This window comes from Molothrus ater, chromosome 3 (genome assembly GCF_012460135.2).
Source record: "Molothrus ater isolate BHLD 08-10-18 breed brown headed cowbird chromosome 3, BPBGC_Mater_1.1, whole genome shotgun sequence".
NCBI lineage: Eukaryota > Metazoa > Chordata > Aves > Passeriformes > Icteridae > Molothrus > Molothrus ater.
Window position 1 is genome coordinate 4,522,040 of NC_050480.2, and position 279,632 is coordinate 4,801,671.

The 279,632-nt window shown below is 47.2% G+C and overlaps 16 protein-coding genes and 1 long non-coding RNA gene across 18 annotated transcripts in view; 9 read left to right on the forward strand and 8 right to left on the reverse strand.

The window, feature by feature from the left end:
- Positions 1–19,228: 19,228 nt before the first annotated feature.
- ACYP2 (acylphosphatase 2) lies at positions 19,229–52,193 on the reverse strand. The gene is made up of 4 exons (XM_036380681.2): positions 51,956–52,193; positions 51,381–51,397; positions 49,849–49,958; positions 19,229–20,042 (listed from the first exon to the last, which is right to left on the reverse strand). The coding sequence occupies exons 1-4, from the start codon at positions 52,023–52,025 to the stop codon at positions 19,928–19,930; spliced, it is 312 nt and encodes a 103-aa protein (XP_036236574.1). The 5' UTR covers positions 52,026–52,193; the 3' UTR covers positions 19,229–19,927.
- A 12,604-nt stretch (positions 52,194–64,797) lies between these two features.
- On the forward strand, positions 64,798–109,612 carry PSME4 (proteasome activator subunit 4). The gene is made up of 47 exons (XM_036380226.2): positions 64,798–65,013; positions 70,811–70,951; positions 71,446–71,562; positions 75,927–75,971; positions 76,621–76,770; positions 77,445–77,508; positions 79,698–79,772; positions 79,888–80,010; positions 80,413–80,505; positions 81,418–81,683; positions 83,160–83,346; positions 84,015–84,104; positions 85,063–85,127; positions 85,236–85,386; positions 86,497–86,595; positions 86,951–87,020; positions 87,433–87,500; positions 88,743–88,958; positions 90,098–90,255; positions 90,866–90,961; positions 91,539–91,594; positions 92,133–92,189; positions 92,380–92,435; positions 92,518–92,616; positions 92,703–92,765; positions 92,921–93,016; positions 93,372–93,503; positions 94,037–94,246; positions 94,379–94,515; positions 94,746–94,799; positions 95,306–95,435; positions 96,070–96,151; positions 96,451–96,604; positions 97,157–97,226; positions 97,660–97,785; positions 98,123–98,275; positions 98,685–98,789; positions 99,263–99,354; positions 99,734–99,865; positions 100,467–100,675; positions 100,802–100,887; positions 101,622–101,750; positions 102,313–102,468; positions 105,425–105,587; positions 106,402–106,535; positions 107,351–107,485; positions 108,102–109,612. Exons 1-46 carry the CDS (start codon positions 64,841–64,843, stop codon positions 107,483–107,485), a joined length of 5,463 nt encoding a protein of 1,820 aa, XP_036236119.1. The 5' UTR covers positions 64,798–64,840; the 3' UTR covers positions 108,102–109,612.
- A 4,592-nt stretch (positions 109,613–114,204) lies between these two features.
- Positions 114,205–118,095, forward strand: GPR75 (G protein-coupled receptor 75). The gene has a single exon (XM_036381317.2). It carries the CDS (start codon positions 114,640–114,642, stop codon positions 116,179–116,181), a length of 1,542 nt encoding a protein of 513 aa, XP_036237210.1. The 5' UTR covers positions 114,205–114,639; the 3' UTR covers positions 116,182–118,095.
- A 2,039-nt stretch (positions 118,096–120,134) lies between these two features.
- Positions 120,135–122,759, reverse strand: LOC118685245 (toll-like receptor 2). Its single transcript, XM_036380687.1, has one exon. It carries the CDS (start codon positions 122,757–122,759, stop codon positions 120,135–120,137), a length of 2,625 nt encoding a protein of 874 aa, XP_036236580.1.
- Positions 122,760–127,252: 4,493 nt separating this feature from the next.
- Positions 127,253–136,016, reverse strand: ERLEC1 (endoplasmic reticulum lectin 1). The gene is made up of 14 exons (XM_036380665.2): positions 135,711–136,016; positions 134,967–135,071; positions 134,797–134,877; positions 134,319–134,396; positions 133,708–133,771; positions 132,568–132,608; positions 130,656–130,879; positions 129,457–129,586; positions 128,982–129,143; positions 128,624–128,683; positions 128,405–128,529; positions 127,907–127,984; positions 127,644–127,719; positions 127,253–127,503 (listed from the first exon to the last, which is right to left on the reverse strand). The coding sequence occupies exons 1-14, from the start codon at positions 136,014–136,016 to the stop codon at positions 127,432–127,434; spliced, it is 1,602 nt and encodes a 533-aa protein (XP_036236558.1). The 3' UTR covers positions 127,253–127,431.
- Positions 136,000–150,089, forward strand: ASB3 (ankyrin repeat and SOCS box containing 3). 2 transcript variants are annotated; one of them, XM_036380663.2, is made up of 10 exons: positions 136,000–136,040; positions 143,182–143,392; positions 143,683–143,844; positions 144,596–144,708; positions 145,076–145,211; positions 145,413–145,590; positions 146,902–147,099; positions 147,899–148,150; positions 148,874–149,007; positions 149,575–150,089. In XM_036380663.2, exons 2-10 carry the CDS (start codon positions 143,197–143,199, stop codon positions 149,820–149,822), a joined length of 1,617 nt encoding a protein of 538 aa, XP_036236556.1. In that variant the 5' UTR covers positions 136,000–136,040; positions 143,182–143,196; the 3' UTR covers positions 149,823–150,089. The 2 variants fall into 2 exon arrangements, with proteins under 2 accessions (XP_036236556.1, XP_036236557.1); XM_036380664.2 differs by lacking the exon at positions 136,000–136,040 and having other exon boundaries at positions 142,011–143,392; positions 147,899–148,144.
- Positions 137,104–141,926, reverse strand: CHAC2 (ChaC glutathione specific gamma-glutamylcyclotransferase 2). The gene is made up of 3 exons (XM_036380666.1): positions 141,792–141,926; positions 139,917–139,952; positions 137,104–138,967 (listed from the first exon to the last, which is right to left on the reverse strand). Exons 1-3 carry the CDS (start codon positions 141,924–141,926, stop codon positions 138,584–138,586), a joined length of 555 nt encoding a protein of 184 aa, XP_036236559.1. The 3' UTR covers positions 137,104–138,583.
- A 17-nt stretch (positions 150,090–150,106) lies between the features above and the next one.
- Positions 150,107–153,619, reverse strand: MALL (mal, T cell differentiation protein like). The gene is made up of 4 exons (XM_036380667.2): positions 152,557–153,619; positions 151,312–151,479; positions 150,976–151,098; positions 150,107–150,640 (listed from the first exon to the last, which is right to left on the reverse strand). The coding sequence occupies exons 1-4, from the start codon at positions 152,656–152,658 to the stop codon at positions 150,578–150,580; spliced, it is 456 nt and encodes a 151-aa protein (XP_036236560.1). The 5' UTR covers positions 152,659–153,619; the 3' UTR covers positions 150,107–150,577.
- A 643-nt stretch (positions 153,620–154,262) lies between these two features.
- Positions 154,263–166,270, reverse strand: NPHP1 (nephrocystin 1). Its single transcript, XM_036380662.2, has 20 exons — positions 166,180–166,270; positions 165,721–165,785; positions 164,952–165,012; positions 164,422–164,558; positions 163,899–164,091; positions 163,611–163,712; positions 163,035–163,126; positions 162,875–162,914; positions 162,510–162,594; positions 161,844–161,938; positions 161,429–161,557; positions 160,572–160,646; positions 160,192–160,302; positions 159,195–159,277; positions 158,149–158,225; positions 157,774–157,873; positions 157,554–157,666; positions 156,229–156,302; positions 156,074–156,118; positions 154,263–154,679 (listed from the first exon to the last, which is right to left on the reverse strand). Exons 1-20 carry the CDS (start codon positions 166,246–166,248, stop codon positions 154,401–154,403), a joined length of 2,025 nt encoding a protein of 674 aa, XP_036236555.1. The 5' UTR covers positions 166,249–166,270; the 3' UTR covers positions 154,263–154,400.
- Positions 154,675–159,625, forward strand: LOC118685231 (uncharacterized). The gene is made up of 3 exons (XR_004979945.2): positions 154,675–156,219; positions 157,100–157,235; positions 158,888–159,625. It is a non-coding gene; the product is annotated as an uncharacterized LOC118685231 (long non-coding RNA).
- A 606-nt stretch (positions 166,271–166,876) lies between the features above and the next one.
- Positions 166,877–168,032, reverse strand: MTLN (mitoregulin). The gene has a single exon (XM_036380669.2). The coding sequence runs from the start codon at positions 167,713–167,715 to the stop codon at positions 167,539–167,541; it is 177 nt and encodes a 58-aa protein (XP_036236562.1). The 5' UTR covers positions 167,716–168,032; the 3' UTR covers positions 166,877–167,538.
- BUB1 (BUB1 mitotic checkpoint serine/threonine kinase) lies at positions 167,615–191,972 on the forward strand. The gene is given in 43 exon segments (XM_054514372.1): positions 167,615–167,854; positions 167,967–168,049; positions 168,631–168,745; positions 169,822–169,950; positions 170,157–170,273; positions 171,025–171,143; positions 171,275–171,376; positions 171,984–172,110; positions 172,990–173,191; positions 173,923–174,067; positions 175,130–175,315; positions 175,577–175,641; positions 175,906–175,993; positions 176,192–176,261; positions 176,800–177,019; positions 177,127–177,217; positions 177,865–177,978; positions 180,061–180,120; positions 180,209–180,353; positions 180,581–180,777; positions 181,288–181,328; positions 181,594–181,688; positions 182,004–182,050; positions 182,152–182,342; positions 182,549–182,697; positions 183,489–183,624; positions 183,627–183,816; positions 184,435–184,487; positions 184,979–185,119; positions 185,892–185,984; positions 186,310–186,400; positions 186,779–186,854; positions 187,359–187,539; positions 188,025–188,045; positions 188,048–188,102; positions 188,498–188,721; positions 189,095–189,235; positions 189,772–189,887; positions 190,507–190,668; positions 190,794–190,951; positions 191,042–191,219; positions 191,388–191,494; positions 191,674–191,972. Coding segments are annotated over 43 exon segments (5,238 nt in total). The 5' UTR covers positions 167,615–167,833; the 3' UTR covers positions 191,870–191,972.
- A 4,343-nt stretch (positions 191,973–196,315) lies between these two features.
- On the forward strand, positions 196,316–206,118 carry BCL2L11 (BCL2 like 11). Its single transcript, XM_036381357.1, has 4 exons — positions 196,316–196,354; positions 196,500–196,866; positions 201,223–201,335; positions 203,625–206,118. The coding sequence occupies exons 2-4, from the start codon at positions 196,509–196,511 to the stop codon at positions 203,679–203,681; spliced, it is 528 nt and encodes a 175-aa protein (XP_036237250.1). The 5' UTR covers positions 196,316–196,354; positions 196,500–196,508; the 3' UTR covers positions 203,682–206,118.
- Positions 206,119–220,783: 14,665 nt separating this feature from the next.
- ANAPC1 (anaphase promoting complex subunit 1) lies at positions 220,784–245,940 on the reverse strand. The gene is given in 48 exon segments (XM_036380786.1): positions 220,784–221,067; positions 221,562–221,696; positions 222,161–222,359; positions 222,510–222,605; positions 223,061–223,147; positions 223,676–223,695; positions 223,698–223,813; positions 224,752–224,819; positions 225,148–225,225; positions 225,989–226,106; positions 226,523–226,609; positions 226,819–227,012; positions 227,275–227,328; positions 227,420–227,510; positions 227,699–227,775; positions 228,292–228,366; positions 228,639–228,717; positions 228,830–228,912; positions 229,031–229,165; positions 229,308–229,399; positions 230,142–230,376; positions 230,909–231,180; positions 231,607–231,725; positions 232,838–233,064; positions 234,972–235,150; positions 235,271–235,341; positions 235,432–235,468; positions 235,547–235,625; positions 236,582–236,730; positions 237,026–237,117; positions 237,328–237,593; positions 237,734–237,808; positions 238,265–238,452; positions 238,739–238,799; positions 239,038–239,178; positions 239,511–239,648; positions 239,797–239,862; positions 239,952–240,042; positions 240,291–240,386; positions 240,677–240,886; positions 241,469–241,689; positions 242,316–242,461; positions 242,686–242,759; positions 243,580–243,662; positions 243,836–243,945; positions 244,511–244,562; positions 244,690–244,851; positions 245,629–245,940. Coding segments are annotated over 48 exon segments (5,853 nt in total). The 5' UTR covers positions 245,842–245,940; the 3' UTR covers positions 220,784–220,951.
- A 5,300-nt stretch (positions 245,941–251,240) lies between these two features.
- On the forward strand, positions 251,241–268,383 carry MERTK (MER proto-oncogene, tyrosine kinase). The gene is given in 20 exon segments (XM_036381157.2): positions 251,241–251,459; positions 255,018–255,351; positions 255,465–255,565; positions 255,661–255,834; positions 256,989–257,075; positions 257,652–257,767; positions 259,941–260,124; positions 260,516–260,667; positions 263,054–263,207; positions 263,471–263,624; positions 264,720–264,805; positions 264,901–264,996; positions 265,193–265,273; positions 265,386–265,478; positions 265,572–265,690; positions 265,901–266,010; positions 266,152–266,311; positions 266,606–266,742; positions 267,854–268,230; positions 268,233–268,383. Coding segments are annotated over 20 exon segments (2,880 nt in total). The 5' UTR covers positions 251,241–251,389; the 3' UTR covers positions 268,328–268,383.
- A 2,187-nt stretch (positions 268,384–270,570) lies between these two features.
- FBLN7 (fibulin 7) lies at positions 270,571–275,328 on the forward strand. The gene is given in 8 exon segments (XM_036379897.2): positions 270,571–271,139; positions 271,141–271,313; positions 271,412–271,582; positions 271,912–272,037; positions 272,121–272,258; positions 272,640–272,777; positions 273,766–273,904; positions 274,195–275,328. Coding segments are annotated over 8 exon segments (1,398 nt in total). The 5' UTR covers positions 270,571–270,999; the 3' UTR covers positions 274,568–275,328.
- A 2,413-nt stretch (positions 275,329–277,741) lies between these two features.
- ZC3H6 (zinc finger CCCH-type containing 6) overlaps positions 277,742–279,632 on the forward strand; it is a 13,446-nt gene continuing 11,555 nt past the window's right edge. The window contains 1 exon segment of the mRNA XM_036379900.2: positions 277,742–278,379. Within this exon segment, the coding sequence (XP_036235793.1) occupies positions 278,288–278,379 (92 nt within the window). The 5' untranslated portion in view covers positions 277,742–278,287.

Here is a 279,632-nt window from a genome sequence, read left to right on the forward strand (position 1 = left end):
CATGGGCCCCAAATAGCAGCAAAGGCCAGATCAGGTACAGGAGTCTGAGTGTGACAACTTGGAGTCCTTTGTTAGAGCAATAGCCAGGGAAATGGGCTATGGGATCAGGAATCCAAGGTCACCGTGGCCACCAGGCAGAGAGGCCGGGAGGGAAGGACCCGCAGAGCACCAATGGATCTCCCACCCTTCCCAAACTGGTTGGCTCAATGAGGTCGTAATTAACACGGAGCAGTTCGTTAGATCAGCGTCCATCTGGTATTGACACGTAGGGCCAAGGCTGTTAATAGGCTGGAAGTGGTTAATTAGTGCTAACGTGGCTCTGAGGATAGGGCAGAGCCACATTCCAGGAGCAGTTTTGTAGGAGAACGCAGCAGTTTTAGGTGAACCACTGCAGAGCAATCCTGGACTTACCCCTGGCTTTCACCAGTTGCAGGAGGGGAATGGCAATCCCTGCAGCTCAGGAATGCAAACACAGCTCTGGAGTTCCTACAAAAGTGCATACACATGGATTTGTAGCTGTTCAGGAAGCTTGAGGCATCCCTGGAGCTACAACTTTCTGAGCAGGAATGAGGCATGTTTAAAATGAGTACTTTTCATTTACATAGAGAATTGTTTGGTTTGGTGGAACAATAAATTGCCTGATTCCTGATGTTTAATAACCAAATCTACACATGCAATTGTAGGAGACCTTAAAAATGAAAACCAAATTTAGATGGAAATTCTAGCTCCCGATTTTAATGCTGGAATCCAGGGCTATACATTTTTATATATTCACACCAGCCATGGCAGTAGCTGCATGAACAGTATTGTTATCAATTCCAGACTCTGACATTTTTCAGGCACCAAGAGCATTATTTAGAGACAAAGTAGAATCCACATTGTTCAAAACATGCCATTGTTGACATTGTGAGTATGCACATAGCTCCCATAAAAGCCCTGAACATTTTTTCCTCAATATCCAAATACCTGCTCAGAAGATCAAAACTCTTTTCTTAATAAATTACTCTAAAAGTTCAATACATTGTGTATTCTCATACATTTCAGTTTTGCAAATGAATCTTCTATTAAAAGACATTAGTTCATTCCTCTGAGCGGAATTTTAGCCAGCAAAAGATCTCTTCAGATCATGTAATATATATTATGCAAACATTCCAGCAGAGGGTCTTAATATTGCTAATAAATAAAAAAAACCCTGCATGCACATGACTGAAAAAAACCCCAAATTTGTGTCTCTGCTTTCCTCTCACAACATTGCAAGTCTTCCTGGGAAGAAACTTGCATCCTTGGCTTTTAGCATTCCAACATCTCCCTCCGTATCTGTCCAAGTCTTGCACAGAGAAGATTATCCTGTGGTCAACACACAACCCCAAGATGCTGAAACAATATCACTACAAACATTTCCAGAGCTAAAACACCAATCTAGCCTATTTCCCTAAATGAAGTGTGTGTGTGGCAGAGTGATTTGATGTGTTCTTTATTCCCAGCTAGAGGAAGGAGCATTGCTGCAGTGATTTGAGTGGTTCTGCCCACTGTGTCTCACAGTTGCAAAGGCTTTTGGCTGCAGAATTAAAAGCCTGATGATTGCTCACCATTTAGGGAGGGGGGAAATGTATTTTTTACAATTTCAGGCTGACTTTATCCAAAAGAACTGGCCTGGATATGACACAAAATGAAGTCTCTGATGATCTGCCTGTGTTTTTCAAATGGGGTCACACACACACAATATCGACTGCAGGTTTTGTTGGCAGCACAGACACTTCAGGAAGGATGTGGTGATCCCTCACTGGCTGCATCACCATTAGGCAGCTTTACTCCAGTGATGGTGATTGATTCAGGGAATTGTGGACAGCTCAGGAACTCACAGAATATTTTAAATTGGTGGCTTCTCACTATGTTTTAACACCCTCTTCCAGTAGCCTTTAACTTGCCCCCTCCCTGCTTGATGCAGGGCCTTGGCATGGAGGAATCTTACTGATGAACTTTGAAAATTACATTAACTTATTTGTGCAGCAGCATGCAACCAGTCTGACACTTTACAAAAAAAACCCCAAACCACCCCAAAATCCCAACATGATGGGTTTGGTAGGGGCAGGGCATCTCTAAAATCTGTTTCAAGAGCCTGAATTCCAGCTGAGCAACAAAAGCTAGATTTAGTTAACAAAACTAGATGTAGCTGTTAAAATACCTGTAAGGAGCTGCATTAATAAGAGGGGGAATCCTTCTGAGCCTCAGCAGGCAGCAGCCCATGCAGCCAAGTTAGCAATATAACCCAGCTCCAGCTATTGTTTTATTGGACTCCTTTGCAGGGGGAGAGGGGGCCACGGAGCAGGAAGGAATTTTTATGCATATATGCATACAGAAAAGGCCTGTTTTTTCATCTATGTAAAGTCAAAACATACTGGAACCATAAATTACATCCTGCAGAAGTGTTCAGAGTTTGTATCCTTTTAAGGAATACAGCATAAAGTTAGCACCCCTCTTCCAAGGTATAATCTTCCATCAGTGAGAGATGCTGCTGCCTGATCGCAGCCAGACAACTGGCCCGGCACCAAGAGCCCCAACGTGCCAACATATGGAAACAATTGCTTCCCTTCAGATTGGAAATGACATACCCTGGGTGTGTGCACAACACCCCCCATCAATCACCCCAAATGCTTCAGTATTTGGATTTAACTTATTATCCAGTGGAGATCCCCAGAGCCTGGTGGGAAGGGCAGCAAAGGTATTTACAGAGAACAGAAAGCAAAAGAGCTGCTGCCTCAATCTGAGCCTCTCTGGACAAGGTTGCATTTCACACACCAGCACAGATCTTGCTCCAGCTTCATATAAAAGCAGCTAAATCCTGAAGTTAGACCTCTTCTTGCCTTTTGTTTTCCCTTTTCCCTTGAAATAGAGCACACTTGTCATTTAAAGGTACCTGTGACACAAAAATTTCATAGGAAAGAAAAAATCTTTGGAACAAAATCTCAGCTACTCTAAATAAGAAAAGTCTACAGAAGCCAAAAACCACCCCCAGGACTCCAGAAAACCCCCACACCTTGGCAGCCTCAGCAAGAGAAGTGAGGGGAGGGGTTTAAAGGTGAATATCTGCCCACAGGTTACATGCCTTGACACCAGTGACAACCTCTCTGTCTCAATGAAGCTGCCATGGGCCTGCAACACAAGGGAAAAATCAAAAGTATTTTTGTTGAATGATCTGGAGATCAGGAAGGCAAATTCCTGTTGAGAATGCAAGAAAGCCTTCATCCAAGGAGTCTTCTGGGCTCATAAAGCAAAGGAGAGTGAAGGGAAACAAGCAACTTCCCAAAGAACTGCTGGGACAAGTGAAAAGCCAGGAGGGGTCTGTGTTTTAAATCACTAAACACCAGTGATGGTGGCACTTTTGGAGCCACTCCTTAGGCATCCTAGGAAACTGAAACCGTGGCTCAGTAGAGGTGAACATATATTTTTCTCTTGCTTTCACCAGAGCCAGGGGTTCACAGCAATGTGGAATTCTCTGGGTGATGTGATTGATTATTTCATGCTAATGGAACCTCTGGAATTAGCTCTTCTGTGGATTATAGGAAAAGCAACGCTTTCACATGGAAGACAAGAGGCAGAAGCATACCTGGCTGTACAGTACAGGAATAAACCATAACCTGGGTTTTTGGCAGGAGTGGGGCTGTTGTGATGGTTAAGGTCTTGTCTGGGCCAACAAGACAGACTGAACCCCCACCTCAGTTCCTGCAGTTTTTCTCCAAGCTTCCCCAAGGCAGATTTTCCAAAAAAGCATGTGAAGATGCAGACAAGCACTGTGGAGGATTTACAAACACCTCTCTGCAGGCTGGATGCTTATCAGCACCTGTTGGTGTCCTTTGGGTCCTGTCTGAGGGAACATTACAGATGTCATTATTCAGATCCAGCCAAATTCTGCCTTCAGGCACAGAACATTTCCATGCAAGTGAAAGAGCAGTGAGCTCATATCCAAGGGTGGGACTGAGCCCCAAGTAGAGTAGGAAAAAGGATTTGCTGTGTGACAAAAATAGGCCAAGTGCCTTGTCACATCTGACAAATGCCTCAGATGGCAGGGAACAGCTTTGGGGGGCTATTAAAAGAGTTCCTGTTTCCATAGATCAACTGACTCCTTGTCACAGGTAAGTTGGTGGCCCCCTTCCCAATGGCAATGTAAATGGGTCTCAGCATCAGCAGGCAGCAGGGAACTAACCATTATTATTTCCTCATCCCTAATGTTTCCCTCACTGTCATTTGTTGATGAGCAATTCTAGGCTGGATTCTGCAGATCACAGAGTTTTTTATCCTCACTTACTCACAGGAGCTGCTCAAATTTTAGGGGAAAAAAATACAGCCATTTACAACAGAGGCTTCCAAATCAGGCACCTTCTTGCAGAAAGTGGGATGTGATGATCTGCCTGGGTTTGGATGTTTCCAAACATAAAATAAAATTAGGTCAGGCCTGATACACATTCCTAAAGTCAAGGGCCCTGCTGCAGACAAAGATTTAGGTAATAGCTGTGATCTGCTGCTAATGAGCAGTTAATTGGTGTTCCTTATTTGTGTTTATCATTTGTAAACAGAAAGACCATATTAACAACTAACACTCGAGGAACCCCTTCAGTTGTGGGTTCTGTGTGACTCATCCCAGTTTATGTTCACTAAACAGCTGAGGAGAAATCAGCTTGGTTTTGCTGCAAGGAAAGCAGAGTGCCCAGATGAAAAGACCACGGCCTCTAACTCATTTCAGTTTGAAAAAACAGAAGTGGGCAATTACATTCCCAGCAGATACTGCTCTGGTGCAGGAGAAATATTTGTCGGTCTGCCCCTGGCTGGCAGACAGGCAGTTGTTGGGTGTGTACCACACAAAGAATACTTTCATTTTTTGGCACGGTGCAGCATTGCTGAAATACCAAAGACCATGGCTAATTAAGTGGAGTGATGGAACAGAACGATTTGATGATAAGATTTAATTGGTATGAGCGTTCCCATAGAGGAATTACTGTGTCTGTCTGGGAGGACCAGACGCTCAGCTCAGGGGGGCATTGCTCAACTGGAGCTGAGGGGTAAAGGGCACAGGGGTGCCCTGTGCCTGCTCCCAATCCTGGCACTCCAGCAGCAATTTGGGAACACTGAGTCTTTTGCTGTCACAGTGGTTGTGAATCACCAGGATCAATCGCAGCCCCTTTGCCCCACAGTGACTGCTGGGGGATGGAGCCACAAGAGAGCACCTACTGAACCTGAGTAGGGATGGGACTGCTCCAGATGCTTCACTGGAGCACAGACCAGGAGGCAGCCAATAACTCCCTAAATGCTGGTGCTTTCAGCTGAACATTCTGATTTTTCAATAATTAAATATGCGTATCTTAACTTTCTAAACAGGAAATCAGCCTTGGATAAGCCACTCTGATGGTGATCCTTGCTCCACAGCTTGGCTGACATCACTGGAACAGGTTCCCCCAGTATTCCCCATGTGTACCTACATAGGAGTTTTCCCAAGTCTCCATTTGGGGCTCCAGACTGGACTAAACTGGCAGTGCTGCAGTCTCCAGGGATACAAAGTTCCACAAGGCCAAAAATCACTGATCAAAGCACAGGGCAATAACCACAGCCATATTAGGAGCAGTAAATTGGTATTGCCAAGGGGAAGGGTTGGCCCTTCAGAGCCTTCTCCTTCCTTGGACATGGACAGATGATCCAGCATTCTGTTACAGGCCACTTCCATCTGCCTTGACACAAGGCCAGCACCAAAGAGCCAGGAGAGCAGAGCCAAGATCTTTCCTAGAAGAGCCCAAAAGATTTCCCGCAAGCAAACAAGAGATTTGTCACAAGGGAACACAGATTTTGTGCTTAGCACATGTTCAGGTCACCAAGTCTGGCAACAGCATCCATGGAAGAGTCACAGGCTTCAGGATCCTCCAGGTAAAGGTAAATACAATCCCCACACTCCAAATTTCACTATTACCTCTGCAATGACTTTTGCTGCAGAAAGAATCAGAAAAATAAAAATAATTCCCTGATTATTTCTCTCATCATCCTCAGTGTTTGGCAAAATCTGTCATGGTTCTAAATGTGGCCTTTTATTTTCTACTACACAAGCTTGATTATACAGACTGAATCTTAAAACATGGTTTCATAACTCCCATTTGGCTGTGAATTCACTGCAAGAGGGTCTGCACAATTAAAAACCTTGCAGCAGTTGGGCTGTAACAGCAGCCACCTGACCCCTGAGCACCAGGTGACACTGGATAGAACATAGACCTATGAGAGTTAAGATTGTCTCTGATTGTCACTCCTTTCTGCTAACACTTGGCAGGGATCCCCTGATGAGCCAAGAGCACTGATTTAGAGATTTGTGCCTGTCTGTATCATGACATTCCTGTCCATGCTCCTCTCCTTCTCTCGCAGGGAAAAAGAGCCAACAACTGCTATTCTCTTTCCCCTCCCACCCTGGAGGAAAGAAAGCCATCACATGATAGTTCTTGCTGCGATGCAAATGATTTTCTTCTGATGCTGTTTCCTCCCTTTGCTGCCAGAGACCTGGAGACTTCCAAGATCTGCCCAGTCAGCATCACCTTGGCTTCTGTGTCTTGCAGAATGGATCTGCTTCATCAATTACTCAAGAGAAAGAGCCCTGAGCAAGCAGCCCTTCCCCTCCTTAAACCAGGCAGACAATAAACTGTCCCTCTCTTCAAGGAAACATCTCCCCTTCTTCCTCCTCTCTCTCTTAATTGTCATAATTGTCAAAGGCTTTTCCCTCAGATTGCTCAGAAGTTGCCAAGTAGGGCGCCCCTCTTTCCTAACTTGAAAATCTGCTCCTATTAGCCCACAGAAACAGAGCAGCTCAGAGCACTAGAGAAGAATTATGCTTATTTCAATTGTATCAGGCTCTGGTACTTGGGAAAACGCATTGGGTTGCTGGAGTATAATCTGCCGTGTTTCCAAGTGGTTTTTGGCATTAAACAAGGGATCCATAGGACAGAGTTTTTTAGTTGAAGAGAATACAGTTCAGCCATAACACTCTGGTCTCCAAGGCTGCTGCTGCCACACTGCTCTCCTGGAACACCCTTTGGTGACAGTAGCAGGCTCAGTTGATCCTCTTGGCACAGTCAGCGAGGGTGTTGGCTCCCAAACCAGTTGCCCCAGAATAAATACACATGGAGTGAAGAAATGCAAGATTGCAGCTCTCTCTAGCAACTTCTTGCAGAAACAAGCTGTGATGAAAGTCACAGCAGCAGCATTTGAGGGTGAGTGGCTGCTCAGACAGCGCTCCCAGGCCCCCCAAGGGACACCTGCTCTGCCAGCCAGGCAGCTCACCTGCTACTGACAGGCTTTAGGATGAGGCTTTCCTGCTCACCTGGGTCTGGTTTTGTGGAGCATTTAGTTCCCCAAATGCCCTACTTGCAGGGAATAAAAGGCCAGTCAGCCGTTATGCTGAAAAAACACCAGCAAGAGGGAGAGAGCCTGTCTGAGCAGTTGGTTAAAAATTGGTCTAGACTTGCTCTCATTAATTTGCTTTAGAGACAGCTGGGAGAAAGGACAGGAGACTGAATTTATCTGCCGTGAGACAGTCCCTGTGGCTCTGTGCTACCTATGCTGCTCAGCCAGGGGACACTGCAAACACTTGGCCTCCCATGGCCCAACTCAGTCAAACTCTCTCAAAACCAGTGACTCTACCTTCAAAGAGCTGAAGGGAGCCTCTTCCAACCTCACAGCCTCCAGATGTGGAGCTTTTAAACAGAAGTACTTCCTCATATGGTAACTCCCAAAGGTCTGCTTTATCGATGCCAGTGGAGGGTTGTTACTGATACAGGGTTATACAGCAGGTGAACTCTCAGTTTTTATAGCTGTTTACTCAGGATGGGGAAGAGAAGCAGGAGGAAACACCTCGAATGACATCAGCAGGGTAATTTTTAACATGCATTGCTATATGGAAACAAAAAATCATCTCTGCACACAGATGATCCCCATAAAGTATGTTTGAAAAATGTACCTTTTTTCCATTTCTGAATATAGGCAAAAATGAACAACACAACTGCTAGACCTGTTGGCAGAGAGCAATTGCTTGACAGTGTCCACAAAGCCAGGTGACATCCAGTACTGGAGAAAAGTTTGAGGCTTTTCAGCTGCTGCTGACTGAACTCAGCCAGCAAAGCCAACTCAGTCTGGTGCCCGGGGCTCTACAATTTAGTGGAGTTTAATGGCACACATGGCCCCGTAAAACTCATCCAGTCCCACCCCTTGCCATGGTCAGGGACACCTCCCCCTATCCAACCTGACCTTGGATGGGATGGGGCAGCCACAGCTTCTCTGGGCACCTGTGCCAGGGCCTCACCACCTTCACAGGAAATAATTTTGTTCTGTTTTTCTTCTGTCAGTTGAAGCCATTCCCTCTTGCAATACTGAAAGAGGATGTGCAAGTTGTTCATACCTAGTTGTTTTGGTGTCTTTTGCTCCCCAATAGTATAACTGCTCATTTAGCAGCCTTACACTGGAGCTAATTAATCTTGCACAATGTAATTGGGATTATCATGCCACTGGTGAATATGAGCAGCATTTATTTGGGAGAGATATAAAGTCTCTGTTGGCAATTCTTGTGCCAATATTAAACATTCCATCACTATTCAGGCTAAAAGACAAAAGAGGACTAGGAAGGAATTTTTACAGCAAGACATGAACTCTACTCACTGATAATATTTAAATATGTTTATACCACTGTGTACTGGTTCAGAAGTCAGCATGCCCCAGATGATATTATCGATTGCTCTAAAACTAGAACAAGGTGTAATCTGGCTTTAAGTTTCTGCAAATGCCAAAAATTAATTTTTGGTCTCATTCACATTAATTTTCCTCTACCTACTCCTGGTTCATATGAGGGCAATGAGGTCAGGTTGTACAGAAAGCTGCAGTGAAAATGACTCCTTGGCTCTCCTAAACTAATATTCTGGCTCACTCATATCTACCACAGGATCCTGAAGGCACAAAATGGATTCCTGGACTGGGCTGCCTCTTTTGAGAGTTTGTTTGGTGCTTAATTCCTGATTTCTGTGATTTCTTTCCCTAATCAGACCATCAGCACTTTCCCAAGTGCTACTGCCTTGCTGATTTCAATGGTTTTGACTGCCCTTATCAGCTGCTATGGACACTGATTAGCTGAGGACTCTATGCCTCATCAAATACTGTTTTCCTGATTTGCTTGCCAGGACTAATCTTTAGTGATCTCTCCCAGAATCCCCAGTCGCCTCTCTGTGAGCATTCCCAGATGCTCCATAGTCTCCTCCTCCTTTTCCTTTGTCCTGTCCCACAATGACACCTCTGCTCACACCACTGACACCTTAATAATGTGCAGTTACCACAGGCTCCCCATCCTCTCTCTGCTCTATCATTTAGATCCGAGTCTCCTTTGCAACAGAAACCAATTAGAAGCAATTAAGAGCTTAAGTTACAAAAGGAAATGGTTCTCAGTTACAAAACATTCACCAGCCAGTTCAGTCATTTTAAGACAACGGTGAACTGAACTTTTATCACAGTGGTAAACCAGACTGATACTGTGATCTACAGTTAATGTTTAAAAAAGAAATGCTCTCCATCAGGGCCAAAGGCTGTTTTCTGATCATTTTCTCAAGGTGGAGACTTCTCCCATTGCCTCTGAGAAGAGAAGGAATCACATCTCAGAAAATTTCTAGTTGGTTTTATTCTACATTACATTTTATTCTACCTTTATCCAATTCCAATTACAAATAAATGCCTTTTACTAAGAGATTTTCTTAGACTTGGCAAAGATGTTTTTCCTGTCTAGGAAAGCAGGTACATTAACAAAATCTTTAGAGAGTTCAGGTTAACTGTTACTCTCCTTTCCATTTGTCCAAAGGTTCTAAATGAAGTCGTAATGAAATCTTGTCACTGGGTCAAATCTCATTAAATGAGACACTTCTAGGAACATTAGACACTGCCCAGCATTCTTTAAGGTAGGGACTGCAAGACAAACATCCTTTTCCCACTGGAATTCAGACATTTTTATATCAGAAATGTTACACCTCCAGTTGAGGCACAACCCTTTTTTCTTTTCCTGTGCATGTTTTGTCACTGCTGAGGGTGAGCCTTTGGATCCCAAATGCTAATTCCTGCACCTTTCTCAGGCTGTTAAAGCTTCTGCATTCCATCTTTTATATACCTTTCTTTTGGCTGGCAGTTAATTGCTGTCCATTGTTCTGCACTTCCCCACAAATTCTGGATGTGCACAGAAGAACAAACACTTCCACAATGGTGGCCACAACTTTGAGAGCTCAGGAAAGGGAAGATTTTCCCTGTATGGAGTTACTGGATGCTTGATGCTTTCCAGGATCCTTCCTTGGCCCCACACAGAAAGCCCATAAGAGCATCTCCAGAGGATCCAGGGTTCGCCTGTGGACACCACTTGCCAGATTTGGGGATTTAACAGACCTGAGTTTCCCTAACAAAGCTAAATCCCATCTAAAATACCAGTAATTAGAAGTAGGCATGAGTGCAGAGAGCCAAAAGAGTGTTATTCTGCAAAATCTAGACTGCATTAAAGTTGATGACATCCATTTATTTTGTGGCCCTGGATATTTCCAAATACACTTAAAATACAGCAGCAAAAAACTGCAAAAAGAGGGATTCCTATATCTTTCCTAGCCAAGGCTCCCAAAAGTAGTTTATTAGCATGAAGTAATTAATTTTATTAACATTTATACTTCTGCCAGAAGAGGCAAGACCTGAAATACTTAGAAAAATACATAAAAGGTCTTATGAAAACCTAATTTGTTGAAGAAATGAGAGAAGAAGGAGCTTAGCTTTTAATCCTGTAATGAGGGACTCACTAATGAAAAAAATTCCTATAGAAGGCTTTCCCAGGAATTACCTTGCTTCATAAGATTAATTTGTATAACATCCCCATCTTTTGGATTTGGAAAGCTCTTTGAAACTCTGTTTATCCAGCATATGGGGGCTAAGTTTATAAAAAAGGGGAAAAAGAGAGAAAAAGAAGTACCAAAGAGGCAGTGTGATAGAGGAAGTCCCTTCAATAAAGGTATCTGTACATAGGTTAGAGATACCCTTGCTCCTTCCCAGGCCTGAAACACCTGGAATTGCACAGAGCTGGAACTTGGCTCCTTGGCTGTGAGGAAACAGTTCCTGGAAGGGCTGTTCCTGCAGGCAGAGAGGAGGAACAGGGATTGATGCAGATAAATGCCCTGGAGAGAGGCTGTTTCTCCCCCTTGTGCAGTTTGGGATGGAGCCTGGGATAATCCGCCTTGGGTTGTTTGAGTTCCCCATTCCCAGTTTCCAGCTGGGCATCTGCAATATTACTCCATAAGGAAGTCAGGGAAGTTTTACCTTCCTGCACCCTGCTCAGTGTCTCCAACACCACACATACCTCAAGCAAACCGTGGGTGCTCAAAGCTTTGGAAAAACAACACATCCAGAGTATTTTTTCTATAATTCCAGTTTACACCAAAAATCTTTGTTACTGTTTCAGCTCCAAGGAGAAATGAGCTGCAAAGGAAGAACACAACCTTCAGGGTGATGTTTCTGCAGCCAGACCCAGCTTCCAGAGCCTGGGGAGACATTTCACTGTGGCAGGAACCATGACACCCACCACATCCAGTTGAAATTACCCTTTTAGAGCATCCTTCTCTTGGGACTGGACTCTTTAGTCCCTACTTCTTTCAGAAACCTCATCTAGTCCTAAGAAATAACTTACCTGAAAAGGAGGAGGGTTTGGGGTTTACATTTACAGCCAGCACCTGAAGGAAATGACCCTTAATGTGTCACTGAAGCCACTTAACCTGATCACTGGTGGATTTAAGTTCTCTCAATGACAGATTTGTTCCCCCCATGCCGAATCCCAAGTGAAACATGTCTGCAAATGTAAGTGGGTGCACTGTAGAGATTGAGAAAGGCACAGAGAAAACTTGTACCTATAGCAAGAGTTAAAAATAAAGGAACTTGCTAAGTTTGGTACCTTGCAGAAGGATTTAGGCACCCTGGATTCCTAAGGAGACCAACAAGGTGCCAAACTGGGCTTCCACTTGTTTGCCATAAGCCAATTGCCTCTGAAAGGATTGTGGGATGCAGTCACAGAGGGATTTAGTGGGGGCTCCAGGGAAGGAGCTAGAGGTGGTGAGGGAGGGATAAACTAAGTTTCAGGATCCTAATAACAGTGTTTACTGTAAAGCAGGATGAAGAAGAAATAAGATCGGTTCATGTAATTTTGTTTTCTTGGATTAAACTTACTTGACTCAGGGCTAAACTGATGGCTCAGTGATTGAACTTCCCTAAGCCTACACATGCATGACTTCATTTTTTAATATTAACATTTTCTTCATAATGAAAGAAGAGCAGATGAAAGAAAACTCACTGGATACCTATTGTAAAAAATCCCCACAAATTTATGGAAAAGCTTAAAGATTTGAGGGAATCAGAGGGTGCATTACCATACCTATGCAGGGGAGAGTTTTTGAAGAACACTGGAAAGCCCAGCCCTACCCCTGGCTGGCAATTTTTCCCCTTGTGTGTTTATTTTATTACACTAGACAGGCACTTTCTCTTTTCTGCGTGCCTGGCTAATGCAATCCCCAGTGGGGCTATGCTGTCAGGAAGGATCACCCCCAAAGATCCAATGGAGTGTGGCTGGTGAGGCCAGACTTCTGAGGGAGACTGAGCCCAGCACAAAGAGGAGCCATTAGTGATCACTATCAGCTGAAATGGAATAGCTGGAAGAGAGCAATGAGCAGGGGGAATATAAGGTTGTTCCAAGTTTAGCTTTGTGCAGGGAGATGGATCAGTGGCAAAAGCCTGAAATAAAATGGAAAGGCAAAATCCCAAGGGGACAGAGCAGAGGGACAGAGGTTTCTGGGAGTTCCTAGGCTATAAAACTCCAGCTGACCTCAGACTCAAGGGGACTAAAAAAGACTGGAGAGAAGGAGGTGTCTTGGAAGTGGCCAGTGGGATATGACAACTCTAATCTGAAGCAAAGGACTGGAAAATAAAATGGAAGCAGCTCAGTGTGGAAAAGCCTGTGGATGATCCCTATACTCCACGCTGCAGCTTTCAGAGGACATCGAGAGCTCTTTAAAGTGCTTCAATTTTTTAGGCTGCTCCACTTGAAATTTTAGGTTGTCAATATCCTACATCCAAATCTGCAGCTCTTGGGTAAAGGAAAATGGTAACCAGGAAACAAGAGTCTGAGATTCCATCTTGGACTAAGAATAAACATCTCTGTCACAGGCAGATGGATAGCAGCTCAGCTGTGCAAAACATGAGAAAAGATGTTTGAGGAAAAATAAATTAGTGGGTAAGTGTAAAGCAGGGAATTAGTAGGATTTATCTCACCAAAAAGAATATTTTCTGTACCAACTGTGATTTATAGAAGCAGAACCAAACAGTCCTCACCTATGGAGCAGCAGGCATTACAGGTACTAATCCTGCCAAAAAAACACAGGACCAAAGAAGTACAGATCCCTATTTCCCCCTCATTTTCTAGGTAACAGATTTATTTTCTCTCCTGAATCCTTGTTTCAAGTGCATTAGTTTAGTGGTTGCCTTGGGTCACTGTGGATAGGTTGTCTTCTCAAGTATTTTTCTCATGCCTGCAAGCCTTTGATTTGTGGTTATTTGGTTTGCTACCTCAATTAGATATTTAAAATGCAGAGGGTATTTTCCCTTGCTTCTCTTATTCAATGCATCAGTTGTTTGATACTAAATAATGTAGAGCTGTCATCTCATCTTTTATTTCAGGGAATACAAGCATCTAAGGTGAAACCTGCCTCCTCCTCTCCAGAAGTTAATTCCTCCTGGCTTGCAGCAGCAGAGAGGAGAATCCATTTTTTCTCTTTTGCTTTGTAGTGAGGGCAGCAAAGCGACCACGTTGTTGCTAAGGTTCTTCAGAATTGATAATTCTGTGGCATTTTTAGCTGGATGGCTGCAAACTCTCTTCTTTACACCATTTGAAAAACCCAAGGGGCTTTCCTATAAAGCAATTTGATGTATCCCAGCCTTTCCCCCAGGAGCCAGCACCAGGAATTCTGTAGTGATTTGCTTCGAGGCATCGAGCACATCAAACCATGTTAATTACCACAGCCTCATCACAGCCACTCCAGCTTTTAGTGGCTCCATTCCCCCACAGACAGGTTTTAAAAAATGCAAATAAGTCCCGGCTGTGGCTTTAAAAAAGAGGAAAAAAAGGACATTAAACAAAATAAATCTCTCAGCTTTCCTGTGTGCTTTCATTTCTTACACTTCCTGAATGCTATCTGAAATTCAAAAAAAGCAACCAGCAACTGTTATCTCAGTACCTCCAGAACAATTCACTCATTTCATTCAGAACATTGGGGGAGTTTTAAACATACCTTGACTAAGCCAAAAATTTCAGAAGTTGTGGCTATTTCTGTCCCTTCCTCTTCCTTTCTTCCCAAAATATTACAGAATTCCCACTGGAGGGTAGCTCAGGAGTGCTACATTTCCTACCACCCAAAGAGTAAATTTTATGGCTGGGTCAGAACAAAGCTGTTATTTCACACATGATAATTTCTACACATAAATGCATGCAGAGCTGTGAAGCTGCTCTCGAGACCCTCAGGGGTATTAACACCAGAAAAATGAATTATTATTTATTCCACAGGACAAATCCCAGTCACATAAATAGAAGCTGGAAGCACCCACACACTGCCAGCTCTAAACAGGGATGATGTCCAACCAACACTTCTTACATGCATGGAATGACATCCCCCTGCATCCATCAGATAAATACACCATGATTACAACTTTGAACAGCAAAATGTAAGAATTCAGTGGGTTTAACACTTTGCTTCACACAAGTGTTGTTACAAACATTGGTGTGGTATCTTAGAAATAAGACAAAGCACAATCTTGTCAATCACTCTGTGCCTACAGTTTAGTATAAAACAATAGAAATAGTTTCTTCCTTCTCACAGGCACATTGCAGCCTGCTAGATTATACTGGCTGCATAATGAATTTAAGGAATCAGCATTATGGTATTCAGGCTATGGCTTAACTGTGATAAATAGTGCCTAAATCCTATTCATCTTGGTATATCACTCATTCTTTGGAGCACACATTACTATTTAGTCATCATTTTGTTTCCAAAGTGTCAGCAAACTTAGATAACTGCACAGGTTTTTTTTTTTTTCTCCCCGAGTTATATTGTGGGCCATTAATGAGTTTTAACTTGGTCTGCAAATTTTTTGTCTGTCTGTTTCCTGACAGCAGGCAGGAACATCTCTCTGGGAAGAGATGTTACTGTAGGAGCCCCTCACAGAATTCAGAGTTGTTTTCCTACCTGGTACTGAGATTTCTCTCCCAAGTGAGCTGAATTACTCACAGCAGTACAACAGTTGTAGAGTTCAGGAGTGGATGCTAAAGGAAAGTTTAAGTCTGGTTGGTTTAAAACAAGGGGGAAATACAAAACATCACCAACAGCTGAACAAGCCTCACAGTGAGTCTCAAATCCCTGCTGTGACCTGCCCAGGTGCTGCCATCTAAACTGAGCATTCCCTTATCAGCTGATGAAACATTAGCCTCTCTTCTCATGCTCCAAACATCTCCTGAGCTTTTGCTTTTAAACACTTTTTCAGACCCTCTTCTGCCAAGCCCCTCTTCCCCTGCCACCCCTGTTCTCTATGCCGTTCACACAGAACTCATTTCCAGTGGTGCCACTGACTGCAGCTCCCAACAAACAACTAAAAGGTAAATTTCTCCACATTGATCTTCTTAAAACTCTTGTCCCCGCTCCCTTCCTGTTCTATTTACCATCTCTATGTCTGCACTAGAACTTTATCTTTAATTTTATTATTATATAAGGCTTTGAAGAGTTGCGTGTATCCACTCTCTGCTCACACCCTTTGCAGAACAACTCTGTAACTACAAATTGGGAATTACTGGCCTGCTTGGGATAGTGAGTATCTGGCACGGTTTTAAGTGCTGAACTCCTTGCAAGAAAGTTCTGTCTTTTCTAATGTCCCTGAAGCCACAGTGATTCCTCTGTAATTAGGAACAAATGAAAACCAGCACCAAGAAAGTGGCTTAGTCTTTATCTTATGGCCCCCTGCTCAAACACTGTCCCATTAATAATGCATTTCCTTGGTTGCATGACCAATTACTGTTCCCACTAAAGTCCATGGCAGCATTCCAGCAGAACCTAAGTCAGTGCCTGCAGCACAGAACTGCTCCCTCCCTGCCAAATCCAAGGGAATGCCAGGTCACCTTCCAGCTACTGGAGAAGCCCTGGGATGCTGGGTATTCCTCTAATTCAGCCTGTCAGACCCAGAAAAGAATTGCTCCCAAAAATCCACAAGGGCACTGCCCCATTTTTTCCAGAACACACACCATGGTTATGATGGACAAAATTTGCTTCTTGGTGCTGATCAACTGTCTATGAAACAAAAACATGGCTTAGAGCTTATTGCCCACTTTAAGAACAACACAAATGCAGGAAGAAATGTACTAAAACTTTCCCATTTCCAAACTGCAGGAATCACAGGTGTTAATTCCTAACACCAAGGAATTATTATTATTATTATTACAGCTATGGGAGAGCCCACAGTGTCTTTCATCAGAGACAGAGATGCTTGTTGGATTTTGAGCCAAAAACTTCTCCTACTCCCCCATTAATGCTGTTCAGAGTGTAATTCTTCACTTCAGGAGTAAAAACAATTTCACGACTGATTTACAGTGTTATCCATCACAAACTACTTTTAAATATTTATATTTGCACTTACGTATATTAAGTTCTATAGTAACATCATCTAATTGTGGAAGACAACTGGTCTCCTCCTCATTACTCAAACCATTCAGGAATTTTGATTGGTAAAACCTTCCAACCCACTCCTGCAGCCCTTTTAACCAAAAGTGAGGTTGTTCCTCCTTTGATCTTCCATGTCAGGAATTTTTATTCAATTATGCCAATATTAATATCAAATGAGTTGGGGCAAGTTTAGTTATTTTAAGTCCCTGCAGTGTTTTTTGAGGCAAAAATAACCTCTCTTTAATCCTAATACTTTAGCCCACTACACAACAGACTGTGAGGAGCCTTTAAGAAAGAACAGTACTACAGAAATCTCAATTTACAGGATCGCTTTTGTATAAATAGACTCTAAAAAATAAATGATAGCAGAGAGCAGTGTTTGCTCTCATCCCTCACTGCAGCATTCCCTCCACAGCAGAGTGCTTGCAGCAGCACAGAGCCATGCATTAATCAGGAAGCTCCAGTGACTAATCCAGTTCACTCTGTCTAGTAAGAGGATTCCAGCAGCAAACATGCCCAGTTTTCTAAGAAGAAAGCAAGCCAAGCAAGGCAGCTCCTGAGGACATCAAGAAAATAAGAAGTGACAGATTGGTGTCACCTAAGAGAAAGTATGGCAGGAGATGCCACCATGCTTTTCTCCACACAGAAACCAAGAACGAGCAGAGCCAGCAGAACATCCCTGTCCTGCAAGGTTACATCACTCCTGATGAGGAACAAAGCTCTCCTTCTGCTCATGGCCTTGGCAAGGTTTTATTTTTTTATTCTTTAATCAAATAAAAACAAACCCATACATTTCTGGAATGCCTGTAATCTAGGAGTTAAACTCTGATTTTAATTAACGTGTCTAGCCTTTAAGCTTAATGAGGTGAATCTTCCTAAATTCTAGTAGAACACAAGTCAGGCACAAAATTTTCCCCTCAAGAAAGTCAGCACTGTCCAAAATACCCAAACAACTTGTGGAAGTCTGTTCCCACTATTTATTTCCAAGTCTTAATCCTTTTTAGATAGAAACTATCAGGAGAACATAATAGAAACTATAGACAGAAACTACTTCAATTTAAATAGAAACTATTTAGTGGGAAGTATTTCCACTTACAGTAAGAATGAAGCTGACCTACACATCATACAGTCTTGCTGCATTGCATTTTGAAAAAATAAAATTCAGGGGTATCTATGGTTATAACTGAGTAGTATTAGTATGGAGTAGAAAAGGAAGTATGTCTCAACTCAGTCTTGATCTCTAGTTATCCAACTGTTCTTGCTTTTTCTTCTATCTTACCATTGGGATTCTTTGGCTCCTCAAAACCAATGATGCTCTCATTAAATCTAGAGACACTGCTCTGCTGTTCTGCACACACTGCACTTCCACAAATGGGATGGCTTTGGACTCAGGATACTTTACCAGAATCTGAGGATTAAATAAAATGAGAAGATTAATGCCCACAGTACCAGCCAAGGCTCCATTAGTTTCAGGAACACAGCACAGAAAAATGTTCTCTCTCCACAATTCCTCCCCAAAAAAGTGAGCATTTTAAATGGCTGCTTGCCTTCCTCAAGCCTTGCCTTTCTAGGGGAGTTGGGGTAAAATCCCCAGGTCCTTGTGAGCACCCAGCTCCACCCCTGGAACACATTATAACACAATTTCTGGCTGCTCTTCCTCTGTATCCAATGACCCCTTTGTTTTTTGCCTTCCTCTCTCCTTGTTCCTCAAAATACGAGCAAAGCACTTGGCAGGAACATCGTTGACTAAGGGGGTATTTTCTGCCAGGTAGCTCCAAGGAAAATGTAAACCACTTTGTTAGGCAGGATGCAGTTTTCCACGAGGATGGAACATTTATTGAGCTCCTGCTACACTTGAACTTTGCCATTTACCATCAGCTGAACACGGGCCATTGACCACCACTTCAACAATGGGGGCTTGTGTATAATCACAGAACAATTCATAAGCAGCTCCTGCAAATTCTAGAAAGGAGATTTTACTGCTTAACACAAAGGGCCAAAGAAAAAATCAACATAGTGGTGAGCAGAAATACCTTTCTAGGCACACATGCACTGATGGAGAAGTGCAGTGCTTAAGTTAGGAAATGTCCTTCCTGAAATTCAAACCATGAGCTGCAGATTTGGTGCAGCTGCCCAAACTGACACCACCTGCCCCAGGAAGGGGGACAGGGCAGCCAGGGGGAAACACCAGCTTTAGGATCCTCATGAAGTCTCCCTGAAGGTTCTAATCCTGACCCACAAGCACTGCAGGAGTGAGGATCCAGGTCTGATCCAGTCCTGACTAACTCCAGGGTGCCTGTGGAGACAGTGCTGGATATACAGGAACTGGACCCACAATGGGTCAGACTTATCCAGGATTTATTAGAACTTCCATGGACTTCAGATGAAGGATGTGGGTGCAGGTTCCACCACACAGTCTTAACTCAGGAGCAAACACACACCCATAAGGAAAATCACTTAAATCTTCAATTTTAGTAAGAACAGTAAAATAGCAAAGAGATTAAAACATCCTTTATAGTCAGCATGGATGTAAGCTACAGATAGACAAGGAAAAAAACGGGGTGAGAGGCCACACATTTCATCACCTTGGAACAAGGCTTATCTGAATTATTATGGAGAATTTTAAACCAGAGCTGGTTAGGTAATCTTAGTTTGAAATAACATTTATTTTAAATTACCACTATAACCTTATTAATTGTCACATAGAGCCTGGTCTATAACAGGCTTGTTACAGAGAACTCTCAAGTGTTCCAGTTCTGTAGTTGCGTATTTTTTGTGAGATTACAAACAGTAGAACATAAATTTATTATTTTTCATCTAAATATGACTCACAGTGTAAATATTAGGTACCATCTGGTTGTATGTAACAAGTCTCATTGTGCACAAATAATCACCAGCACTTCTAGGCTTTTATCTGTCTTTCAAAGCTGCCATAAATTAGATATTGGCATTTTAGACACTAAATGTTGACATTCATGGTGCAAGATGTCTAACACAGCAACAGGAATTCTTACTTGGTAGGAACAGGGAGCATTTATGTTTATCCCTAGTACAGAAAAGCATCCCAATGCTCTTGTGACATTTGGTGGAAGCACAGAAAATATCATGCAGCAGAAATGTCAGAGTTTTGTGCTTAGTGAGGTGCCCTCCTGTTAGTATCTAGTGTTGAAATCCGAGAAGTCAAGCTTGGAGATCTCCTTCTCGTTGGAAAAATTTGTTTTATCGATGCGGGAACTTGGGCTTCCAACTTTGCTCAGCCAGGATTTCCTGCAGGAAAAATAAGAGAGGGTTGGCAGATAAGAAACTGCACATGTGGGGGTTATTCTCTGTCATGCCTTCACTCACTTTTACTTTTTAAAGAGCCATAAAAAGCATCTTTCAATAAGGAAATTACCCCAAATCTGTTCTTTTCTGTTTCCCCTCGCTTTCCCTTTAAAAGCAAACCAAACTCTTTAAAGGTATCAGTGTTTCCAGGGGATTTACAGAATATTACATAAAAACACAGCTGATAAAAAGGCTAAAACAGATTTACTGCAATGATCCCTTCTAAACACTATCAATAGTATTCCAACAGGTATAATTACCTTTGCAGAGTCAATACTGTGCTTTTAGCAAGGACCTACAAACCACTGATAACTGAAAAGAGACAGGAGAACAGAATCCCAACAGCCAGTTTGCTCCTTGCTGGTAACGAAAAACATGGGAACTGGAAAGGAATGAGTTCAAAACCAGCAAAGAGACATCACTTATGTCAGAGCAATACTGATTTGTAATAAATACTGAATGTTATACTGGATAACTGGATACACAAACACTGGAAATGCAGCAGGTGAGTGCTTACACAGAGGTTTATTTACAAAAAACACTTGGTCAGTATTTTTGGTTGTACTAAACTCCCAGATGTAGAAGAGAGAAAGTATTTTATTGTACCATAGTGAAGGAGAAATATATTTCCACACAAATGATTTTTAGAAGTTAGTATAGATACTTAACTGATTACTATTAAAAATAAATAATATTCACCTTATTCTGATTTGAAAACAATAGTTGTCTTATTAAGAGTTATGTTAATTAATCCTTTGCAGAATCCCACTGAGCATTGTAATCTGCAATATTCTAGCAATGAGACCTAATTTTGATGTCTTTATAAGGAGAATCATGCCCAGAAATCACTTACCTTGAGCCAGTAAATCAGTATATCACATCTGAGATACAGAAACACACACCTTGCTAGAGACTCTACATGCAAGATTTTTTAAAACGCAGTTCTTGACACCAGAAAATGCTGCAAAACATCTCAAGGGGCTTCACCAGTTACCAGAGACAAATAATTTTCCCATGAATCATGTGAGTCTCTCACAGATGGGTCTCATCACTGGCACAGACAGTTCTAAACTTGCATTCAATGTGACTTGAACAATAAAACAGAGCCTCTGTATGGAAAAACTTCCTACAAAACAGTGACCAGACCCAGGGATCTCACATTCCAAGTGTGACTTGCTTTATTTTAGCATAGAGAAACTAAAATACCTGTCAGATGCTTCCACTTCTTCACACCTCTTTGCTGCATGTTACGAACAACCTCCCTTCCTGTCTTAGATGAAGCCTTTCCAGTAAGGAATACAAAAAGGGAATAAAGAATCCAGGAGTAAAACAGGAGAACAGAGCTTCCCAGTCCTGCTGGAAGCCTCAATACAGAGGGGATATTTCAACAGAGGGAAACAAGCCTAAGGACAGACCAGTCCCTTTTGTTTCATATTCAGAAAAAAACCTGAAAATGGTTCTTGTTTATTTACCAGGAAAGTCTCTAACAGTTGGATGGCCTCTAGTGAGAAGAAAGAACATGTATTTGAAATACTGAATTAATCTCCTGAAAATAGTAGAAATTGCTTTTTAAGTAATGTGATAGTTTGTTCACTACTTCCTTTTGTCTTCCCATTTTGAAGGTGAGCTTATCCTGGAAAAAACCAAAAGGAGTATAGTCCTTGTCCAGCCTTCACAACAAAAATTCATCTCTGGGTGCTTCCAAGTCCCAAATGTTGCTGGGTAAAGAAATACCTACAAACTCTGACTAGAGTAAACAATCCACTCTCAGCTCCACATACCCTCCCTTCACATGAATAAGGATGAAGCACAAATTATGAAAATCCAGTTAGAGCAACCCAGCTCCATGGAAACTCTTTACAGGATGTGTGTGTTGTTTCTTATTTAATGCAGCAGGGAGGGGAGGAGGCAATATCTGGGAATTGCATGACTTTGAGCCTCAGCTCTGCATTGAGGGGACTTTCCTCAGCCATCTCCCTCTCTCTGCTCAAGTGACAGCCCAGTCAGCAGCACTTTGAAGAAGCACATTTTTCACAAGCTAAGAAAGCAGAAAATCGGTCTTTCCTAGAAGTTAAATGTCATCTCCAATCTCATCACTACCAGGGGTATTTATTTCCTTCAACAGTGAAGAAAAGGTTCTGTACTCTCCTCCTCAGCCTGTTCAATTCCCATTCACCTCAGATCTCTTCATGTGTGTAGACATGAGCTACAATTACTTGCATTTGGAATCTTAGCTTGTCATTTATAGCATCCATGTTAAAATTCACTGCTCCTTCCCACTTCTCAGGAGTGCAAAGACTCCCTCCCCCTCACTCATCTGAAGCAAACGAGGACATTGCTGAGAAGACACCACACAGGTTACTCTTGTTTTAAAGGATTTATTCCCAAAGGGACTGCTCCAATGAATCCAGAACAAGAGCTAGCCTCTAAATAGCCGTTTCTGACCATGTTTAACTTCATGGAATGGTTTGGGTTGGGAGGGACCTTAAAACCCATCCAGTGCCACCCCTGCCACGGCAGAGACACATTCCACTGTCCCAGGTTGCTCCAAGCCCCATCCAACCCGGCCTTGGACACTGCCAGGGATGGGACTGCCACAGCTTCTCTGGGCAAGTTGTGCTAGGGCCTCTCCACCCTCACAGGGGAAAATTCCACCCCAATATCCTACCCAATCCTGCCCTCTGACAGTTTGAAGCCATTTCTCCATTCCCGTGTAAACAGCTCCTCCCCAGCCCAAGCACTGCCTGTCCATGAAGTCACTCTTGGCCATGCTCTGATCCCACTGAGCTCACCATGGATAACCATGGATTTCTGAGTTACACAACCTCCCTGTCCAGGGGAGAAGCCAGTGCTCCTGAAACAGCTTCCCAACCAAACCACACAGCCTCCCAGTCCCCATGTTCATGGGGGATACTCCTCGGAGCTTAGAACAATTTGATCTGTCACCCTTTCCCTTCTTTCCTTTCATTAACTAAAACCAACCTTGTTAAGAGAGACTGCCTTGACACCCAGAGCCCTTCCCACTCCACATGTTCCTGGAAAACAACATCCAAAGAGCTGGGTTTTCACCATCCCAGTTTATATCCTTGTGGAAACAGCCTAGCTAGCACAGCATTCCAAGCAGGAAAACACTCCTACCTGTCAACTTGGCAAAATGGAGCCTGGCCTGGTATCTGGAGAACTTCCTGGAAAAGGTTATTTAAGGAGTTATATCTCTATAACACAGGATAATCACAGAACCCAAGGCTGGAAAAGACCTCCAAGACAGATTCCAACCTTTGACCAAACACCATCTTGTCAACTAAAGCACAGCACTAAGCACCATCATTAATAAAAATAATTAATAACACTGGCACAGCTCTAAAACCCACTGTGCTTGAAATACTACAATAACAGAGTAACTTTCTGATTTCCTGAACAATATTTATTTTTTAACTCCAATCTCTGCTACAAAACAGATCTCTCTAAAATAAACAGCATGCTTGGCATTATTCTCTGAAGTATTTCTTTACAATATGAAAGCTTCTCTTGCAATACTTCCTTTTTTGTATGCAAAAAGACAAACTTTTATCCCAATACTGGAGAAATTTACAGTCTGTGGTGCTAGGAGAGGACCTGGAAATGCCCTCCAGCATTAATACACAAGGAACTAGGCACAGGTTAAGAATATGTTTCTCTTTCTTCACCTCAAGCCCAGTGTCACTTAAGTGTTACAGGAGAAACCTGTGCTTTTATTTAGAGGAAGAGAAAATAATGGCACTGGCTTGTTTACACTTTGTTTCCCTTTGTTTAGGATAAATACTGCAGAGAATGTTACTTTTTGAAGACCATATTTACATCTGTGACAGCATATAGACCAGGCCTGCAAAATATTTATAAAATCCATCCAAAAATATTTTTGCCTTCTGCAACAGCACTGTCCAATTTTCATAAATCCTGATATTTCAATGTTTGCAGAAGAAATGTGGAATTCTCTCTCTCTCATGGATATCTGGCTTCCGAGATTTTGGAAGGAACCTCAGCCATGGTTTTCAAGCTTTGCTCTGTAATCTTTAGGGCCAGGAACATTTGTTTTTATAAACCCAAAATTCCTCTGCATAAAGACACCTCCCACCTTTCCCTCCTCAGCTTACTGCAGAGGCATTCCTATTGTCCATACACCTCTGCTCCTCCTGCCAGGAAAATAGGTAACTGTAAAGAAAATTTATAGGGTTTCTTGTTGTGAAAAAGTAGCAGGAAGAATAAAAACCCTGGCAAAGAAGTGTGTTGGGAATACTGGGATTTCAAAACAAGGCAAAGTGCAAGGGAGGGAAATTTTAACCCCATTATTAGGATGGCCGCACCAGAGCCCAGCACATCCAAGCCAAGTGAGGGGTTACTCCAGAGGATGAAAGGAAGCAGAAGCAGCAGGATTGAAGGATACAGACCAAGCAGTGGGTGGCTGGAAATGAAGGGACCTGCTGAGGCGTGGGCATGGTGGCCCAGAATAGAGCAGAGCCTGGAGCTGTGTGGGAGCCTGGCTGCTCCGTGCATCCCAACTGCAGGAATGCCTCGGCCCATGGGGGATTCAACACACGGTCTGGAAGTGTTTGAGGAAGGAGAGAAAGGTAGTTAATCAAAACCGGTGTTTGACTGTTTTTAAACACAGCTGCCAGATGAATGTTGTTAATTTGTTTATATTTCTTCCTTCCTTGCTGCACTCAGGGGCAGCATTTCCCTTGGGAATGCACAATGAGCTTTTCCTCGAGGTATATTGGAAAGGATGTCAACAGCAAGGGCAGATTAGCAGGATCTGAGATTTTACAGATATTGTGGGACACAGCCCTGAGTAAGCCTCAAATACACATTTTGGTGGTGAATTTCTATTTATAAACTTGAGAAAAATGACTTATGCATTAGTCATCACATTCTGTATGGTATTGGCAAGGTTTTTTTAATGTAGAAGTGATCATGGCCAGTTGCATCAGGGGAGAATTTGGGTCTATGTACCTCAAATCCACTCTGATACTGGTATCTGATCTATGTCAAACGTCCTCACCTATTACTTTAAAGAGGAGGAATTATGCCACAATGATAGAAACCAAGCCTGGAGTTGTTCTGGTTTTGTCACATACAATGCCAAGATCTGTTGTGCATTTTCCTGTTAATCATCTTGGTAACCTTCAAGGAGGATTTAATCATTTCAACATGAGATCATAAGTATATTTTTATTAAAACTTATCAGCATACCTCTTTGTTTAGGCCATGTTAGGCAAGTCACTTTTGGCTTCTTTCAGAGATCTTATCAGAAAAATCTCAGCAACACTGTAGTCATTTGTTCCAAAGTAAAGAAGTGAGTGAAAAGTAAACCCAAATTCAGCCATTCCAGTAACTCAAACAAAGCTTTTATGTCCACACTAACCTCCAGAAAAGCAGGAGACAAAGGGAATTTCCAGTTAAGCTTGTGTCCTGTCTCCCAGAGCAGTAAACATCCCAGGAAGCCAGCAGCAGCCAAAAGGCCCATTGTGTTTTCTCCCTGGAATCTCTCTGCCCCTACAGGGACCTTGGCTCCCCAGGCTGACTGGGAATTTTGGCTAACCCCACCCACTGCTCAGAACCCACTCAAGGTTCTCTGCCATTCCACAGCTATTAAAGCCAAGGCCACAGGAGGCTTAAATGAGGAGGAACTGTTGCTGTTAGGGCACCAACAAAAGAAAAGCTCTTTCTAATGCTCAGCACCCATCACCCACGTAAGACTGAACAAGGACTAAAGGACTTCAGCCTCTGACCAATTTTACCCATCCAAATGTTAATTAAACCCTTACACTGGCCATTTCAGAGCTAGAATGAATCACCACACTTGACCAGCTCAGCTTTACTTCAAACCCATGTCCTTACACAGCCTGGCAGAAATCCAAGAGTCCAGCTGAGCAACACAGTCAGGAATCTGAAAGACAACACTTCCCTGTTGTACAGTCCCAAGGCTCAGCAGGACACAAAAGCCACGAGGAACAACACCCACAGTTCCACACTTGCTGCATCTCCTCACAGGACACTTACACTGAAGAATAATTCATTATTATGCAAGAACTAAAAATAATGCCAGGCCAAACTGGAGTGAATTCCTTCAAGCACTGGGATTCTATTTTCCTCAAAAGTCCCCCTTACTTTACAAATCTCTTTGCATCATTAAAGGACTGAAAAAATGAAAGAGTTAGAAGGCTCACTGAGAAGTTGCCATTTCCAATTATAAATGTCTTAAAGGAAAGCATCAACACTTTTAAAGCAGCATCCTCCTGTAGAGCTCTGAGCAAGTCTGAGGGCCAATATTTAACATGCTCAGTGTTGCAGTGACTGCACATAAATTTATCTTTTCCTAGAATGCCTCTGTTGGAACATTTCACAAGCTAACAAGGTTGGCCTACAACTAAGAACTTTGGGTCTCTTTTTATCCTCAGTTTGCAAAAGAGTTTTGAATTTTTTTTTTGCCAAGCATTCAGCCAGCTCAGCTCTATTTTTTCCCCAATTTTACACTATGTGATCTAATTTGTTAATTTAAATTGCACACTTTCCAAGGAAGCAGTTACACCCCCACCTCTTAACCTCCCATCTCCAACTGCTTTTTTTAAAGCAACTATGATGTAACACAGTAGACATTTCAGAACATAAGAGCAACAAGCAAATGTTTTAAATACATAATATTAGAGAGCACAAGTGTTCAGGAAAACACCAAGTGGATTCCACTAGCTAATAGTCTGCTCAAAATTTATAAGCTGAGAAAATTTGAGCTTTATCAAGACTTACTTTCGTAATGCTCTATTTTTTTGCTATTACAGATATAGCCCCAACAAGCAGAAAGCAAAAAATTAACATAAGGATGTTGCAGGGATTCTGTTCTCGATTTGACAAGCGCTCCTTGTGATTTCCAGCACGCCAGAGCACAGAGGTGCATCCAGCAGGGTGTGTTTACAAGGCAGGGAACACTGCACCTGTCATCCACAGGATGCACACAATATTCCCTGGAAAGTACAGGAAGGACTAGGATATGTATTATTTATTGTTTCCATCATATATCCCCAAGACCCTCTGTCTGCTCTGCCTCGAGGTAAAGCTCCAGACACAACAGCCTCAGGCAGGAGGGGCTCCAGGATGGGATGTGTCAGGCTGTCCCTCAGGGACCCTATGGAAGCAAACACCCCTTTCCACACTCACATCCCAAGGAATTGTGTTCCCCTTACTGTAAGAAAATAACTCTCATTCTTCAAAATATTGCTTTATCATGTTTTTCTTATGACTTCACCTGTATTCAAAATACCATTTCTGGCAGATCTAATCTCAACTTCATTTCTCCCTGGCTTTCCAAGTTCCATGAAGTTATCCTTTCACTCTCTGCAGGCAGGTATTAAACACATCACCCTAATGAAGCCATTCAAGCTCTGATCCCAAACCACTCCAACAGGAGGGATGCTGAGATATCAAATAAAACCCAAATATAACTCAGCCAAGGCTACTTGATTTCCTCAAAGTCTACATTGCAACATCTCTAATTGCTGGGCTTTATACTTTCTATTAATATTAAAAAAATAGATAGAAAAGACTTTTTCACCACAGCATGCCAAGGGCAAAGCCCATCCTGGGGTCCATGATCTGTCACTATGGATATACTCACTGAGGGAAAAAAAAACCACACAAAGCTCCCAGCTATTTAAGGAAGCCATAAGAGCATGAAGAAGTATCCCAGTTCAATGTTTCTTTGTGTAAAAAAATCGTTAAACAAGGCTTTTAATATGTACTGAAATGAGATCTGATACCTGCTCTTGCTTTTCAGTGTTGTACTACAACATGCTTTTATTTAACCTAATTTTCAGAGTATTTACCTAAAAATATTCTCCAGTTAATCTGCAACAGTGATAAAATGCATGAATCAAGAAATAGATTTCTTTGAATCTTTTTTCCTACAAAATGAAGCCATACTGGAAATACCAAAATCTTGGCTTCTTGGCTTCAAGATTTCCAGCTCTGGAACTTTCTATTTGAAGTTGCCATGTACCAAAAACAAAACAGACAGATTTTATTATAATTGAAGGTAACTGGCTTTATCTTTCCACCTACAATTCCCATGGGTTTGGACATTTTTCTGCTCATTCCAAATCTGCCCCTTCACAGTACATGATTTTGGTAGTGACAGCTTCAGACTCCAAAAAAATCAGAATAAAAGCAGTATTCTACTAAAGGCAGCATCTTATTTCTACTGAAGTCAACAACATCTTCTATCTACTAAAGTCAACATTTACTAGGGACAGGGAGATAGACTTGATGTCTGCTTTTACAAAATTTAAACAAAGAACTACAATTACAGAAGAAATATCAAAATCAACCATCTTTGGAAGACTATTTCATACTGTGCAAGTATTCCAAAATAGGTCTTGTTAATAACTATTTGTAAGTACCTTGTCCTGCAGAAATTGTTTTGTTGTTGTTTATGCTTCATAATTCCTTAATATACAGCAGGTTTTGATATTTTGTGAGATGCTTGGTAACAAGAGAATTATTGGCAAAGCATAAATATGTTCCTAAACTCCATCTTCCTGGGTTTTTTTCCATTTTCCCTTCAAGCTTCAGGGTCTGTCAAGAAGTATCAAACATCTCATTTGTTTACTGTAATTTATGCCATTTTCTTTTTTTCCTTCCCCCTTCCTGAAGTTATTCCTATGGCTTTCCCATGTAGTCTGGCTGCTGCAGGAGCTAGATGGGTTTGGATGGGAATTGAGAACTACAAAAAAAATCCTTGAAAGCCACAAATTTAACTAGTGGCTCATTTTACTGAAATTTACATTCAAGTATTTCAGAAAAGCCCTCAACTCATTTCACAGTTAACTTGAAGCTCCTTGGTGCTTTCACTGACAGATTTCCAAAGGCAGGGAGCTGAAGCCCTTGCACAGAAGACACAGAGGCATTCCTAGAATAAAACCTTTCAAAAGGCAAGCTCAGGCTCTTTGGTTTTGCTCAGGGTTTATTTGAACATTGCTAAGTGCACAGAGAATAAAAGATGTTTTCAGTTTTTGGCAACACTAAGACCTTTGAAGCAAAACAACAAAAGTAATAATTTATAGGAGGAATTATGCAAACTTCCAAACATTAGCAGTGTATGACTGGGGGAGCTGCTATGAAAAAATAATTTCACAAAATTCATGTCAGAACCATTCATGTCATCATGCTTTTTATAAAAACAAGCTGCCTGGCTGTCCAGAAAAAACAGTCCAAACACTATATAAATCATCTCAGTTAAAGATGAACTTCACAGCAGCTGCACTGAAATTCAGGACAGAGCATGTGTGGGACGAAGAGAGTGGCTTGACCATAGATCTGCCTCCAGATAAAGGCACTAAAAGCCTCCAGGAATTCCCACTCTGAGATAAGGACCCAGTTTTATTAATATTTATGATGATATGACAGATGTTACCACCAAACTGAGATCAGGAAGGAGGTCAAGAGCACATCACCTCTCTGAGTCACATTCCAGGCTCTCAGACTGGGTATCAGTAAAAGGAAGAATCACTGGAAGTCTTTCCAAAGACACAGAAACATCATTGCATCCTTTATAACATCAACAAGCAGGAGTAATTGCCATTTCATTCAGCACTAGGACAGGAGTGCAAAGTCAGTCCCATTTCTTACATCATGCTGAATCCTTCTCCTGTGTTTGGAGGAATGAGTAGTTGCTTATTCTGCTGGAATTTTCATCAGCAAACAGACGTGCAAAGACATCTGAAGCAGCACAACTGCTGCTACTGTGTGAATAGATCCTACTGAGGGCAAATTTGCATTTATACTTAGAGTAAAAAATACATAAAAAGCTAATCTTGACTGTGACAACTGCACATAGAATATATTCTCAAGCACATACAGGTTTCCACTTCCAAAGACATTCAGTTTTAAAACAAGCCATCCCTCAAACTCTTGGATACCAATCACCAGAGAACATTTCCTCTTGGACAGACACACTCTATTTAGGCAAACCAAACTCGTCCAGGAAACTGGAAATCCTGGCACTGAGAAGTCAACAGATGTCAAACCCAGTCAACAAGGACTTCTAGGAATTCATTAGCCAGCGAACACCTGTAATGCTGGTTCCAAGCATTAAACACACAATACCATAACCAACCTAATTCAGAGTTGCTGTGTCAGTTTTCTTTGCAATCAAGGACATTTGGCCACAGAACTTGACAAATTATTAAATAAATAATTCAGATTACATCAACCACCTTCCTGCCCTTGTATGAAGTTCTGCATGAGGACTGTGGGGACCAAATAAAGTCAGAACCTCGCTTTACAAGCTCAGAATTCCCACACAGAACTTGGCTCTCAAGCTCCTTTCCTACAGGACAAACAGCACAAGGGTTATTACATAGGTGCCTGCAGGTAAAGAAATGCATCTCTACCAGAGAACAACCTTCCCCCTAACATAAAGCAGCAAAAAGGATTTTTATGTAATTAAAACATCCATTTTGACTTTAAACTTAGTAGAGGACAACACAGGCTTGCCTACAGATTTATTTGTTTACCAAACAATGAAACAAGTTCATGATTCAATTATTGACAGATGATCTACTATTGTGATGTAAACCTTCTGTTCCTTCATTCTCCTTTGACTTCACAATGGAAACAACCTTCTCTTTATGCAATATTGCTTATTTATCCATATATGAATCCAGTATGTAGAAAAATACTGTGACAGTTCTTTAATTTTTAACCCTCTCATATAAAAACTCCACTTTAAAATTTTAGCTTTACATTTAGCTCTAAATTTTAGCTTTAAATCATTAATTTCACCCCAGTTTTAACTGTTGGACATTTTTAATGACGTACCTTTCTCAATACTGGAAGACAAAGCCCTAAAATTCCTAAGTATTGATGAGTCCATTTCTTAAAGGTTCTTCATCTTTAAGGTGAATGTTAAGAAGCAGCTCAATGACCATCTAGAAAACCTAACCACTAAAATAATTTTCTACTCTGTATATTAATTTAAAATATTTGTAAGCCAAGAGTCTGATCCCCTACAAATACACCCAAACAACTGGCAATATAACTAACTCAAGAATTAAGTCTACCAGCTTGAGAAATCTGGGCTGAGCTTCTCAGACAAAGAAATCCAGCAGGAACTTCAAGGAGCGACACCTCCAGCTGAAAAGCAACACTATTATGGTTGAGATCCAGAAAATTTCATTAAATATTAATATCTCCTGCTTTTCCTTGCTCCTGCAGCAGCAGTAGAAGGATAAAAACACTGAGAGAAAAACCTGCCCAGCTAAGCGAGTTGTAGGTGCTGGTTAAATCAAACTTTGACTCCTCTCCCTGTATTTAGAGATAGAGAACAAGATTCTCTCCAAATCCCACAGCACTCACAGATCCAAAATGCTGGATGGCTCCCAAGAACTGGTAACAGGATGACAATTCCTCACCTTTCACAAAACACAAACCACTGATTTTATTAGGAAATGACACACACTATTCCCAGGTATAAAACTGATACATGGCTTGGGGTGACCAGAAAACAGCAACTGACCAAACCCTGAAGCAACAGGGCAGAAAATAAAACTTCTTTATTCCACCTAAACACATTTACAACCTTTACAAGGCTAATTAGAAAACAAACAGGGAGAACCCTAAGGAGAACCAATTACCAGAACACAAAACTATGCATAAACAATTCAGGCCTTTATCTGCATGTATAATTTTAACACAATTACATTTACCATGAGCACATGGGACAAAAATGGTTGCGTGGCTGCAGCTTTAACATGAACCATAAGCAGCTCAAAGCTGCCACATTTAAACAGAGCAGCCACACAACTCTGATGGAAAGCTGGCTGAACACCAGACCCAAGCAGAAACACTAAAGAGGGTGCAGGGAGCGCTTAATTCAGAGTAAGGAGTAGCTTTCCCATTCAGTTCTATGGATAAATAGAATAAATTTTTGTCTCTCTTCACCACCCTTACAAATCAAGGCTACCTTGCCATTTCTAGAGTCCATCGCACCCCTTAAGTGACAGCTGTACATTCCCAGCACTCTGCTGCTTGGTGGCACAATGTTGACTTAGGAACCTAGCAAAAAGGGCAGCTGAAACCTACTTGAAGTGCTTTAGAGCGGAGTTAAATGTGGCAAAGAGTGAGTATGAACAAGACCAGTGTGCCTAAATCTGCACAGATCAAGGCAGAGCAAAAGCTCTCCACAGCAACTGAGCTCACATCCACTGGTTTTATGCTCCAAATGTGCAACAGCATTGGCAGAATTGGAATCCCAGGATGGGTCAGGTGAAAAGGGACCACAGTGCCTCAGTCCAACCATCCCAGAACACACAACACAGGATTGTGTCCAGCTGGTTCTGGAACATCTCCAGAGAGGGAAACTCCACAGCCTCTCTGGACAAACTGTTCCAAGAAGTTCTTCCTCCTGTCCAGATGGAATCAGTTCCTGCCTGTTCCTCTTGTGCCATGGCTGGGCCCCCTGGAACAGAGCCTGGTCCCTGCAGACAGGGACAGCCAGGGCTGAGGGCCCTCCTGGAGGCTGAGCAGCCCCAGCTCCCTCAGCCTCTCCTGGGTACAGAGATGCTCCAGGCCCTTCCTCATCTCCACAGCCATCGCTGGCCCTGCTCCAGGAGCTCCCTGTGCCTCCCGTCCTGATGATCCCACAACTGGACACAGCACTCCAGATGTGCCTCCCAGGGCTGGGCAGAGGGGCAGGATTCCCCCCCTGACCTTTTGGGAATGCTCTTCCAATGCATCCCAGGTCCCATAAGCCTTCCTGCCCCCATGGCACTGCTGGTCAGGGACACCTCAGTGTCCAGTAGGATCCTTCTCTGCCAGCAGGTTGGCAGGAGAATGAGGGCACCACCCCAAACCTCCTGAGGAGGTGCCTTGGTTGCTGAGGAGTCTGTAGGAGGGAGAGACAGAACAGCTCCTGTGTCTGAGGGGACACCAAGTGACAGGTGACAAGGACCAAGCTTTCCTTTCAATCCCCATCCTCACACATGGAAAAGAATCAAGGAACTGAGTACACTTTGCACTCCTGTGCTTCTATAAAAATCACTTTGTAGGCTGCTCCAAAGCAACAGAGCTCAAAGCTAGGGATTTTTATGTAAAATGTGATAAAGGGGACCTAAATCTGTTCTATGATGTTACTATGCAACATTCAAACTGTATTCTTTCCTGATATGTTTTTAAAATAAACCCAGTTTCAAAGAAAATTCCAGGTACCAAGCAATTACTTATTACTTACAGTTCTTGAGGGCACTTCAGTGAATCCTAGGAGAGATTGTTTGCTAAGGAATGCAAAACACTTCCCTTATGGCAAAATTCTTTCAGACAAAGAAACTGTTGCTGGCTAGAGAATACAAATCATCCTAGCTCATCAAAAGGATTTTTTGTAACGCAAATTATTCTTCATTAATTATTACTTTATATACATTCACCACTTTTAGCAGCTGTTTCAAACAAATTTATGTCTCTTAGAGACATAGAGCTGATATTCAGCCCTATGAAATAGCACAAAATAAATGATGCATAACTGTAAAGGTCACCTTCTCCCATAAGCTTTTCAGGAACCTCTAGACAAAAACCCAGGACTTCAGTAAACCCTTCAAAAATTCTAAATTGGAAACTTACATTTTCCAGAAGTTCAAAAGCATTTTGAGTTACCAAGTAGGATTGGGCACACAAAAGCCTTTTAATATTTTAGAATCAAAAAACCTCCCAAAAATTAAAAAGTTAAAGTTGATTGAGTTAAGGAAATTCAGGCCTGTCTCACTCTTCATCAGAAATCAACTTCATGATGAAGAAGCACAAACTCTTCAAAGTCTCTGCATATTTAAAATTCTTATGCAACTTTATTTTAACAAGCCATGATGGCGTCTCTGTTTTACTGCCATGTTGAATATATTCTTTCCCTTTTTAAACTGATTTCTAAACAATATAATTCTCCAAATGACAAATGAGTTCCAGTCAAGTTGGTTCTTCAATGATGTTTGGAATTTTGCATCTATTAAAGAAAATCCTGGAAACCTGTATCAATAAGGCATCGATATGCACTCCAAAAATTTAAAAACAATAAAGTATAGGATTACAGCATAACATAAGTCATCTTGGTTCATCTTCCACAAATACAAACTAAAATAAGTTTTAAACACTGCTTGACTAGGAAAAGAAGAAGCTTTTATATTCTGGGGCCTCTCAGAAGAAGCAGAAGACATCACAGAACTGAAGCTGTAACACAAGGGAAGAGGGTAATTTAATGAGGAGTTATATATTAAAAAGCAGCTAATAACAATTAACTGCTCTGTGACAAGAAACTTCCACGTCACTCACTGAATTCTGCATTCCTAGCAGGAATTAGTTGCATTTATTCCTAAACAATTCATTGGAACACTGGGTTTGCAATGGCAAGGTGGGAAATGCTTTTTAAACTCAGAAATCTCATTTCAGTCAAACTCCAAATGGTGTTTGAAAAGAGGGGGAAAGATTAAGAAATAAGACCCGGATCAAGTTTCTCTACATTGGCTGAAATTTCATTTTCCATTAAAGCTGTCAACCAGCTTTACTGAAATAAGTGATTTTAATTACACTTGACAACCCCAAAACTGCTGTCTTATTTGCAAAAGTCCTGTTCAACATTAGCCACCAAAAGAAAAATCAATATTTCAACTCATCCCTTTTCTCCAGGAATTGATTCTCCTGCAAAGCAGATGGAAAGCAGCATTTTCATAGGGGAGTTGCTGAGAGAAATATCTAGAAGGCACAAAATAGTGACTTCCACATACGCAAGTAGATTGACATCTAGTGTAAAAACACTGAACTACAAAGCCACATCAACAAGGATTCATTTAAAATGTTTTTTAATGACAAAATAATCAAATCTTCCAAATGCAAATACTTGAATTTTTTTTTAATAGCTACACAGAGCCAAAAACATTGTACCAGTGACTGAGGAAATGCAGCTTCCAGCAGAGGAGAAATGAGATGTCAGCAGTGAATCAGAACAGCAAATGAGAAAAATCAGAAATGAAGTGGGAGAACAAGGAAGAGGAACACAGGCCAGCTGGTCAAGGAGAAGCTTTTTCCACCTTTAGATAAGGTGGAGTGAAGAGTTAGAGACAAAGGCAGAATGCTTGCATGGTTTAATTTTAGAATTTATGACTGAAAGTTATCTTGGATACTCCCATTTCTCTACTGCAGGCCCAGAGACTCATGAGGAGAGGCATAAGTAGTCTCTAATCAACTGTGTTCTTTAACACAATGAATAAGGAAAGGAAGTTTATATGTTGTAGAAAAGATAAATAAAAGGCTTTTCAAAGTCATTCCACTGAAGATTGACCCCTTGTATCAGCATCATGATCCCAGAATTTCACATATTAATATCTTCAGGCAAAGTTCAAAGATGCTTTCATTCCTTTCAAAGGAATACATTTCAAAGAAATCTCAAGAGTTTGTCACCCTTTTACTCTGCCCAGCATTGGTGGCATTGGCAGAGATTTTGGGCCTTACCACATTTTCCTGGCTGTTTCAGCCCTCTTTTCAAGTCCCTGCCTGTATAATTCATGAAAGCAATATCTAAAAAATAGTATCTTAAAAGCTGAGAGAAAAGCATACAAACAACTCCTGACTCATTCACAACTCATTTTCCATAATAATGTTAGGACATCTCTCCGTCTCAAACCCAATGATTCATTGTGTCCTGATACCCTATTGCCCTCAGTGATGATGAAGGTGAATTTTTTTTCTTTTTTAAAATAAATACAATTCCTCACCTTGCCACTGACCCAATGTGTTAATCATCACAAAACTGGCAGTTTGTGCTGTTGTAGATAGGACCCAAGGGTTTTTTTGACTCAGGAAAACTCAGGACTCCAGGGAACTTCTGCACAATGAGTCAGAGGTGAGCCATGACTTTGGGATAAGCTCTGGAAATGGCAAATACAGCTGGAAAAATGAAACCAGGGCTGCTCCCAGGGCCATTTCTGCAAGGGCACAGGAGTGAGCTCCACTCTGAACCAAACTTTCCTGACAGTAATGACACTGTACACACCAGGTCAGCTGGAAAATGGTTCCTTGGCACCATTTAAACCCTACAGAGTTCTGAAGGGAAAGCTAAGGAGAACTTGCTCAGTCCCAAAGACCCTGCCAATCTCAAACGCATCCAGTTTTGCTCCTCAAGCTAAGGATTTTCAGAAGCTACAAACAGTCAGAACCCAAGGGAAAAAAAAATCCAAATGCTGTCCACTTTTTGTTTTGGGCTTGAAACCAAACAACACAAATTAAATTAACTGGAGAAATGCCCAATACAGCTCTGTGACTGCCCCCAAGTAACTACTGCAGGAATACACTGAAAACAAGGGCAAGTTACGTGATTTTGGAACAAAACCCTTGTTCTGTTTTCCTTGAGTGTCTGAACTCCATTTTACATCCCTACATGCTAGGATACAAAACCTCCACAGACAGACTGCAGGAAATGATCCATCACCGATTCAGGATCTGCTTTTTCTCATTTGCCATCAGTAACACACCAAGTTGGATTAAAAAAAGGTAAGACTTAAATATACCATGGCCTTACTTGAATATAATAGTTTTATTTTTAGCATGTTTGTAATTAGGAGAGCTAGACACCAAAGCAGCAAAGTGTGCAATGAACTTGAACAGAGTAAGAAATACCTGGAAATTATTCATAATACTCTTATTATCTCCTTTTCACTAAGGATTAGTAATAATCCCTCATACTCAGATTTATTAATCAACTGCCAAAAAATCATGAGACCAGCTGAAATCTGAGATCATCAAACCAAAATTCAGATGTTTGCCTGCCTTTGTGTTTTGGCATCATCTCAACAATGCAATATGGAAGGCTACAAACCTTTATTTAAAACAGAATTTCAATTTCTGTAGAGTAGTTTTGTACTGAGGGCTTGGGCCTTGAGCAAAAAAAATCAAGTATTGTCACAAATGTTTAATTAGCAATGCAGCCAATCAAGATGCTATCACTGAGTCATTAGTGAATTAAATATTATTGGTGTGCCTGAAAACAGATTTAAAACCACGTTCCCCATAATTAGCTAAAACTAACCTCCCTTTCTAGACTTTTTTTATTCAGCAACTAGAACACATCAGAAGTTATTTGGTAGAACAAAAGCCCTCTTGGCATAGTTTCTTAAGTTATAACCCTTTCTCCCAGAGGAATTTAATTGTTAACCTTTCTTATAAAATCTTTCCATCAAGACTCATAAGATTTGAAAACCCTCTTCCCAAGGCTTTCTTTATTTTTTTATTCATCACTAGACAGCTTAAACGTCATCAAGACAGAATTTCTTTGTCATCCAGTCATTCTGCCATATTACAGTGGTACAAAATAACCAAAACTTCAACTTAAATTGCCACCAGAGGATCTTGCTTCCTGTCAAGCTGGAATGGAGCCAGGACACAAAAGTGCTCCTGGATTTCAGTGTCTGCTGGTGTCAAAACAGCTGCTCTTCCCTCTCTTGCAGAGGGACAGAATCACCAACAAAAATAGAAGTACCTGGTTGTCCTGCCCATCTCATTCTGTACTTTTTTGAGCTGGTTACAGACCCAGAACTAATATTTTCTTTTATCCAGCATTTAGAGTACTTCACCTAATTCATTCCTGTTCAGCAAATCCTAGGAGTGCTGTATAAAAGCCATACAGAGGATACTCTGCTCTTTCCTAGACTAGGGGGGGAAATGTACCACAGTCCTTCCCTTTTGCTCTCCCGTGTTTAGATGTGACCTTGAGATGAATTCCAAAAGCCACTCACACGTTCCGTGCTGATCCTCTGAGAGCAGGGAGGCAGGCTGAGAACAGGATTGCCAACCACAGAGCTCCTAACAAGCGGCATCAACACTCCCTGGAAATGGACTGTGTGTTCCAGCCTCGGGCAGCCTGTGGCACCTGTGTCCCTCCCTACACCAGCTTCCACTGCAGGGTTTGCCCAATCTTGTGACCAGCACAACATGCCCATTCTGTATTTTGAGAGTGTGGATCAGAGAAGAACTGATTCCCACCTAAAGACAGCTGTTCAAAATTAACACTTGCTGCATACCAGGTATAACTTCATTGGCATCAACACATCATGGACTACAAACCCTATGTCCTTTCCCACTTTGTCCTCTGAGGTCCTCTCTAACAACAGCCACAATAAACAGGTGCCTGCCAGGAAAACCACCCTGCAAACAAACATTTGGGTGCCCTGGACAGTGCCCAGCATAACCCAAGAGGCTGCACAGTCCCTGCCTTCAGTGCTCTGGCACATCCATTCCTGCTATTCACTGGAAGCACTGGGATAGGCAGCACAGATCGCCTGGCCCAGAACAAAGAATATTCTATTTTTGTCCAGTGCCCCATGTCTCAAAGCACATACTGTGATTTAAACAGGCCAAAGGAGTGAGGGAAGTATTTCCCATAACAAGCCAGGGAGATATGCACAGGCACAATCCCATTGAAGGCACCTGGACTCTGCACTCAGCCATCCATCTCAAGGTGAAGGTCATCCTTCTGGAAAGCCACATCAGCTGGAAAAACACTTAGAGAATTTCAGGAAGTTCTATTTTCAAACCCCATGGTAACACAGACCTCTTTTAGGCCTTTCTATAGGAGTCACATTCCCAGTGACTTGATCCCCTTGGGAGAAGACAAATTTCCATGCAGGACTCCAGCTAAAGCCATTAAGTTCATTTTTTATCTCCATTTGGGAGGATAATTAGGAAGAAGAGAGCTAATAACAGAGTGGTTTCCTCAGGGTAAAGGCATTGGGCAAGTCTCCAGCAGGAAGGATTTTCAGCACAGGTCCCAGCACCATCCCAGAGCTCCAGCATCCTCTCCCACATCAATCCCACACGGCCAGGGGACGTTTTAAGTCCCAGGCACCTCTGCCACCACCACACTGCTTCATGTCTGAGCCCCATGTGCTCCAGACTTGGCAATTCCCAGGTCTCCAGCAGGCATGGCTTGCATGTCTGACAACTACAAAACTCAAGATGATTTTTAATTCTATTGAACAACACCAAGCAAAATATTTAGCATTTCTCAGAACATGTCACTCAGTAAATTCCAAGGTTGTCAGCCTTCCACATGCTCCTATTATTCCAAACCAGAAACCTCCCATTTGATATTAGCTAAAATACTAAACCAGACAAGTTGAAGAGATTTTTGTTAGCCTGCATAACTGTGACCAAACTCAGGCAAAACAGCAGCTTTCAAATGAGAATAATACACAGTTCTAATACAATACTGTAGATCTAAGGTTTTTTTTTAATGCTCATTCTGGGTCTACCAGCCCTCAAAAATTTGCTGTGTGTAGTCAGAGCGCATGGCAGAGAAACCCTGCTGCTGTTCTGGTCCTACACCAACACCCTCTAAAAGGATAATGAAGACAGCATCACATTTCAGAAGAGATTTCCGGGAGGCCTGCTGAGCTGACCTTGTTTACAAGTACTCACTGAAACGATTAATTGCTTGTATGTTCCACTCCACACTGCATTTTCTGCCCATACTATCCATATGGACATGAGCCAGAACAAAAATTTCTATGTAATTATCCAATTAATTATTATTAATGCTAGTATTTAACAACAACAACAAAAAAGCCAGCTGGCATATAACAATTGCTTTACTTCTGGTATGAGAACTACAAAGGGCATGTTTGTATTTTATAGCTACTAACAAGGAAAGTTGAACAGTTTTGTTTTAAACTACAGGACCAGAAGAGCAAAGAGCAGAGTGGTGAAGGGAACAGGGAACAACCTGAATCCAGAGTCAGCACCAGAATTTCTGTGCAATTGAGCCAATCAGCTCCCCTCAGTACTAATTTACAAATGGAAACCTATAGCACATTCTCATTCTCTGGCTCTATTCCTTAATTTTACTATTTGCTTCTTGGTAACAGGAATTTCATGTTGATAAAGCAGAATGAGGTCCTGACTGACTCCAGCCTATGTGGGCTTTTTTTCATTGTACTCTTGAACATTTTGAGATTAGAAAGATGGATTTCTTCTGGACCTGGCAGAAAGCAACAGCTCCATCTGGGCCAGAGGAATCAGCTGATACAATAATGCAGCTGCAGGGCTTGCAGCAGGCCAAAAGCAGTTATTGGAAATTAAATAAGCACATAACACACCCTGAAATTCTGGGCAGTGCTTCACTGACATTAGTTAACCAATGCACAGAGTTCCAACAATTTACAGGAAGAAACTCTGTTCCGAGGATTAGTATAGAACTGGATATCAACACTCCCACACTACCTCAGCTCCATCACAAATTTGCCATAAGAGACTGTACTGATGCTGCTCTGTGCCCTACTTCCTGCACATACAGCATGGGAATAATCCATGTGTAACTACTCACCAAAACTATCTTCAATTTTAATTCACATTTGCACTAGGAATTTTAAAAAAAAAAGTGTTTACCACATTTTGTCTAAGCCCTCATTCCAAATTTAGGTAGTCCCTTCATGGTTCTCAATTTCAGCTCCACTACAAAGCCAAAAAGCAAATCAGAACTCTGGTTTTTGAAGTTGCACTGCATTGTGCTGATTTGGCATTTAGGACATCACAGACTGCAGTAATAGCATCAATGCCCCCAGGCTGGGTAGCAGCAGGTCCTGGCAGCTAAACTTGACACAAAACTACTCAAGTGTTGTGTGACCTGGACAAGACAGAAATGTGGAAAACACAGAAACCCATTAGATCTTGATCACATCCCAGCCAAGGCTTTTTAAAACACAGGTAGACACAAGCAGTGATGTTTGTGATGAACAGCAAAGGTGTTTTCCCATCCCTGAGGTGGGACTGACACTGCTCAAGCACTTTTCCAGCAAAGCAGCGAGCAGCACAGGCAACAGAAATCTGCAGCAGCAAAATTCCATCTTTGCATGTACTCCCAACCAGAGACAGGTCACAGGTGTTATTCCCTGGAAAACTGATTTGCTGTAGGTTGAACAGATTCACCTCCAAAAGGAACTGAACTTGCAGTTTTCTGGGAGTCTTCACTCCAACAAAGGAGCCCTGCAGCCCTCTGACTGCCAAGGAAGACCTCAGTTTCCAGGCTCCAGCTCCTGGATCCACAGCCTGGAAAAGCAGGGCAGATCAGGGAGATCTGAGACTGGAAGCAGGCAGCTGCTTTTCTCCACCCCTCCTAGAACACCCAGCCAAACATTTTCCTAAACTCTTGAAATTCACCCTGCAAACAACCATCTAAAATTAAAGATTATTTTAACCCTATCCAGACCAACAGGGGGGTAGAATTGTGCTGCCTGAAAAGCTCCTAGCACTGACATTAAAATCTAATTTCAAGGAAGGGTTTTTATTACACAGTGAGCAGGGACAGAGGCTCAGTGGAATGTGATGGTGTCAGGTGAGCTTCTCTATGGTACACCAAACCAGCTTAGATCCAGAAGTATGATGAATGAAACATCACTAAACAATTGCTGGGAGATCTGCAAACAGGAATGGATTGGGATTTTGTTCCAAATTGGTTTGGTTTTTAGCACATATTAAAATCCTACAGCTCTAAAGAGTAAAAAAGGGAAGGAAAACTCCTTGCCCAGGATCCTCTCCCAACAGAATGTCCATTGGGAGTTCAAGAAAACTGCTTAAACTGAGTACCAGTTGCCCAGCAATTGGGCATTAATTAAATTTAATGCCTGATTTTTTTTTTCCTAAATTAAAAACTCTGCCTTCCCCCCTACCCCCCCATGAAGTTCTGAACACTTGGCAGATTGATTTCCTTTGTTCCTCTAGCAGCAGGAAGAGCCCAGAGCATCACATGAGCAGAGCACAAATGTGAACACCAGGGGAAAGCAATGAAGGTACACAAGCAGAGCATTCATTATGGATGAGCTCAGGCAGCTGTTTCACCCCAGCTAGGGAAAAAACATCTCCAAGAAAACCAGCTTTGAAAAGAAAGCTTCTCATCCAGTCACAGAGTGACTACAGTAAATCAGCTGGAGAGCAAAAGGCTGACAGACCAAACCCAGGGACTTCTCCAAGTGACTCTGTCTAGAGAGACTTCAGGATCCCCCTTCAGGGGGGCCACATAAAGACAAAGACACCAAAACTAATATTAACTCTGCAGGATAGCTGGTGACATCCAGCACAGTTCAAGGGAAACATCTCAGGGCACCATTTTACACAAATAAACATTGTATTTCTGTGGAGAGTCAGACCAGGGAATAGAGGGAGGGAGGAACTGGGGAAAAAGAACAAGGTAAAATTCAGTTATATAATGAAGTCACCCAGAGAGGCTTTTTTTCTACTGCTACAATAGTGGCTGAGGGAAGAGCAGCACCAGAAGCAATTTTGATTTTTCTGCTGTTGGCAAATGGTGTATCTCAAGTACACAAGTGTGAAACATACTCATTTTTGATAAAAATATGGTAAATAAACTGAACACGGCTTGCCAATGAACCAAGCAGAACGACAGTAATTAAGGAATAAAACAAAACATTAACAGGCTTCAGAGCACTTTCCCCATAAAAGCTGAAGTAGCTTCCTCTCCCTTTCTGGCTAACATGGCATAAGGAATAGAGATTTTGCTTCTAGTGCTACATTCACCTGGCTAAGGAAGTGCTGAAATCTCACAGAAGATGCTTTTTACCACCACAACATTGATAAGATCAGCAGCAGCAAGAATTTGTGCATAATTACATCAGCAAATTCAGAACTGAATCCACCTCCTCAGCACAGGGCTCCTGGTTGAGTCTGCTAGAGGTTTTCCATTTGGGATAGACCTTGGCATTCCTGTGGGAGAGCTCCTGCTGCACTACACACAAGATTTAATACACTTGGAGATTTAATTCCCTCCTGATTTCCCACCAGGAGCAGCTTCACCTGAATGCCTGCCCACTTGTGGCACCCCTTTTGGGGACAGCAGCAGCACCCCCACAGTGGTCTTGTCACCCTCACATTATGCAACTCTAATATTAAAGTTTAATGTTACTTTCTCCTGTGGATTGCAAACACAAACCTCCAGACCCAGAATAACACCCTTCAGATAGAAAAATGGCCATAACAGGCTTGTTCCCTGCTCAGTAATTTTCAAATATCAGCACACCAAAAGGAAAGCAAAAAAATTGCAGTTCTGAAGTTGTTCTTTCAGTTCTGACATTGTTCTTTAAGAGTCACATGAGTTGGTTTGTATTTTCAGAACTTGTTTGAAGCATCACATCCAGAATAGGTTTCCAGGAAACCGACACTAAGTACATGTTTTTATTGATAATTACCAGTTTGTTGCCAAAGATCTATTTTTGACTGTGTGCACAGTTAACCACCCTGCTAAACTAAATAACAAAAGCCATTAAAAATCCTAGTTTAAGCTGACTTTTACTCATTAATGTCTCTCTAAGTGTTGTGGTGGAGCACTAAAGACACATTAAGCACTTTATTCAGCACAAAAAGCCAAATGAATGGCACCAAACTGCACCACATCCTACTGCATCAGCAGTAACAGAACACCTTCACTTTGGAAATAAAAAAGCATTACATGTGGCTAAATAAGAAAAAATATCAGCATTAAAGAATGCATAAATGCTCAACTGAACAAAAGCCTCCCAGTAGAAATAATGAATTACATTGGAAACTTTATTTTAAAATCAGTCTCCCACAAAGCTCAACCAACCCTTCATAGAACAGTTATTATGGTTTAGTTAAGATTAATTTTGAGCAGAAAGAAGGCTGACTTCCCAGTGTGGAAGAAAGACACATGATTCCTAATCATGCAGTAAAATGCCTAAATGGAGTGTTCAAACAACAGCTCAACTTGCCTGTGTTTACAGTACAATCCAATACAGCCTTGAAATCCTTCCTGCTTCTAACTGTGCAGCCAAGATGTTGGAATTGAGTGTTCCCAGAGATACCCATCAGCAAAGCCAATAAAAGTCTGGAATTCCATAGAAAACTCAGCCTTGGTTCCTAACACTGCTAAAGGACTTGGGAGCATTAATGCAGCATCCACCAGAGACAGGAGAAAAGTGAACTATCTTGCCTAACATCCCATTCTGAGTTTTCCAAGACAATGCAAACGCTAGCACTGCTTATTCCAGACCCAAAATCCTAGAAATTCAGACCTGTTTACATGCAGAAATATCTGGTAAATGTTCTATAAACAAAAACACTTCAGTGATAAGAAGAACTGGAAGCAGATACTTGATAAAGAATTCCAATTCCACAGAGCTACTGTAAAAAAGAATCTACAAGGTCACGCAAGGCAGCTATTTTTATACTCCAGCAGAAGAAACGGGGCTGTGGAAAACTTTTTTTTTTTTGGCACTATTCTATATCCAGAAAGACCCAAGCATGGCTAAAAGCTTTTGTGGTTTAAGGCATTGCAGGGAACAGGCACATCCAGTGCAGTGGAAAGCAGAGGAGCCGTGCCAGGAGGCCACAGCTATTTCTGGCTGTCACTGGTGGGCTGGGTGACCTTCAGGGCACAGGGACACCTCCTCCCTCAGCCCCTGGGGGCACACAGGGAAAACTGCCTTTTCCTGGGCCCCAGAGGGACAGGGGAATTCCCTTAGGACACTGCACAAGATGAGCCACTGGGCCTCTGGGTTTGCGCTGGAAGCACATGCAGCTCCCCTTCAGCTGAACAGCTCACTCACTTTATTCTCAGTAACCAAAAGCTCCATGTTCTCACTTACCTGACCCATTCCTTGGCTTTTAGACAGAGTTCAGCTGCTACAACAAATTAATTAGTTCATTCAGCTAATTTTATATGACTAAAAAACCCCAAAGAACAAGGTTTACTCCTGTTTTTCCCAGGCTATCATCAGTAACAGTTCAGTAAATTTCATTTACAGGACCAGTAACTACAATAATTCACAATTTAGACTGTCAATTTTAAGCAATAAATAATTATAGAGAAGAAATTAATACCTCAAACATTCAAAATGAAAAGAGAAAGAATCCCATTTACCATTTTATTACCCACAAAAGTTATAGCCTAATTTAGTATACATTAGTCTTACCTTTAAACAAAAAATATAATCAAACATTAAAACCCTAATATTATTACATTTGGAGCTACACCGAATTATAACATTCCCATCATATTTTCCTGTCATTTGCTATTGATTTACTGAAACACTGTGAATCACCTTCAGCAGTGATTAATGTAAAAACTGTTCTTCATTACCATCATAAATGAGAACAAATTTAACACCTCTCACTGGTTTGAATTTTAACAAAGTTAAGAAAATATTTAAAAACGTGATTTTCATTTCCTTCTGCCCTTTCTCCAAAATCTGTCCCTGTCAGCTTCTGGAGAACAGCACATCTCAGGAATATTTCAGCCATCCTGCTGGGCACATCTCTGCCTCACCAACAAGTCTGTGTGCAAATCCATGTTAAGGATTCTTCTCCTAAACAACACTTCTAGTTTGAGCAAAATACTTTTAAAAATATCCCTTTTCAAAAGGAGAAAAATCTCAAAATATTGACTAAAATCCGTTCATTTTATAACTGAACACCAATTGGGTATTAAGAGCTAGAATTTTTTTTCCCCCACAGGTATTTTTAGTAGCATTTAGTTCCATTGAAGGCCTATTCTCTACAACCAATTAAAAATTACACTGGGGGAAAAAGGCATTTATTCAATGTCACTTGGTACAGACAAGAACCTTTGCTACACCTGATTAGTGAAACAATGACAAATATGATAATAACAATACAGAGTTTCATTCTCTTCTACATGGTAAAAATCTAGATTTTTCTATGCATTTATACACTACAGTAATTTAAGTCTTGTGTCAGTTAAATCTTAATATTAATTCTTCTTAACTGACATTGGTAATAAAAAATACAATATTCAAAGGCAATTAGCATTAGTTTCTTAATTCCTAATTTCCTAATTCCTAAAACCCATTTCCAAGACAAGTCATCTATATTTAGAACCCTGCCTTTCCCTAGAGACAGGAAGAACACTCACTGGGCTGTTATGTGCTTGTGCTTAAAAAATACCCTAAGATTTCACATTTTCAAGCGTCACCCTGATTTGAAACCTTGGATTTTTGGAGTAAATTCTGAATTTGGCACTCTACAGACTCTTATCTTCCCTTTTTAATGGATAACTAAGCAATTTGTCATTGAAGTTTAAAAAATTCTCCCAGGAAAGCAACTTCCAGCCTGTCAGTGCAGGTTGCTATGGCAACAGCCACCATGACTACACAGAGCCCAACCTTATTTAATGGGTAAAGTGGAAAAAAATAGCACAAGATAATATAATGAAAAATCCTCTGGTGTGAGAACTCCTGGAGAAAAAATTAAATAAAACAAACGACTACACTCCTCTACCCCATTTTTTATCATCAGTTCATACCTTGGCTGGCAAAAAAAGGCCTCCACTTTACCATAAAACCTTGTTATGCTACAGAAATAGTGTAGCTCTGCTTCTCTTGGGACTTGACAGGTAAAACCCTCTGAAAATTAGCTTTTTAATCTAAGGATGCGGGGTGTGGTCTGTGTGGAGCAGAAGCAGCAAAGGGAACAAGACTGTAAAATACAGTGAGGAAAAAGATGGATTCTAGCATAACAGTCTAAAAATAGATTCCCTGCAAACAGAGCATGAATGGTTGAGGATCTTCAGAACTAACAGCTCCATCTAGAGTTAAAAACCAAGGGATACCAAAACAAGCTGACAGGTGAAAGCTTCTCAAGACTTCTTAAAAACACCCTCTAAAACATTCTCCAAGTTCTCCCATTTTAAAAAATCTGCTTTAAAATACTTTACATAAAAGTCACCTAATCCCTGAGAACCTAGAAGGTTTTCATTAAAACCAAACAATGCAAAATTGAAATATCTAAAAGTGCTCATCTACCCCTTGGGCTTCCTGCAGCTCAGTGACATTCCCACTGCAATCTGAGGCTTGGGGAAGTTGGTACATTTTCAGTGGGATAAGATTTTAGCACCACAGAATATCAAGGAATCGGTCTCCCAGCACTTCCAAAGAAATTCATACCCATGAATTTCAACACTAAATGAATGGCCCAATCAAGGATATGACTTCCTGTACATGCAGCACTTCCCAGGCCCCAGCTGTTCACACTTATTTAAAATTTAACACTGCTTTCTGCAGAGGCAGGAGGCCCCTGCTCAACTTGCTCCAGAGCAAACTATTTTGCATGGCACTTCCCAAAGTAACTCAGCATGACTACATTTGATGTCTGCTTGTTCTCTTGTTCCTCCTAAGTTGTATCTTACCTTGCAACCTGCACAAAAATAATAAATTATATAAAGCCAATGCTTCTTGAGGCTGAGCATGGACTGGATACATTGTGGCTGTGCCTCCCAATATAATTACTGATACAAGAATAGAATGAAAAGGGGCAGAAAATGGGGAGCTGCTGGAAAACCATTGGGTTAGAGGTCTGCTGCATTCCTGCTCCAGAACAAAGGCAGGCTTTGTTAGTCACCCCATGCTTCTGGCAACACTGGAGAGCCTCATGGACTTCTCCCCACATTTTTTACACTTTCCCTCTCTTTATCATCCTCTCAATCCTTTATTCCTCTCTTTCATCCTCTTATCTTGCTTTGCCTATTTACCTGTAGGACATCTGTACTTTCATGGCATCCCTACTCCTTTCAGTCCATGCTCTTGACTCTATTTAGCATCATAAAGAGACAAATATTGCTTAGGACAGACCAAAACACCTTTACTACTTCCCCCTAAAGTACATTAATATTAAAAACCCAGAACCAGCAAAACAACTGAGAAATCTTATCACCACCACCATGTGATTTTTAAGCTGTTCTGTGCTTCATCTTTAATTGAAAAGCTGGGGCAAGTGTGAAAATACTGCTCTAAATGACACTGCACAAACTGCTCTGGAAAGATTCCCACAGGGTAACAAACATCACCAGGAAACTTTCCTGAAATATCTGACTATTGATTCATGCACTTCTTCCACTGCAGAGTGTTTGATTTCCTTGACCATGCAGGAGCTACAAATTTTTAACAAGTGTCATCACAGTGTCTTTAAGTCCTGAAAAGCTAAAACACAAACCAGAACATGTATAGGCAGTTGGTAATGGAATTTTTTCCTGGTGATTTATCACATTTGAAATACAAATATATGTTTAGGGTTATTGGTTTGTACCCACTTCCTACGGAATAAGCAATCCTCATTTTGTTGCTTTGGTTTTTGAAAATGGCATTTTAAAATAACATTTAAATCTGAGAACACAGTATTATGGATTCATAGCATTATTTAAAAAAAGCTGAAAAAACCTTTCAGAACCTCAAGACCATTTTGGTCCATTATTCACTAGTACCAGCAGAGAGAAATAAGGGTCTTTCAAAGGAGCAGTTTATACACAAGAGTTCCCTTTTCATATGCAGCTTCACCAAGTTAATGGCAAAAATAAACTCACTGCCTTTTCCACACACTGGAGAGTACAGAGGGCACAAGGAAAACACTTCCTATTTCAGAATTTTACTCCAGGACCCCAAATGTAATAATCCATGCATCAAAAACCACACTTTGACTTCACATTGCCACATATTCCCACATCAGAGGAACACATCGATTTCCAACATGAAATAAAGGAGCAGCGACTGAAAACAACTTTTTATTTCTTCTGGATCTGTGCTTTCAAATGAAAAAGCAGGACAACAAATAAAAAACAAACCCTGGTTTCTTACGTGGTCAGTTTCATGTTCCAAGTTAAATAAAAATGTGGCACCAACACTGAAATTCACAAAGCATGAAGAGATCTGGATATTAAACTCTTTCAAAAATTAAGTACAAACTTGATACAAGAAAAAAATGTGATATTTCTCTGGCTTTGTAAATGCTTTGCAGCCCAAGATAAGCAACCTCATGTTAAGCACAAAACCAAGGATAATGACTGGAAATCATTTAAATCTCCTGACTAGAATGTGCAGCACTTTTGTGTGCACAAAGCCAACTTCTCTTCATCCAAGTTCAGTTTTGAAGCAAATCCTGTATGGGAAAGTGTTGGCAGAACATGCACTGCTAATTTGTCTAGAAAAGGAAAGTTCTGCCCTCACTCATTCTTTGTTGAGAGAACAAACCCCTGAAGGATTTTTTGAAGTTCCCAACAATCTCCCTGTACACACTTGCAAAAAATGATAGTTGGAAATAACTCAATCAGGCTTGTGTTTTTCCAGGCATCATTTCCTCAGTGATAGCTTTAAGCTCCTGGAAACTGGCAATCTCATAATGAAAATTATTTGCCATTCTTTAAAAGACACCAAAATACCTCAAAACTCATTTTGAAATGGCAGAGACTGCAGGCCTTGGCCAAAATGTGTATTAGGGTGGGTTTTTTTAATCAGAAAAAAAATTCATATTTAAACCCAGTATCCTTTAAACTGTTTTTTAAGCACAGACTAAAAAAGCATTTCAAGATATTCCTCAATTTGTTTTCTTAACAAAACCACAAGAGAGGTTTTGATGAATTAAAAACCAGATCTTTAGTCACATGAATAAAGACTTTCTTTTCATTTCACAAGAAACGAGGATATTAAGGAAATACATTAACAAACTCTGTGACACTAGAAATGAAAACAGTATTTTTCAAGCTTAAAGACTTGTTCACAGCTTAAAGAAAGCACCTCCTTACCTGCAAAGCTGAATGAAAACACTGTTACATTACTGACACATGGATCTACTTGTCACTTGGCATTAAAAACACTTTTGTAAATGACTTTAATGAGAGTAAGAAAAAAAGAAAAACGAACACAGAAATACTTACATTTCATTCACTCTCTCTTCTGGGCCCTGAACTTGGCCTGTCACAGTTCCTTGGCTGGTATTTTTAACCCAGCCAACCACTCCTAATTTCTTGGCTTCCTGTTCCGTGTACTGATTTGGGAAATAATGAAAGAGGAGAGTCAGTGCCAGCACAGACACCACAGACAGAACACTGCACCCCCCACTTGCATTTGCCCAGCTGTAAAAGCTACACTTAAAAAACAAAAATCCATGAGTGATGCTCATCCTCAGGCATTCAGGCAGCTCTGGAGTTGCAGGGGGCACAGCTCATTTTCCAAAAAGAACAAGGTTTTGATCACAAAGGGCTCCACTAATCCCACACCATTCCCTTGTACCTACTTTATTCCTTTCCATAGCTCCTATCACTGCTCATTTGACCCTTCAATCACCACAGTTTTTAAACCCATTAAATCTGCTACATGTACAAACTTCCCAGTTCCCTTTCAAATCCTTTCCACCTGACTTTCACCCTTTAAATCCTACCCCCAGCTGCTGCATTTCTACTGACAAGCAACAGCAAAGGTCATAATTTAATAGCTAGGGGAAAAAAAAAAGGCATATTTCTGTAATACCTAAAAAGTATGGTTTCCCAGCCACCCAGTTGTGATGAAATTCACAAATAGCAAGAGCCAAGCTTCAGGTCTGTATGACCCATTCCAAAAGACAAAAGGTGCTTTGGGGTGATGTAGCCCATGAAAAGGTGGTGCTAACTATGAAGAGTGTTTTCCAAGGTGATTATGAGCAGCTTCTCCAAACTAATTTGCCCAAAAGCACGGGAATGCAGCTGCAAACCGTTTCCTCAGTACTGCAGAGCATCTCAGGACTGGCACTGAGCTGTGTGTTCACACAGCTTCGGGTCAGCTCAAAACAAGGCACAGCAAGATTGGACTTGCTCTTTAATCTCAATAGAATAACTAAATTCAAGGCAAACTCCATTGCCGTCCTCTGCTCCTTTCCACTTGGCACTATTTCACAATATAAACTATACATAAAATCTCTCAGGTTTAATATTAAGCATGGGGCATTATTTTGAGACAAAACCACTATTCTTACTTTAATTGCGTCCTCTCGTTTCATGGATATCTGCGAAATGCAAAAATACCCACTGCACTTCAGAGCTGCTGGAGACACATGCTCACAGTATGAGCTACAAAGTGCTTATTTGTAGCACACTTTTTCCCATCCCAGTAACCTTCCTTAAATACAGGCACTGAGTTGCCACTTGAAAAAATTAAACACCTTTCCTATTTAACCTTTCTAAAGATTAAGGTGTTACAACATTCTTGTGGCTGTTACATCACATGTAATCCAAACCACAATCTATACAATCAACACATTATTAAGCTTCTAAAATCCATTTTAATATAAAACCATTTTAAGTCTACTCAGAGTACTTAACCATCCAACCAAAGTTCAGGCTGGATATATTTACACTCCACAGACCTGCTGCCTTATTTTTAGCACGGGAAACATTATACCATAAAGTAGCTAGCATATCCAGAATCGCCTTACCATCCTGAAACAAACACCTAAAAAGAAAAAAAAAAGAAAAATAAATTAGAGTCCTGTCAAAGTATATCACCTGCAGGAATTTCAGTTTATATAAAGGAGCAATGACGTGCATGCAAGTTACCCGTGGTGTTTTACTATGTAAATTTCAGTGACGTTAATAATAGGGAAACCGATCAGGACTTGTGTTTGAGCCTTCCCTTCGCCACACGATTATTATATTCACACATTCATGTGTTTAAGTGAAATAATACACTCATTTAAGTGAAAACGCCGCGGTGTGTGAATGGGAAGGACGGGAGGGGCATTTCCACACACCCGCGCTGACAGAAGCCACAAGCGGAATGGGAACTGCTTTGGACAGAGCAGCCTGTGCTCCGGGCGGGGGAATATTTACAACGATTTAAAATTTAAAAACAAACAAATGAACCACACAACCAAAAAACTTTCCCCTCTCGCCGGGAACGCGGTGCGGGCTCCCGCCTCCCCTCAGGCCGCTCCCACCCCGCGCACGCGCGGTGCCGCCGCCGCCTCAGCGCGGCGCCCCTCGCCCGGCAGCCCCCTCAGCCCGCCAGTACCTTGCACCCGCCCGAACACTTCGTAATCCACGGATTTGAGTGCGCCGGAGACTTTGGCCGGGGCGGACATGGCAGCAGCGAAGGAAGAGCCTCTGTGGCAGCCGCCGGTGCTCCGCGAACAAGCGGCGCCCGGACGGGAGCGCGAGAGGCTCAAGCTTACCGCGCAAGCGGCCGCCTCACGTGAAAATGGGGCGGGCCACGGCCCCCCGAAGAGAGCCCCGAGTGTGAGGAGCGAACGGCCGACAACGGCGAGGGGAAACATCGCTCCTCCTGTGAGGGGAAACACCTGACAGCGTGGGGTGACACAGCTCCTCCTGTGAGAGAAAACATCGCTCCTCCTGTGAGGGGAAGCACCAGAAAGTCAGGGGTGACGCAGCTCTACCTGTGAGGGGAAACACCTGACAACCAGGGGTGACACAGTTCTCCCTGTGAGGGAAAACATCGCTCCTTCTGTGAGGGGAAACACCTGACAGTGTGGGATGACACAGCTCTGCCTGTGAGGGGAAACACCTGACAGCGAGGGGTGACACAGCTGTCCCTATGAGGGAAAATACCTGACAGCGAGGGGTGACACAGCTGTCCCTATGAGGGAAAATACCTGACAGCGAGGGGTGACACAGCTGTCCCTGTGAGGGAAAATACCTGACAGCGAGGGGTGACACAGCTGTCCCTGTGAGGGAAAACATCACTTCTCCTGTGAGGGGAGAGCGCTAGACCCGAGGGCGGGAAAACATCGCTCCTCCTGTGAAGGGAGAGCGCCCGACCCTGAGGGCGGGAAAACGCTCCAGCCATGAGGGACGCGGCCCCACGTCCCTAAGGGGCGGCTCCCAAAGAGCCCTCACAAGGGGTCATTGCCGTCTCTGTTTCAGATTAGACTTATGTTCGGAAAGCAGTGTGCGAAGGGCACCATCTCCTCCTCCAGGACTGGTGTTGACACGCACACACCTGGAGTTGCCAGCATCCATGGCACAGGTGAGCAGTATTAGTCTTTCCTAGACATTTACAGGAAATCGTTGAAAACAAAGCATGAGAAAAACCCCTCAAATTTGCCTTGGGCTCCCCTTCCTGAATGAGGTTGAGTGACCAACTTACATCTCCAATCTCCACATGACTTAAAAATCTTCACCTGAGTTTGAACAGCCCATCAAAACCCACACTTTGACTTCACATTGCCACATATTCCCACATCAGAGGAACACATTGATTTCCAACATGAAATAAAGGAGCAGCAACTGAAAACAACTTTTTATTTCTTCTGGATCTGTGCTTTCAAATGAAAAATTAGGACAACAAATAGTAAACAAACCCTGGTTTCTTGCATGGTCAGTTTCATGTTCCAAGTTAAATAAAAATGTGGCACCAACACTGAAATTCACAAAGCACAAAGAGATCTGGATGTCAACAAACTCTCAAAAATTAAGTGCAAACTTGATACAGTTCGAACAGCCCATTTCTCCCCCACTGTGCTGGGGCAAATGCCAGACTCCTCAGCTGGAGCAGCAGACCCCAGAGAAAGAAAGTTCATTCCATGCAAGCTATTCACCCAGCTTTCAGTGCTATCCAGTAGTGCTTATGTTCTCATTAGAACACCTTTCCAAAACTGTCATTGTGACATTTCTTGTGTCTACATGCTACAGATAAAAAACCAAGTCAACAATTGATTATTTAGTAGGTCGAGTCCTCAGCAACACACCACAAAAGTTTTTCTCTGGTGCTTTCTATGTCTGCTTGAAGTTTAACTTTTCCCCCACCATATTTACTTAAAAAAAAAAAAAAAAAACAAACAAAAACCAAAAAAAACCCCAACAACAACAAAACAAAAAAAACCAAAACTTTTCAGGCAAAATTCTACATTAGAAACAGCATTCATCCAGCCTTAGAAGATGAACTCTGCTCTCACTCATCAACAGATAAAGGTAAGTTAACAGCAACTGAACGATAAAAATCAAAATAATTTTATCTGCTGTCTCCATTAAGTAACCTCCATCCACATGCTCCTTGTCTTCTACAGTAATACAGCATAACCTGAGTTGTTCACAGGTTTGCATCTTAAGACTACAGGGAGGTTCAAAATAAGGTCCTAGAAAGGTAACAAAATTATTTTTCCCAGACACACAAGTGAACTCAAGAAACAGCCACTCAATTCAGCACAGAGCACAGATAGTCACATAGAAACAAAATCCTATTCCCAGTATGACAGGGAATAGGAACATGATGGACAAAACTTCATTTGCTTTACCTATATAGCACATTAAATCAAACCTTTGCCTTTCAGGGAGATCATACCTTTTTCTAATGTGAAATCAGCACCATTTTGTTTTGAAAGAGGAGGATTCCACAGAAGGAGGAGCAGAACACAGAAAATCTTTTGTAATTTGCTGCCATCTGGCAGCAGTGAAAAGCAAGACCAGTAAAAAAGGAGATTTTTAGTGGAGTTTATTGCACTAGAAAGCCACAAAAGCTTAAAAGCAGAGCTTATCCTGGTGCTGATGACACTTTGTTACCTGCAGATTCCAGCACTGGCAACAACATTTTTTATCACTACAGTCTTTGGCATTTCATTTGTTAAAACACCTTGACCCTCTTTCCTTAGACAAGTCCAACTTTCTCCTACTTTGTAACAAGTGGCAGAAAACTTCTGAAGGTGATACTCTTGAAACATTTAATATTTTGCTGCCTAAGTAAGCAATATTAGTAACCAAAGGTTACTCAAACACACTAATTAGCAAGAGAGCTTTAGCACACACTACCAAAAAATGCAGGCAGCCTGCACGGAGTTCTGAATTTCCCTCCCACTTCCAGCTGTTTATTCCAGGGTGGTAGCACTGGCCTAAGCAGAACCAGTTGGCTGCACTTCCCAAAGCTACAGCCAGTTGTAAAGATAACAATAATACATTTCACCACCAGGCCCTCTGCCCCTCCTCTGGGCATAAAGCCTTTAAAGTCCTCCCAGTATTCACTCCAAGCACTGTAAAACTTTCCCACAACACTGGTTTTTAGCCATGGCATTAAAAAGGGTATAATAAAAATTATTATTACTGGAAAACACCAAAACCCAACAGTAGTGCCCTTGCAGCCAAACACCAGGGACCAGCACAAACAAGGCTTTGTGAGGAGCAACCTTGGCACATCAGTGACAACAGTACCTGGGCAGCAGAGTCCCTCCAGGAGCAGGAAGCCACAGCTACAACAGAGGTAAAACCAGGACTGAACACACCCATGGTTTAAAGGCAAGAGCTCTGCTCAGCCCTCATTTAAGTAGAACTCCTGCACCAAAGAGCAGAGGGGTGTGGGTGGGTCCTAGGTGAGGCTGGTTGGGAGGGGCACAGCTGTTGGTGCCCTTGACTCTGGCCAATGAAAAGCAATTTGATTAAAGCATCTCAGTTATTAAGCTTTTGGGTTGGTCATTGGGAAGTTGTAGCTTCCTTATTTATGCTGTTTGTTTATCTCTGGTACAGACTAGGTGGGAAGCCAGCTTTCTGGTTCTTTCATTAGCCACTACTGCTGCTATCTGTGTGTGGCTGTCACCTCACACCACCACACACACCTGATGTTTCCCGCTCCCAAAATGACTGCCTTTGGCATTCACATTGATAGCCCATCAGGCACATAACCTCCCACCTTGCTGTCTTGATTCATCCTTCACCTTGTAACTGCACTGTTTTTCTGCACCATTTTTAGGTAACCTGGCTCCTCCCCAAACCTGCTGTGATTGCATGTCTCTCCCCTGCTACTTCTGATCATAAAAGTTTCTTGATGTATTTTTAGCTGTGCAGCTCTGTTTATCTGAACCAAACTCCAGACCTGATTCACTTGTAAACTGTCCCCAGATGGTTTTGATGAGTGTTTCCCAAAGGGCACCAAAGCCTCCAGATAAATAAATAATAAAGATGCTGCTTCTGTTGCCAGGTTATTGCTGTTACCTAGGGAGCGTGGAATATCAGGGAAGCCATATAAGCTTAATTTGACCTTTCCAGCATTTTTCCCTTATTTTCTGTGAATTGTAATGCACATTAGATTTTATTTTTCTGTCCTTTAAGGTAATGCACTGCTGTTCCTTTATGTTTTCTTCTTCAGGCAAAATTATAAACTTCTAACCTCTTTCACTAGTCTTCCTCTTTTCCTTATTCCTAAATTGCATTTACTCCTCATTTCTGAATGAAAATTAAGGGGATTGCTACCTCTACTTCAAAACTGTATGAGCTTCTTCAGGGTCTTTTTTGCAGTCCTTATTTACATAATATCTAAATGTACTGAAACCTTTTGGAGGGCCTTAATCTCCCAGTTCTTCCTCTTTACTGGCTATCAGGACCTTTCCTCTTTTTAGCACTACAGATTATAGTCTGGAAGTCTAAAGGGCAAGACAGGCACAAAGAGGGATTCTTTGAGAGCTTTATTCAGGTGATTGAGTGATTAATGATGACTTTATCGCTGAAAACCCAGTGTGACAATAGCACAGGGAGGTGACCTGGTTACAGCACTTGTCTGCTGATCCATTTATACTCCAGGATCCAAATCCAGGGACGTGATCCATGTGGGAAGAGCACCCCACCTTTGCAGCAGCCCCTGAGCAAGGGGAGAGTCTTACAGGGTATGAGTCACACCCTCACAGATCAGATTTCAGGAGGGCAGCCAAACTTTGTGTGCACAGGAGCTAAATTTGTCCCTCGTGCTCCAAAATCCCGGACTGCTTACATAAAGTGACACATACAAAATTGTGAGCCTGTTATTTTCCTCTGGCTAGACTATATTGTTTAGATTTAGTGTTATTTTTTTATTTTTGTGTCATAGCCTGATTCTGTAGGGCATGAAGACCTATTGACTGTTTCTCTGAAAGGAGCTTTTATTTTTTAAGTTGGGCAATAAACCTCTAAACCTCCACCAATAAAACCACATGAAAACAAAGTTCAAAGTTTTTCAGTCTAAATTAAGCTTTTAAAAGTATTTTCACTGATATGTAAATAAAAAGAAAGAATTTTCAGGTAAGTCATGCCTAGCTGGTAGTTGTGAAGTTTTAATCTGAATTGATAATAAGAAACTGAACCACTGGGTAAATATAAATACTTGCTATGAGGAAATCAGCCTTGGAAACTTGCATCACCACTGCCAAGTTCTTTTAGACTACAAAATATTGGGAATTAAAACATGAGCATATGAACTGATGTGTCCTGTGGCAAAGAAAAACCCATCTCAATCAAAAATGTGATGGATAAAGTTAAACTATTCAGTACCAAAGCACAGGAATCAGGTGGAATTTGGGGTTAAGTCTGTCAGTTGTCTGCTGGCATGAAAGGTCAGGTCAGGCTTGGCTTGATGACTAAATCCAAAAACAAACCCACCTACTATAACACCCACATTTAAATTGTTTTGATAGGAAAGCAGATTGATCCACCATTTGATTTATGAAATAACCATTCACAGCAAACTCATTAACATTTGAGGAAAACACTGAGATTTGTGCTGTTATGTTTTCTCCTTTTGCACATGCTGAGGAGGAGGAGGAGATGCGGTCATTTAAGGCAGTAAGTTTTTATTCCCATTGAAACACAGGAAATTTTAAGCATCACCCTTCCCACAGCTGCCAGAACAATGCTGTCAAATTTAGGGAGAATTCAGGGCTCTACAGAAGATCTAAGAACACACAAAAGAGCGTGGGTTGCTAAAGGAATGGTTTCTCAGGGAGGTGGGTTGACAGCATTACATTTTGCAGCTCTGTGAAACTACTTGATTCATTCTCCTTAATTGCATTAGACCTTTATTCCTTGTCAAAACAACAAAGAGAAAATTGTGAGTATTTCAGAATCTTGCCCTGTATTAGTGCAGCCTGTGCCATCAGAGGAAGTCTCACCGAAATGATTACTGCTTCACTACTTGTTATTGAAAAACTTCTGGATTTCATTCTCCAAATTTGAACATGTGGCCAGCTCTCATCAAAAATATGATTCAAAGACATTTACTTGTGACAAATTTGGTGAAAGTCAACATCTGGGTGAAGAAAGATGTCCTCTTGCATTCAAAAGGAGGGATGCTGTCAGTCCCAAACTTTCATCCATCTTTATAACTTGATGGCATCTTCTCCATCCAACCTAGCAGAAACTTTAGTGGTTCTGATAAAACAGGAAGAATCAGCATGATTTTTGTATTATTCTGTATAATCATAGATGGCAAAGAGGCCTTCTTATTTCTCATATGGAAGAACTCAGGGCACTAAAAAAAATCCCCAGATAAAAAGTTAACAACAATCAAAAGGGAACAACTTTTCACACTGTGCATGAATCAGAAATTACTGTTGCAGAACATGAGACCAGAACATAATGAACTTTAAAAGCAGATGAATGAGGGGATGAAAAACCCATTTAGCACTATTAAACAGAATGAAATAGCCTGTGACTCAGGATGTCTGTCTGTGAACTAAGAAAATGGAGAGTATGCACGGGGAAGTAAGATTGTATGTACGCCCAGTTCTTAATCTTTAGTTCTGAGTTTTAGTCTTGTCACAGGAAAATGTTCTTGCACATTTCCGCAGCAAAGACTGAGGCCAGCCTGAAAGAAACTGAAAGCTTTGCAGAGAGAAAAAGGCACGGAGTCTGGGAATCTAGTGAGAAAATAAGACTACCTAAGTGATTACCTAACTTCAAAAAAATCACAGTGAGGGCACCTGAAGGAGATACTCTAGAAAGTAACTCTGATGGCACCAGCTGCTCCCTGAAAAGCCCCTGGAGAGCTGGTGGATGCCATCCCTTGCTCTGTGCAGTGCAGGATCGGGTCAGGTCCCTGGGCTGCTGGCCCCGGGCTGGCAGGGCTGGCTGCGGCTGCACTCAGACTGCTGCAGCTGCTGTGCTGCAGAGCTGCTGTGCACATCCAGCTCTTTGGGTGCTCTGAACTTGGTAACACCTCTGGCACCCCTGACACCACCCCCAATTCGCTTCGCTCCTGACTTCCCATCTCAAAACTCCCTGCTTTCCAGAGGGGCTAATTTGCTGGGGATATTTAGGGGTAAGCAGAATGATTCTGGCCCAGTTTCTTCTGATCTCAGAGCCTGTCAAGCCTCCTGCTAACATCACTCCAGATGCTGATGGCTCTATCTTTCCCAGGCAAAGGAGGCTGGAATCTCCAAGGACAACCATTTTTCCAGCAATGCCTTTGGGTAAGCAGATTAATTCAGAGCATGGCTACAGGATTTGAACAGGCATTTGGCAAAGCCAAGAAAGCATGAATCAGGTTCTGTATCCATCCATTGCAACGCTACTGAAAAAGAAAACACATGGGGGCTGTAGATAGTGGTATCACAGCCACAGTGAACGCCCACTGGATTGTCCTGCAGAGCCCTCTCTGGAGATTACAAGCTGTCTTTTTCCTGCTCTTTTTGTTCTGTTTCTCACTTGAATTTTCTAAACTCCCTGAGTTCTTTCACCCAGTTCTCAGCCAGTGCTCTGCCCAGCAGAAGGGCAGCTGCTGCCTTTGTACTAAGCAAGGCTCAGTTTTCCATTGGGCTTGGCCTCGAAATAACAACACAAAAATGTGGCAAAAGCAACTTTTTCCTCTCCCTGGGATATCCCTGAATTTACAGGCCTCCTGTGCTCCTTAATTGGAACATTCCTTCTATCCTAAACAGCCTTTCTGACAGTTATATTTCCAAGGTTGTAAGGAAGTGCTAATTTACAGTTATTGTTTCACCTTGAACTCTTCCTAACGGGATACCTGGGACAATAATAAATTTACAATTTACAGTTCCTTGAATCCCGGTGTTAGTCAGCAGGCCCCAGCACTACCATAATCATGCCCCTGCCATAATTACACTTATTATCCCCACATTACCAAGGCATAGACATAAACAACATGCCAGGTTAGACCAAATGAACACCAGAGAGCTCCGAGTTTGTGCCATGTGATCCTCCCAAAGGTTTGTTAATCTCCTGGGCGTCTCCCTAACACTCCATGAGAGAAGCTGCTGCTTTAGAAACATGCCAAGAAGTCTCCCATGAAGATTCCATGCACAAAACCACTCAGCCAGAAGCAAAGGATAGATAATTCATTAGCAGGAGAGAAAGGATTGGTTGCTTAGGGGAATATTCAAGTGAGACTGCTTCTCCTCCAGAATTCATAAATATTTAAATACTTCTGATCCACATGTCCAAACAGTGAACACACAATCCACCCACAGAACTAAAGCCTGAACAACTACTTGAGCTATGGCCATGATAAACACAATTATTTGTGCTCAATGCTGCTTGAAACAAGACTGAAAACCTGAGCAAAGATTTTTGGTTGTTATTTGATTTATCCTGGGTTGAGAAAGCAGACCTTATATATTTTATTTTTAAGTTTATTTTTAAATAGACATTGCTGATTTTTCATCTTGACAAGGAATAGACAAACCAGAGAACTGCAGATGAAGGTGCAAGAGATGCATTTGCCAGTTAAAACCAGTAAAAATGATCATCCACCCAGGCACTTGGGGTAAGGTGTGTCACAATCCTCTCTGGCAAACACAGGGCAGCTGCATGAGACTCCCAAGTCCATAATGAGCAGTTTCTATGTGAGTGACTGCAGGCTGCCAAGGGACTGTGTTGCCTTGATTTCCTAGAACAGCAGAATCCCTAGGAATGACCTTTGTGAGTTCACTGTCATCACGTGCTCCTCTGGGGCTGGTTTCTGTTTGGCAAGAGAGTGAGACAGAAAAATCCATTTCAATGGCTCAAGAGGAACAGAAAACTAACCCTAATGTCTATTTCCCAAAAGTTGGCTGCATTTCTGTCATGTCCAAGGAATTATTATTTATTTCAAATAGCTGTGAGTAATTTGGAAAGAACCTCTTACAAAGAGGCTCAAGTCCATTGCTTTTTCTCCCCACAGGCACAATAGTTTCCAGGGATATCTTTGGGAGTTTCAGACATGTCGAGGAAACAGCCTGTCACAGGCAGAATCTCTGCTGTGGATTTGGACGATTATGCTTTCCAAATCTTAGGCAATAAGGCACCAAAAGAGAACAAATCCAGGGAGTGGAGAGGAAAAAACACTTCTGCTATAAATTAATTTATTTCACCAAGGAGAATTGAGGTCCTGTTCTTGTACAAAGACTGTCCATTGTAAGCACAGTAACCCACTAAGTTCAGCTGGAAAAGAGCAGAGGCCAAACAATATCTTATGAATGGATATGACTGAGGATGGATTTAACTCTCATAAATAGAACCACTGGGAATGTAAAGTGAAGGATAACAATGCTGCACCTATTTGGTCAGGCTTGTCTATGAAATAGAGTTTTAAAAATAAGACAGGTGCCCACTTTAATCTCTTCACAAGGGCCTCTTATTTCTGCTCAACAGAAATATTCCACTCACATTAGAACACACAGATCCAAACAGGCATTGCAAAAAAAGAACAATATTCAGCATGTGTGCTGTAGGTGACACTGAACCCGCCTCCCCATCCAACTTGAAACATGTCGTGGAGTATTTAGACAGCCTTATTTTAGGGACCTAAAATTAGTTCCTCTGAATCACACTTTAGAAGAACCTATTTTTGTCCCATACTACACAGGAAACTTTAAGTTCCTCATTCAGATGCTGTAATTACTTTTGCCCTCATCCCCCAAATAGACAAGTTCTCTGTAAAATAGGAGTTTATGTGACAGGGATGTTTCTGAGTTGCCTCTTTGGCCCCTTTCAGCAACTGACCAGTTTAGAAACACGTGACTGAGGGAAAGTCTGAGGATCCTCATCTAAAAGCAGCTATATTCCTCTTTATTCCTGTGGTGGTGCTTTGTGAGATATGGGGGTCATAGCCTAGGACAGGTATGATACAGGCAATATGAAGCTCCTCTTGTATTGGCTATTCTTTTCCAAACTGGAAAATCATAGAGTGGTTTAGGTTGGAAAGGAGCTTAGAGCCCATCCAGTTCCACCCCTTGCCATGGGTAGGGACACCTTCCACCATCCCAGGTTGCTCCAAGCCCTGTCCAGCCTGAACTTGGACACTTCCAGGGATGGTGCAGCCACAGCTTCCCTATTCACAGAGAAGAACTTCTTGTGTATATCTCATCTAAACCTATTCTCTTTCAGTTTGAAGCCATCCCCCCTTGTCCTGTCTCTCCAGGTCCTTATGAAATGTCCCTCTCCATTTTTCTTGTAGGCTCCCTTCAGGTACTGGAAGGGCCTCAGGTACTGAAAAATGGATGGAAATCTGTCATTGAAACATTATCCAATTTGGGTGGGAAAGGACAGATGGGTCACTAAGGAAAACATCTGTGCTAAGTAGTCCCTGGGGAGCTGAGGCAGCAGGAAGCAAGGCTGGGTGACAAGATTCCCAAATCCCAAATGCCAGTGCTGGTGCTGGCTGCCCTCAGGCATCGCCCAGCGAGGGAACACGTGGACAGCCCCCAGCGTGACCCACGCCACTGGCAGCACTCAAAGTTCCTCATGAATGGGAAGATTGTGTTTTTCTCACAACTACTCCACTCGGATTCATCAGCTCTCAGGAGGCAATGCCAAAACCAACAGGTGGCTGCCATATTTGGGTTGCTGGCAATTCATATTCCTCCTACTTAATGGGAGAGGAAGAAGCTGTTGATGTGAAGTGGCACAGACGGGTCCTGTGTTATGAAAGCCCCGTCCTTCATCATCTGACTCGGGAACCAAATGTGCTCTCACACACTGCTGCAGCCAAAACATATTGCAAACTTGAACAACACATTTATTTTTGACTCACTTGGCAAAATGTATCTCTTTTTTTTTTTTCTTCTCTTTTTAAAGAGCAGAATGGCGGCATAGCAAGGAGGGGAAAGGACTAGGGTTTTTTAATAATTACTAAATGTAATTAGTAAATTAATCAACATGCAGAAAATACATTCAAAAAGCAAGTACTACAGGTATGCTTACTACTGTAATTATGAATGGAGCAGGAATCTCCTCTCCCCTTGTTTCAGACTCTGAAAACAGGAATGGAGGAGATCAGATGAGCTAGTAGGATGGCTGTCAGAGGTGCTGATGGTTTAACTTGGCATGTTTTTCCCCAAAAGGACAGCGTTTAATCCTGGTGGAAGGCATTCATGTGTCTGAGGCCACAGCTGAGACGGCAGCTTGCTGGCTCAGACAGAACAGGCTCCCTGAGGTCAGAGGTGTTCACTCACATGCCAAATACTCCAAAATGCCTGAAAAATCAAGGCTTTGTTTTAACTTAGGTTAGAAAGGGCAGGAGTAATTTTTTATAACACGGCTACAAAGCAACAGAATGCAGCTGGGAAGCTCCTGATGTATCTGCCAACTTCAATTTCAGAAAATTGGGCTAGAATTTTGATTTTTTTCCCTCTCCAAGTCCAAACAAACTGCATGCTTCAAATTTGACAAACAATTTCCCGCATTGGAAATGTCTGAACAAACCACCATTGTGATTATCAAGAATTGCCTCTAAGTGACAGAAAATAAGTAATTTTAGACTTTTCAATTTCAATGCATGCATATTTTCACTTACCCTTTTCACTAACTGTAGATATTGGTTTTTTATTACAGCTTTTGGGGCAATTTATCCTTGACTGCATTGGTGATAAAACTATTCATTTCATATTGTTTTTTTCTGTTTTCATCAGAAAAATGCTAAACCAAGATGTACTTTATCCCCATGGAAAGCTGACCATGACCACGTTTTCATTTTTAATTCAAGCCAGAAAGGGAAGAGATTCATCTATGATTGTTTTGCTTCATGCAGTTATGAGGCAACACAAGCGTAAAGTCCCTGTGAAAGATGGCAACAAATTGAGTGAAGTCCAGCTATTTAGTAATCATGTAAAAGTTGATAGATGTGACCCATGAGATCATGTGATACAAAATCTTCTAGGAATGGAAGGGTATTTCAGAAGGATGGGACACTACACCAAATCCTGGTGCTTCCTTTATTAAAAATACAGGTCTAGGAGGGTGAGGAAAGTAGATGATGCACTCCTCGGGAAGATGCCATGATGTCTTTGCCTGTCATACTTAGGTTTTCTGTGGTGTTTCTCCTCTCCCTATCGTGTTCCAGAAATTAGTTAGCCGTCTTTTTTTTTTTAATTTTAAGCAGAGCTAGTTTGAGCATAAAGATCAGAAAACAGGATTTGCCCTTGTCAGTAGCTCTAAATCTAATCAGTTTGCAGCTGTTGTATGGCCACGATGTAACTCTTGAGGGGAAATTCAATTATATTAGGACAGCTGGAGATAACAGCTATCAGCGCTGTTATCACATATCCCTCAGCAGTTTATCCCACACCCACGGCCCGCGGGCGAGCTCTGCGCTCCTGACTAGCGTTATTATTTCAAATAAGCCTCTTAGGCAGCCGCGCAATCTGCTATCAAACTCCGGGGCTAATTACAGCACCACCGAATCAATTGGGCTGGCAAAGACCTCGGAGATGGGAGACCTCGGGATCATTGAGTCCGACACACGGCGGCACTGAGTGTCGCTCTGTCCCCGCACCTCTCCAGGGACGGGCACTGCCCCGTTACCTCCAGCACCCGCCCCATCCCCACCTCACGCCGAGTGTTTTTGGGCGAGAGCCAATGCTCGATTCCCTCCCGACGAGCGCAGCCGGCGGGTGAATGTTTTCACTCCCAATTGCGCGTCCAGGCGGCGGCAGCTTTAGCAGAAGGGCTTTTCCCCCAGCCGCAAAGCCGCAGAGCGCGAACCCTGCGCTCGGGCGGGCGCCGTGGCCTTTCGCCCCTCCCCGCGGCGGTGCCCAAAGCGCCGCCCCGGCCCGGCCCCGGCCCCGCGCCCCCGGCCCGGCCCCGTGCCCGCGGAGCGCCCGGAGCCGCCCCGGGCCCGCCTTCCGCCGGAAGTGAGCGGCGCAGAGCCGAGCCGAGCGGGGCGGGCGGGGCGCGGCGGCCGCGGTCACCGGCCCTCCCGGGCAGCGCCGACATGGCCCGGCCGCCGCAGAAGGAGATCGTCTACAACAAGCTGCTGCCCTACGGCGAGCGCCTGGAGGAAGAGGCCGCCCGCTTCCTGGAGCACATCAAGGGCAACCTGGCCCGCGCCGTGCAGCTGCAGGAGCTCTGGCCCGGCGGGCTCTTCTGGACCAGGAAGCTCTCGACGTGAGTGCCGGGGCGGGACGGGGAGCGGGGCCTCAGGCTGCGAGCGGCGCGTCGGTCCCGTCCCTTGCCTTGCTTTGCCTTGCCTTGCCTTGCCTTGCCTTGCCTTGCCGAGCCGAGCCGAGCCGAGCCGAGCCGTGCCCGCCGGGAGCGCCTCCCGCATAACGGAACCGCTGGCGCCCGGCCGGGCCCCGCTCCCGGCCGCTGTCCCGTCCCTGCCCTACGCAAGGCCAGCACTTCCACATCGGAAACGGGGACAAAGGTGGCTCCGGCCGCAAGAGCTCGCCTGCCGCCTCTGAAACTTCCGAATTCTACGATTTAAGCGCTTGTGCGATTAACTCGTGCTTTTGTTTTTAATACGTGTATATTTTTTAATGCCGCTGTGGGCACCTGTTTCACCTCTCCCCTTCTTAAGCAAGTTGTGGTTGATACAATCTCCGTGTAACTTCTGCTATAGGGACACGAAGTCTTTCTCAAGACAGGCCGTTTGTTGGGTCAATGCTGGCAGGATTAAACTCTGGCTTAATGCTGCGTAAACACCGCTGGTGCCCTTGATATCTTGGCTGAACTCTGGCGCGGGGTAGTTTGTGCTGATGTTGGCCGTGGTGTGTGTGCTGGCAGGGTGGTTTTTGTACAGATGAACCCGCGGTGGTTTCATAGATAGCACCGAGTACGACATAGGTTACTTCTCGTGAATTTTACGAAGTACACTTGACCCTGTTTTATTCGGGAAACTCTGGCACTGGGTATGGCATCATATGACAGTGAGTCCTGTAGCTGCAATCAGTAAATTCTGTGGATGTTTATCATGTTTGTTGCTGAATGCTGTGTGTGCCTTCACAAACAGCATTTCCTGTGTGCCAGAAACAACAAAGTCCGTGTGTTTGAACCGTTTTGAAACACTCACTTGCTTACAACTCCTCTCCTTACATAAGTCCTTTTTTTTGTAATATCAGTTGAGAAATTAACATACATTTATCAGTCAAAGCCTGTTAGATTCGACTGTATTGGAATGTAAGTGTCTTTCTGTTTCCCAAGAGGCAGTCTTAGATAGAATTACAGTGGTGGTTGCAAAATGACTCACATGTTTGTGTTGTGTGACAGTTTGAACCTGCTTGGAGCCAGTTCAGCGCTGCTTCCCTTCCCACCCCCCAGCCATCTGCCATCTCATACTGGTGTCGGTGGTACCTGTTGCCCGTGCCTGTGGTGGAACTTCCTTTTCCCATCAAGTTGAAATAAACTTAGGAGTCCCTACTGTGAGAAAGATAAGCTTTAGCTAAACAGGCTCAATAGGCACAGAAATTCATTCTAAGCGTGCCTCAGAATCACCCTGTTACTCACTCTGTAAATGGCAATTGCTGTTACCACTTCAGGCTCCAGGGCAGTGAATTTGGCCTGTTGGGAGCCACTGCTGTGCTGCTTTATGAATCACAGAAAGGTCAGCAGGCTCCAATTTGTGGTTTTCCACCTACACTTTGAAGTTTGAGTTCATTGTGAGTGTTTGCAGCTTGTCTGATGCCTGTTAGTACCAAGATTTCTTTGTGGCATTTTAGATACAGGGAGGCTCTGAGTGTGTTTGGTGTGGGCAGGGAAGGAAACAGTGGGCTTGGTGTAAAAAAAATAAGCTGGTGTAGTTAATGTGAGAGATGTGCTGCTGCTCTGTTTGACTTGACAAAGTACTTCTAGGGATAAAAGGCTGAGAGAATCCAGGTTGTTCAGCCTGGAAAAGAGAAGGCCTGGGGCAATCTAATTGTGGCCTTCCAGTACCTGAAGGGAGCAGGCAAAAAAAAGGGAGAGGGACTATCTGTATTAACAAAACACAAGTAGCTGGAGTGCTTGGAGTGCCAGGACAAGGGAGGGTGGCTACAAACAGCCAGAGGGCAGGGTTAGATGGGATAGTGGCAAGGAATTCTTCCCTGTGAGGATGAGGAGGCCCTGGCACAGGCTGTGCAGAGAAGCTGTGGCTGCCCCTGGATCCCTTGAAGTGTCCAAGGCCAGGCTGGATGGGGCTTGGAGCACCCTGGGATGGTGGAAATTGTCCTTACCCATGGCAGGGTGTGGCACTGGATGGGCTTTAAGGTCCCTTCCCACATAAACAATTCTATCATTCTGTGAAATACAGTAGCAGGAGTTGAGGTGTAGATAAAACACTTCCAGCCCTGTGGTGTTCATGACTATTGAATCCAATTTCTACCATCTCTCGACAGTCAGGGACTCATCTCCAAATTTACTTCCTCCCTTTTTTCCCCTCCTGCATAAAGCTATAATTAATAAAAAGAAAATGCTCAGAATCTTCATAATGGCATGATGGCTGCTTAGATTTGTTGCCAATGTCTGAATTGCAAAGGCTGGAATTCTTGCAGTATTCTGTGAAATAATTTACATCCTTATTAATTGTAGAGATACAAATATTAATACAGATATGTGTACATACAAATGAGCAAAGCAAACAGTGGCATGTGGATGATACACCTGCATACTTACACCTCCTCAGCTTTTTACAACTCTGTGCCACAGGGGAGAATGAAAGTGAAACCCAGATCTTTTTTTGAATTAAAAAATTGAGTACTCTTTCATGGTGACCGCTGAATTGTGTAGTTTTTATACCCCCCACAGCTGGAACCATGACTTGCACATATTTATCTTCAGACCAGCTGTTTCAGCTGTCTGATGTCACAAACTGAGTAGGGAGGGGGGACAGAAAAGAGGCAGAATAGGAGTTTATCAGACATAATGTCTGTAAGCTGATTTGAATAATTCTTTTATGGGTCATTTTCAGTGGTGACACCTGGTTCTTTTGGGATGTGTGTGTGGACTGTGGTGAGAGAACTTTCTCTCCTGTGAGGAGAGTAACTTATGATTTGATGAGGTTTCTGAAGCAAGTAAAACTTGCCCCAAAGACTGGCAGTTAAATCTGTAATAATTGCTGCAGATTCCTCCAGCTTTGTCTGGTAAAAGCTTGTAAAATAGTAACCAGTTGTGAAAGCTGAAGAGTGAATCTCAGCTTGCCACAGCGTGTGTGGGAAAAGCAGGTTACATCAAAATAATTTGCTTAACTGCTCTTGCTCCATAATTTTTTATGGTCTTCAGGTCAGCAGTCTACATTGCCTCAACTTCCCCCTCTTTCATGGTTCATAGATCGTTCTAAAAATGAAAAAAAACCCACTAAATATAGTCAACAAATGAACATATTAATATGACATGGACATTTCATGGTTACTGTACACGGAGTTAACTCTGCAGCCAGGCAAACACACAAATGCCTTTCTGTGCTTCCTGCTCCAGCAGTCAGGGGTGTGGGAAGATGAAGGACTCAATTGCTGTCCCTGACAATGTTATTTTATGTGCTTGTCAGGTCTAGACTTATAAAATGGCATTCAAGTGTCTTGCTGTAAGGTGTGGAAAAAAGGCAGCTCAGCTGTTTGGAAGGGGAATGACAGGACACAAAGTTACAGTGAGCATGGAAATGTCTCCGTAGGACTTTGCCAAGTATTTTAATCACTATTGCCTAAAACTCTTGTTTGACATCTTTCTCTCATCTTTATCAGGGAAACAGAAGCTTTCTTTGGCTGTGTGAGGGATGTGTGTGCTGTGTACATGTACATGTGATTTAAGCAGTCCTGCTGAGCGTGATTCATTGCTTTTCACATCATTTGTCAAAAACTGAGCTTTAAACCAGTCGTGATCCTGTTCTGTGTGTTAGCAAATGCAGATGGAGAGCCAGGAATTTAGGGGGTGTGCTGTTCAGCTTCTGGAGGAGAGGTAATTTTTAACTGTAGCAGAGCAGCCAACTTTCTAGGGCAGTTTAGGGTGGCCACATGATATGATAGTACACTTCCTAAAAATAGGCCTATTGTACTTTTGGAGGGAGAGATTGGATACCCAGCACTCTGAGACTGGGGAATTGACTTAATGGTTTTCTTTCTTTTCTTCTTTTTTTTTTTTTTTTTTGTAATCTCTAGGGACCCTGTACTCTGTTCAGAAAGGCTGGAGTCCTGTACTCTGTTCAGAAAGGCTGAGTTGAACAGAATTTTCACTTCTTAGTCATGTTTTTCATGTTGTGTGGGTGTGTTTTATTTGTTGGGTTTTGGTTTTTTTTTTCATGTAGCTGAACAATGAAGGGCAATAATTTTGTCCCTTTTGCAGGATGAGAACTCGTAAAACCTCAAAGGAATCAAAAAGGCAGTGCATTTAAGATTTCAGCTATCATCTCAATGTAGTATTATCTGCTTTCAGAAGTCTTATCTTCTATCTTACAATAATTTAGTTCTGCAATTATTTTTTTTCCCCAGTAACCCAATTATCCTGAAGAGACACCATTTCTATGATGAAAATTATCTGTCTGATTAGCCCCTGGACACCCTTCAGGGTTCATGAAGTTCTGCCTATATTCTTTTATTTAGTAATGGTGATATTTCATTCCTTCTGAAGGGATATTCTGAAAATATTGCAGTTCCCCTCTGACAGATTTTTCTTGTTTAATCTTGAGGGAAAGTCTGAACACCCCTTTCTAGAAGGATTTCTTTTCTGACACTGCCTTAATGCTCAGCTGGATTAATACAAATAACTGACCCCTTTCAGCTCTGCCTCCCTCCTACATAAAGAAGCTGTAAAATATGGGAGCAATTTGGCATCAAGTCCTGCTGCTTGGGCATAGTGACATCTTTGTGTTCAGCATGTTTCTGTGTACTTTACTCCTTTCTTAATTAAACAGCATTTTGTGTAGCAGAGCTGTTGTTAGCAAATGTCACGAAGGAGAACCAGCCAAACGTTTTATTTTCAGTTATATATAGTAATACTGGCAGATAAATTGGATCTCTGTGTTTCTTTGTAGTTAAAACTTATTTTCCAGGCTTCTGCAGTTTCTTCTTCTTTTTTTTTTTTTTAATCATACATGTTTCACCCATTTTTCTTTCCCTGAGGATTCTTTTTCCTGTCTTTTTTAGGCATGTGAAAAGTGTAGGTGTTCAGCTCTTAGTGGTGTAATTCTGTAGGTAGGTAGTGTCTCTGGCCAATCCAGATTATTTAGGTTCCTGTGGTGGAAAAGTGGGTTATCCTGTATTTTGTTTGTTTCCTTCTGTGTTTGAAGTAAGTACAACATGTTGAAATGAACATTAGTGAAAAAAACACTGCCCATCAAATGTAAACATCCCCCCCTTGAATTTGATGGGGAAAGGGAAGTAGAAAGCAGCTTTCATATGCTTCTCTCAGAATAGTCAGAGCAGTAATAGAAAGGGAAGTTGCCTCCCAGTGAACAGTAATTTACAGTTGTGCCACACCTAAAATGCTCTCATAGCACCTTATATGGGTTTTTCTGGTGCAGAGTATCTTTCAAGACTTGAAATATATTTCTTTTTTTCAATCTCAACTTAAATCCAGCAAACACTTCTTCTGGAGTGAGTCTGATGGATCTCCCCTTGCTGAAGACAATGGGGCACACCACTAGCAAAGCTCAGTGTCTGAATCAAGTGTTCATCCTTGCTGGAAGCTATTGGATTTGGGTTGGTCTTAATACTTTCTGGGTTGTTTTTTTAGCTTCTGGGTTGTGTCCTGTCCATTAGGTTACAGTATTTGTAGACTCTTAGAGGGCTGTAAACTTTATTTGATCATTCTTTTTCTTCCTGTAATTGCAGTTGTAAATCTTCCTTTGCTGTGTGTCTTCAGGTTCTTACTTGTTGGGCTTGAGAACCAGGTTTTAGTTTTGTTTCACTAAACAGCAAATCAGAGGGATTCTGGCTCGGGTCTTGGAGAAATAGGATGTTTTAAAATATTGCTGACTCCTCTTGTGTTTGGTTTGCAGATACATCCGACTGTATGGCAGGAAATTCAGCAAGGAGGATCACGTGCTCTTTATCAAACTCTTGTATGAGTTGGTGACAATTCCAAAGCTGGAGATCAGCATGATGCAAGGATTTGCACGCCTGCTGATCAACCTGTTAAAGTGAGTAGAGATTTCTGCTGACTGTGGAAACTTCTGTCTCCCAACAGTTGATCTCTTGCTCAATGTTGTGCCTTTCATGTAGCAGAGTTCTTACAGGTTACTTCACTTATCTGCCCTACGCAGTGCTGCTGGTTAAAGGGTTCTCTTGTGCAAACGCCTTCAAAGCTTTAGGAGTGGGACTGAAAGTGGAAGAATGCCAATTTTCCCCGTATCAGGAAAGCCAAACAGCTCAGAGAGCCAGGAATTAAGGCTGAATTTCATCAAGGGAGAAGATGAAAACTGGCTCACGGCTCTCAGTAATGTTTATTTCACTTAGTCAGGGAAAATCTTGACAGTGTCACTTGTGCTGAAGGCTGCCTAGTGACCAGCCTGGTCCTGCCTGACCTTCCTGCAGTTTGTGCCAAACTGGGAGCAGGGATGGGGGTACTGCCCATGTGCAGTGTGTCCATGTCAGTGCTGAATCCTGAACTGCTTGGTGTTTTGTTTCCTATTAGGAAAAAGGAACTGCTTTCCAGGGATGATTTAGAGTTACCATGGCGACCACTCTATGAAATGTTGGAAAGGATATTATACTCCAAAACAGAACATCTGGGATTAAATTGGTTTCCCAAGTAAGTTCACATTTTCAAACATTTCATAGGCCATTAGTACCTGCTTTAAAGTACTTTGTAATGTGCTTTTAATATCTGGAATTTGATACATGGGAAATATTCTGTTTCTATTTTCATGAGGCGCCTTTCAATAATTGCACGCGGGGCTGCACTGAATCATGTATCTCCTTCTGCCTGTGGCTTGTGTTTGTCATGCTGTTTCTTTCTTTATGAATGTGATTAATTTTTAAATACACTGCGACAGAGGTCTCACTCAACTTATTTTAGGGTGATAACCCCCAGTTGAATAAATTCAGTATGAAAAATTTAACAGTATTGTTGTGGTTTAACCCTAGCTGGCAACTAAGCCTTGCATGCTGCCCTTCCTGGTGGGGCTGGGGAGAGAACTGGAAGGGTAAAAGTGAGAAAACTTGTGGGTTGAGCTAAAGATGGGTGATAACGTGAAGGAAATTAACTTACCCCAGCCAAAACCAGCACAGGTACTAAGTTCAATGTGTGCTGTTCTCTTCTGTACCACAGTAAAGTTGTGGGGAAAAGATACAAACGGTACTGTCCTTCAGTATTTGTTCTGTAATCATTCCCAGGATCTGGAATCCAGGTATAAATCAGTCTGCTCTCCAAGAAAAGTGAAATATTTTCTGTAGGAAATACAGGTATTTACTCAAAGTAATGCCGTGATAGGGAGAAATAATTTATTTTCTCCAGTTAAGAATTTTAGACATGTTCTGCTGATTTTAAAAATGAAAACTTGTTTTCTTTGCTTTCTCTGCACTGTCAATCCCTCTCCATCTGTCAGATTTTCAGACTTAAAATTTTCATAATTATTCCAGTCAGAGAAGGTCCTGCTCTATAAATTACAAATTATAAAAGATAGCACATGGATAATGCATTATCTTTGGTTGAATTGAAACTTTATGTCAAGAAATGCAGGTGATGAAAGTGCTTCATTTGCTTTTAAAAAATAATTTTCTGAATGAAACTGAGGCACTGATTCCTGAGGGGAAGATCCTATTGCTGATAAGGAAGATGAACAGGAAATATATGGAGCATTTCAGGCTGAATTTCTCTTGTGGCTGTGTAGCTGAAAAAAATCAGTTTGCTAAATTGAATTATTTTGGTAATTGTAGGTAAAATGTGAAAGAGCAGAGCCTTCATTGTTTTTTTTTTTATTTTTGTACCTGCATACCTTGCTCTGGGGGGATGGTGTTGAGTAACTGCTCCCTGTGTAGGAGGGAGGGAACTTTTCCAGGAGGATAAAGGAGTTTAAGCAGGAAGGAAGATTTCTGTTGTGATGATCTGACTGAAGCATTCAATTTTATTAACCTTATTCCATGTCAGCCACTCCATGCAGTGCGATTCCTTCTCATACAGTGCTCATCCTTTTTCAAGGGGTACCTTTTTGGTGGAAGTCAAGGTTTTAAAAGCTGATTTGTAGCTGTTCAATTTATTTCCTGTTTTAATTGAATTTTATTTTTGTTTACATTCAGTTCATATCGACCAGGCTGGTCTTCACCTAAAACATTTGTGCTTAATGTATTACATAGGTGGTAAGAATGATTCTTATTTTTTTTCTGTTGAGCTCTGGCCAATGTCCCTTCTGCATGTTCTGTTGGACTGTAACACTGTCACACAGGTGGAAGTCTCTGCATAAATAATTGTATTTGGAAGGCCAATGTTAACCTGACACCACTGGTTATGAGAATGTCGCACTGGATGTCAACCTTGCTAATTGGGGACCCAGGCAGTGTGTGTGGAGTGGCTCTCCAGGGCTCTGTTCTAACTAATTTAACCAGCAAATGTATTTCAGGGGTTTAAATGAGAGCTAAGTTTTCCATTGGAGCAATTGTTGTGTGTGGTTTTGGATAAAATCACCATTGGTGCCGGAGCACGTCATGGAGTGAAGGTACCTTCCTCTTAAATCCAATGAAATCATGGAAAGTGCTTTAGCAGTGAGGTAATGGCTTCTGGAAAATCCACCCAGCAACAACCTTGGGGCTGTGAAGAGCTGCTGTGTCAAGAGTTCACTGGGAATTTCTGTAGGGAAACAGTATCAGGAGTTTTGGTGTATGATAAATGCAGAAAACTGCTGGAAGTGGCAGTGGGATTGCAGTGGAGTTTGCTTTGTTTGGGTTTTTTTTAGAAACAAGGGCTTAGTTGTACTAATCCAGTGAGAGATGGCTCACTCTAGTTAGGAGATCACTAAAATAATTTGTGAAACTGTAGCTGGTTGCTCTTTCCATTGTCTTAATTTAAGCTCTGTGGCAGAGTGTCCACTTCAGGACTGGACTTCACCTTCAGTCCTTCTCCTGAAAAACTGAAATTTGCCTTACTGCTTTTTGATAATGTAATTGTCACCTCTCTCAGTTTACATGTTAATCATTTTAACTGAAACATGTTAACATGTTTCTCTGTGTAAATGCAGGGGGGAAAACAAAAACAATTTGCAAATTGTTTCCAAAAGAACCTTTCCAAAAGAAGAAAATAATCCTGTAGTGCCAAAAGCGAGAGCAGTGATAGGTGTTAGGAGTGGTGTTGGGTGTTCTTTAATGTACCTCCCCAGCTGCATTGTCCTGTCCTTTGCTCACAGTGCCCTAATGGGAATATTCCAGGATGTCTCCTGTAACTTGAACACCCTTGAATGGAAAAGGGAATTTTTCTTGGGTACAAAATTGTCTTGCTGTTGCTTTTTGTTTCCTGGCTTCCTAAATTGGTAACGAAAATAGAGGCGAGAACGTCCCAGTGTTTCTCCTTTGCTCTCTCACACTAACAAATGCTGAGATTTGAATTAAAATTCATTAATTTTAAAAATTTGTTGATCTCTGGCCTCAGTGTTTGTTAAAATTCCCGTCCTTCAGGTTTTCCTTAGTGAGAGCTGACTTGAGTGGAATGATAGTCTGGGGAGAGCTTGTTTGTTTATGTCACCCAAACATTTATCATGTGAATTTTTAATGCTCTTTAGGAATGTGCTGGTTCATGCTTTATTTATCTGCTCTTGGAACAACTGTTATCTTTTTTTCTAACTCCTTCAAGGACAATATTCACTTGAACCCAGGATTTTCCTGAGCTTCCTGCAGAGTTTGAGTTTATTTTTTGTTTAATGAGAAGTTGGCCTGTCTTCTCTGCATTTGAAATTTTCTTTCTGGGGAGAGGTCCTGAGTTGCCTTTGTCACTGTTGCATAAAATATACATAATTTTGCATCTTCTAGGGCACTGTTTGACTGAAGCAGTGCTCTGAGGGCTGGGTGGGCTTTTGCTGGCTTGTACTGAGTGTTGAAGGGAATTGGTGATTTATTCATTTTTTCAATTCTCCTGGCTGTATGGGATCAGTTTACTTCATGTAGGACTGGAGAGACAATAATACATGTTGAGTACTTGTGTGTGTCAAAATTAATTGATCTTGGTGAAATTCTAAAGATTATATATTTGCATCATCTTTTTCCTGAGCAGAAAAGCATTTTTTAACGTTTGTTTGGGATGATGAATGAAAGAGTGCAATATTTCCATTTCTAGAGAAGGCATATCTAAAAAAATGTAAGAATTTCTTCTGCCAGAACTTTTTTTTTTTCATTCAGGCAATCTTTTTGGGTAAAAGTGCAAGTTAGTCTTGAGGTGGTTGTGTAATAAATGGAAGGTTTGAAGAACATGACAATTTACTACCGTGGTGCTTGCGTTGGTTGATCACACTCTGCTCCCCCTCCCTTTTATTCTTTGAGTTTATTCTCAGATTCAGTCTTTTAAAGGTTTGATGGCATCCTGTGACAATAGGTGACAATAGGAGTTGAAATGATTTCTCAAACAAGTGTTCTTGCTGTGGATAAAAGCACTTTTAAAATCAGCTGTTATTTGGGAAGAACTCCAATGAAATAACCCTTGATTTGCAGATAATTCCTTTCTTCTTACAACCACTGGACAAAGCCCAAAACCACATTGAAAAGGACAAATATGGTGTTTGGAGACTAAAAACAACAAGTTGCCTTTATTTATCTTACAAATATTCATGAATTCCACAAACCCATTTTTCTATGTTTTCATCTCCCCCAGAAGTCACTTTGCTGGTTGTTCGTGGACAAAATGCAGGATGTCACTTCCATGAAGTGCTACTAATTCTTCACTTAAATGCAGGAAATACCAGAGTAGAATATAAAAAATAGGACCAGAAGTAGCAGAGAGAGCAGAGCAATTTTAATTGTTATAGTCAGGTCTGTGGAGAAGGCAGGTAGCTAATGCATGTTCAAAGAAGACATCTAATTGCATCTACATTATCTTAAGCTCTGGAGGGAAAGGTCAGCACATGGTTGTTTATTTTATGCTGTCTCTGAAATGTAGTAATCTATTATTCCTAACATTTCCTCTTTTCATTTCAGTTCTGTAGAAAGTGTTCTGAAAACACTTGTGAAGAGCTGCAGACCGTAAGTGTTTGTTTCTTGATTTTTTTTTTTTTTTTATCTTTAATATTAATTTGGGAAGAAGGGGAAAAGTGTTTAAAAGACCCCCACTCTTCCTGTCATTGCTTGGCTGCTGCTTAAAAATTTAAGATGGAGGGTAGAGACTTTTCTGGGGTTTCTTTTTCCTTTTTAACAGCCTTGGTTGCAATAATTCTCTTGTATAAAAAAATCTATCTAATATGCATTTTAAATACTGCATTGCATGCATACTTAGTGTGTTTTAAAGAAATTAAATCACCAGCGTTCCTGTAATGTTTCTATAAATGATCCTTGTGCCTGAAGTGATATTTTTTTTTATGCTGCATCAAAAATGAGTAATAGTTGTTTGATTTGGACCAGCCTTCACAGTGAAATGGTTTTGCATTGTACAGATTTTTCTCTGGTTCCACAAGACAAGAATCTTTTTAATTGGTGGTCTTAATGATGCACCTTTATTTACCTGTATTTTTGAGGGTTTTTGGAGGTGAGGGCTGCCTGCCTATGGCCCCTGGGCATGTGGTTTTGCTCTAAAGTGAGCATTGATGACAAATTAATAGCTGGTTTTCAATATGCTTTAAAAGAGCCAGAGTTTAAAGCCAAGTGTGTGTATATTCAGTGGTTTCCTTGTTCTCAGGTATTTCCCAGAAGATGCCACTGCAGAAATGCTGGATGAGTGGAGGCCTTTGATGTGTCCCTTTGATGTGACCATGCAGAAGGCCATCACCTACTTCGAGCTCTTCCTGCCCACCACCCTTCCCCCTGAACTTCACCACAAAGGTTTCAAGTAGGTGTCACTGAAGAGAGCTCTGCTCCAAATGCAAGGAATCATCTTTTACAGAGTGATTGGAAGTCACTGGTGGCTTTCAGCAGCATTTTTGGCAGGAGTTCAAGACAGAATTGCTGTCAAACTGCTTCTTTGGTAAAAAGTAACCTGCAGGAATCTTGGCCCCTCTTCCCTACTGGATAAAGCACACAGCAAGTCAAACTAAACTGAATTAAGTGGAGTTTGTAAAGGTGAATTTAAGTCAGAGACTGGTGTGGAGGGTTTGCATCCTTGGCCTCAGGTGAATTCAGAAAAGGAGCTAATGACACTTGTGATCAAAAGGGACAAATTTCACAGTGCAAGGCAGAGGGAGATGAGGTGTCATTTGTTTTTATCTGTTGGGATGGTAAAGCTGAGGTAGATAAGGAAGCTCCTGGAGAGACAGTTGTGTGAAAGGGGGATCAAAAAAGAGTCAGACAAGAAATAAAGAAGAAAAGCAAGGACTAAAAGTCAGATTTGGGAATACACTGTGAGCTGCAAATTGATAAAAGTGTGTCCATATTGATCCCTGTTCTTGCAGAATGAATTGAGGGACAGGTAAATTCCTGCAACCACCTGGCAAAGTGAGGGATAAATATTCAGTGAGGGAGCTGCTTTCTCAGTGTTAAAATTATTTTGCTTCTGCTTTCTTTCAGGCTTTGGTTTGATGAATTTATAGGCCTTTGGGTGTCAGTTCAAAATCTTCCCCAGTGGGAAGGGGTAAGTATTTGCTTTTCATCTGCACTGGAAGAAATCCTCATTTAAATATTCCTACAATGTGCTTGCAAGGAATTGAAGCCAAACAGTGATTTTATGGATTTTCTCCTTTCTGCTTTAACTAGTACAAGAAAGCAGAGACAATACTTTCATTATTGTTAGCAAGCAATTACTGTCTAAATAAAGAGACTGCAGTTGTGCTTGGTGAGCATTGTCTAATGGCCAGCTCAGGCAGCTTTTCATTCCAGCCTTGGGAATGCTGGCATTTTCCAGACTGCCTGCTAGTACTTAGAATTATGCAAAGAGCAGTTGTGATTGCTAGAAATTACACTTCTGTTCTGTCTTTTAGTACATCTTGGGTGGTCCCTAATTTTGAGTGGTGATATTTTGCCTTCACTGCAATGAGCTGCTGTCATCTTTGAGATAAAATAAAGAACCTGCACTCCCCTTGGCCAAAAATTCCCTTGGGCTGTATCTTTCAAGGCAGGTAGTCTGCCATGTATCTGTGTGCCCCTGCTGTGTGCCTCATGTGAGGAGATCCAGAGCTGGGAAATGAAAAACTCTGTCTGGAGGCAGCCCCAGCAGCAGCTCAGGTGCTGTTGGTGTCAGCTGAGCTGTGCCTTGGCTTTGCTGCAGTGAAACTTGGCCTATCCCCAGTTTCTTTCCCTGCTCAGTATGAACATAAGCTCATTGGCCATCTGTCTCCTTTTACTAATCTCCTGCCTGGATACACAGGGAGAACTTCCCCTGTCTGAGGAGAAAGCTGATTTCCAAACCACTGTGGTCACACGTTTCATGGGCCTTCCTGCCTTCCATCACAAATCCAGGGAGGCAGCCCTGGGCCCAGCACTTGGCAGTTGTCCAGATTCAAACACTGGTGATGCCAAAGCTGGTTTTGAGATTCTGTGTTCACTTTTACACTTTCCTGATGGCTTTCTCCCCCCCAAAAAACCCATAATTCTGTCTATTCCTTCTGACAGAACTGTCGCAGCCTGCACTTGGACATCATGATTTAGTTTGTTTCTGTCAAACTGTGTAACAAATAATCATCAGCACCCTTTCACAAGTTATCTCTGGTATTTTTTCCCTCTTCCACTGTATTCTGACAGTTTGCTTGCTTTTTTTCCCAAAGCTTTCACTTCTTGTTTGCTTTTCTGTCGTGTCCATTTCCTAAAGTCAGGTTCATTCCATCAGGTTGGGATGCAGATAATTAGACACATGGGTTCTGACTCTGCAATCCAGTTTAAGCCTCTGTATGCTGCAAGCTTTTCCTCAGCTTGCTTTGGCAGGAGTTAGACTTGCTGTTTGAAGGGGAGCTGTGGAATCTATTCTGTGTGTGCATAGTAAGGATTTTTTTCAATGTGTATTTCCTCATACCAAATGAAAGAGGCAGATCACTAAAGAAAATGTAACCCTTGTCTTCAGGCTGTGTCTGATGTCCTGGATTGAACTTGGGGGTTTTCCAGAGCTATCATGTCCTTCAGCCTGAGAGGTGACCTGTTCCTCTGGGCTATCTGCCTCAGAATTAGGCAGGATTATTTAAGGCCCTTCCTTTTGGCTTTGTCATTGCTTCAAAATACTGATAGAAGCATCGAGAGCCTGGTGGGTCTTTCCTGATTTGGAGAAGCTCTGTAGAGCAGAGTTGGTGGGTGATGTGCTTTTCATCATCAGGACACAGGAGTGAGACTTCATCTTCTATTTTTTTGTTCAGCCCTGATATCTGTCTTTCCTGAGGACATCTTCCAGTTCCTTTTTGACTCCTGGGGCTGTCTTCTGGTGATGGAGTGTCTAATTCTTCATGGGCAGTCACAGGCTGCTCTCCCAGCTGACAGCTGATGCCTGTGACCTTTAGAAGCCACTGATGGGTTTAAACCAAAGCACACAAATGTGGCAGCCAGCAGCACACACTGAGTAGGATGGATCCTGCAGGAACTAATTGTCCTAAACAGCTAAATATTGGGAAAAGCTAGATGGATGAGTTGGTGGAATTTTCTTCCATGTCTCTGTATAAATGCTATTTTAAGCCAGTGAACTATGTCTTGGTGGTTCTGATGGAGTGAAATCCCCCTTCCCAAGTGCTTTTAGTGCCATGGGTAACATTTATCTTGTGTATGTGAAGCAGCTGGAGGGCTTTGCATCTTTTATTCTCAATATATTCTAATGAATGTTCCCTTTTTTCTGGTTATTTTCAGCATCTTGTCAATCTTTTTGCTCGCTTGGCCACTGACAACATTGGGTACATAGACTGGGATCCATATGTACCAAAGGTAAGTGCTCTTTTCATGATATGCCTCACTTATCTTCCTTGGTGGGTTTGGTTTTTTAAAACACCTTTGGCATAAATTAATTTTCTAATCCAATGTGTGGTTTTTTTCCTGTCAGATTTTTACTAGGATTTTAAGGAGTTTAAATCTGCCAGTGGGAAGCAATCAGGTTGTTGTTCCAAGATTCTTAACAAATGCTTATGATGTAGGACATGCAGTCATGTGGATCACAGCCATGATGGTGAGTAACTACTTCGTAAAATGAAACAAAAATTAATGCAAATATTTAAATACATATTTAAGATGAATGTTTGTTCTGCTGAGCTCACTGCAGAAGTGTAGTTTTGGGCTTTTTTTTCAATTTCCAAGTCCATTGTTGCACTGTCAGTATGGAATGGGGCTGGAAAGGTTTGTGTCACAGCTGCTGCCTGTGGCATTTGGGAAAGGAACAGGCACCTGTTTTAGTGTGAACCTCAGCAGATGGGATGGAGAGAATTTGCTCTTAGTGCTGAGCTGAGGGTGGGATGTGATTTGCTGCTTTGAAGTCTTGCTGTGGGGAGAACACTCCTGTGCCTCGTGCTGCTGTTACCTGTTCATTTGATCTTGGTCTGTGTGATAAAATTCTGTGGTTTATTGGTTTCAGGGTGGACCAAGTAAGCTGGTGCAGAAGCACTTGTCTGGCTTGTTCAATAGCATTGCCTCTTTCTACCATCCCTCAAATAACGGGCGCTGGCTGGTGAGTGAAGGGGTTTGGGTGTCAAGATGAGAACTTTGGCTGGGATTTCAACCTGTCAGCTCTGTGTGCTCCAGATTGTCTGTTGATGTGTGGTGCTTGGAGCCTTGGATTATCAAGATCCACGACTGCACTGTCATTCAAGCCATACTCCTATTCTCATGTCAGTGCAGAGGTCCAGAACAAGACATCTAATTTGGATATAGCCAGGAAAAATAAGTCTTTTGGCACTTGAAATGAGGCTCACACACACCATCAGTATTACCTGTGTGATGTCACTTTTTCCTTGCTGACCTACTGCCTTCAAGTTATGAAAATCTGGGATGGGCCTTGGGGCAACTTGGTCTAGTGGAAAGTGTCCCTGCCCATGGCAGGGGGTTGGAACTGGATGAGCTTTGAGGTCCTTTCCAACCCAAACCATTCTGTGATTCTATTAAACAAAGCAAAAAGGATTTTTAATGCATTGTCTAGTTTGAAACATAATTTTTTGATGGTGTAACTAGTGGAATCTTCTGTTAAAGAATGCAAGAATCTCCCTGTGGTAGCTGATGGAAAATAGGGATCAAAACAGCAAGGCTGGTCACAGCAGTGCCAGGGGAGCTGGCTTGTTGTTGAACAGGGTATTTGCTTACGTGTGAATGTGCAGAGTATGCTCCCAGAGATATCCTAATTACGTAAATAATCTTGATCCTTGACTGTATAATTATGTGGTTTTCATTACTTTTTAAATCATAAGGCACAGTGCTGGGGAGACGAAGTTTAGCAACAAATTGTGAACATCTTATTTCAGAGCCCCTCTGAGCATTCCCTTATTGTGGTTGTGTAATTCCAAGACTGACTCATTTTTTTGTTGTGCCCTGAGCAGCTGAGGTTGTGCTGCCAAGGCACTGACCAGCATTTCTGCTCTGCTCCCAGAACAAGCTGATGAAGCTGCTGCAGAGGCTGCCCAGCGGGGTGGTGAGGAGGCTGCACCGCGAGCGCTACAAGAAGGTGACCTGGTTAACTCCTGTCCCCGAGAGCCACAAGCTCACGGACCAGGACGTGACAGACTTTGTGCAGTGCATCATCCAGCCTGTTCTCCTGGCAATGTTCAGCAAAACTGGAAGCCTGGAGGCTGCCCAAGCCCTGCAGAACCTTGCACTGATGCGTCCTGAATTAGTAATTCCACCTGTGCTTGAGAAGTAAGTTTAGGAGGAGCGTTGCCACATCCGCGTGCCCTTCCCAAGATGTAAATAGGAAGAGCAGTCATAGTAAATAATAAATGAATTGCTTGCTGTGAATGAATGCCTGCAGTGAGAGAAGCTGCTGATACACCCTCCTGAGCAATCACCTCAGTCAGAAAGTGGGAGTAAGAGAGAACTCAAGTTTTTAATTAATTTGATTTGATTTGTTGGTTGGTTTTTTTTTTGAACACCTGGCAAGTGGCATAGTTCTGGGAGCTGTTGACAGCTCGTGTGCTTTAGGGTAGGCAGTGCTCAGGTGGCTTGCATTTCTGGGAGCATTTTGTATCAGATAGTGGGTGGATCAGTTGAAAAAGCATCCTTTTTTCATAAGCCACCTGGTGGGTTCCAGATACATGGGATGGTTGTGTAGCAATAAAGATTAATTTTATATTTCTGTTTGGTTCAGAACATGTTACAATTTTAAAATCACTGGCATTGATGACTGTACTTTCCAGACCATGTGCCCTGGTGAAATACTTGGTTTTTACTATTTCTAATGCCTTGAGGCCTGAAATTCCCAAAGGAAAATGGTGCTCCTTCCTGCTCCACTGAAAGCTTTCCATCTGTGCTCCCTGTGCAGCCTTTTGTACTTTACCCAAACAGCAGAGGAATGAGTTTGACTGAAGAGCCCTTCCCATGTTCCACAGCTCCCTGACTCAGCTGTTTGTAAAAACTTGATAAATCCACTCTTCTGCAAAACATCCCAAGCCCAGCAGTTGCAAGCAGAGCAGCAGTGCTGGGCAGGGCTTCCCTTTCTGTTTTGAGAGCAGACCCAACTTCTCCTCTGTAGTTCAAACTATCCCTGGAATGTTTGCCTTGGCTGCAGTTCCGGATGGTTTGGGTGAGCTGTGCTCTGGGTGACGTAGGGCAGAGCACTGTGACTCCTGTCTGAGCTGGAGGCTCTTGGTAGCAGCAGGAAGTGTTGTTATGTAGTTTGCTTAAAAAGTGTTAAATGTTGGGAAAAAAAAGGTTTAAAAATCACAGTAACTTCCCAGGTTTTGATGAAGAGGTCTGGACTTTAATGTAGCATGAAGTAAAGAGGTCCCCTCTCTGTTTAGAGGCAGCCAAGGCACATTTTCATGTTTGTCACAAGGACCTCAGAGCTGGCATTGCTGCCAAGTCCCAACAGGGAAATCGTGGTAGCTTTGGCTGAACTTCTTAATTCCTGTGCTGCAGCTGCTCAGATGGTCTTTAATCCTGAACCAGTGGTGGATAGCACTTGTCCAATGGAAGGAGCATTGTAACAAAACAATATTAAATCTTTCAGAAAATGATAAGAAAACAATTTTGGAAACATGGAAATTTTTTTTGTCTTTAATGCAGAAAATGCCATGTGCAGTGCACTTCTATTTTCTTTAAAGGTTTTAGAAACATTGCTGTTGCCAACCTGTTTGTCTCCCATTTTACAGAACATTTCCTTCTTGTGTTTTGCAGAACATATCCTGCACTTGAGACCCTGACAGAGCCTCATCAGCTCACAGCCACCCTGAGCTGTGTCATTGGAGTGGCTCGGAGCCTGGTGTCCGGGGGGAAGTGGTTCCCTGAGGGTCCCACACACATGCTACCTCTGCTGATGAGAGCCTTGCCTGGGGTGGACCCAAATGACTTCAGCAAGTGCATGGTGAGTGTACAAATACTGCCTTCTTTAGAAGATAACCAGCCAACTCATGTTTTCTATAGAAATATTTTATATTTTTCTGAAAGCAGGTAACTCCTGTGTCCAGAATTTGTCAGCCTTTTTGTTTTTTTCTGCACAATTTTATTCCTAAAAATTGAATATAACAACAGGGCAAATGCAGTTTAATATTATTAACAGGGCAAAGTAGTTGTGATAAGCATTGTACTGACTTTTTGAGCTGTTCTGAACAACAGGATTAAATAGCTGCTCCACAGCTCCTAGTAAATATTCCTACTCTTTTAAGATCAAAAGGAAGCTCTTTATTACTGGGTTTTCATTATATTAAATTATAAAAGTCCATGTTTTCAGAAATTCATATGAATTGACTTAAAACAATGTAAATATTGGGGTTTTGTAGCTTTCAACTTCACCACAAAATAATGGCTGCACTCTTTAAAAATTTGAGACTGTTTTTACAGTGCTGCCTGTTAAGTTTTATATATGAAATCTGAAATAGCTGTTGAAGTTTTAGGGTGGAAGAATTGAGTTCTGGATTTATTTGTTTTTTTTTAGTATAATTTTCTTTAGATCCTGAAAAATGGTTCTATACCTTAACTGTAGATTGTAGATGCAATAACACTCATTAAAGAGCTGTTTGTACCTCTCAACAGATTACATTCCAGTTCATTGCAACATTTTCTACTCTGGTGCCTTTAGTAGATTGTTCATCTGTATTGCAAGAAAGAGATGATCTTACAGAGGTAAGAGTGCTGGGTTGGTATAAAAGCTGTAGCTTATTTTTCAATTTAATTTTTGTATACAAAGTGTATGCAAAGATATGAATCCTGTTTGTTTCTATCAGTGGAGCTGATACCAGTATGCAGATACGCTTTAGCAGTAGTTCTTAGTCACAGCTCATTGTAGAGAATGTTAAATTCAGGCAATTTAATGTTTTTATGTCAAAACTAAATTGCCCAGGGCCCTGTGTGGTGTCATTTAATCTGGAGCTTTCCCTGCCTTGAGGAGGATATTGGACTCTGTAGTTATTTTAAATAGTGCATTAGATGGGTTTTTTCCTTCATTTTTCAGGGCTGTTTTCTTCCTAAAGAAACCCCTGCTCCTCTTTCAAGTCCTGTTTCCCTTCCCTGGTTGAGATGCTGTTGCTCTCCCTCCAGATATTGGTTAATCTCTTCCAGTCAGGAGATAGTAACAGCGTTAGACAGTGAGTTTTATCCCCCTTATCACCACACCTGTTTGCTGCTGGGACACTTTGTAGCTCAGAGAGCTGCAGGTTGCCCAAATTAAATGGTGAATTTCATTGCTCCAGAGCTGCAGCACTCAAAAAAAAACGAAGAGGAGTTTGTTCAGTGGATGTTTAATGTAAATCTCTGCCAGGAGAGCAGGTCTGGCAGCACCCTGGCATTCGCTGACCTCCTGCTGCAAAGGAGGATCAGTGGTGAGGCCAAAGGTTGTATCCATGGAGGCAGACCTGATTTCACCAGAGGGGTTATTTGGATACACATCCAGGCCAGGAAGTTGGGACAGGACAGTGTCAGGAACCTGTAAAAACTGTTTCATGGAGCACTTGAGTCTGTATGGTGGGAAATGCACTGGAGGATGTTCTCACTTGGACATTGGAAGTAGTTATTATAGGAAATAATCTTTGTTTCCTTAATGAAAGCCAACCTTGTGTGTTTCCTTTGTGTTGGAAAACTGTAGGTGGAGAGAGAATTGTGCTCTGCATCTGCTGAATTTGAGGATTTTGTGCTGCAGTTTATGGATAGGTGAGTGAACTAAGGATAGGCGAAAGCTTTTCATGGAGAACTCTTTTTATTATAAAAACTTTGCAGTTTCACTTACTAACTCTGCACTTATTTGGGTTATTTGTGTAGATGTTTTGGACTTATAGAGAGCAGCACATTAGAACAAACCAGAGAGGAGACTGAAACAGAGAAAATGACTCATTTGGAGAGTCTGGTGGAACTGGGTCTCTCTTCTACTTTCAGTACAATCCTTACCCAGTGTTCAAAGGATATCTTTAAGGTATGTAGAACATGGGCTTTTCATCTCTTTTAGAAAACTTAATTTTGGGTTGACAGCAACTGGTGCATTCAAATCCTTCTTTCCTTTATGAATGTGAATTTCCACATTTAACCAGGGGAAGGGCTGAGGGGGCAGCTTGAATTCATGTCAGTTTGGTTCATGATTTTGTCTACATCCCTACAGAGCTCTCCTGCAAACTGATGATAAACACAAAAAGAAATCATTCCAACAGTTTATTGTATCCCTGTAACAGTTTAGGTTATGGATTTCCCTGTCTTGATAAGGCTGACCCACTCAAGCCCCTGATTTCCTTTTCTCTCCCCCTCCCTCCTGTTCAAGGAGCTGTGTGGTTAATGGGATCAGAAAAATTACCTGGACTAAAATAACTCAGAGGGAGAGGGTGGAGAATCCAGGTTATTACATGGACAGCTTCTTTTCCCTTCTTTCCCATATTTCTGTTGAAATAAATATATACATGGAGATGGCAAATTTTGTAACATTTTGAACATTGGCACTTGGGTATGATTTGTGTTTAGAACCTTTTGGTAAATGTAAGTCTTAAGTTAATTCTTCATTGTCATTAAGTATTTCATTTGTATTTTCCTGTTTGTCCATTATTAAAGTATTCAAGGGATATACATTGCATATAGTTGAGCTTGCCTTGCAAGGTGTTGGATGGAAATAATCTGCTTTAAAACTACTTAAATAGTTGCTATTTAATTCCCTATTTACTTGTTAACTGAGGGATGTCTTGGCTTTCCTTCACTGTGACATGTGCAATAAGTTTTCCTGTCATCAGCCTGTGACTTATTCCTGGAAAACATTTTCTGTGTAGTTTTCCAGAATTACCCTAAACTTATATTAGTCATCAAGAGTTATCCACCTCCTCTCTTCCCAAAGAGAACATTTCAGGCTTTCCACAGAGCTGCTTTCTCTGGCTCTCTATTCTGATTTTTTTTTTTCCTGTGTGGACTGTGGGTTTTTGGTTTAAAAAACACCGGGTTGTGTAGAGATAGTGCCTTCTTTGTAACATTAAACATTTTGGGATACCTAATTTGTTTTGTTTTTTTTTTTTTAAAGCAACCTCCATCTTTTTGTCCTCATTTTTAGGTTGCCTTGGAGAAGGTTTTTAACTTTGCTGTTTCAAATATATTTGAGACAAGAGTTGCTGGTCGGATGGTTGCCGATATGTGCCGAGCTGCAGTAAAAGTGAGAGAAAATCCTCTTAACTTCACTCCCTCTTTAAAAAAGAAAATAGCTAATGCTGCTGATTTTTCCTGTGTAATATCTGTATTTTCTTCATGTCAATACAGGTGACTCTTAATATTATGTCTTCTAAAATTGGCTTGTTGCATATAGCAATATTTCAGGAGGTTAATTCACACAGTATTTACCTTACATTTATGTTAAATTTAGTTTTTATTGACTGAGAATCATGCAGTCAGGCTGCCTCTAGGTTGAATTGGAGTTGGGATGCAATCTAGTCTTAGATGTTTATCAGTGTGTGTGCTGAGCTGCCTCAGATATTTTGTTTTAAATGGACTTTTTGTGATGCTGTTTGCAGTGCCGCCCTGAGGAGTCCTTGAAGCTTTTTGTACCACATTGCTGCAATGTCATAACTCACCTCACAGGCAGTAAGTTCCTAACATTTCCTGTGTTACTGGCTTGCTTTTGGGTTGGTTTTGGTTAAGCATAAAAGAATATCTAAAACTTTAGATGTTTTTCACAAGTTCATCTCAGCAACGGACAAATCCATTGTTCTCTCTAAAAAACCTAAAGTAACAATTGCCTAATTTCAAGGCCAAAATCTGTCTGGCTACAAGACCATGATTCCTTTAAAATGTGGCAGTTTGAAATGTCTGCAGACATTCCTCAATTTCAGGATGGTATATCAGCTAAAGTGACTTTCAGCTGGACATGGGTGCAGCGTGAGTTGGAGGGTTGGGAGTCAGGTTTTGGGATGGAAGAATCTGGATTCTGATGCAGCTTGTTTGGAAAACCTGGCTGCAGTGTGGTGACAGCAGTGCTTATCCCTTGTTCCTCTAGATGATGATGTGTTACATGATGAAGAACTAGATAAGGAGCTGCTCTGGAATCTTCAGCTTTTATCAGAGGTATTCCCAAAAATGTTCTTCCTGTGCCTGTGTGTCACTGCATCCTGCTTAATCCTGCCCCTAAAAGGAGAAAAAATATAAACTTATATTAAAACAATGTAAATGTTATGTGAATGGTACTGGAGAGCTTCTGGTTTTTACCTAATTTTGAATGCAACATGAGTGGCTGTTGTTTGAAGCAAATAAACACAGTGTTGCATGTGGGATGAAATTAAAGCAATTATTGAGGGGGAGTGAAAGAACAGGGATCAATGCAGGGAGAAACATAAGAAGCTTTTTGGTAAATAGAAATATTTTAAAGTTAATTTAAGAAAATACAGAAGTATTGCTAGAAAATTCAGGATGGGGTCAAGCAGATGGCATTACTGAAACTTTTCTAGCAGCCATGGAAGCATCAATTCAGTGGGAGCTGGAGAATGGAGCCTGGCCTGTAGGAGCACCGGGGGGTAGGATGGTCAGGATGAATGGAGATGAGAGATCTCTGAAGCCAGGTTGGGGAACTTGGGGTTTATTGCAGAGGGCCTGGGTGCAGGGGCCTTTGGGAACTTGGGGTTTATTGCAGAGGGCCTGGGTGCAGGGGCCTTTGGGAACTTGGGGTTTATTGCCAAGGCCTGGGTGCAGGGCCCTGCTGGGAGCTGCCAGCCACAGCTTGGAGCAGGCCCAAGAGAAGAGAGGGGTACAGAGAATGAGAGGGTAAGAGCATAAGAGGGGTAAGAGAGTAAAAGGGTAAGGGAGTAAAAAAGGTAAGAGCGCAAGGTTCCTATTACAGTACAATAAATCTTCTTCTGTGTTGAATATTCTGATTCTCATTAACCAATCTAGTACAATATACAAATCCTATAGCATTTACATACAGCCTGTAAGAATCATTACATTACCATACTGTGTTACATTTTAAACCCTAAAAACTCCTCTTTGGACCCCTTCTGCTGAGCTAGTTGGGTCTGCTCTGACCCTTGGGCCTGTCTGCAAGCAGAGGGAATTGTTTCATCAAAAGGGGATTACCTTCAGCCAGCCACACCATTGTTTTCCTGTTGTTCAGTAACTGAGGGATCTCAAAGCTTGCTTTCATTGCAATCTCGCTTATAGTTTCCATATTCTCAGTCTTTTGCCAGACAATCATATTTATAAGGCTTTCCTGTTTCATCTTCCCCTCCACTGGCCCAACTGGGCTGAGCAGGGTGACCCTGTCCAGCCCTGCAGGAGCAGCCTGATGTTTGCAATGTCTCTCTGTGCCCCCAGATCACTCGAGTGGATGGCAAGAAGCTGCTACTGTACAGGGAGCAGTTTGGGAAGATACTGCAGCGCACCCTACACTTAACCTGTAAGCAGGGTTACATTCTGTCTTGTAACCTACTGCACCATCTTCTTCGTTCTGCTACACTTATCTACCCCACAGAGTACTGCAGTGTGCCAGGTGGCTTTGACAAGCCTCTTTCTGAATACTTTCCTATCAAGGCAAGGATTTTCATTTATTTAGGATTAGAGGATTTGACTTTTTGTTGGTTTGTTTTATTTTAAAAGCGGTCGTACGCTCTATGGTTTTATTTGGAGATTTCTGGATGATGGTAGCACCAATGGGAAGTGATGCTTTGGGCTTTGAAATAGAGAGCAAATGACAATTGATTTAAAGTATATTGGTAGCAAAAAATGAATACTGACTGTTGTTTGAGTAGTTTTATAGTTTTGAGTAGTTTATATGACTTCCTGGTGGTTTGTGATGTGTGTTTTTTACCATGATTGCATGATTACAGTAAGTTAATACACAGCAAGGAGATGTGGTGTTTTACAGGTCAGCAGAATGACAAATAATGATTCTACCATGAGCTTGAGATAAAATGAAAGCACAAGTGGCAATATTAAAAGTTACTGAAACTTTCAGAAGTCATGTGCTGCTCTGCTGTTAAGACTTTGAGGTCAATTTATCAATATTCCAGCTTAAAGACAGCAATTTTCAACTGGCTTGTTTCAATATACAACTGCATTTTGCTGAAAAGTGTTTTTACATAATTCCCAATTGCAAATAATCTCTTGTTACTGAAAGCTAGTCCAGTTTTGTAACTGATGGGGACATCCATTTGGGCCACTTAATCATTTAAAAACAAGCAAAAATGTCCCAAATGCCAAGCACCAAAAAACTCCAACAAAACAAACAAGTCAACAAACCCCCAAAAAACTGACAATCAAACAGTCATTTTAAATTCTTCCTCTGAAACTGAAAAAGTTCACAATGACTTTGCTGTTCTCTATGGGAGTATGAAAAGTCTGAGTTGTACTTAAGAATGTGTCTGACTTTATATCCAGTCAAAGGAATAATTAAGTTATATTTCAATTAGACCAGTGCAGTCCTTCTCCTTTTAGTGCTTTCAGAGATGTGTTATTTTCTAGCTATGTGTCAGCATACATAGGATTGGGATTGCTGTTTTATTTTATGGTAATGGTGTTTTTCCTAGACTTGTCAGGATAACTACTTTACTTTATAGCAGCAGTCAGTTCCCATGTGTTTGGGGGTTTTTTAATAATATTAAATGCTGGGTTTTTTTTAAAAACACAATTCAAATAGCTTGATTAATAAGAAGCATCTTTATTTGCTGCAGGACTGGGGTAAGCCAGGTGACCTGTGGAACTTGGACATCCAGTGGCACGTTCCTTCATCTGAGGAAATAAACTTTGCTTTTTATTTGCTGGATACATTCCTGCAGCCTGAGCTCACCAGGCTGGAGCTCTATGCACTTGGAGAGCTGGAGATGTCCAGGTAGGATGAAGAAAGGTGCATGTAGCCATTCCTAATAGTTCTTGCCAGTCACACAGGCAGTACAAAAACTGAGAGGAAAATACTATAATGTTGCACTTTGATGTTATTTTAAGATTTCCAAAGCTCCTACTTCAGCTGAGATAGCATCAAGATTTCCTTCAAGTAACACAGGAAAGAAGGTGTTCACATTTTGCATTTTAATTTATCTTCACACTGTAAAATATTCACTCCTTACGTATTCCCTCATCCTTCCCATGGACTGAAGGAATTGTCTTGGCCTTGGGGTAAGGAGTTATTTCATAGGTTTTGGCTGAGATTTAAATAAAATTCTTCAAAGCAGTTTTCACATTAGTTTATCTTACCTGCACAGTTTTGAAATCTAAAATTGCCCATGTTTTCCAGAAAATGAAGTTAAATATTGGGGTTTGTAAACAAATTAGATTGCCTCAGAAAAGCCCAGCTTGATTTCTGCAGTGCTTCCTTCTGTGTTTAGAACTGATGAAACTAAAGAAAAACCTTCCATAAAACTTCACCAAAAATACGTGGTTTGTCATTTGTGTATTTTCAAGCAATTAACAGATAAGTAACCAGGTTTTCCTCTTTGTTTAAGAGATGATGTGCAGCAGTGTCTTGCCATTGTGCACAACTGCCTGATTGGCTCTGGGAACATTCTGCCTCCTCTCAAAGGAGAAAAGGTGGCTCATCTGTAAGTAACATTTATTTTGTATCCCAAACAATCTCAGTGATTGTGCTCCTTCAGGCTGGGTTTTAGTGCTTTCTTACTGCTGTTGTCACACAACTGCTGCTAGAAGCTTGCTTTTAGGGAACACTCATAGTAAATGCCAAGATACAGAAAATTCACTTGTCAGGAAAGGATTCCAACTCTCCTGTCCTTCCCTACAACAGGGAGCCATATGTGTTTCTGTGAGTGTGTTCACAGGTTTGATAGACCAAATTCTGCCTGTTTAATAGAACTGATGAGGTTCTGTTAACTGGGAAGTCAAAATTCTGGCTTCAAGGTGTCTTTATGGTGTCCCTGCCTCTGACAAAGTCTGACCCAAAGGGTCAGACCATTAAATGGTTAATTTAATTAAATTAATCCATTAAATTAACCATGAAATGGTTAATTTATAAATGTGTGAACTAAGACGCACTATTACTAAATCCAGAAGTCTATGTGCTACAGCTATGAAATTTAACTTAAAATTAATTAAATGCCAGTGAAATGCACATACCTCATTATTTGTGTCATGTGTAGTAATACTTAATTCATTTTCATGCAGGGTCCCAAGTCTGGTGTCTTTAGAAGAGACAAAGCTGTACACCGGTGTTGAATATGGTGAGTAGATCCCTGTCTGTTCAGGTAGGCTCTAACTGTTGCATTTTTTGGTTTGGTTTTGGGGTTTTTTTGGGTTTTTTGTTTTGGTTTTGGGTTGCGTTGTTTTTGGTTTTTCTTTGTAAAAACAATGGGTTCTTTTGGAGACCATAATTTTGATTCTTCTCTTCATAGAAATGGGTTTTTATGACCCACCATCAGAGTTCTGTGTACACACAGTTTTGTTTTCAGCAGTGATACACGAGATACAGATCTGGCTGGGGAGGGGAGCTCTGCATGTTCCTCAGTTCCCATAGGCTAAATGAACTGCCTGAACTTCAGAAATTAAACTGACTGTCAAGGCAGATAAAGAAGGTTGTGTAGCTATAAACCCAAGCAGCTGAGGTGATAAACTGATGAAAGCCGTGCCCTTAGATGTAACAAATGGTTGTTTTTATAATACTTCATACTGCTAGTTCTGAATAGTCTGCTCTGGCTTTCCACAATAAATTGCTTTTTATGCTGTTGTATGATTAACAGAAAATGTTTTGTTTTCTTTTAGATTTATCCAGGGAGAATTACAGAGAAACAATTGCAAGGGTTACAAGGAAATTGCTGCGTAAGTTTGACCACTCCTGTAATTAAAACCAACTCTGTCATACTTCAGTATGATTTTATAGATGAGGAAATTGTAGTTGTTTACTTTGCCTGTAAATTGTGAAAGTTAAGCTTTGCAGAAACAAAATCATTGCTAATTTTTAAAGCTCTTTTCCTTGTCTGATTATACATTTCATTTCTCCCAATTGTAGGTTACATTCTTGATAATTCAGAAGATGATACCAAGTCGTTGTTTTTAATAATAAAGGTATGTTTTACATTTGTAAAACTTAAGGCCACATGGTTTGTTTTGGAAAACAATCACTCTTATCCTCTCTTTCTTTCCACAGATTATCAGTGATGTTTTGCAGTTCCAAGGGTCTCACAAGCATGAGTTTGATTCACGATGGAAAAGCTTCAATCTAGTGAAAAAATCAATGGAGAACAGGGTCAGTGACTTGGCTTTGTGAAGCTTTGATTCCTGGTTTGCAGATCTGATACTGAAATCTAACCCAAAGGATGCCTTTTTTTACAGCTTCAAGGAAAGAAACAGCACATCAGAGCCTTGCTGATCGACAGGGTTATGCTGCAGCATGAGGTAATTCTTCCCTTTCAATCCCCACTAATTTGCTTGAAAAGCTGCATTGCATAGTTAGCTAAATGTCATCATAACAGTATTCCTGCACTGGTGTTTTTATATGTGTGAAATGTAAAAAACAATCTGTCCTTTCTTTGTGCTTCCCATGGATTCAGCTGAGAACTCTGACGATGGAAGGCTGTGAATACAAAACTTCCCACCAGGAGATGATCAGGGACCTTCTGTGTTTGTCCACGAGTTCTTATGGGCAGGTGAGGAGCAGCCCCTTTTAAACTGAGTAAACTGAACCCCTTTTAAATTTATGGAGTATTTTGTTGGTCTCTTCAAGTGATTCTACATCCTAAATCTGTTGTTCTGGCTGTTTGCTTTTCAAATGTGCTTAAAAACACCTCCTTTCTGGCAACATAGAGAATCTTCTGTAACTTTGTAGCTGTTCTCATGTAAATGCCAGAAACAAGAAGTAGGATTTTATAAACAGGGTGGGGTGTTTACAACCTTCCACAAATAATTTTGTTTCTGTGCACAAATACATGATAAAAACTTTATGCATAAATAGCTGAAATGGATGAGGATGTTACTTTTATCTAGTAAATTTTTTTGTTTCAGGTCAGAAGTAAAGCTCAGCAAGCATTCTTCACAGCTCTGGGAACCTACAATTTCTGTTGCAGAGATATCATTCCCTTAGTTCTGGAATTCCTGCGTCCTGATCGGCAAGATGTCACTCAGAAGCAATTTAAAGTACTGCCTCATTAACTTGGTTTTGTGGCTGTCTTTTGGAAGTGTTTAGATGAGAATTTTTAATGGGGAAAGTGGGATTTGCTTGTTTATCAGCATGACTGCTATTTTCATGGCTAATAGGCATGACTGGTGGAAGGAATTATTTGCATTAGATCTATTTTCAAGAGAAATATTGTGTTAAAATATGTTCCCTGTGTGCTCAGGTATTACCAAAATGTGAGTTAGCACCTATTTTTAAGTTATGGAATGGAAATTGAGAAGCTGTAGTCAAGGTGAAGCAGTTGTGAATCATCTTCTCTAACATAATTGAGAAATCAGGCAGCCAATCTGTGGATAAATTAATTGGCAGGGCTTCCAATCTCATTAAATGAAGAGGATTCTGTCAAATTACTGAAGATTTTGCACTGTGAGGCTGAATGTTTATGGACATTTTCATGATTTGGTAGCTGAATTTTTATTCTGTGTGGGTGCATGTGTTGATCTCACAGATGAGCTGAGTTTAACCTTCCCAAACCCCATCCTCCATCCCACAGGGTGCCTTATATTGTCTGCTTGGGAACCACAGCGGGGTCTGCTTGGCCAATCTGCACGACTGGGATTGTATAGCACAGACATGGCCAGCAATTGTCTCTTCTGGGCTTAGCAAAGCCATGTCCTTGGAAAAACCATCCATTGTCAGACTCTTTGATGACCTGGCAGAGAAAATCCATCGGCAGTATGAAACCATTGGGCTGGATTTTGCAGTGAGTGATCAATTCCTTGGTGTTCAGGCTTGTCTGTATGGACAAGGAAATTCTGTACTCTGCTGATTCCAAAGCAGAGACATTAAAAAGTTGTAAGTTCAAATCCTAAATATTTGCACTGTCCATCAACAGGTTCCAGAGAAGTGCATGGAGGTGGCTGTTCTGCTGCAGAAGTCAGGACAGCCAAATTCAGAGTTCCCAGCTCTGGGATCAGAGGAAATTCAGTTGGGGATTCAGCGACAGAAGGAGAAGAATGCTGAGGCTCTGAGGTGAGTTCAGCTTCCTTGAACTGCACATTAAATGTCATCATCCAAAGTGGTTAAACTGAAAAATGCAGCCCAACAATCCTTGGACATTCTGGATCTTTTCTCTACACTTCTATCTGCTCTTTGCCTCTTCCCTTTTTACCTTCACACACCTTTTGTTGAGGAACTTTTCCTCTAGTTTTCAATGGATGTCTCAGTACCATGTGGCTGGTAACTCCCTCTTTTTCTCTCAGGAACTATGAAAATTTGGTCAACATGCTGCTGGACTGTGTGGAACAGAGAAATCTGTAAGTCCCTCTTTTTTGTGCATGAAAGCATTTTTTTGGGGTGGATTGGAGGGGGTTGCATGGATCAGTATCCAGGAGGACAGTTACCCTGGTCTTGGACTTACTTGCACTGGGAGCTTGATTTGTTAATATAAAGCATCATCACATCTTGGAGTTCAGCTTTTTTCTTAATTAGTCTGGCCTGTTACTGAGGTTTTTAATATTTTTTTAATTTAAAAAGCTCTGATTCTGTCTGTAATACTGTCATCAGAATAGATTCTAATTGTTCCCATAGTATTTGTGTTAAAAAACTTGTAAAATAATATCCCTATAGGTATTTTATATTTTTCCACCTGTGTGTTCCTAGAACACTGGAGGTTTCCCAAAATGAGTTAAGCTCATTGATTACAGCAGTACCATTAATTTATGTATTTCCATAATCTTAACACATGTAATCACTTCTGAGTAAAAGCAGTACATAAACTTTGTTATTTACACTCTGTTTTGACTATTTGGGGTTTTTTCAGGCCCTGGAAGTTTGAACACATAAGCATTGGCTTCCTGTCCCTGCTCCTGAGGGATGACAGGATCCTGCCCCCCCGTGCCATCAAATTCTTCGTGCAGTGTCTCAACCATGACGCCATCGTGGTTCGGAAGGTGAGCCCAGGAGAAGGATTTCCTCTGGGTCTGCAGCTCTTTGGGCTTTACATCAAGTGCTCATGGGGTTTTGCTGGGATAAAACACAAAAACTGAGGTGGAACTCCCTCCCCCCCCACCTTCCAGCCACGCACGTGTGTACAAAACTCCCAGTCCAAGAAATGGCAATCTTGGCAGTGCTGTAGTGTGACATGTGTAAATCTGTAAACTGTGAAGATGTGGGATGGGCTGAGTTCTTGTTTATTTCAGAGTTCTTTTGCAGAATTTCTTTTGCAGATGGCTGCTTTTCCCACCTGCAGTTTGTTATTTGAAGGGAGCCATCAATGTGTTTCGTTTGTTCTGTTGCTGCCTCAGTGAGGCTCAAAACAAACCTTCTTTTCCCCCAAAAAATTATTAAAACAATATTAAATTCAAATTATTAAAACAAAATTATTAGTGAGAGTTTTCTGGCCTGTAAAGTAATTCATGTCCTGTATCCCCTGAAAGAACCAGGGTTATTTCCTTAGTATTATCCGGGATTATTTCTTTATTTCCTTCCAGCATTCAGTGTTTTTTTTAGGGATGATGACCCACATCCTTCTGAGGGAAATGTATGGAATGAATACATTAATGCCCATTTTTTACTTTTCTTTAGGTGGCCATCTCAGCTGTGGCTGGGATTCTTAAGCAGCTTAAGAGACCACACAAGAAAGTGCCCATCTGCCCCTACGAAATAAGTACGTTTTATTTAATATAAGACATATCTTACATTTATCCTAAAATGTTTTTCAAAGCTTTTCTGGTTAAATTAAACATAGAATCAGGATCTTTTCTTTTCTCCCTGGTTGTTAATGTTCTAAGAAAATAAGTAAATATGATACAGAAGTAGTATAATTGGCAATTTTTCAGTTTGTGGCTTTTTTTTGCCTTTGGGGTTATTTCCTCTCCGAAAACCTTGTGAGAACCATTTGTATGTCTCCTTTTAAATTTTGATGTATTTTTATGCATGTTAATTTTGATTTTCCTCTTGGATCAGGTGGGACCCTGAAGCCTTCCAGCATCCAAGCTGGTGACAGAGCTGACAACCAGTGGCTGCACTACAACAGCCAGAGCCTACCAAAGAGCAAGGAAGCCTGGGAGTCCTGCTGCTTTGTGGAGAAAACACACTGGGGATATTACACCTGGCCCCAGTGAGTACCATTAGCATTGAGGTGGAGCTGGGAGAGTCAGCAGGAAAAATTCTGTGGGAAATAAAATCCTGGTTTATTATGATGTTTAGTTTTCCTTATAGATATGTATTTAACTTGATTGAACAACAACAACAAAAAAATACAGTTTTTTCCTCTGTGCTCCTTGCTTGTTGTACCATTTCTGGGTGGGTTTTGTGTTGGTTGGTTTGGGGCTTTTTGTTTATTGTTTCTTTTCTACCCATTTCTCTCTATATGGGCTATAGGCATAAATTCCACATGGCTGTTAAACTGCTGCTGTTAAAATGAAATACTCATATTGGGAATTAGATATATGTGGAGTATTCTATCCCTAATAATTCTGGATTGCTTGTATAGCAAAACCTTCAATAACAAACTATTCTGTTGTAGATTTTCTTCTTTAAATTTCAGTCTTTTGGAGTTGTGGATAAGTTCTATTTAATATTGAGAACATACACTAGCACATGTTGTTGCTTTCTATTTTTATTTTTTATTTTAGCTTTTTATTATTTATCTTTTGTTTTTAATATTCAGAACTATGACAGTTTATGCTCCAGCTGAGCAGCAACCAAAGCTTGGGCGAAGGAGAGATGAGCTGACAGAGGTAAAAGTTGAAAGTTTGTGGGTTTGTTTTAATAGTACTTCTCCTTTCTTCTCTTAAGATTAATGTGGAGACCCCCACAAGATGCTTTTAATTGTATTTTTCTAATTCTTATTGTGTCAGCATACCGGAAGGAGTGGTTATTTTAATGTGTTGCTGCTTTTCTCTCAGGGATCATGGAATAATTGTATTAATGAGCACTTTCTTGTTCCCTTTCAAATCACGATCAGACTTGAGAACAAGGTCATTAATGACAGTGGGAAGGAATGATTTTTAGGGGTTGTGGTAATTCCCTATAAAATGAAAGGGGAAATGGATAAGCAAGACATTTCTTTCCTTGAGAATGCAAATGAAACATGGGACTTGTAAAGACTGGGGTATCACTGTGACAAGCAAACACCTCAAAGCTAATCCTTTTTTTTTCTTCCTATTACAGGAGGAACAAATTATATATGATCACTTTTCTGATCCCAAGTTTGTTGAGCAGTTAATAAAATTTTTGTCTTTAGAAGACAGAAAGGGAAAGGACAAATTTAATCCTCGCAGATTTTGCCTCTTCAAGGTAAGGAGAGTTCAATCACTAAATTGCTCTCATTTTGTAGACAATTCCCAGAGCATGGAAAAGCCAAAGACTTCTGGGCTCATACTGTTGCAAAACATTGATTTTTAAAGCTGCTCTGGGTAGTTCTATTAATCCTCTCTTCTGATTAACTACTTAGGGAAACATATTTAGAGTACTGTAGTGGTCTGAAGGACACTGGTGTATAATGCTCTTAAAAAAAGCAAAGTAATTTCACTTTCTGCACACTCAAACTCAAATGTTTGACAATTCTATGATGTTCTTGGGAAGACAGTGTTTTAGATAGATGCTGAAGACCTTTTCCCCTCTTGTTTTCCAGGGCCTTTTCAGAAACTTTGATGATGCCTTTTTGCCAGTTCTTCAGCCCCACTTGGAGCAACTGGTCGCAGACTCCCACGAAAGCACCCAGAGATGTCTGGCTGAAATCATAGCTGGCCTCATAAGAGGTTCTAAACACTGGACCTTTGAGAAGGTGCTGAGCAGTATTTTTGAGTCATTTTTGGAAGTTAAAGAGTAATTTTAATAATTAGTTCAATTAGAAGTTGAGGTCTTGATTGCCAAACTCAGAGCACAATTCATTGCTTGGTTTGCTGCCTCTTCTTGCCGGGTGTTGGGAAAATGCTCCACTATTAAAAGTAGGAACAGTTTGATGTTAAGGAGATGGCAAAGCTGATGTGGTTTGTAATTTCCAATAGGAATTAGTGATTATGTCTTCCTTGGACTGCTAAATACTTATTTAATCCAGGCCTAGCTGTCTATGCCAAGAAATAATCCTAGGAGAATCAGTACAAAAATAAAGAAGACATTTTAATATCTGGGCTGGGTAAAATCTTGTAAAAGTAAAATAGTAAAATCTTGTCTCTTGTGTTTTTGCTGGGCAGGTGGAAAAACTTTGGAACCTTCTGTGTCCATTGCTTCGAACAGCTTTATCCAACATCACAGTGGAAACATACAATGACTGGGGCACCTGCATTGCCACCTCCTGTGTAAGTATCCCATTTATTGTCTTCTAAAGCTAGATCCACTGTGGATTAACATTCCTGCAGTGAACTGGGAGCTGTGGTGCTGGGCAGCAGGGTCAGTGATAGGTCACAAATATCTTGGGCCAATAATTATTTCACATCACTCAGCAGAACTCATTGTAGCTTGTCAGCCAGAACCCTAATTAGCAAAATTCAGGCATAGTTATTCAGATATCTCAAAAATGAAACCAAAATTCCTTCTATTCTGATTGTATTTACCAATTAATTACAACTGTGTATAGTTTTATTGGGTTTTTCTTCTATTGAGGTTCATTGTGAAAGCATCCTAAATATTGCCCTTATTTAATAAATAAATCCAGGGAATGCAAAAAAAAAAACTCTTTCAAAACTTTCCTTGTTTATAACTTATTTTATACATTATTTACATGTTCAACCCCCCTCATTTACTTACATCTCTGTTCCCTGTTCTTTTCCAGGAGAGCAGAGATCCTAGGAAACTGCACTGGTTGTTTGAATTGCTGTTGGAATCTCCACTGAGTGGTGAAGGAGGATCATTTGTAGATGCCTGGTAGAATGAATTTGAACTGTTTTATTGTGCTGAATAGAGTAGGAAATACAGCCTGGATAAGCTGTGTTGGGAGGATGCTGTGCCAGCTGCCTTGCAGGGGAGGAAAACAAAGGCAATGCTTTCCAATCAGCTTTCCCCACACAATGGCAGATTCTTCATGATAATGTTTTTAATATAATTCAGTTAAGAGGATGGCATGGTTTGGGGGTGGCAGAGCAGCAGTTCTGTTGTTTCACTGGGCAATTTTTACCCATCTTTGCTCACTGGAGGACACTCTGGTGCACTGACACCCTTGTGCACATTCCCAAACAAAGCCTGGAGGGGACTGGGGAAGGAGGAATGTTCTGTAGGACTAAAAATGAGCTGCTCTCATTCCCAGCCGCCTTTATGTGCTGCAAGGGGGCCTTGCCCAGCAGGAGTGGAGAGTGCCAGAGCTGCTGCACAGGCTGCTCAAGTACCTGGAGCCCAAACTCACCCAGGTCTACAAGAACGTCCGAGAGAGAATAGGAAGGTTAGTGTTGTCTGCTGCAGTTCTTGGTGGGTTTTAAATCTTCATTTTATTTGGGTAGTTAGGTAGCTAAGTAATTAACCTGAAAAGCATTAATGCTGCTGTAACAAAAATCAGATATATAATTTAAGAGACTTGCTTCAGAAATTCCAGATGACGTCTCTGTATTTGTCTTTTCATAGAATGTTCATCTTTTCATTTGTCTATTTTGAATGTTTTGGATTGGCAGGGACTTTAAATCCCATCCAGTCCCACCCCTTGCCATGGGCAGGGACAGTTTCCACTATCCCAGGTTGTTCCAAGCCCTGTCCAACCTGCCTTGGACACTTCCAGGGATCCAGGGGCAGCCACAGCTTCTCTGGGCAAGCTGTGCCAGGACCTCACTAATTTCTTGTCTATGTTTATGTTTGACATCTCTAAAGCTCTTAGAAGAGACATTTGGTTGTAAATAACTTTGAATTGAAGATGAGAGGAAATTTTCTCTAAGTATTAACCTCAAAGGTCACCCAATTGATCTTGGATCATTTGGAGTTCGCAGGTCAGTGTTCTCTGGACAAGAGTCGTGCTCACTGTGTGTTCCTGCTGGCTTTGTTTGTTTTTTTAGTGTGTTGACCTACATATTCATGATAGATGTTTCCTTGCCAAACACTGCTGCAACTAAATCTCCTCGTGTCCATGAATTTACTACCCGGATACTTGAAAACCTCAAACCCCTCATGGAAGCAGATGAAGAAATCCAGAATCATGTTATGGAAGAGAATGGAGTCGGCGAACAAGACGAGCGAACTCAGGGCATTAAACTCTTGAAAACCAGTGAGTTGAGGAGCTCAAGGAATGGGAGGGTGTTTTAGCACACGATGATTGAGGTCTGAAAATTGTGTAGGAGAGTTGTTAATATTTTTCTTCTTAATCAGTGATAGTTTCTCTTCATTCAAACAGTTCTGAAGTGGTTGATGGCAAGTGCAGGACGTTCTTTCTCTACGGCCGTCACAGAGCAACTCCAGCTGTTACCTTTGTTTTTCAAGGTACATCCTTTAATTTCTCCTTTATTGGTTATATGTTTGATCAAAGAAGGATTGTATAAATAAACTTAAGTTATTTTATTTCTAATATATTTATAATATTCCCAGGCCAAGTTACATGTGGCATTGAATAACCTGCTCTAGTGGAAGATGCCCCTGCCCATGGCAGGGGGGTGAGACTGGGTCACCCTTCCAACCCAAGCCATTCCATGATTCTCTAAGGGACCTTAAGTTATTTTCTTTTGTTTCCTGACTACACAATTCTTTCTAAGCAGCTCCTGTCATTCCTCTGATTCTTATATTCTTTGAATCTGTGTCATCCAGTCTTACCTCTCTGAAATAATCCATACTTGCGTGCCCCAAGTGCACAAACATCAATAAATTACCCCACAGTAATCTATGTGTCCATAAAATAAAGGTCTATTGAAGTGAAAGTGACCTTTGTAAAGCTTTGTCTCAGTTTTGGACCTGGGTCTAAAATATGAACTTAATTGGGTTTGATACCCAGAGAATAGCAGTGGGGAACCAGCATCTCACCAGGATATCTTGATCATTTGCTGAGAATATTTAATGTCATATTGATTGTTTTTCCCAGCTAACCTAATCTTTCAGCATTATATTGAATGTATTTTTCCTAGACAACTGCCCTTTCATGAGATTACCCTTGTTTTGAGGATTTTGCTGTCACCAGTGCTTATTTACTAACAGGGCTTTATTCCCTCCCTGCTCTGATTTAGATTGCACCTGTGGAGAACGACAACAGCTACGATGAGCTCAAAAGAGATGCTAAGATGTGTTTGTCCTTGATGTCTCAGGGTTTGCTGTATCCTCAGCAAGTGCCTTTGGTACTTCAGGTGCTAAAACAAGTGAGTGTGGTCTAAACAGCTTAAAGTTTCTTCTCATCCCATGCATCCTCTGCTTTTTATTTATGAGTATACAGTATGATTCTAAGCAAATCAAATACTGATTTAGATCTGAAAGATTTTATTTAAAGTGTTTTAAAACACTTAGTAAGTGTATCTTGTTTAACACTTAAGCCACTTACTTTGATAACAAATGGTAGAGCGTTTTGATATATTGACATTTGGTTTAGTAGTGGATCACTTTAAGTCTCCTCGTGAACATAACAGTTCAAAATCCAGTTTCAGAATGAGTCTTCAGCTAAAGAACTGCCCTTGAATCTGATTTTTTTAGGGCTTTACAATATATTTCTGTTGAACAATCTGCTTTGGAAGTGAAGCCTGTGAAAATTATTCCCTAAATAATAACTGCTTACTTTGGAGATAAAAGGTCAATAAAACAAAATTACCTGAATAAAGGAAGTTCTTTGCAACTGCCCCCAGCAGCTTTTTTCTTATTGTTCACTTTGCATCAGGGGCCTGCTTTCTTTGACATTTTTGCCTTCTCACTCTGATTTATTCACTGCAGACAGCAAAAAGCAATTCTTGGCATGCCCGATACACCATCCTAACCTACCTCCAGACCATGGTGTTCTACAATCTCTTCATCTTCCTCAACAACAGCGAGGCAGTCAATGACATCAGGTGGCTGGTGATAAAACTCCTGGAAGATGAGCAGCTCGAGGCAAGTGATCCCTTCTCTGCACTGCTTTCACACCACTGTTTCTTGCCTTTGTCAAAGTTTTATGGAAAAGCTGAACATGGAAATTAATTTAGGAGGTACTTCTAGCTCAGGCATTCTTCCTGCTTTGAAAATGAGCTTTATAGGATTTGTTTCTTTCATATTCATTCCAGCAAAACAGTTGATAATAAAATATTCCATTAGTGATTTTTTAAAAGTTCACTGCTTTCACTTTTTCACAGACTGGTGCATTGCTTAGAGCTTGGTTTCAGTGCATGAAATAGCGACAATATTAATTCCACTATAAATGTGTGTTGGTAGAAAATTCAACATCCAAGGTCTAATCCCTTCCTGTGTGAAAAGTGTGTAAAACCACCATTTATTACTCTGTAGGTCTGCCTCACATATAATCATATCATATTAATGACAACAATACTCTTTATATTTCCATCAAGAACTACCTAGAACTGAGGGCCTTGCATTAAATTATGTGAATTTAAGTCATGTTTAAGCAAAGTGAAGAATCTTTAGTGTTAACCTCCTGCCTGGCCTATCTCCCCTGCACCATCATTTTCCCTGGTGTTTGTGCAGTTGCTAAATATCAATGAAATCCTACTTTTGGATGCTTTTTTTCCTTCTAGAAGAAAGATTCTGCATCACCTTGCAATCCTACAGAAGTTGTTTGTCAGAACACTTACCTCATAATCTCACACCATTTTGAAAATACCTTTTATTCACTTGAATGCAATTTATTGAGTTACTTTAAATGTACCAAATTATCTCTCTGCACAGCAGAGGTGCAAATCCAAAAAGCCTACCTGTGTTCATAACCACTCTGGATCATGCTGTTGCCATGGAAGCTTTCACTTTTCTCTGAAAAGTAATCTTGTTCTTCTTGGTAATAACTGACAAGATGCAGTATCCTGCTGAGTAATTCCTGTGTAGTTTTTGGATGCTGGATTTTTAAGAGGAGAATTGTTAGCTTTGACTTGGGTTTGGTGTCTTTGCTCTGTAGAACTGAGGTTTTGGTTCTTGGATTTTAAGATACTTTTTTTATTATTATTATTTTGATACCAAGGGCCAGACCTGCTGATGATTGTTTTAATATGCACAGCATCAATGTCTTGATAAGCATTTTTCATATTGCACTGCAGTTTTACAGGAATGAGAGTATTTTCTCTCTGTTTAAGTAGCTCCTTGCAACTTCTTCAGTTGGGTTTGGCTCATGCTGTTGAGTGGTTTTGTTGTGATATGGCTGCACTTTTATAGACAGTGATCAGTCCCTTCTGACCCAAAAAACCCCATAGGTGATGGAGAGATTCCTCTTGTTTTTATATTCTGTATTTCATCACGAGTGTGATCATTTATAAATTATTTGGTGCCAGAGGTGGTGAGTGATCAGCTGCTTCATGAATGATTTTAAAGTCTTTGCTTCCAGGTGCTCCTCACAGCAAAGTGTTCCTTCTAGCTGGGTGATTAATTTAGAAATGAAAGTGGTTGTAATACAGGGAGTAGGGATGTAAATGAGCCCAGCTCTCCTGAGAGCTCGCTCACTTCCCAGCCGAGCTGCTTTGTGTCTGGCTCTTGTATTAGCACATCATGTCTCATTTAATAGCTCAGCTCTTCAGGGACTCACAATCTGCTGATAAACAGCACTGCCAGCCTCTCACCTCATCCTTCCTCCTTCACTGGCAGCAAAGTAGATCACGTTAGAATGGTACCTTGTAGAAATTTAAATGGAATGGGTCAGAGTCTCAAGAGCTGATTTCAACTTCCTCTGTTTAATCATGGCAGCTCTTCCAGCTGTACTTATGGCTTTGTGAGGCTCAGAACATCATGTTCAAGGATGTAATTTATTATTATAATCTGCTGCATTGGATTCAGAGCAGGTGTTTGTGCTCCACATAGACAAGTGTTCTGTTTGCAGTTACCTGTGACAGAATGTACCTATCAAAAATCTGGTGGCAGCATCTCAACAAGTTGATTTGGTTTGCAAGTTTGTAAACGTTGGGAGGCTTTTGTCAGAATGTAATTATGGAAAGTGGGAGTGAGTTTTGGAGGGACTCCCAATTTAAATACAGTTTTACACGTCTGTAACTTCCTGGCTTTGGGAGATTTGAGGAGATGAGAGAAATTAGTAATACTGATGGGTTAGTCACTTGTTTTTAAAAGCAAGGATGAGTTGTCTCTACTTGGAATTCACTAACAAGGTGCTGTGGCTTGTTTAAAAAGAATGGAAAAGGAGATCTGTGTTTTGAATGGCTTGGCAATTAGATGAAAGCTAAATTTAGTCTTGTTCTTTGGTGTTTCTGTGTTACCCTTAAGAATGTTTTTCCAACCTGGCTTTCTGGTTTTATTAATGTAGTGCAGAGGTCTGGTACTTGAGACAAGGAAGTCTGCCGTGCTGGAGCATTACAGAACTGAGTTGTTGATAATAAAGTTTGTTTTGTTGCTTATTAATCCAGCATCTGTTGTGTCTTTCAAAGAATACTTGTGCTATAGGTAGAACAGGTTCAGCTGAGTCTCTGGAACATTCCTCCTGCCTTTTCTTGGAAAAGCTCTTCTGCTTTTGTGAAGAACTAAATGCTTTTGAATAAAGCCCACTTTAAAACTGATGTCAATGCAGAGCCTGTTAGGAATTTTGTGAAGCAGGTTGATTATTTGGTCTCGGTCAATGTTTGTTTTTAAACTTTCTAAAGCTCTACTATTGACAATGGAGTTAAATTACATTATTTCCTTGAGTAGCAGCTCACTTTATAGCAAATTTTGTGACAGTAGTTCTGTATTACAGCAAAGCATGTTTATTAAAGAGCCATCTAATAAACTACTAATAGCAGGATAATACTTTAAAGGCTTTTGCTGAGCAAAATTTGCTCACTTGGGTTAGGGGGGTGTCCTTGAAAGGGCAGTAATGGCATAAATAAGTGAATGAATGGTGTTATGTCCCTCGTGTGGCCAGGTGAGGGAGATGGCTGCCACCACGCTCAGCGGGCTCCTGCAGTGCAACTTCCTCACCATGGACGGGCCCATGCAGACTCACTTCGAGCAGCTCTGCAAGATGAGGCTCCCCAAGAAAAGGAAGAGGGACCTGGCCTCAGTGGGGGACACAATTCCTTCAGGGGGTAAGAAAGCAGCTCAGGAGGAAAATCAGTGTTTTGGGTAACATAGACTGCCATAGAATTTGATTTGCAATGTTGATTGTAAGAATACACAGCAAAGGCAAATATTCTGATTATGTATTCCAATGTTAAATTAATTTCTTACTCTTTTAGAATTAACATTAAAGAGGTTTTGCCAGTTTCTGGTTCACAGAGATAAGGATATGTAGATGATGAGGGATAGCAAGTTCCTCAATAAATAAAGTCACAACATAGTTTCACTTCTTGCTCACCTTACCATATATTTGTTACCAAGTAGGGTTTTTTTTTATTCTAAAAAAACCAAACAACAAACTCAAAGCAACCAACCAAAAAATAAACCGGAACAAAAACCCCCTTAGTTAACCCTGATTTGGAACTTGGGCTTCTGCCTGGGCATTAAATGCATCTGAGTCACAGTCATTTGACCCTGAAGTTTGCTTTCCATATTGTCCAGTAGTTCTGGGATTTGAGAAAACACTCTGAATGCAGAAAGAGGGAATGTGGAGATGTCATTCATGAGTAATTCATGAGTTTCTTTAAGAGAGGGAAGCTCATTTGAAATGCTTATAAAGTGTCCAGCAGTTGCAGATTGATTCCCGTTGGAAGGAGGTGTAAAAAATTAAAGATACAAGAATGGATCTGGGATTCTGAGTAAGGAATCAGAACCAATCTGGAGGTCCACAAGTTCATGTCTGCAGAACTCTCTGGATTTCTGCAGAGCTGGAGGTCTCTTCAGTGCCAGGGGTTTGTTGCTCATTGTCTTTACCTGGGCTGGGTTGCTGCCCTGGTTTTGCAGACCTGGTGAAGCGCCACGCCGGCGTCCTGGGGCTCAGTGCCTGCATCCTGTCCAGTCCCTACGATGTGCCCACCTGGATGCCACAGCTCCTCATGGATCTCAGTGCCCACCTCAATGATCCCCAGCCTATTGAGGTAAAAATACAGCAGCTCTCAATCAACAGAACACAGCTGAATACCTGTGAATCATTCTTAGTTCTCTTTTCCTAGAAAAGCATAGGAACCTATTAAGAATTTTAATTTCTGCTGCTTTTTACCAAATGACTCCTAATAGTTTTAAAGCATGACATGCTTTTAAGTATTTTTTGTGGTAGATCTGTCCTTGCTTTCAAATTTAAAGCATTAAACTGAAAACTGCAAGAGCTGTATTCATAATGAGGAAGTGGGTTTTTTTCATTAAAGATGTCCCTTTTGTGCATGCCATTCTAGGAAACATCAACCTGAACCAAAACATCAGTCTGGAATTTTTTAAATGAAGTGTTATGAGCTGCCCTAGAAATAAGTTTTTAAAGAAATCATTGCCTTTAACTCTTATTGTTTTGCCCTGTCTGTTGGGTTTTGTTGACTGTGCCTCTTATAGCCAGAGGAGTGAGATGATGAATTCCTTTGTTTTCAGACCAAAAACACCCTTTTGAAACAGCCAAGAAAAAGGCAGTGGGGAAAAAGCACTTGGCTTTTATTTTATAAGAATCTCTAAGTGTTTCCTAGCTCAAAATTGTAGGGCCAGGAATCCTTTTCATAATAATGTTGGAGTCACGACCCTGGTCAAAAGACTAACCAGAACTGTGAAAATTAAAATCATGGGCTGAATTCCCCAGAGCCCTCCTGTCCTCTGGGTCTGCTCCAAGCCTTGGTGGCACTGAGCAGTTGTGTTTGCTGTGTCCAACGTTGGTTTTGGTGTGGAGCTGGGGTTCCTGGCTGACAGAGCTCCATCCCACTTGTGCTGGCAGATGACGGTGAAGAAGACGCTGTCCAATTTCCGGAGGACCCACCACGACAACTGGCAGGAGCACAAGCAGCAGTTCACAGATGATCAGCTCCTGGTGCTCACTGACCTCCTGGTTTCACCCTGCTATTATGCATAGGTGGGTCAGCTGGTGGCTTTTGCCATAAGCTTCACTCTTCGGAATTCTGCTCCAGAGTCAGGAAAAATCCTTAACCACGGGGAAAATGCTGCAGTCAAATTTCTGGTCCTTTGCATCTTCCAGTGGTTTTGGTCAGATTTATTTTGATTAAATATTTTAAATATTGTCCATCTTTCCGTGCATCCCTGTGCTTTTCTAAGACATTTACACTTCTTTTCTTGAATATTGATGTTCCTTCTCTCCATTTTCTGCCAGTTGGCTGCCTTTTAAATGCTTGGCAGTGCCCCTAAAGCGCTGCTTTGTACTTCTGATGCCTCTGAGGACTTTACACCACCCAGTCCAGGCTATCACCTACACCTCAGGATGGGCAATGGCTGCTGCCACTCGGTTTCCTCTTCCACACCCTGGCTTTGCTGCTAGGGCTCTTCACACAGGCATGTCCCCAAAGAGTGAATCCATTCCTGGGGTTTCTCTTTGTTACACTACAAGATTCCCATTTTTCTTGTATTGTGATGTTTTGTGACAGTATTCCAAGAGAAGCTTTAATTTATCTTTTCATATGAACAGGAGCATGAGGTAATATTTATGTTTTGAACTCTTTCTTCTTTCTTTTCAGGCTTCTCCTGGGGAAAATGAGGATGTAGGAATTTTTCTGCGAAATAAAGGAAACTCAAAAGAAATTGATTATGTAGAGAACTTTGTGCTGGAAATCCTGATGCCTAATCAAAACTACTGTTAAATACAAACATAAAGACCTGGTTCTACTCAAAAGGAATTTCACCTCCCCAGGGAGCAGCCAGGGGAGCCCCAAGGCTGCACCTGCAGGGCCTCATCGTGAGTCCATGGCAAGACCCTTCTCCTTGGCCTGCATCACACATGAGTCTTGTTTCTGCTTCCTTGCACACAGTGACCTACACTGCACATCCCTCACCCCCTCCTTCTGCCCCCTGTTCCTGACATTAAGGATGTGCAGAACCAGAGAGTGCTGCAAACAGGAATTTCCCAGTGGAGCTCTCCAATTCTGCCGATGCAACTCCTCCCCCAGTCCATACACAGCCCTGGGAGCCTTCCTTCCTTCCTCAGAGTTTTATTTTTCACTACTGGGATTTGAGTACCATCCAGTCCACCTCAGGGCAGCATTGCCTTTTTGTATTCTCTCCCTTGTGCAAATGTAAATAGCTGAGCTCTGTGCAGTGCAGGGGTGGCAGGATGCAGCATGGGCAGCTCCTGCTGCCTGGCCAGGCCTTCAGGGGTGTCTTGACCGCGTGTGGAATAAAAAAATATCTATGATTCTCTGCATATTTTTAAGGGAGAAAATGGGTGTTTCCATGTAATTAGAACCCACAGATAGGAAATGATGGACTGTTAGTGGTGGTTGAATTCACGGAATGAAATGTATGCACAGTGTGGAAAGGCAGTTTTTAACGGTGTATTCTCCTAAAGATTGAGCAAGCATATCTTGTTTGAAGATTGTGGAAGCTCTGTGTTTTCTTGCCTGCAGCTTTGTTAAGAGACTGGTATCAATTGGCTGTTTAACAAGCTGTTTAATATGTGTTACATAGTTGTAAAAGACTGTATAAATTGTAGAGGCATTGCATTGACAAAACATTGTACAGTTTGCAACCTTTTACATAACACCATTGTGAGATTAATTTGTAAAGATTCATACTTAGATGTTAATACAGTAGTGGTTCTGGCTTTTGTATCAAAACAAATGCCATTCTTAGTTTTTTAAATTATTTTCTTTAACAGAATATCTCTTTGTGTCTGAGAGGGTTTGTTTTGCTTTTCCTGTATCTCATGTCTGTGTCTCATTCAGATTTTACTGCAACATGTGTGGCCATTTCTCAATGCTGACATCACATATTCTGGTGTGATCCATTCACAGAACGTGAGGTACATGGAAATAACTCATAAACTGGTGTGTGTTTCATCTTTTCATGCAAAATCCCCCAGGAGCACTGAGACCTTTGTGTGGCTCATCCCAGATTTCCAAGCACAGCAGTGCTCCTGGGGCAGTATTTAAGGAGTGTCAGCACACGGATGTAACCACTGTATAGCGTAGTGCCAAAATTATGATTTCAATTGTGTACGTAGTTTAAGACCCAATAAATGGACTGTTTGTAACTACTGCATCTTCCTGTATTTCTAAAGAGGAAATGTGTTGGTTTGAGACTGTAACTTCAGGTTTTTACAGTGCTTTTGAGCTTGGATGAGGCCTGTGTTTGTCCTGGGATTTGGTAATGAGTTAAGGCATCATTAAGGACTAATTAAAGATCTTGTTCTGATGTCTAGGAAATCAGCTTTTACATTTATGGAAAAATACCTTGTGCCAGGAAAACACCTGTTAACTTCTGAGAACTGGAGAAACTAGTATTTGTTGGAGAGGGTTTTGCTGATAGAATTAAATCTTTGCAAGTGATGGAATTAAATCTTTACAAGTGATGGAAAGCCTTTGCTGCAGAGGATCATCTTTAAGGGATCCTTGGCTGATGAAGTGTTCATGCAGATATTGCATGTACTGTGCTGCAGCTCTGCTGCTTTGTGCTGTACTTGGGAATCTCTTTTCTCTTTCCTTAGTCAGGGTGTAGCTGGAATTGGTTGAGCTTTCAGTGCAGTGTAGGGAATCATGCTCTGGTCAGGAGTGGTATTAATCCCCAACATGTTATGAATCACCAGTAAATTGCTTTATCCAAAGAGCTCCCCCAGTAAATGCAGCAAAATATCCAAAATACATTTCTATAGGATAAAAAACACCTGTGGTAGTGTGAGCAAACTTGTGCTGGTTGAGTTTTGGTGAGGGAAGGGCTGTTAGTCTCTTGTCCTGAAAATGCAGGAACAATTTTTTACCACCACATCTTCACCAAACACCACAACTGTGTTACTGGATTTATTCCTTAACTTTCCCCAGGCAACACCCAAATCCTGAATTCTGAAATTTCATCACTGATGTCCTTTACTGTCTCTTCCCTGAAGCTGTCAAGATAAACCAACTGCAGTACCTGAATCTGGAGAGGGAGAGATTTCTAGCACAAGAAGAGAGAATTTTTCCCCTTGGAACAGGAAAGGAGATGGAAAAATATCTTGAGCATAGTTTGATAGCCTCGACATCCTTAGTGACCACCTGTCAGACTGCACAGATAACCTGTGACCATCATGGGGAAACACCAAAGAAAGACAAAGATGTAAGGCAGAATTTGGGAGGTTTGGGAGGTGTTTTGCTTTGTTGAAGTTGGGGGTTTTTTGTTGGATTTTTTGGGGGTTTGGTTTGGTTTTTAAACACTCAAATTGCCAGTGATGCACTGCTCAGTGACCATTAAATGGTGTGATCTCCCCTATTTCCATAATCAGGTGGGTATATTTGATGTTTGATATATAAGAAAATTAAAAGTAGGCAAATTAGACTTTTAATCTGTGCTTTTGGGTGGTACCACGGTTTCAGCTTTGGTGGATTGTGTTGGTAACAAGTTCATGAATGGATTTGAGTTTTAATTAAAGAGGCAAAGGGGTGAAGTTCCTTATTTCTGGTATATTATGACTGTATTCCTGTTATGTCCAGGTATCTCCCTTTCCCCTTTCTCACTTCTCTCCCAGGCTGCTGGGACTGCTGTGCTGGGTACACTGGCTGATGTGATGATGTCTCCTGTCAGTTTTTCACAGTTAGGCATCCCCAGCATCCCACACCCTGCTCAGTCTCACACTTCCTTCCACAGCTTCAGGCTTCCTGGAATCCTGCAGCAGAGCCTCCAGCTCCCTTTTCCCCAGGGCTGTGGAAAACACAATAATCTGGTAAGATACAAAGGGAAAATCAAGCCCTGTGGCAATAGAAGGGTTTGCTGTCCACTGTCCTGGGAAGATTTTAACTCTAACCCTGCTGTGAGTTACCAGCTGATGTGTTTTGCATCCTGCAGTACCTGAAAGGCAACTTCTAATTGCCTAATAATTCTGTTTCTAATAAAAGGAGTGGGGTTTAACCTCAGCCTGCTCTACACTTCCCAGTTGCCAGCAGGCAGAGGAATCCCTGCTCCAAGGAAGGGGTTCCAGGTGGTTAATCCAAGGCCAGGTCCTCAGGGCATTGGTGCAGAGGTAGTTACAGCCTGGTTTAATGTCAAAGACAAGCTCTGTGCAAGATGTAGAATATTGCTGAGCAGGTTTTGCTGCTGCAGATGGAGCTGGACACGCACTTCCCTTGGGGAATATGAGATGCCATAATTTCTGACTGGCTTCTTAGGAAAGCCAGCAATAAACCAAATAAATCTGTTCTAGCAATAAGTGCAATCCTATTACAATAAATCCAGGTAGAAGCCCAGCTGAGTTCACCCTGAAAGTATTCTGTTAAAAGCTTTTCACTGCTACTCTTATTTATTCTCTCCTGGCTTTTATTTCTATTTTTTTTCTGGGTTAATTTCCCCTTTTATTATCCCAGCTGCTTTCTCCTAGAACTCTTTTGTTAAAATCATGAGACACAAATCTTTGGCTGAGATGAGGACAGATTTCAACAATTAAAAGTAATTTCTAGCAAATATCTGCAGAACACCGTTGTCAAAAATGCCTTGGGAACATTGTTTCTCCTTATGCCGTAGGAACTCCAAGACTGAACAATGACAAGCTTGATAGTTCTAGAGAGCACTGGATTTTTAAGTGCTTTTTAAGTAATTTAAGGAATTAAAGTTTAAGGAAAGGCTTGGCTGCTGCAAAGAGTAAATACCCTTGTACCTTGTGCAAGGTAAGTTTTGCTCTTGTGATTCCTACCTTGCAAAACACACTTTCTCCCACTACTTTTCTCCCCCACCCACACTTTGGTAATTCTTTTAAAAGCTAAAAAGTCCTTTTTAAAAGGGACAGACTGGTGAGAGACTTTGCTGTGCCACAGGGGCTGAGCAGGGCTTTGTACTCCCATGGAGATCCTTTTTGCCTCAGCTCACTCCCTTGCTCCCTGAGAACAATCCCTTCTCATTTTCTGCTGGAATGTTTAAGGCTTGCAGCCTTGAACCAGCTACAATTTCCCCTCCATTTCAAATCACAGTTAATAACTGTAGAGGGGTAAAACAACCAAACCCCACTCTTGCATTAGGGTAACATTTTCTCACTCTTGTTTAATCCCATAATTAAGTGTCCTCTAATGTCTATAAATAAGAAAATTCAAGGAGGGAGATCCAGTTTGTCTGTGAAAAAGCAACTCATACTCATGAGGGCCAAGATTCACCCACAGATTTCAAATTAACTGCAAATGACAACAAAAATACAGTAAGGGAAAATAAAAAGCCAAGCTGAAAGAGGAGATAATTTGAAGCCACAGGAAACCATGTTTGGGTTTTGAACCTTCTCCCTCTTGTATACAATCAGTTTAAGGACGAAATCAAGCCAAAATGCACCTGCTCAGGCTGCAAGGCACCGCTGCAGGCAGCTGCTGGCATTTGCCCCAAGAACAAATCCACCCCCATTGCCACTGGGAGCGTGTTTAGCAGGGCAAGGCTCACAGGCCAGGTTGCTGTCACCAGCCAGAGGTTTTATAACATTCCTCTGGGGTTTAGAAAGGAATGTGTTGAAAAAGAAACAGGCATGTGGCACTGGGAAGCTTTCAGGTATCAAACTCGCACACTTGTGGCTGTCTGGATGGTTCTACAAAGCACCAAGCACTGGGGTAGGGGATGGTTATTAAAACAATAGATTAATGTATATATAATGATTGTAAGACAAGTGCATGCACAAGTCAGAAATAGTGGCTCTACTGTATTTTCATAATGTTTTTGTGCCTTGCCTGGCTGGATTTTGGTCTCTTCCACCTGGATTTCCAGTGCCATGGAGGCCCTTCAGCTGTGTCTGCCTCAAAGAACGGTCATGGAGCATTCACATCCCTGTAAGTACTTCAAAACCTTCCCTTTAATGCTCAGCTATCCATCACGACTATATTTGTGATAGCAGTTGGCAGTTAAAAGATAAAGAAATGATGCTGAACGTTTTCCCTCCCCATGGGAACACAGAAGGTTCTTTGCCTTTGCTTCTGAGCAAACACATAGGGCACCCAGGCCCCACTGAGCTGGCTCAGGAAAGGGATGCAGAAGTGCAAGCAGGGCAGGAGCAGCATGCAGAGCTTTGATGTTGATGCTGAGCAGGTTTTGGGTTGAGGCAGGTGTTTTGTTGGTGCACAGTCAGCACAGATCCTCTGCTCTGGGTGGATCCTGCCTGGAACACTGCGTCCAGCTCTGGGTCCTGATACAGAAAGGAGTTGTAGTGAGTCCGGAGGAGGCACCAGGTTGATCAGAGGGATGGAGCAGCTCTGCTGGGAGGAAAAGCTGAGAGAATTGGGACTGTTCAGCCTGGAAAAGAGAAGCTTCAGGCTGACCTAATTGCAACCTGAAGGAAACTTAGAGGAAAGATGCAGCAACACTATTTACAAGGGCACAGGTGACAGGACAAGGAAGAATGGGTTCAAATTGAAAGACAGTAGGTTCATATTGGATATTAGGAAGAAGTTCTTCCCTGTGAGGTTGGTGAGGCCCTGGCACAGATTGCTCAGGGAAGCTGTGGCTTCCCCATCTCTGGAGTGTCCATGGCCAGGCTTGGAGAAACCTGGGCTAGTGAAAGGTGTCCCTGCCCCTGGCAGGGAGAGGAACGAGATGCTCTTGCAGTCCCCTTCCTACCCGAACGCTCCTGTGCTTCTCTTGCCCACGCTCTGTGCTGCTCCACCCGCTCGCATCACCGCTGTTCCCCGAGCTGGAGCGGCGGGCATGCAGCGCCAGCGCGGCTGCTTTTGGAGCCAGCTCGGTGCCGCCTCCCGCTGCCCGCCCGTGCCCGGCGGTGCGGGGAGGCCGCGGCTCTGCCCCGGCTCGGCCCCGCCGCGGCGGAGGGAGCGGAACGGAGCGGGGAGGGGCCGGGCCGGGCGCCATGGCGGGGCGGGAGCGCTGAGGCGGCGGTGAGCGGGCGGTGAGGGGGCCGGGCGGGAGCCCTGAGGCGGCGATGAGGGGGCGGTGAGGAGGCAAAGTGGGAGCCCCGCGGCGGCGATGAGCGGGCTGTGAGGGAGCCGGGCGGCGATGAGCGGGCTGTGAAGGGGCCGAGCAGCGATGAGCGGGCTGTGAAGGGGCCGGGCGGAGATGAGCGGGCTGTGAAGGGGCCGGGCGGAGATGAGCGGGCTGTGAAGGGGCCGGGCGGCGATGAACGGGTCGGAGCGGCTGCCGGCCGGGCCAGCGGAGCAGCTGGGCGCGAACGGCAGCGGCCCCGCGGAGCTGCGGGAGGGCACCCACGCCGCCACGCTGGCCGCCTGCGCCTCCCTGCTGGCCCTCGTCTTCTGCCTCGGCTCCTACGGCAACCTCATCGTGCTGCTCTCCTTCTTCGACCCGGCCCTCCGGAAATTCCGCACCGACTTCGACTTCATGATCCTCAACCTCTCCTTCTGCGACCTCTTCATCTGCGGCGTGGCCGCCCCCATGTTCGCCTTCGTCCTGTTCTTCGGCCCGGCCCGCGGCGTGCCTGGCACCTTCTGCTTCACCTTCCACCTCACCAGCTCCGGCTTCATCATCATGTCTCTCAAGACGGTGGCGGTGATCGCGCTGCACCGGCTGCGCATGGTGCTGGGCAAGCAGCCGCACCGCGCCGCCTCCGCGCCCTGCTCGCTGCTGCTCACGCTGCTGCTCTGGGCCGCCAGCTTCACCCTGGCCACGCTGGCCACGCTGCGCACCCGTGGCTCCCGCCTCTGCCTGCCCATGGCCAGCCTGCCCCGCGGGCAGGGCAGGCTCATCCTCTACCTCTATGTCACCGACTTCATCTGCTGCGTGGCCGTGGTGTCCGTGTCGTACGCGATGATCGCCCAGGCCCTGCGCAGGAACGCGCGGGCGAGGCGGTGCCCTCCTGCCGCCGTGGCCGTGGGCACCGCCAGGGCTCAGCCCTTCGCGGGGCCCGAGGCCGTGCCCGCTCTGTACAGGACCCAGAGCTGCAGCAAGCCGCCCCACGGCCATGCCAAGCTCCCCGGCCGGCTCCCGCTGGCCTCGGCCGTCAACCTGGCCACGGCCAAAGACTCCAAGGCGGTGGTGACGTGCGTGGTGATCGTGCTCTCCGTCCTGGTGTGCTGCCTGCCCCTGGCCATCTCCTTGGTGCAGGACATGCTGTCCGGCAGCGGTGGCTTTGTGCTCTACCAGTTCGAGCTGTGCGGGTTTACCCTCATCTTTTTCAAGTCGGGATTAAATCCCTTTATATATTCCCGCAACAGCGCGGGGCTGCGGAGACGCATGCTCTGGTGCTTGCAGTACGTGGCCCTGGTCTTTTTCTGCTGCAAGCACAAGACGAGGCTTCGAGCCGTGGGCAAAGGCAGCCTGGAGGTCAACAGGAACAAGTCGTCCCACCACGAGACCAACTCGGCCTACATGTTGTCCCCGAAGCCTCAGAAGAAGGGTTTGGAGCAGGCGTGCGGTGCCAGCCACTCCAAGGACAGCGTGCTGAGCCCCAAGGCCTCCGCGGGGCAGCAGCAGCAGCAGCACTACGGGCAGAGCAGCTCCACGCCCATGAACACGCGGATCGAGCCCTACTACAGCGTGTACAACAGCAGCCCCTCGGCGGAGGCGAGCACCCCGCACAGCCTGCAGCCCGCGGGCTCCGCCTTCGCCTTCTCCAAGCCCTGCGGCGCCGCGCTCCATCCCTCGGGCAGCACGGCGGGGCGGGAGTGCGGCGCTGCCAGGCACATACCGCTGCCCTCCGTGTAGCCTCGGCTCATCCCGGCCCTTCCAGAGGGCCTCCCGCTCCGCTCTGGGGAGGAACTGCTCCAAACTCCGTGATGCTGCTGCCAGTGAATAGAAACACCGCTCCCGTTTGCGTTGGAAGCAAACGCGGGGCTGTCGCCTCCTTGACGCGCTTTGGAGTTGCCGTGGAGAGCCAGCAAGGGGGATATTTTAGGTTTGGAATTGTTGCACGAGGGTGGTTTTGTTACTAAGTTTTACTGCTGGGCGAGTAAAAAAAACCCTAGATGCCATGATTGTGTGGTTCATTATGTCATGAGGCCAAGTTGGACAGGGCTCAAAGTAACCTGGGGCAGGGGAAGGTGTCCCTGCCTGTGGCATGGGATGGAACTGGATCATCCTAAAGGTCCCTTCCAACCCAAACCATTCTATGATAACACCAAGTTTTATAAATACCTTGTATTTTCAGGAAGGAAGAACTGGGGACATGCTTCGTAGCATTCCTGTTGTGGAAGAATCAATGTTTTTCAGTATTAACAAAAGTCCTTAATCTTCACAAGGTGAAACCCTGCTTCTGTTGAGGTAAATGGCAAAATTTCTATGAGCTCAGCTGAAGTTCAGGATTTCAGTTTTGGCTTCTTCAAGTGGGACAAGGCTTTGTTTGGTCAGTGTTCTCTTTCCACTGGGGAGGGACATTTGGGAAGTGTGGCACTGGGACAAACCTCTGCAGTACATATATCAATACCTGCTGGGCATTGACTTTAATGATGGTGGCATTCTGTATCCCAAAATAATTTGGAGAAGTGTTTTATATCTGATAGAAATAACCATGCACTACCTAATTATTTGCATTACTTGAGGATAAAGATGAATTTTGCAATGTTACGTGACTGATACACCAGGAGGAGCACAGTCACCTCTGGAATTCCCTAACTGGTCAGCTGTCAGGCACAGAGTCGTGTTGCTGCTTGCTCTCTTGCCCATGACTTTGCATAAATTGGGATTTGGCCATTCCTGACAGTCAGAACTGACAGCTGTTAACATTTCTAAAACCAGAATGACAAGTTTTTGAGGTTTTGTTAAGTGTTAGCATCAGTTTGAGTTCATCTGTCTGCTTAGAAATTTTGTCTATTGGTCTACATAGTGAGCAAATAACAGAAGTTAAGTATTTTTTTAATAAATTTACCCATTCGTGTTGTATCTTATTGTGGGAATTCCCTGGGAGGCAGAACAATTCAGGGGCATTTAAATTCCCCTGAATTCCCCCCTGTCTAATTTAAATTAGACATTTCTTGCTTTAAGTGGCCAGATCTCTTCCAAGCAAGCAATCACCTTTCAGCTTCTGTGGACTTCAGCAGAGCTTCAGTGTCTCCAAAATAATTGTGCTACAGGCTTTTGATGCCTTGCCATAGAAAAGTGCCACATCTTCAGGAAAATGACAGTGATGGGAACGTGATTTTTTACTTTAGAGACAAAAAATGTCCACATCATTGCTGTCTGTGAGTTATTGGTTCAGGCTTTTTGTTAACTAAACTGTTCTCAAGATTCTCCTGGAACACTGTTCTTTGTTTAACACTGAATATTAATTAATTCTGAATAATTCAAACCAGCTTTCTTGCAATAAAATCAGTGTGAACAACTTTCTAATACAAATGTGAAATGGAAATTATTTCCATAAGTCTTTTTTCTCTGCCCAGATTTTTTTTTTCTCTCTAAATGAATAATGTGGTTCTTTCTAAACTAGGCACAAAAGATAATGGAAAGATCTTGTTTAACTGTTCTGTATTTGAATTTTTCTTCAGTACCAATTGTACTGGAGGGTAAAATATACATGAGGCAGTTTTGGGGGTTTGCTGTGTGTATGTGCAACTTCTCCTGTGCCATTAGATCACATGAACTTCATCACATGTTTGAAAATTAAACCACTCACACCTCATTAAACATTTGCATTGAGCTTTCATGTGGGAGTAAAGCAAGAAGGGGCCAAGCAGGAGGTTTTATTGCCTTTGTGTGACAAAAGAACTGAAATCCCATCAAAGCTCTTTGCAGTTTGCTCTCTGTTAACTCCTGGTGCCAGCTGTGCCCTTAGCACCACCTGTGTAATTAATATTGGTGTTAATCTGTGCAGCATCACAGTGCCAGATAGGAAAGTGCAACACCTTTTAATCTGCAGGAGAAACAAAACCTCATTTAGGTTGCTTTTACAGTTGCAGCTGTACTAAATGGCTGTTTTGTGGAAGGTTCATGGGTATAGTAAATCCAGACTGGATTTTGAAAGCAGGTACAACTTTGCAGTGAATCATTGACTGAAATAATCAAATTTTTGATAAAGTAATTGGATTAGACTCTTCTGGAGTATAACTTCTCCCTTTTTTCCCCTTAGTCTCTTCCATCAGAAGCCTGCTGAGCACAGAACCAGTAAAGCTCCAGTAAAGAACCAGTAGAGTCACTGCAAGGTTAACAAGCAGCAGTGGAGTTGAGAAGGGAGCAGCAGAAGGTGGAGGTTGGAAATGTGTGGGAAGAGAGGAAGTGAGAAATGTGATCACTGAGTGCTTTAGAAAGAGGAAAGCATAAAGGTTATTGGAAAAACAACTGATTAATTACTTGTGGCTCATTAATCTAATTAACAAGCGACTTCTGGTTGCTCAAATGAACAAAAATATTTGTAATATTTTTATAATTCACAGTCTTTTTAAGCCCTAGATCTCTGTGGTGAAGAGTTGTCTTTTTCAGCTGCTGGCCTGCAGGATTGTGGGTTTTATCCTAATATATAAAACCTCAAAGCTGATGATGCCAAATAGTTTTGCTGAGGAAAGGTGGGTTTGCACTGAGTTCCAAGGGATTTCTGTCAATGGAGATGTTTGTTGCATGTTCCCCCTTTTGGCAGCAAACAGGTTGGTGTTGGTTTTGTTTTGTCACAGCAGAGCCAGGAATTGGAATTGGAAAAGGAATTTTTCACAGTCTGTGTTCCAAACATGCTGCATTCCTGGATTGGGGATTTTCTACTGAAGTTGTTTGTGTTTGCTCATCATAGGAGCAAGTCCAAGTCATGCTAAACCAAATAATTTGTCCTCACCTGATGTTTATTTTCTGTCACAGTCTGTTGATTTCCCTTGAATGTCAAAGTTGGATCAGCTGAATTTCTTTTGTTTTTTCCCAAGCACAATAAATAAAGTTATCAAGTGACACTAGGTGAGGGCAAGGCCCATGCAGAGGTAGTACTGAATCCATTGGAAATGGGTCAGGGTAACTGTGCAAGGTGGAACTTTCCTAAATCTAAACAATAATGTACAGGATTTGCTTATTCCCCAGGGATTTATGATTAAACAAAGCTCACCCCAGTCATTTAACAGCCGAGACTACCACACTCAGCTGGTCCTTTTTGTGCTGTCTGGTTGTATATTTTATTCTGAATTTACAAAAGATTTTCAAGTCTCACCTCTTCCAGCAGTCACTGAACCCAAAGTCTGTAGCAGAGTGGGTTTAGCCTCTCCCAGAGGGCTAAATTAAGTCAATCTTTACTCTTCCCTTGCCAAAGCAAAGAAAGGAGCTGCTCCCTGTGTACCAGCATGGTTTGTGGCTCTCTTACCTGCACACAGGCGTGTGTTCCCACCTTAAGCTGTCCCAGAACTGGGAATCAGTCCTAAGACACCACTTCTCACTGCCACCACCTCAGGAAGGCAGCAAGGACATGCAGTGTGACCTGAGCAGTTCTTCCTTTCAGGTGACATCCACAGCACTTAAATGCTGGGAATAGCTGGACAAATTCAAGCATCCAGGAGGAAAAGGCTTTTTATCAGCGCTCGGGTCTCATCCCTTCAGGATTCTTTAACAGAGGGAATAACGAGTGTGCTGCAGTCCCCCTAGGAGCCTCTCCTGGGACTGATCCAGACAAACCCCTGGGCATCACAGCAGCCTTTGCAGGAGGTAAATGCTTTTATCTGACCACAGGTTTTCCTGTGGTCAGCGTTCCCTGGGTCTCATTCCAGCTCCTGCATTTCCAGAGCAGATCCGTTCTCTGCTCTCACGAGTGGCTCATTGGTTGTTTTTAGGACAGCTTTTAGCTGATGCCAGAACATTTTCTGCTTGTGTTCCTCAAGGCTCCACTTCAAGTAAGTTTTCCTTCTCAGCAGTTTCCTGAGTTTGCTGAATTTCTGTGGGACGCTGTGGGGTGGGAGATCTTCCAGCACAATCATAATGAGGGAATCCATGTTTTCGTTCAGGACCCGGTGTTCGGCAAAATACAGCTCGTACTGGCACCAGCAGCTGTTCACAAAGCTGGGAGACAGAACAAAAAGCACTTTATGGCTGTTCTCTATGCAGTAAAAAATGTTCCCAAGCACAGGATGCCCTGGCTTGAAATCCCTCTCATGGTAGCATGTCCTGAACCCATCATTTTCCAGCTTTTTCAGCAGGTTCTCTTTGGTCCAGTCGGCGTCGTGCTCGCTGTACGAGATGAAGGCATCAAAGAGTTTGTTCTCTGGCCGCTTGTCATACTGCCTCCTCTTGGCCATGCACCAGTACCAGCCCATCCTGATGTACCAGGGCCCATCCAGTCTCCAGCAGAGCAGGGTGAGGGCCAGCACGGCCAGGCTGGCAGCAGCAGCAGTCACGGCCAGCTGGACACCCAGGGAGCAGCGCAGCAGCGTCAGGCGGCTGCTGCCCACCAGGGAGCCCCGGCGCTCCGGGGGGAAGCTGCACCTCATGGCCCCCCTGTCCCTGATCTCCAGCTGGGGCTCGTGGAGGTAGATGTTCACGAACCAGTACAGGTCACAGGTACAGAAATAATGGTCCCCTTGGACAGTCAGAAGCCTGAGGCTCGTCAGCGGGCCGAACGTGGCCTCCACAATGGTCGTGATGGCGTTGTCACTGATGTCCAGCTCGACCAGAGAAGCTGGGAGAGAGCCACGCTGCAGAAAGGAGATCTTATTCCCTGACAGGTTCAAGTACTTCAGCCCTGGGAGGGATGCCCCGAAGCCATCGGGCAGCTCTGGGATCAGGTTGTGGCTGCTGTCCAGGCTGGCCAGTGCAGGAAGATGGCCAGCGGGCTCCAGATGTGTGATCAGGTTCCCAGAAACATTGAGGTGTTCCAGCTTCTCCAGGGCAGAAGTTAAGGACAACACCTTCACCTTGTTTTTACTAAGATCACATTTTTTTAAGGCTGAGGGAAAAAACTCCGTGTGTACACCTGTAATTTTGTTATTTTGAATCCTAAATATTGTTAAGTTGGAGAGGGATTTCAGACTGGGGGAGATGACCCCGATGTCATTGTTGCTGATGTCGAGATGCTGCAGGGAGGGGGGGAAATTGGGAAGTACAGAAATGAAGTTGCTGCTGAGGTCCAGAAATAACAGTTCTTCCACTGTGTCAGCAAACCACTCTGGCAGCTCCACAATGGAGCAGTTGGACATTCCCAGGTGTTTCACTTTCTCTGGAAGGCTTTCAATGGGTGTCCCAACCTCCTTCCTGACAAAGGAGATGGCGTTGATATGTACAGTTCCAGGGGGAGGGACACACATTGGAAGTGCATTGTTGCTTTCTGAGAACGCTCTGTAGATGAAGTGGTTTCCTTGAACATACATTTTTTCCAAGTTAACAAATTTTTTAGCAAAATTCGGTGGTATTTGGCTGATGTTGGTGAAGGACAAATCAATTTCCTTGATGCTGGAAGGGAGGCACAGCGTATCCAGGCTGTTGATGGGGTTGTTGCTGATGTTTAGGAACAAAAGCTGGTGGGATGGGAACTCACAGAAGGACGAAGCATCCAGGATGTTAATGGTTAACTTGTTGAAGCTGGCATCGATGGACAGCGTGTTTTCCATGTGGAAGAACAGGGTAAACAGGTACAGAAGATCCATTTCCACGTTGTTGTGACTGATGTCAAGCTCCAAAATCCTGTCCAGCTGGGCTTTGCAGAGATTCTCATCCAGTTTTAACATCAGCTCGTCCTGGGTGAGGTTGCTGTGGGACAGGTTGAGTGTCCCATTGATGGGAGTTCCACAGAGGGTGGGCTCAGGTGTGGCTGTGGGAAGGGCTGTTGTGTTCCCCTCTCCCTTCCTAAGAAGATTCCCTGGGCTTCTCCTGAGCCTGGGGCTTAGAATTTGCAGGAGAGACCGAACTCCAGAACGTGACAGCTCCTCTACAGGAGCAGAAGGCTCCAGAGCAGCCCCTGAGGATCTGCCAGAATTCCTGGAAAGCTGCAAAGACCTCGGAGCTTTGCCAGCAGGTGAGAGCTTCAGGTGGGGTGGGAGATCTGACAGAAGCAGCTTCTCATCATTAAATGATAAATCCACAGAAACCAGGCTGAGCAGACTCTGGAATGCTCCAGGCTCAACAGCCCTGATCCGATTGTAGGAAAAGTCCAGAACTTCCAGCCAGTCAAATCCTTCCAAGTCTCCCTTGGTAATTTTTTCAATGGCATTATGTGAGAAATTGAGAACTTTTGCTGTTTTTGGAGCTCGTGCTTCTGAGACAGAGGAGAGATTTGAATAGGAGTAGTTATAAACCAGGAAGGCTGGAGGTGTTCTCCACATTAGGAATCCATGTGCCCCACTGAGTAAGAAAGGAATGAAGTAGAAATGAAAGCAGCCAGAAAGGATCCTCATCCTGGAGAAAATAAATGTTAAATCCATCATTATAATATGTTAATGAATACAAATTAAAATTAATCCAAATTTGCTGGAAGTCCATATCAAATTATAATAATTTGGAGGAAGGGGGTTTGCATTTTCCATTTTAAAAGAGGCTCCTGCCTTCCTTAGCAGACACCTGTCTTTTCCAACCAAGACAATTTGAAATGCCCTTCATGGCTCTGTGGGATTCAGGTTTTATGTCTCCCATCCCAGTGCACAGCAACCAAGTAAAAAAAAACCTGTTCAGCCGCTCCAGTGTCACCGCAGGGAGCTCCACGTAATTGTGTGATCCCGGATCTTCCCCCGAGCCCAGCCCCTGGAGCTTTGCTCTGCCCTGGATTTACCAGTGACCATTTGTTTGGCCTTTCTTGTCAGAGTAAGTTTTCTTGGAAGAGCAGGATATGGGACCAGATGGGAGGTGTCACTGCCCCAGTGCCCCACAGCATTGCCAGCGCTGGGAATACTGTCATGAGTCCCTGATGGTCCCCGCTGCTCCAAGCCGCTCCCTGCAAAGGCAGGTGCAGAGCTCCATGTGAATAACCCCTGTCACCACAGTCCCCTTTGCTGCCCACCAGCTTTAACTGAAGGGAAGGGACGCCAGTGATCTCCCAGCTCTGTCCCCACTGCCAGCAGGACCCCCAGCCTGTGACCGTGGTCACAAGGGTTTTCAGGATGAAGAGATGAGAATGTTGACTCTATGATCAGAAGGCTCGATTTATTATTTTATATGTTACAGAAAGACTATACTAAAAAGAAATAGAAAAGAAGAAGTTTCTTCAGAAGCTAGCTAAGCTAAGAATAGAAAAGAATTAATAACAAAGATCTGTGTCTCAGACAGAGAGCAAGAGCCAGCTCTGCCATGAGTGGTCAGTAAATCCAAACATCCACAGGAGACCAATCACGGGTCTACCTGTTGCATTCTACAGCAGCAGATAACCATTGTTCACTTTTGGTTGCTGAAACTGCAGCTTCTCACAAGGGAAAATCCTAAGAAAGGATTTTTCATGAAAGATGTCTGCGACACCCAGCCCACCCCACGTCCCGCAGGAACCCCCGGGGTAGGATAAGCATTTTAATTTATCGCACAGCTCTCTCCTCGCTTCCAGCCACGCTCCCACCCCTCTGACCCCTGTACCTGCTCTCCTGGGCGCTCCTTCCTCCCTTTCTGCTGCCTCGGGTGCCTTTTGTGGAGCTGGGAGCGGAGGGGACACCCCGGGACCGCCCAGCCTCGCCCCCTCCCCTGTGCCTGGCGGAGGAGGTGCCGGAGATGATGCTCCCCGGTGAAATTCGCCAAGTTTTCCTCTTCGCGCTGCACTCGGGCATTGCCCAACCCTTGCCCGAGGGGGAAATAAAAGGTGGAAGTTGCTCGTTTAATGCATCACAGCGTGGTCCCGAGGTTTGCCTCGGCCTCAGCATCACAGGTGGGGGGAAAAAGTGAGAAACCGAGTTCAGCAAGGAGGGCATGGGTCGGCCGGAATCCAGCAGGGACAGACTGCAGGAATGCTGAGGGAGCTTGGAGTGATCCTTCCAGGAGAACACAGAGCAAAGAATGGAGCAACACCCTGGTGCTGTGGTCATGCTCTGTCAAAAACAACACTGCTAAGGGGAACAGAGCTGAAGGAATGATCCAGACAAAGCTGACTCCGCCTTCATTAACTCAGAAATTCAGGTTACGCTTGCTGTTAGCCCATTCTGGTGACCAAAGGCACTCAAACTCCTCATAATCATGAAATGACATCAACTGTAACTTTGCCTTTGCCTCTCCCTCAAAGAAAACAATGTAAAAACAGCTTGAGTGGGGAAGGAGGTCAGAGGAGAGGCCATCACACATCCTGGGGTCAGCTGATGCCCCACAGGGACACCTGGATTAGAACCTTACTCTAAATTATTACCTGGAGCTTTCACTGGGGCCAGAGCTTGCCTTTATCTCGCATCCAATTTTGGTTTTTTCCACTCTTTTGCAACCAGCAGTGACTGGAAACTCTCACAGCAGGGCAGAGGCCCCTCTGTCCAGCCCTGGGGGCTGGAAAACCCAAGGTGGTTTGTGCTGGTTGTCTGTCTGGTCTGACCAGGCCCTTCCCTGCTGCGGCAGGTTCTGGGAATTGCCCCACAGTCATCCCTTCTTCAGGCAGATCCCAACCTGCTTTGATAAAAGGGACAGGAAATGGATAAGTTGGGATGTCAGGGAGGGTTTTCTGCTCCTGCTGTCAGTATGGGGTGAGGCCTTGTAACTGGAGAATTCTCCAGCTGAATACAGTGGTGCTGCTCATGAGCCTTGGGCCGTGCTTTGCTTTGGGAAGATGGGACAGCTGCATCCTAGCTCAGGGGCCAGCAAAATCCCAGAGAGACTCAATCCTGGTTGGAAGGGACAAAGTTAAAAAAGCTTTCTGGTACAAGCAGAGTTATTCTACCAACTTCCTGTGCTGGAATTATTCTGTCATTTATTTCATCCAATACCCTCTCTGTGCATTTTTTTAAGCAACCTCTTATTTTGGGAATTGAGGGAAGAGCAGGACATAAGAAAGGTCTGAGTGAGCAAGGAAGGTCCACACCATGTGGCCAAGAGCAGGACCAGTGCATTAAATCCCAAAACAGGTCATGTGCCACTTGTTCCGTCTCTCTCTGCAGGGAAAGGCTTTTTGTGCACTGGGAATATTGTTTAATGGAGGAGAGCTCAATCTGCACAGGAGCTGCTCAAATCCAAACAGGATCAGCACCAGCTTTGAGGAGGCCAGACCTGACAGGAGCTTTTCTTATTAAGGTGGGCTTGGATTTAGGTGCTGTATAAAAATTTAAGGTACTGATGACCTGGAAATGCACTTGTCTGTATGAAACAGCTCTACTTCCTGAAGGTGTAGGAGCAAATCTAAGCCAGCTGTTGGTCAGGAGGGAATGGGAGAGGAGGGGGAGCAAACATGTTTCTTTTGGAGGTGGATGTGGGTGCTGGGGCAGCCCAGATTCCAGGCAGGAATAGCTGTGAGCGTGGAGCTTCCTGTGCAAGGGGAAGTCAAGGCTGAGGAACACCTGGAGGAAACCCTCGAGTCGAGGGTTTGCCAAGAACCTGTTTGGTCACATCATGGCAAAAGCTGCTGTTGGGAGGCACCAGGTGCTGTGACTTCTGAGTCAGGGATGTGCTTCCCCCTCCCTCCAGGGAGTTCCCCTCCATGTGGGGAATTCTGACGTTCCACAAAATAACTGTTCTTGGCTTGCCCTCTGATCTAACCACCACAAGGAGGGAGGGATGAGCAGGAAGAGCGACTGTGTTGTGTTCCCTTCCTTGGCACAGCCTGAGGGATGCTGAGGCTGCCCAGAGCTGGGGGGCTCCAGCCTTTCATCAGGGCAACCTTGATCCAAAATAAAACCATCCCAAGGGATTGTGCAGCTCGGATCCACAATGAGGGGGTCCTGCCAGCCCCTTGTGCAGGCAGCAGAAGGTGAAATGATTCCATCTTTTCCTGCTCTGTGCTGGCTGCTGATGCCTCTGGCAGGCAGGAAGGCTGGGAATAGGGGACTCTGGGTACAAAACTGTTCCATTGAGAAATTATCCATGTAAAAGATTTTTCCCCCTTTCCAGCTCCCTCTGCCACCTTGCTGAGCCTCAGAAATCAGGATATGAGCAAGAGCAGTGTCAATTTAAATGCCAAATCATGCTGCTGCAGCTGTTTGGGTTTTCTGCTTGGTGAGACACTATAATGTCTCACCCAGACAGTCCAGCAGCCCAGGGGAGTATTTTGGGCATTATTTCCCCACTCATCTGCCACGAGGCTGGCAGGTTCCTGCCCTGCAGCCATCAGAAATTCCTATGCCTTGCACAAGGGCTGCAGAAAGGAGAAGTGTGGTGGGCACACGGAAGTGACCAACACGCGCTGACCGGACACTGTTGCTACAGCCCCAGACGTTCCAGGCTCTGCTGGGTGTTGGCCATTACAAACTTGTTCAAAAATATAATCTAAATCTACTTCAGATCCTCCTGTCAGCAGCATTTCAACTTATCTGATCCCTCCCAATTTACTTCTAGGAATGTCTGATGCCAGCAAATTAAAACTTCCCAAATGTTCTTGGCAAGGTAGACACACTACGGGGAACGGGACCTGGTGTCAGGAAGGATGTTCAGCAAAATAATTGTCCTTACAGTGTTAAATATAAATAAATAAACTGAATGTCCTGGGAAGCAGGCCAGAAAGAGCAGCTGAAGAGGGGTGAGGTGCAGTGACAGGAGAATACAATTCCCAGCAGTTACAGTGAGGTAACATGGGTGTTGGGAGGCAGCAGGAACAGTAGGAAAACCATGAGTGGTGCTGTGGCTCCTGAGCAGGAAGTGTTGGCTTCACTTTTTCCTTCTGTTGGCAGCTGAACTCCTCCCTTGAATCTTCAGTTATTTTTCAGTGCCTTTTCTGAGCTGAGTTTACACCTTAACAATGGCATCAACGAGGGGGGAACGTGCCACACACGAGCCAGGCAGGAAGTGCAAGACAAGGTTTTAATCATTAAAAGTTTATCAATAAGCTCTTATATACACATAGTTATACACAAAGTGGTTCACGAGTCCCTCAGCTTGGAGAGCTGTGCTGGTGAGGCCTTTGTCAGCTCACAGACACTGTTCCCATGGAAATGCCAGGATTTGGCCTTGGGGGCTTTGCTGTCCTCAGCTGGGCACTGAGAGGAGCCCATATTCATCTGCTGTATCCAGGATTTTACAGATGACTGGAGATTCCACCTGGAACAGAGAGACCAAACCATGAACTCAGCCCTGCAGGAATCTTGGGAACAGTCACTGGGAGAAAGGGGCCACCTTAAACATAATCCTGGAAATGTGCCCTACTGCCAGCCCTGACCTCAGGGCGTGTCTGTACGTACCCCAAGGATGTATTGGCAAGAGTGAGGCTCCAACATGTAAATGGTCACAGCGTGAGGGGAGTCTGATTCTTTACATCTGAAAATAGAGGAAAAATTGGGAGGTTGGTAGCCAATAAGCACACATTAACATGTATTTCACTGCTGTCTGCAACATTTTATTAAGTTAACAGCTATGGCCTTCTGAGCCTTGTGACAACAGCAGCAGCTTTCCCCTCTGACCCAGGAAACAGACACAAAACATCACCTCGTAAAAGTCCACTTACTTCAATTTCACAGTCACCTGCCTTGGCTTGTCTGTCAAGTCACAAACATCTCCATTTCCATAGAAATGAGACACCATCCTGCCACAAAAGATCAGAATAGAAGAGTTTGGAAGTATCAAACACAGTTTTTAAGCAGTCAGTTCAGTGGTGCGATCCAGCACCTCGTCATTGGTCAAGTATTTAATATACTAACAAATAGCAACAAGTATAATGTACTATACTATGTATTATTATACTGTATATTATACTACTGTTCTATATAGCTATTGTATTATTATATAGCAGTAGGTTGTATTGCAGTTACTGCAGAGGGAAAGAGTTGCTCAGTGTTGAAAGATTTTTCTCTGTGCCACATCCAAAGTGCTGAATTCCTTATTTGTGATGTTGACTGGGGGGTAAATGTGAACATGCTGCTCTTGGCAGTTTATTTCACCTGTTGATAACCCAAATTTCAGAGGGCTGGGCCCTGTGTCCCAGGTGCGAGAGCCTGGTTGGTACCTGACTGTCTGGGTGCCATCCTCTCGCAGGTAGAAGGTCCTGGCCGCGTTCTTCCTCGACCACTCGATGTGCTCCTCCTTGCTCCACGTACCCACCACCACGGAGGTCTTGCCACTTTCCTTATCCTAAAACAGGAAAAGCTGATCACTACACTGTGTCCAGAGGATTGGATTTTCTTAACAGGAACTTAAAGGAACGAACAGAACTCTCTGAACACACCTCGTGGTACTGGTGGACGTATTTGCCGTAGCAGAATTCGTATTTCCACCAGCCGACGCCCTGGGGAGAGGAACAACCTCAGTGTTAGAAGAACCAGAAAGAACCCCTAAAACAAACAGAACACCCCAAAACAAACCCATCCTTTCCCTCCAGACCCTAAACCAGCTGTTTCAGCTGTAAAACTCTGTATCTGTTAGTTAACAGAAATCCTTCATGACTAATTCTGTTACCTACTTTCATTTCACTGTGTGCTCAAATAAACTGAATTTCAACAGAAAAATTAAAGATAAAAACTAAACAAGTACACAAATTAGGATGTACTCCACATAGCTTTATTCCACATGGCTTTGCTGCTCACCCCATGGAAGCAGTAGGAGCCACTGAGGAATTCCTTGATGAGCTGCTCATCGGTCAGTTTGGAGATGTGGGTTGTCCCCACCGTTAGCAGCTGGTGGCTCCCAACAGCCACAGGCTTGTGGATGGAAGAGAATTTCTCTTCCTTTGCTGAAGGCATTTCTTCCTGCAATTAAAGGATACAATTAAGTCCCTTACAAAGTCTTACAAGTTATATGAAGTTACTGAACACTGAATCAGGTTGGCTGTTTTGGGCAATTTTAGCTGAAAGAAAGAAAATTCTACTCAAAATCTTCACACATTTGTGAACTGTAGGCTACAAAGGCTATGAAAATTTAAATCAGTAGCCCACACTTGCTCTGTTTTCCTTCCAAATAGGGTGAGTTACAGATGGTTTCAACAAGCTTAAAGACCAATGAAAGACTGACATCATCTTACAAGATGTCTTAAAGATGGAAAGTAAATGAAACAAATCCTACCTCCTTAACCCTCCTAAAAGGCATCTTCAGCATTTCCTGCTGTTTCTCCAGCTGTTCCAGGTTGTGGGGTTTAAGTGGGGACCCTGGCAGAGACTGGCAGAAGATGTCATTCACAGGGGAAGCCCTGAACCTGCCCAGCAAGTTAAGAACATGTCACTGTTACACCTTCAAGTACAGGAATCAGTTCAGTGCTCTGAGCTTCTGGATCTGCTGCTGCTCAGGTGGTGCAGGTGCATCCCTGGATGAGATGCCAGGTGTACAGGGAAAGCCCCAGAGGCCGAGGCACTGCTCAGGGCTGTTCTGGGAACACACAACAGGAAAAAAGGGACACTGAACTTGGAATTTGGGTTGTGATCCCTGTGATGTCACTGGGCAGCATTCCCAGGCTGCCACCTCCACCTTTCCTTTTTTACCAAGGTGACATAAGGGGGGAAAGATGATCCTGTGTGTTTATTTTCGGTGTTTCCTGCTGGTGGCCAGGAACCCTTTGGAAGGAGGCAGCAGCTCCAGATTTTATCCTTACCAAGCAACAGAACAATTTCCCTGTGCACTTTCTATGTTTTTTTCCTACTGCTACAGAGGCTGAAAAGACTCACAAATTAAACAGATAACAGTGCCACAGATAACAGAGTATGACCAAACCCACCCACATGAGAAAGTTTACAGTGGATACCAAACATTAAAAATGCTTTTTAGCACTTAGTAACTCCAACTGCCATGTGTTTACAAAATTCAGGATTTTGCCTTCAGGCCTTGTGGCCTGTTTCAGATCTCTGATTAAATACTCACTTATTCCAACATCTGTGTAAATCCAGGAATCCTGTCCATTATCCCCCCTTGTCTGTATAGCACATTCCCTTCGCAGTTCTCTTTACATCCCTTGGAAGGTCCATAGACTCAGGGGGTCCCTCAGATACGTGGTACAGTTCAGGGAAGGGGAGGAAACAAGAAACCTACACTTCATTTTTGGAAAATAACACTGAAATTGTGAATTCTCCATAAGGAAATGGCTTCTAGAGAGCTCCTCATGTTGGGAGGAGCTAAAGTCAAGGTCAAGGTTATGGTTGGAGAAGATACTTTTTGGTTTTATAGACTTTTAAAGTGTACACCCATGGTATCTGCAGTCTTCAAATACCATGAAGATGATCCCTCAAGAAACCCCAAACTAGGAGGAGACAGAGGTGCTCTGGGCACTGTACCTGTACTTGGGGTGGTTGCAGAGCAGCGGGGTCAGGATCACCACCTCGTACTCACAGGTGGTGACTTCTGCCACGGACAGGATCTCGTGCTTGGCCTCGGGGTGGCAGATGTACATCACTGTGCTGGACCTGGGCAGGTTCTGCCTCAGGCTGCAGGGAGTGCCATTGCCCAGCTCCACAGGGTAGTAGGGAGTCATCTGCCCTTCAATGTTCTTTGTGGGGATCTGGGTGAGGGAAAGGAACAGGTCATAACCACAGGACAGCTCCTGAGACTCCTCTGAAACAAAAAATGTTATTCCTGTGTGCAGAGCAAGCATTACCAGGTTAAAATCAGACCCTGTGTGGCTGCTCAGTGTTTCTGCAACATCCAAATCGTCCTGGTGTTCACCCCCAAACTGGGTTTGCCAGGCTCATCACCTGCAGCAGCAGGCTCTAAAGAACCCAAAAAACTTCTGCAAAGTCACCCTGGCACCTGCACTACACCTCTCAGCATTCCCAGCCCAGGCTGCTCCTTATCCAGAGGATGCCACAGCACTGGTGGGTGTGGCTAAAGAAGTTAATGGTGTACACAAGGTAAATCCCATTTTGTCACACCTTCCAGTCTGCTCCCTTCAGGTTTGTTCCTTCGTGTTTCATCCAGCTCCCTCTTTACGACATTAATTCCCTAAAGTGGTAAATCTCTGTCCTGAAATTAGCTGGAGTCCCTGGCTTCCCAAAGTGCCCAAACCCATAAACTGACTCTTTTTTACCCGTGTTGCTTGAGCTGCTGAAGGTTTTCAGCGCTGAACAGGCAGGGGTCTGTGCTAAAAGACAGAGGTGTTTCCTGGGGTCAGAACACTCCAGGGATCCAGGACCTCTCTGCCCCTCACCTGCTCTGGCTTTCAAGCCACGTCACCCTGTCCCAGGCCACTGACTCCTCCCAGAAACTGCTCCACCACCAGTGAAGACACTCACGAGATTAAGGAACCAACACGCCCTTGCCTGATAAGAGATTCCAGGAAATCCTGACATGGCAAGTGCATCATAAATACTGCCCAAGAAAAAGGCAATAAAGGACTTCATTTCCTCTGAAGCTGAAGGAAAAAAAGCTGCACTGCAAAACACTTGGTTTTCTTGGCTTTCCAAGAGGCACAGCTGCCACTGCCACCAGAACAGCCCCGTTCTGCCCCCACTTGACTTTCAAAATGCTCCTCAGGCATGGGTACTGCTGAGAACACGACACAACCACCACCCTGGGCTATTCCAAAGGCCACAGACACAAAAGCTTCATTTCAGCATGAAAATTAAGGGGAACTGGCAACAAGGTCCAACCTGCTCTCACTAATTCCAAACTCTAGCTTGCTTCAGGTACCTCCACTGCTCTGCTATAGAACCAGCTGCTCAAGCGTTGAGTTCTGGGGCCTAAACAAGTGGGGAAGTCCTCTAAGGGGAAAGGGAAACACAGACTATTATGGGATGGGTCAGCAAGTCAGCTCCATCTCTTAGGGATTTTGTGCTGTAGGGCTTTGATGAGTGTAAGTAATTTGAGCAGCAAAACTAAATAAATTTTCTGAGCTGGGACTGATAATTAAAAGCAAGAGAAGTGCAGCTCAGGAACAGTTCCATTTCTTGATATTCATTTTGGGAGGGGACTAATTACATCATCTTATCATTAGATTGGATCTTAGAAAGAAATTCCTCCCTGTGAGGGTGGGGAGGCCCTGGCACAGGTTCCCCAGAGAAGCTGTGGCTGCCCCATCCCTGGAAGTGTCCAAGGCCAGGCAGGATGAGGGATATTGGAAGGTGTCCGTGGCACTGGATATCTCAGAGGTCCCCTCCAACACAACCCATTCTGGGATTCTATAATCATATATAAATTGCACTATAAATCCACTATTGATGGCAGAAGTTAAAACAGATGGTTTTCACTTGCCTCTTTTGCACCGTCTTTGGAATTTTCCTTCTCTTCTTGATCTAGGGAATAATTAAGAATGGGGTAAGTTTGTGCACTTGAAAAAAAAAAAAGGAATTTCACAGAGAAGCTTTTCTGGTTTGTGTATTTGCTGGTGCTTTACACACTGCCAAGAGCCACTTGCAGGTGCAAAAGAGGAAAGAAAGGAAATAACCAGTGATCTGAGGCCCACAGCAAACAGAGCAAAATACACTTCAGTTCATCACAAAACCACCTGGAGCTGGTAGGACAGGCCAAATCCAGCCCTGACACCGAGGCAGGGCTGCAGAACACATCACTGCAGCTGTTTGGGAAGGGTGGGAATTGGACAGGAAACAAGCAGGTGCTTTGGAAGGAGCAGGAGCTGCCAGATAGGAAGCAGGGAAAGGACGCAGGACACAATCTGCCACCTAAGCAGGAAGGGCAGAGGGACAACAGCCTGACAGCCCCAGCTATGGTCACCTGAGGTCCCATCAGGCTTCAACATCCAGCCCCACAAAAAGGGTGACTCAGATCAAACATTCTGTGCTCTGTGCAGCAGCAGCAGCAGAACGAGGCAGCCCTGCACAGAGACTGCACCCACCCACCCAGAAAGGCCAAACAAGGCACGTTCTGAAGCCCTGGTTCTTTCCAGGACTAAGATCCCTCACTCAGGGCTGCAGCCAGAGATCCAGAAGCGGGATGAACAGCACTAAATCCCCCCAGGAGACTGCAGCATTGCAGCTCATCACTTCCAGGAAAACAATGGTGTCTGCCTTTCACACACTGGCCTAGAATGAAACAAACACCCCGGCCTAGGTGATGTTTTTCTATTCTATTTCTGTTCAATTCTGTTCTGTTCTATTCTGTTCAATTCTGAATGAACACTTAGTCTGTGGATTTGGAAGATTTCTTTCAACTAATTTACAGGCAAAAAATGCTCCAAAAATCAGTTATTCTAAACTGCCCCTTGAGCTTGGGGCTCAGCGACCTCATTTCCACCCAAGTCCCAGTCTAGGCACTTGAATATTTCTGAGGATCTGTGCCAGGTTCCCTGAAAAAATGGCTCTCAAACTGGTCAGACAGCAATAATTAAAACCCAAAAAATTAATTATCAGCAGAATGAAATAATCTAAAACACACCTGGTTCTGACAACGGGTTCTTCATTATCATATTCCCCAGGTAGTATTCTTGGATGTTTATTTTCTACAATCAAAAAAAAAATCAGTTACCACTTTCTAAGTTTTTTCAGGGAATTCAATGTTGCACACAGATAAAAGAAGTTATAAAAGAAAGGCCTCATGAAATCAGGCCTTGCTTTGCTGAAGTGCCAAAGCTAGTCTGTCACTTTTAAGTGCAGACAGCTTGCAAGTTTCTATACAAAATAATTTTGGGAATGAGAGTTCATTAACCCAACAATCTACTTCTAGGTGAAGAACAAATGGCATCTGTAGTAACAAGAGATCTGTCTCATAAGAATCAGTAAAAAAGTATGTAAACTAACTAAAAATATGGAAGTTTAATAGATATGCAAAATACCATGTACTGAGCAGTCAACTAAGCGTATGTTGTCAACCAGTAAGATGTGACACAGTGCCTTCTGATAATCCTATAAAACATATCCTGTACAATAAAGATGCAGTTTTTCTGCATGAGGAAAATGGAATCATGGCTAAATTATTACAGAAACTCAAGTCTGCTGGAGGAGTTCAGCAGGACTGTGCCAGTGGGAAGGGGGTTGTGAGCAGCCTACCTGCCCCGTTTCCTTCTCCTCGTGGTACTGACGGATGTGCTTCCCATGGCACACCTCGTAAGTCCAGTAAGATTCAATCTGAGAAATAAAATACATTTTAAAAATTATCTTTACACCACAAAACCACTCAGATGTTGGCTTGAGCACCCTCAAAAACAAGAGCACAGACGAGTGGTCTCAGTGTTGCCCAAACAAACACAACAGAAAACACTTCCTTGACTTTCACACAAATAAAACAAAGGAAAAAATTAAATTAAAAAATAAAAATTCATATTTTTAACTGCTACCATAGCTACCTATTTATCTGAATTTTGACATCTTTAATCACACAGAATTTTGTCAGCAATATTAAGGCATAAAATTGTAAAGACCTTGTTTCAGACTGTATTAGTATCTCATTTACTACCCTAAAACCTTGACACGGACTGGCCTGTAACCTTTTAATTGGCATTTAATGAACAGGACAAAAGTAACATACTCTATAGGAACAGCTGCTTTGCTTAAAGAGAGGCTCCAGCAGTTCCCCTGGAGTAGGACCTTTATAGTCCTTTTCTTCTTCCTGCAACAAAAGGACATCTCATGATATTGAGACTGACAGCGTAAAGACTCAGGTACAGTTTATATTTACAGAATAACTCCTGAACTCACCTCGTTGCCACTGGCTATCAATGGCAGGAGACACTTGTACTTCTCTTTATCCACAGTGGTCATGATGATGTAATTGTCCTCCTTGTACAAGACACCAGTGGTCGGCTGAGAAAATAACCAACCCATGTATCAGCCAGGCAGGGGCTTTTTAATGCTACTCATTAGAAACACCCCTGAATTCCTGAGCGGTGCTCCAGACTGTATTAGTTTCAGCTCCCAGAGTATTTCCTGGGATTTAATTATACCACAAGACTCGAGTTTGGTGGTTTAGCTGGCTGAGAGCTGCTTGCTGCTGCCTTCGCTTTGGACCTTCTACTTCCAACCATATCCTCGATCCCTTCCAGATCCCAAATCCCTTCCAGATCCACAATCCCTCCCATATCCCCAATCCCTTCCAGATGCCTGATCCCCTCCTGATTCCAGATCCCTGATCCCCTCCAGATCCCCAGTCCCTTCCAGATGCCTGATCCCCTCCCGATAGATCCCCGATCCCCTCCATGCCCCCCTCACTCCTGCTCTCCCATTTCAGACCTTTATTACAGCCCCCAGCCCCAGCCATCCCCCTTCACCCCCAGCTCTCCCCCCTCCGCTTTCGGCACAGAATCCCCCGGGATTCTCTCCCAGCTGCCGGGCTCCCTCCGGCGGCGGGCCAGCCCCACCCGAGCCCCCCTGATCGCCGAGGCGGCTCCGAGCCCTCCGCGGGCGGCGCGGCCGTGCGGGCCCTGCGGCGAGGGGGGAGCTCACCAGGCTGAGCTCGGTGCCGGGCCAGTTCACCCTGAACGGGATGTCGTCGCTGAGCTGCGGGAGCGCTCGGCCGCCCTCGGCCACCGCGGCCACGGCCGCCAGGAGCCCGCAGAGCAGCGCCGGGGCCGGGCAGGGCGGCCGCAGCTCGCAGCCCCTCCGCGGGGCCGGGGCCGGGCTCGGCGGCCGCAGCCCGCAGCCCCTCATGCCGGCCGGCGGCTCCGCCGAGGCCGCGCCGCGCCGCCGCCACGTCGGCTTCCGGCAGCCGCGATCAACAACCGGGGCAGCGCCCGCCGCCAGCAGCGGCATCCGGGGCAGCGCTCGCCGCCGCAGGTGAGGGGCCGGGCGCGGAGAGAGCCAAGGACCGGGGTGGGGGAGTGATGGAAGTGAGCGATGGAAGTAATTTAGTGAGTGAAGTGAGTGAGCGAGTGAGTAGAAGCGTGAGGGAGTGAGGAATTTGAATGAGGAGTGTAAGTGAGGGAATGAGTGTGAGGGAGGAGTGTGAGGGAGGCAGGAGTGTGAATGAGGATGAGTGAGCGAGGGGTAAAATGGGGGCGAGTAAGAGGAGGGGGGGAATGGATGCGAGTAATTAACTTTGGTCATCAATGGCAGCGCTAAGGGTTAAACGTAATCACCAGGTACGAGGTTATGAGTGTAAAAGAGCACTTCAGGGGCTCCTCTGTGTGTTTCTCTATACACCTGTGTGTGTGTGTGTGTATCTATACACCCGAGAACCCAAACAGTCTTCACATCAGAGCAGGTTAGGCCAGTCCCATCTGATCCATGGGAAACATGGAGCAGATAAATAATTGGAGGATGTAAGAGTGAGAAATTAATTGGCCATGCTACAGAGAATGCCCTTATTACAGACCCTTGGAGTTATTCTGGTTGGAAAATACCTTGGAGATGATGGATGCTAACCCTTAAGTCTGGATTTCCCTCTCCCTCCTCTCTGCATTATCTTCTGTAAATAGTCAGGGATGTGCCTGTTGTTTCCCCAGACACCGTTTGAGAACAGGTTTAGCAGTGGCTTTGTATGCGTGGTTGTGTAGTGAAGCCTACAGATATGAATCTGTATTTGCATAAATAGAGACTGAGTTTAACCAGTCAGGAAAAAAGAAGCCTAAATGGCCTAAAATTTTTAAGGTAGCAGATCTGGAAGGCTTTTGGTAGGGACCAAAGCTGGGGGCAGAGCAGTGGCTTTAATCCCACACAGCAAGAACAAATGTATCTATTTATATTTCCCATGCTTTAATTAATCCCTAATGTGCCACAGTTTATATGTGTGTTGTCACTCTCAGCCCCAAGAACAATGTTACAGCGAGGCACACACCTCGATGTCCCCCCTCACACAGACACACTTTAAACATAACATTTCTGGAAATTTCCAGCCTCGTTAGTCATTGTAATGCTTTTTTATTGCACTGAAATCCTACACAGGAACGTGTATTATTGCAATGGTTTATGCATTTAAGAAGCAAAGAACCAACAAAATCTTGGAGGCAAAGACAGAGAATGTGGAGCTACACAGAATCACAGTACTTAAATAATTAGCATTTTAAAGGGAGGATCAGCCCTGATGGTTCTGGATCCCCTGCCCTCTTTTAAGGAACAAGGATAAGTCTTTGAGGAAAGAATTTTTAAATCTAAAAAGAATTTTCAAGAAAGCAGAGAGTGCAATTGCACACTTTTATCTTTACAAATATAAACCAGGAAGATGTAAAGAACAGGAAAGGTCAACCTTTTTTAGGGGAAAACCACACTTTTTTTGCAATTACTGATGCAGAATCCAGGTTTCCAAGCTGCTACTAAACACACATTCCCTGGATGGGAAAACAGGATGTTACGTGGTGTTTGGAACAGGACCATTTATATTAAGATATAAAAATATACTCGGTTAAAAGTTAATAAAAATAAAGAGTTTTGAGGAGCATGACAAGTCCATGTTGGGACGGATTGCATCAGGAAGCCTACCAGCCTAAACTGGGGCTTCCCAACCCTCTTGGGATGTCCATACACACCCCTAAGGTTACTGGAGAGAGGGTTCCTCCCTTAGTTACCTTCTGTTGGTGAAACTAAAATCTGTCCTTGCAGCTGGGATTTTCAAAGAGATGGGGCCACAACAGCACCTGAAGTAACAGAGATGAAAGTTGCTCTTCTTGCTGTGTTGTGACTTCAAGTCAGGCTCTTAGTTAATTTTAGTATTTTGGAGTTATTCTTGGTATTAGGATTAAAAATTAAAACGAGGCACTGACGGGTTATGGCTTGTTTGAGTCAGAGTGCCCAGAGCTTTGGTTTTCAGGGCTTGACATCAGCAGCCAAGGAAAGGAATTATCTCCTTTACAATAAAATGGTTTATCCTCTGCATTTAAGGATAAAGTAACATATAAAGGGTGAGATGACTAATTCAGTGGTGCAACTTCATTTCAGAGGAGTTGAATGTTGATATAAATGTTCTACTACACAATTTAGGCCAACCACTTAAAATTCCTGCACTGTGGTCTGGGACCAGAACAAACTATCACTTAAATCTTAAGGAACTTGTCTCTGCATGCCAATTTTGACCCCAAAAATATTCTAAAGATTTATTTTAAACCTGAAATAATAATAAAACATAAAGAGAAGTTTAGGTGGTTGTCTTGAGGTGTAGTCTTTGGATGAAAAGCCGAGATATTTGGATTTGAACTTAGAAGACTTTTGTTGCTCTCCTTTCTTGAGAAAGAATGGGAGAATGATTTTGGCAGTTTTAAGTAACCAACTCCTATTCTGAATGCAGCATTAATTAAGATATGCAGCACTAATTAGGACAGCACAATGCAGAGGAGCATTCCTCCCAGGCATCAGAACACCAGAACCAGGCCTGTTACGAGGTCACTTCACAGACAGTTGAGGTTTTGGTGCTTGTTCAAGAGCTCCTTGACCAGTGTCTCTAAGGAGAAGAGGTGCTCGTCCACATCCTCGGGCACGAGGTTCCTGATGGAGTTGGCCAGCTCAAACAGGTACTCGGTGTTCCTGCCGCTGGGCCCGGCGGCGCCCAGGATCTGGCGCGCGATGTCCTCGAGCGGCGCGGGGCCCAGGTAGTTGGGGTTGTCGCGGGTGCCGATGTAGAGCAGCACGTCGAAGGGCTGCACCGACGGGTCCTTGGGGTAGAAGATCACCGTGGTGGTCCTGTAGCCGCCCTTCTCCCGGAAATCCAGGTAGGCTTTCACCTCTCCCTCCTTCCCGGCTGGTAATCGGTAGGCGACGCCCCACACGCTGCCCTGGCCGAGGAGAGGTGGTCAGAGGGATACTCGGGAATCCTTGCATTTAGGCAAAGCTTTCAGGAAACTGATTTCCCGCCCTTCTGCTGCTTTTTGCAGGGTTTGTAAGAGTCCCAAAGTATTCAGTCCCTGCTTAATTCAGGCAATTATCAGTGATCATCCTCTTTCTGCTATTTGGGGGTTATTCTTGGTATTAGGATTAAAAATTAAAACGAGCACTGACGGGTTATGGCTTGTTTGAGTCAGAGTGCCCAGAGCTTTGGTTTTCAGGGCTTGACATCAGCAGCCAAGGGAAGGAATTATTTCCTTTACAATAAAATGGTTTATCCTCTGCATTTAAGGTTTTCCTAACAGAGCAACTTCCTGTTTTGTTAATATCTGGAGTAGTAAATAGCCTCAATACAGGCCACTAAGGAGCTGGCAAAAAGGACACAGAGTTTCTCTCTGACCTCATAAGATTTATGTCTGAAAATGACAAATGTAAATAATGCTGAATTTGAAGGAATTTTGATCAGGTTCCTTGTGTTTAGTGACAGTTTGGTAAGGACCTGAGGGTCACCTACACCTGTTACACACCTGAACTGGTGTGGTGTGCTGAGATACCTTCACAAGTTGGTCAAGCCTTGTGAAACTGAAATTAAAGCAATTACATTTATCATTCAATGCTGATATCAAATCATGTATGTTTGATATATCTTTCTATCAAATTCTACATCTCACAACTGGATAGCCAAAGTGATTATTCCAGAATATACTTTAAAATATCCCTGTGGTAATAACAGACCCAAACTACTTCCAGTTTATACTGATTATTTGAAACAATCGTTGCTGTAACTCTGAGAAACACTGAGAGAACTTTTCCCTTAAGATAAGACAGTTATCTGCTCGTAGAAAAGCAAAAATTAATGAGTGGAAATGCAACAGGACATTCTGTACAACAGTACTGTACCTCAGCATCTTCAACCAGGGTCACAACTCTTCCAGGCTAAAATTTAAAAGATGAAATCATCATTCAGTCAGAGGCTTTTTCCCTAAATCATGAGCAAAACCAAACCAAAACAAGAAAAAAACAAGGAACAAGGAATGAAACGCTCAGAGAACTAATCCAGCACAATTCCAGTAAGGTCCAGATCCAGTGTAAGTATTTTTGGAGAGTAGCTTTGGATGTGTATTAGATAAAATAAACAACATGTTAAATTCTGGGTGGACAGTGCCTGTGACACAAAAATTAAAAGCAGTCAGAAATTGGGAGGGTTTGAATGTCCTTGCTTTACATGTGCTGTCCAGACTCAATTCCACTGCAATTAAAAACAGTGACAATTAATTAACAATACAACAAAAGTGATAATTAAAAGTTTCATTAATGTAAAACTATCCTCAAGGAGCCCTTGGAGCCTCACTGGACAGAGGGAGGATACCTTCCAAATGGCTTGTTTTCCCCAGGAAGTTAATTCTTGTAGGAAAAAGTAAGGAGCCAGTTTGTACATACTGGAAATAAAATAGTTGAAGTTTGTTGTATAAAACTTTAAAACATAAAACCCTATGTTGAACTACATCTGCAGTTTAAAATTGCTGCTTTTGGTATCAAATTAGTTCTCTCCAGCGTGAGCAATTTATTCCTGACCTGACTGATAAAATAAGGCAATAAAGCTACATGAACACTAAATGACTCCTATTTCCTGAGGAGAAATGAGTCTGTTCCCATGATACACCAAAGATAACTTCAGTGTTCCTTTTGGATTGTTTTTCCCATAGTCATTGATAGTTCTCTAACTTGTGCACTTGCAATGGGTCACGAAGATTTTTGTGAATTGTGGATTAAAGAGACATTCTGTGGTGGATGGAAATCAGCTTTCCTGTCCTTACTAGGAATGTCTGTACCTGTAGCCTAAATTAATTAAATTCATTTAAATCTGATTTGATTTAATATGAAAGGCAGTACTGAGGAGAACTTCAGGTGGGTTGTGTGAAGGAAGAAGGATCTGTTTGCCTAAGGAAGGGCAGGATATTTACTTAATTTCTTGCAAAGTCCTGTCTTGCCTGGAACTACCCAAAACAAACATTAAGAAACAAATTACTAAATACTAATTGATCAGAGGAATTAAGTACTGTTTGTACTACTGGGAATAATCCTCTGAAAATATTTTTAAAACGCAACTAGCAAGTAATTTGCTGTATATTTGTAAGAGCTGTTTTTTCCTTGTTGCTGTTCTTGAATGTGTGTCAGTGGTGGCTCAGGCTGTGTTCTTTGAGCTCTGTGCGAGTTATTTTATGGTGTTTGATATTCTAATGAGTGTTGTTTCAACAGGAACCTTCCAAGAAGCAAGATGTGTTCTTTAAAATAATCCTGATGCTTTTTCTCTCTCAAAGCCGCCTCAGGTTTTACAGTGGAGTTACCTGGGTGCAGGCTATACCTTATCCCCGTGGCTTAAAAACATATGACACTGGGAATGTCCACTTGGAATTTTAGTTTCTTTTTCTCGCTATTTTTTTTTCTCTCTTTCCAAACGGTGAAGAATTTTAGAACTTCAAGTATTTCCTAATCCATGAATTTTCACCTGAGAGTAAAATAAGTTAAAACACAGCCGGGGGTTACTTGGATCAATAATTCTGGCTGGTCCTATTCCCTGTGCGCAGCCTGACACCCGCCCCTCACCGAGGGCATTTAACGCGCTGAATGACAAGTGCAGGCATTTCGGAGCCCTCCTTAAAGGGCTTTGTGTTCCTGGGTTTCTGTGCAGCCCTTGCGGGCGGCTACGGCCGCGGGGCAGGGCCCGAAGCCGGGCCCGACGCGGCGGCCGCGTTCCCCCCGGCCCCGGCTCACCTTGCCCGGCACCCCGCGGTGGTCGGTGCTGCCCTGCCAGAAGCGCCGGCTGTAGCCGCGGACGCGCCCCACCAGCTTCTCCTGGTAGGGGAAATCCACCTTCCAGATGAGGGAGCCGTAGCCGAACACCCACATGGCGGCCCGGCCCGGCGGGGCCTGCGCAGAGCCGCGGGGCGGCCCCGGCCGGAGGCGGCGGCCCCGGTGCGGCGGCGGAGCCTGGCGGGGCCGGCGCTGTGACAGCTCGCCGGGAGCCGTTCCTCGGCCCGAGCAGCCTCCGCCAAGGCCACAGACGACCGTCACCCCAAAAACCCACCTGCGACCACGTCCCAAAGCCACAAACGACCTCCCCCAAGCACCTGCCTCGCCCCCCAGTCCTGCAAACAACCGCATCCCCCCAAACAATCACCTTGCGCCAAAGCCCCCAACCACCTCTGCCTTCAAACCCCACAAAGAACCACCCCTTAACCCCATAAACAACCATCTCTCCTCCAGCTCAACCTCCCCTTAAATCCCCAAACACCTTCCAAACAACCACCTCCCCTCAAAACCCACAGACGACCTTCCCCAGCCCACCCTGTGATAAATTTGGTTTAATTTCTCACAACCCCAGGTGTGAAAAATGCATATTTTATGTTTGGCTTTTCGCAAATATTAAAATGAATATTGTATGTGTTTTTGTTAGAAAGTAATGCTGTGTTAATTCTCTCAAATAGTGTGTTAAATATAGTTTTAGGTTATAACAAAATGTTAAAATAGAAACTGTGCTATGTATGATACGTTTTTTTCTAAAGAAAGGACTCGCACTGAGATAGCAGCCACAGGACACCTAAATCTTTCAGAGAAAGAGAATTTATTGCTCCATTATCAGAAGAAACTTCCTGCCTTCCTCAGTCCTGAAGGTGCTGTCAGGATTCAGAGGAAGAAGCTGACACTGACCGGACAGAATCCTGTGTTTGAATGGAATTTATGCATCATGTATGAGGTGTATGAATATGCAACAGGCTGTTGTTTTTAATGGTTAATCCTCTGTTAACGTGGGTCCTTCTTCGGGCGTATTTTGCCCAGAAAAAGGTACCTGGACGTCCGTAACTCTTTGTTCCTATTGTTTCATATTGTCCTAATTCAAATTGTCCAAATTATTATTACTCTAATTGTATTACTATTTTTATAACCGTTTTATTACTATTAAACTTTTAAAAAATTTTAAAAACATGTCATTGGCATTTTTCACACCTGGCAATTACCTCTCCCTAAGCCCCCCAAACCACCATCTCCCTACAAACCAAACCAAATCCTCTGCTAAACAAACTAAACCGCCCTCATATCTATATTGTGCCAACACACATCTCTCTTTGTTTTTTCCCCCTCTACTCCTTTCCTCCTGCTGCAGAGCTCCCTGCCAGGGATGGATTTCACAGAAGCCTATTCCGACAGGTGCTCGGCCGTGGGCCTTGCAGCCAGAGAAGGCAATGTTGAGATTTTGAGGGAACTGATAAATCGGGGATACAGCGTCGATGTCCCGGATAACAGGAGGTGGCTGCCCATCCACGAAGCGGCAGCGCACAATTCCAGTGAGTGCCTGAAGCTCCTCATTGATACAGGTAAGGAAAACCTAATGGGAAACAGCGTGATTTTGGGCTAAATTACCCTGTCATAGAAAATACAAGTTCCATAGATTTATCCTATTCCTGTTTGGGGATTTTCTGTGTGGTTTCCTGACTGTGGTAAGTAGAAATTGACATATTGGGATTCATGGGTGATTCTTGAGGTGATAACAGCATATTCATGGGTGTTCCGTAGGCTACATATCTCAAATAACTCTGTTATTTTCTTAAAATGATTGTATTTTGCAATTCACTGCCAAATATCCCCTTTTTCCTGTCCTCTGCAGCTCCAGCTGATGACTACATCCACTCGAGGACGTTTGAAGGGATGTGTGCTCTGCACCTCTCAGCCCGTCACGGCTCTTTGGAATGTCTCCGGGTTCTCCTGGAAGCTGGGGCTGACCTGGACAATGTCACCACTGAATCTGCCACCACCCCACTCTTCCTAGGTGACACGAGCTTTCCTCAAGCCCCAGAGTTTGAACTCACCAGTTAAAACTCAAGTTTCTCCGAGTTTAAACTCACCGGAGTTTCTTACTTGCCTGCCATGTTGCATATTTTTGTAGCCCTAAATAAACAGGCTTTAGACTCAGAGGTGTGGAAATAACCTTTTGTTTATGGGTAAATCTGCTTCAGACAATGTTTTAAAACAAAATATAAAAGCAAATTATAAATTATAAAAGCAAATATATTTTCTGCATCAAGCACAGAAAAACTTTAGGAGGTTCAGGATTACATCTGTATGAGGCTGTTTCAAAGCCTTTACGATTTTTATAATTCCTCCCTAATTCTTATGTAAAAAGACTTATTTTTGACATTCTTAGTTTGGCAATTAAGGTCCATTATTTCAACATTTTTTTCTATGACTTATGTTAGGCTTAATTGAATGCTTCTAAATAATCTGATTAAATACATTTATTGGTTTACTTGCCTCTCTACCCAGACACCATGCGTGCCATGTTACCTTTGATTCCAAGTATTTTCCAAGTTTGGCATCATTTCCATTCCCCAACACTGTTTTGGGGATCTAAATATAAAAGGCAAGCCAGTATATAATGGGCAAGTTTAAAGGAATTGTGATTATTGTTTCAGGAAGTTGGCAGTGTGACCTTTTGAGCTTTTAAATCCAAATACTTAAATTATTTCTTTTTCAAATTCTTCAATAAGATTTTTTTTCTTTTTATTACTGTTCTGTGGAAGCTGTTGAGAATAAACATACAGAGGTTGTCAAGTTCCTGCTCCAACACGGAGCAAATATTGAAGGTTCTCATTCTTGGTCTGGATGGAATTCTTTGCACCAAGCTTCCTTTCAGGTAACCTGTGAGCACATAATGTAATTTTGGTGTAACTGGTGTATTCTGGGGGATAATTATTTATTTAATAATTATTGCATTTTTGTCAGGTAATTTTTCCTAACCTACCCTAGCAGTCATAAGCTTGTACTTAAAAATATGTTGGCTTAATGGTTCTAACACATACAAATCACTTTATCATGTAAATGAGCAAAAGTGATCAATTTAAACTTGCCTAATTTCTTTTACCATTAATTTTTAAGTGCATCTTCAGGATATTGAATACATATCATGGGGTTTATTATTTCTGTCTGGATCATGTGGGGGAAAACGGGTTGTGTCATTTCCTCGCTTTCCAGCTGGTTGAGAATAAAAACGCTGATTTCAGGGTTGCACTGAGATAATGCAAATGCTCCTGGAGAAAGGGGCCAGCAAGGACTGCCGTGATGACTTTGGAATCACCCCTCTGTTTGTGGCTGCTCAGTATGGCCAGCTGGAGAGTCTGCGCCTGCTTCTGTCCCACGGTAACCACCACCCTCCATTTCCCTGGCCACGCTCCCTCCCGCAGCTCCCACTGAGTGCAACTGGAGCTCTGCTCCTGCACGTCATCTTTTCAAGTGTTATAGGTTTTATTTCCTTATTGCTGAGGAGACCTTGCTGAATTTGAAGCCAGCCTGTGGAGGATAATGACTGATGGAGGTGACTTTGGTTTTGTCTTGTGTCAGGTGCGGACGTCAACTGCCAGGCCAAGGACAGGGCCACTCCCCTGCTGATTGCTGCACAGGAGGGACACCTGGACTGTGTGAAGCTGCTGCTGGCTGCAGGGGCAGACCCAAACCTCTACTGCAACGAGGATAACTGGCAGTTACCCATCCATGCAGCAGCTGAGATGGGCCATGCAAAGTAGGTGGTTGAAGAGGCATTCAGACAGAAGGTCCTGGTCACACAAATCTGATCCCCAAAGGAGGAAGTTCAACCCTAAAAGGGAGGAAAATTGAGTGTTCAAACTGTAGTTTAGAAGTTCTGATTATTTTTGTATTTTAAATGTCTCTTTAGTAGTTTCTTCCACACTGACAGGGAGTAGGTTTAGATGAAATATTAGGGAAAAATGCTTCCCTGTGAGGATGGTGAGGCCCTGGCACACACAAGTTGCAAGAGAAGCTGTGGCTGTGCCATCCCTGGAAGTGTTCCAGGCCAGGTTGCATGGGGCTTGGAGCAGCCTAGGAGAGTGGAAGTGTCCCTGCCCATTGCAGGGGGTAGAACTGGATCACCTTGAAGGTCCCTTTCAACCCCACCCATTCTGTGATTATATGATTTTTAATTCAGCATTTAACCTGGGTTTGATCCATAGCCTAAGGAATTTAGAGGGTTTTCCACGGTGCTGAACCAGATACCAATTCACTCCATGGCCATTTTACTTTTCCATTTAAAAATGCAAATAACCATGTTATACATTATACATTACTCGAACAGCTGCTAATTAGAATTCTATATTAAGTAGCAAAAGTAATTATATGCAAATATTGAATTAGCTGGACCAGCCAGAAAAATCAAAGCCACAGAAACAGTTTCTTTAATCTTTCCAGAGATGAATTTGCAGCTTTGCCCAATTTCAGATATACAAGTCAGTTCCACAGCAGCGAGCCAAGAGTGGAAGGAAGTTTTGGGAGTAGACCACTGGGGAGAAGGATCTCTCAGGAACTCCATGATTCACACATGGACAGCACTTAAATATATAAATGATGATACATCACTGGCAACTCTTATGCAGCACCAGTAGGTTCCAGCAGCAAAGGATCTGGTGTTTGTCACTAATGTGATGTGGCCTGGAGTGTGAGGTGTAAACAGAATGTTTTTTCTGTTTCATAGAAATAAGAATTCATTTCATTTGCAGCTCACATTTACAGTTTGCCTCCAAACTTCCTTGGAGTTGGGATTTAGGGTGCAGTGGTGTTCTGTTGCTGTAGAAAGAGTTGCTGGGTAATAGTAAGTAGCTGTCCCTGGTTTGGTCTAAAATACTTCTTTCCAGCCCAAATCCATCCCAAAGCACAACATTTGCCGGGGGTCTGCGTATGGAATGATAAAGCTGCAAATTCAAGAGTGAAAAAACACAATTTTCTTCCAAAGCTGCAACGACCCTGTGAAAAAATAGCTGTGTGTTTAAGATCAGTCATTGCAATGAGATCAGAAAGCAGCTGTTTTAAACATCTGCAGGATACTGGAGCTGCTGATTCCAGTCACTGAGCGGGTGTGTGACAAGGGCGAGGGCAAAGTGAGCCCGGTGTACTCCGCACTGTACGGCGGGGACGGCGAGTGCCTGGAGATGCTGCTCAAGCAGGGCTTCAGCCCAGATGCTCAGGAGTGCCTGGACTTCGGCTGCAGGTCCCCCATGTGCATGATCTTCCAAAAGCAGTAAGCAAACCTCTTCTATTGTGGAGTTATTCGTAATCATATTTGCTTTAATTAACTTACTTTTAACTGTAGTTTCCACCTTCTTCCCTCAACTGCTTTCTATCATCTAACATTTTTCCAGAATGCCAGTGTGTTCCCCCTTTGCAGACACTCCTCATTATTCCCATTTCCTTGGGAATATTAATGTGAAGCCCTGGAGTGTGACTCGCTTGCCGCACTAAGGAAAACATCTTCAAAAACGGCTTTTGAATCCTCTCAGATTTTAACAGATTATTTCTTTGTACATGGATTGAAATGCATTTATTTATAATAAATAAATATTTATTATAATATTTATGATAAATAAATCTTTCTATTTTAATAATGATATATAACTATATAAAATATTTATATTATTTATAATTTATTTATGGCTACCATTTAAATTAACAAGGTTTGTTAGTAGTGAATTTAGTTCCTGGCCTGCTCCTAGGAAGCTGCCTTTAAAAATCCTTGGACGCCATTTTTCCCTTTTTGTCCTGGTGCTGCTTTATAATAAGTAATTTAGGAAGGGATGCAGAGCAGGTGATTGCTCTGTGAACCTGGCAGGTAACACATGTCACCCCTTCTGTGGAGGAATGTGCCCTCTAATCCCTAAAAGGCAGCACCAGTCACAGTCTCAGTCCTTACCCTATTGGAGGTAATGATAAAAGGATTTTAATAAAAACACTTTGAAACGTTTTATCGCAGACAGATGTAACAAGTGGTGGGTGCTTTCTGAGGCAAAGCTCACGGGATGCCCTGTTCCTTCTGCTCACAGGTATTACCAGTTCATTGATGTCCTTCTGAAATACGGCATCACCCTGCGTGGCATCAACTTGGCTCACTGCCTGTGCCATAAGAAGTTTGCTCTGTTCCGGCGCTTCCTGAGGTCTGGCTGTTCCCTGCCCTCGGAGGAGGAATTAACAGACTTCATCCTCTACAGCAGCACAGTGCAGAAGGAATACAAGGAATGGCTGCCCTGCCTGCTCCTGGCTGGCTTCAACCCCGTGAATTTCATGCACAGGTTCTGGTAAAGCAGGGAGCCTTGTCTTTCTTAACTCAAACATCCCATGCTAATGTGCAAAGCTGCTACAGGATGGCCCTTGATAATCTGTTGCCACCATCAGGAACGGGAGGGGTTGTGGAAAGTCTGAAATAAATCATTCACACGTCATGTCTGGAGGCAGTAAAACAGTTTTCTTTAGGAAGAAAGCCAGACTGGAAATTGCTTTTCTCTAGAATAGCAATAAAGGGTCACTTCCCAAGTTTATATCTAACATCTCTACTTAACCCCCAAATTTAGCTGCAAATTGTGTGTGTGATACTTTAATACAGCCATGGTAAGAAATTTCAATGGGAGAAATAGGTCAGGAGGGATGGGAAACAAATGGGAAATGAAGCTGGGCCAAGGCTGGGAGGAGAGGAAACGGATGCAGTTTGAGACTGTTTTGTTTAACACAATGTGGCAAAAATTCCAGTCAGATTTTTTTATTATTATTATTATTGAAGTTTTTCCACATATAAACAACAGCTTGGTGATATTTTATATTTAATTGGGCACTACAGGATTAAACTTAGAGTTTTGAAATATTTGTATTTTCTGCAGGCTGTAGTAAACACACCACAAGTTTGCTACTCAGTCACTGAATGAATGTCACTGTCTTTGTGTATCACATGTGTTGCTTTTTGGTCTTTTATTCTGTAATCTACAAATACTTTAAAAAGGTATTTTAAAGAAGTCTTTGTTACACAGGATTTTCTCCATGAGTGAGGATGTCCTTAATTTTGTCCTGGAGTTCATGAATTGGAGCAGACTTCCTCCAATTGTGGAGCAACACCTTTCCCAATACAAGGAGAAGTTCACTTGGACTTCCAAGAGCCATTTTGGTAAGGAATACAGGCAGGAAAATAATGTCTCCGTGTGTCCAGCTTCCAGGCTGCAGATGGGAACATTTAGGAGAAGATGACAATATGACTTAGTTATGTTTTACTTCTCTAATTTGATTTGTATTTCCAATGAGGCATCTGTCCTGTTTTGTAAGCATTGGGCAGGAATTAAATGCAAACCATAAAAATCAAACATAATCAAAATGTGACCAGCCAAAAAGATTCAATTGTCTGTGCAGGAATTTTTCATAGTTCAGCCTTCAGAAAAGCAGGTCTTGTGTTATGTGACTGAGAAACTGCACTTAGATGTCTTTGTTAATAATTCCTTTCAAAGGAAATTATTCTTTAAAAGAGTCTGTAATAATTTTAAGTTGTCCAAGTGATAATGTCATTTAATCATGTTTCCTTTAGAATGCTTGAAGCTAATGAGGATGTTTTTGGAGTTTAAAAAACGGGAGTTATTTGGGAAAATTGAGATTAAGTTCACTCTTGATTTCCTTTTTTATTGGTAAATATATTGGTGTAGTAAGAGCTGCTCTGTGTTTGACTTGGGATTCCATTTTCCAGCCTTCCTTCCTTCCCTGTCCCACCTGTGCCGCCTGGAGATCCGGTCCCTGCTGGGGAGCGAGCGCCTGCGCTCGGAGCGTGTGATCCGGGAGCTGCCGCTGCCAGCCTGCCTCCAGGACTACCTGCTCTACCTGGATGTGCTGCGAGCCAACAGCATCCCAGAGCTGCAGGACTGCCTGGAGCAGGGACAGGAGGGAGCTCCTTCCAGTCACTCCGAGGCACAGGACACGGAGGAGGGACGGCAGTAACACCGGTGCTCCGTGACGGCGGTGCCGGTGCCTGGACTCCACAGCCACAGGTTTTGTAATGGGAATCAGGAGACATGGGAGGAGAGCCGCTGTAAATGGCTGTTCTCCTCCCGTGTAATCATTCTTTTCACTGTAGTTTTGTACTACATCTAGAAATTTCCTATGGGTTCTATGATTTGCTTGTTTACAATCTGTTGTAGCTTTGTAAGTGAACATTTTCTGTTTCTTTTCTAACTCTTGGGAAGTAAAATGGGTTTTTTCAGTGAACACAGCTTACAGAGTAGTCAAAATCTGCCCGTTGACACTTTATTCCAAATACAGCATTTACCAAATGAAACCATCTAAAAGTCAAGGAACACAATCTTGTATCATTGTTATGAACTTGTGTTGGGGAGGGATGGAGCTGAACCGGAGAAAGGCAAATTACATAAGAAAGGAGATTGTTTGCTGAAGGAACAGTGATTTTTTTTTTCTCTTCCCATGGTTGTCAATATTTGGCAGAATGTTGGTATTGGAGGCTTGGGGCCTGCACCCAGTCCCTCCCCTCACAAGTCCCTCCCCCAGGCAAGGCAGGAAATGTCCCACAGGCACACCAGCTTGTGCCAGCAAAATCCCTCCTGTGATGGAGTGCAAAAGGACTTGCTGTTCCTGAGGCCTGGTGACAGGGCTGGAGCAGGGACACCTTGGGATGACAGCAAGGTCTCTCACACTGGGAAAGCCCTCGTCCTGTCAAGGTGAATCTGGTGCTGCCAGGATCACTGGTAGTAGATGCTGAAGGCGTGGAGGATGTACAGGAAGGTCGTGAGGAAGGCGAAGAACTGCACGAGAGGAAGAAGAGGAAGGGTCAGCTGGCAGAGTCCAACCCCATCTCCTCCCAGTGCTCTCAGCATGGGGAAGCCTCCCAGCACAGAGCTCCCTCCAGCCTCAAAGGAGAGGCAAAGCCTCAGCTTTTCTCAGCACCCAGCAACATCAGGCTGTCTGTGAACTGGTGCACCCTGAGAAGCCAACACCAGCTGCACCACCCGCAGAGCTGAGGAGCTGAAACTCTGCCCTGTTGGCATTTGGGGTGGCTCTGCTGTGGCTTTAGCACGTGCTGCTGCCCTTGCAGGGGTGAGTGTGTGTCCTACAGCCTGGCAGGGTGCTCTGGACTCACCGATGCAGCGCTGTTGAGTTGGTAGTTGACGTTGACGCCGAACTCAGAGTTGATGGTGGCGTTGGCCTGCAGGACAGCGGCGCTCATGTACAGAATGGCCGTGGTGCCATGGTACAAACTGTCCTGCAAAACAAGGCACCTGTGAGTGCCCCAAAGGGGGACAGGTGCCTGGAGAGGCCTGGGACCAAACCAAGCAGTGGTTTCACAGCAGAGCTCCCCTGGACTTTCCAGTCAAGGCAAAAGGAGGAAAGGGTTGGTTGGTCACCAGCCATGGTGATCCTGTGCCCACGTTGCTGCTGCCAACATCTGCCAACCCCTGTTCCATCCCCTCCTTACCAGCACTTTCCAGTTCTCGCTGTTCCTGTGGAAGCCGAGGAGGTAGCTTAAGAGGAGCAGCAGGGAGATGAGGCAGGAGGTGAGGGACACGTACATCACCCATCCCTGCAGCAGCGGCAAGGAGACGGAGGTAGCAGCGACGAGGATCCACACCCAGGTCCCGCAGACCTGCCGGGGACAAACAGGCGCCGCTGATGAGTGTGAGATGAGGAAAAGCTCTTTTCCTCCCCAGTTCCCTCCTCGCCTCCCTCCTGGGCCAGCTGCAGCAGCCAGCAGAACCCCTGCATCTGTCCCAGAGCATCCCAGTGCTATGGGAAGCAAGCAAGCATGTTGGCACTGGTTTCCCTGAAAACTCAGGGGAAATGAGTGTTCACACGAAAGGGAAGGGTTTGCTGCCGCCTTGCAGACAAGGAAATGTCTCACCCCGAGGGATTTGGTAGAGAAGCCAGAAAATGTGCTTTTATCTGGGAAAAGTGAGCGGCTGCCTCAACCCAGCCCTGCCCACTCGTTAATCTCCAGGGCTTGGAATCACAGCACAAGGAAGTCTCCTCTCACTCCACGCACCAGCCTGGAGTGAGTTGCTCGCTCTGGATCCACCCAAAATATTTACTGAGCACAAAAAGCCCACAGGGTCATCGGGATGAGCCCGTGCCACCCTGTGCCATCCCAGCTGTGGTGAGTGAAACCCCTGGAATTGCAGCAGGGAGCTGAGCCCACCACCACGGGCAGGGATTGTGCCCGTGAGCACAGGGTGTGTGGGTTGCCAGCCCCGTGCACCATGACAAAGTACATCAGGTGCTATCTTAGCCAGGTCCCACTGGATGCCCTCTGGACCCAGAAGCAATTGAAAGAATCATGGAATGTCATCACACATTACCAGACGCCCAAATGCCTTCAACCCCTGGAACTACTAGACACAGAGAGCAAAACTGCCTTGATTTTCCAGCCTTTTCTACAGAGAGCTGCTTCATGACAACGAGAGCTCCCAGTCTGCCCTGGATGAGCCAGCAGCTCTTCAGCCTCTCCCAGCCCCACTGCAGCCAGTGACCCTCACGCAGGCTGTGATGGAGCCGAGTGTGCCTTGTCCTCAAGCTGTTCCTAAAAAACCCCATCAGGAATACTTTGTGCACTCAGCGTAAGCTCAAAGACAAGATGTCACTCCCCAGTCAGGCTGCCTTCAGGATGGCTTCGGGGGATTTTAGCCAGGAGCGGGCTCCGTGAGGCGGCGGAGCGAGGCATACTCACGATCTCCGGCAGGATGAAGGCGTAGGGGATGGTTTTGAAGACGGCGGCTCCGGAGGGCAGGTCGGGCTGCGTGGAGGCTGCGGAGGGACCCACCGAGGCCATCTCTGCCCCGCTGACAGCGCTCCGCTCGGCTCCGCTGGCGCTCGCCTGTCCCGCGCCGCTCCCGTGCGGGATTTAAGGGACACGCCCGCGGGACGTAAGCACAGGAACCGGCCCGGGCTGGCACCGCGCCGCTGCCCCGGCCCGCCGAGCCCTGGCACCGCCCGAGGCTGCGCCGCTCTGTGCATCCCCCTGCCAGCCGCGATGGGACACACGGCACCCCGGCCCCGCCGGGCACCAATGCAAGGTCATTAACTGGAGAGGGAAAGAAAAAATTTCCTACACCTTGCCGGCACAGAAATGTTTCCTGCAAACAGTTCTCTTGGCACGCTTCCAATCCTGAAATATTTTAGCTTCCACTGTTGTCGCCTCCTCCCCTTTCTGTTCAGGTTTCTGCTCCGCGGTCACGTCAGACACCTCCACACCCTCCAGGCACATCCAGCCTTCAGAAACTCGCAGGTAAATTTTACAAGCACACCGGGAGGGTTTGGCAATGTGCTCCCGAGTGCCCAGTAAGGTGTGAAGGGGAGCTGCAGGAATTTCTGCCTCCTGGCAAATGCAGTTTGGATTCGGGAAGCGCTTGCTGTCTCATCCAGTGCACTCTGCCTGGCCCCAGAACTCCCAGATAAGGGGTGGGATGAAAGGCTGGGGGTGGCACTTCTGCCTGGTGGCTCAGAGAGGACAGACTGACCCCATTAACCAGGGCAATGGGCTGCAGCAGGAGGAAGACACTGTCCCAGTGAGTTATCCCAGCTCTGCTAGGCGAGACAGGTGATGCCCCAGGAACTTGGCTTCTATGCCAAGCTCTTGCACAACACAGAGCAAAGATCAAATCCATGTCTCTGAGCGCTTCCTAGGCTGGGGGAAGTGTCCGGTGGTATTTCTGGAGGCTCCAGTTTACAGATACTCCAGTGGGAGCTGGTTTTTGGCTCCATGCAGTGGAGGTTTTCAAAAATCTTGTTTCAAATCTCGCCAGACAAAACTGAGCCTGGCCTGGGCTTAAATCCAGGTGTGACTCGGTGGCAATGTCCCCATCGCCCTGCAGGAAGCATCCAGATGCTCCAGCACTAAAGAGAAAGTGGATTAATCACTTCCCCCTGGGAATGGGCAGCACACAGAGCCTGTGGTCACAAGGTGCTCAGGGGTCAGCAGAGGAAACAATCCTGGGGAAACACAGCATTCCCAGGATTCCCACCTGCTGCTATTTGTGTTGGGTCAGGCACATTCCTGGGAGGAACCCAGCCTTCTCCTGAGTGGGGGAGAGGAACAGGCAAACAGTCTAAAAACGGAGCAACCTGCTGGTCACTGGTTGGGCAAGAGAGGATTCTTCCCCTAAGCTGGCTGTCCTTGCTCAGCAGCATTCTTAGAGATCTCTGCTCTTTCCCTTCCCTGCTCCCAGGCTGCTGGGGGACTGGGACAAAGAGTCTTTTGTTCACCCTGATTAAAACTACACTGGAAATTAATTGGAAGCTGCATGAGAAGAGAAAAAGGCTACCTCAGCTTTGGCAAAATATGACACCTGACATAGCTACAACAGGTAGTAATAGGCAACCAGAGCCTTGTTTAACCCTGCAAAGTTAAAAATTTAAAATACAATTTCCAGCAGATAAACAGATAAAATAATTTTAATCTCTCTCAAAATCTTTTAATTGTGCTAAAATATCCATTACAATTCAGCTCCTACACAATCTCTTTGGTAAGAACTTAATTTTATTGTTACCACGTCCTTAGAGAGCCTGAATTGTTCATTCTCCAGGATTGTTTTCCCTCACTTCTCCTAAGAAATCATAGGCCAGCTCTGAGATGTCAAAGGCTCTGTGGGTGTTTTCTGATGACAGCAGGTACTCCAGGGCACCATCCTTCTCCTGGCTCCTTTTCAGGAAGTCATGGATCACCTTCCAGCGAGACAATTCCACCTCTTCCTCAGCCCATCTGTAGCTGGGGAGGGATGTGGAGCAGAGCAGAGGGAACACAGAGTCGTGGTACACCAGGACAAACGCAGACTTTAGGAATTCTTGATCTCTCTGCAGAGAAGAGTGTTTGAAAATACCTCAGTGCAAACACATGGTTGCCAAGCACTTTTCCAAAGTATTGTACACAGGGAAAAATCCCAAGCAACTCACTCCCAGTTCCCAGGAAAACAATGGGAAGAGATTTGACCTTCCTAAACATGCATCTGTTATCTCAGATAAGCCTCAAGCATATCCACAAACCTGAACTCTGCCAGCCTTCCCACTAACTACAGGCACTGAGAGCCCTTTGCTGTGGGGTATTTATATTTCTTAAAAGCAGTGCCACAACCTCCCTGCCCTGGAAACCCAAACTCCTCTCATCTCCCTGCTGTCCTAGGTGGAGCATGGCTCTGATCCTGCTCCTTGGAGCCAGAGCTGATGCTGCCCCTGGGCACTGCTGTCCCACTCTTTGTGCATGGTGTGACCTGTGTGCTCCCCTGTGAAGATCAGTTTGGAAAACCCACAGACAAAGGATCAGCCAGGATCAGCCTGGTCAATTATCAAACCCATGGGCGAGATCCAAGTCCGGAGTGTCCCAGCCCCAGGAGTGCTGTGCCTGGCAGGGAGCGTTTCACAGCTCAGCCTCATGGAACCACACCAGGGGTGAGCCTTCAGCAATCCTCCCCTGGGAGTGGCACATGCCAGTCAGGTAGGACTGGATGGTTCTGGGATCCCAGGGAGTTGCCAATTCCGTGAGCAGATCTGCTCTCCTTTTGGATGAATGGCCCTGAAAAAGCTGCTCTGACTCAGCGGGTGTTTGTTCTGCGTAAACAGGGAGCCATCCTTGTGCATCAATTCAGGAGCATGCACAGGAATGAAATATCCCACTGCTGCTTCCAGGAAATCCAGCACTGAGAGCCAATGGCTTTCTCATTCAGTTCCTGCAGCTGCTCCCTGTCCAGGGGACAGGATGTAGGACAAGATCTGGGTGAGCCCAGGGACAACCAGGTAAATTCTCCAGCTGCCTACGTGCCAAAACATGGATTACAACTCTCTGGGGTAGGGAGATCTGAGGAATTTAGGGAGCCTTTTCCCAGGCAGATTGTGGGAGGACTGAAGCTCAGAATTTGGAGGAAGGAAGATGATTTTGTGGGCATACACAGTCCCTTTTTGTATCCATGACTATTAGAAGTACATCATGACAGGGAGCCGCTCTGGGTACCAACCTGTAACAGGTTCCCCCCTAACAACACTGAAATAAAAAGTTACAAGTTAATTTCATTTTCCTCCTGCTCCTGGTTTACTGTTATAAATCTGGGTGAGAATTGTTAAGAACTGCATTACATATGTCTATTTTCTAAACAGATGTATGGCGAGAGGAAAAGCTAAGCAGCAATTGCACTGGCAGGGGGCAGCTAGGTGGAATTACCCTGAATATATGGGAAGAAAAACCTGCAGTTTGTTACCTTCTCAATTCTCTTCAATGTTCTTTCTTTCTCTGCCCAGGCACTCTAAAATGAAATGAAAAATCAGAGCAAGGCTGGAGAACTTTGTTTTCTCTCAGGACAAAAAAAAAAAAGCAGCTCAAATTGAGCTCGGAAATCCTGACAAGGTAACATACCCGAAGTGCATCCATCAGGTCTGGCTGATCCAGGAGTTGAGGGAAAGTTGCTAGAACAGGATTACAGATTAAGTCTGAAACAGAAAACAAACACATTCAAAGCTAAGGAAGAATCAGCTTTCAAAGTATTGGCACATCCACGTATTCAGCACATCCCCTCCTGTCAGATTATTCCAAAGGGAAAATGATCTGTGACAGTTCTCCAGAGCAGGGAAGGTAGGAGAACTCCCTAAAAACTGTTCTGACTGCAGCCAATTCTCAGTGGCTGAGAGACAGTTAAACCAGGAGAGGGGACACACAAACCCCAGTGCTGTTTATTGGGAGCACCAGCAAACATGAACCCTTCCTGATTTACCTGCCAGAGGTGTTTTCCCTCATTTCTGCACCTGCCTTTTTTATACACAGCTGCAATTGTGCTGCTTAGTTTGGATGTTATGGATAAACACACTTGGGTTCTACCTCAGCCTGGTGTGGCATTTTAGGAGAACCAAGGACCAAGTGCACAGTGAATTTTCCCAATGGAGCACATATCCCACTGCACAGGTGTCCTGGTGCTTTTTGGGTCACTTCCATGAGAACTCACTCTGCTCCTGTGATTATTCTAATTAATGAGACTGTGGTAAGATTCCAAGTGACAGAGAGCAGGATTTTGGCTGAAGTGTTTTCTTTATCATGTGATTTCAAATATTGAATGTACAATTGTCCCTTCACCTTGAGCTGATGCTAAGTTTGGTAAACATGAAGCATTTACTAATGCCTAAACATTTCGGGGAAGAGAGCCAGGACTTCCTTCTGGGAAGGAGAACAGACATTTTCAGTTGTCTATTCCTAAAGTGATGGTGGATTTTGAAATAATAGAAATCTTCTTTAGTTGCACAGCTACCAGAACAACTCCTGGGGTTCAAGCCTTGCAATGGCTTCACATGAAGTCTGAATCCAAAGGGAATTTAACTCCAGGAGAGGTCATCAGCCTGATCTACTGTCCTAAATTATGCAGATCAAATCAGGTAAGTGTGGCAGTTCTCACCTATATAAATTCATATGTAGTACAGTTAAGAAATGTAATTTTTCCTTATTTCAAGTTGGTTTTAAAATGGAGAAGGCTATGAACTATTATTAGTTCTGTTGAATAATCACGGCAAGACACTGAGTTCTAAATCCAGAATTCTCCAACTTCTGTCTCTCCCTACTGTCAGCAAGTAAATAATAATTAAAAACTAAAAATAAAGAGGATAACTTAGCCTGAGTGCCAAAAACATCTCTTACCAAGGCAGACCTGGCAAGAGTCATTCCCTGGATGAACCTGATCTTCCTCCAGTGCTCACCTGTGCTTTGCATGCTCAGCCTGTCCTTCAGGAGGGCATCTCCAAGGATTTGCCGATAAAACACCAGGAGATGGATGTAGCACATGCCCCCAACTAATGTTTCAGGGAGAAAACTGTTGGGAGAATAAGGGACAGCAGCTGAGGTGTTCACTGCAAACACTGCAGATTTCTCTAGGCTGTCTGGAATACTTTTTCATTTTATGGAAGCACAAGGACTCACTTCAGGATGTCTTTGGAGTGCACACTCGGTGACTTCACTTTCACCAGAAGCACAGGCTGCTTCCTGAGGCTCATAAGCTGCTGAAAAACCCCAGAGCCTGCTGCAGGTAGAGACAGCACAGATTCAAACAGTCAGTTTGAAACAACAGTAATGATTATATTACAAAAATTGGCATTTCAGTGGGTTGAGAACTCTTTCAAGTTTAGTTAGCCTGGTAGCACCCAGCTCCCCACAGCCAAGGCAAAAGCAGATAAATAATAAAATGCATGCAAAAATAGAACACACAAACCCAAGCCAGGCTGTGGGGACTGTTGTGAAGGAGATGCAGCATTAATCACATTATTTTGTTTATATTATATTGAAAAGAAACCACACCTCTCCTCGATATTGATGGGTCAACCTCAACGCCTCTCTCATAGGGAGTTCCACCACTCAGGACCAGCTCATGCATCCTGCCAATAAAGATAAATTTGAGGCCTGTATGATATTGGGAATTCAACTATTTTTGGAATTTAATTGTACTGGGAGGTCAATTATTTTAAAAGCCATTAACAACATTGTTTCTTTTCCACGGCCCAAATATTTTTCTTGCAAGGAATTTAGCAATTCTTTCGCTACAATGGTTTTGAGGAATCACCACTTCAACAATTAAAATCTTTCAGATTTAAAATTTGTTAAAGAATAATGTAACCCCAGTTCTGCCAAGAATAAGTCACTGCTGAAACTAGCATGAAATTTAATCTGTAATACCATCTTACTTAATGAAATAATAGAACATTTAAAATATGAGACTTAGAAGAGATTTAGAGTTCTAGAACAGTAGACGTGTCCCGTGGGTATTTGGGTATTTTTTTGAGCTGTAAGCCAGATAAATTCAGAATACATATACACTATATATATATATGTGTGTGTGTGTGTGTGTGTGTGTGTGTGTACCAATATTTGGCAAAAACCAAGTCTTGAAAGTCTGAGCTACAATGAATTATTTATGTCAATAAACAGAAAGTTTTCCTACATTTAATAGAATAAAAATATACAAACTTCATTATTCTTTCAGATGACTGGACCCACTAATCATAAATCAGCTGAAAAATCTAATTCATTATTCTTTCAGATGACTGGACCCACTAATCATAAATCAGCTGAAAAATCTAATTCATACTCCAAGAGCAGTGAGAGATTAATTCACAACAACTCCCACCTGACTCCATGTCTTGGGAACCAGTCTACCAATGTTCCCCTGGGAAAGGGATGATGCAGCAAAGAAGAGCCAGAATGCCAAAGGACTGGTCTGGATGGCCCCTGCCCCAGCAGTGTGTAAGTAGGAAAGATGAGTTTTACTCTCAGTCTCAAACAGATGTATAAATTACATCTGTGTGTAAATACAGGGGGAGCAGGAAAAGGCAACACAACAAACTCACTTGGAAGGAATAGGAATCCCAGTGGAAGTGAAAAGCTTCAGAAAGGCCCAGCCACAGCTCAGCTCTCCTCTTTCACCTGTTGACTAGGAAAAAAAGAAAAATTATTTGAGTAGCTGACCCAGAATGAGTGACTGAACCACAATTAATAACAGCAACCGTGTGAAAATTGTTGTAGTTATCCCCTTTTCCTCTTTCACCTTTGTGTGTTCAAAAACCACAACCTGCCTTCTCTGAGGGTCGTTTTTCTGGCTTTACCATCTATTGTTTTACTACCTGTTGTGCTTTCCAGCAGCATATCCCAGATAGATAGGCTCTATCTGTGTAAACTGGAGCTGCAGACCACTGTCCATGCTGCTGAAACAGTTAAAACTTTAGTTTTCCAACTGTACAGGACATTAGTCTGAAATAAATCACAGAGATGGAAAACTGCAGGAGTGAGGGGAGAACTAGTCCATTGTGATCCCATGGCATGGGATCTTTGGCACAAGTTATTTCAGTGTTGGTACAGGGACACTCATGTCCATGAGCCAGGGGGATTTTTATTCTCTAATTAGGGATATTCTCCTATCAGAGAATCCCAGAATGCTTTGGGTTGGAAGGGATTTTAAGGATTATCTTGTTCCACCCCCTGCTACGGGCAGAGATATCTCCCACTATCCCAGGGTGCTCCAAGCCCCATCCAACCTGGCCTTGGACACTTCCAGGGATCCAGGGGCAGCCAGAGCTCCTCTGGGCAACCTCTGCCAGGGCCTCTGCACCCTCACAGAGAAGAATTCCTTCCCACCTATCCCTGCCCTCTGATAGTGGGAAGTCATTCCCCCTTGTCCTATCACTACATGAGCTTGTGAAAAGTCCTCTCTCCATCTTTCCTGTAGGCTCCTTCCAGGTAATCCTATTTTCTAATCCTGTTCTCTAATGAGGGATATTCTCTAACTGGGAACAGCTGGTTCCCTTTATAAACCTTGGAGTGGTTTCCACTGCACCTACCCACACTCACATTGCACTTGTAGGTGATGCCAAGCTCAAACAAGATCCCAATGTCTGAAGACAGGGAGTTGGACCTGACAAAACAGTCACCATCAAGCAAGCTGGGTAAGATGCCCATCACCTGGTACAGAGAGAGGGAGGGGAAAAAAAAAAAAAAGAAGTTAATGTACCTATAAAAAAAAAAATCTTGATTTTTAAAGGCCATCAAGCACATCCCTCACTCAACACAAGATCTTAGACCCAATCCATATAAAAATGAGGAGAGAACCAATTCCAGTCAAAATTTTGCTCCCCTTATTGTCTTTCCATGGAGCACAGATGTGCCACCGAGGAACACTTTAGTGACACTGAAGGAAGAAGCTGTAAACAGCCAGGGGCTGTATCACCTACCCTTGGAGAAAAAGTCCAAGTTTGAGGATTTTTGGGCAGCCACGTGGCTCTCACTGTGTGAATGTTACTCAGCACCTAAAGTGGGGAAAAAAGCTAAGGTAAGTTTTTCTGGAAAGCCCCTTTCAGAAAATGCAGGGCTATCCCAGATGGATCCAACACTGCACACAACAAAGACAACTGGAAGAAAACTGCTGGATAATCAGAGTTACGTTTTTACAAAAAGCTGCTACGCACACACACAAAGGAACAGAGGATCAAGGGCACGTGGAGGAATCTGCCCCTGGCCCAGCTGCTCCAGGCCCATCCCAGGAGACAGATCAGCCCAGGAAACACACATTGCCAGGAACACAAAGGAGCCAGGAGGCACAATGGCAGGTGGGGGACTCGAAATTAGGGACTCAGAGAAATGGAGCTCCCTCCCCAGCCCCTCCCAGGGCCACCCAGCACAACCCCAGGGACAGGGTGTGACTGTCACCAGCTCCCTGGCTCACCTCACTCTGCTCTGGGGCATTTTGGGGCTGCACCTGATTTACCTCGAGAGGAAAGCAGAGGGGGAGAAACCAAAGGCAGAAAAAGGGAGGGGTCCAAGTGCCTTGTGGAGCACCTTGGGTGGGAAGCAGGGCTGAGTGTGCTTGCCTGGCCATGCCCATCAATGCAGTCTGGCCTGTTTTATCATTCAGTTCTGTTCTTCTGGGCGAGTGGGCTCAAACCAGACTCATCTGAGCATAAATTAAACCGCTTGGGAGGCAGGTTGTGTGTGTGTCTCTGAGTGGGACAGAGAGGAAGCAGAACCTGAAGGATGCTGGAAGCTCCAAACCTCCTGCAGTCCCTTTTTGGGGAGCAGACACATTCCTTACCCGGCTGCCATCGAAGAGGCAGAGCCGGACGTGCCGGCTGAGGACGCGCACGCCGCTCCCAGGGAAAGGGATCATCTTGCAGCTGCATAAAGTGACAATCAGGGACACTCTGGTGGGTCTAGGATGGATCTGAAACACAGCAGAAGGAGGATTAAGCCTACAGGCCCCTCTGCACGAGGTCTCATCTTGTGTTTATGGACTGAGGTTATTCTCCCAAGCACCAACCCAGTGCAGTGGTGGCAGCAGGATTTCTTCACAAGCCTTTAGCTCTGCCCCAGGGATGTTTTAGGAGGACAGACAGAAGGTCCCAGCAGAAGAAATTTTTGCACCAGAATGATGCAAATTAAGACATGATCGTTAGCCAAAATGAAAGAAGGCAAATAAGGTTTGTGCCCTCCTTAGCAGCAATACTCACAGTATTTCTCTCAGAGTTCCACACCAAGTCTTTGAAAGCCAGCTGGGATGGAGTAAGCTTGGGTTGCAAATAGTAACTTCCTCGAAACTCTTCACCTACAACAAGAGTAAATTTAAAAACTCTTCGTTTTTCAAATTATCTTTATTGTGCCAAAAAGGACAACACCCAAAATTCATGACCAGTTGAATATTTGACTAAACAAAACTATGGAATTATCTGCCATGAGCACTGTTTACTATTTGTGAGTGTTCTGAAGTATTTCATCTCAAAAGCACAGTAACTTAATTTTAAAAAGAGATTAAACAGCTTTAAACAGAAAGACTAACAAAACATTAAATGTCTTAATATATTTGGTGAAGAGACTAGAAAAGACCTTTGAGAAAACGGGAAGATTAAAATAAAACAAAAAAAATCATAATTTCCTGCAAAGTCAACAGGAACAAACTTCTAAAGAGGAAACACTTTGAAATCATGAGGAAATTTGTCAGGATTTCACATTGATAAATTAAAATTTAAGGGAAAAAAATATACTTTTTTTATGGGTCAAATATAGCCAGTTAGCCAATTAATTAAAATTAAGCAGTATGGACTGGGGTCCAACAGGCTGATGACAGGATGAGAAAGCCACCACAGAGACCTGAGAATGCTGCCAGGTGAGATCCCTACCTTCCTCCAGGAGCTGGAACAGCATGGATGGGCGAAACCCTGCAGGAACTGCCCCTGTGGTGGTCAGCACCTCCACAGTGTCATTCTAGGAAAAACAAAGGAAAAGGGATGTTGCTGGTCCTGCTATTTAACAGCAAATTTCATCCTAATTTACAGCTCTGTTTGCAACCAGAAACTTGAGGTATCAGTCACCTCTTCGGAAGCATTTTTGTGGCATTTCTTGCTACCAAAAACTCCCAAACCACAGATGTTAATTAAGAACAATGGTCTTTGAGATGAGACACAGTGTTTGGGGAAGGCACAGCTTTTCTGCAAAATAATGAAGATTATGGCAGGTGCAGCTGCCCTGTGAGAGGGGCACCTACCTCTACAATGGCTCGGACAGCACTCCAGTGGGAATCTGTTCTGGAAGAAAATAGAGGGATTTATAGTAAACCCTCACATGAACAAAAATTTAGCCACTAAATATTGCTCTGTTTCCAAACAGCAGCAGCTTCACAACCATATCTGAGGCATTCCATTTACCTTTTCTTAATTTCAGTTCCATCTGCTGTTTCATCAACCACTTCTATGTGTTCTTCTGACTCCTCCTGGCTTTCTTCCTCTTCCTTAGGAACCTGGAATTCATATTTTAAATGGCAAAAGGATTCATTCCTTCCCAGTTCTGTTCTTAAAAATGCCTCCTCCAACAACAGCCCATATTAATATAAGTTTAGAATAAATTAAGTAAGTTTAGAATAGGAGATTTTCTCTCTGTGATGAAGAAAACTCTCCCACATTTACATGGACTCTCATTTCAGATAAATTATTAAAACCCCAAATCAAGCCATGGCAGCTTGGAGTCTTCAGAGCTGACCTTTAAGTGACAAAGATTCTGACTTTGATATTCAAGGAACTTCTCTGCCACATCTTCACAAGGCACAGAAATGCTGCTTTTGATGGATATCTCCAGCCCCATGGACAAAACCATGGAGTTATTTCCAAATAACTGGCTTTATTTCCAAACAGCACGTGGCATTGTGACGAGATCATTAATTACTGATCATTAATCTATACAAAAGAGCAGAGGTGAGATGAGGACAGAGGTTGCAGCACACCCACCGCAAGGTAGGTCCTGGGAACGAGGCCTCTCTGCCCCTTGGAATTTTCAGCTACCCACCAGCCATCCTCCTTCTTGTCATGTATGAGCAGGATTTCACCTTTCTTTGGCATTGGAGGAAGAGACAGAGACAAAAAAAAACAAGCAAATATTTAAATGAAAAAGGACCTAACTCCAGTTTCTCCCCAAATCCCACAACTGGCTGAATCCCAAAAGCACAGGATTTCATTATGGTTACTGCTTAACTCAGAGTGATCTGCAGTAAACATCCTTTACAGAGAGATATTTACCACAAATGTGAGATCCCCTTCCTGCTGGGCATCAAAGTTCCCAACAGCAACACATTCTCTAACATTTGGATCATCCAACAATTTCTCCTCATCTTCTTCTTCAGTCTCTTCCTCCTCACTTTCTTCATCTTCACTCTCCTCCTCTTCTTCATTTCCCTCTTCTGCATGAGGGCCTTTCTGGTGGTCCTCACCCCTACCCAAAACAAATCAAACTATTTTTTTAGTATCATTCCCACCAAACTTTCTGAAATGCTGTTAAGCCTCTGCAAGGACATTATTCAGATACAGCATTTCCATTCCTCTGTTTTTCCCTCTGTCCTGAAGAAACTCCTCCAAACCTTATCCATTATCCAGCACCCTGAGAAAATCCCAGCAAGCCATAAATGACTTCTCTCCTGAGCACTTCTACTTTGATCCTTCTGTTATTTTTCAGCTAATTAAGGGGGGGAGATAATGATTTTTCAAGGTCCATGCCAGCTACCCTTTAAAAAACCATTTGCATTTGTATCTTTAAGCTACTCACCCTGGATAATTCTTTGTCACATTTTCCTGATCCAAGACAAGAAGGAGTTTCTGCAGCTGCTGGGAGAGTCTTAGCAAAAGCTTTTCTTCCTCTTCCTTCCTCTGGCTGTAATTCCCCACCGGCGCAGGCTCGTCAGCCTGACAGAGAACCCAACAAATGCCCCAAACAATCAAAGTTCCCCAATTAATTGCTCAAAGAATCAAAGTCCGTCTATAAATTAAGTTTTCCAGACATGTCTTACAAGTTTTCCCCTTCCTGGGCTGCTGCCACTCCCTCTTTAGAATTTCACTCTGCCAAGGTGAAATTCTCTGTTAGTTTTCACCTGGGACTTGGACAAAATAAAGCACTCAAGTGAGTTTTAAATTATATAAATGGATATAAAAAATATAAATTGGAGAGATGACAAGCAGGGATTGTGCAGTGCTGGGCACTGCTCTTGTTGTGAGCCATCTAAAATGGAACATTGATTTTCTTTAAACGATTTCCATGGTGAATTTTGGAGGAAACCACAAATTTATCTCCATACTTACTTTTTTCAAAGCGTGGAGAGCCTTTGTATTCTCCTCCACCAATTCCTTCAGCTCTGTACATCTGCATTGAGAGCAAGACAGGCAGATGGTATTTTCTTAAAATTCTGACCCAAACCACACTTGCTGACTGAAAGGTGTCATTTTAGGTGCTGTGTGTCCCTTCAGGTTGAGAACTCCAAGCCCAAACAGCAGCATTGGCTAGAATCCCAGAATAGCTGGGACTGGGATGGATCTCTGGAGCTCACCCAGTCCAACCCCACTGCTCAGGCAGGACCACCCAGAGCAGGTGACACAGGAATGCATCCAGGTGGGTTTGGGATGTCTCCAGAGAGGGGAGAAAGACTCCACACCCTCCCTGGGCAGCTCTTCCAATTCTCTGCCACCCTCCTGTTGAAGCGGATCTTGTGTTTTAATTTATGGCCATTGCTCCTCATCCTGTTGTTGGGAACACCGGAAAGAGCCTGGCACCATCACCTTGGAAATATTTATGTGGATTGGTGAGGTCCCATCTCAGCCTTCCCTTCTCCAGACCGTCCTCAGCCCCAGAGGGCTGGGAAAGAGCCAGCCTGGAAAACAGGAGAGGGAAGGGCAGGGAGAAAGCTGCACAATCGGGAGAGAAAAGGCACGGAGGGAGCGAACACTGCTGAGGGTACCAGAGGGGACGGTGAGGGCAGCGCCGGGGCACTGGCATTGGGGCATGGGGGTCGGGATGGGGATTGGGATGGGGGTTCGGGATAAGGGTTCAGGATGGGGATCAGGATGCCCTCACCTCAGCCGAAGGGGCTCCCGCTGCCCGGGGGCTGCGGCCGCGCTCTCCGCCCGCAGCGCCTCCACCTGCAACAGGGGACGGGGCGGTCAGGGCCGGGGGGGGCGAGACACCCGGTATGGCACCAGCACCGGTACAACCCTGGCACATCCCCGGGACCGGCCCCGGTACAACCCTGGTACATCCTCGGGACCGGCCCCGGTACATCCCCGGTGCAGCCCCGGTACATCCCCGGCACATCCCCGGGACCGGCCCCGGTACAACCCTGGTACATCCTCGGGACCGGCCCCGGTACATCCCTGGTGCAGCCCCGGTGCAACGCCGGTACAACCCTGGTACATCCCCGGGACCGGCCCCGGTACAACCCTGGTACATCCCCGGGACCGGCCCCGGTACATCCCTGGTGCAGCCCCGGTGCAACGCCGGTACAACCCTGGTACATCCCCGGTACCTGCCCGGTACCTGCGCCCGCAGCTCCCGGCTCCGGCGCTGCACTCGCTGCAGCGGCCCCCGCGCCCGCCGCTCCGCCATCGTCACCGGGCAACGGGGCAGCCCCGGCGCCGCCGGATGACGGGCCCGGGGCGGGGCCGGAGCGCTCCGAGCCCCGCGGCCCGGCCCCCGCAGCCCCGAGCTCGGGAAGGTCCCTCGCACCCCCAACAGACCCGGCGGGGCTCATGTGGGGACAAACGATGGCGTTTCGTGATCCCAGCCACGGAATCACGGAATAGGTGGGGTTGGAAGGCACCTCTGGAGATCCCCCAGTCTGATGGCAGGATCGTTAAGTTTGGGAAGGAGGTGCAAGATCAAGACCAAGCCTTAACGGGCTGTGGGCAGTGCTTTTTCTCCCCCATAGATATGAGAACTCCATAATACCTCTGAAAACCAGCAGCCTGCAATGAATCCCCCAGCATTCCTTCTCCTGACATTCTCTAGCAAAGGGAAGAAGGAATTTGCTACAGCTACCTTCACAATTCCTTATCCAAAGTGCCAGGAGGAATTGTTACTCCTTTATTTCACTTGTTCATTCACCCAGCCAAAGCATGAGCTCTTTCACCACTTAATTGTCCCCATGCACACCCATAATGGGACTTGTTACATGTGCCCATAAGGCACGTTTTCACATTTATTCCAGAAATAAACACCTAGGAGCACCATGCGATGAGTTTTGCTAGTTTATTGTGTTGGCAGCGCTTCCTGGCAAGGGCAGAGCAGCAGGCTTAGAGCTGGACAAGTGCAGACAACCCTTTTGTGGAATATGGAAATCCGAGAATCATGGAATCGCTGAGCTTAGAAAAGACCTCCGAGATCACCGAGTGCAACCCGTGACCGATCCCCACCTTGTCACCCATCCCCGAGCACCGAGTGACACGTCCAGTTGTTCCTTGGGCACCTCCACGGACGGGGACTCCAAATCGCCCCGAGCAGTCCATTCCAAGCGTGGCATCGCTGCTTGCATATCCTCAGCTCTTAGGTTAGTCTGACACAGTTTGGGATCTTGCTTTGCGAAGGGAGGAAGACAAGTCCTGCTATTCCATGGATGCTCTCCTCTCTGGCAGCACTGCTGTTCCACGGATGCTGTCCTTCCCCAGAAGCCCTGATATTCCACGGGTGCTGTCCTTCCCGCTATTCCACGGATGCTGTCCAGCCGGCAGCCCCGCTATGCCAGGGATGCTGTCCTTCCCCAGCAGCGCTTCCCCCGTTCCCAGCGGCTCAGGCAGCGCCCACCGGTGCTCCGGAGGAGCCGAATCCGCCGGAGGAGCCGAATCCGCCGGAGGAGCCGCCCGGAGTCCGCAGCCAGGAGCAGCCAGGCCATGCCGGCGCTCAGGCCGCTTCCAGCTTCTCCTGAGCGGCGGCGAGGCGGCGCTGGAGGTATCGCTGCCGCCAGCGCAGGAAGCGGCGGCGCGCCCGACCCGCCTGCCAGCCCACCGCCACCCCGGCGGCGAAGGCAGCCAGCAGCGCCCAGCGCACCACCCGCGGCCGCAGCGCCTCCAGCACCATCCCGGGCCCGCTCCCGCTCCCCCGAGCCCGGCACCGCCTCCCGCTTCCGCCGCCGCGGGGGCGGGACCGGCCCCGTTAAAGGCGGCGGGGCCGGGGAGGCGCCGCGTCTGCCCGCGCCATGGCCGAGGCGGCAGCGCAGGTAGCGCCTCTCCCCGAGGCACTCTGGCACCCTTCTCCCTCTTCTCCTTCCCCTCAATAACTCCGCGGAGTTCCCCCGAAGCTCCTCACACGCTGTCCTGTGTTTCCTCCAGGATCTGCTGCTGGCAGCGGCGTTCGTGTCCGATGCGCAGTACAACAGGAATATTCCTTTCAAGACATCTCCGGAGGCCGTCAGGTAAAGAGGGATGCGCCCCCCGCCCCGACCACACCTGCGGAGAGCCCGCGGCACCCGTGGGCAAACAGCAACAGCCGGGAAAAGTCGGGGGTGCTAAGAGGGGTGGATGGGTGGGGTGCTAAAAACTGTAGTTAAGCTGAAATGCTTAAAACGGAGCTCAGCGCATCTGTATGTTGAGGATGGGAATTGACATTAAAAAGTTGTTGTTTGCTGGAGGGGAGAAAATAAAACTAACATAAAGTCTTCCAAGCCTCTGGGGCAATGAAGAGTGTGGGAGGCTTGCTCAGCTCTCAGCTGTGTGGAAGGTGCTGGAGTGGCTGAACCAAGTTAAATATTTTTTGTTTGCTATAATATTTTTTGTTTATTATAATAAATATTCTATTTATTTAACCCTGCTCTGAAAGACAGTATCATATCCATCAGCTCTGAGGCTGATTTGGAAACACATTGTTAAATTCCTTGCAGGCAAAAATGCTTGTTTGGGGCAGCAAGTGCTGTTCTTCCAGGACGCGTTTGGTGATGCCCTGGGGATGATGTGCCTTGTAGCCTTTATTTATGGTGCCTGTGCCTTCTTCCTCCAGGCTCTATCACCTCTATAACCACTGGATGATGCGAACAGCCACCTACTTCTTCATCTTCCTAAACCTGTCCCTTGCCCTGTTTGAGGAACCTGCTGTGTATCCGCTCCCCTTCCTGGTGAGTTTGTGGTGTAGGAGCAGCAAATGCAGCTGCTGGAGCCAGCAAGGGCCTCTTGCTTCAAAGTGGTTGTCAGAGGTGCCAAGAGACAGTGGATGGAGATGTTTTTGTGGTATCTTTGATCCTCTGCTCTGGTGAGACCTCTCCTGGAGTCCTGCATCCAGCTCTAGGTCCCCAGCACAGGAAGGACATGGAAAGTTGGAGTGAGTCCAGAGGAGGTCACCAAGTTGATCAGAGGGGTAGAACAGCTCTGCTGTGAGGAAAAGCTGAGAGAATTGGGGTTGTTGAGCCTGGAGACGCTTCAGAGTGACCTAATTGGCTCTTCCAGTACTAGAAATGGCCAACAAGAAAGATAGAGAAAGACTATTTCCAAGGGCCTGGAGTGCCAGGACACGGGGGAATGGCTTCCCGCTGCAAGAGGGCAGGATTAGATGGGAGACTGGAAAGAAATTGCCCCCTGTGAGGGTGGTGAGGCCCTGGCACAGGTTTGCCAGAGAAGCTGTGGCTGCCCCATCCCTGGAAGTGTTCCAGATCAGGTTGGACAGGGCTTGGAGCAACCTGGGATAGTGGAAGGTGTCCCTGCCCATGGCAGGGGATGGAATGGGATCATCTTTATGGTACCCTTCAACCCAATGATTCTGTGACTTTATAATTCTGCGATCTGTTTGAAATAGGGACAAAAAAGGCACAGGAGCTGGCCCAGGGACTGTAGGAGCCATTGTGGCCACCAGCAACGGCCCATGTGACTGTGGTCAAAGTCATATTGCTGTTCTCCATCTCAGAGGCCAATTCCAGCCTTCTTTGAGACTCAAGTCCAGTCCTCGTGCATGAAAGCAGAAGCCAAGTGTTACGTTAGGCCAGACTTTTCTGCAGCCTTTATTTGTCCTGCACCAGTGTGATTGTGAAAGATGTACTCCTTGAGTCCTAAGCAAACACAGACTTGCTGCCTTTAACCTGCCTGTGGCAGGGAATTCTGCAAAAGGAAGCCTGAAAATATCGCTCTGCCTGTTTTTTATTGTGCAAAAAGGAATATTGCTGCTCCTGGTTGTGATGGCTGAGCCCTGCTCTCTCTGCAGGCCACGTCAGTGCTGGAGGTGTTGTGCCTCCTGGTGTTCCTCGGCCGCCTGACACACTTTGCCAAAGTCACCCTGCACAACGTGTTCTGGAAGGACACCAAGAACATCTGCATCATGGTGGCAATCCTGGTGAGTTGGGCCCAGGGGAGGTGGGGTTTTTTTTTTCCCCTCATGCTGCTTTCCTGGGATCCCAGACCTGGCATATACGATCCATGGCCAAGCCAACCAGCTGTCACAAACCTGTCATGTGTGCACCTCTCCTCTATCAATGAACACTTCCCTGTCTAGACACAGTCCAGCATTAATTCTGGGAGCTTTCCTTCTTTCTCCCACAGCTATCCCTGACAGACCTGGCCATATATGGGGTCCTCAGGCTGTATGATGTGAGGAGCATCCGATGGTCAAGGATTGTGAGGCCCATCTTCCTCATCAACTTTGCAGAGAGCCGCCAGGTAAAGAAAAGGTCTGGTGAGATGTCCAGGGTCCTGTTTTTTCAGACAGCCTGCTGCTTTCCACAATCCAGGGGATTTAGCAGAAAGGTTTTATGAGCCCTGGTACAGGTGAGCTCTGCCAGGGCCCAGGGCTCTCCTGGATGTGCTGCTGGGGAGGAGAAACCCTCAGGCAGAATTTAGGATCCTGTGAGAGAAGGTTTGTTTCAGAAGTGGCTTGAAGCAATAATTTGAGGTGGGCAAAAGGGTGGATTCACTCAGTACCACAGGAAAAACCCCTGTGTTTCTCCTTCAGTCAGGGACCAGGTTACTGATTGCTGGAAGTCTCCTGGGTAAACAAGTGCTGTAGTCTGGGTTTGGACTCTGATTCCTCTCAGCATGGAGAGATCTTTGTCCTGCTGCCCAAGACTGGTCTGGTCCTGACTTACAGATGAATAAACTGTGATGTGGAGGCCTGGGGGAGGGAGCAGCTCAACATTTGGGCTCAGAGCCTGTGTTTTGTGGCCTGGAGTGATGGATTTCTGTCCCTGACTGGTTCCCTGCAGCAAGAACATCTCAGCAGTGCCCTGGGCCCTCTGTCCCTTGGCTCCTGAGCTCACTGTGATGTGTAGCTGGGGTCTTTCCTCCTTGTTCTTCAGGGGGATCCTAGAGGGAAGGGCCTGGGTCTCTTGCACCCCATTGCAGGGGTTTGATCCCCGTGGGATGGGGGAAAAGGGGTGCCACGTTGCCTCTGAACATTCCCTTGTCCCGGCAGATCCGGAGGGCGTTCCGCAGCATCCGCAACACGCTGCCGGAGATCACCTACGTCTTCCTGCTCTTCATGTTCAGCCTCCTCATGTTCTCCCTCATGGCCTTGAAGCTGTTTGGAGAGAGGTGTGGGTAGTTCCTTTGCTCCTGGGATACTCTGGGCACACTCCAAGCAATTCCTAGGGAATGCAAGCACCGCTCCTGTTGCGGGACATGTGATCCCAGTGCTTAACTCCAGGCTCTCCTCTTCCTCCCAGGAATCTCCAGACAGCAGAAGGCCTCCCCTACTTCAGAAACTACCTGGAGATTGTGTTTGACCTCTATGTGCTGGTGACCACAGCAAACAGCCCGGATGTCATGTATGGATGTCATGTGTAGATGATCAGATCTCTCTCTCACAGGGCTCTCTGTGCAGCCTGTAATTTGCACAGCAGGGTTAAAATTCTGTGGGTGTTGGGCTTTTCATCCCTATCTCTTCTGGGTTCCCATTGTAGTTTGTGCTGGGAAGGTGCTGTCAGGAGTAGGGCAGGGAGGAAGGGCTCAGTCATCCATGTGCTGCAACTGCAATGGTACAGTGACCCTAGGAATTTAAACTGAAATAAAATGAAATGCTGCTCATCCTAGAGCAAGTGGAAAAGCAGATGTGAGTGCAGCAATGCTCTGAGGCCAAAAAATAGCATCTGGCTGAGGCATTGCCTCATGTCTGCTCTTAAATTTGGCTGCACTGACAGAGATTTCATCTCTGTGCTGTCTTCTGCACCCCTTCAGTCAGGGCCTGACAAACCAGGATGAAAACCCAGCAGAAGAAAAGGGTTCTCTAAGTGAACTAATGCAGCTCTTAGCTTTTATCTGATGAGTTTGATCTGGCAGTCCACAACAGCACTTGGAAATCCACATGGTAGTCTGTTTTCTCGTGGGCTCACTTTTGTCAATCTGGAAAGCAGCAATCCCTCTCCCCTTCTCTAGGATGCCAGCGTTTGACTTCAGCTCCTGGTACGCCCTATTCTTCATCGCCTTCGTCATCGTCAACACTTACATCTTCATGTCTCTCTTCCTGGCTGTGGTCTACAACAACTACAAAAAACACCTGAAGGTAATGCCTGGAAGGGCTTGTGACCTTCCTGCTGTTCTCTGTCAGGAACCTCTGTCTTTGCCTTGGAAAGCTTTGAGAAGGGGAAAGAGTTTCTTGCCTTTTTGGTGTTCTGCAGACAACAAGCACAGACCCACTTCTCATAGCATGGGGTTGTTGGGAGTTCTGCTGTTGGCGTTGAATGAAATATTCTATGGTGTTCCCCACTGATAAGAAGCACATTCTGCATTATCTTGGAGGCTTAGTCCTAGCTCAGGAATGCTGTCTCCATGCAGGGAACTGTTTTTGCACAGCATTTTTGCGTGTGCTCTGAGAGCAAGTGAATTGGAAATGGGAGGTCTACAAAAAATCAGAATTTTTGTAGGTGCAGTTTGGGACTTGTGATCAAAGGAGGTGAGCTGGGAATTCCTGGGTGCTCCCATGAGGGGGTTGGATCTTTCTCAGGAAGCAGAGTGCTGGATGTCCCTCTGCTCACAGTCATGTGCAGAAGAGGATCCCCAGCCCTGTTCTCAGCAGGATTCACTTGTGGATGGGAAGCATGTGTGGACACATCCTCTTTGCTTCTGTGGCCATGCAGGTCCCGTGATCTTTGTCACCTCCTTCCTGTCTGACACTACCCTTTGTCTTTCCTTCCGGTTTCTCAGTGCTGTCCCAGCATCCAGCAATCTGCTGATCCTTCCAAAGCTCGGTGTGGAGAACCCACAGCCGCCTGTTAAACACCAATTCTCACCCCCCCAACACACACACTAACTGTGCTGTGCTCTGTGTCCAGTGCCATTCCCCTGGGTCTCTTCTTGCACCTCTGTGCTGTGAAAATGAGTTTATTTGTTAAAGAAGGGGGGAGGGCACCTGGAGCCGCCTGACTCCCAGCGCTCTCTCCAGAACGAGATCCGTAAACTCGCCTACATGAAGCGCCGCAAGATGATCGAGGCCTTCAACCTGCTGAAGGAAGAGGAGGGAGAGCAGTTCGTGGTTCGGGAGGCCCGCTGGAAGCAGCTGGTCAAGCTGGTGGCTCCTGACACCAGCAATTCCCACCGGGAGCTGCTGCTCCGCATCTCGGATGACGAGCAGAAAGGGTTCGTAGGTGAGCAGTGGGGACTGGGGAGGAGCCAGGGACCCTGATCCTTCCGGGGGTTTGGCATTGGGAGTTTTGGTCTGTAATGGCCCCAGAGGGACTCAGAATCACAGTCATTGAGGTTGGAAAAGACCTCCAAGGTAGAGTCCAACCTGTGCCTGTTCCCCTCTTTGTCACCCAGCCCAGAGCACTGAGTGCTATTTCCAGTCTTTCCTTGAGCACCTCCAGGAATGGGGTCTCTGGGCCCCTCTTCCTGTTTCTCTCCAGATTCCTGGAGTCCCAAAAAGTTGTTCTTGCTGCCTGTGCTATAGCCCATGTCCCACACACTGTGAGTGGCCCTCTGTGGCCATTTGACATCAGGCCAAGCTCTCCATGGCATGTGGGCCCTCCCGTTCTCAGCAGAGGCAGTGGAAAGCCTCCCTTGTTATCAGATGCAATGTGGCTCCCCACTCAGTCCTCTGGAGTGGGAATATCCAGAGAGATGGGTCACTCTCCTTGTTCTGAATCTTTCTGTGGTGGTTGTTGGCCCGTGGCTCGAGCCAATTCCCCAGGAATGGGGCGGAGAAGCTGCTTGAATTCCAAGTTCAGCCCGTTGTGGTGGACACCACTCTGGGATTGGCTTTGCTAGGAGCAGAGACCGAGGAGCCCAGACGGCTGCCGCTCCCGTGGGCTCGGATGTGCCTTTGGCAGGCACTGTTTGTTTGCCATGAGATCAGGCTGACACTGACACTCTGCTGCAGACAAGAAGTCCTTCGTGCAGCTGGCAGACCTGCTCAACATCCAGGTGGTGACGCTGAAGATCCGCAGGCACCCCCTGGCGCGCTGGGCGCCGGCGCTGTACGGATCCACGCCCAGCCGGCTCCTGCGCGGCCTCGTCAGGCACAGGTGAGCCCTGGCACGGCACAGGTGAGCTCTGCCAGGGCCCAGGGCTCTCCTGGCCGTGCTGCTGGGGAGGAGAAACCCTCAGGGCTCGGCTGCTGCTGGCCTGCCTTGCTCAGTGTGGAGGAACCAGCTGCGGCTGTGGGTGAGGCCCCGCTGCCTGAGCTGGGTTTTGCTGACATCAGGCTGTGCTTTGTGTCCTGCCATGCACTCAGATCTGCTCCTGGCTCAGCAGTCTCTGCTGCAGAGCTGTGTCCTGCTGCCTCATCAGCTCTGGGAGTTCTCTAGAGCTCTCTTTCACCTCTGAGCCTTCCCAGGATCCCAAAATAGCTGAGGTTGCAAGGAACATCTAGGGATGGGCTAGTGGAACCCCCCTGCTCCAAGCAAGGTCAGCCACAGGAGGGTACTCAGGGCTGTCGTAGCTGGGTCTAGAGTATCCCCAAAGGATGGAGGCTCCATAACCTCTCTGCAACCCCTTCCAGTGCTTGATCACCCCTGGCTAAAAAAAAACCAAACCCGAGCAACTTCTTTGTTTAAGTGGAAGTTCCTGAATTTCAACTTCTGCCCCTTTCCTCTTGTGCTTCCACTGGATATCACTGAGAAGAGTCTGGCTCCATCTTCCCTGCACCTTCCCATCAGGTATTTATGCACAGGAGCTGCTCCTGACCCTTCTCCCTCTCAGGCTGGACCACCCCAGCTCTCCCAACACATCACATTGCACTGTCCTGTCATTCTGTCAGTTCTGTGACCTTTGCTGCACCAGCTCTGTGTGTGTTCAGGCCTCTCCAGTACCGGGGAGCCCAGCTCACCCTGGTTCCTCCCCCAGCACCTCCAAGTGTGGCCTCACCAGTACTCAGTAGGTGGGGAAAAATAATTTCCCTGGACCTGTTAACTAAATTCTGTGTTGCACTTCAAGAGCAAAACTCAACTCTTCAGTGACTCCCAAACTCTCAGGTTTGAGGAGAGCTGATGGGTAAAGGATTTTTGAGAGAGGAGGCAAAGAGCTTCTGAAATAACTGACTTGGACCTTTCTGGGAGCTGCAGACTGATCTCTCTTGGTTCTTGCAGGGCTTTTGTTTGGACCTACGATGCCATCATCCTGATAAATGCTGTGTTCATTGCTCTGGATGAGGAAAGCCCCTACATTTCCTATGCAGAGTGGGTGTTCCTTGCTCTGTACATCATCGAGATCCTCCTGAAGGTCTACACTTATGAACCCAGGGAGTTCTTTGGCAAAACCCAGTTCTGGAACTGGTGAGTGGGCTGGAGGTTTGTGTGGAGTGTGGTGAGTGCTGTGCTCAGCTCCTCGAGGACTGAAAGGCTCCGAACTCCTGTGCCAGGGCGTGTTTAAGGTGAATCAGAGGATGTTGTGACAAAGCTCTCCTGTGTGCCCATAGCCTGAGCTGGCCCAGGGCTGCCTGGCCCTGATGTGAGGAGCAGGGGTCACTCCTTGTTTAAACCCCACTCCTGTCCCTGTCCCCCAAACTCTAACAGCAGTGCCTTCCCTCGTGCCAGGTTTGATACTCTGATCATCTTTGCTGCCCTGACTGCAACGATTCTCAATGCCACCCTCAAGTCCAGTAAGTGCAGCTTGAGCAGCCTGCATGCCTTGGGAATCCTGGTGTCCTCCCCAGCCTTCTGGCTTGAGAGGCTTTGTGACCAGACAAGGAATTTCTGGAGGGTTTCTAAGAACTAACCCAGTCTTCCTCTTTTTTTCTCTTTTTTTTTTTTAGCTCCCTGTTATAGTGTTTAACAAGGACACAATTGTAACAAATGAAAGAATTTTATCTAAACACCTCCCTGCTTTATTTTCACAATAAAAACATCTTTGTTCTTTTTTTCAGCCATGAAGTACAACAGCCAGCAGATCCTGGACATCGTGTTCATCCTGAGAGTCCTCAGGCTGATCCGGATCGTTGACAGCATTCAGAGGTGAGGAGGGGAAGTGGGATGGGAGCTGGTTTTTGGGCAGGGGTTGGTGCTCTGTGTGCCCACACTGACCAGGGCCACCCCACAGAGCTTCCCAAGGCCTTGTCCCAGCCTGCCTGGGAGGAGCCCAGTGGCTGCAGGAGCCTCTCTGGGCACATGGGTGGCCAGGGTGTGACAATAACCAGCGTGGGCTCTCTGCAGGTTCCAGGTGATCATGAACACCCTGATAAACATCGTCCCGACCATGCTGACCTTTGGTGGGCTCACTCTGGTAAGAAATCCTGGTGTGTTGGCTCAAAGCACTCCAGTTTCAAAGAGTGTGTCATAAATCTCACGCTCATGCTGTTTCCAAGGGGATAAATGCAATTCCCTGGATGGCAGGCCCTTGGAACTGTAAGTATCCGTTTGAGTCGTGGCCATTGTGCGAGCAAAGGGCTGCATTCCTGCTTTTTCCTGGATCAGGACATCCTCCTTGGATCCATGGGATGTTCTGGCAGCCTGGGCTTTGCATCATAAGGAATCAAATCATGGTTTGGGCAAGAGGTTGAATGAGAAACCTGGATTTCAAATGATTTCCTAAAATGAGCTTCTGTTGTGATTTGGGAATGTTTCCCATCCATGTATTTGTAGTTCTTTGCTAATTATTCCTGCTTGGTGATTGCTGTTGGGTGGCTTGGGGCTCTTGGAGTCTGTGCTGCCTTCCAGCCCCTTGCTGTGCCTGTGGAAACTGGAAAACTTGCTGGGGTGCTGAGCTTGCCCTGGGGCTTGCAGCTTGCTGGAGAAGCAGGTGATGGGGTTTCTCTTCCCAGGTTGTGTATTGTGTGTTTGCTATCATTGGCATGGAGCTATTCCACGGGAAAATCCAGTACTTCCCAGCCAACTCAAATGCTCCTCACGCCCTGGAGTGTGGGAATCCGGCTCTCAAGGATTCCCTGTTTGCTCGTGGCAAGTACTGCAAGAACAACTTCAACAACTTCGCCTCGTCCTTCATTGTGCTCATGGAGCTCACTGTGGTGAACCAGTGGCACGATATCCTTTGTGGGGCACATTCCCAGCTGGATCCTTGGGACATTTGCTGGGTTTCTGGTTCCCCCCTCAGCTCCTCCTTTCCTCTTTTCCCTTAACTCCCACTCCACTCTTTGCCAATGGATTTGCCAACGTGACAGCTCAGCCTGCCAAGCTCTACTTCATCGCCTTCCACATCGTGATGGTGATAATCATTGTCAAGTACGTTTTTTGGGGTGATTTCCTCTGCTTTAGGGGAAAAGGGGATGTGCCCCTGTCAGGGCACTGCTGGTGCGTGCTGGGGTCACCCACTGGAGACAGGTGGGATGGGTTTAGAGGGATGTGCTGCATTCTTGTCCCCACTGTGTGGTGGTGTTCACAGGGGTCCCAGGATGAGGGAAGAGATGAGAATGTTGACTCCATGTTTCAGAAGGCTGATTTATTATTTTATGATATATATTATATTAAACAAAAATGATACATTAAAACTACACTAAATAATAGAAGAAAGGATTTCATCAGAAGGCTTGAAAGGAAAGGAATAGAATGATAAGAAAAGCTTGTGACTCTTAGAGAGTCTGAGTCAGCAGACTCTGATTGGCCATTAATTAGAAACAACCAATGTGGACCTATCAAAGATGCACCTGTTACATTCCACAGCAGCAGATAACCATTGGTTTTCTTTTCCTCTGAGGCTTCTCAGCTTCTTAGGAGAAAAATCCTGGCAAAGGGATTTTTTTCAGAAAATATCATGGTGACACCACAGGGAGCTGCTCTGACCCGGAGGGGATGGAGCAGTGGAGAATGAGCCTGGGCATGCTGAGACAGGGAGGAAATGCTGTCTCAGTTCTGCTCGTTGTTTCTTTCAGTATCTTCGTGTCGTTCATCCTGGAAGCTTTCTTTGTGGAGTACTCCCTGGAGAAGAGTGAAGTGGAAACTGCCATCGAGCAGAAAATCCAGGAGCTGGGAATGGGAGTTCAAGAGTAAGGTCCCAAATGTACCCAAGCTGGATGTGGCCAGTTTGGCACCAGTGATGAGGGAAAACCACCCTCTTTGTCGAGGTGTGAGCTGACATTCCCCTTCCTTGTCACAAAGTTCTGGCTCATCTTCCTGAAAAATGGAGATTCCTCTTCTGTGTCTTGAAGTTCTGGCTCCTCTGCTGGCTTAGGTGCCAGTCGAAGGCCACTGGTGTTGGCTTTGCTGCCTCCCCTGGCTCTTCCAGCTGGGAATTCCAGCCTAGAGGACAGGAAAGATGCTGGAAAATAACCCCATGGTGGTGCTTGTCCTGCCCCACTGAGAACCCATCACTGCCAGGCTCCCAGGGTGGGATGTGACCCCTTCCCAGGGTAATTCCTGGCCCTTGCTGTGCAGGGATGAGCTCCAGCATGAACAGCTCCTTGACAACATGGAGAGTGCAGAGCACGAGCTCGAGGGGGAAGGTGGAGCCAAGCCACAGAGCCAAGGGCTGGTGTTCAAAATTGCCTCCAAACGTAAGTGTGACCCTCCAGGGTGTCCAGGCCCAGGGCTCCCAGCTGTTCCTGGGAAAGCTCCCAATCCCTGCTGCTCCCTTGGGGCTACAAAAGCAGCTGAACCCCACCTGGAAGCTTTGGGACAGCTGTGGACATGTGATGTTTGTTGTTTGTTTTTACTTCTGTAGCATTTTCTCCTCTCCCACCTCAGCCCTTCTGTGTTCCTTGTCCTCAGTAGCCTCCCTCTGGAGACACTGCCCTGCTGGCTGAGGTCCTGCTGTGCCAAGACACCCATTTTCCTTTCTCCTTCCTCTGTGGGCTTTGCATTCCTGCTGCCTTGGATCCTTTCTTCTGGCTCGGTGACTATTTCCCTCCTTCTCCTGGCTTTCCTGCTGTACCTCAGCTTTCCGTTGTGTAGGAATAGAAGGGCTTAAAATCCCAAATAATAAGTGCAAGAAGGGCTTGGAGTACTTAAAGTAGCTGGGATGGAACAGCAGGGAGTGTAATTTGGGGGATTTTCTTGGCTGTTTTAAGGTATCCAGAGGAGCACATCTGGTGCTCACAGGGCATTTTTTTTTGTCCACCCAGGATACAGGACAGTGGATGCTCTGCTCCAGCGCATGTTCGAGGCAGAGATACCCCTGGAGGACGAAGGCCCTTCCTTTGAGGAGATCCTGAACTTGTCCCCCACCTCGGCTGTTCCCAGGAGCCCGAGTTCCGAGAGTGCAGCCTGAGGGGGGGATCAGGGAATGGAGCTCATTCCCGGCTGTCCAGGTGCTCCCTGGCTGCTCCCACGCGTGGGGCCCAGGTGACACGGTGGGAACAAACAGCTCTGTCCTGTACAGGAGCTTTATCTCATGTAAAGTCTCATATAAACCTCTGGAATGTGGGCAGGAGTCGGAGTCTCCGGCCGTGCCTGGGCTGGGACGGTGCCTCGGGCAGTATGTTATGGAATAACTACTTCTTGTAACTGGAATTGTATCGCAGCACTTTTATATGCAGCTCTGGAGCGGTGTACGCTGAATGAAGCAGCTCTTTAGCACAATAAATTCAGCAGTTTGGAAAAACGATGGAATATCTCCGAGTTTAATGAGGGGAGAGGGTTGCGGCTGCTTCAGGATAATGTGCGGGGCTTGGAGGTGGGAAACGAGTGGGCGCTGCTCCTCGCTCCCAGGGCTGGCCCAGCCTTTCCCTTTTCCCAATTCCTCCTTTTTTTCCCCTCATTTTTTCCCTTATTTCCCTTGGGCCTGGCCCCAGGGCGCCGTCCAGCGTCCGCGGCGGGAACTGCACCCGCGGAGGGCGGTGTTTCCTGCGTGATTGATGGGGCAACGACCAATGGGGATGCAGTGCGGGCCGAGGGCTGGCCAATGGGGAGGCGGTGCGGGGCCGCGCGCGGCCAGTTTGAATCGGCGGGAGCCGTTGGGCATGGACGAGCCCGGGCGGTGAGCGGGGAACGGGATAGCGGGATGGATAACGGGATAGCGGGATGGAAAACGGGATGGGGAACGGCATCGGGGGCTGCTTCGGCCCCCGGAGCTGTGCGGGTGCGCTTCCCACCCTCCCTGATCCCGGCCTGACCCGGCCTTTTCCCTGCAGGAATTACGAGGCTCAGATCCGGAGCTACCGAGGGCCCGACCCTCTGGAGCCGTGGGACAGGTGAGCGTTGGGCCTGGCTGGGGTGCTCCATCCCCGGTTCGGGATCTGCCCCTCCCCGGGCCCGGAGCTGACCGCGGGCTGGTTGCAGGTACCTGCAGTGGGCAGAGGGATGTCTCCCTGTCCAAGAGAAGCAGAGCCGCTGGCCGGGGCTCCTGGAGCAGCTGGTGGAGCTGTTCGTGAGCGACAAGCGGTACCAGCAGGACCCGCGGTTCGTCAGATACTGCGTCAAACTGGTGGGTCCGGCTGCGGTTCTCCGGGAATTAAATTATCCTAATTCACCCACCCCGCGGTTCTGGCACTGCAGAGAGCTTTGGGAGGAGCGGGAGGCCTCGGGAATTCTGATTCTCTGCAGGGCGGGGGGATCAGAAAAAAGCAAGAGCGTGTTTTTTAAGCTGGGAGATTTGCCTTAACTTCTCTGATACTTCCCTTTTATGATGACTGAGAAATTCTTGTTGTGCAGGCAGAGTTCATCTCTTCCCCGGGCCAGTACTTTGAGTACCTGCACGGGCAGGGAATCGGAGCCAGGAGCTCGGATTTCTACCTGGCCTGGGCTCGGCTGCTGCTCAAGGAGGGCAACGTGCAGGGAGCAGCAGCCGTGCTCCAAAAAGGGCTCCTGAACCAGGCACAGCCCCGGGAGAACCTGCAGCAGCTCCACTGGTAACTCTGGGGCCTCTTCTGCTCATTCACTCAGTGCTCATAATGACTCATAATTAACCGTGGGTAGCATATGATTTTTTAAAATTATTTTTAATTTTTTTTTTTTCAGTATTCTTATTTTTGGTGAAGGGAGGTTTAAACTTAATAATGTTTCTTGGATGTTGAATATTCATTGGGTGTTCTGGGATGTGTATTAAAAAAAAAAGCATCCCAGAGTGAAGCAGATCCTTGGAGTTAAGCATTTAATTCTAGGAAGGTAAATGCAAAAAAACCAAAAGTAAAATGTAATGTAAAACATAAAACAAATGCCCAATTCTGTTCTCCTGCTGTCTCTTGAAGGCTTTTTTAGTTTTGCAGCTGTGGAGATGTCCATACTCAGTAAAAATCCTGCTTTTCAATGTTGCATTTCATGGCATGATTGTACAAGGAAGTCTAAGATTGCTGGGAGATGGGAAGGGTGAGGGACAGGTGATTTCATGGTAATAACTGAGGGTTTTTTTTGCACTTTAGCTCCCTGCAGAGTTATGATCCTCGGAATCCTCCTTTGCAAGGTGAGGATGAAGAGTCCTGTTTGATCTGTAGCTCCTCTAAATGAATTTTTTACTTCAGTGAGTGAGTTTTGTCACTGAAAAAAACCCAAATTCCCCATAGAAATCACTTTATTGTCCCTCTTTATGTGAAAAATTCTTAAGGGCAATGTATTCAAAACAAGTTATTAATTTTCCAGTGCTTCAAGTTAATCAAAATTCACAAAGGATCAAACAATTTTTACTCATTAATGAGTAGAAAATACTTACATTATATTTTCTGTCCCAGATACTGCTGTTCTAAAACCACTTCAGCCTTCCCATGCTGCAAATCAAATGGCTCCTCCAAAAGGTGTCTCAAGTCCTAATCCCTGCAAAACTCAGGTAAATCAGGTAAAAATGAATTATCTGGGAAAGGTGTTTCATGTAGAGTTTGGGCTGGTGAGCTTGGCTGAACAGGGCAGACTGACTGTGTCTGGTGCATCTCAAAACTGACATGGAGATGATACTGCTGCTGTGGTGCTTGCAGCAGGAAAGCATCTCCATAGGAATGTCTCATCTGGGAAGCACTGGGGCACACCCAGTGGCCTGACACATTCCCAGAATCACAGGAATAATATTAGCAGTGGATTCTGTGCCAGCTGTGCTGCTTGAACTTAATTTAATTTCATTTTTTCGTGTTTTATTTCCCTGCTTTAGGGTCTGGATGCTGCTGGTTCTCAACCCTGTGCTGCTGGAAAAGAAGTGTAAGTGGCTGCGTGGCCCTTTCAAAGCCCCCTGTGAGAAAACAAGCTCTCTGCTGGGATAAATCCCCTAATCCTGGCCCTTTTCTCCCTCTCCCTGCCAGGAACTACATCACCTACATCTCCAAGTCCGAGGTTGCTCCGAAGCCGCCGTCGGGCGCCGCTGGGTGGGAGCAGGTCCCCATGTACGACAAGAACCTGCTCCTGTGCCAGGGCTCCGAGCTCTCCTTCGAGGAGCTCAGGGCCAAGAGATACTTCAGGAAACATGAGCTCCTCAAGAGGCAGCAGGCACTGGGTATTCCTCCTTTTTCCAGCTCTCCAAATGGCTCTTTCCTGGTCAAGCTCATGGCTTTTGGGCTTCTCTTGTCAGTGCCACATTCGTGGTGTCCCTCCTGAGGCAGCCCAGGGGGAGCCATCAGCACCACACATGTTCATTTAATCTCATTGTTTGTGGTCATGCAGACCACACATATTAATTTAGTCTCGCTGTTCAATCCCTAGAGGAGGAGCAGAAGGACTCCATGAGGAAAAAGGAGTCGGCAGTCCTGGAGCTCCAAGCGCTGCAGCAGAAGCTGGACCAGCTCACCCAGCTCTCCAGGAGCCTGGAGGAAACAAGGCTGGAGCCAGCAGCTGAGCCAAGCCAGAGGGTGGTGAGTGGTTCTGGGATGGACAGGAAGGCTCTGCCTGGGCTTATCCCACAAAATCCAGCCATGCTGTAGGAACCAGGGTTGGTTTTTCCCTGGTGTGAGACTGCAGCTGGGCTCTGCTGCTCCATGCAGAGCAAGAGCAAGATGTGACCTTGAGCTGCCCAATCTTGCTGGATGGGATAAACCCCCCTCAGGGGGCTTAGAGGGTGTTACAAAGCTGAGCCACAGCTTTAACCAGCTCTAGGAGGTGCCTGCAGGCTTTTTCCAGAGCCCAAAAATGAGCTGAATTCTTCCTGGGAATGCATCCTTCAAACTGGGACGGGCTCAGCTCATCCAGCGCATGTCACTGATCCAGACAGACACCAGGCTCTGGCTCTGGGCTTCCTTCAGAGCTTATTGCAAAAAGGAAAGAGGAGAGGGGGGGGAAAAAAAAGGAGCAAAAATATGTTTGATATGTTTTCCTAAGAGAGCGCTGTGGAATAGGATCTTTCTCCAGTCTGGAGGCTGAGGCTGCAATACCAGCGTGGAAACCTGGCACAACTTGCAGCACCCAGATTTTAAAGGTTTCACCCTGAACTGCGGCTTTGCTTCTCCACGGTTTAGTTTGAGATGCAGCTAGAAGTTCTCTTGGGGTCTGGGCATGTGGAACTAACAGGAAAAATGGGAATGGCTATATTTGGAGGGGGAACTTAAAGGTTCTGTTACATTCTGGTCACACGGAGCTGGTAGAGAAAATGGGAATGGCTGCATCTGGGGGGAATTTGGGTGTCACAGAACACTTCTCATCCCTCAAGGTGCCCCCACCTGTGAGGCCCAGCACATCTGACGTCCCAGGGAGCTGGGTGGCACCTGCTGCAGGGCTGGATGTGCCAAAGGGCCCAGCTCTGGTGCCTGAGCAGCCCCAAATCCAGGCACCACCAGCCACCGCTCCACCCTGCAGCCAGCCAAGCCCCTTGGAAACCACATCCCAGCTACCTCCCCCTGGGAAGCACCAGAGGAGAAGGACCCAGCTGGAGCTCGGGCAGAGCTTGGGGAGCTCCAGAAGAGTTTGCTGCACCCTTCCTTCAGTGCTGCTGCCGCTCAGGAATGGGCTGGTGCTGACCCTCGGAGCACGGCAGAACTGTGAGTGTGAACAGGCTCCTCCTCTCAGCTGTGAGAATTAGCTAAAAATGAGCCTTTCTTCCCCTTCTGGAAAAAAATACCTGACCTGAAGCCACTGTTTATTAAACTTAATCAAACTTGGTCCTCCTGGCCATGTTTAATTCCTTTTACCCTGTGGTTTAATTGCAATAAGAAGAAATTTGGTGTGTCATGCCTGGAATAAAACCCTGGATGTGCTTTGCTCCTGCAGATCACACTCCAAGGTCTCCAGAGAAAGATTAAAAGTGCTGGTATTTCTCTCCTGCACTTCTGCTGTGGGACTTGGCCACAAAATGGGGGGGCAGAGGGAGAAACCCAGGCTGGCAAAGCAAGGGTGGCTCAGTGGACTTGGCCAAGGTGGGAACAGATTGTTTGCTCATGTTGTGGAATTCCTTAGAGGCAAATTGTGTCCTAGGAGAGCTTTTAATGCATTTTAACCTTTTTAAGGGACTCTGCTGCCTCCCAGGTTATTGGTAGCTGTAGGAGAAACTTTCCAGGGTGATCTTTATTAAAGGACCTCTCACTTCATTGAAACAGAGATTAAAATGGGGTTTAAATAGCTTTTATTCCAAGGTAATGTTGTGACCCTTTCTTCTGAAGGTCCCCTAACAAAGGATGCACTGGATTAACTCCTGCTGTGGATGTGAAGGAAGGTAAGGAACCTTTGGAGGGAGACTGATGCCATTGGTGTGGCTGTTCCCAGCTGGGAACCATTAACTGCAACCCTGGCAAAGCTTCTTGACTTCCCAGCCTCCATCCCTGCGTGTCTGTGCAGGGTGTCTCTATCCTATCCCTTCCATGGAACATGGATCCAGTCCCTGCTCCCATGTTCTGAGCAGTTCCTTTTGGAGCGTGGTTGGGAATCGCTGTTTGTCCTGCTTCACTTTCTGTGCCAGGATAGAGCATTCCTGGGAATTGCAGATGGATTCCTTGGAAGCCACCCAGCTGTCCCAGGTCCCTCTTGCCCTCCAGGGCAGCCTCCCTTGGGACTCTGCCACGCAAATCTCTGAACAAGCCAAAATCTCTCCCCAAATTCTGCGTCGCTGCTGCTCCTTTTGTTTACTTCCCTCACTAATATTTTGCTGGAATGTTCATAAACAATCCCAGGCTCCTTCAGGAATGATCTTGCCCTTGTGTTTTCCAGCTTCCAGAGTCGGGAATTCCTCCTTTGCCTATGGAAATGCTTCCCAGGCCACCCCCAACACCTCGCTGGGAGGAGCAATGGGGATGACAACGCCCTTCAAGGTGCAGCCCTCACCCACGGTCCACACGAAGGAAGCCTTGGGTAAGGCCTGGAATGAAGTTTTCCTTCCCCTGGAGTCCCTGGGATCTTCCCTGGAAATGTTAGTGGAGCCTTTTCTAGCCAAGGGAGCTGCTCAGGGATGGGCATGTGCGCCATCCAAAGAGGAAAATCACATGACATCATTAATTGCCTGTTGGGATTATCTGGGTGACCCAAAACTTCTGACCAGAAATTGATGTTTTAACAACATCCCACAATTCCCATCAATTCCTGGATAAATCACTGCCAGGCTTCTTTGGGAGTGTGTCGTCTGAGCTGCTTTTCAGGGAATCTTGTTTGGGATGTGAGGACCTAAACCACACTAATTTGGAAGCTCACAGTCAGCTCTGCTTGATGCTGAGCTGAATAAAAATGAAAAAAAAAATAAACCCAAAAAGCCTTTGGCATTCATTAGTCCTACAAATATCTAAGTTTTCCAAAAATCTGAGAAATTAAAGGAGAATTTGCTCTCTTAGGAAACTTGGGATCTCTCCTTGGATAGGGAATAAAAAGGGCCATGACCAAGTGTGTGTTGGCCAAATTGGCCCTTCCTGTGTCTGATTGGTTGTCTGAGGTGTTTAAATGCAAGAGGGAGGAACAACTGGTTATTGACTGCTGATAAATTATAAGAATATTATTAATTGACATTTAAGGCTGTTGGAGTCAAGTGGCATTTGATTTGGCTGCTACACAATGGAAGAACCTCTGAAATTTTCTTTTTATGGAAGTGTTATTCCTTTATTATTTATTCCTTTATTATTTCCTTCTTTCTTAGGTGTTCTCATGGATATGTTCCAAACACCCTTCTTGCCTGAGCCATCTCCCCTGGAAGACAGTGAGGAACAATTTGAAGCCTTTTGCAGGAAAAGTGGTGTGTGCTCTTTATTTTCCCAGTCCCATGGAATTCCATCCTTTATTTCCCATTGACACCTCCCTCCAGCCCTTGCTGTAAGAGTTGAGCCAGCCTGAAACCCAAGGGCTTTACAAGAGTGAACAGAGAGAGATTTCACATCTGGGCTTGGGCTGGAAAAATCGTCTTTCCAAGAGTTTGTAGGAAAGGTGATTGGAGTGGGAATTCTGCAGGTGCAGCTGGATGGAGCCCTGAGCACCACGTGCCTGGAGAGGGGGGAGAAGGTGGCTGTGTAAATAATCTTTGTTGGGTGAAGATAACAGGGGTTATCTTTTGTTTTCAGAGCCTGGTGGATGTTTGAAAACAAGCATTGCTGTCCCTGCCACTCCCGCCTTTGCCATCTTTGAGGATGAGGAGGAGAAGGAGAATGGAGGGTAAGGAGGGGAAAAAGGAGCAGCTGAGCTCAGCTCCTTAAAAATCATGGAAAAAATGGATCCCATTCCATGGGACTTTGCTGTGGCTGTGCCAGGATACAACTGGTGGAGTGGCAGGAGAAAAGCAGGAGTTGCTGCTCTGGGATTGCACAACTTCCCTGTTTGGACAGTGCTTGGGAGTGCTTGGACAGTGCTTCCATTCCCTGCAGAATTTGGATGGAACTCTGAGCTGCTGCAGCTTCTCCAGGTTGCTGCAAATGGGGCTCTTAAAATAAAATTAAAAATTCAAGTTAAAACAAACCAACCTTTGTTGTGACCCCTGTGCCTGGGAAAGCTCCTGGGGAAAAGCTGTTCTAAACTTTTTGGGTCATTTTTCAGGATCCCACAGCACAAGAACAAAGCAGGAGAGCCCAGAGCTTTTGGAGAACATCCCTTGACTGACTGTGCAGCAGAAGTGAGTGAGGATCCTGCAGGGATTAGCCTTGGAAGTGGGTTATGCACTTAGGAGGGTTACCAGAGTGGGTGGATTCACCTCTGCTCTATCCCAATCCCATAATATTCCTAGGAATGATGCCTGCTGAAGGCTGGATACTTCTTCCCATTTCTTGAGTGTTTTTGATTGTTGATTGACATAAAATTGATGGAAAACTCCACCTCTCAAATGTGTGGGCTTGGCATCAGTTTGGGGGAGGAAGAGACATTTCATCTTCCAGCAGCCACCTTGCAGCTTCCATAGCCAAGGAGATGGATAGAACTTGGATGGAAGAGATCCCTTCCCATGGGATTGACTTTTCCAGGCTCCCACAGCAATTTCTGGTGGTCTAGCATTTTTGCTGTGGCTTTGACTATTACCAGCATTCAGACCTAGTGTAAAACTATGGAAACGTGGGATTTTGTTTATATTTTCAGGGTAATTTTGATGGTTTCATTTTAAATCTTGGTTGTTTTTCCTCCCTAGGAAGAAACAGGGACCACGGAATTCCTGCGGGATGATTACACAGTGTGGAATGGCCCCTGCAGCAACAAGGCCCTGGCTCCCAGTCCAGACAACACCAGGGATTTCGCCCGAGCTGCCCAGCTCATGTCCACACCCTTTAATTACCTGGCAGCTCCTTCCCAGCCCCCTTTGCAGGACAGAGGTAAAATAAGGAATGTCTTGTGTGGAAAACATGGAATTTGGTGCCTTGTGACTCCATTTCTGCCCCAGTCCAAATCCCACCAGGTGCTGCCACTCCTGAGGCCACATTCCCTGTGGAACAGCAGCTCATAAGCTCTCCAAGGATCTTTAATTGGGATAAGATGAGGTGGTGAGGGACAAGAGAGGCTTTGTGTGTCCAGCTGCTGCTGCTGCTGTGAACAATTCCAAAGGGTTGGGAATACCCAGACATTGGCTGAATCCCATCTAGGAGCACCTTTATGCTGCTCTGCCCCTTTTTAAGTCTTGGAATCTGCTCCCTGGAGAAATCCAGATGTTATTTTAACTTGGATATTTGAAATGAGGCTTTGTTGAGTTCTGGTTTTTATGGCAGCAGCTTTCAGAGCTGCTGGGTGAGAATACTCCAAATGTTCCTGGTTTTGGGGACATAAACATTGATTTGCTCTTGTTCTTGCTCCCTTTGTTCAGCCTGTAAGGAAAATTTGCCCCAGATGATTTGGAATTCTCTGGAGAACTGCACAGGCAGCAAAAGGCCAAGAAGTTAAGGTATGCTGCTCCAATGTAAGTGTCCCAAGGTTTTCCACTGCATCAGCCTGGCTCTGCCCAGCACTCTCGGGGTAAATGGACCTGGGTTTGGTGACCATGCCCCCAAAATCCTTCCAAGATTTAAGTTCTGTCCCATGGAAATTAAAAATTAATTGGCCAAAAATCCACTGTTTTCTTCCCTTGGTGAACTTGAGAATTATTAGGGATGGGTAAAGTGACTGGACCAAATCTAATTTTCCTTTAAAAATTCCATTTTATTCACCTCCATGTTGGCCATGGTGACATTTGACACATTTTTGCTCCCTAAAGGTGCCAAACCTCCAAGGCAGAAGGTTAATAATATAATACTATTATAACATTATTAATGATTAATGGTGTTCTGTTTAAATCCATAGCCCTGTTCTCGAACATGTCCCAGAACAGAGAGGGCTTTGTGGGAACATCCCGAAACAAGGGACTGGAATCCAGGGAATTGCTGCAGCTGCTTCCCAACCACTGCATGAGCAGACAGCTCAAAGCAGAACTGGACATTCCTCCTGCCTTGGGGTGGATAGACCTTCCCAGGAGATGCTCTGTGGAGCTGGGCAGGACAGGACAGCGTGGAATGGGAGACCCGCAGGTACACGGCATTCCCTTCTTCTCCTCCCTGCATTCCAAGGGCTGTGCTCTTTGCACTGGAGGGAGCAGTTCCATGATTCCTGTGAGGAATCCCTGCTCACCTGTGAGGGATGTGAGGAGGGATGAGTGTGGGTTGGACCTGGATTGCACATTGCCATGGATACTCCAGAGTGCACTTTGGGAAACTCTGGATTTCTGGGCAGGTGCAGAAGATGGAGTGTCAAAATCAAGGAATACTTCACATATCCTTATCCCTCCTGGGGGTTTTGATTTATTATTTTCTTTAAATCAGTGATGCTCTCTCAAGCCCAAACTTGTGTTACCTCCTTGGAATGACACCCAGAGCTTAAACTCTTCCCTTTTTTTCCATGAAGTCCTTGTTGAGAACCCTTGGGACAAGGAATTGATTGGCAAATTCTTGTCGGAGCTCCCGGCGCCGCTCCACACCTATGCCAACTACTTTGAGTGGAAATCTCCCCTTCCATTCATCAAAGTGAAGGCTGAACTCTCACTGGGTAAGAGCTCCTTCAAACTCATCACTGCCAAGCATTTCTTGAAGCTTTTTCCAGGATAACCTCGTGTGTATCTCCAGATTATCTCAGCCTCAGGTTGGGAATTAGGCCTGGGGTTGCTTTGTTTGCCTTTTGTAGCATGAGCCTTTTGGATGAGGCATTTTTCCCAGTTCTCCCTGTAAACTGGGCCACAGCTCTCCAGCTTTGTGTGGAACAGCAGCGGGCCCATGTCAACAAAAGCTGTAGGACAGGGATTGCAACATCCCTGTGGGACTTAAACATTGGTGTTTACTTTTCAGGGCATGCCCTTTGGAATTTGACTGCTTCCAGGGGGTCAGGCAAAAATAGAAGCACTGGGGTCGAGTGTGTGGCACGTCCAGCACTCCTGCTCTCTCCTGTTCCTAGCAGGAAGAGATTTGTAGGGAAAGACTTGATCTAGGATTAAACCATTCATATGGGCTGGTGCTTTTCTCTTTTTTTTTCTCCTGTTTTTCCTCTGTGGAGTTGGCAAGCAGGATCTAATGTTAATCTTTTTAAAGGTCCCAGCTCATTCCATGTGGACTGCTTGGTTGGAGAAGGAGCTTTTGCCCAAGTCTATCAAGCTTCCATCCTGGATGCCAGTAACCCTCAGAATAATCAGAAAGTGATATTCAAGGTCAGTGGTGTTGGGCCACAGCAGCTCTCCTGCAATAATTCTGGAGTCTGACCCTCCCCCTGGGTGGATTCACACACATCCTTGGCCTTTCCATGTCAGATCTGCCTCGGGACCTTTTTGTGGATCTCCTCTCCAACATTTAGTCCTTTAGGAAAAACTAAAGCCCCTCTTTAACCCCTGAAGTGAAACTTTTTCAGGACAGAAAGGTGATTTATGCTTTCTTTGGAGCATCAGGGATTCACAAAGGAGTGTGTGGAATCGTGGCATGGGATTGAAGCCTAGATTTGAGAGGATTAATCATGAGGAGTTTATCAGCTGAGGTTAATTATTGTGAGGGTGGGGAGGCCCTGGCACAGGCTGCCCAGAGAAGCTGCGGCTGCCCCTGGATCCCTGGAAGTGTGCAAGGCCAGGCTGGACAGGGCTTGGAGCACCCTGGGATAGTGGAAAGTGTCCTGTGGCAGAGTATGGAAGATGGGACTGGATCATCTTTCAACCAAACCATTCTGGGATCAGTTCAAGAGGGAAGATGCCTGATCGGCCATTGAAAGCCCAACCTGAGAGGAACCCCAGCTTTTACCACTCCCAGATTTTCCCAGGAAGATCCCCTCCTTTCTTCCAGGTCCAGAAACCTGCTAACCCCTGGGAGTTCTACATTGCAACCCAGCTGGTGGAGAGGCTGAGCCCCAGCGTGCGCCACCTTTACATCCGCTTCTATTCCGCCCATTTCTTCCCCAACGGCAGCGTCTTGGTGGGGGAGCTCCACAACTACGGAACGCTGCTCGTGAGTGCCACCAGCTTCTGTCCCAGAGCACCTCTGCCCTTGCAGAGCCCTTTCCTCCTCCTGATTTTTACCTCCTTTGGGAATGTGCTGTGCCTTAACCCATGCTGTGTGTCCCTGGCTTCCAGAATGCCGTCAACATTTACAAGAAGCTCCCGGAGAAGGTGATGCCCCAAGCCCTCGTCATCTACTTCACTGTCAAAATCCTTCACATGGTGGAGGAGTTGCACAGCTGCAAAATCATCCACGGGGACATCAAGCCGGACAATTTCATCCTGGGAGAAAGGCAAGTGTGTCCTGTTGTCACCAGATGTCACCACATGGGAGGGGCCTGGAGGCACTGAGAGGGGGGGTTTGTTTCTTGTCCTGGTTGAAGGTTCCTGGACAACAGCACGTGTGACATCGACGGGCTCTGCCACGGCCTGACCCTCATTGACCTGGGACAGAGCATCGACATGAAGCTCTTCCCTGAGGGAACAGCCTTCACTGCCAGGTGTGAAACATCTGGATTCCAGTGCGTGGAAATGCTGACAAACAAACCATGGAACTACCAGGTAAGGGACGGCCTGGAATCTCAGCAGTTACTGCACACCGAGCAGCTGGACCCTGGTACCAGAGTTGGAGCCCCTTGCAGAGCCTCTCCCCCTCCATGGGGTGCTTTCAGCTCATTTTTAGTGCTCTGGGTGTGGTTTTGACACAAAACTGGTGTGATTTTGGTTTAGACAGACTACTTTGGGATCGCAGCCACCGTGTACTGCCTGCTCTTCGGGTCCTACATGCGCCTCAAGGAGGACAACGGGGTCTGGAAGCCTGAGGGAACCTTCAGGAGGTGGGTGTCCAAAATATTCCCCAAATCTTTGCCTAGATTCCCTAGAAACCCACATTAGTACCACATTGCTCCGAGGTCAGGTTCTGTCACACCTTTCCTAACTGGGAGCAGAGTAAAAACGAGTATTTTAGCAGCTGAATTTAGCGCTTTTTTTGATGCTTTTTTGTCCCTTTTTGCAGGCTTGCCAACGCTGAGCTGTGGAAGGAGTTCTTTGAGAGCCTGCTGAACATTCCCAGCTGCCACAACCTGCCTTCCCTCAGAGCCCTGCGCCAGAAGCTCAAGGATTTATTTTGCAGGTCCTACGCTAAGGAAATCAAGTTCCTTCGGAACAGACTTGTTGTGTTGCTCATCGAGCACAAACGCTCACGGAAATAAGGGTTGACTTTGCCCAGTTTCCAAGGACTTGGGGTTTTATGGATGTGGAATATTTTTGTAATAACTTGGTTTCAAATAATAAATGGGTTTGGGGTTGACTTCAGCAATGATGGCTCGCATCTTTCTGTGCTTTTTTGGGGGGGAAAAATATGCTAAATTGAGTTGTTGATTTGGTTTGGGAGGCAATGGATGTACTTGGATTGGGCTCTTCCTGCTCTGCCTGTCCTTAGGAATTTCTAAGATGGAGGAAATGGAGGTTTGCAGGTCAGATGCAAGTTGGACAGGACTGAACCCAGCCTTGGCACCTCCAGTTCTGGCCTCCCCTCACATCATTATTCAAGCTCCGGGGAAACCCAGAAGACAAATGTCTCTTGTTTGACTGTAACAGCAGAATTTTGGGAAGAAAGTGTTCCTTTAAAAGGAATACCTGAGCAGCACAACCCCCGTGAGGGAGGAGAGGGCATTAATTTGATTTTTGCATCTCCCCACAGGAGGGAGACAACAGCCTTTCCTATTCTCCCTTCTCCTGCTTCTGTTTCAGGGGTGTTTTTCCTCTGCTTAAATTGTTCAGCTGGATAACCATGGTGAGCCTGAGCACCTGGTAGAGCTTGGATGGTTAGGAGGAGCCGAGATGTGTTCTAGGGATTGCTGTTCTCCCTCCAGCTGGGGCTCCTCTCCCTGCCCTGATGGCAGAACCTCTCAGATTCCCCTTGGAAGCAGCCTGCTTCCTGTGGCACACGGAAAAGCCTTGGGCTTTGATCCGAAGCAGCTGGTTCCTGACTCAGCTGGAGTGAGTTGCACCAGGAGGCAGATCAGCTGGAGCAACCTCAGAGCTGGTGGAAACATAAACATTGGATGCTGGGGTGGCTTTTTTTGTTCCCGTTCTCCCCTTAGTTGCATTTTTTTACGCGCTGAGCCGGAGCCAGCTGTTCTCTGGCCAGGCCAAAATCTCTGCCAGGCTTAAGTTTTTAGATGTATATTGTAAATTATATATTTTTAGTTCCTCATATAATGCAGAGGGATATGTGGAGGAGCACTTTTCAGAGCATTATGAGCACGATGGAGCTTTTAGCTGCAGCTCTGCCCTTAATGCTGTTATTTTACATTAAACACCCCTAAAACCAGGCCCCCTGTCCCAGCCACCTGCTCCTGCCCCTGTCCCACCATCATCCCATGAGAGGCAGGGAGGTTAAAACCACCCCACGAGGGGTAAAAATGGATCAGTGGAGTGACGAGGCGGGGTGGAGGTTCTGCTGTTGTATTTTATTTAAACCAAGCTGTTACAAAACCCAAGAGTGGAGCCCAAGAGGGCCCAGCTGGCAGGGTGATGTTTCCTCGCCGGCACGCGCTGGCTCCACGCCGCTGCAGATCTCGAGGTATCCCCAGAGTCGCCCTTTAGAGATAACTCATCTCGGGGCCTCCACCACCCACACGGGAGAGGAGAGATTTCCTGGCGCGTGGGTGGGTGCCTCTGCCTTTTCTTCTGCAGAAAACCCAGGTTTTACTCATCTTTCACCCTCTCCCATCGAGCCGGGGCCCCCCCTGGGGTCTGAGGCTCTCTCCCAGCTCCTCCATCCCTTGCTGTTGCTGGCTCATCACCACTCAGCCCCAGCCAAGCCCTTTCTGCTGCCACCTCCCTGCATTCCTGGCCAAAATTCTTAATTTTTACTTTGAAGGCATTAACAGGGATAAAGTGTGAGGTTGTTGAAAGCTGCAGCCGCCTCAGTAATTAGTCAGGTGCACACTAATGAAGCAGCAGTCCTGGTCCCCCTCCTTGGGGTCACCCACAGCAATGTCACTTGCCCCATTAGGAACAATAAAATAACTTAAATATACATTAACAGGTCCCAAATTCACTGGTGGTAGCAAGGAACCCAAGTGCCACCCCCCTGCCCAGCCCAGGGACCACTCAGGTCACAACAGGACCATTCTTGTCACTTGATTCACCCCCACATCACTGTCACTGCTGTGGATGTGTGGAGATCCCCCAGAGAGGGTTTGGGGGTTTCTTTAACTAAAATACACATTTTTTTAACAAAACCCACCTGTTCTTATCTCTATCCAACCTTTGCTGTTCAAGCACCCCCACGCTGATGACACAGGGTTTGATTTTGGGTTGGTGTTTGAAATTGGGAGCTCTGTAAAGGTCAGGCTCCAAGCCTGGCTCAGAAAAAGCCTCGTGCTTGAGGCTCAAACCTGATTTTATCTGGCAGCACGAGTGAAGTAACATTTATCATGATGGGTGCAGGAGAAGGAGAACAAGGTGTCATTTTTTTCCGTTGGTGCTTTGTTCAGGTCAGAATGGGTTTGGTGAGCACCTGCTGGCTGGGGAGGAGGGGTTGGGGGTGGTTTTCCCTGGGGGTTTTAGGGCACTGTGAGGAGTCTGTTCCCTCCAGCCAGGCTCTGTCTTCTTTGCTCCAACCTCCTCCCTGCCCGCTTCCCAGTGGCAGGGACAGCCTGCTGGGATTGGACTGGGCTCCATGATCTGGGAGGTTGTTTCCAACCTAAGTGATTCTGTGATGGCACAGAGGGTTGGCTGGGTGGGAGATGCCACAACTGGAGTGCTGCAGCAGCATGGGATCCCTTCCATCCTCCTCCGTCCCTCTCCCTTCTCCCTCCTCATTTCCATGTGGGACGTGGGAAAGCTCCCTGCCCATGGATGCTGATGGGTGCGCAGGAGGGCTGGGATGGGGCATTCCCAAACAGCATTCCCAGGGAGCTGGGGATGGATGCTGCAGGGCCTGAGGCAGTGTTGAGGGGCAGGTTTCAACTCCCCCTCCCTCAATCTGTGCCAAAATGAAGGACTTTGGGATGGGCTTCGGTGTGAATTCCTCCAAGATGGCTCACGACAAGAGGAACAAGGATAACGTCGAAACGGGTTTCTTCCGTGAGGCTGGAGCCATGATTCACAGTGGGAAAATGCACTTGGTGCCTCTCCTGGCTCTCCAAAATCCCGAGGGCAGGAGGAGAAGGGCCAGTTCAAGGCTGGGTGCTGGAAAGGCCAGGCTGCTCCCCATCCCCTTTCTGCTCGTGTGAGCCGCCCACGCAGAAACGAAAACGACCCAGGAGGAGAAAATAGACTCAACATCTGCTGGCTGGCCCCGTGTCCCGGCAGCCCAGGTGCCTCCAGAGTGTCCCCCTCGCTCTGCCACACCACCACAGGATGCTCTGCAGGCCCCAGCCAAGGGGAAAAGCCTCAGGTGGCTCCTGGATCCAAGGGAAGCGTGAGGGAAGCGGGGCCTTGTGGAGCCCCACCAGCACTGTGCTGTGGGTACCACTGCTGGAGGGCTGGGAAAAGAGGAACAAGCCTGATTTTCAGCCCTGCTTCTCCCTCACTTTTCTGGTGTGGAAAGGCCATGGCCAGGCCTTTTTAGCCCTTCCCTTCTGCTGCTGGTCCCTGTCTTCAATTTTTTCCCTAATATGCCTTCCTAACAAGTTTTCCTAATTATTTTTGCCCACTCAAACACCCTCAGACACTTTTCCTTCCCCGCCCATTGGAGAGGCGTGAAGGGGGTGGGAACAGAGCCGGAGCAGCCAGGGATGCTCCAAGCGGTGTGTGAGACCATCCCTGGCTAAAGTGAGGGACGCGGGGATGGGATGGAATGGGGGAGCTGTGGCCACCCCGGAATCTGCTCCAGCAGCACCGCTCAGCCCCTGTGCTGGATGGGCCAGGTTCTCCCTCTCCATAAGGCTTCTTCCACCCCGTGGTCCTTCCTACCCCTCCATGGTCTTCCCCTCCACAGCTGTGTTTCTCCATGGGCTGGAGATGCTGCTGCTGCTCGAGGGATGCACCAGCGCTCTGTGTGTGTGCACATGCATGTGCAAGGGGTGCAGCAGGAGGGGTTGTGGGGCACAGGAGATGCCCTGCAGCAGGTGTGTGTGTGTAAAGTGTGTGTGAAGAGCAAGCACCTGGGTGTGAGGTGTGTGTGCACATGGGGGTGCAACAAGGCGCGCCTGGGGCGTGTAAGAGGTGTGCGGGTAAGGGGAGCACCCACAGTACACGGGGTGGGTGTAGGGGTGAACCCCGCGGGGTGAGTATTGTGTGTGCAAGGCGAGAGTGCGTGCTGCAGGGAGGGAAGGGTGAAGGTATCAGGACGCAGCTCTGGGCTGTGTTTGTGTGGGATGTGCGTGTGTTTGTGTGCGATGTGTGTGTGTGTGTGAGGCTGGCAGTGCACGTGTGCGTGTGTAAGGCCGTGCCGTGCCCCGGGCTGTGTTTATCAGTCCCTGAGCGTGTGTAAGGCTGTGCCCGAGCCCAGCCGGGCGCTCCCCGCGGGCGGGGCGGGGGCCGGGGCCGGGGCCGGGGCCGGGGCGGGCGCGGGGCGGTGCCGAGGCCGGGGCGGTGCCGGGGCCGGGGCGGTGCCGGGCCGGGGGAGGCCGGGGCGGTGCTCGGGCTGTAAACACAGCCGGGGCGGAGCGGGGCCGGGGCCGCTCCCGCGCACACCCGAGCGCAGCCGCGGCCGGGGCCGCTCTAGCGGCGGCAGCACCGTGAGCGGGGCCGGGGGCGCGGGGCGGGGGCCCGGGCCGGGGCCGGGGCGGGGGCGCGCTCGGCAGAACAATGGGGCGGGCGGACGGGCGGGGGCCGGGCCGGCCTGGGCGCGCTCGGCCGCTCACCGCGCTCCGCTCCCCGCAGGCAGCCCCGATGGCCAAGCAGCCCCCCGAGGTGAAGGCGCGACGCGACGGCGAGGGCGGGCGGCTGCCGGCGGCGGAGGGGCCGGGCCCGGGCGCGCAGCTGCGCCCCGGCGCTCCCGCTGCCCTGCCCGGGGCTGGCCCGGTGTCCGCGGCCGCCGCGGCGCGGGGCCCGCCCGCCAGCCCCGGCCCCTTCGCCACCCGCTCGCCGCTCTTCATCTTCGTGCGGAGGTCGCCGCTGCTGCCGCGCTCCTCCAGCGGGTACTTCTCGTTCGAAGCCGAGCGCAGCCCCGCGCCCCTGAGCTGCGACAAGGCCACGCAGACCCCCAGCCCGCCCTGCCAGGCGCTCAGCCACTGCCTCAGCGCCATGGGTAAGCTCTGGGGCGCGGCTCTCCATCCTCCTCCTCGTCCTCGTCGTCGCCTCCCCTCCCCGCCGGGCTCGGCTGCCCTCGCTCCCCCTCCTCACCTGGCGTGGCTTTCCTCAGAGCAGAGTTGCTGTGGGGGCGTGCGAAGGTGTGAAAGTGAAGTGCCGGGGGAGATGTGTGGAGGGTGAATACGCTGGTCAGGGGTAGCTTGAAAGTGCGGGAGCGCTTTTCCGACCCTTCACCTGGCTTGGCTTTCCTCGCCTTCCCCTCCTCACCTGGCTTGGCTTTCCTCAGAAGCGTGGAAAACACGGATTCTCGTGGGGTGTGTGAAGGGCCGGGGTTTGTGTACAGGTGTGGATGAAGAGGAGAGGGGTGTGAAAAGCTGTGAGCGCACAGTGCCAGGGGGTTGTTGAGGGGTGCATGAGGAGTCCTGCCCTTTGGCTTCCCTTGGAAGGATGGAGAAAGCAGGTAGCCACGCCAGGCACCTGCAGCAGCACCTCCCGCATCCCACCCACCCCGTGGATTTTGGGAGCAGCCGTGCCGCGGGCTGGAGGCTCTCCCGGCGCTCTGGGATTTGTGGAAGCTGGCCGGGGCCGCGGGCAAACACAGCGCCGGGGAACTCCCGCGCGTCCAGCGCCGGGGTTTTTATTACTATGATGTTTATTCTTTTCCGGGCTCGGTCAGTCGCTGCCAGGGGAGGAGGGGACAAGGGTTGTTGAGTCCAGTTTTCTGCTCAGGGCTCGCTGTCCCAGGATGTTTTGCCAAGCAAGTGGCTCCTGGCTCGTGTGCCGCTGCCGGCTCTCCCATCGATCGGTGGCGGAGGTGCTGGGGTCGTGCATCCCGAAATCCCGCCGGGAAGCGGCCCGGAGGCGGGCGGGGGCGTGTTTACGAGTGGCTTTGCCAGGTGAAGCCTCTCCAGCAGGGAAAACCTGCCCGCGGCAGCTTGCATGAGTGTCCAGCATTCCCCTCTCCTGATGAATTCCCTGGTGAATTGGAGGAAACCTTTGAACTTGCACCAGGGCACGGTGGGAGTGAGGCATGGGGATAACAAACAGCAGCTCCGAGCTTTTTTGGGATCTCAACACCATCTTTTTTGGTTGGTGGTGTTTTTGCTCCCTCCTGGCTCTGGCTGCAGAGGCCTGGCTGTAACGTGCCCTTAGGATAGATTTTGTGACATTATTGCAGTAATTACAGCTTAATTCATGTTTCACAACCTCACCCTGGCACGGCCAGGCAGGGATGCTCCCGGAATTCCTCGCTGGGAGTGCCAAGGCTTCAATTTCTTTTATCTGGGAAGAAATTGAAGTTTTCCCTGATTTTTTTTTCCCCCAAATTCCTGTGCTCTCATCAGCTGTTTTATTGGAGCCTTTGCTCTGTGAGTGTTGCTAGGGGCATCATCCTAAACAACTATAAGCAAATGGAAAATCCTCAGTGCTGTTTAACTGGGACTCTTGGATACTCCTGAACGGATTAAGCTGGGAACGTGGAGCTACAGAGCTGGTTTATCCCCAGGCTGTGACTTCCCATGCAGCTCTCCTTGGGAAATATCCATGCCTTTGCCCTGCACACCTCCTCCTCAATCCCTGTGCCTTGGCAGTGTCCAGCTGGATGCGTGCCGTGGAGTTTTCCACATGGAAGCGGGTCAGTCCCTCGGGAAGGAAGCAAAGGAGATATTTTTGTTGTGCTTTTACCCACTGATTTTATCTGTTGTGAGCAGAGGCTCACAAGGTGGAGAGTTTCTCTCGGAAGCATAAGCAATAATAATAATAATTATTATTATTTTTATTAAAATAAACAGGCGTTTCCTGCGAGCAGAAAGAAGCGACGGATGCTCCTGGCCTCTCCCATGGGCAGTGGGGAACTGCTCCAAGGCTGCTCCAGCACGGCGAGCTCATGCTCTGCCTCAAAAGTCCCTCTCTAAATCTTGCAAAACCTTCCCCAAAGGTTTTGATGAGGGCAAATAAAGGTGGAGGCAGCCCTTGGGAATGCCCAGGGTTGTGTAAGGAAGAGCTGTTGGTGTGGAGGTTTTGGGAAGTGATGCTTTGGGCTGTGCTGCCTTTCTGACAGTTCAGGGGATGCATCCAGCTGCCTCCAAAGCCGTTTCTTTTGGGAAATGAGACAAAAGCAGTGAGGGGATGCTCTGGGATGAAAGGGAACAAGGGCTGCAGTGCCAGCCTGGGATATCCAGGATGATGCTTTTGGGGGTGGGAAGGAGAGGAGCAAGGGTGAGTTGATTTGTTTGTTCTGGGGAAGAGGTTGGCAGGGATGGGGAATTCCCAGCTGGGAGTGTAAGTCACCCAAGACAAACTCACTCTTTCTGGAGGGGTTGGGTGACTCTGTTCGTGGTATTTCGTGTCTCTCCTTCATTTCCTTCCATTGGATTTTTGGTCTGAAGGCAACGTGTTTGTTCCCAACGGATTTTGGGAATGTGGCTGGAGCAGGTGCTCTGGAAATGGGCTTTCCCAGTGCTGGTTTGATCCCAGTGTGTATTCCTGTGAGGAGAGAAGCAGTATAAACCTGTTGCTCTCAAAGGAGATGCCAAATAGTTGGGTTTAAGAGGAAAACCTTGAGCTGGGAATCTGCTGGTGATGTCCTGATGCTCTTGGGTTGGAATCGCTGCTGTTTTCTCCCAGCTCTCCAAGATTTCCTTCGGTGAGGGGTTGGATACCTAACCCAGGAGCTGACGTTGCAATTTGGGCTTGGTTTCTTTGCCCTTCCGAGCCGGAACCGCAGCAATCCCATCCTGGAGCATCCCACGGGCCGGAGCCAGGCGTGGCTTCCCGGCGGTGCCGGTGCCCCGGGGTTGTCACCCTCGGTGGTGGCTCACGCTATGACTGTGTCCCCCCGCCCCCGAAAGCGCCCGTGACTGGTTTGGGGACCCGGTTATGACTGGCCCCTTTCGCTCGGCAGCGCCGCAGAAAGTCCTTTCTGAAAACCTCAGCCCGATTTCGCTCTCAGCCACCGAGCCCAGCCCGAGTCTCTGGGGCGGAGGAGCGGGGCGGGAGGGAGGATGGCACGGCGGGGAAAGGATGGAGCGGCAGCGGCAGCGGCAGCGCGGCTCCCTCGCGTGGTTCTCCTCACGTCCCCGGCGCTCCTCGCCTCTTCCTGCCCGGGCTGGCCGCGTGTTTTTGTTTGCCCGGCCGGGCCGGGGTGGGATTTGGGAAGCGGCTCCGCCCCGGCCGGTCCCGCCTGGCTCCGGCGGGATCGCGAGCGCCGCGCGTGGCGCGCCCGGCGGCGGGAGGGAGGGGGCGGGCGGCGGGCGCTGCTACTACAGCGTGAAAACAAAACACATCCCCCGGCCAAGCGGCGCTGCTTGGCTCGGAAACGCATTTTCCAATCAGGTTGGAGCCAGGCTTTTATTTAATTTCTTTCTTTCTTTTTTTTTCTTTTTTTTTCTTTTTTTTTTTTTCCCCTAACTGCTCTACTAATCCTTTGAATGTTTGGAAGATTGGAAGCTATTCCTGTTCCCTTGTGATTCCTCCGAAGCTGTCGTGCCAAAACACTGCTTTGTTTTGTGCAGTGTTTTTTGGTTGTTTTATTTTTTTTTTTTTTTAGTTTGGTTTTTCTTTTTCTTTTTTTTTTTTTTTAATATTCCTTAAGGCTGCACTTCCTGCTTGGATCCTGAACTTTAAGGAAGGGGGGATGAGGTGGTGCTGGGTATCATACACGGTCCTGTTTCTTTTTTTTTTTTTTTTCCCTGGCTATTTGCAGGATTTATCACATGTTTAATAACTTTTTAAGATGGAGACCTAAATAATTATGTATCCTGCAGTATAATAAACACATTAACTCTTTCTTTTCTCTTTCAAGCCAGCACTTGGATTTGCTGGAAGTGTGGTTTCTCCACACATAAATCCAACTGTGGCTTTCTCCTCCCTATGACAAACCCATTGGTTTTCCTTGTTGGGCACTTGAGGATGATTTGGGGAAGAAATGTGAAAATTGAATGAGGCAGAGGGTTTTTAAGGTTAGAGAAGGAGTTGCTGGTGAAGGAAAAAAAGTGGGAAGAGGAGGTTTGGTGAGGGAAGAAAATTGGAGAGTGGCATCTTGGCTCTTATCCCTGTTTAAGAGTGACCAAAGCTTGGAGATGCTCCCATGGACATCTTACAATTAATAAATAAAAGCCTAATAGCAGTAATAATAATAATAATACAGAAATAACCAGGAACAAAAGCCTGTTCATTGTACGCAGTGAGCCCCCACATGAGCCCCTGGGGTTTAAGAGAGTTAAAATATAATAGTAATAAAAAACAGGAATAAAATGGCAAGAGCTGATGGGTTACTGGAGAGTTTTATGTAGTAAATTCTGTACAGTTTGTTTTCCTTCCTGGGTTTCCAACTCTCCTGTTCCATGCCCCGCAGCTTCCCGGTGGCAGTCCCACTCTCCGGCCGAAGAGGTGCAGCCGGAGATCTGGATCGCGCAGGAGCTGCGGCGCATCGGGGACGAGTTCAATGCCTCCTATTGTCCACGCAGGGTAACTTTCCCCTCTTCACCTCCCGTTTCTCTCGAAGGGAAGGGCTGAATCATTTCTGGAAACTCTCTCTGCGGTGAGCATTTCGCTCACTCAGACGAGAAAAGGCTGCGCGGGCGGGGGGTGGCCTGGACCAGGCAAATCAGCGGCGGCGGCCTCAAATCAATGAAAAATAACCTTTAAGTCAATTGAAAATAACCTATTGAAATCGGGGCTGGAAGCTTTAGGGCACCAGGTTTGCGCAGGGGTTTTGGGGCAGAGGTGTTGGGTGCGGCCTGGACCTGATGGTGACGAGGAAACTTTTAGAAAGGAAGAGGCAGGGAAAGTTTGGGGATTTTGGGGGATGCACTGCCTGGCACCATTGCTTTTAGGGAAGCTTTCAGTGGGATTCCCAGCCCAGCTCCCAAATCCCAGCTGCTGCAAAGAAGAAACTTGGTCCTAGAACTTAGTTCTCTTGCAAAGACTGTTTTGAAAGAGTTTTTATAAGCCCGTGAACTCGCTCACCTTGGGGTGTTGCAACCCGAGTCGATGCAGTAATGCCCCAGAGGAGCCCAATCCCAAGCCCAAGGCAGCCCAGCCTGGGGGTGAAGCAAGATGGACTCGCCAGGATGAGCTGCTGCATGTCCCTGCTTGTGGGTTCTGCTCCATCCACTCGGGCTTGGCTGTGGGAAGAGGGGCCAGGAGCAGTTTTGGTGATGGAATGCTGGCTGCTGGATCCTTATCCATCCTCTTCAGCTCCCAAATAGCTCCTGCAGTGTGTCCTCACTGCTCCCAGGGTTGGCTTTCCCACAAAATGGGGATCAGGCTGCTATGATCCTGCTTTTTCCACATCATCTCCAGCTGCTCCGCTTTTCCCAAATGCCCTGGCAGTCCTGACCTGTGACAAAATGGTGATAAGCTGATACCCTAATCCAGAATTCAAAATCCAGAATGCGCATCTTCAGACCTCCCCCACCCAGGCTGGTCCCTTGTGATGCAGAGTTGGCTGCTTTTTGAGATGAAAGGACATCTTTTCAATGAAAGGGAGGGAGCAGGCTGTCCAGAAAGCTGGAGGCACCTGGTAGCAGCAGGCAGATCCAGAGGAGCTGGAAGAAATGCAGAGTGCCCTGGAATATCCTGAGCTGGAAGGGACCCACAAGGATAATCCAAGTCCAAACTCCTTGCCCTGCACAGCCCCAGCAATCCCACCCTGTTCCTGAGAGCATTGTCCGCATATTCCTTGAACTCTGGCAGCCCTGGGGCTGTGACCATTCCCTGGGGAGCCTGTTCAGTGCTACCCATCTCCCACCTCCTCCCTGCCTCCTGGAGCAGTGCCTTAAATTTGGAGCACTTCGTGAGGAGCAGGAACATCCTTCCAGCATTCTCCTGGCTCTTTTGGTGCTGGGAATCTCTGGGCACATCCTGCTGCTCCCTACAACCCTGTGGTGGATAAGGGGGTGAATTTAATGGGAATGGGGGTGTTTCCCAGGCAGCAGCAGGGCGAGGTGCAGGGAGCATCCCCCAGGGTCGCACGAGGCTGTTTCCAGTGCCGAGGCTGCAATTCCAACCCAGGGCTGGCCCAGGGCGAGGAGTGGAACACAGGGGACACGTCCTGCCTGCTCAGGTGATGCGAGCAGGGGACGTCATGCGTGACCCTAAAAACACTTTGTACCTGGTGCAGCCAGCATGTGACAAATTCTCACTCCCTGCACCCAAAACTGGGGAGGTTTCGGAGCATTTCAGGCACTGTGTAATTATCATCCCTGAGGCACTTGGTGGAAAAGGTCCCTTTTCCTTCTGGAAGCGTTCTGGCTGCTCCTGAGCTGCCTGGGCTCCGGAGGGGAGGGTGGAAGGGCTCATGCCTGCCGGCCCTGCCTGGCTCTGAGGTTTGCCCTTTCAGCCTGAGGTTAGAAATGGGGAACTGCAGCAGTGCCAGAGCTGCACTCGCCGGGCAGGTCGGGGCTGTCGGACGGGTCCCGGCGCCTTCCCTGTCACGTTCCCCAGGGCGTGGCCTCCCCCCGGGACTGTTTCTCGGACAGGGAAATCGGGCAATTCGTCATCCAGCCGCTCCTTGTCCCAACAAGGCTCCTGGGTCCCAGGCTTTTCCTGGAAGAGGGGGCATCCCCTGACTGCTGCCCCAGGCTCTGCTGGCTGCAGTGTTAAACACTTTGTGCCTCTGGAATATTTTCCAGGCGTTCATATAGCATGGGGGGCTTCATGCTGGGAATTAAAGTCACCACTTCGTTTTGGTTTTTCTCCTTTTTTTTTTTTTTCCTTTTTTTTTTTTCCCTCCCCTCTCTGGGAAACCCCCAGGTCATGATCTTGCGCCTGCTGCGTTACATCATCAGCCGCATCTGGAGGCTCCAGTGAGAGCGCCCGGCGCATCCCGAGCCACCAGGACTGAATTCCTCGCTGGGAAAGCCCGGGAACGACGGACTCATGGATGGATGTGGGGCTCCCACCCTGCCTCTCTCTCCCCCAGGACACGTGGCAGGATGAGGGTGGACATCCCATTCCGACCGCGGCGTTTTTATGGCAGAGTGGTGTTTACTTGGTGTTTCTCTCCACTCTTTTTATTAATTTTTTTGCCTTTTTTTTTTTCCCCCAAAAGAGTCTCAGCGAAAATGTGGAATCATGTTTTGTCATCGTTCCTGGAATTCTGTGGCATGAGCCCATGGCAGGAATGAGGGAAACCTGAGCCAGCTGATGGGCAGAGCCCTCGGAGTTTGCCTTGCAGAGGCTCGGATTCCTCCCCTCTCCCTTTGCCTCTGGGGCATTTGCCCCCAAAAAAGGCTGGAAAAAACGGCAGAGGGATTTAATATCAGCACTTCTTTTACCTGTAAATACCTAATGCTACCCCAAATCCAACTTCATTTGCATAATGCAAATCAGCCTATTTCCTGCTGACTGATTTTTTAATTTTTTTTTTTTTTTTTTTGCATTTTGATATCTCTATTTTTTTGATCCACTCTGAATTTCAAGACTTTGCTGTCGAACTCCAGGGTCCAAACCATCACAACCAACCAACCAAACCCCAAGCCACCAGGTTGCCTTTTTTTAAAGAAATTCTTTCTATAAAACGTGTGAAAACGCTTCTGTAGTGTCTGCTATCAGATGTGGGGGACTGAGTAATCCAGCAATAAACCGTTCCGGAGGCAGGGAGCAGCTCCTGGAACGCCGCAGCCGGAGGCGACGGCAGCAGGACCTGTTGGGAGTCGTGGCTGTCAAAAGAGGTTTCCAAGATTGTGTTTTCCTGGGATCCTCTCCGTGTTTGGACGGGGATGAGCACCCAGATGCAGATGGAAGGATGCCAGCCCGACACGGATCTATCCAGGACATTCCAAGGGGATCTGACTGCTCTGTGTCCTCCCAGAGAAGTTCCCAGGTGCTCCATGTCCCAGGGCCTCTCCCCTTCCCTCCCTGGAGTCATGGATCCACGGGTGTTCCCCTTCCCAGCAGATGTTTTTGGGGGACTGGCTGCTCCAGCCATCCCATATCTATGCACAAACATCCCCCTTCCCTCAGGCTGGTGCAGGTGCTCCTCAAAAGCTGCGGGGTTTTTTTTTTGTTTCTGGTCTCACCAGCAGCATAGGAAAAGAAAAGAAGGAAAACCCCATCCCAAGCCCCCCCTTGGAGCGGTTCTTCCCACAGGGAGAAGCTGCTGAGTGCCATGGATGATAATTAGTGTTAATTAATGATGGACAGACCCCAGTGGGACCTCTCTGCCTGGCGGGTCGGAGCGGGGCCTCCCCTCCTGCTCCTGGAGGATCATGGAGGTGGTTTTAACCTCGATTGCCAATTCTATTCCCTTTTTTTCCTTGGAAGTGCAAGGTGAGCGGTGGTTGCAGGAGCAGGGAGTGTTTTGGGAAGGGCATTTTGGAGCCCTTTGGGGGGAACCTTTGCACTGGTGGAGAGTGAGCGGTTCAAATAACGAGGGAGCTTGGCCAGGGCAGATCCTGCTCCTCATCCCTTGGGATTTACCTCTGGCTTTGGCTCACCGTGGCTGTGCTGCCCCAGTCAGCCCTACCAGCTGCCACCAGGGATTTCCCATGGAATTCCACTGGTAAAATTAGAATTAAAAGATAAAAATTGGCAGCAGGGGTGGGGAGACCCAGTGAGATTTTTCTTTTTTCCTCCCAGTTGAGTTCCATCATTGCTGGTGGATGAAATGGTGCTTTGGGATCTCCCAACTTTGGGCATCCCAGAATGTGTCCCTTGGAGTACACCAAAGAATCACCAAAGAGCACTTTACCCTGTCCTCCCATGGAGAAAAATTCATTTTAATGAAAAAAAAAAATCAATATATTGGCAAAGTCTCCCAGGGCCTTTTCCACAGGAGGAGTTCCCAGCCAAAAATCATAGGAAAAGGAACCCTCAAAAAATAGGATTCCTGTGGCATTGTGAGGTTAGTGAGAAAAAGCCCCCAAAAAAGCCTCAAAACAGAAGAATGATACAAAACAGGGATTTATGCTCCTTTCAGCCATGTTGGCTGCCTGCTCTGGGTCGTGTTTAAGTGTAGCGTGTGCTCTGTGTTGCACCAAAAGGATGAAGAGTTTTCCTTGGAAACCAGATTGATCCTGTTCTTGCTTCTCCTCTTTTGCACCAAACTGTAAATACTCAAATATTTATTAGAGTAGAGTACCGTATTATTTTCATCATCTGAGCCAAATATCTGTGTGCAATGTACTCCCTCTCCTTTCTCTCCTGTAAGTTTTGTACAGCTTAGAAATACTTTAAAAAAAAACTAAAAAAATTTAAAAAAAGTTCCTGTTTTTTTCCTACATTTTTTTAGAGTGGAATTGGTAAATACTGTAGGTCCTTTTTTTGTTTTTTTTTTTTTTGTTTGTTTTTTTTTTTTCCTTGTGTAATTAATGCACTCTACTGTTTAATGCTGTAACTTGTAGAAATGTTGTATATTTATTTCCTGCTTATTTAAGTTCCTGTGAAGATTCGGTTTCCTCCCTGCCAGAAGTGTTGGATCCCCTTCCAAAGCCATCGTGGTGTGGATAACAAGATTTTAATCTTATTTTTCTCCAAGTGCCTAAGTCTCCACTTCCCAGGAGTGATTTAGGCACATCAAAGACTTCAGCATTAGTGAAATTCAGTGGGAATTTGGAATTTGGTTCCTCCACCCCCCGGGATTGCTCCAGCCAGGTTTTCCTGGAGCAGCCATCCCATGGGATCCCGTGAATCACTAAATCGTGTCGCAGGACCCAGCTAATGTAGCATTTTTGACTGCAATTTCCCTGCCTTCCTTGTGTTTTGCACTGATGAATTTTGGACAGGGTAATTGCCACTTTACTTGTGCAATACTGCTGTAAATAATTGCAAGAGCCTTGTTTTTTGGGGGTTGTTTTTTGGTTTTGTTTTTAAGAATCTTTTATGTTCTTTAATATGAGTTTTATATGAATAAAAACTTTCAACTATTTGTCCTGAGTGCTGGTTCTTTGTGGGGATTGAGGTTCTCCCGAGAAGAGGATATTTGTGGCTTTATCACCAATTTTCCCCATTTTTCACCCATTCTCCCTCCAGACCTGGTGTTCCCCTCTCCATTTTGATGTTCCCCTCTCCATTTTGATGTTCCCCTCTCCATTTTGGTGTCCTGGAGCTCCAAGATACTTCAGGCCACCTAGAATGCAGCTCTTGAATGAATTTGCTTTGTCAGGTGCTGCCCTGGCTGTATCCAACCCCAAAAGCTGCTCCAGCTGGGAGTTACCTGGGGATTCCTTGGAAGTTTTTTGCTTTTCCTCACATTTCTGTGGTCATGGGCTCAAGCCCAGCTGCTGGGCACCTTCCATGCACTTCTTTTCCCCAGCTGGTTTTCACTGGCATTGAAGAAGTTTTGGGGGTTATTTTATACTGTATGTCTTGTTTTATTTTTATTTTATTATTTAATGCATTTATTAACATTATTTTGATTTTGTTATGGAACATCACTATTTCTTCTCTTTTATTATTTCATATGGCTGTTTTTATTTTGCAGTTTTAAATCTGCTCCTAAAAATTCCCATCCCACCTTCCTTCTGCCTGGACCCTCCATCCCATTTGTCCCTCCAGCCCTTCCTATCCCTCAGGAAGGGATATTATTCCTCAGCACTCACCACGTGGAAGGGATTTAAAAACAACCCCACCAGGTCCTACTTGATAAACAACCTAAAAAAATTCTGGATTTTTTTTTTTGTTTTGTTCTTGAGTGTGTTTCAAATTACAGAAGTTCCTGAAAGGGAAGTTTATTGGTTTCAGGTGCTATTTTGGGGGCTTCTTTAACTCACAAAAAAAAGGTTTAATTGCCCAGCCGAGCCTGTGGCAGCTGCTGGCTCTGCTCTCCCGCTGCCTCTGCACTCCTGTTGGGATTTGGGAGCTCATGGATGTGTCCAGGTGCGTTGTCACACCTGGGAGGTGGCCCTGCTGTGACTCAGGCTGGGAGGAGCTCATGCCCTGCCTGAACCCGGTGACCTCGGTGGCGCCGCGGGAGGGAAGCGCTGCCCCTCATTGGGATCTGCCCTCGGCACCAGGTGCCAGGCCCAGCCTGGCCAAGGCCAGCTCCAAGGCGGTCATGGCCACCTCAGAGGTGTTCCCAGCCCAGTTTGGCCAGGGCCAGGCTCAGGTTGGCCTCAGCCCACGCTGGACATGGCCAAATCCAAGGTGGTCACGGTCCGGGTTGGCCAAGGCCGAGTCCAAGGGGGTCATGGCCACCTTGGAGGTGTTCACGTCCCAGTTTGGCCATGGCCAGGCTCAGCTTGCCCACAGCCTGTGCTGGCCATGGCCAAATCCAAGGTGGTCATGGTTTAGGTGGGCCAAGGCCAAGGTGCTCCTGGCCCAGACAAGGTGGTCGAGGCCTGTTGGTCGTGGCCAAGCCCAAAATGGTCACGGATCCACCAAACTCAGCTTGGCCTCAGCCCACGCTGGCCGTGGCCAAATCCAAGGTGGTCCTGGTTTAGGTGGGCCAAGGCCAACTCCAAGGTGTTCCTGGCCAAGACAAAGGTGGTAGTGGCCTGTTGGTCATGGCCAAGCCCAAAATGGTCCACCAAACTCAGGTTGGCCTCAGCCCACACTGGACATGGCCAAATCCAAGGTGGTCACGGTCCAGCCTGGCCAAGGCCAAGTCCAAGGGGTTCATGGCCACCTTGGAGGTGTTCCCAGCCCAGCTTGGCCATGGCCAGGCTCAGGTTGGCCTCAGCCCACGCTGGACATGGCCAAATCCAAGGAGGTCACGGTTTAGGTTGGCCAAGGCCAACTCCAAGATGTTCCTGGCCCAAACAAGGTGGTTGTGGCCTGTTGGTCATGGCCAAGCCCAAAGTGGTCACGGGTCCACCAAACTCAGCTTGGCCTCAGCCACGTTGGCCACGGCCCAGGCCCACCAAAGCCACATCACCAGCCAGGCCCTTTCCATGCTCTTAAATTCTAGGAGCTCATAAAACCCCCCACACGATTGTTTTAAGGATGACAAATGGCCTTTATTCCTTGAAAAGGAGCAAACTCCCAGATTTTATAAATGGAAAGAGCCACAGCTCCCTGTGTCCGTCAGAGCTGGACACTCATGGCTGCCATGTGCTCATGCTGTTGGGGACACACAAAACTGGGACATTCCTGCACTCCCACACCCCTGCTGGCCTCAGGAATGCCGAGCAACCCAAGCTGAGGATGATTCCAGTCATCCAGAGCCACGGGAGCGACACCAGGCTCTCCCCACACACAGAAATAAATAGAATTTTTTTTTTCCAATGACTCGCCACTGACCTTTCAAACACCTGTGCAGCCTAAACCAGCTAAAAATACCCCCCGAGCTTTGCATTTGATTTTCATATTGCAACAAAGCTCACTCTTTCCAGCGGCTTTTCTGCCTTTCTGGCAGCTCCTTGGATGCTCAACCTCTCCTAGGGTCACACCCGGCGCAGACAGAGATGGGAACTGTTGGATACCAGGGAGGTCCCTAAAAGCAATAAAAAGATGTTAAAAGTGTTCTAGCAGGGTTTTTATAGGGTGTAAGACAAGCTCAGGGATGGCTGGACCAAGGGGACCTTCCTGCTGCCCTTCCTGATCATCCCAAACCTCTTTTCTGTGGAATTTTGAAAAATTAAACCCTGCAACCCAAGGAAAGGCAGACAATGAGGTTACCCCTGATGGAGACACTGCTGTTCCAACAAAAGCTGGTCCTGTGGAGCTCAGGAGGCCTCACACAGCCCTTGTGGGGATACAGGGCCTGTTCTTCCTGGATTTGATGGATTTCTCCTGGCTGGGTTTGTGACAGGCTCCTCCATCCCTTTTCCCAGGAGCACACACAGGTATCCAGTGCTTCCCGGCCTGGCAGGCTGCTCATTAACCCACACCTCAATTATGGGCAGAGCGGACTGAGCCAACCCTGTTTTGACAATCCCACACTTCTCCTGGCTGGTAATTAATGAAAATCAAGCTGGAAGATGGCACAGAGGCCATTCCCTAAGGATGGAAGGGATGGTGAGCGCTGCAGCTCTGCCTGTCCACATCCTCACACCACGTGTGACCCCACGCTGAAAAAGTCAGGATTTTCAGAAATCCTTCTGATTTTCACACAAATAATCCCCCTGAGATTTGAGGGGAGAGCCGTGGGATGCCCTCAGCCCACATTCCAATGCCTATCCCTCCTGGAGCCACCAGAGTCCCCCTGCCAGCCAGGGGCAGAGGGGACAGTCACACGCGCCTGCTATTACCATTCAAATGACTTATTGGCAGAAATGGGTTTAAAAATAGGGGTTTTATGATAAACAAGGTAACCTCATACAGGAAGTGAGCTGCAAATACTAAAACATGTTGTACAAAGGTGGTAGAGAACAGAGCTGCCCCACAGAACCGAAAAAACAACAACAAAACCCAAGCCCTGCAAGGGGGGAGTCCAACATTTTCTTGGGGGTTTTTTAAATATGTTTTTTGAAGGAGGGAAAAGGGGTGAACTGAGGGGAGAAAAGGGCTGGGGACTGAGATAATTTCTCCTCCCCACATGGCCCTGAAATAAAGGTGATGCCAAGGCAGCTCCGCGATGCGAGCCCCGAGTCTGAGTGTGCCGGGACTTCAAAAAGTGTCGGGTGCTGCTGCTGCTGCAAAACTTAAGAAGTTTTCCTCCCGAAACCCCAAGTGTGGGCTGTGAAAGAACATGGTAATGAAGAAAAATTTCCCCAGGGCTGCTCTTTGATTATCACCAAAGCCATCGAGTTTCAGTTTGAGTGATTTGTATTTATTTATAAAAACAAAGACGAAATAAGTAGAACGAAAACAAAAACCTCATCCTAATTTCTGAGCTGGAGCCTGATTTATTCGAGCAGAGACATTCAGGTAGAGCAGCCTGGGTTGAGAAAATGAGCCGAGTTACCCACGTGCTGCAGGGCACATTTTGAAGGTTAAAAAATACCATAAACCTCCCCCAAAATACATCCAACCACCCTCACCAGTGCCAAAATGCTGATTTGCGAGTCCCTGGGCTGGGCAGCAGCTCCGGCCATGGGGTTCAACCCTGGTTTGATGCCGGAGCATCTTAATTCAAGTGAGAGAACAAAAGACATTTCTCTTTTCATGTGTTTTCACTTCCATCGTGAGAGAGCTGGTTAAAAAAACACACAAAAAAGCCCTTCAGTGGTCTCTCAGCCTCCACCGTGTTGTTTTTCTACCTATTTTCTGTTGTTGGCTTTTGTTATCAGTCTCATCTGCAATTTGTGGCCGATTCTGACATGTTTCAGGCAGACAACGTGTTCCCAAAACTGCTTGCAGTACAGTGGCGAGGACAGGCACAGCAGAACCACAGCACAACGAGAAAAAGGGCAGATTTAACCCCAAAATCAGCGTTTGCCCAAATCTGTGTCCCCAAGGCAGGGACGAGCCCCAGGGCAGTGCTGGGTGACCCCAAACCAGCCCCTGCCCACGCCCTCGGTTTAATAGGAATTAATTCCATTCCCCCTCGCAGGAGAAGCCAAACTCAGCCCTGCGTGACACACTGGATTCTTCCTGATCCCAAACAGCATTTCCCAGCATTTTCCCACCCGTGGGCACAACCCCATCCCAAATACCCCCAAATACCCCCAAATACCCCCAAACACCCCGGGGCGAGCCCGGGTTTTGGCAGCAGAGCGTGGATTAAATCAGTGGGGCTGCGAATTACCACCGAAAGCCAACGCCGCCGACCTCGCAGCCCTTCAACATTAATAGCGAAACCAAAAAGCAAATTAATACCGCAGGAGCAAGCGGGAATTTGGCAATTTGGCTGAAATTCAAGCAGAGTCACCCCGGCGCACGCCACGCTCGGTGTGGGAGGCGATGCTGGCCGGCAGCAGCAGCAGCTCGGGAGGAGCAGAGGGGATAACCCGAGGGTTTTTTGGGGAGTTGGGGCTGCAGGGGAAGGCTCGGGGCTGTCCCCCCGCCGGGCCGGGCTCGGGGATGCCGCAGCAGCCGCGGCTCCCCGGGCGCGCCGCCGAGGGAAGCGCCGCGCCGAGCGGCCCCTGCCTGGGCACGGAGAAAACCAATTTCGGGCTTTTTCAGGGCAAGGGGCGGCTCGGCTCGGGCTGCCCGGTCGGGAGAGGGCTGAGCCATTGTGAAACGCGGCTCCTTTTCCTGAGGCTGCGGCTGCCGGCGGGAGGGAGCCCGGGGGATCCCGGGCAGCGGCTCCAAACGGATTCCCGGAGCCGGGACACCCCCGGCCGCCCGCCCCGCCAGCCAAGCACGGCACAATTTCGGGCTCCCCCGAGCGGGGAGCAGCAGCCAGCAGCTCCCTCAGGAAGGGCTGCCTCCAGCCCACAAACCCCCCCAGCCCCACATCTCCCTATTCGGGTAACTGGGAATGGGGGGGGGTCGCACCGCCCTGATCCTCCCATCCCGATCCCCCCCGGCTTCCACCGGGCACCGATCCACGCCATCGGCTCGGCCGGGAAAACGCTAAAATACAGAATTTCAAGTCAATATCTCAGGGCTCTCCCAAAGCTCTCTCCACTTCCTGTGACAAAACAAAACACGCTTCGTTTGAAACTTATTCTTCCTCTATTTAGTGCCGAGAAACGATGACCAAAAGCGCCCTCAAAACCCTCCCGGGATGCTGCTCCCTTTCCCGAGCCACCCACAGCCCAGGCAGAGCACGGAGGGGGCTGGGGCAGCCTCAGCAAGGCGCGGAATCTTTCATTTCAAACGATTTCATTTCAAATCTCGAGCTGGGCTGAATTTCCACGTCGCTATTTTCGTCTCGAGTCAAACGCTCCCCCCTCCTTCCCCCCTCCTTCCCCACGTCACTGATCTCAGACCTGAGCCAAAGGTGGCAAAAGGAGGGGACAGGGGAGAAATCTGGGGGTTGGCTCATCCACTTCCCTGCGCCGGGGTCAAACAGACTGGGAATATTTGCAGAGAAGGAAAATCGAGGCAAATCTGCTTGCTTTGACTCGTGTGGGGAGAGTGGAACACTGAGAGCCCCCCAAAATCCTCAGGCTTTTCCCACTCCGTTCACCACGGGTGAAGAAAACAGATTTTTTGGGAAGTTCAGCACCAGGAATTGGACTTTGATAATCCTTGTGTGTCCATTTCAACTCGGGATATTCTATCGGTCACATTTCCAGCACTTCTGGGCTGCCCTCCTGCCAACACTGCTCCCTGAGCATCCCTTGGGCAGCTGAATGGGAAAATAAGGGAGAAAAGGGAATTTGTGGCTGATCTGATTTTGCTCCATCGTAATTTTTCAGTGGATGCTTGAGGGGGATCACTCTGACCTGAGGGGGAATGGGTTTTATCCTGGGAAAAAGGTAACAGTTGGCTTAAAAATGTCCCACCCAGAAAATCGTACAGGATTTCCCCAGGGGCTGGGAAAATGCCTCTGAGATTTAAGATGAAAAATTCAATATCATATCAAGAAACCCAGCTGGAAAATCACACAGGCCTTTCCCAGAGACTGGGATTTGCCTCTAGGAATTAATCTGGAAAATTCAATACCCAGAAACCCACCTGCCATGATTCTCTCAGCAGTAGCCATTAAATCTGTGGGTGCTTCCATTTATTCCCAATCCTTGAATTTATTCCCAATCCTTGCATTTACTCCCAATGCTTCAATTTATTCCCAATCCTTTCCCATTATAAAAACAATCCTTTTTTACCTTTTTTTTTTTAATTAACCCCCAACTTGGCTTAATTTATATCATTAAGGACATAATTCCTATTATATGAATTATATTATTTTCATTATATTTATCACATTACATTAATTCTATCTATTCTATCACACTCTGTTATTAAATTTAATTTAATAGATATATTTTAATATATTTTAACTTTATTTAAGAAACAAATATTTTGATGCATTAATAACCATATTATTCAATAAACATACAAACAGTTTACATGTGAGAATACATTTAATAATTTTATTTGAACAGAAATAAATGTCTTTGCATGCAATATGTAAATATATAAAAATAAATTCACATATAAATAGAAATATATTTACATAAATTTAATTTTTATATTAATATACAAATAAAGGATTTATTTAAATATAAAAAGCAGGGGAATGTTGGGAGCTGCTGGATTTTAATTAATTGCCCTGATAGATTTTAATTAATTGCCTTGCTGGATTTTAATTGCCTTTCCTGACTTAAATTCCCCTCCCTGATTTTAATGCCATGGAGAAGTGTGGAAGAGCTCCGAGAACCTGGGAAGGGGCACCTTCATGCCAGGACTTGGTCCAAAAATTTGGCAACTATTTTCAAAAGAAAATAAATTCCAAACATCTGGAAAGCCCCAAATCCCTAAAACATAGCCTGGGTGCCCTTGGAATCACAACACCACAGGAATGGGCTCCAGAGGGACCTGGCTTGGACCTGGGTGCTGGGATGGACATGGCAAAATCCCTGTATGGGATTCCTGGGAATTCCCAGTGGGGGAGAAGATCAGCTGCCCAAAAGTCCTGGAAATGGGCACAGGGAGAGGAGCAGCTGGGAGATGAGGAACCCCAGTATCAACACCGGCACCACCAGGACCAGCAGTAAAACCAGAACCAGCAGCACCAGCATCACCAGTATAACCAGAACCAGCAAACCCAGGGAAACCAGAACCAGCAGCAAACCCAGTACAACCAGAACCAGCACCAGCAAACCCAGTACAACCAGAACCAGCCCCAGCAAACCCAGCAGCCCCCACAGAACCAGCCCTGGCAGCCACCCAGTCACTGCTGACTCATTTTCGGCCGGAGCCTCCCGGCGCTGCTGCTCCGTGGGGTTTTCCCTTCCTCCTCTGCCACCAAATTACCCAACCCCCCCATGACGTGGGGCCACAGTTCCAGGAACTGCTCAGCCCCCCACAGCCCAGTTTCCAGCCCAGGAGCCGAAGTGGTGCTGTTGGAAGTGCTGGTGGCACCCACAGCCTCGCTCCGGCAGCGGGACACGGATCAGGTGCCCAGGATTCCCAGGCTGGGCCTCTCAGCTCGGCACTCTGCACCCCAAAAACTCATCCCAAAGCCACTCCCTGCCCTTCCCACAGAGACATTTATCCATCCCATGGAGGCACTCACCAGATCCACGGCTCCTTCCCCACATCCTCTGGAGCGTCTGAGACAGGAAGAGGGAACATCCAGAACTGGGTATGTTTGCATGGGAGTGGGTGGAAAAATCCCAGAGTGCTGACTGCACTTGTTTCCCACCATTAAATAATTGGGAAGGGGACAAGATCCCCCTTTCCAGTCTTAATCCCAGCAGGACAGCCATGCTTCTGCTGCTTCCCTGGGGAAAAATAAGGAAAAAAGGCTTTTTTTAGTTTATGCTGCTCCAAAAACCTCCACTGCTTCTTCTGTTCCAGAAAGAGGGAATCACCTCTGGAGGAAGCAGCACTGGGAATGCTGGAAGCAGGAGAAGAGCAGGATTTCTGCCCCTTTGCTCCAGGTTTATGCCGGTGGGTTTTGGGCTGCAGGGTGGGAATGATCCATGGCTTTGTGCCCCTGGGATCACAGGCAGGATGCTCCACCACAGAGATTCATCCCTGTGCTTCCCACACTTCTCCTTCCACAGCCATTTGATGGCAAGGGGTGAGGATCAGCTTCCCTGGAAAAGCCCAGCCCCATCCAGCACAGTTCGCTGGAATGTCATGAACGGTTTGATATTGAGGATTAATGGGAATGACGGGGGGATGTTGGGATGAGAGCAGAAACCTTGGCTCCAGCCTCCTTCCCTGGGCTGCAGGAATTGTGCAGGCAGAGCAAAGGACAGACTAAAAATCCATCAGCCAGGGAAACTGTAAGAATTCCACTAATTTCAGTCTCACTTTCCCTCTGCTCAGAGCCGCTGCCTTCCCAGGCACAGGAGCATCCCCCTGGATCAAATTCCCCACACCCCAGCTCCTGAAGCCACCCGTGGATCCCCTGCCATGGGATCCCTCCATGGATCCCAGAGCAGACCAGATCCGTGCCCCATCCTACCTGGCCTCTCCTTGGTGCAGCTCCCAGCCTGGGATGAGCCGAGGGCTTTTATGGCCCCGTCCCTCCCGCCAGGATGTGGGGAAGGAGATTTTCCCATGGCCCAGGGGCTCTCCCACTTCCCCCATCGGGAGAGGATCAGGGAGTTTTTTCTCATCAGAAAGAGCTTTTGCTGGGAAAGGTCTCGTTTCCCAGGGCCTGGAGCCAAATCCATGGGGACTGTTGGCTGAGGAGCTTGGGAAGGGGATGAGACGTCCCAGAATGGGAGCGGGAGGCTCTTTCACCCAGGGAATGCATCCCTGAGCTCTCAGGCACCTTGGATATTCCTCCAGCCTGGAAAACCCTGTTTTACCCCCATTCCCATCTAACAGAAGCCATGACCTCCCAGCAAATCCCCCAGGAAAGGCTCTGGCTGCACGTGAGGGACGGAAACCATCCCCATTCCCCAGGGAACAGTTCTGGAGATGCTCACCCCACTCCAAGCCCTTTCCCTCCCAGCTAAGGGACCTTTTCCCTCTCTCCTGCAGCATGGGGGTGGCTGTCACCCTGCTGCTGTCCCCACTTTGGGTTTTTCCCACCACATTTCTGTTCCACGTGCTCTGGAGCTGCTGTACTTCAGGAAAACCATGCACCCCATGGTCAGCTTAGGGCAGGGCCACGCTCCTGGGTCCAGCTGGAGTTTGGAGATGACTCAGGGGCACGAGCAGCCCTGGGAGCTGTGACACAGCAGGGAGGGGGAGCCCCGGGGGCTGACAGAGGGAAGGGGGAGCTCTGGGAACCTTTAATCAGCCTTTTCCCAATCCACGCTAATCACACTCGGATTTATGGCACCGGAGAGGCAGCTGGGATGCAGAGGGGTTTGGCACTGAGTGCTCCATGGCTATGCTATGGTCCAGCTGAGCATTCCAGCCTCAATCCCTGTCTTCAGGACCTGCTGGAAGGGCTTTAACCCTTCCAGCACCATCACCGCAGTGCAAGGAAAAACCCAGCAGTGCCTGAGGGAGCTGACATGGGATGAGCGATAGCCTGGCTCAGCTGAAGGAGGAAAACCACCCAAAACCATCCCCTTTTGTCCTCATCTGTGGCTTTCACCCATTTCCCATCCAGCTCCCTCGCCCGAGACTCCAGGGATCACAAACCTCCAAATGAACCCAGGAACTGTGGAATTTTGGAGGCGTTGGAGCACCACACTGGCTACAGTGGCACCAAATGCTTGGCTACTCCCCCCAAAAAACTGGGAGATGGATGGTCCTCTTTGTCCAGTGCTTCCCACCAACATCCCTGGAGCTCCTCCCAGTACAGCACAAGCCGGTGGGAAATGCCCTTCCTGGAAGAAATAACACCACGAGCATCCTCTGGGAAGGAGGAACATGAGGATTGGGAGTATTTTCCACTGTGGTGGGAAAACACTCAGCCTGCTCCCTTTCCACCTTTTATTCCCCCCAATATTGCAACAAAACAGGAAAATGTCCTGGCAGTCATTAGCATCTCCCTGGAAAATGCCAGCCCAGCTTCCAGATCCAACTCTCCAGAAACTCCCCGGAGTGGCTGCAAGCTCTAGGGAATGCCAGAATCATCATCAAAAATCCCATTTTCCTTCTAAAAAAAAGGGGCTGGAAACTGCTCCTGCTGGATATTCCCAGTGGGATGGAATATCTGCTGCAGGAGGCAGATCCCAAAAGAATCAAGTCACACCACTGCCTGCATCACCCGTGGGGTTCAGCCACATCCACCTGGGCAACGCAGCAGCCCAAAGGATCCCTCGGGATAGCTGGAATCCCACGGGATCGGGCTGCTTTGCCAGGCATGCCGGCACCTGCCATCCCGCAGAGCGAACAAACAAGTTGCTAAGTCACAGCAAAACCATGAAAGCAAAACCACAGAGCCCCAAAGCGCCTCTGAGTCACTCCCCGGCCGCCGCCACGGCCCCACAGCCCTCCCAAAATTCGCCGCCACCTGCAGCTGCTGATCCGTGCTCCAAAGGGCTGCTCCAGAGGTGCTGGGAAGCGTTTCCCGGCAGGGAAAGCCTCTCTGAGTGCGCACAGGATGGATGGAGGAGCCGAGGTGATGCCCAGACCAACCTGGCAGCCCCCACTCATCCCTTCTTTCCCGTAACCTCACCTGGATTTTTTATTTTGGTTGTTATTGGACGGTGCCAAACGCTGGCGGGGACGGGGAAGGAGCGGAGCCCCGGGCAGAGAGCGCTCCCGGGATTAGTCACCGGCGGCTGCAGCGCTGCTGACATGAGTCACGGAGGTTTGGCCGCCCAGTAAACCCGGGATTTTCGGGTTCCCGGCTCTGGGGTTGTCCTGGGGACACCTTTCGGTAACCGGTGCCCCGCGCTCGCAGCCGCCTCCCGGCGCCGCTGCTTTGCCGTGGGATTCCGCAGCGGCTGGAGCGGTCCCAAATGACCGCGTCCCGTTCGTGCCTGAGGTGGGAATTGCGATGGAGTTGTGGGATGCGGGCGGGTGACAGCGGGGCCGGTGGCCCCGGTGGCGATGCCGACAGAGGTCACTGTTGCCGAAAAGTTGCGAGCCTCAGCCAAAAAAACCCCGAAGGGAACTCGGTGGGGAAGGCGGCGATGGGGCCGGGCTGGAACGGACAGCGCGTCCCAGCTGTGGGACCTTCCCGGGAATGCTGCACCGGGAAAAGCACCGCGATCCATGGGATGGGATGAGCTGGAGGAGCCGCGCTCTGCCCGCAGCCACCGCGGGACACCCCTGGACTAAAGAAGGATCAGGAGGATAATTCCCCCCTGGAGAGGGAATGTGCTGCCGCCGGATGATCCCGAGGGCGAAAGCGGAGCCAGAGCAGGAAAAGGAGGGAGCCCGGGGATGCGGAGGCCCTGGCAGAGTCCCTCAGCTCCGGGACAGCCCTACGGGACACACAGGGAACCGCAGTTTGGGATGTACCGGGTGGCGGGAGAGGCAGGAGGGGAACTCGCTGCTCCCTTCCCCAGCCCAAATCCCAAAGGAGAGCCCAGAACGGCGGGAGAGGGCGGCACAAAATGCCCCAAAAAGGTGACTAAGCACTGTGGGGGCAGGCATGACGCCAGCGGAGCCCGGCCTCCGCTCCCAGCTGTGCCATTATCACGGTACCAGGGAATGACTGGGGTGGGAATGTTCCATAAAGCCCATCCCGTTCCACCCCTTGCCATGGGCAGCGCCACCTTCCCCTCGCCGAAGTTGCTCCAAGCCCCGTCCAACCTGGCCTGGGACACTTCCAGGGATGGGGAATGGAGTTACTCGGGCGCAGGAGAACCTCCACATCCCACCTCCCCCTTCTCCGTGCCCGAGCAGCGCTGCTTCCCTCCCTAAATTCCTCCCAGCCCCACACCGCCTCCAGCAGATCCCTGCGGGGCGATGCACCCCGCGCCAAATCCCAAACCTTCCCGCTGCTTCCATGGGGTGTTTTTTTATCCCCCGCAATTCCCGGCAGCAGGCGAAGGGGAGCAGCGCCTTACCGTGGGCGGTGTGTCCGGGCCGCCCCCGTGCCGGGGGTTCCCGGTGTTCCCGGTGTTCCCAGGCGGAGCCGGGAAGCGCCGCGGCGGGGCCGTAACGGGCGCGGGCGGCCCGGGCGCGCTGTGCCCCGATCATTGGTCCAGCTCACGGCAGCCGCTGCTTTCAAATTCTGCTCGGAAGGAAACAGGAAGCCCCAGAGCTCCTCGCCAGAGCCTCCCGCGCCCACCCCCGCCCACGAGCTCGCCTCCCTGGCCAAACGCTGGGAATGGGGCTTTTCCCGCATCCGGCGGAAACCGGGAGCATCCCGAGGCCGAGGTCCCGGCAGGGAGGTGCTGGAGATGCTGGGTTTCGTGTTGCTCGTCATTTTTCATCGTATCCGCGGTGAAATGAGTCGTCGCCTTTCAGCTTGCCCGGCCACAAGGCAGCATCACCCTGGGAACGCGGGATACACCCCGTGGATCCATCGGGACAGTCAGAGGGTTTAGGACACCTCCAGGTTTTTCAGCTTTCCACCCCAAATCCAGCGTTTGGATTTTCAGCTCTTTGTCCAGCTGAGATAAACCCGGAGGTTCATTCTGGGGCTGGGGTAGAGGCTTGAGGAGGCAAAAAAAGTATCTGTCCTTGGAAAAGTCGTGGGGAATTTAATTCCCCATCCCTGGAAGTGTTTGAGGCCGGTGGTGTTGGATGGGGCTTTGAGGAAGGTGTCCCTGCTCCTGGTCTTTAAGGTCCTTTCCAACCCAAACCATTCCTGGATGCCATGAAAGCCCAGTGTCATTCCCTCTGGAAAATCAGCACTTCATGCTTCCCATTTCCTCAGTTTAGAAGGAACTTCCCTGAGCTGCACCCAATTCCTAGGGGAAGGAACATCCAGGATTGCCCCATGAGACCTCCTGGCTCCTCTGATTTCCCATCTGCTCATGGGTTCATTGAATTCACATAAGGAAGGTGCTTGTGGAGGAGGTGTGATAAATTAATTAAACTGTTTTTATTAAATTAGAGAAGTTTCTGAACAGCTTAAAAAAAATAAAGGGATGGGGGTTGGAATTTGGCACAGGCTCTGCCTCCTTCAGGACACCTCAAGCAATCGGAAAACCTCAGTTAATACACAATAAATTTGTTTTTTATAAGAATCAGGTTTGCATAATTTTCCTGCTTTTGCTCTCTTTTTAATCACTCGGTTGTCCTCCTCCCTCCATTTGACCCTTTGCAAAATCCTTGAGGATTTGGGAAAAAACAGAGAGAAATTGGCACAAATCCCACAGAACAGGATTAAATTTGGAACAACAATAATCAGAGTCCAAGCCTTTTGCTCTGGCTGAGTAATCCCTCAACCTCTGGCTGCTTTTTATGGAGTAATTCCACATGTTTGGTGACAAATTAAGGATCAGCTCTGCCTGGAACCAACAAGGAATGAGCCCTGCTCCAAGTTCAGGGGGATACACAAGGAGGAAGGGAACACAAAGTGTTTAAACCAGGAATTATTTCCATTGTCTGGAAAAAAGATCCACCACAAGCAAAGGAGTTATACAGCCAAGGAAAAGCACCATTCCCAGCCAAAGTCTTTCCCAAATTCCCCACAGAAACCACACATTTACAAACAAGCCTTCGTTACAAAAGTAAATTTATTATGACCTCACTTTTATAGCTCTTTTTTTTTAAATTCCTCATAACAATTTATAAATAACTCCTGGTCGTGGGTTGCCACAGCTGGAGGTGAGTCTGCTGTTTGGGAAGGTACAAAAAGAAGGAGAATTTTGGGAAGCTTGGTGGGACTAGAGCACCATGGCCTGGGGGTTCCCGAGGAGCAGCGGGGCCAGGCGCAGGAGCGCCCGCACGGGCACGTGCAGCCTCCTCAGCTTCAGCAGCAGCTCCGAGAAGTTCCTGCTCCCTAAAGACATCCAAAGCAAAGGAAAAGTGTAAAAATGAGAAAAGTTTTGTCAAAATTGGAGGGGGAAGCTCCAGAGAGCTCTGGAGGTGTCATCCCATGGATCTGTTTGTTGTGCGCTGGTTGGAAAGTGAAGTTCTACCAGAGATCTCAAATCTCTTCGAAAAGGGATCCCAAATCCAGGAAGAAGGAGAACACAGAGGAAAAGAACAGCCAGAAGAGAGTTGTGTAACAGGTAGCTGGAATTTTCCATGCCCAGACACAGGAGTCTGTGGCCCGCACAGGATTCCCGGGATAGGCCCCCGATCCCTCATGGATGTGGTGACATTGCTGCCCCAGCCCTAAGCAAGGAACAGAGCTCCCAAAATTAAGGTCCAGCTGCCTTTCTTTTCCCTTAGTAACCTCAGGACTGGTGTATTCCCAGGCTGCTGGAGAGCAAGGAAAAGCTGCCCAGTGAAAGGATCTGGGATTTCCCCAAATTCCAGTTCCAGACTCACCTTCCAGGCCTCCAGCTGCCAGCTGCCCCGGTGTGGGCACAGAGTGGTAAATCAGGAAGCACGCCAGCATGCTCAGCTGGGATTCCTCTGGAGCCTGCCCGCTCAGGTAGGAATGCAGGGACACGTCCCCTCCGGCTGCAAGGGACAAGGAATATCTTTGGTGACATTTGGGAAGCAGGATTTCCACAGATAGATCCCACTGAAGTCTCCATTGCCCACAGAAGGTGGGCTTGGGAGGTTGTTTTCTGACCTCTTCCTTCTGCCATGGCGACCCTGCTGTGGTCACCCTTCTTTGCTCTGGGAAAATTCTCCCTGTGCAAGATGAGGAAGGAATTTTCCCTGGGAAACATCACCTTCCCTGCTAAAAACCCCCCATCACTCCAGGCGAACACAATTCTACAGGGAATGTTCCACACCACACCGAAAACACCCTCCCTTCCCTCATCAGTTTTCCACACTTCTGAGGCAAAAATCAAAATGGATTAGCAAGAAAAGAACCAGGTGAGCAAGAGGGGATGGAACGAGATGGTCCTTAAGGTCCCTTCCTACCCAAACCATTTCAGGATTCCAACACTGGCTGGATTGAAATTCCTCCTTACCTTGAAGCCACTGATCCAAGGTGTTATCTATGGTGCACTTCATCACTGGCAGGAATTCCGAGTTCATGAAGAGCCCTCGGGTTGGATTCCTGCTCATCCTCTCCTGGTGGCTCCGGGAGCTGAAGAATTCCAGCACCAGCTTCATCTGCCACAGCTCAAAGGTCTCGGACATTTCCCGCCTTTCCAGCCTCCTCACGGCCTGGCAGCGGGAATCGGAGCAGGAATGAAACAAGCAAATTACTCCTCAACCCCTGCCCTCACTCCTCTGGAAAAGCACATGGAATGGCCACTATTGCCCCCCAAGAAGTGGGAAAAAGTGTTGTTTCCAACAGGAACAGGAGTTTCCTACCTGGTCGATGGCGATGTATGTGGGCAGCATCTCTGGATTCTCCTGGGTCACGCACTCGTAAAGGATGGAGGAGAAAAGATCCAGGATTTCCTGTTTCTGAAGAAAGACAGGTGTCAAGCACAATTTATTCCAGGTTCCTGCCTGGAATTAATTAACTGATTCATTAACTGAAGTTAATCCATGCAGTGGCATCACAGGAATTTGGGATAATTAATGATACCACTTGACTTCTTCCTTGGGATAATTAAACTGGGTTTTATGTCCTCCCTTAAATAATTTTAAAAGAAATTCCATAAAAAACACCTTCTGTGACTTCCCCTAAATGTTTCACGGCTCTCTGGATTTGTTAACACATTCCTCAAGGAATGGGACAAAAAACCCCAGTATCAAACCAACAGGAATCAGAGGATCACCACTGTATTACACAACATCCTGCAGGATATTCCCTGCTTCTGCTGAGTGCAGGGCTAAATTCTGCTCTAGAGTTTAAGGCAGGTTTTCCCTAGTTTTTATCCATGGAATAAGTGTTGGTCCACACCAACACATCCTACCTGGCCCATGTCCATAGTCGGTTTGCAAAAATAATCGGCGAAGGAAAAGAGAGCGGGATCGGAAGTGAAAGCGGAAATTGCTTCTGGCTGGAAAAAAAAAGGGATCAAAATGAACTTTTTGAATTTGTGCACAAAGGTAGCAACAACTGATTTCCAAAGTGTCTAGAACACAAGGGAGAAAACTGGAACCCACGCCAAAGGTAGGAATCCATGCCTAAAGGTTGGATTCAATGATCTAAAAGCTGGACTCAATTTAAAGGCTAGACTAGATGATCTAAAGGCTGGACTCAGTGATCTAAAATTTGGATTCAATGACCTAAAGGTTGGACTCCGTGATCTAAAGGCTGGATGCAATCTAAAAGTTGGATTCCATGATCTAAAGGCTGGACTCCATGATCTAAAATTTGGATTCAACGATGTAAAGGTTGGACTCCATGACCCTGGAGGACTTTTCCACCCTAACAGATTGCATGATCAAGCACTTCATGGGCAGGACGTGTCCAACACTCGTGTCTGCCCACGGCAGATGCACCAACACATGGTTGTCCTGTGAAAGCCCACCAGAATTCCGTCCCTCAGCAGCATTCCTGGCAGGAAGCACCCTGGGAGCAGTACCTTGAAGGCCCGCGCTTCGAGTTGCGGTGGGTGACGGTCTGTGCCAGGAGGCTGCGCCATCCCATGGGATCCTCCTTGTAGGAGAGCTGCCCAGCCCGGAGCTTCACGTACAGGATGCCACCCTTGGAAAGGATCGACCTGGAATGCCACAACAGGGCCCATTTACAGAACCGGTTCAAAGAGAGAAGTTCAAACTGGATATTGGGAAGGAATTCTTCCCTGCGAGGGTGCGGAGGCCCTGGCACAGGTTTCCCACAGAAGCTGCGGCTACCCCATGCCTGGAAGTGTCCAAAGCCAGGTTGGATGGGGCTTGGAGAAACCTGGGGTAGTGGAAGGGGTGGCACTGGGTGATCCTTAAATCCCTCCCAACCCAAAGCATGCTGCACTAATGGACTGAGCTCAATTTAATCCTTCCACTGGACAAGAGGGCAATCAATGATTGGACTCATTATCTTGGAGGTCTTTTCCAACCTAAATGATTGTGGGACTGATCAATGGCAAGTAAATGACCCAAAAGCACCCCGTTGCTGAGCAAAGATCGAGCTGGTTTCTCCCACCCCTCACTGGGAGTGCAAAGATGAGAGTGATTTCCACACCCTCCCTCCACCCCAGATCCTGTGTTCCGGTAAAATCTCCGGTTCCCACAGCTGCCCGCCACGTTTCGAGCGCGTCACGAAGGTGGGCGGCACTTTGTGACATGGGGTGACACAAGAAAAAGCATTTCACAGGGCTTTGTAACAGTCCCCAACAGTCTGGGAAATGTGATATCACCACCACTCAAAACCAAACCAAAACCATGAGTTGTAGCTGCTCTCTGGTGCCTCCATCCCACTGCCAACCTCTGTGGGTTTTACTATCAGGTTTTCCCCGACCCTGTTTTTTTGCATGAATTATTCACCTCAATGGGTGAAACCCAACTCTGCAGTTTCTTTCTTCCCCCCTAAAGTGCTGTCAGATGCACAACAGTGACTTGATGAAACCCAGGTTTCAACCCAGAGCTGTGGGAGGGTTTAAAAAAACCATGAAATACGATTACTACGAGGTCATGATTCAGTTGAGCATTAAAAAACACTTACTGGAGATGAGTCGTTCCCTTGCTTAAATCTATTAATAATTCCCAGTACCGGGGGCCCTTCACTCTGATCTGTCAATAGAAACATTTTATTACTAAATATAACCAGAATCACTGAATTAAGGGGCTTCTACTTTTTTTTTTTTTTCAGGGTTGTTTTATAGTGTTGCCCACACAGAAAATTCAGGAGGAGGTTTGTGTCTTCTACAGGGAATTCCCTGCTGCATCAGATCTTGGGAGATCTTGATCAAGACAGAAGACAGAGAATTGTCTTTGGAATCATAATGGGACAATGTCATCCAGAGTCAGGATAAGGAATCAAAACCCATCAGATCTCAGCTCTTGAGACCTGTGATGCAAAATCCAGGTGATTTTCCATTAAAACAGAGATTTCCTCTACCTGCTTCAGTAAGTGGAGCTCTGGGAGAAGCGTGGGTGCCATCAGCTCCTCGGTGGCCTCCCCGTACCACTGCGTGCCCTGCAAAACATCACGGGAGCCACAGGTTAGAAATGCTCATTTCCATGGGAAAAGGAAGGAAAAGGGCACCTCGTGGGGAACAACTGCCCTGGCAGCAGGCAGGGGGTTCTGTGCCTAAGTAAACACAGGACTCAAGTCAGGAAACATGGACTTCCCAAGCTGTATTTTCCATGGACGGATGGATGAACACCTAACACTGGGCAAGGCCAAAACGTGAAGGTTTGGGAAGCAAGCTGTAATGGGAACATGGAGAATCCTTGCCAGAATCACAGAGATGCACCTCTTCCCCCTAAAAATTCCAGGAACTCAATTCTGAGCATCTCCCTTCTCCCATATAAAATAAATCCCACAGAAAGGACTCTTCCCTGAAGGACACCTGATGGAAGCACCAAGGAGAAGCTCCAAGTTGCTCATCTCAGAATTAGGAGAAGGCCTGGAAAACCTGGAAAACCACAAATGGTTCCAGCTACCTCTGAGCCTTTGGAAATCCTTCTGAAGAGGGAGAAGAACCGGGGTCAGTCAGGACACCCTAGAAGACTCTGGTGACTCTCCCTGTCCTCCCTTCTGCTCTCCAGGTGCAACCAAAGCACACCTGAGGTGTGAGTGGGTTCAGCCCAACCCTTCACTTATTTGTGCGGAATTCGCCTCGTCTCCACCACAGCTTGAAACCAAACCCAAGACTGGAGGCCGCTCCAACAAAAACTGGGATAAATCCGAGTGTTTGGTCATCCCACAGCCCCTCGGGGCCTCTCAGCCACGTTACCTTGTAGGTGACCTCTATGAGGGCGTAGCAGGGGGTGTTGGTGTCCACGTCCACGGGAGTGAGGAGCCTGGGCTCGGCCGCCAGCACGTACAGGTGACGCAGAGCCTGCAGGTGGTACCTGGGGTGGGAACCGGGAGCTCAGCATGGGCTAGGAACGATCCCAGAACGAACCCAATTCCTGCTCCACACCCAAATACAGCTCCTGTAGCCATGGTATTGGTTAATTAACAGAACAGGGCTTAATGGAGCAGAAGCAAAAGTAATTAAAGGTCATAAATGGACAGATCTTCCACAAAAATCTTTCCAGCTAAGCAAACTGAGCAGCCACATCACAGCAGCACAGCAGAGCTGGTGTTTCCTCGCTGCCCAAAGATCCCTACCATTGTCATTTACTTCTTCCATTTCCCACTTTTTTTTTTTTTTTTTTTTTAATGGAGAACCTTCAGAAATTGATTTTTGTTAAAAAATCCATCATTTGTCTTTTGTAAGAAGATGGTTCAGCTGAAGGAAAAGGGATCCCCATGGAAGCCTTACCGATTGTCCGTGCTGTGAACAGGGAAGTGAGGGTACAGAGCACAGAGAAGAGCAGCAATGGAGGAGTTGGAAGTGCTCAGGGAATATCTGTAGGAAAAAAATCAGATTTCCTTCTAAAAAACACAGGAGGCCAAAATAATTTGGTGGGATGAGGAAAGGAATTTCCAAAAGTGCACAAAGACAACAAGACTTTCTCTGCCAACAGAAGACGCCTTCGTGCATCCATGTATTAAAAAAAGAGAAATGGAGGAAATGGAAATAAGGGTTGAGATGTGCCTTTGGAGCAGGCCCATTACCTTCCTCCTCCCAGGAAGAGGAGCCCCAAAGCCATGTGGTGAGCCAGGTGGAAGCCGTAGTTCATCTCTCCCCCCGTCTTCTTGTGCATGAAACGGCAGAGCTGTAGCACTTTGAGGTTCCCAGAGCCGGCCATGACCATGGCCAGGGCCAGGAGAAGGACACTCAGGCACGTTTCCAGGTTATAGTGACCTGTCTTCAAGCACAACAGAGAGATTTCATCACAATTCCATGGCCAACAGCACATTCCAGGTGGGATGATCCACCACTTTCTACCCCGAGCTTGAAAACCACATTCCCCAAAAGGAGGGAGAGCCAGCAAAATCCTTCAATGATGTGCAGCTATGCCACATCCTATATATCATGTGTAATCCAGGAAATTAAAAGGGCTGGGTTGGTTTCCATTGAGGTTTTGCTGAGGATCACACAAAGCCATCTTTTTGCTTGGAAAAACTTACTATGGATGCTGTCGGAGCCGACAAGCACTTCAGGAAATCCGTGGCGTATTTGTACTAGAAAGAAAAGGAATGCCTAGTGAATATGGATCCAAAAGGTGTGACAGCTCCCTGGGAAGTGATTGGAATCAAATAATCCTCCTCTTACCAGGCACTGAAATGCTGCCAGATTTTCCGAGCCAGCAAAACGAAATCCCAGGGATAAACACGCTCCGGCGATGATGTAGACGTGAGCTTGCCTAAGGAACAACACAAACAGGATATGACTAAATGCTCCTCTTCTCCTCATCTGAATACACAGCACAAACCCCTTCATCCCTTAAAATTAAAAGGAAAGAGGCTCATCCTTTATAGGATATCCCATATAACAAAACTCTGCTTTACAGGACAGTAAAATTCCCTCGGAGGAGGTTTTTGGGACACTCACGCCAGTGTTTCCAAGCTCAGGTCTTCAGAAGAAGGCAGCTCTGTTGCATGAAGAGAGATAATGTTCTCTCTTATGATCTGTAAAAAGCAGGAAAGGAAAATAAATCCAAGGGAAAACTGATGACTCACTGAAACTCTGGCCATCAAGAGCTCATAAGTGATACCAACAGGTCTAAGGGAAGGAAAGGCTGTTTTTTCCCCAGCAGAGACCATCAGCATCCTGTAGATCTTATAGGTATTGAGCTCATTTGGTCTTAAAAATTCCATACAATATCTTGGAATATCACTGATTCCACTGTTGGGAAGTTATTCCTCCATGCACCAGTTTTGGACCTGGCAATGCAGGGAGAAGTTTAATCCTTTCCTTTCCCTGACATCATTTTGTGTCTGGAACAATCCCATCTCTCCTCAATCATCTCCTTTCCAGTCCCTGGTGCTCCTAAAATCCAGGGATCCCAGGGGACAGTCACCTCTGTCATGTTAATGCTCATTTCCTTGTGCTCCTGACATGACTATGGAAATACCCACATGGAAAACAACCCAGGGAGGTGTAAAATTGAGAAGCAAACACACCACACATAAACAAACACCTACCTGAGGCACGTTGCTGTTGACCCACTTGGAATTGGGCAGGATGTCATCCCACAAAATCAGGCATCGAGCCAGGGTCTGGAAAAAGGGAGAAAATTTATCTATGGAATTGGGAAAAGCTATAAAAATACACCTAAAAATTAATGTGACATTCCCCATAAATTTTGTCTTTCATCTATTTCTCCCTAAATTCTGTCTCCATGGCAAGAAAGCTGCCACACTCCAAAGAGGAACTGTTGGAAGGGGTGAGTTTGGATGGGAAGCAAAGAATTCTGGACGGTGGGCATGTTGGGCTGGAATTCCTAAACATCATTTAAATAGACGAGGAATGAACCCAAGGGAAATCTTACCCTCAACAAAAGGAATTCTGGTTTGACAAAGTCCAGCAGATACATGGTGTCTGGTGCTTTGAGCCAGTCAGCAATGGATCTGCAGGGCATGGCAAAAGAAGAGGGTTTCCAGGTCACATTCCAGCAATTCCAAACCCCAGCAGAGCCAACACTAAGGCAGTTTCACCCTGCAGGAATTCCCTGGCCAATACCTGTTGTTGGTCTTCAGGTAAATCATGGCAAGTGCAAGGGTGGCACCTGGACACGTCACATCCACGTTGATGGTGTCTCCTTCCTGGGAAAACACAGGGAACACTTCCCACAGGTTCACTTGGAAAGGAATGATGCTCCCAAAGTCATGGAGACATCTCCCAGAATTCCAGCTTTAATGAGGCAGCACTGGCACCACGTACCTTGATTTGGTAACTGGGAGATTTGTGCTTCTCCCTGTGCATTCCTGCCTGGAATCTCCTGTGTCCCCCCACCATGTACTGGTAGAGCTGCTCGGGAACGTTGAGGTCTGACATCCCAATCAGGTTACTGCCATGCTAAGGAATGGAGAGAAGGAAAACATGGAAGTGCCTTCCTCTAGGAGAAAAACCCACAGGCAGCAGGGAGCCAAGGATGGAACAGCTCTTGGAATGCCAAGATCCCAGTGGATAATGAGTCTCCTAATTGCAGCTGACTTACCCCAAGGCACACCATTCCCAAGGCCAGCCCTGATGCCAGGGAATAGGACTCTCTGTCCGTGCAATATTCCATTTCTGGGCCGGGGGGACGCCCTGGAGAAACCAAACCAGCAAAATTCATCTTTGAAAATCCCAGCTTATTGCTTAATTCCTACTGAAAGGAGAAAAAAAATATCTGTCCATCTTTAGGGAAGTCCTCAGTGGAATGGCAAAGAGCTTGCAGTTCATCCATCCACTCCCAAATAGCAACTCCCTCCTAAATGTCATGGTTGGAGTTTAGAGCCATAGTGAAAACGCCATAAAAATGCCAAGTTTAACTGAGGATACTTTAAGATCCTGCACCAATCCAAATGCTGCTGCTAAAAAAGGATTGCACATACCCAATTTCTAGAAACACAACAATCTCACCCTTAAAATTTATCCCATTCCCCGTCAAATAAACCACACAGTCTCCAAGTATAGTCCCATGTAAACATGGAGAAAAGCTGTTACAAATTAACTCAGAACGAGAGCACAAGTGAGATCACAAATCTGCTGTTCACATCAGCTCTTAAGGCCTAGTGGTTAAAAACCCTTAAAATTCCAAACAGGGGAATTTAGGACACCAAATTTCCAGGTGGAAGAACTAGAAACAGTAATGATGCTGCCACCTTTCTTTTCCTAAACCCAGTGACTTTCCTTTTTATGCTGCACAAGCTCCCAAGAGGAACCATGAGGTTTGGGAAAATGGGAAGAAAATGTGGTGGGAAAAGGCGCCAAGGTCACAATCCCAACTCCCTGGTGCACACGGCGACTATCCCAGCCCTCATCCTGTTTTTCCAGCGTTGGCACCCACCTATCTCAGCCAGCAGCACCTCAGCAGTGTGCCTGTGGGCAGTGCCCTGGTAGACCAGGCCTATGCCGACCACGGCAGCCACCTGGACGTTGTGGGGCACATCCAGCTCCGTGGAGGTGGGAGGCAGCAGGGCAGGGATGTGGATGCTCAGCAGGCGGGTGATGGCCATGTCCATGGTGCCCAGCTTGGCAGCGGAGACGCCGAGCAGGAGCCCGATACTCGTCATCTCGTGGCCCTGGGTCAAGGGGACAAGGAGCAGTGAGGCACATTCCCAGTGAGGAATGGGAAAACCCCTGTCCCAGTGCTCCAGTGGCCTATCCCAATGAGCTGTGTGCAGGGTGGAGAGATCTGGTGGTAACACTGCTGGAAATCTTTGAACAGAAATGGAGGTTACTCATTTTGCAGAATGCCAGAATATTTAGGATTGGAAGGGACCTCTGGAGATCATCCAGTCTATCCCCCCTGCTCGCTCAGAGCAGGTGACACAGGAATGCATCCAGGTGGGTTTGGAATGGAGTTTATTCAGAGGCCTCCATGCCCTCCCTGGACAGCCAGTTCTCCACCACTTCCTTGGAAAGAAGTCCTTCCTCACACTGAGAAAGGATCCTTCCAACCCAAACCATGCACCATGACCACAACAAAGCAACTCAGACATTCTCCCACACCAGGAAACTCCCAATGCAGCAGTTCAAAAAAACCTTCCTTGTTTTGCCTAAAGAATCCAATCCCACCGGGATCTGCCTCTTGGATGTGCCAGAACTCCTCACCTTTGTCAGGTAGTCGTGGATGTTGAGGGTGGCCAGCTTGGTGAGGTGCCCGTTGAGGCCCAGGGCCATGAGGAACCCCGCGTACTCGTTGGCCAGCTCGGCGATTTTGGGCTTGTTGTAGACGATCCAGGCGGAGTCGATCTGGGAAGCGGGAGCGATCTTCAGGCCGGCGGCCACGCCGTTGTGGAAGCTGGCCCAGCAGGCCATGTTGGGCGGGACATCGATGTTCCCACTGTTCAGATCCACAGTGGTGTTCCTCGGAGGGGCACGGCCTGCCATGGGAGAGGCGGTAACAGCGGTCAGGAGAAGCCAAGCTCCTCATCCAGTGCCAAGAGAGGGAACGGTTCCGATCCAAGAATGTTCAGGAATGTCAGGACAGCCCTTTGCAGGATCTCCATCCTGTATGACCTCAGCACTGCTTATGCCATTTTTCCACTCCTCTCTCCTTCTGTACCTAATCAAAGGTTTCAGTGTTTGATAACACCGGCCCTAACCCCCTGACCATTCCAGAAGGATCTTCCACCATTCTAGGTGGCAGATTCAAAGCCCAAAGGAGCTGCTTCCCCACAAAACCCACACTTGAGCCGTGAAATCCTTGGTGGAGAAGATGCTATAAAAATGACTGTAATAGGATAACAGCTGGAAGAAAGCCCATCCTGCTCTGGGATGGACTGGGAAGGAACCCCTGACCAACATACCAGTGAGGTTCAGCTTAGGGATGGGCAGCTGCTCCGTAGGCACAGGATGGTAGGAGAACAGGGTGAACATTCCTCGTCCAACTGGGAGTGCCATAGTTCGCTGGCACAGCTGCAGCAACCTGGTGGGGAGGTGAATCCAAAAACCACATGGAAAATTTTCCCAAATATAAACACCTACAAACAACGGGCACTGGATAGAACCATTTTTCCCTCATTGTGACTCCTCCCTTCTCCTTTTGAACCAAATCTTTGGTCCTTACAAGGTTCATCTCCAAGATACCTTTTGGCTGTTGGAACCTGGCACTACTTTTCCCTTAAAGCTGGTCAATAAGTCCATTCCACAGACACTTCCCAGCCGCGCTGGAAGCGAGGTGAGGGGAGAAAGCCAAGAAAAGGTGGTTGCCCTGCGGGATCCTGCAATGAGTGGTGATAACACCGAGTAATAACCCGCGTACAGAGGTGATAAGGTGCTTCCAAGAATGCCGACCACAATTCTCTACGATTTAGTCTGGAAACACTTTCTAAACTCCTTAGATTACTCAGCTCCCTAGGTCAGACTCAGAACATGTTGCAGGGTAATGGTGTTCTCGGGTTTGCTTTTTAATTTGGTTTTTAAAGAAGAGGTTTTCAACCCCCCCCCCCCCCAAAAGTGAATAAAGCAGGACAGGGATAATCGAGGCCACTGGACACAGGTTTCAAAGGAATGGGATGGGACAGTGAATGTGCTTTCTGTGGAATTCCAAGGTCCCCTGTCTCAAGACCAGCCTATCACAAAGGGTTCTCAGGCTTTAGGCAGGGCATGGATGGTTTGGTCTCTACACAGGAGGTCCTGCTTATATTTCACATTTTTTGGGCAGAGGAAAGTGCTACAAAATCCCTTCAACCCCAGCTGAACTCAATGTGCTGTCTGTCCTTCCCAAGAGCCCCCTACTCCAACGCAGCAGAGCTTTGATCCACGCAACTCCAAAGACTTGGATTAGGATTTTTTTTTTTTTAAATTAGATTCTGAGCCTCCAAAAATATCCCCACAACCTTGCAGCTGAATGAAATACTGGGGAATAGAAACAGCTGGAAATGGAGAAATTTCCAAGGCCACAGTGGATGGGGCTTGGAGCAACCTGGGGTAGTGGAAGGTATCCATGGCCATGGCAGAGCTTGGAATGAGATGAGCTTTAAGGTCCATCCAAACCCAACCCAAGCCAAGCCATTCCATGCTTCCAGGACTCCTTACCTGTTTTCCTTCTCCTCGATGTACTCGTGGTCACTGGCCTCTGGCATCTGCACCACGTTGACGCGGACGGGCCGGGCGCTCTGGAGGAGCCTCCTCACCTCCTGCACCCTCAGGTCCTCGCTCCAGATCAGGGACATCACCTCCTCATTCATGTCGTTCATGCCATCCTCATCCTCCTCCGACTCGGCCGCTGACGGAATGTCCGAGGACAGCACCGTGCCCACGGACTGCAAGGGAAAGGGAAAAGACAATTCCAGGGGAGGGGAAAACTGTCAGGAAGGCACCACAACCTGAACTCACCCAGCACAATGTGATGGGTCTGTACACAGGAGGGATGGACACACTGATGGAGGGTCACAGCATTCCCATGCTCCTTACAGGAATTAAAAGGCCTGGAGGATTTCCAAAGATGGAAATCAAGTACTTCTGCACAACCAAATGGGATAAATAACTAAAGACAAGAGGATATGACACCCCAAATGCATTGAGGAGGTGACGTGTGATGAAGTTCTTGTCCTTTCAAAACCTTTCCTTGTTTTGGAGCAGTTGTAGGAAAGGGTTTCCCTTTGCCTGCCTACTCCATCAGCCCAGTTCGTGATTATCCCAATTTGTGATCAGTCCAACCAGAGCTGCTGTTCTGCAGATTCTGCTCCAAACCCTGTGTTATTTTTTAAAGTGTTGATGTTTCACACATCAATTTGGATTCCCTCCACAACCACCTTGGAAAAGCAAATTACCCATTAAAACAAACAGCCCGCACAGCAGAAAATCCCAAAATTCCTCACTATCAGAAAACTTGGGATTCATCACAGCACCAGAATGGTTTTGGAACTTCCACACATGAACAGAAAAGCACTAAAGCTTAGGAGGACTCTTGGAAAACCCTTTTTCCATGCAAGATTTAAGAAATGCTTTTCTAAAACTCTGCTCTCCTGTTTGCTCACATCACACAAGTGATGAGAGGACCCAAAGGGAGCAGATCTTCCTGTGGTTCTCTGGGAACATGTTGCCCCTGGAAGGCAAGTAAATGAAGAGCTGATGGATGAAACCCAATTTCTTCTGGTAAATCCACACTCAATCTCAACACACAACTGCACCACCCAGAGCAGCAGCGTCCGTTCTGAAACAGGAAACTCCACCCTGCCCTCCTGAGAAATGACAAACAATTTGGGGTTTGAAGCTCACTTTGGCCTTTTAAGGTCACATCAATTCGAGGCATTGTTATAAAGTCAGTGATAAAATCAAATTTATCATCGTTTTCGATGATTTGTGAGGGTTTCGGTTGGGCACAGCTTCCACCAGCAGCAAACAAAAAGGATTTTTCGTGTGGTGGCAGGTGGGAGTTTGACCTGGAGTTAATGAACCTTTCTGCCAAATTAATTACAGTTTTAATATGCAATTAGTCATAAAGCCTTTGCTGCAGAAAACTGGAATAACTTTAATATCCCTTCCAAAGCTGAGACAGCAAAAAAGGATCTTGACCAAGATGGACTTGAGATTTCAATTCCAATTCCTGACTTTGGAAAAGGCTCCAATCTTTTGCCATGATGGGGTTTTATGCCAGCTTTAGGAAGATTTTTGGTTTTCAACAAAGGACATTTCAGTGAGAAACAATTCCTTGGGATGCTGGTGATAGCCACCATCAGAAGGAAGAGAAAAACATCACATTGTTTTTTAAATCATTTTACCTCAAGATACAAATAACTAAAACCTTTTTTTGGAAAAAAAGAGAAATGTGGCAAGTGTATTTCCAAATCCAGCTCTTCTAGTGGAAAGGAGGATGCCAGCCATGCCAACACAATGAGCCTCTGACAAATACCCACCTCCTTCTCCTTCTGCCATGGTTTGATGGCAGAGCCTCTGGAGAAAGGACCAAAGAATGGGAGGAGGAGGAATCCAACAGCTCTGGAGGTAAAACTTTTGTCTAAATTTAAAAATGTGATTTATCTTGAGTTTTTTTCCCAGCTATCCATGATTATCCATCCCTGCTGGATGTTGCTTTTCACACCAAAACCCTTGAACATGTAAATCCTCCATTTTGTCGCCCTCAGTTTGGGAATTAAGCTGGAAATCCCTGAGCTGCTTGCTCTGCCCAAACCCTGGGATTGGGAAATCCCTTTGTGGCTGTACTCACGGATTTTCCCTTCTGCAGGCTCCCTTCCCAGGCCTGCTTGGACAGATCCTGGCGGCCGATGAGGAGGCAAACGGCTTCCGGCCAGTCCGAGGCCGGCTGCTCCCGGCACTGGTAGATGGCATCCCGGATGGGAAGGGCCACACCAAAGGGAAGAGATTCCAGATCCCTCAAGGTGAAACCTTAAAATTAAGGAGGGGGGAAAAAAAAATCCTAAATAAGTGTTATCAGTCCCAGACAAAGAGTGCTTCCTGTTATCCAAGCACAAGGGTTATTCGGGAATGTTGTTGTTTCGCTCTTACCAACACTGGTCATCCAAAGGACCAATTTTTCAGCCAGGCTGGAAACAGAAGTGCTGGATTTGAAATTGCACCTGGAAAATTAAGGAGAGGCCAATAAAAGCTCACCCAGAAGTCAGCAGGAAGTCACAAACTCAATAAAACAGCACCAAAAGTTTCCATACCGATTGTCATCCTGCTCCATCTGCTGCTTCCGTTGGCCTAGGAAAGACAAGGCTGTGTTAATTCCATGTTTTCCAAGCTTGAGACACTCCCAGGATGGAGTCAAAGCATCCTTACCTGATGTGATCTTGTACAAATAATGGGAGGCCTCATTCAGCACAGCACTCTCATCCCCAAGGATGTACAAAGCCACACTCTGGGGAGGAGAAATACCAAAAAAAAGTCATTTTGGCGGCTGATATTCCTTTGCTTCCCAGAAAAACAGGCAGGAAGTAACTGCAACACCACCTCAGAAGTGGTGCAGGTGTATTGTGAAAGGTGACTGAAACAAGTGAACAACAACAAACTTTGAAGCTTTAAATTTTGGGGGAAAAAATCCGCCCTGAAACAATGCACTGAATTTTCCCTCACTGCTCCAGAGATAAAAGATAAATATCTTCCCAACAGAAAAACATGTTCCCAGTTATCCTTCTTGTGTTTCTCACATTCCATTTCTCCTGCAGGACACACACATTTTTCACTTGGTCTCCTCCACATCTTGGATATTTTGTGAAGGTTCCAAGTGAAAAGCTGTTGGGTCCAGCCAGCAAAATCCAAGGGATCAGTCATTATATTTTGAAAATTCTGGGAAAAACCACATCCAGGTAAAATGCTCTTGTGGGCTTGATGAAGATCTTTTAACTCTGAGCTCTGCAAGGGCAGATCAGGCAGAGACAGGAGGAAAATAGATCCTGGCTTTTTCTCCCTGTTTTTCTCCTTAGGCACCTCAGGCTTGACACCTCTGCTCCCAGCTGGAAGGGTTTTCCCATCAATGAGTAAGGAAGTGATGCTGACCAGGAGATACCATCAGCACTCACAGGACTAAATATTGATGTTGGGGCACGCCCAAGGAGAAAAAATGGGGGAATTCTCATTCCCTAAACACAGATAATTCCAAGTTCCATTATTACTTTGCACAAACCACAGAAAAACACAGAAGTGGTGAAGCTGCTCAGCTCCAATACATCCAGTAAATTAATGCCCCTGTTATTTCACCCCCCTTTAGAGATGTTTCACTCCCAGGAAATTCAGCAGCTGGAGCAAGCCCTGCCCACAGGGCAGTGCTGACAGAACAAGGCACATTCCCTGTCTTCCCTGTCCCCCAGTACTCACCAGTACCACCAGTTTGCTCCTTTCACAGATCCCTGGTAAGTAGGGATAAGGCTGCACTCCCTCTCCCTTCAGGCAGGAACTCAGCCACTGGAAGATACTTGGAGGCTCAGCAGAAAAAAAGGAGGGATGGAGCATGAAACCTGTTTGGACTTAAGATGAACAGCAAAGACCATGAGCTCAGGGAAAAGGCACAAGAATTCCTCACCATTCCCAATTCCTCCGGCATTTCCTTTAACAAGACAAATCCAGGATTTCCCCCCAAAATGTTACAGATCCCTCCTGTCAGATGGGATTTTATGACAGGAATGAAAACTCAAGGCATCTATTTAAGGAAGAAAAATTACTTCAAAGGAATAAGCAGGGGATAATCCTCCAGAATGAGGGGAATGTTAAAAACAAAGGGACCATCCAAGTATCATGGAATAGCCAAAGGCTTGAACTCACCCTGGTCAATTATGCAGGTCTGCCTGGAGGTCTTGACAAGGGCTGGGTAGTCCCTGTAGTAATAATCCATGTAAGCTTCCAGTTTCAAATCCCTGGAATGAGAGAGAGGGGCGTCACAGACTGGGAAAAAACCATTCCAACCTCCTAGATGCCACCTTTGGGCAGCTGCTGCTACTGGGGAAGAATTTAGAGCCATGGAACAATTAGGAAGGGTTTTAAATATTCCTTTCCTTCAAATACAGAGCAGGTTTGCTCCAGTTTGGGCAATCCCACCAAAAGAAACAATTTTCCAGTGGGAATACCTCGCCAGCTGAACCAGGAGAACCACGAGGGAGCGGAGTCCTTCTCCCATCAGACTGTTCAGTTTGAGCTCCTCGTAGATGAGGTGGAGAACAAAGAAAATGGCAGGGATGTGGGAGAAAAGAAGGGTGGAGGAATCCAAACTGAGGCTCTGGGAAAAGTCATCCCTGGAAGCTGAAACTTCCAGAGGGTCCAGGCGCAGAGCTTTGGCAATGGGATGAGACTCGAAATTCCTGTGGTAGTCAGAGCTCAGGAGATATTCCCAGTCCTAGAGCAAAGAAACAGGAAAGAAAGACAAGAGGATCCATGGTGAACATAATTTCCAGAAAGGAATTCCAAAGCACTGTTACAGAGGAATTTTTTTCCCTAAAAACCAATCCAAATATAACAGAGGGAACCATTTCTTACCTCATCTGACCCAGTTTCTGATGGCCTTGCCTTCTTTGGAGCAATGACTGGGGAGAGTGATCCTTCAAAATCGAGCTGCAACAAATTTAAGAAAAAGAAATAAAAATAAAAGAAATAAATAGAAAAATCAAATTAAATAAAGAGGGTTTTTTTTGTGATTTCTTAGGAACCAGGGTTTCTTGTGATTTCTTTGGAACCAAGGTTTCCTAGGTGAATCACAACATCTGAACTCAAGCCAAGTAGGACATGATGGCTTGAGGTATTTCTGGATTTGCTGAACAATCCCCAGAAACACAAAATCCTCTTTAGGGAACAACAATCTGAGCTGTGACCTGTGTTTAAACTCAGAATCGATTTATTATGTATGAGGTTAACCAAATTTAATATAGCAGTGTTAAGTGTTGAGGTGGAATCAAATCTCCATTTTTTTATTTTTTTTTTTTTTATAATCAGCACCTTGTAAATGTACCTCATGATAAAGACAGAATAAAACAGGCCTGAAAATTAGAAGTGAAGAATGGATTTGCTCACATTCCGTGTCCAGCAGAGCCTCTCGGTGTTGTAACCCATCATGTTCATGAGACAGGTGACAAATAAATTCCACTCTGAGTGGTAGCTGGGCCCTCCTGGGGCGTTGTAGGCGTTGTACCACTTCACCAACATCTGCACAGCTGTTTCCTTGGGCAGGATGGCTTTCACCCCCTGCAGGCATCTTTTCACTGTTGGAAAAGAAGGAAATCATCCATCAGCTCCGCTGTCCTGGGATTTGCTTCATCAGTGGTGGAAATCTCCAAGGTTCATCTTCCTGGGCCTGCTTTCAACTCTAAACAGAGCCACAAAACTCCAACAGCTCTTCCTTGAGTCGAGCACAAATCCTCCGATTTGGAACAAAAATAAGGAAAAATACTCCTTTTTTTGCTCATTACTGAAACCAGCCACGTCTGAACTGGCACCTCAGCCCTTCCCCAAGCAAAGCAAAAGCCACCTAAAGCTTTGGAACCCTACCTAATTCCGAGGTGGCGATTTCAGGAATACTGATCCGAACCATGGTGTTATTGCTGAGCTCCTGGAAAATCCAACAAAAGTGGAAATAAATCAGGAAATGCATCAAGAAAATGCAGGTAGAGTCATTTTCTATCAACTCAGAACTCCTTAGTGGGTGAAGATATTCCCAAATCTTGGCTTCTGCTACATTAAGATATGGAATTCAGGTGCCAGCTCTGTGAAACACTGGAAATCTTGGAATTATCTTGAATAATCTTTGTTATCAAAAGTGTTGCCCCAAATGACAGGAAAATACCTACTAAAGTTACTCTGTTGTGGACAGGATCCCTCAGAGCTTGGATGAAAGTCCCAAGCTGCTGGAAAGTGCAGTCCTCAACGTAGGGGGAGTCATGGAGCTTGGAAGAATCCCTTAATTCCGGAACTGGTGACAAAAGCACGCTCTGGAAAGTGGGAAAAACGAGCCCATTTTAGAGTTCAAATTGAAGTGGAATTCAGAAATAAAGTGGATCTGATCAAAGAACAGCTATAATTGTGGGGTTTGAAGTACTAACAAGAATCTTGGAAATGACTACAGATCTTTCCAATCCCTGCCTTGGAAGGTTTATGGCAAACAGAAATAAATAAACAGGGCAGCACCACAGAAATCTTCTTTAAATACAGTTTATTCAGAGGATTTACAAAACAAGAAGGAAAGATTAAACTGCAAAAGTCACCTCAGAAGATAAAAAACCACCAATCATTAGAAGAAAAAGAATATTTCCTTATTTGTTACCTCTTCCAGGGGCCCCAGGTGCTTGTTCAAAGGCTTGGATGGAGTACTGACACTATCCAAGGGAGTGCTTGGCCGAGGCATTGGGTTGGACATTGTCAGGGATGGAGCAGGAAGCCCAGGAATAAAAACCTTCCCCACCTTTTTGGTGGAAAAGGGAAAAAAAATAGTTAAGTTTTTCTCTAAAAATACCCCCCACAAAAATTATTTAATTGTCCCATTAATGCTATGGATGCTTCAGAACTCCCAGCACTGCACATAAATTAGGGAAGGAAAAGGTGTCGCTTACCCGAACCACTCCGGAATAAAGCACCAGATTCCCACTGCCTTCCAGAACCAGCAGTGTGTCAATTCCCTGGAATAATCAAGCAGCACATTCAGCTCCTTGTGTTTAATTAAGGAGGCACCAGCTGCATGACAAGGACATTCCACAGGTAACAGTACCTCCACTGGAGCTGCATCCTTTGCTGGAATATTGGTGACAGATCCAAAGATCAGCTGTGATTTATCATTGCTCTCTTGGAATTTTACACACCTAGGGATTAGAAAGAACAGGAAACATAAAAGGTTTGTCCTGGGTGTTGTTACAGAAAGAAAACACAGACTTCCAACAGTGCAGTGGATTTTTTCTGGGTTTTGTGCTTCCTTCTTTGTTTTCCCTGCTTTGCCCAAAAGAAATCAACTTATTTTTAATTTTCTAGTTAATTAAAAGCCCTGATGTACTTCCAGCTGGGAATTTCTGGAGTGCTTCTCCTGGTTCACCTGTCCCCAAGGAATGCTCACCTCAGCTGGAGCTGGGATTCCACTAAAAAGCACAGGAATTTCTGCCCACAAAGGTCAGTGGAAATGAACACTTTGGATGCCTGGGAATTCTTCTCTCTGGAAAAGAGACACAAGGACCAGGTTAGAACCTGCTTTCCTTTGGAGACTCCATGAAACCATTCAGAAAGCCTGGAATAACACACCAGGAAAAACTGGTCTGAGTGCTCAGTTCTCTGCAAGGGAGCCGGGCACTTAGGGAGCACCATTTCCCCCCCAAAAAAAAAATCAGGGAGTGCAAGTCCATGAAGGCTCCAAGATGGCACCAATTGCAGAAAAACTACTCAAATAAGCTGTGTTTTCACTTTGATTCCTGCTTCCCAACTCTCATCCCAAGAAAACCAGCTGACCTCATGCTTGGGACTGTTTCTGTCCACAGGTGGTCGATGCAGAGCTCAGGAACGATCGGCTCCGTCTCCGGCACGAGGAAGGAGTCGTTGGAAATGGAGTTTGGGGAATGGGTAATGCTGGGTCTCCTTGGGGACTGGGCACTACTGGAAAAGTTGAACCTCTGCACTCCAGAGAAGGAATGGACTCCCAGGGCTGGGGAATGGGAACGGCTGCAGGCAGAGACAGGATATGGATGAGGAGGGGATCTTCAAAATCATAGAAAAATCAGATATTGATGCAGTCAAAAAGTGGATCTTCAAATTCAGGGAGAACCCCAGGGAGCTTATCCACTGACTTCAAAAACTCAACCAAACCATAAACCAGGAACTAGCTCACTGTTGATTTCCTTTAGTTTTCTAGCACAGGAAAACAATTCTCTAATTATTTTCTGGGCATCTCTGTCCAAATCCAACAGATGAGATTTCAAAAGGATTTCAGATGGTCCATTCCATCAAAAATCCCTCCTAACCCCTTCCTTCTAATTTCTTTAGAGAAGCCAGCCCAAAACACTCCTGGGACTCAAACATCCCACAGACATTCCTTGATCCACGACAGAGCAGCCTCCTGGCTCTGGCACAGGCCTCACTCCCCTCCTGTACTACTGGGATAATGGCACAGGGAGGGCATTCCAAGGGAAACTGCAGGTGCTGCAACACAAGAGGCACCAGAGCCTTGGATGGAAAGACGGAGAGCAAAATGTGTCCATGCTATTCCATGGGTGCCATCCTTTGGGATTTGCTGTGGGTGCTCACCTCAAAGCAGCCATGTTGGAGATGGTGGGAGAGCGGGATTGCAGGTTGGGAGAGGAGCTGGATCTGCTCTGGCTGTGGATGGATGAGTAGTTCTGGAAAGGGGAGCCCCCAGGGGAGTCTCCTTTGGAGAGGCTCCGGAGATGAGCGGTCAGGGAGCTGCTGGTGGCCATGTGCTGGGGGGTGCCCCCCTGCTCTGGGAATTTCAGCACCAGGCTCTGCTCCTGGGAGGAAAACCAATGGCATGTGGGCAAGGACAGCCAGGGAGAGGCTTTTCCAACAGCTTTTCCCATCAGTTACATGTTACAAATTCATGCTCAGCCTACTGAGTTAATCCTATCCAGCCTGCTCTTCCACTCCCACAGAAACTGCTCCAATGTTTCTTTTTTTTTTTTCCACAAAATCACAGGATTTGGTTGGAAAAGACCTTAATGCCCAGCCAGTTCCACCCTCTGCCATGGGAACACCCTCCCCTATCCCAAGCACACTGTCCAACCTGGAACATTTCCAGGAATGGAGCAGCCACAGATTCTCTGGGAAACTCTGCCAGGGCCTCACAACCCTCACTGTTAAAGTTTTCATGGCACTAAGTTACTTTCCACTTTCCTTAAGCCTTCTGGTCCAATGTATGGAATTATATGTTAATAACATAATCTGTGACCCCATGATCCCCCTGCTCCAGGCAAATCCATGGAAAAAATTTCTTAAAAACCAAAAGAACCAGCCCCACCAAACATCCTACTCTTATAAATGAAAGAAATCCCAAAATCCAGGCATTCCTAACGCACATCAGGGCACGGAAATGCACACAGCTGTTTTCCAGGATCTTCATTCCCCAGGGAACGTGTACCTCTGGCTTGACTCTCCTGAGGGCCCAGACTGTGTGTAAGCTCTGCACAGTGTCGTAGGTCATCACAATGGAAGGGTCAGCGCTGAGGAACACGATCCTCAGCGTGTGGTCAGCCACGTACTGCACCCGGGACGATCCAAACACTCCTGGAAAACACGGATGCATCCCAAAGGATCAGCCCCACAACAATCCTATGAGCATTTCCCACACTCTCTTCCGTCCACAATCTGGGTTTCTCCCCTGGGCAGCTTCCCTGCTCATGCAGCCACTCTAACTGCATCCTTGGAAGTGACTCTTCCAGAATTTTTTGATACAGGGACACACTGGGATTTGCTGCCACCCGGAGGGACTCCAGTGACATCCAATGTACCTCCAGACTTCCAGACCAGAGGGGTGATCTCATCCAGGGGGTGCAGCATGCTGAACATCGTCGGCAAGGGCTCCCTAGGGAAAAGCCAGACAAATCAGAGCCTGGAATGTGACAGCAGGGACACAGATTCCATCTCAAAAAGCTTGTTGGATTGACTGAGTAGATTCAACTCTTCAGGACCTGTATTCCTAATCCCAGCTCTTCCAAGGACTAGAGAATCCCAGGGGAAAACACAAAAAAGTGGATAAAAGCTGCTCATCAGTGCATTGTCCAACTGCTTCCTTTGGGATCCACAGAGGGCTTCCACAGGGGCTGGGAGCCTCAGCCTACAGGGAATGGGATCCCCACCCAGCAGGGAATGGGATCCCCACCAAAGCGGAATTTGGATCCAGCAGCTGAGAGAAAATGTCTCGATGACAATCACTCAGTGACTCTCCCAGCTGTCCCTGACAGCCTGGAATCAATTCCTAGGACAGACCTTAATGGAATCAGGCTGGTGCTCCCCAGATCCTATTCCCAGGACCAGCATTCCCAGATAGTTTCTAACACTCAGCTTTGAGTGTGCTCAAGCAGAGTCACTGGGATGGGATAAAAAGACTGGAAGAAGCACATCAATAAAATCCCAGAATGGTTTGGGTAGGAAGGGATCTTAAAATGATCCCATTCCACTCTCTGCCATGGGCAGGGACACTTCCACTATCTCAGGTTGCTCCAAGCCCCATCCAAGCTGTCCTCGAACACTTTCAGGGAAGGGCCAAACACAACTTCCTCCTTTTCCACCCAATTTCACCTTTTCCTATCAGAAACACACAGATCTTTCACCACTGCCCTCCAACTCCTCCATTCCTTATTAGATTATCCAACAGGAAACCACCCAAATTCCTCATCCCATACCTGGGTGGACTTGGAGGCACCTCGTGGGAAGAACTGCTGCGCTCAAATAACAACCCATATTTGGTTGGCCAGACATTTGCAACCTATAAAAAAAAATATGGATTTGTGGTGGGATAAAAAAATCAACCATGTGCTGCGTTGATGATGTTTGAGGGTCTTATAGGAAAATAAGATGTTCAGGCTTTTTATGCAGAGCAAGGAAACGTAAACGTGGACAGATGCACCAGTTGTGGACAAAAAGCATGGCAGAAGTTACCTGGAAAGGCAGAGCAGCGATGTAATCCTTCCCCTCCATGCTGTGCACGTTTATGCAGGAGTTCTGCAAAATGCAGATACATTTCTCCACTGTTTCCTCACTGCCTGGCACTGGAAATGAAGGAAGAAAACAATTACACGGTGAAGTTTCACTCCGTTCCAGATGTCCCTTATACTCAAAAAGAAAATTCTGACATTTCAAGAGGTGGTGAATGAGCTCCTGGAGTGTGTCCAGAGAAGGGAATGGAGCTGGGGAAGGGGCTGGAAAACAAGGACTGGCTGAGAAAGCTCAGCCTGGAGAAAAGAAGGCTCAGGGGAGACCTTCTGGCTCTGCACAATTCCCTGACAGGAGGGTGCAGCCAGGTGGGGGTCAGGCTCTGCTTCCAGGGAACAAAGGACAGGATGAGAGGAAACAGCCCCAAGTTGCACCAGGGGAGATTCAGGGTGGATAATGGGAAAATTTCTTCCCCAAAAGAGTATCCAGCCCTGACACAGGCACAGGGCTATAAAAGGCACGTGGATGTGGCACTTGGGGATGTGGTTTTGTGGTGGCCTTGGCAACAGCTGGATTCAGCAGCCTCTGAGGGCTTTCCCAACCTAAACAATTCCATGATTCCAAGCCAAGGGAGCTGAGCTCTGAGCATTTGGCCAGCAGCACAAGAAGCAGGACACTCACCATCAGCTTTTTCCGATTTTTCCTGGGGGATAATGAAGTCACACCACAAGGCCTGAAACCCAACACAACATCATCAGTTTTCCAGAATGAGCTGCTCCCACACAACATCACCTTCCAGTGTTCCCTGTCTGGAAAGGGTCTGCGGGCTCCCCCAGTGCCCCTTTCCCACATTTCTGTACCTGCAGGACGGGGCTGTCGACGGTGAATGCCTTGTACACGGCGGACGCTTGGCTTCTGCTGCCCTTGCTCCAGATGACCACGTTGCTGGCCACGTACAGCTCCTCATCGTAGTCCACCTCCTCCCCAACATCACTGATGCCTTTCCTCAGCTGCCAGCTTTCCTGGAAAACAGAGGTTTGTTGAGGGAAAGCCACAAGAGCCATGGGTGTGATGAGTTTGGCCAGTTACGAGGTGCTGGCACAGAGATGTTGTGGCTGCTCCATCCCTGGATGTGTCCCAGGCCAGGCTGGATGGGGCTTGGAGCACCTTGGGATAGTGGAAGGTGTCCCTGATCATGGCAGGGGGTGGAATGAGATGATCCATAAGATCTCTTCCAACCCAAAAAACCCTGGCATTCCACGGTAATGGACAACCAGGATCCATTAAGATTTATTTTGATGGAAACCAGGGAGGAATGGGTAAGGGAGACCCTCTGTAGAGTTCTGAGATTTAGAGGGAACCCCCTTGCTCCCTAAACTCCTTCTCAGAGAGGAGCTGGGATATGGATGGATCCAATCTTAGGCTCGATCTCCATCAGAGCTGGGGATGTTCACCTGGAGAAGTCTCCAAGGAGACCTTAAAACCCCTTCTAGTGCCTAAAGGGGCTCCAAGAGAGCTGGAGTGGGACTTGGACACGAGTCTGGATTGACAGGACAAGGGGAAATGGCTTCCTGCTGCCAGAGGGGAGGGTTAGATGGGACATTGGGAAGGAATTCTCCCCTGGGAGGGTGGTGAGGCCCTGTCAGAGGCTGCCCCATCCCTGGAAGTCAAGGCCGGGCTGGAGAAGGCTTGGAGCAACCCGCTCTGATGGAAGCTGTCCCAGCCCACGGCGGCGGGAGGGCACCGGACGGGCTTTAAGTTCCCTTCCCTCCCAACCCCCGGCTCAGGAAGGCTCGTACCCGGTGCCGGTCGTGGATGGTGACCTCTCGGAGGGAGCCCACGAGCCCTGCGGCGCCGTCGGAGGAGCAGAGCTCCGGCGCGGGCTGCAGCCGCCGCAGCTGCAGGCTCAGGGCGCTCGGGTGCCGCCGGCTCTGCTCGCGGCCCCGCGGCGCGAACTCCTGCAGGTCGCCGGCCGCAATCATCGTCGCCCTCTCGTCACAGTGTTCCGACATGGGGCCCCGATATCCACATTATTTCCGGGACGCTCCGGCGGCTCCCGCGGGCACCGGGACGCGCGTGGAGCGGCACCGGCGGCCCCTCACGCGGGCGCGGCCATCTTGGCGCTCCCGCCCTGCCCCGCGCGCGCCCGCTCCGCCATGGCCGCGCCTCACGTGGGGGGCCCGCGCCGCTGCCGGGAGAGCGCGGCTGCTCCCGGCGTGTCCTGGCGGGAATCCAGCGCCTCTCGGCACAGCCCGAGGGGAGACTTCCCCCAAAATTGCCGTTTCAAAGTGCCACAGTCCCGCCGAGCGCTGCTGGTAGTTGTTGGAGACTGCTGTCCTCCCGTGGCGGCTTCCGTCGTGGATCGCCCAGCTCGCAGCCTGGGGCTGTGCTAGACTGTCTTTAAATACGTTTAGACGGGATGCTGGAAAGTTAATTCTTCCCTGTGAGGGCAGTGAGGCATTGGAAGAGTTGCCCAGAGAAGCTGTGGCTGCTCTATCTCTGGAAGTGTTCCAAGCCAGGTTGGAGCGACCTAGGATAGTGGAAGGTTTCCCAGCCCATGGCAAGGAACTAGATCTATTTAAAGTTCCTTCCCACCCAAATCATCCCGGCATCCCAGGATAAAGAATAATCAGAATCCATGTAGAGTGGTTGTGATGGAAGCCAGGGGTGTAAAAGGGAGGAAAGGGTAAGGGAGATTCAGAATGAACCCTCTTGTTCCCTGAACTACTTTTCAGAGAGGAGGTGGGGTTGAAGATGTATTCAATCTTAGGCTCAATTTCCATCAGAATTGGGAAAGAGAAGGAGGAGATCTAAGAGAGATCCAGGGAGATCTTAGAGCCCCTTCAAGTGCCTGAAGGGGCTCCGAAATAAAGGAAGAAAGAATTCTGTGCTGACGCTCTCTTTTTGTTGTTGTTGTTTTGTCCCTGTGAACTGGAACAAGGGTGTTTGTTCCAGAAAAGCCCTGCCCTACTTCTGCATGGCCCCTTCTCCAGTCACATCTTATTCATTTCCCTGGCCTTTAGCACCAAGGATCCTTGCTCATTGTTCCCAGCAATCCCCATTTGGCTCCATGGCTCTGTGTTTGAGCCATGGGCGTTAGCCCAGAGAATGCCCCATGCCTGGGAGTGTTGAGGCCAAGGTGACAGGGCTTGGAGCACCCTGGGATAGTGGAAGGTGTCCCTACCCATGGCAGGGGGTGAGACTGGACCATCTTTAAGGTCCTTTACGACCCAAAACATTCTGGGATTCTGGAATTCTCTGATATGGTGCTTAAGAAACTACTTTGTGGGACTGATGGGGACTGATGCGGCCACCCCTGGGCGTGGGTACAACCCTGTTCCCAACATTCCACATGCTCGTGATATGGATTAGCATAAATCTGTGTGAGTCTGGGCTCTGCTGACTTATCCCAGCTAAAATCCTGGCTTCTGGCACACAGGAAGGGTTGTTCTGTCTGGAGTAGAGGGGGATTGTGCCATCCCCTCTCCCTCCTGGATGGGAGTTAAGGTTGGGAAGGACCTTTCAGATCATCAACCATCCGCCATCACCACCACCATGTTCACCACTAAACCATGTCCTCAAGTGCCACATCCACAGTTTTTTTTAACAATTCCAGGGATGATGATTCCACCACTTTCCTGGCAGCCTCTTGCAGTGCTTTACAACCCTTTCTGTTTTCATAGGATTTGTGCCCCATTCAACCTGGCCTTGGACACTTCCAGAGATGAGACAGCCACGGAATCTCTGGACAAGCTGTTCCAGGGCCTCCTCACCCTCACAGGGAAGGATTTCTTCCCAATATCCCATCTAACCCTCCTCTAAAACCTGTATGAAGTAGCTCAATGGGAACTGAAAGGGCAAATGATTTATTTTCATGACATGAGTTTCACAATAATCAAAGAAGGGAGAAGCTGTGGATGAATCGAAAACATACTTGAAACTGGATTTTGGGGTTCTTTGGTTTAAGCTGGGACAGAAGCACTTCTGAGAAAGGAGAAGCAGGATGGGAAAAGCCAATGTCCAACCTTTGTTTTTGCAAAGTGAAATGCAGAGCAGGAGAAATTGTTCTGAGCCAAGGGACAGGATGTGCCCGGTAAGAGCTGCAGCGTGTCCCAGTGCCCAGAGCAGGCACAGCAAGAAAATGGCATTTTAGTGGCATCACAAAATGTTCAGTTTTTCCCCTGCAAATTGTTTGGGAGCTGCATCCTGTGCCTGGGGTTTAGCACTGAGCACAAACGGGCCAGCTGCCCTCAGCGAAGGACGTGTTGCCAAAGGAGTTTGGCATTTGAATGAACAGGAGCCCCTGCAAATTGAAATAAAAATAGGCCCAAAGAGGAAGCAGAAATAAAGGAATGATTTTGCAAAATGAAAATAAAAACACAGAAATAGCCAGGGGGAAAAAAACATCAGCAGACAAAAGCCCACCAGTCTGATTGCCCAGTGCCATTTCTGCTAAACAATCCGATTTCCCAAAGGTTGTGTTGACTCCGAGGTCTCCCAAAAGTCTGGTGAGGAAACTGAGTCGGTGTTCTGAAGTGAAACTGCAAAAAAGGGGTCAGACTCAGGCACCTGCATCGCTGGGATCCTGCCAAGAGAGAGCTGAGGATCCCTGTGGAGAGGGATCATCTGGGACCTCCTCACCCAGGCAGGAGAAGCTGTGAGGATAAGGATCTCTCCCTCTGGGGCAGGACACAGCAGGAAAACATGGACAGCTCGCTAGTGATGGATTGGATAACCTTGGATAGGGACTGGTTTAGCTGGTTCAGGGCTGATCCTGCTGCTCAGACAGGCAGGCTTTGTGTCCAGGAAAGGTTGTCCCTCCTTCCTTTGACATCAGTTGCCCTTTTCCCTCTCCTGCTGCCCCAGGAGGTGTTCTTAGGGCCAAATGCCACCTAATTCCCAACCCTGGGCAGCGGGAACACGGCATGCTTCCTGGGGAGATCTGGTGAGTCAGGGTCCAGAAACCATGAGTGGTTTGTGTGGATACCCCCAGCAACTGTTGAGTTTGGGCTCTGAGGTTGGAAATCTGTCACCTGCTCCAAAAAAGGCCACTCCAGTATTACATATGCCGTGAGGAGCAGGAGGATGGCAGTGAGGTATCCAAGAGCCAAAGGGGTCAGACTGGCTCCTGCCAGCTGCTTCCAGGCCTTTCCTATCACAAACCTCACCTGAGAGCTTCTCCTCTGATTTCTCCTCTCTGAATTTTTCCTCCTTCTCCGTGCACCAGCCTCTTCCTCACGTCAGGTTGTGCAACAAACCCTCTGGAGCTGGAGTAGAACCCAACCTGCTGCAAAGAAATGACCCAAATCAGGGGATTTTGGGGAGCTGCTGAAATCCTCTTTATGGTCCTGCATGCTCTTGTTTATTTCTTTAATTCCTCTTTTGCACAAACTGCTTCTCTTCCTCACCCTGTGTTAGTGGGGCGACTGTATCCTGATGCAAGGGCCATTCCCATTCTGCAGCCCACAAAGTCCAAAGGCTTTTCCATTGCTTTGTTCCCAAAAATTGCAAAGCCAGCAGGAGCAGCCAGGAAAGCAGCCAGATCAAAGTGCATTCATGTGGCAAAGGCTGACCACAAATGACAGGCATGGGACAAATGTCTGTCCCTGGTCTTGTCCTGCTCCTTGAGGGATGCTGGATCCACAGGGAATGTGCCCAACATCTGAAGGAAAAAGCAGTGCTGCTGGATCTGCATGGAAGATGCTCTAACTTCTTGCAGCAGTTTTAGAACATTTTCCTTCTCCCCTTTCCTCGGGGCCTCCAACTCCATGAGCCCTTCCTTGGCTGCTGATGGCTTCAAGATGTGGGAAGCTGGGAGGAAAATTCAATCCCTGTCACCAAAGCCTGGGAATGTGCAGTGAATAAGCAGCTTTGCAAGTCAAAGAAGTCTGGGAGTGATTTGTTGGAGTTTTTTCGCTGAGCTTAAGGAGGTTTTTCTTCCCAGATGGAAAAGGCTTCAAAGTGGATTAGGAATGGTCCTATTCTTTGGGAAAAGTGCAGCAGGCAGTGACTCGTGTCACAGGTTCAGGGAGCAGAGAGGTTAGTGCAGAGAAATTCCAGTGCCTTTCAGCCACATCATCAGGATGCTGGTTCCCCAAATCCCAGTCCCTTCCCATGGTGGGGGGAACACTCATGGCCTTGATACACCTTGGTCCCAAATGTCCCATGCAAGGCCAGTGTTGGGGCAGGGTCTGAATATCCAGAAACTCCCTTGTTTCCTTCCCATGCCACAGGAGATGTGTTCAGTTTGCCTTGTGTTAACTGCTCATGTTGGTTTCACCTGGGTCTCCCTCCTTTCCTTTGTCTTTGTCCTCTTGTCCTGCTGGTGTGGGCCAGGTGAGAAGGAGCGGTGCCTTCAGCTCGGCATTCCCATGCTGGAAGGCCAGAGGGCAATGGGGGGAGATTCCGTAGCGTGAAGTGACTGGTCCTGTGCTTGGGTCACAACAACCCCATGGAGCACTGCAGGCTGGGAATGAGTGGCTGGGAAAGGTCCGAGGTGTGCAGTGCCTGAACACAAGCCCAGGTGTGCCCAGGTGTGCCCAGGTGTGCCCAGCTGTGCCCAGGTGTGCCCAGCTGTGCCCAGGTGTGCCCAAGGAGGCCAATGGCACTGGTGTGGCCACAGGACCAGGGCAGTGACCACCTCCCTGTGTGACCACTGGTGAGGCCTCACCTCAAATCCTGGGGGTGATTTTGGGCCCTGCATGAAAAGAAAAACTTGGAGGAGCTGGAGTGTGTCCAGAGATGGGAATGGAGGTGGGGAAGGGTCTGGAGCAACAGGAGCAGCTGAGGGAGCTATGGGGGCTTAGCTTGGAGACAAGGAGATTCAGGGGGAACCTTGTCACTCTCTACAAGTGTCTGAATCACGGGATGCTTTGGGTTGGAAGGACTTTAAAACTCATCCCATTCCCTGCCATGGGCAGGGACACCTTCCACTAGCCCAAGTTGCTGCAAGCTTCATCCAGCTTGGACAGTGCCAGGGATGGGGCAGAGGAAGTTGTAGCCAGGGTGAGAGTCGGCCTCTGCTCCTGGGTAACAAGTGACAGGACAAGAGGAGTCTGCCTCAGGCTGTGGCAGGAGAGGTTTAGGTTGGACATTGGGAAAGTTCCTTCACAGAAAGGACTGTCCAGACTGTCCAGAAAGAACTGGCCCAGCTGCGCAGGGAAACGGTGACTCCCCACCGCGGAGGGGTGTAAGAGCCGTGCGGCCCTTGGGGACAGGGCTCAGCGCTGGCCCCGCAGTCCTGGGGGAGCGCTCTCGGCCCGGCAGCGCCGGTGCTGCCCGCTCCCTCCCCCGCCGGGAGGCGGGCCGGGGCAGGCCCGGGGCGGAGCGGCGGCGCCGGCGGCCCCCGAGCGCGGCGGAGCGGCGGAGCGAGCGCGTCCCGTTCCCGGGGCCGCTGCCAGTCCTGCCTGGTGCCGGTGGCGGAGCGCTGCCGCTGCCAGCCTTGTTCCCGGCGGCGGAGCGGTGCCGGCGGCGGAGCGGCGCTGGTGTCGGTGGCGGAGCGGTGCCGGTGCCGGTGCCGGTGGCGGAGCGCGGCGGCGGCGCTGGCGGTGCCGGCGGGCGATGGGCGGCGGGCGCTGGGCGCTGCTCTGGGCGCTGCTGGCGGCCCTGCGCCCGCCCCGCGGAGGGGCCGGTGAGTCCGCAGCGGGCACGGAGGGAGCCGGGGACGGCCGCGGGACGGGGGCGGCGAGCGGAGCTTGGCCGGGGAGCGCTTCCCCCGCGGGGGCTGCTCCGGGCCGGGCTGTGGCGGGGGCAGCACGGGCGCCCGGTGGGTCCCGGAGAGAAGCTGCGCAGGGATGGCCCGAGGGGATTCTGGCGGCGTCGCAACCCGCAGCGGGTCTGGCTGCTCGGGTACACGGGGTTTGGCTGTCTCGGGACACGCAGTGTGGCTGTCCTGCGACACAGGGTCTGGCTGTCCCGGGACACGCGGTTTGGCTGTGCCAGGACGCAGGAACTGGCTGTCCCAGGACACATGGTTTGTCTGTCCTCGGACCCACGGTCTGTCTGTCCCGGGACACATGGTTTGTCTGTCCTCGGACCCACGGTCTGGCTATCCTGCTACACGGGATTTTGTTGCCCTGGAGCACAGGGTCTGGCTCTTCTGGGACGTGATTTGGATGTCCTGGGACACTGGCTGTCCCAGGACAAAGCTCTGCCTCCGCAGCGTGGTCCTGCCCCGGTACTTCACTGCCTGATGTGCCTCTGCTTGCCGGGGATACCACGACAAGCAGGGACCACAAATTGTGGCAGATCGGTGTGGGATTTGCCCCATTAGTCATGAGCCAGCTACGTAGCGATGCTGAGAAAAATCCTCGGGAATCACCACGGTTTGTGGTGCTTTGTAGTGCAGGCAGCTTGGTGGCTTTTCAACTCCATTTGCAGAAAGAAATGAGGAGATAAAATAATTTTCGGACTTTCAAAAATCCGGTGATCAGGGCTGCCCGACCTTTGGGAGCTGCTGCGGGACCTCAGGGCTGCTGGGGGGGGTCTCAAGAGTCTCTGTGCTGATGGAATTTAGCAGGGAAGAAAGGAATGTGAGTGTTTGCTTTGGGCAGGGAGGGGTTAAAGTCCTGATTGTCACAGCAGGAGCCTGCAGTGAGGGGGACTCTCTGTGGATGGAACCAGGAATCCTGGGCTGGTTTGCACAAAAGGTGTTTGAATAAGGAAGATTTCTTTGGATTCAGGTGTGGCCCCAGGGAAAATTAATTTCTTACAATCATAGAATTGTTTGGCTTGGAAAAGATCATTGAGTGCAACGTTAACCTGACACTTCCAGATCTACCACAGCTCCCAGGGGATGGGAGGCTGGATACCCCACAGGCAGGGGCTCCTCATTCCTCCTGCTCAGTGAGCAGAAGCTCTTGTCAGCAGGTGAATTACTCCCAGCAGTGGGAATTCCAGGGCTGGGGATGCAGCCAGTGTTTTGGCAGACCTGGATGCATCATGACTGCAGAAAAGACCTTGTTTCAGTCGTGATTCCGCCCGATTTTCCTTCTAAAATTCTCTCCCTCCAGGGAGAAAGGCACACAGGACCTGTGCAGCAAGATCTGCCTCTGTCGGTCCTGGAGTTTTGCTGCAGTTCCAGGTGTTCCAGGAGAGCAGCAGTGCCCTTGCAAGTGGTTTCATTTCCACGCCAGATTTTGCCTCAGGCCTGGCTGTGGTTAGGACGGGAGCTGCTCCTGCACCCACAGAGGCACGTCAGGCTTGCAGCTCCCTGGCTTTAGCCTGGGATTTTAGAGCCAGCCTAACTGCTCTGGACTCAAGGAAGAGCTGTCCTGCCACACAGGACGAGTCCCTTCCAAACTGCTGGGAGGATATCCCCATCCCAAACTTCTGGGGTACCCAAAGGCGGTGCTGGAGATGAGGAATTCCTGTGCTCTCATGAGTCAGAGAGGAAAGTATTTCATTCCCCGGCCAGCAAACACCTCTTCCCACTTAATTAGTGTGAAAACAAGGCTGAGATCCTCCTTGCTCTTTGCCTTTAAGCTTGAAGCAGCCCAGGGAAGCAGAAAGCATCCCAGGACACAGCACAAATCCATGTCCTCCCCAGCCAGGGGTCTGTGCCGGGGGAGCTGCTCTGGCCAGAGCCAGACCCCTTCAAATGGAGCCTGAAAAAAGCAGTTGGAGCCTGGATTGTGCCAGGCAGGGAGCAGCTCCAGCCTGAGTGACCTCAGGGAGGAGCAGGGGAGGGAAGGGAATTCGGGGTCGCTGCTTGTTTGCATTTGGCAGATCCTTTGGGAGCTCTGGAGACGTGGCTGCACATCCATGGCTGTCCCTGCAGCTTTGCAGCAGTCACATGGGCTCTGTTTGTGTTGCTTTGGGAGGCTCAGGGACGCAGGTTGGAAAAGCTGCAGCTCTTTTTGTTTTGTTGTTTTTGTTTTTTTTTTTTTTTTTCTGAAAGGGAAACCCATTGTGCTGCGGGAGAGGCAGGGAGAGCCTCCCCCTTCCCTCTAGACTGAAAAACCCTGCTGGCATTCTGTCCTCAAGCAGCATTTCTTGAGGGTTAAAAATAGGAAGAGATTTAGCAAAGGGATATATCCAACCTCAAAATTGGGCTGTGTTTCTTGGCTCTGGGAAAAACACACCAGGCTCGTGCCCCATTACTCACAACAGTGATGACGTAGCTTTAAAAACTTGTTGTTTGATGTTTGAGGGCTAAAACCTGCCCAAAAACAAACTCAGCTGAGCTCAGGTTCAATAAGAACTGTGCTTTCTTTATCTTTTAAACTGTGAGTGGTTGTTTGGCTTTTCTTTCTTGGTAAAGGGAATTAATTTAGTTGAAATTCCTGTCTGGCACAATGCCTTTGCTTGCTGAAAGGGAGATTTACCACTCGGCACGGGATTGCTGATGGCTGGGAAAGCCTCAGGAAGCTCAGAAGTGGTCCAGGAAAACCAGCCTCCACGTGGTGGATCCCCTAGATCTGATCTCAAAAATACACACATTTTTGGAAGGGAATTGCTTGAAGTGGAGCTGCTCTTTATCTCAGCCATGACTGGGTGGGAAGTGCTGGGAGGGAGGGGGAAAGTGCCATTTGCTGACTTGGAGGTGGGGGTATGAAGTCCTCAAAAAGAGCTTTCCCTTGGGAAAAAAAAATGTGGGAGAAGACCCTGGGAGAGCAACACTGAACAGCAGCTGGCTCCTATACGCTGTCCAAAGGCATTTCTTCATCTCTCTGCAGCTCTTTTCCTGGGAAAGGCAGTGAGTGGAGGCACTTAGCAAAAGTTGACTCAGAGCATGTCCCAGTCTCCCTGTCCTGGGAAGGGACAGGCTCCTGGCAGAGCCTAAAATCAGCAAAATTCCAGCCGGGAGCTCTTCCTCTGCCCCAGCTGAAAATGCTTCAGATGAGGCCCCGCAAGGGGTTTGCTGGAGTAAAGTCCCGTAAAGTCCCAAATTCCTGCTGCCCAGGGATCCTTTTATGTTCCAGTCCCGGGGTGTAATGCAGCAGGAATAGCTCCTGCCTCTCCCCTTCCCAAAGAAACGTGGCTGAGTGTTTTCTTTAGCTTGGGCTGCCCCTGTTTGTTTTAAAAAGGACTTTTTTTAGAGCTGCTACCTGTACAGAATCCTGGGACAACATTTTAGGAAATGGAAACGAGCTGCCTTTAATTATTCTTGGAAGCAGTGGGGTTCTTTTGCCGTGAGGTCTCCCAAACTTGCTGGTGGTGGTGACAAACCTCAAGTGTCCCCTTGCAGAGGAGGCTGACGGAGAAGGAGGCGTGAGGCCGTACCTGTTGGCACATTCCCGGCGTTCCCAGCGGAGCCTGCTCTGGAGCACCACGGAGGAGCCCCCAGGCAGCTCTGTTGGACAGCTCAGGTTCAACCCCACGGTGCCACGCGTGGTCATCAACGAGCACAAGGACGTCACCTTCAACTGCTCCATCCGAGTGCCTCAGGAGCTGCTCCGGGCCGATGCCCCGGGAATTTCCCTCTGGAAGGACGGGAGGGAGCTGCACGTGCTGGATCGCATCGCCAGCAGCCACTTTGAGATCCCCGATGAGGAGAAGGTGGACATGACCTCCACCTTCAGGTGAGTGCTGCTGGCCTTTCAGAGCGGGTGGGGATGAGGGGTGCCCTGAGGGCTGGCTCCCAGGGACGATGGGAAGCCACGAGGCCTGAGGTGGTGTCCCTCCTGTCCGGCAGCATCCTCGGCGCCCAGCGCTCGGATAACGGCTCCTACGTCTGCAAACTCAACATCTCCGGCGTGGAGGTGGTGTCTGATCCCATCCTGGTGCTGCTGGAAGGTGAGCTGGAGCAGCTGTGGGGTTGTGTCCTGGCTGAGTGACCAGGAGCTGGGAGCCAGAAATGGGGAATCCTTTGCTTCCCTGTGTCCCTCCAGGTCTCCCACACTTCATCCATCAGCCCGAGCAGCTGAATGTCACCAGGAACAGCTCCTTCAACCTGACGTGCCATGCTGTGGGGCCTCCAGAGCCTGTGGAGATCTACTGGTTCCAGAACAACATCCGGGTCAACCAGAAACCCCACATCTCCCCGTCGGTCCTGACTGTGCCAGGTGAGCTGGGAGTGTCCCTGCCATGGGGTGTCCCTGCTGTGGGACACCACAGCTGGGAATGTGCCTTGTGCTGTCCCAGAGCTGCTCCCTGCCAGGAGGGGCTGTTCCTGTGCCATGCACAGTCCTGGGGCCCCTCTGGGGCAGGAAGCCCCATCTGACCCCCTCTGGCTGCTACCAGAAATCCCTTCCTTGAAAGAGGCAGGATACTCACCCGACTCTTTCCTGAGCAAGCAGCAGATTTTTCTGCCAGCCTCTGGCTGTGCCAACAGGAACCTGGCTGCTCTCCTGGGCTGCTGGAATTCTGGTCCCCACTTTGTGTCCCTGGAAGAGTTTGGGATGCCCCCCTGTGCTGTGTGTCCATGACAGCTGCTGGGAACTCAGGGAGAAAAATCCTTGGTGTCCCATAACCCCCCACTCTGGTTTGCTGCAGAGGCAAAAGATGGGGTATTTCTTGCTTTGCTCACGAGGAGGAGGCTGATGGTTAATTAAGAGCTGGGCTATAATTGCCTGGTCTTGGCTTCCAGCAGCAGGTGGCCTTTAAAGGGCAGTGAAAGCCGGAAGAAGTGACTCATTCCTCTTGGATGTCCTCACATCCGCCTGGCACCCGCTAGGATGGGTCATTGGAGCAGAGCTTCTCCTGGCCCAGGAGCCCTGGCTCCCTGAGGCACTGCTGGGATGAGCCAGCACTCCCCACGTCCACCTTGGCATGGGACAGGCGTCCCAAGCCCGGGGTCACCTCACCCAGGCCGGGAGAATCTGCCCTCGGGTATTTCCAGCGGTCCTTCCCTGCCATCAGCTGGAGGATTTGAGCAATCCTTGACCAGCATGAAATCATCTGACCAGGCCGTGGCAGGGGCTCTTCTGCTTTCTGCCTTTCCCCTTTTGGAGGGAAAGCAACCCCTTGCTCAGGAGCTTGTGCAAGGGCTCCGTAGGAACGTCCCGTCCCCACCGTGCTGGGTCCGGCAGGGATGGCACGCGTGTGCCCCCGCTGTGGGAGTGGGGCAGCTGGAGCCTGGGGTCACCCCTGGGCACTGGCCCCAAAAGTGTCACAGAGGGAAGTGAAAACGGGCTAAGAAAGGAAACCTTGAGTGTTTGGTGGTGGGGTTGGGATGGTTTTGGGATATCCAGGGAACGGGGCTGTGTTTTCCCGGCAGGACTCATCAAGCCGGCGCTGTTCAGCTGTGAGGCCCACAACAGCAAAGGTCTGACTGCATCCAACCCGGGCCAGGTCAACATCAAAGGTCAGCTCCCATTCCCTGTTAAACCCCTGTGTCCCACACATCCCAGCACCCATCCTTCACAAGCTGAGGGAGATCCCTTCAATCCTGTAATTAAAATCCAGCGGGGTCTGATTGTAATGTGGTCATCGTGGTTTGGTCATCCCAGCACCGGGATGGGGGAGGGAGCACCAAAATGTAAATTTGAAAGCAAAACTGTCAGCTTCAAAGCAGGATTCGGAAGGGCTGCATCGCTCCTTTCCTTCCTTCATAACCAGGGCGGTGCTCCATAGGAATTTTCCATAGGAAACAGTGGAAATTGCTGACATTCCTGATGGGAGCCACTCCAGCAATGTAAGGAGGGTGTTCCCTGAAATAGGTCATGGTCTTTAAGCTGCCCAGAGTGCTCACAAATATAGAAATGGCCAAAATAGTTCTGAAAGTGACATTTTTGTGCTTCCCTATCTGGTGGTCCGGCACATCCGCTGAATTCGGATGTGGGGTCACACACTGAGCCCTGGGAGCTCCAGGGAAAAGCCACCGTGCCAGGTTTGTGTTTAGGCTTCCAGCTGACTGACTGCCCTTGGCTTCTCCCTGCAGGAATTCCATCAGCTCCCGTCAGTGTGCAGGTCCTCAACAGGACAGCCCGTGGAATCAGGATATCCTGGGTGCCAGGCTTTGATGCCTTCTCTGCCTTGAACAACTGCAGTGTCCAGGTAAACATCCAGAATTCCCATATCCCTGCAACTCCCCCACATGGATGCTCTGAGGCAGGTGGAAGTTGGTGGTGTTTGGCATGAGCTGCACAGATTTCACGGAATCCTGGAATGGTTTGGGTTGGAAGGACCTTAAAGATCATCCAGTTCCAACTCCCTTCCAACACCTTCCACTATCCCAGGTTGCTCCAACCTGGCCTTGGGAACTTCAGGGATGGGACAGCCACAGCCTCTCTGGGTAGCTTGTGCCATGGCCTCACAGAAAACATTTTCTTCCCAATATCCCATCAATCCCTGCCCTCTGGCAGTGGGAAGTCATTCTCCCTTGTCCTGCCACTCCATGCCCTTGTCCCCAGTCCCTCTCCAGCTCTCTTGGAACCCCTTTCCATTGGGCAACACAGTCAGGTTGTCATGTGTTTTATGGACCTGGTCAAACCTTTCCCAACCAAGCAGCATTCCCAAAGTCAGGATTTGGAGGGGCAGATTTCCCTCAGCTCCCCACTCCTGGGAAGGAGCTGAGGGATTGCCTGTGTTCCTGGAGAACTCAGGGAACACCACCTCCATGGGTAGAGCCTGCAGGCATTTTCCACCTGCTGCACGTGGCTGGCTTTGCCAGTCCAAGCCCATCTTGCTGTCTCATGGATATGATTTTTATCCTGGAAAATCTCCACTCCAGCTGGGATAACACGTGGAGAGAGGAGACCTTTGAAGCCAGGTAAAAGTGAAAGGAATTTCGGGGAAGAAAGGTACCAGGGCTAATATTAGCACCATGTCCTGCTGCTGCCTTCCAGCCGGAGCTTGGGAAGCGGGGTGGAGAGCCAAGGAATTTCCTATGACTTAACATTCATGGTCTGTCTGTAGGAAATAGCCTTTGAAAGTGGAAAACAGGAGAGGGTTTCTGGCAAAAACACAGCAGTGACTCAGCCCTTTTGCTGCTGTCCCCTTGGATAGTCCCTGGGCCCACCGAGCCAGTGACTCATTCCCGAGGGCTGCAGCTGGCCCACCTGCCAGTTCCAACTGTTGCAGTTTGCAAACATCCTGGATTTCCTCCCAGAATCCATGGATTTGATGGGTTATTCTCAGACAATTGAGGATTGGGCTGGATGTTCAGGATGTCTGGTCCTGGAGCGTTGTGCGTGTTCCTCTGGTCACTGCTCACCTTGCTCAGAGCACCTTGTGACAGCTTGGGGATGGAGGTGGCATTCCCTGACTTTTTCAGGAGACAGGCAACCCCTCAGCTCCCTCCCGTTGTTTGTAAGGAATGGGAAGCTGAGGGAAACCTGCCCCTCCAAATCCTGACTTTGGGAATGCTGTTTGGCTGGGAAGTGTGTTATCAGGACAGCAGCAAGCCCAAGCTTGCAGAGTCTTCCAGAGAACTACTTGGAGCATTTCTGGGAATTTCTCCATGAAAACCTGAGGATGAGGGCTGTTCCTTTATATTTTGGCTGTAAAACAGATGCTGAGACCATCCTGGGATACCATGGGAGGCTCTTTTGACTGAGCACAAGGATAGGTGTCCTGCCACCCCAAAATCACAGATGGAGGTTTCTCAGAGGAGTGCACAGCCCTGGGCACATGGGCTGCGTTCTCCTTGTTCTTGTTCTTGCTCTTCCCTCTTTCCCCCCTCTGTCCCAATCCAGGAAGTGCTTCCCACAAAATGAGATGTTTCCTAGAAAGCTGCAGTGGCTCTTTGGGCCACTCCACAGGGGCTCCATGTCCATAAATTTGTCTTTCTGTGAAAAGCAGGACTTGTTTTCGGGATGTTGAATTCATCCATGCTGCTAAATGTGACAAGGATTGGGATTAGTCCCGTTACATCCTGTGGAGACAAATCCTGTTTTCCAATGATGTGCTGTACAAAAAAGGAGCTTTATTTTGTTTACTTGGGATGTGCTGCCTGGTTATTTTATTCGGGGCTCATTCTGCTCCATGCCACAAGAAACAGCAAATCATCCCTCCCTCCTTCCCAACATCCCTGTAATGTTCCCAGCTCCACACGTGCTGGAGCCCTCTCCCTGTGCCCTGTGAATGTCCTGCCATGAGCTTTCCCTGCAGGAGCTTTCCCCTGCAGAGTTCAAATGGGAGGCAGGGCTCTGGATCCTGTTTTCCAACATCTCTCCCTGCAGGTTGTTGCTGACTAATCCCTGTTTGTGGACTGATTTTCCAATTAAAGGTCAGGGAAGTTGTTCCAAGAGGCAACGTCTCCCTCCAGGCCTTCCACACCTCGGTGCCTCCCCACGTGTATCACATCCAGCAGCTGGAGCCCATGGAAGAGTACAACATCCGTGTTTCCTGCGGGAATGAGGTCGGCTGGTCGGCATTTAGCCCCTGGATAACAGCCAGCACCACGGAGGGAGGTAGGAAACAGGGAGTGAGGACTGAGAAGGGTTTCCCTGCCTCAATCCCTCTGGGTGAGAGGCACCTCCGGAGTCCTGGTTGCTCCCAGGGTGGGAAAGGAAACTTCCCCCTTTTTCATGGGCTTTATGGTTGAGCTCCAGCTCGTTTTCCATCAGATTCCCACATCCCTGCACCCCTTCTCCCAGCTTCCCTCACCTCTTTTCCCATTGATTCCCACATCCCTGCACCCATTCTCCCAGCTTCCCTCACCTCCTTTCCCATTGATTTCCACATCTCTGCACCCATTCCTCCAACTTCCCTGAGCTCCTTTCCCATTGATTCCCACATCTCTGCACCCCTTCTCCCAGTTCTCCCAGCTTCCCTCAGCTCCTTTCTCATTGATTCCCACAGCTCCAACCACGCCACCCCTGAACATCACGGTGTCCTTCAACAAATCCAGCTCCTTGCTGGAGATCCACTGGGTGAAGCCACCCCTGGAGAGGATCCATGGGGAGCTCCAGGGCTACCTCATCTGGTACAGGTGGCACAACTCCGAGGGCATGGTGAGTCACCAGGAAATGGGGAAGAATGGCTAAAATCCTGGAAAAATCCCAGCAGGATGTCCAGATGGGTTTTGGTGCTTCCACAGATTCTTTTGGAGTTCATTTCTTTGCTGTCTTGGGCTTTCATGTGGGCTTCAAACCACTCCTGGCCTTGCATTCCCTGGATTTTGAGCTGTTTCTTACTCAGATGGGATTTTTCCCTTCCTTAGCCCCACAGCACAGAATTTCAGAGCTCGAGGAACTCTTTGGCCCAAAGGCCTCTCTGTGAGTGTATGAAATCACCTGGCACACCCTGCTTGCCTTTTCTAGGATTTGGGAAGCAGCTGCAGGAATTTGCTAGGGCAAGGTTGGCCCGGGCTCTGGGCAAAAGATCCCATCCAGAGCCTGTGGATAACAGCAGGAATGGATCCAGCTGTGGTTTGGGTTCCTCTGTGCCAGGCTGGCAGAGTGAGCCCAGCTGGAAACAGTGACTCATCCCCTTTTTTTGTCAGATGCTGCACTTTCTGTTCCCCTTTTGCTCCCCCGTATAGATCCAGCCTGAATGAAGCCAGGGAAACAAAACCATGGTCTTGTGACTCGGAAAAAAAGTGCTGACAGGAGCTGTCTCTCTCCAGCAAAAGGCCAAACCCAGGCCTTGCCCTTTAAGCCCTGAGAGATTTATTGTTGCTGTTGTTGTTTGTTAATTTTTGTCCATTTTTCCAGCTTATGGAGTGAAATTTTTTCCAGTTCTCAATTTTTCCATGAGTCTGAGACACGAGACTGGAGTTCTGACTCCTCAAAAAGCTCCTTCTAAGGTTGGACTCGATAATCTCGGAGGTCTTTTCCAACCTAAACGATTCTGTGTGATTGATTCCATGAACTAAAGTCCCTGAGTTGTGGCCCTGCACAGGCTAAATCTGGACTGCCCCAAAATAACCACCAGTTTTTGCAGGATGAAGTCAGGAAGAAGCTGGATTTTGGTGACACAGGGCCACCTGCAGGCCTCTCAACGACCAGAAAATTCCCAAAAGTTGGTTTATTTTCCTCCTTAACTAGCAGTCCTTGTTGGAGCCAAGGCTGCCTGAGTTGGGACGGGAAGAAATTCCTCAACTACCACAAAACTCATAAAATCCCATTAAATTTGGCAGGTCAGCCCTGCTTTGTGCTCACAGTCTGGGCTTGTCCTCAGATGATACAGCAGAGCCCTTTAGGACAGGGAAAGATCCCAGTTTCAGGCTGGTGGTAGGGAAAGGATCCCATGTGGATACCAGGATGAGGAAGGCAGGAATGTGGGAGCAGAGGTGACAACAGGTCCCAGCTCCTGTCACTGCCAGTAGGTGCCCGTGCATTCCCAGGGCATGGGTGTTTCACATCTGTTTCCGTGGCTTTTTTGGGACAGGGAACAGAAACTGGTTTCCTCTGAGAAGCTCTGAATCCCTCTCCCCATCTCTCTCCTCACCCACTGATCCCCCTTAGCTCCATTTCCTCCTCCACTGATCCCCCTTAGCTCCATTCCATTTCCTCACCCACTGATCCCTCTCAGCTCCATTTCCTCCCCCAGTGATCCCTCTCAGCTCCATTCCCTCTCCTGGTCCACTGATCCCCCTCAGCTCCTGCTTTTTTTTGTGGGAATGTTCAGGAAGGAGCCAGGCACTGCTGGGCACAGTAGCCTGCCAGATGTTTTGGCTGCAGCTGGGCAGATGTTTTGCAGTTGGAAATCGGCAGGGAGCAGCAGCAGCACTTTCTCAGCTGGAAATGACCAGGGAAGGATGGAATTTGCAGGGAAAGGCTCCTATGTTTTTACTAAGCCATGCTAGTTTTTAGCTTTAGTTTTCCTATGTTTTTACTAAGCCATGCGACCAGTCAAGGAAATACATAAAAATATACATAAAAATATACATAAAATACATAAATATGCATAAAATACGTGGGACTATAATTAGCTGGACACAAAAGCCACAGAAGGAGTGGTTTTTGAGCCTAGGATCTACTTCCAGAGCACTTGGACAATCCTACCAGGAGCACACGGATCCTGTGGGTGCTCACAGGGCTCCAGTGGCCAAACTGGCCACAACGAAGGCTGCGGGTCACAATCCATGTCACCAGAGCCTTTCCATTCCTTGCCAGCTCCTTCCCTGCCTCTTTTCTGGCTCTGGCTGCTGCTGTTGTGAAGCAGAGAGGGCCAGGAATGCTCGGATTGAACGGGAAGCGCTGCTCAGCTCCGCTCCCGATCCCATCCGGCCCTTGCACACAGGGCCATTCTTCTCTCTAAATAGCGGGGTGCTGCACTTCCTCTGAGCTGGGAGAGCAAAGCAGCTCCCGAGGTTGCCAAGGGGACAGTTCTCAGTAAATCCCCAGGTTTCCCTGCCTTCCCCAGCCCAGGATTTCCTTCCCTTCCTCTCTCCAGCAGATCGTGTCCGACGAGGTCCGGCTGAACGGCAGCGTGGCCGTGCTGCCCGTGGTGGCCACCAACGCCACCTTCTCCATCCGTGTGGCTGCTGTCACCAAGGGGGGAGTGGGACCTTTCAGCATTCCCATGGAGGTCTTCATCCCTGCCAGTGGTAAGGAGGTGCAGGGCTGGATGCTGGGAATAGCCCAGGGTGTGCTTTCCATGAGGCCGTTTGGCATCACTCCTTCAGATGCTTTCCCTGTCAGCCAAGGATCCTGATCTGGGAGCAGGGCAGCCTCACTCCTCATTCCCTTTTTTCCTTATTCCCATGTAACCCTTTGGGCTCTGCTGAAAACCCCAGGGAATCCCTGCCCTGAGCCCCAGGTGCTGCAGGCTGACTCTTTCACCGGCTCCATTAACAGGATATTTTCTTAGGATTAATAACCTCAGCCCCCTCTTCGACTCCAGCCTCCGGGAATGCCGACTCCTTTGTCGTAGTCCTGGGATTTATCTGCGGGACAATTGCCGTCGGAGTCATCCTCTGCTTGTCCGTGGTCATCCACAAACGATGTGTGGAGACAAAATATGGGTAAGGGGATGGAAAACAGGGTGGCTCCCAAGGGATGGGGGGCCAGCAGCCCGTGCTGGATTTGGGGACGAGGATTCTGTCTCCAGGACTGATGTTGTTACCACAAATGACATTTTTTATCCCGTTTTTTAAGTGGGTTTTTCCTTCCCCTCCCTTCCTTAGCTCAGCAGTTCACCTTTTGCTCACTATTCCTATTTTCAAAGGGAAGTGAACTTGTGCAACTTGGTGGGGGATGTGTTTTGTCACGGAAATGAGAGAGCAGAGGGTGTCACTGGTCACCAGAGGGTGACCCGGACCCAAGGGAGTGGCTGGAGCTGTATCAGGAGAGGTTAGGCTGGATTTCAGGAAAAGATCCTTCCCCCGGAAGGAACTGAACAGGCTCCCCAGGGAATGGTCACAGCTCCAAGGCTGCCAGAGCTCCTGGAGCATTTGGACAATGCTCCCAGGGATGCACTGGGTGGGATTGTTGGGGTGTCTGTGCAGGGCCAGGAGCTGGACTGGATGATCCTTGTGGGTTCCTTTCAACTCCATGATTCCATCACATCCCATGTCCTAGAGAAACCCTCCTGCCTCGTCCCACGCCCGGGTTCAATGGCCCAGCATTGTTTAAGAACACAGACAAAGGGCTGTTTTCTCCTGCAATAACCCAACACTCCTCACTCACCCTCGTGACTTCCCAAGTGCTGTTTAACTGCCCTGTGCTCCCAGTTTGGGAACTGGTACCGAGTAAGGATCCCTTTCCTAACTGGTTATTGTCACTCTTTCCCTGCTTTCCCAGTTCTGGAGCATCCTGCCCTGGTTTTGTTTCCCAAAGCTGGACTTTGCAGGGCTCCAGCAGCATTCCTGCTCCTTGAGTAGGAAATGAGTATCCTATTTCCTCCCCAAAAGCTCTGTGACTCACTCCTTGATGGTTCAGTGGTGTTTGTGGAGCTGTTGTTTTGCTCAGACGTTGCAGGCAATGGTGCCGATCCAGGAAAAAGGAAATGGAATGTGCATTTCCCCTTTTCCTATGCATCCCCTGGGCTCCTTCCCCTGCCATGTTCATTCCTTCGTCCAGGTGAAGCAGCCACAGCAGATGTGTTTGTGTTCCCTTAGGAATGCTTTCAGCAGGAACGACTCGGAGCTGGTAGTGAACTACACAGCCAAGAAGTCCTACTGCCGGAGAGCTGTGGAACTGACCCGTAAGGATACGTTTTTATCCCTCTGGAAGGAGCTGGAGGGGGAAATGGCAGCAGGTGGGAGGTGCCTGAGCTCCTCCCGTCCCCCTCTCTTGCAGTGGGAAGCCTGGGTGTCAGCAGGGAGCTGCAGCAGAAGCTGCAGGATGTTGTTGTGGACAGAAACGCCCTGAGCCTGGGAAAGGTCCTGGGAGAGGGTGAGTAAAGCTCATCTCATTCCAACCTCCTGCCACAGGCAGGGAACCTTCCGTGAGCCCAGCTTGTCCTCCTTCTGTCACTGATGAGGAACGAGCCTTTTGGCTCCATCTTGGAGCATTCCAGATCTTAGGGATCTGGCGATGTCCTGAAAGGCGGTGCTTTGGATAAAGGGATTCCTTCTTTCCTGTGGTGCAGGGGAGTTTGGATCCGTGATGGAGGGACGGCTCAGCCAGCCCGAAGGGCCCCCACAGAAGGTGGCTGTGAAGACCATGAAGTGTAAGTTGTCTCTCTGCCCACTGGATACCAGCATTCCCAGTACCTCTCTCAGGAACGACATCCTGGCACTATTTTGGGGTTTTAAAGCTCTTTCTTTCTCTCTGCTTCCCAGTGGATAACTTTTCCCAAAGGGAGATTGAAGAGTTCCTCAGTGAGGCAGCGTGCATGAAGGACTTCGACCATCCCAATGTCATCAAGCTCCTCGGTATGGGCTGTCCCTTCCCACCCTCCAGATGGGATTTGGCTGGACCTGGATCCCTTTTCCCAGGGCACTGTGTGAGTTGTCCATGTTTCCCAGGGGTGTGCATCGAGCTGAGCTCCCTGCAGGTGCCCAAGCCCATGGTGATCCTGCCGTTCATGAAGTACGGAGACCTGCACAGCTTCCTGCTCCGCTCCCGGCTGGAAATGGCCCCCCAGGTAGGGAGCACCAGGAGCAGAGGAGTGGGGTGGGATCAAGGTGGGAAGGGAATCCCCCACTGCAGCTCCTGCAGGCTCATGGGTCAATGAATGGCAGGGTCTGAGGGATGAGAGCTCGTCTGCTGCCATGGGCTCATCCATTGGGATGGCAGCACTGGATAGGGAAGCCTTTTGGATCAACACTGTGTAACCTCCACCTTCCCTCCCCAGTTTGTACCCCTGCAGACCCTGGTGAAGTTCATGGTGGACATCGCCCTGGGCATGGAATACCTGAGCAGTCGGAACTTCCTCCACAGGGACTTGGCAGCTCGAAACTGCATGTGAGTGTTTTCCTCTGCTCCATCCCGCGGGATGAACCCTGTGGATTTACAGCATAACTCTGCTCCTTTCCATAAAAGTTCCCTTGGTTCTGAGACCCAGAGCTCAGCCCTGGGGCTGTCCTGATCCCTTTTTTGCCCCAGGCTGCGGGATGACATGACGGTGTGCGTGGCAGACTTCGGGCTCTCCAAGAAGATCTACAGCGGGGATTACTACCGGCAGGGCCGCATCGCCAAGATGCCCGTCAAGTGGATCGCCCTCGAGTCCCTGGCTGACCGTGTCTACACCACCAAGAGCGACGTGGTAGGTCCCTGTGCCTGGAGGGACAGTCCCCTGGGCTGAGCCACGCCGTGCTCCTGTTGGTGTCATTCCCTGGAAGTGCAGGAGGCTGCCGGAGCCCTTCTGCTGCTGGCGCAGTCAGTTCCTTGGGTGGGCCCCTCACCTCCATCCTGGTCATTCCCAGTTTTGGGAGCACCACAGCTCTGCCCGTTGTCCCTTGGATGCCAGGCAGTGACCTTTCCCCATGAAAAGGCTCATTCCATTCATTCCTCCTGGAAGTGTCCCTTCAGCCCTGGCCTTTTCCCTTTGTGCCGGCAGTGGGCATTTGGCGTCACCATGTGGGAGATTGCCACGCGCGGGATGACGCCGTACCCAGGAGTGCAGAACCACGAAATCTACGAGTACCTCTTCCATGGGCAGCGCCTGAAGAAGCCCGAGGATTGCCTGGATGAGCTGTGAGTCCTGGGATGCCAGCTGGGAAAATGGATTTTCCTAGGAACAAACCCCTTAATGTTTGCACAACGTGCCTAAGGAAAGCCAGATCCTGGAGCAGAGCGTGTGCCAGCATCTGCTGAACTGCAGGCAAAAATCTCAACAAATATCCTCAGGGGAAGTAATGGGTTTGTAGGGCTGGCAAGGTCACCAGGAACAGTCAGTGCTTGGACTTTTTAGTATTTTTATTTCTTTATTTTTTGATTTGATTTGGCCAAAAAGGTCCTGGCTGGTGATGCTCCTCTTTGTTCCACAAAACTCTCTCTAGGTCCCTTCATTGCCTCAAATCTATAAATCTGTGTCCCCCTGGAAAGGGAAGATGGAAAATGCACAAACCTTTGGATTTCTGAGCAGTTCAGCAAAGGTCTTTCTCCCAAGCTTCTTTCCTGAGTTTTTCTCCAGTGCTGTTAGAGCTGAGAATGTTTAACCCCCCATGAGAGCTGAGAGCTTTGAATCTCAACTGGATAAACAGAGTGGTACATTTCCTAAAAGGCTCCTCTCCGCTGCCTGTTCCTGAAGGAAGCAGTGCAGGAACCTCTAAGAATCCAGCCTGCTGGAGGGCAGAGAGGCTGGCAGGGACATGCTGGGAGCTTCCAGGGCTCCCTGACATCCAGCCCGGGAGCAGGCACCTGCCAAGGGAAGGACTGGGCATCCCACACACAAAGCTGGGATGTTCCCAGGGAACAGATCCCAGGGCTGCACTGGAAGAGACTTCTCACATTTCTAACAACAGCTTGGGTTGATAAATCCATGCCCTTGGGAAACAGCCTAAGCAGAGGGAGTTGGTTTCACTTTGATTTAATGGGAATTTCAAGGCTTGCCCAGCTTGGAGGGAAACTGGGAATTAACCCCCATACCTCCCCTAATGCAGAGAAGTGCAGGCTGCCCAGAGAAGCTGTGGCTGCTCCATCCCTGAAAGTGTTCAAGGACAGCTTGGAGCTACCTGGGGTGGTGGGAGGTGCCCCTGCCCATGCCTGCAGGGTGGGACTGGATGAGCTTTAAGGTCCCTTCCAAACCAAACCATTCTGGGATGCTGGGATCCTCTGTTAACCACACTCCTCTCCCAATTTCCAGGTATGAAATAATGTCTGAGTGCTGGAGAGCCGACCCTGCCACTCGCCCCACCTTCTCCCAGCTCAAAGTCCAGCTGGAGAAGCTGCTGGAAAACCTGCCCAGCTCCAAGGCATGCGGGGACATCATCTACATCAACACCGGCCTTCCCGAGCAGAGCCCGGACTCCACGCAGGATTCCGGCTTCCCGCAAGCGGACTCGGATTTGGACGCCGGGGAGGCGTCGGAGCCCGGCTCCCCTGGCGCGGAGGCGGCGCTGGTGGCTGTGGATGTGCATCCCAGCGAGCTGTGGGACAGCAGGTACATTGTGGAGGAGCAGCTGGCTGGCCCCGTGGAGGAGCCCTACGTGCCACTGCTGCCCTGCCAGGCCTTGGAGCCGGGAGCCGATGGAGCCAGGCCAGCACTTTGCCGGCGTCGGAGCGGCCGCGCGCCGGGAGCTGCGGGGAGGACTCGGAAGGGCCGCTGGGAATGGTGTGAGCGGCACCATGGCAAGGACACAGAGGGAATATTTTAATAAACAGTCATCTCTTTTATTTATTATCTCCTGCACGGTTTGCCTGGTGGAGGCTGGCTCTCCCCAGGAGCTTTTTCCTGGGCTGAAGTCCCAGGGGTTTGGAATTAACAGTGGAATTATTTTGCTGTAATTATTCATCTTCTCCAGAAGGAGCAGGGCAGGGTGGGGTGGATGGCTGAGGGGCAGCTGGCCTTGCAGGGCCTGGTGTTTTCCCCCTTTTCCATCCTGTGTTAAGGTTTGTGGGATGAGCATCCCCCTGGATGATGAGTGCTCCAGCTCTACAGCCTGCTGGGGGATTTCACACTGCAAGAGATCCCCGTGAAAAACAGCAACGGGAGCCCCAATGGGAACAGCGGGTGCTCCCACATTTCCTTCTCCCTGATGGGCTCCACATGCTAAGGAACCATTGCTCCTGCTGCAGCACCAAGGAAACAGGAGCCTGAGGGGGTCCCGGGAGGGCTGGAGCCCCCGGACACGGCCTGGCCCTTCCCTGCTGCCCCTTCTCCTTTTGGGGGGAATTCTGCTGCTTCCATAGCTGGAGCTGCTCGGCAGCAATCAGAACCGGACCCAGCACCTTTTGCCTCTCCTTGGGGGAGACTGGGCTGGAAATGGGGGTACCGAGCTGGGGAGGGGGTGCAGGAGTTGGAGAAGGGGGTACCGAACTGGGGGCAGGGGGTTGCAGGAGAGGGAAGGTATTTTGGGACTGGGGAAAGGGATGCAGTGACTGAGATGGGGTGCAGGAGCTGGAAAACGGGGTGCCGAGCTGAGGAGGGGCTGCAGGGCTGGGAAAGGGTTTCCCTGCCCGGCACGGGTGGTCCCGGCCCCGCTGGAGCGGGGGGGCTGACAGGGGCTCCGGCACGGTGCCTGCTCGTCCCGGCAGCACCAGAAACAGCTTTGCTGGGGGAAAAGCCACCCTCTGGCACCCCAGCCGCTGCTGATGGATGCCCACGGAGCCCCGCCGGTGTCCCGGGGGGATGGATGCCCTCGGAGCCCCGCTGATGTCACTGGGGATGGATGCCCTCGGAGCCCGGCCGGTGTCCCGGGGGATGGATGCCCTCGGAGCCCCGCCGATGTCACTGGGGATGGATGCCCTCGGAGCCCCGCCGGTGTCCCGGGGGATGGATGCCCCCGGAGCCCCGGCGGTGTCCCGGGGGATGGATGCCCTCGGAGCCCCGCTGATGTCACTGGGGATGGATGCTCTCGGAGCCCGGCCGGTGTCCCGGGGGGATGGATGCCCTCGGAGCCCCGCCGGTGTCCCGGGGGATGGATGCTCTCGGAGCCCGGCCGGTGTCCCGGGGGATGGATGCCCTCGGAGCCCCGCCGGTGTCCCGGGGGATGGATGCCCTCGGAGCCCCGCCGGTGTCCCGGGGGATGCGCGGGGCCGGCCCGGCGCCGGGGCGGGGAAGCGCCGCGTCCCCTGCACGGGGCAGCGCGGGGGCGGCGCGGGCGGGGCGGGGAGAGCGCGGGGCAGCCGGTCCCGGAGAGCGGCGGGGCCGCACCGCACCATGGCGGGGCCGCGGGGGGCGCGGGGCCGCCTCCCGCCGCTGCTGCTGCTGCTGCTGCCGCTGCTGCTGCCGCTCCCGGCCGCGCCGGCCGCCCAGGTGAGGGGGGACCGGGACCCCGGGAGGGGCTTTGGGGGGCTCCTCTCCGCTTCCCGCTCGCTCCCCGCTGCCGTGCGCCCCGACAGCCCCGCAGCGCTGCCCGCGCTCCTGCCCCGGCAAACAGGTGGGCAAAGCCCCAACCCGCGCTTAAACTGCACATGAGCCGCGCTTAAAGCGCGCGCGGCTTCTTCTGGGCTCTTTTCGCACTTCTTACCCCACACCTGAAGCTCCCCCCGAGCAAAGAATCCCCGCTCGGGGCTTTTGGGGGGGGATTTTCCAGCTTTGCGATGGCTCAGCATCCCGCCGGAGCTCGCGCTGGCTCTCGGAGTTAAACCCAGCCCTAACAAAGAGCTGTTTATTAAAGCCAGCGACGCGCCAGCATCTATTTGCTTTTGCCTCCCTTCCTCTGGGCTCGGGGTATCCCAGAGCTGCCAGCACAGCCCGGCTCATCCCCCCCGGCAGCCCGGGACCCCCGAAGCCGCTCCCGGGGAAGCAGAGGACACCGAGTGCATTGCTTGGGCTGCTGCGTTTGTCCTCTCTCAACCCTCAGCAGTTCTTTGGAAACGGGAATCTTTCCACAGTGCGGTTATGGAAAGGGGGGAAGAAATCCCTTCGACCAGGTGGGACAGAGCCCACCACCTCCGCTCGCTTTCCCGGAATTCCATAGCCCCCAGGCCAGTCCCCGTGCGCTCTCTCCTCACTGCACTCCCCAGATTTCTGAACTCTGGGAACGGCTTTGCTCTTTTTCCTCGGTTTCAAGTCAATTCCGCAGGAATCCCATAATAACGATGCCCGTCTCCGGCATGAGTCAGTCCCGTGGGAGCGATCGGTTTGCAGGCAGGAGTCCCACCAGCGTTCCTGGCCCCGGCAGAGCTCACAAGACAGCTGTTTTCCTCTTCTTTTGTCATGTGGAAGTGGGACAGGGCTGGAGCTCCTGCAGGATGAAACATGAGTTATAGCATCTCTCCCACAAAGCGATCCCAGCCCTGCCTGGAGCGCAGGCCTAGGTGGAAAAAACTCCTGGATCTGGGTAAATGCAGGGGAAAATACAAAGTCAGGGCGCTCAGGGAATGTTGGATGCTGCGGAGCTCCTGCGCCAGCCTCCTCCCATGGGCAGCAGGTTGGCTCCTGGGAGGAGTGGCAGCACAGGGAGGTCCCCATCCCTGTCCCTATCCCTGTGTCCCGCAGAGCTGCCTCAGCAGGCAGCAGCTCCTGGCTGCCATCCGGCAGATGCAGCAGCTGCTGAAGGGGCAGGAGACGCGGTTCTCCGAGGGGCTGCGCGCTGTCAGGAGCCGCCTGAGCACCATCCACGCCTCCCTGGCCAAGGCCGCCCCGGAGCCGCCCGCCGGTGAGTCCCTGGGACAGCATTCCGGGGAAATCGCAGGTAAAGGGTGGCTTGAAGGATAGGCACCTCTCCAAACTCATCCCCTTTCCATGGTCTCGCAGCTGCCTGTCCTGCCCTCCAAGCCCCTGCGGATGGGAGGAAGTTCGGCACCAAATATTTGGTGGATCACGAGGTTCACTTTGCCTGCGACCCAGGATTCCAGCTCCTGGGCTCCAGCACACGGATATGCCAGGCCAACGGCAGCTGGACGGGGCAGGAGGCCCTCTGTGCAGGTACTGCTCATTGCCTGCCCTGGAATGTCCTTTGGAAAAGTGGATTTATATAAACATGGGGGGATATCGGGTCGCTCAAGGAGGGGAGGGATCGCAGCTGCCCCTCAGAGTTCCAGGGATGCTGCAGCTCCCATGGTTTTGGGGTTTCTCTGTCTTAAGGAAATCTGGGAATTACAGCTGGAGCAGCTCAGCAGGAGAGATGAGGGGAAACAGGTATCATGGCTATGATGTGCCTGGTGTAGGGTGCCAAAGCATCCCGGTGTGTACAGCATTCCTGAGCCTTGATTCCCAAAAGGAGATAACGTAGAGCGTGCCTGCTCTTCCCGCAGAGATCAGAGAGTGCTCGAGCAGCCCCTGCCAGAATGGTGGGACGTGCCTGGAGGGTCTCAACCACTTCAAATGCCTCTGTCCCCCGCAGTGGACCGGAACCACCTGCCAGTACCAGGCTCAGACTGGTGGGTGATCCTTGCTGGGGGATAAATGGGAGTATTTCACTCCCCACCTCATCCCAACTGCCCATCCCGCTGTTTTCCCGCAGCTCCTCCCACGTGGAGCGTGACGGATGACCCGGCCTTCAGCCGGCAGCCCCGCTGTGCCCAGATCGCCCAGACCCAGCAGTGCAGCTGCGATCCCGGCTTCCACATGAGCGGCACGGCTTCCAACGGGATCTGCCAGGGTGAGCCGGGATGTGGGAGGGCTGCGGGGTCATGGAGTCACACTGGAAGGGACCACAGCGGCTCAGGCCCACCATCCCAGAGCACACAGCACGGCATTGTGCCCAGCTGGTTCTGGAATATCTCCAGCGATCGGCGGCTGCTCCAAGCTCCTTCAGGAGGCTCCAAGCCCTCCATCCATGGATGACTGAGCTCAAACCGGGCCCAGTGTCGCCCTCTGCGGGACACCGCTGGTCACAGCCCTCAAGCTGTGCTCCCATTCCCTGGAATCTGCCCTCGGCCCCTTCCCAACCCACCTCGTGCCCGCTCCTCCAGCCCTCGCTCGCTCCCTGGGCTTTCCCAGGAGGATGGAGTGAGATCTTGGTGAATCCCTGTCTCCGCAGACCTCAACGAGTGCGAGGTGTACCGGCAGCAAGGGGGACCCCGGCTCTGTGCCCACGCCTGTGTCAACATTCCCGGCTCCTTCCGCTGCTCCTGCCCCGCCGGGTACGTCCTGCTGGGCGATGGCAAGAGCTGCGAAGGTGAGGAGGCCGGAATCCACTTGGTCCCCAGTGCTCTGCCATTTTCCCTCACTTTTTTCTCCATATCCGAGGGAAAGGCTGGTGCAGAGGGGAGGGGGATGATGGAGGGATGCTTTGCAGGATGGCAGCGGATGGAGGATGTTTGGATTGGCAGGAGTTCCAGCTGGATGCGGAGCTGGGTGGGGAAATGAATCCCGGGGTTGTGCTGGAGAAGGGAAAATTCTACCAGAGTGCTTCAAAAGAATCCCTAAAAATGAAAACAAAATGCTTCTCTGGAAGCAAGGCTGCTCCTCTCTCTCTCCTCCTCTCCCTTTCCCTCTCCCCCTCCTTTACCTCTCTGATGATGGAGCGACACTTTGGGTCTGCACCTCCTTGAAGATGACCCCACTGTGGCTGTGGGGGATGTTCTTGGAGCAGAGAATTCCTGGGAAGAGCCAAAAGTAATGTTAAACCCTCCAGAACTCCATGATCAGTTCAGAGAGTGGCAGCATCTCTCCCAGTCCAGGGGAATTGGGGTGCAGGTGGAAGGCAGTGGGTGGGAATGGTGGGAGGCCAAAACCGCCAAAAGCCTCTTGAAAAACAGGGAATTTTTTGTGCCTGAAGTGTTGACTGCTGCAGTTCAGGGTGAGAAAATACCTATTTCCCCATTCCTCCCTGTTTTTCCTGTGTTCCATGGCATCTCACTCCCAGCAAATCCTCTGCATTCCAGCTCCTGCCAGGCATCCCACGGGTGTTCAGTAAATAAAAAGGGACGGTGTTTCCAAACAATCAAGCAGAAAGTTTGGAAAAACAGCTGCCTTCCTGCTGGCAGAGGGCTGCTCTTAACCCATGCTGGCCTGGGGCAGAGCTTGGGGAGCGGGGATGGAATTCTGGGATACTCCCATATTTCTTGGATTGTGTTTAACCTGTGGTTTAGCCTATTTTCTGATGGAAAGGTGAGCTCAGTTGGAGGCTTCCAGGCCCTGACGCCGCTTCCCTTGTTTTCCAGATATTGACGAGTGCTCCCTATCCCAGGATAACTGTACAAGCGGGAGCACCTGCATCAACACCGGGGGGGGATTCCAGTGCGTCACCCCCCAGTGTCCCCCAGCCACCGGCAACATCTCCTACGTCAAAACCTCCCCCTTGTAAGTGCAGGTTACAGAATCCAAAACCTCCCCCTTGTAAATGCGGGGCACAGAATCCAAAACCTCCCCCTTGCAAGTGCGGGGCACAGAATCCAAAACCTCCCCCTTGAAAGTGCGGGGCACAGAATCCAAAACCTCCCCCTTGTAAGTGCGGGGCACAGAATCCAAAACCTCCCCCTTGAAAGTGCAGGGCACAGAATCCACGGCATGGCATCCCTATGGATCCAACGAGGCGGGGTGCGCGGATGCCACATCCCCCCAAAAACCTCCCGTTGCTTTTCTTTCCGCAGCCAGTGCGAGCGCAACCCGTGCCCCATGGAGAGCCGCTCGTGCCACCAGGCGCCCAAAACCATCTCCTTCCACTACCTGCCCCTTCCCTCCAAGCTGCAGACCCCGGCGCCGCTGTTCCGCATGGCCACGGCGGCGGCTCCGGGCCGGCCGGGCCCCGACAGCCTCCGCTTCGGCATCGCGGGCGGCAACGAGCGCGGGCACTTTGTGGTGCAGCGCTCGGACCGGCACACCGGGGAGCTGCTGCTGCTGCAGAGCCTGCGCGGGCCCCGCACCGTCCACGTGGACGTGGACATGGCCGAGTACCTGGACCGGGCGTTCCAGGCCAAGCACCTGTCCAAAATCACTCTCTTTGTCTCGGCTTATGAGTTTTAGGGGTGGATCCTGCTCCCTGCTCAGCATCCCATGGCTCACAGGGAATGTCCGGGCTGGAGCTGCTCTGCAGACATCCGGCCTCCCCCGGCTCTGTCCCAAAGTTCTTCTTCCCATGTGGATTTACGCCACCAAATGAGGTGGACAAGCTCATCCTCATCCCCATCCTCATCCCAGCTCCAGAGAGATGATGTCCTGCAACAGCAGATGGAAACCACAGCCCTGATTTCCTTTGAATTCCTGATTTTTCCTTTAGGAAGCAGTGAAGCCAAGTGTGTGGGAAGAGGGAGGCTCATGGCCTTTCCTGCTCCCCTCCCTTGTTGCGTCCAGTCCTGCTCCCTAAAAACACTCTTCCACTTCCCTCTGGATGCTGAGAATCCCCCTGGCAGCCTGAAGGGATTGAGGTCTGGTGCCTCTATCCCCTGGGATTGATCAGGGCTGGAACACTCCATGAACATCCACCTGGGTGCCCTCCTTGGCAAATGGGGCAAAGGAGGAATTCCAGGGCTATCCCTGCTCCTTTAACCTCTCAAACGGGGATCCCCCATGGATCCTCCTCACAGCAGAGCTTCAGCTGCATGTGGAGGTGGGAATATTCCCTGCTCCATCAGTCAGAGCCTCCATCCTGGCATAGGAATGCTGGGAAGAGCTGGGATTCAGCTTTTCCCAGGGGGATTCACCCTCCTGCTTATGCATGTTCTGCATGTTCCCTCATCCCACTGGATTTAGTACAATTAAAGGATGATGTAAAGGATGTCACGGGAGTGAAGCATCTGATGGATGTGTGGATGGGGGGAATGCTCACCTGGAGCAGTCCAAGGGGAATCGGGGTCTGGGAGGGCAAGAACCCATTATCCATGGTTTTATTTTCCTGCTTTGTTTTGTTTGGCTGATAGCAGGGGGCTCATTCCCACCAGAGCATCCCTGAGCATTTTCAGCCTGCAGCATCCTTCCCCCCAAGGAATCCTCACCCTGGGAATCCTCATCCCTGAGCATCCTTTCCCCTGGGAACCCTCACTCCCTTACATCCTGCTGAGCTGCACCCACTAAAACCATTCCCACTCCTTGTCCCGGGGAAAGAGACTTCCCAAGATGGATCTGTCTCCTCTAGGGGATCGAGCTCCTGGATTTTTTGGGGGGTATAGGAGCCTGGGAAGGGGTTGGATCTCTCCAGCAGAACAAGAAGGGACATTCAGGGCTGTTGTCGGCGGATGGAGGATGTTTGGATTGGCAGGAGCTCCGGCTGGACGTGGAGCTGGGCAGGGAAATGTATCCCAGGGTTGTGCTGGGGGAGGGAAGGGAAAACTCCAGAGTGCTTCAAAAATATCCCCAAAAATTAGGAGAAAATGCTTTTCTAGAAGCATGGCTGCTCCTCTCCCTGCCGCTTCCCAGCCTGGCTGGCCATGCTCCTCCAACAGGCCATGACCCTATTTTGGGATGATAACAAAATCTGGGAGCTGAACACCAGGAATTTGGGAGAGGACAAGCTCCTGACAGGGCAGAATAGTTTCCATCTGCTGCTTTCTCCGGATAACACAGCTGGAGACGGGCGCCTGGACCACGCTCCGGAGGCTTTTCCTTGCGGCAGCATCCCAAACTGACAACATTTTCCTAATTCCGAGGCCAGGGTGAGCTGGTTTCTCCCTTCCAGCCCTGGAAAAGTTTAAGTTCGGCTCTTTGCCTTTCTCAACCTCTGGCTGCCATTCCAGTTGACTAAAGGAGATTTTTTTTTCCCCTTCCCAGAGCAGCCGCTCCGGCATCTTTCAGACTTCCTGAGGTTGGAATTTGAAGAGAGAGGCTCTTCCGGTCTTGAAATACAACTTTCATTTGGGATAATAATATTTGGGAGCTGAAAAAATAGCAGGAATGCTTCTGCTTCCCTTTGGTGGGCATAGCTGGCACCAGATGTGCAGTCCCAAAACCACCATTTCTCACCCCCAGAATATTTAACCAAAAATTTAGGATTCTTCCTTCGAGTCCAGATTTAGAATCCCTTTTTTCCTTGCCTACGGCCTAGGGAGATGACGCTGAGCCCTGTGGGCATCAGCTCCAGGGCTGCATCTGTGCTGATGGGGCTAATTAGTCCTAAGTAGCTCTAATGACGCTCCCCAGCCGCCACCACCTTATCCCCTGTAGGAATGCTGTTTTCCAGCCTTTTCCTTGGATTTGCCTGATTTCCCCGATGATCAGGACCCTGGGTCCTGCTTGCCTTGCTCAGGTGTGTGAGGCCCAAGGGAAATGATTCTTCCCTGAAGGATCTGGGGCTCCTCCCGCTCGGAATCCCATGGGAATTCATGCGAGTGTTCGGCTTTGTTTTTATAAAATTTATTCGGTTGCTAGCACTGAAAAAAGCCGAGTCCCGCGTCCTGAAAAGCCCCGAAAGGCAGGGAGGCAGCTGGACAGGATACAAATGTAACTTTTCCCGGGAACGTTTGATTAAACGTTATTGAAGCGCCTCTGACAAACACGTCTTCCCTTCGCCCACCGCATTTTTATTAAGTGACTGTCTTGGAACCGCTTTATCCCGGGTTTTGTCACGCCCTGACCCCGAGAGCGACTCCAGGCACCGCTTCTGTGCCGCCCTGGGGCCACACACTCTCTGTTTAATTACGAGCGTCACAAATTAATGACGCACGGGCCGGTTCCCCTCACACGCACCGGCCGCCAGGGGGCGCTGCCCACACTGCGTGAGGAGGTGGGGGTGGGCGGCGGCCATGACGCAGTGGCGGGAGGGGAGGCCCGTTCCCGTTCCCGGTGCCCGTCCCGGTTCTCGCCAGGCGGAAGCCGCCGCCCTTTTCCCCCTTTCCCTCCCTTTTCCACCCTTTTTCCCCACCATTCCCGGGGGGACGCCGCCGCCACGTGACGGGCGCGGGGCACGTGACAGCACGCGCGGCGAGGCCCCGCCCCCTTCGCGCGCGCACGGCGGCGGCGGCGGCCGAGGGGAAGCGGAGGAGGGCGGGGCCCGCTCGTGACGTCACTGCGAGGTTGACGGGCGTGGCGAAAAGCCAATGGGCGCGCGAGACGCGGCGGCCGCGGCCAATGGCGGCGCGCGGGGAGGGCGGGCCCAGAGCCGCGGCGGAGGAGGAGGAGGAGCGCGGCGGGCGGCGGCGGCGGCGTGAGGGGACGCGACGACATCGCGGCCCCGGCGGGCGCGGAAGACGCTGTGGCGGCGGCGGCGGCGCGTGCGGGCCGCGGGCGCTGAGCGAGCGTGTGCGGCAAAGCGCCGGGGGCCGCTGCCGCCGCTGCTGCTGCCGCCGTTCTCCTCCTCCTCCTTCTCTTCCCTCAGCCGCCGCCGCCATTTTGTGCGAGTGCCTCGCGCGGGCGCCATGTTTGTAAGGAAGAATTAGGGCCGCCATCTCCGGCCAGCAGCACCTCCCTCCCCCCGTGTGTGTGTCCTCCCGCTCTCCTGTGCCCCGGGGCTGCCGCTCGAGCCGCCGCCGCCGCCACCGCCTCCCCGCAGCGCCCGCGCGGGGCGGCCGGGCCCGGGCGCTGAGTGCCCGTTAGTGTCTCACTAAGTAACCGTGAGTGCAAACCTTCATCATCTCTCCTCACTGAGGGGCCCGGCCCTCCTCCTCCTCCTCACCGAGCCGCCCCCAGCGCGGCCGTGCGCGCCGCCGCCGCCGCCGCCTCCTCCCGCCGCTCCGCACCGCGGGCAGCGGCGGGGCCCTGCCTTCCTCCACCTCCCTCCTCCTCCTCCTCCTCACCACACCACAGCCAGGCACAATGGCCTTTGAAAGCCTGTTCTCCAAACCCCCAAACCCAGTTCTTGACCCAAACATGCCCGACTCTGACAGGCAACATGCAGGGGACGAAAGGTCGAGTAACATTCTTCTCTCTCTCCGCTTCTCATAATGGTGGTACTTAGTGGGGTGATGCTGGTAATGATGATGATGATGCTGATGATGATGATGATGCTCTGTTAATGTGCCTGAGGGGGTTAACGATGTTTTTGGGGGGCAGGTCACCTTCAGGCTGGAGCGGGGTGGTGGTGGTGGGGAATGCAAATTGGGGAGGGGGGTGTCACTGCATTAAAAGTGCATTTCTTTAGCAAGGTTTTAATTTTTCCTTTTGGAATGCATGCGTTTTTACATCTTCATTGATTTATTCTGGCTGGGAAGGGGGGCTGTTTGCCATTCTTTCCATAAATTGCACTTTCCAGGGGGTGTCTGTTGAATGTCACCATTGTTCTCTGTCTCAGGCAGGAAAGGGTGCTCCGAGTTGGGCGGGTTTTTTATTTTTGGCTGTTTTTGTTGATACCACAATCTCTCACTAGAGCCATATTTAACGTCATTTTCTTGCCAGATTCCACCTTACACATTTAACTGGATCTTTTTTATGCAGATTAAGGGCTGACTGACGTTATCTTTGCCACCTCTCAATCCCCATGCGCAGAAACCCAGAGTCCTGTTCCTGGTGAAAGGACCTCTGTTGCTCCCTCCCTCCTTCCCTCCCTCCTTTTCTCTCCTGCAGCTGCTGGAAATTCAAATCCTTTCTCCAGGCAGCTCTGGCCTTCCTAACTAGTTCCAAAAATACTGTGCCAGGGTGGCAGTTACCAGTGCTTGAGCCTACACCTACCCTGAGCGTTCCTGACAAAGCTGCAGGAGTTAAAAACGCCGAGGTTTTGCCATTCCCAGAGCTTGGCCTCCCCCCACACAGCTCCACAACCATTTGTGGTACTTCAGAGGACCAGGAAACACTGGGAAAAAAAAACCAAACAGACAAAAAAACAACAACAAAAAAAAGGGTTGTGGGTAAATGCAAAACTGTTTCCTTGTTGGAGAAAAGAGTCCCGAGTTCTGTGTTATAAATTGGGAAGTGGTCCCAAAATGCTCCTCGGGTTTAGTGCAAGGGTCAGGGCAGAGCCCAGAGCTGCTGATTCTTGTTTTCCCCTTTCTGCTTGTCCTTGGGAAATGCTCCTGGGATTGAGTGCAAGGGTCAGGGCACAGCCCAGAGCTGCTGGTGCTTGTTTTCCACTTCCTGCTTGTCCTCGGGAAGTGATCCCTAAAATGGGCCTGGGCTTTAGTGCAAGTCCAAGGCAGAGCCCAGAGCTCCCGGTTCTTGTTTTCCC

What these genes read in the sequence shown, in the direction of transcription:
- ACYP2 (XM_036380681.2), bottom strand. Translation starts at nt 52,025, where the DNA reads ATGTCCGCCCCGGCCAAAGTCTCCGGCGCACTCAAATCCGTGGATTAC. An exon ending in GAAGAGAGAGTGAATGAAAT is followed by an intron (nt 20,043 to 49,848) that starts GTAAGTATTTCT and finishes TTTTTCCTGCAG; the next exon opens with GAAATCCTGGCTGAGCAAAG.
- ERLEC1 (XM_036380665.2), bottom strand. Translation starts at nt 136,016, where the DNA reads ATGCCGCTGCTGGCGGCGGGCGCTGCCCCGGTTGTTGATCGCGGCTGC. An exon ending in GAACCCGTTGTCAGAACCAG is followed by an intron (nt 132,609 to 133,707) that starts GTGTGTTTTAGA and finishes ATTATTCCCTAG; the next exon opens with ATCAAGAAGAGAAGGAAAAT. An exon ending in GCTCCTACTGCTTCCATGGG is followed by an intron (nt 128,684 to 128,981) that starts GTGAGCAGCAAA and finishes TCCTCTCCCCAG; the next exon opens with GGCGTCGGCTGGTGGAAATA.
- CHAC2 (XM_036380666.1), bottom strand. Translation starts at nt 141,926, where the DNA reads ATGTGGGTGTTCGGCTACGGCTCCCTCATCTGGAAGGTGGATTTCCCC. An exon ending in ACCGCGGGGTGCCGGGCAAG is followed by an intron (nt 139,953 to 141,791) that starts GTGAGCCGGGGC and finishes TTTAAATTTTAG; the next exon opens with CCTGGAAGAGTTGTGACCCT. An exon ending in CCCTGGTTGAAGATGCTGAG is followed by an intron (nt 138,968 to 139,916) that starts GTACAGTACTGT and finishes CTCCTCGGCCAG; the next exon opens with GGCAGCGTGTGGGGCGTCGC.
- GPR75 (XM_036381317.2), top strand. Translation starts at nt 114,640, where the DNA reads ATGAACGGGTCGGAGCGGCTGCCGGCCGGGCCAGCGGAGCAGCTGGGC.
- NPHP1 (XM_036380662.2), bottom strand. Translation starts at nt 166,248, where the DNA reads ATGGCGGAGCGGCGGGCGCGGGGGCCGCTGCAGCGAGTGCAGCGCCGG. An exon ending in TTCCCAGGACCTACCTTGCG is followed by an intron (nt 163,127 to 163,610) that starts GTGGGTGTGCTG and finishes TATGAATTCCAG; the next exon opens with GTTCCTAAGGAAGAGGAAGA. An exon ending in GTTCCAGCTCCTGGAGGAAG is followed by an intron (nt 161,939 to 162,509) that starts GTAGGGATCTCA and finishes CTCTTGTTGTAG; the next exon opens with GTGAAGAGTTTCGAGGAAGT.
- LOC118685245 (XM_036380687.1), bottom strand. Translation starts at nt 122,759, where the DNA reads ATGAGGATCCTTTCTGGCTGCTTTCATTTCTACTTCATTCCTTTCTTA.
- MTLN (XM_036380669.2), bottom strand. Translation starts at nt 167,715, where the DNA reads ATGGTGCTGGAGGCGCTGCGGCCGCGGGTGGTGCGCTGGGCGCTGCTG.
- ASB3 (XM_036380663.2), top strand. Translation starts at nt 143,197, where the DNA reads ATGGATTTCACAGAAGCCTATTCCGACAGGTGCTCGGCCGTGGGCCTT. An exon ending in CACCACCCCACTCTTCCTAG is followed by an intron (nt 143,845 to 144,595) that starts GTGACACGAGCT and finishes GTTCTGTGGAAG; the next exon opens with CTGTTGAGAATAAACATACA. An exon ending in TGCACCAAGCTTCCTTTCAG is followed by an intron (nt 144,709 to 145,075) that starts GTAACCTGTGAG and finishes CGCTGATTTCAG; the next exon opens with GGTTGCACTGAGATAATGCA.
- MALL (XM_036380667.2), bottom strand. Translation starts at nt 152,658, where the DNA reads ATGGCCTCGGTGGGTCCCTCCGCAGCCTCCACGCAGCCCGACCTGCCC. An exon ending in CCTTCATCCTGCCGGAGATC is followed by an intron (nt 151,480 to 152,556) that starts GTGAGTATGCCT and finishes TGTCCCCGGCAG; the next exon opens with GTCTGCGGGACCTGGGTGTG. An exon ending in AACTCAACAGCGCTGCATCG is followed by an intron (nt 150,641 to 150,975) that starts GTGAGTCCAGAG and finishes CCTCTCGTGCAG; the next exon opens with TTCTTCGCCTTCCTCACGAC.
- BCL2L11 (XM_036381357.1), top strand. Translation starts at nt 196,509, where the DNA reads ATGGCCAAGCAGCCCCCCGAGGTGAAGGCGCGACGCGACGGCGAGGGC. An exon ending in CCACTGCCTCAGCGCCATGG is followed by an intron (nt 196,867 to 201,222) that starts GTAAGCTCTGGG and finishes CATGCCCCGCAG; the next exon opens with CTTCCCGGTGGCAGTCCCAC. An exon ending in CCTCCTATTGTCCACGCAGG is followed by an intron (nt 201,336 to 203,624) that starts GTAACTTTCCCC and finishes GGAAACCCCCAG; the next exon opens with GTCATGATCTTGCGCCTGCT.
- PSME4 (XM_036380226.2), top strand. Translation starts at nt 64,841, where the DNA reads ATGGCCCGGCCGCCGCAGAAGGAGATCGTCTACAACAAGCTGCTGCCC. An exon ending in CATAACTCACCTCACAGGCA is followed by an intron (nt 87,021 to 87,432) that starts GTAAGTTCCTAA and finishes TTGTTCCTCTAG; the next exon opens with ATGATGATGTGTTACATGAT. An exon ending in CATTAAACTCTTGAAAACCA is followed by an intron (nt 100,676 to 100,801) that starts GTGAGTTGAGGA and finishes TCATTCAAACAG; the next exon opens with TTCTGAAGTGGTTGATGGCA.